The sequence below is a fragment of the Pinus tabuliformis genome, chromosome X, assembly GCF_031772625.1.
Source record: "Pinus tabuliformis cultivar Carrire ecotype Pingquan chromosome X, CPIR1, whole genome shotgun sequence".
NCBI classification, from domain to species: domain Eukaryota; kingdom Viridiplantae; phylum Streptophyta; class Pinopsida; order Pinales; family Pinaceae; genus Pinus; species Pinus tabuliformis.
The window spans coordinates 1,410,787,933-1,411,076,290 of NC_142308.1; the positions used below are offsets into that span (position 1 = coordinate 1,410,787,933).

At 39.8% G+C, this 288,358-nt stretch overlaps 2 pseudogenes; one reads left to right on the forward strand and one right to left on the reverse strand.

The window, feature by feature from the left end:
• The first annotated feature begins 25,897 nt into the window (after positions 1-25,897).
• On the forward strand, positions 25,898-137,834 carry LOC149145317 (eukaryotic translation initiation factor 6-2 pseudogene; annotated as a pseudogene).
• A 34,912-nt stretch (positions 137,835-172,746) lies between these two features.
• Positions 172,747-177,019, reverse strand: LOC149145318 (serine hydroxymethyltransferase, mitochondrial pseudogene; annotated as a pseudogene).
• Between the last annotated feature and the right edge of the window lie 111,339 nt (positions 177,020-288,358).

The following is a 288,358-nucleotide window of genomic DNA, read 5'->3' on the forward strand; positions in this document are numbered from 1 at the left end:
TGACCCAAATCAACTGTCGGTCGAACCCACTCTCTCTGAATGTGAATTCCATGAGTCTATACTTGACCTGCCATGGGTCGAGGAAACGATTGACACAATTTCACTTTTATTTTATCGTACCTTTCTCGTAGAGAGTGAGTATGATACCACTCAAGTTCTTTTCGTTTATTCAAATTCTAATGAGCTTGGAGGCAAACCTCATGTTCCATCAAGACAGGAGGAAAATCCTCCCATTCTCATAACTCAAGGGGTTAATTCTCTTGTTCTTATGGTACCCCCTCCAAGTAGTCTGGTCACTTCCTTTGATTGGAATCGACTGGCAGGATGTCATCTTCCTTCTTATGTTCCTTTCCAGATCACAGTACAAGTTTGCAATATTATTGTACCTAGCACTATTATAGATGAAGGTGCATCTGTGAGTATCCTTTCCTCCACTGCCTGGAAAGTTCTCAGTTCGCTGCCGCTTGTGCCTGTTACCCACAATCTGTTGGCCTTTAACAGAGGAACCAATCAACCATTAGGGATGCTTCCTCAGTTTCCTATTACTTTAGGAGGAAAAATTGTTTATCTCAATGTGATGGTAGTCCCAGGCCCTTTATATTACAATTTACTTCTTGGGCGTGACTATGTTTATGACATGGGAACTGTTGTTTCAACGCTCTTTCAAGTGATGTGTTTCCCACATGAAGGCAAAATTGTCACCATTGACCAGCTTTCATTTCCCAATCCAAATATGGCTTCTAGTCAAACATATTCCCTAAATTGTCCTTTTATCCCAATGGTATCATCCCCGCAATGGGTTAATTATGTGGCAACACGTTCTATGCCTACATCAACTGATGATTAATTTAGTAATGTTGTACATTATGTACTGGGGGCAGTGGAACCAGATCTCTCTAATGGATTCCTTGCTACGAATTCCTTCCAGAGCATTTTTCTCCCATCTGATGAGAACCTCTTGGATGTCATGACCTCTTATGGATCATGATCAAAGAATATGAGGATAGTTCATTTTCTTGTGTCAACCTCGTTAAAAAATGAAACAGGCATGAGGAAATTTCCTTGTCTTTTTTCAACCTTGTTAAAAAATGAAACAAGGAATATGAGGAGAGTTCTTGGTCTTGTGTCAACCTCGTTAAAAAATGAAACAAGGAATATGAGCATAGTTCCTTATCTTGTGTCAAGCTCGTTAAAATATGAAACAAGGAATATGAGCATAGTTCCTTGTCTTGTGTCAAGATTGTTAAAAAAAGAAACAAGCAATCTGAGCAGAGTTCCTTGTCTTGTGTCAATCTCATTAAAAAATGAAGCAAGGTCCCCTAGAGCAAAGTTCCAATTTGATTATTTGATTAGATCTCGGAAAATTCCAGTCGATTCTTTCACTTGATCTCGTAAATGAACCTTCATTCCATCCACCTAATAGCCATGAGTATTCTACTTAGGCGAATGCAATGAAGCTTGGGGGCCACGCACATAGAACCAAGTCATCTTGCTAGGGGCATGTAAACCAATCTCAAGCATAGTTTTTCGTTTCAAGCTTCTATAAACATGAAATTGAATCCATGGTTTTTTGTTTCAAGCTTGTGTAAACATGAAACTAAATCCAAGCATAGTTTTTCGTTTCAAGCTTCTCTAAACATGAAACTGAATCCAAGCATAGTTCCCTATGGTTCAAGCTTGTGTATAAATGAACCCATATCCATTTTAACTGTCATGATTTCCATAGTATCAGCCTCTTCTGTTAGATGAGCCTCGGTTTTTCTCCTTCCATCGTCACTATCTGCTTGGCTGATCATACGCTTTCACTTGGTTGTTCTACCCTTTTTGAGGAATAGTTGCAATGAGTGGTCTTATTAGCTAGCCTCTTCACATAATTCAACATGTTTTGAGAAGTTACAACATCACCGGAACCAGTTTCTATACTGGACACCACTCGTTCCTCTAAGTGGAATCCTCTTTAAGGTCTTTTCAGTTTCTCGAAATATGAAAAGATTGTCGAGCACTTGCCCTTTTTAGCTCGTTAACAGATTGCAAACGACATCTACTCAGTATAAGTTTAACCCTTTTCCGGACTGAGATAGATTATTTATTAAAAAGGAATACATTGATTGAACATGGTCAATAGGTTCTCTCTCATATTATTTTACGCTTTTTTAGACTTGAGAGACAAATATATGAAAAATAACTTGTGGAGTTTTCTTTTTTTACCTTTTCAAACTCTCTAAACATGAAAAGGACTGAGTTATCATTGTTGTTAAACTCGTTAAAACATCAAATAGAATCAAACTTGTCCATTGCGACAAACAAAGTTTCACATTCGCTAGACTCATTAAAACATCACATATCGATGGATTCACCCGAAGGGTGGAATTATACAACAAGCGTATGTTATCCTCCTCAAGCCTGATAAAACTAAAGAGGTATTGATCAACAATGACCGGGGAAAATGGGAAAAGGTGTAAACCACTTTATGGTAGTAGGTCGCTCTTGAACATGACACTTTCACTTCATCTCTGTGACTACTTGGGTTGGGTTATTTGCTTGATGGTTATCATACCTACAGTCTATCATACCATTCATTACTTTGGTTTTGCGCCAATGCTGCCAATTCATTCAGTGTCGCCGACATGTTCAATAGAAGTCACTCACTTAAAATTCATCCTTTGCAATACTCATAAACCTTAATTTTCATGATCGCCATTCATGAACCTTGTGTCATCAGTCAAATTCTATCTCTAAAAATATTTACACTCATTTTGTGTCGTTGATGTGGGATACATCAAGGCCCTCCTGCAATGAGTCGCTTCTTGTCGACATCAGCACATTATCCAAGAAGGTGAATTAGAAACACCCTTGTAGTACCTAGAGGCTTGCATACATCGATGGCAGGTTTCTCGCTTTTATCAACAGGTTGACATCACTAGCCTTCAACTGAAAGACTTTGTATGGTGCTTGACATCAAAACATCTATTCACACCATGCAAAATGAACTGTAATACCTTGAGGATCATTATCATTATCGATGATTTCTCTCACTTCTGTTAACAACTTACATCATTGGCTGGTAATCAGACAGTGTCTTCCCATTTTCAACTTTAGATCATATATTCACATGGTTAGACTCATACTTTAGCGAATGATTGAATGAGATAGAAGAGCTCGAATCTAGTTTCATCCATCCAGGCTGCGATTTTAGGAGAGTACTAAATCATTTGTATGATGGCTTTACACAGATGGTCATCCTATCATGAGTCTATATCTGTAGACGACTGTCTGATTTATGTACATGTAATGAAAAGTTTAGATGTTGAGCATGGGTATGCATTCCCTCAATGATTCATGAAAAATCCAAAATATCATGATATTATGTATTGTAATTGATGCAGGTCACCATCTGCTTCAGAACCTCCTCATCACGTCGTAAAGCATATCACTCGACATTATCATTTTCCAATTCATGCTTTAGGGAGTAGCTATTACATATCCATTTGGGCGCATCAATCCCACCATTCATATCAATACTAATAGGGCTCATCAAACCCTAATTCAGTTGCTACATGCCCTAGACAAGTCACTACATTGAATGCCTTCTTTCCTGAGAGTTTCATGGCCTGAATCCCTCTAGAAATAACTCCTTGAGGGACCAGCGCAATGTTTCTCATGGGTAAATGTGCTTCAGTGCAGATAGGTCCATGCAAGGGTGCATTTCAGTGCACTTAGGCCCACTTTGACATGCACTGGGCAAGATTGAGTGGAATCTTCATAGGTTTCTCAGAATATTCCTTCATTCTAGACCATTCTAGAAGATTCCCACCTCTTGTCCTCTCCTATGAGCTCGAAATTGGATAGGGAATGAATCAAATAACCACCTATCCTCTCATCCCTTCCTCCATGGGAACTAACTCTAAGTTTGGAAGGCCATTCAATACCCTCATTGATGACAAAACCACGTCCATTTCCCCATAAATTGAGCACTCATCATAGTGATCAAGGGCTGGACATTGAAGAATTGTAAGGAGATACTATTGGTGTGAGGTTTGAGATCATAATAAAGTATTGTTATGCTGCTAGAGTGTTGTGCTTTTGTTGTGAAAAAGGATGGAACTCAAGCTAGATGAGTGACATGGGATCAAACTTCTTTGGTTGTAACTCTTCCTTCTACTTTTAATAAAGTTGTTTACACCTTTTCCCATATTTTATCTCTATGTATGATGGTTATATGTGTAAATGATTTCGATTCCATTTGCTTATATTAGATATATCTCTTGCTTTGATTGGTTTTCTGTCCTCTGTTTATGACTGTAGGTACTAATCAAGCGGATTTAGTTCGAGAAGGAGCGACGGGAGAAAATCAAAGGAGAAAAATGGAAGTGAAAGATAACAAGAGGTCTCTTGTCTTATATATCTTCTATAGGAAAAGGTTAAAATCTCTCTTTCTATTGTTCTAGGGAAATTTAGTTTATCCGTAGATGAAAATTCCTCATAACAATAACTAAGGCCCAAACCTAGTAAAATACAAAGTTCCTTAAAAGTCCTTAGGTCAAAGTACCCTTAGGCCAATATTTTCCATGAATAAAATGTACATTTTGTTCTATGAGGTCAATCATATAAGCAAAATTTACTAATTGGGCCAAGAGTATGTTCCATATCATAGTTTACAAATAGTGTGTGTGTTTGTCCACGCGCTTAAGATCATTCTTGAAGAAGCTTAAATTTTTAGTTGAACTTAGGTCGAAAGAACTAAATTTGTTTTAGTAGATTGAGGAGGATGCAAAGTCTATTTCAAAGGGGTATGAAGGCCTTTAGACTTGTTTTAGAAGACGTCAAGATTCCCTTAAGAAGACCAAAAAGTCCCAACATAACATTCGACCTCACATGCAAGGTAATATAGATAAATCAAAAAGGATTTCACCTCTCTTTCAAAATAATTGAATCATACCTCAATAAATATTTTCGTGAGATTTTGAGGAAGAATAACTATTGTATTGAATTTTTGAAAATTTGAGTCATCTCCGGATTAGAGAAACTGAAGTATGAAGCAACCAAAACAAGCTTAAAATATATATGTTTGACTATTGTTTCCATGATGATATGTTAAAAGGAAAGTATGAGGCCTAGGAGAAAAATCATATAAGGATATCAATAGAGCTATAAGTGGGGTTTAATGCTTGAATGAAAGGAATGTATCATCACTAAATTTACCTACAGTGATTTCATTTGGATCAAATCTCTTGTAGACCATAGCTAGAGGAAATGATAATTTATATGCTTGTTGAAAAGTATATATCGAGATTGTGTTATGAATGACTAAATAATACTATGATATACTCAGTAAGATCATAAGGTTGTCAAAGGTTTAATTTGCTACAATAAAGGAATCCTTAAAGTAACTGCTAGGGACAATTATAATGGATATGAATGATGAAGGAAGTTCCTTCTCCAAGTTCATTAATAAGTTTTAGAAATTATCTTCAATCACGATTACGCATATATAAGAACAATATTTTTGATATATTTAGAAGTAATGATAGTATCACAATTCATATTGTTTCTCTAAAAAAGGAAGATCTACATAACAAAAATATGTGATCTAAGCATGTGAGGTGTGATATAACAAATTTGTTCTTTTATTTGAAGATATTACATTCAGAGGTAGGATGTCATTAAAATTTTCGAAGTATTAGAGAAATTGGTTGTCATGAATCCGACATTACATATGTTGATTATGAATAGGATATTTAATTACTAAACAATGTGACCTATCAATCCTGGAATATAATCCTTGCATATCAAGAAGAGAATGATTGTCACTATAAAAAAATACACCTTGGATATGATAATCTTACATTGAAAAAGAGGTTGAGCTACCTTTGAAGTTTGATTACCAACGATATCTTATGGAAAATAAGTCATTTGCATATCTGGAGGCATTCTTATTACAAAGGATAGGTTACTTCAATTGATATAGTCAAAATCAATATTTAGCCAAAAATACATGTTTACTAGAATTTCCAGTAATATTGACGTAGTAACCAAGTATGTTATGGGTATGTCATGTCATTAGTATATCCCCGATCATGTCTGGAATATTCTTAATTGTTTGCTAAGGAATTGGGACTCTATGAATATTGGATATTTAGATATGGAAAGGTGAATTTGTACATGACAAAGTTTATTGGACTTGCAAAGGGTGTAAAATGAGTATTGTAAAACTAGAGTTTGTAAACCTTAGATTAATATTTAATGATACTGAAATACTATAGTTTGAGCATAAAACCATAGAACTAGACATAGCTTGATGTTTCCATGAATAAAACCTAGGTTTTTCAAGGGAGGAATGACATAATTATGATGATGAGTTCAAGGTTGATCAAATTGCAATATAGATGCAAGAAGGCTAAGATCAAGAGGGATTTGAGATTTCCTACCATCATCAAAATATAAGTATCTTATATCTCTCTTCCTTGATTATTTTTTTTACTTTTACTATCATTTAGTCTCTTGTCTTTGTATCATTTTCCTAGTTTTAATTACACTTCCATGGCCTCCTAGTGAAGATTGTAGGGTACATAGTATAGGCTACCTAGACTCTAGCAGACGATGGAAGTTCTGGAAGAATGAAACAAAGCATGTACCAAGAGGACTTTCCAAAAATAGGTAATGTGCATTCATAGATATTATATTAAATGAGATCTAATATTAGAGGGATCAGGCAGATCAACAATCTTGAATTATACCTTGATTGTGTCAAGGAGAAGTTAATGAAGACTTCCAAATGGATCTACAAGATCTAGTATGAAAAAGATGACAACATAGACAAGTACAAAGAAAGAGTTGAGAATAGAAGCTTCTCCCAGGAATATGGAGAGGATCATGAAAAAGTTATTGGTCCCATTGATAGGTACATTTAAGCTATAACTATTATCATTCCTTCGAAAATTTCACCAGGTGGAAACAAAGATCATTTTTCTAAATGGAGTATTTGGAGAAGAAGAAGTCTACATAGAGTTACCCAGGGGATTTTAGGTAAATGAGAAGAAGTCTCATGATTGAAGAAGGATTTGTATGATAAAAAGAAGAATTTTTGGGCTTATGGATCAAGGTTGACCCTATATGATTTGTCTCTGACGAAAGTAGAAGGACTCATGTGTCAGAGGGAGCAGTTGTGGTAAAAAGAATTGCTTCTATGATAGAGGGATCAATAAGAAAGAATTGTTTTTAGCTTTCGAGGGAGTTGGCCTCAAAGTTTGAGATGATAGACTATTATTGACATTGGCAGGCTAAATAGCTCAAATATTATAAAGTAGCATTGGCAAAGGAAGCAACCAAGATTGCCACAATACAATTTATTTTACAAAGAGATCCTAGTTAGTGTAATCCAAAGTAGCAATAATAATTAAACTAGTTGTTGGCTTAGGGGGTCCTGACTCAAGTTCAAAGTTAGTTTCACTAAACAAATCCCTACACTACTAGCCCTTTTGGCATCAATCCGTGGTGTACAGACAGAAGTCTCACCCGAAGTAGTATGGGGGAATGCTGGAACTAGGTTTCCGCACCTAGAGATCAGTAGGATGTCCTTCTGTGACCTATATTTTCCTTCGCGTAGATCTCTAAGCCCTTATGGCTTGTCACTGTAACTTCCTTTAATCAACCTCTAGACCTTCATGAAGGTCTATGACTAGATTTTGCAGACCCTGAATAGGCGAATTAGCTACTTATGAACACCATAGATTACTCTTAGACCACTATTCACTCAGGTTTACCTAAGTGTTCGATAACTTTAACATAACATGTTATGATCTTCGCGTAATCACTTAACATTAATTTCATTCAAATAATAAGACAGATGAAGTAAATTTGTGCATTAATACATCATTATTTTATAAATGCATCATTCCATCACAGCATATATCATAATCATACATAACAATAGTAAAGAAATAAAGCATGGGAATTTCTATAACAATATTCTTTATTGACCTTCCATGTAAGTTTACAAATTCAATACTTCCCTACGCACTCAGCGGCAAGGGTCCATGCACTCAGCTGCACACACTACTTTACACCACTGCACACTTAACTGCAGAGCCTTTTCCTCCTCTAATACTTCTATCTTTGCACTAGAATTCCTCGCTTGTACCCATAGGCAAACTTCGATTGCTACCTTAGACTCTCTAAGACACACCTATTTAAACAATCCCATGGCTCTCCAACCATGGGTAGATATTTTAAAAACTAACTCAAGCTTACATAAAGGAGGGTAAAACCATTTTTGACTCTTAACTAGCTACGTGCTCCATGACCACAATTTGCGGAGACTTTTCATCTTTTTACATCAAAACTTGGGCTTTTTCCCCAAAAGTGACCCTAGGGGACCCCATCCCAACAAGCCCCCAACACAAATTTCGTGACTCGCCCTCAAGTTACTTGGTTGACACGGTGATCTTGCTCCGAAGATCCCCCTCTTGCACCTGCACAACTACTACTCCAGTCGTGCTTTGCATGGCTTCCTTCTTCACTTGCTCCACCAGCTTTTATGTGGCTGGTCCTTCACCCGCTCGCTTGATCTTCTATTGTGTAAGCTGCAAGTTTGCCAAATTTTCCTGTATGTTGGTCGAGACCAAGTAGGCTTCATCCAACCAAGGACCCAACTTGGCCTTAAGGAATGTTTCCTTTTTTTGCATTGCTTCCACTTGTGCAAGGAGTTGCCTTGCTTCCTGTAACTTGGCGAGGTGCTGCACTATAACAATGGTGCATGTCGTTGTCCTAACCTCATCGTACTACTACTAGAGTTTGCTAATCTCTGTTGTAGGGAAAAGTATCCGACTCGGATGACCCTATCCCACTCTAAGGGTGATAGTACCTCAGCAACAACTGTAAAGAAAACTACTTAAGGTTTACTTCTTTATGAAAGCAAGAGAGAATGAAGAAATGCACTAACCGTTGCCTTGCGCTTAATGTCGAATCCAAACTCTTCTCTTTGCTTGCCTGCTCCCAGCTCCTTGCTCTTTTACTGGCCCAGCTACAATGAGATCCTGCAAAATAACAAAGAAGGAAACTACAAGAAGCATGCAATCATAACTGATTCAAGGATTAGCATAAATCAAATATACAATTATCACAACACATCATTGAAACAAATGTATATAGAAGAACCTCAATAGCTTTTATTAATAGAAGAAGTAAAGTTCTGAGAGTGTTACAACCATTGAAGGCCCCAATCCAGCAACACCTCCCAACAGAAAGAATTTCTCCTCTTCACCTCCTTCAAGCAATCACCCAATAGTTCTCTAGTGAAACCAACAGCATATCGTTACTTTACACAAAATTCCAGCCTCCTGAGCTCATAGGGGAGAGCTCAATATATAGATGAATTGAGAAATGATGAGTCGGCTTGCAACTGATGTGTAGCTGCCTTGTGTCCTCTCTCTCTTTAGTTGATCTTCAGTTCTTGAGTCCACTTGGAGAACTTTGCTTCCACTTGGAGAAACAGAGCCTCTGACTCATCACAAGGCGAAATCCCTGATCCAAGTGTCATTTTTGGAAGATTCCAGAGCAATGACTCAGTGTGCCACTTGTTCCATCTCGCTCAGCGCAGGTGGCCTTTGTTCTACCTGCTTTGCAACGCAGGTACACCATGGAGGAGTTGAGTTTCAGCGCAGAAGCCTAGTGGAGCACCTGCTTTGATTTCAGGATTGCTTGTTTTTGAGTGTTTTCAGGTGGAGAACTGATCTGAGAGCTGTTGGTTTGCTGACCTTGTTCCTCTAGGGGTAGGAACATCATGTTTAGGGACTTTGGATCCCTTGGATTATTGACAATTCATGCCTGATGCTGCAAGGCACAAAATTGTCTATAACAGATGCCCCCTAAAGTATGAGGTCGTTTATCGGGTGAAATGCTTTATTAGGAGGATCTGAAGTTCATTCAACCTGCTGAGAAGTGTCCTGTAATAAGATACAATACAATACATTATTTTTCATACTTTTTCATGATCTAGCTGAGGCGGGCATTCCCATGCTCAGCTTTATAAATTCATTTTGGTACATAGAACAGACGATCGTCTGATGGTAGACTGATAATTCTCTGCTGAAAGTATCATCCTTTGAGAAGGATGATCATCTGCTGCAATGATGTACACATCAAATGTCTTTATATCCTGAATATATATCGCAGCCCGGATGGATGAAACTAGATCTGGGGTCTTCAATCTCTTCCGATCTTCACTCGATGTACAAGTCAATCCATGTGAGAATTTCTTGAAGTCGAACGTGGAAAGACATCGCTTGATTACCGGTCAATGATGTAAACCGTTAACAAGCGCGAGAGGAATCACCGATAAGGATGATGACCCTCAAGGTACAGCAGTACAATTCACATGGTGGGAATAAAGGACTTGGTGTCGACCACCATGCAAAATCTTCTGGTCGAAGGTCATTGATGTATACCTGTCGTCGGAAGTGAGAAACTTGCCATTGAGGCATGCAAGCTTCAAAGTACTGAAGGGGTTGTTCCTAGATCAAATCCTTGGATAATGAGCTGATGTCGACAAGGAGCGATTCGTCAAAGGAGGGCCTTAATGAATCCCACATTAGTGACACAGAACGGAGCTAGTGATTGTGATGAGGTGAAAACAAACTGTGATGTATGATTCAGGGTGGCGGTCATAAAATGGATGAAGGACAATGTATGGCAGTGGATGGGACATGGTTGACTCTTTGCAGAACAACATCTCTTGAACATATAACGACACTGATGTGATGGATCGGTAGCATTACCCCAAATGTGGATGGTGTGGCGAGGACCATGGTGATGAGACCGGTGAATGGAACAACCCAACCCGATGTGATACGGAGGACGAAGTGTCATGTTCAAGAGCGACTTGCTACCATTAAAGCTGTGAGGTTCTCCCAATTTTTCCCCAGTCATTGCTGACCAGTACCTCTTTATTTTTGTCAAGCTTGAGGAGGATAACATATGCTTGTTCTATAACCTGCCCTTCGGGCAAGCCCATCGCTATGTTTTAACGAGCCTAGCGATAGGGAAACTCGTTCTCATCTAAAGACAAGTTTGTCGCTATTTAATGAATTTAACGAGTCTAACGACAAGGATAACTCGGTCCTTTTCATTTTTAGAGAGTCTGAAAAGGTACGTAAATTCAACTCCAAAATTCCTTTTTCGTCATCTAATCCCTTAAGTCCGAAAAAGTATAAAACAATACAGAAGGGATGAATTTTCGATTGCTTTAACGAGCCGAACAAAACAAGCGCTCGATCTTTTTGTGCAATAATCCCTCAGGTCAAAAAAGATTAAAATCTAGAGGAGGGATAGCTCTTCCGGTTGCTTTAACGAGCTGGAAGGCCAAAACTCGGCAAACTTTTCATATTTTACGAGTCAGTGAAAAGAGCTCAAAGAAGACTCGTCTTTTGAGGAACGAGTGATGAACAGGGCAGCAGCAGATTCCAGGTACAGGTTGGAATATTCCAATCACGGCAGTGTCACAAGGATGGCTTAGTGAAATCACTCTTCGCAGCTGTTCCTCAAAATGGGTAAACAAACATATGGAGATGAACAATTGGCCAAATGAATAGATGGAGGTGAGACTGCAAGAACACGACCAAGGGCTTTTAATATGGCTGTCAAAGGTTACATTTACCAAGGTTATTTACCGGTTCATTTTTTCTGGGTGAGCTTGAACTCTAGGGGAAGATTGCTCACAACTTATGTTTATTTTTTAACGAGCATGAACTATGTGCTAAAACTGCTCGGATCTTGCGTTTATTTTTTAACGAGCATGAACTGTGTGCTAAAACTGCTTGAATATACCAGTCATAATACAAGAAACGCCTCAGGTGAGATAGCTATTTTTTAAGGAGCTTTATCTCACGAAGCTATGCTCCTATTTCGCAAGTTTTGACTTTTGCCCCACATCCTTTCTTCATGCAAGTTCGGAAACGACTAATCCAAAAAACAGATAAATAACCGCTCTTTGCTTGCACTCCAAAAGGTTTGCATGCCCCCAGGTATAAAATATAATTTCAAGGCTACCCCTCCTCCGTCCCACCTCCGTTTTTCTACTTGTCGTCTTGCTATATTTTTAACGATACTTGTCTTCTCGTTATTTTTCGGTGCCGACGGTACTTGTCTTCCCATCAGTTCACTTTTAGGTTTTGCAAGATCACAACAGATAAAACATTGGTGTTACGGAGGGAGGTTTGCCTCTTACTTATTATCCGAAAAATGGTTTTGTTTGCTGCCGCAAACTAAACTCTTTTTCCCGGCGATGTCTACCATTAGGTTACTAAAGATGGTGACCACTTGTTGCCGCAATAGAATCTCTTTCTTTGGAGGCTGCCCCTACTTATCCTTCAAAACATATGTTTTAATGGGTGAGGCTTGTCTTCAAAGATGGTTACTACTTGCTACCGCAAATGGTCCCCTTCCTCGGTATCCTTATTATCTAGACAAGGGGAGCGAGAAGCTGATTATCTCACTCACATAACTTTGACAAAAGAACTTTCCTAGAACAACCCTCTCTTCCTTCTTTCGGACGGGGTACGGACTAGTCCCATTCTTCTGCGGAAATTAACTTTATACCCAAGGTTTCCTCTGCCCAAGGCAGGCCAGGGTGCATGCCCCCTGGGTCCCAGTTATATCTTTCCGAATCACTCGCATTCATCGGGAAGTAGAACCGGGGGTGGAGGCATCTCTTGACTGAATAAGCCGTTTAGGGTTGGTATTTGACTATTTGCGATGCGAGATCCCGGAAATGAAAGTTGGTCCACGAGCTTGACCATCTTTCCTTCGTGTGGAAAACACATTACTCTAAAGAGTGAGGAGACTATAGCTCCCATGCAATATATATAGTCCCGTCCAAGGAGTAGGTTATAATCCAAGGGTCCTTGGACGACCATGACGTTCATATGAACTGTCTTCTTCCTCAATGTAATCGGAACATTGGGGAGGATCCCTAAAGGGCGACTGGTTCCTTTATCAAAACCTGATAGATTTCTCATCTCAGGTAAAAGCGCCGGGGAACCCAGTGCTTTCCAAGCAATAGAGGAAAGGATACTCACAGATGCCCCTTCATCAATGATGGTTCCAGCCATTACCATTCTATAGATTTGGACAATGATTCTGAATGGTATACTGGCTGGTAACCGGGGTCTGCCTAGTTGATTCCAATCAAAGGATACAACTAGGTTGCTTGGTGGTGGGACCGAATACACGGCCGGATACGACCCTGACGATGTTCCTTCCTGCGATAAATGAATGGGCGCATTGCCCTGATGCTCATCAGAGTCTGTGTTGATGAAAAGAATCTGGATGGTGTCATCCTTATTCTCTTCAGTGAGGGTGTCATTTGAAGATGAATCTTCAACGACGGTGTCATTTGAGGATGAAACCTCTGAAGGAAGAACCGGGTCAATTGCCGTTTCGACCTTTAGACTTTCGTCTGGTCTGGATTCAGCAGGTTCATTCTCAATGACCGACACTTCAGCTAACCACTTGAGCGGGCCAGCTGGATTTTCAACTATTGAGGGACTTGGCGCGAGTTTTTGGTATCCAGGAGGAAGTCGTAACGGTGAAACCGGACGATCTTCCAAAACTCTCTTTGCCTCATCTAAGAATGGACAACGGTGGATGGCGTGATCGCCTTCACACAGCATGCAGGGTGATCTTGGTCTCCCTTTTCGTCCTTCACTCTCGCTAGTTGACGGACTGCAATCAACATGACTACCAGAGGTTGATGCTACCGGATTGTGCAACCTGGGGGACCAGTCCCTTAGTATCCGGGGAATACAAGGACAATCACGGTGGAAGTGGGTCCCTTTGCAAATGACACATGGCGATTTAGGCCCGGTCGATGCAGTGTGTGGATTTTTGTCAGATGTCTTTTGCTTGCCCCCAGTCGCCTTCGCCATAGGCCCCTTCTGCTTCTTTTCTCTCTTCTTCTTTTCCTTCTTCTCCATGGGAGGCTGACTTTTGCCGGCTCTACCTTGTGAAGATGAAGGATCGGAGGAAGAATTGTAAGAAGTGGAAGGCTGGTGGGCAGCTCTAGACTGGTCTGACTGTTGATTCGACTGCTCAGGATTTGTGGTGGTCTGAACTACATTAGTTGAAAAGAGCCATACAGGTAGGCCAATTGTCAATCCTGGAAGTGACAATGTGGCCATATGGGGCGCACCAACATCTCCCCAAGAGGAGAAGGGACTGGGACTTACACCAAGGTGACTTCCTTGGTTGGTGGGCTCCATACTTTTCAACTGAAAGATCAACGCGGGAATAAGAGGTGATTATGTTCCGTTTAAATAAATTTTATGACGCTTTAGACACAACTTTGCTTTTTCATGTTTTAAGAGTCGAGAAAAAGCTAAAGATGACTCTAGTCCCCTTCGATGTTTTAACGAGCCCGAAGTGACAAATGCTCGGATGGACTTTTTCAGTTATAGAGTTTGAAAAAGGCCAAAAGAAACTGCTCTGGAGTTCTAGGGAGAGGGTGTGCCAAACTTTTCGCGAAACCACAGAATACGTTTTACGGTACGGGTGGTCGATCTTCGTGAATGCTGTGTTCACTGCATTGCGATCAGTAGGGCGGCCGACACGGCTTCCTATGGATAAAGGCTTTGTTCCTATAGGGGTCTCCCAATATATACGCGACGGTACGTGGGAGCACAAGTCCGTATTAGTGCCACCGACTCTCAGGAGGAATCACCCACCTTCATAGAGATCGACAGTCACTACGTTTAACGACGCCGGAACACGTCTCTACCTAGACCTCTATGTGTTTGCGTTATGTTTCAAAGCGTTGTTATGTAAATTGAATTTATTTTAATGTTGATCTTGCTTAGCAGTTTGCCTTTAAGGATCACCACGAGATGTATGTAACAAATTCCTGAATGCAGTCTAAGATGAGAAGCAAACTTTTCAATCTTTCAACTTTGAAAATCTTAACTACTGAGGAGAAGAAAGGCAAATCCTTTCACACAGATCATAGAGCACACACTAATGCAAAATTTGCTAAATCAGCATGCAAACAGTCAAATGCAAAATGCACAATGCATGTATTTTCTTTTCCCTTTCTTAATGTTGATGTATTACAAAAAGAAAGTTGTTATATAACTTTGATTTCGATTTAAAGCGAAAACAAACAAGCTTGTCCAAAATCAAAAGACACCTTAAGATTTACTTGTTTAATCACTGGAAATACATGAAATCAAACCATAATGACGAAAGTAAAAAGACTAATCAGCTATGGACAGCAAACAAGCTAACTCTTTAGACCAGCAAAATGCCTAACACAGGTTCAGATCTAAGAGGCCAAAGCAAGACTAGTTCACTTTCGTTATGGGAAATTGTAAATGATGTAAGAAATACAAAAGAACAAGTACAATTTCGTTATATAACAGAGGTGGAATGATGGCAAGTAAGGTTGGTTTCAGAATAGGTACAAGACTGGTAACTGGCTGCAAAATCTATAGTGAAAACAGGCAAGAAAAAGGGAGGAAACCCCAAATGCACAAGGCAAAATTGGGCCAACGCAGGTGCTGCACAGCCAGTCTAGCTCTCAGCGCAGGTAGCCCCTTCGGGACCTGCGTTGCAAAGCAGGTAGCCTGTGTACTACCTGCTTTGGAAAACGAAAGTTGCGTTTTCACAGTTTCCGGGTCACAATTTTCTCAAAAATTCACAGTTTTTGCTCAAATCAGAAGCTATCAGTCAAGTACACACTAAGGGATGACAAGGAAGATGAAAAGATATCACTAAGAGCTTACAAGGATCCTTGTAGATCAGCTCTTCAAATCATGAACATGCTCATAAATGAGCTAGAGTAGCTGCCCTCTACTTCGCTTTTGATATAGTCAAAAGCTTTTCGATTTGGTACTCTTTTGTTCAGGAAATGAATAACAAAATACTACAAACAATCAAAACAGATACGATCCCCAGCGGAGTCGCCAGTTTGTTGTAGGGAAAAGTATCCGACTCGGATGACCCTATCCCACTCTAAGGGTGATAGTACCTCAGCAACAACTGTAAAGAAAACTACTTAAGGTTTACTTCTTTATGAAAGCAAGAGAGAATGAAGAAATGCACTAACCATTGCCTTGCGCTTAATGTCGAATCCAAACTCTTCTCTTTGCTTGCTTGCTCCCAGCTCCTTGCTCTTTTACTGGCCCAGCTACAATGAGATCCTGCAAAATAACAAAGAAGGAAACTACAAGAAGCATGCAATCATAACTGATTCAAGGATTAGCATAAATCAAATATACAATTATCACAACACATCATTGAAACAAATGTATATAGAAGAACCTCAATAGCTTTTATTAATAGAAGAAGTAAAGTTCTGAGAGTGTTACAACCATTGAAGGCCCCAATCCAGCAACACCTCCCAGCAAAAAGAATTTCTCCTCTTCACCTCCTTCAAGCAATCACCCAATAGTTCTCTAGTGAAACCAACAGCATATCGTTACTTTACACAAAATTCCAGCCTCCTGAGCTCATAGGGGAGAGCTCAATATATAGATGAATTGAGAAAGGATGAGTCAGCTTGCAACTGATGTGTAGCTGCCTTGTGTCCTCTCTCTCTTTAGTTGATCTTCAGTTCTTGAGTCCACTTGGAGAACTTTGCTTCCACTTGGAGAAACAGAGCCTCTGACTCATCACAAGGCGAAATCCCTGATCCAAGTGTCATTTTTGGAAGATTCCAAAGCAATGACTCAGTGTGCCACTTGTCCCATCTCGCTCAGCGCAGGTGGCCTTTGTTCTACCTGCTTTGCAACGCAGGTACACCATGGAGGAGTTGAGTTTCAGCGCAGAAGCCTAGTGGAGCACCTGCTTTGATTTCAGGATTGCTTGTTTTTGAGTGTTTTCAGGTGGAGAACTGATCTGAGAGCTGTTGGTTTGCTTACCTTGTTCCTCTAGGGGTAGGAACATCATGTTTAGGGACTTTGGAACCCTTGGATTATTGACAATTCATGCCTGATGCTGCAAGGCACAAAATTGTCTATAACAATCTCTGCATCTAAAATCTACATTGTCGGATCTTCCTAGAGGTCCTTCACCACTTCCATGGCATATTCGAATAAAGTCGTGTAGTTAATGACCGCGTCATCCACAGTAGCTATCCGCTCCTTAACAGCAGCTTCGCGTTCTTCCATAACATCTAGTAGGGTTGAAGGCTATGACTTAAGCTCAAGCTCTTTGATTTTCATGTTGAGTTCAAACTAAACTATGGCCACCTCTGCCTTAGCATCATGGATGCCCATAGCAAGTTTCTGGATCTTGGCCTCTAGTTGCGCTTCCTCAGGGATGTGCAACTCTGGTACTGTTGGGAACGCCTCTGCAATTGCTACCACCAACTGGGAGTTTTTCTCCTTGATTGTATCTCTTTCTTTGACTGCCTTTGTATTCTTGACCAACATTTATTTATTGTTCACCCTGTACTCACTGATTAGACTGAGATCACGCTACTCCCACACTCTCAATTTGGTTGTCACACCAGTCTATAGTGCGTGGAGATATTCGTTGGGGAGAGATGCAATGTTGAGGCTAATATTCTTTAGAGTTCTTATGATGGCCTTGTCATCAGCCAATTCCCCGCTCAGGGATCCCTCTGGTAGTGCGACTATCCTGAGGTCCACTAACCTGATAAGTTTTGTAGCCTGACTTGTCGCTCCTTCCAGGCTTGTCTATGCAGTGCCCACCTAACCTACTCCCACCTATATCTTGCTGGTATGGATGTGGAGTTTGCATAGATCCTTCTAAATAGTACCTAATGACTACAGGTTTTGTTGTTCAAATTTTTGCAATAGTTTAGTGGTGGTGTCGCACACTTTGTCCCCGATCTCATTGAGATCACCCTCTGTCAACGTAATGGGTTCTAGTGGTGGCTTAGTCACCTTTGACTTCTGCCAGGGCCCCTCATTTTTTTGTTGTCTGTAGCTCTTGACCCGGAATGGAGTGATCTGTCCTTCATCACCACCACCACCATCGCCCTACACTAACTGCTCTTCTTCCTCGGTCTGGGGCGAAGGAGATTTACCAGTTAGCTCAGACATGCGCTACTCTTGTTCAGCCTACTACTTTGCAATGCACTCTTTTTCTAATCAGGTCTTCTCCTCGGCCTCCTTCCTTCATTGCGCAGCCAACTTTTGGACAACTTGTTTCGCTGCCTCCATCTTCTTCTTCTCCGCGGAACTCCCTGCACCTTTGCTAGTACCTGTGGCTAGGTCAGATGGAGAGTGATAATATGCTAGCCACTGCTTGATGACTTCCTCAATCAGATCATCCATGGAAAGATATGGAGGTCGAACCACTTCTGCTCTAGATCCTTCCATGACCTGATATAAAAAAGGTTGAAGTCGGCCTTAAACTTTGCGTACTCTGAAAACCACTCATACATGGTCGGGGACAACCATGGCCGCTGGTTGATGGCCATGCGAAAGCTTGACTCCATCAAAACCCAATTTTTTTTTGTTTCTGTGACCCTCACTCGGTCCTTCGTGGCCCGAAGGGTCGCAAACAGGGTAACCTCCGACAATGCTGCCTACAATGGAGGGAGCTGACTATCGTCTGGCAGCTTCCAAGCAATGGCCACAATAGCGAGTTACAACCAAGAGTAGTGGAAGGTCTTCCTCTCATCTTGAGCCTCGCGACAATTTGCAAGGAACCGCTACATATATAGCACAACCCGTTAAACTACATGTGCTCTCTACACTGTGCAGCTAATAAGATAATGGGCACTGGAACCCCATCCGCGTGACACTTCTTCATGACCTTTCCAGCTAGTATCTACATGGGAATTTTCACCACAGGGTCGATGATGAACGTTATGGAGTACCCGCATGGGTTCTTGACAAGCTCAAATTTCTTCTTCATCTTCTCTACCAAGTCCCATTCGCTTGTCTTTCCACCAAACTCCTTGGCCAGATTCAAGCCTTTTGTTGGCAGGAGCGTGATCCAGTGGATAAGCATGTCCGTGATGGGGATAGGCATGCCAAGCCATAAACACCCATCAACAGGTTCAACAACCCCGATTGATTTACTCCACGAATCCACTCAACTAACTCCAACGCATTGACATCAGATTCTTTATAAAACACACATTTCATTTAATTCTTTGTTGCGAGGTGGGGGAACCTCTTATGGTTAGCCAAGTCCCAGTCCTCCATCTTTAAAAGGGGAACCCTCGTTAGGCGCAGACCTTCAAAGGTTATATTTTCTAGCAACAGGGGCATGTGAATGTTGAATTTCTCCGCGTCTCGGTCCTTGGTGACCTTCACCTTTCCTTTGCACAAAGGCATATAATTCGACAACTTGGATATGGGCTCCACACCCTTAGAATCTATATATTTTGCACCCTCTTCAATCTCCAAGTCTACAACCTTCTCAAGTTTCTTGTCCTTCTTATGTGCCTCAGTAGTAGAGTGATTTCTAGGCGACTTGCGCACTAGCATTGGTCTCTTCCGCAGGTCTTTCTTTGGCTTAGGGGTCTCGTGTGCTAGTGTAGGCTTTAGCCTAGGTGACCTCGATGTCGTAGGCATAGGAGTCGTACACTCCATGCTCACTACTTCTTAGGACGCTTCCTCAGAGGCAACAGTTCCTCCGGTGCTCGCAGTCTCTCCTAGTCCTGACATAGTGCTGCAAATAAAGTGTTGGGTGTCCTCTGGTAGACTATCAAACATAGATCTTGTGACCAAATCCTCAAAAAACTTGTGATTCATGAGCAATAGATAGCATAGCACAAAAATTTAAAGGATGCAAAGTGTTCTCTGTTAGACAACCACGTGTAATTTATAGGGTATTTTGAATTCAAATTTGACCTTTGCCTCCAAAATCCATCCATTAATGCTGAATTGGAGGTAGATATTCAAATATTTCAGCCTTAAATGTCAGTCGCCCATTCCTATTAACCATCTCCTGGCTGTCAAACCATGAACAATGACTCTAACAGTCACTTGTTGGCTGCGCTGCGCAGAATCTCCCTCCATAGCACAGCTCCCTTCTCGCCACTTTTGGGACTATGACATCACCCTTTTTCACGCAGCTCCTTTGTTGCGTAGCTCCCAAAACTAGGAAGTGTAGTTTATAGTCCCGCCCTCCCTTAGAATTGCCTAGAGCACTAAGATTGTCCTACGATCATGTAGTCATTGATCCGGATCTCCTACATACAGTTTCAACTGGCTCCCATTCACTTTGCCTAGGAAAGGTTCTCCGTTCAGCTTTGTGATTTGAACCCTGCTCCCATCTATGATTTTTTTGATGACATATGGTCCTAATGACTGCATATGAAACTTTATTGGAAATTTCACAAACTTACTATCATATAATAAAACCAAGTCATTTACCTTGAATGTGCGCAGTTTGATGTGTCGGTCGTGCCATTTCGTTTCATGTTCCTTTTGTACTTGCTGATGAAATCCAGCCAAGAATCTGTCCTCTTCGATCTCCATCAATAGTGCAAGCCATTCTTCCAAGGCTTCATCGTCCTCCATCCCTATGAAGGTTTTTATACATAGACCAGGCATGATATATTCCATAGGCACCACAACTTCTACGCCATAGACCAAATGGAAAGGTGTCTGACCTGTTAGTTTATTGCAAGTAGTCCTGTACGCCCATAATACTGCCAGTACGTGAATTTCCCAATCATTCCACTGCGTGTTGCAAATCTTTGTTAGCACATTCTTCAATATCTTATTGAAGGCCTCCATTGTTACATTAGCCTGGGGGTGATATGGCATATTCTTCTGATGATAAACTTGAAATTCCTCTGTTAGTGCATTGATCGTTTCATTGAGGAAGTGTGTACTGTGATCACTCATCAACACTTTTGGGCAGCCAAACCTGATCAACACGTATTCAAATAATAATTTAGTGGTTGTTGCTCCTGTACAATCCTTCATAGGCTATGCCTCCAGCTATCTGGTCAGATATTCTATCGCGATGATGATATAGCGCACAATTGTTTTCTTACCTTGGGGTTGGATTGGTCCTACAAAGTCAATAGCCCATTTCTCAAATGGTTGTAATGACACCTGAGGATTTAGAGGTAGCTCATCCCTTCGCGATGGAATGCATGTTCTTTGACATGCATCACATGCCCTACAATATGCTTTGGTATCCTTATGTAATGTAGGCCACCATAGCCTGGCGCACAAAATCTTCTGCATCGTTGCCTTTCTTGCATAATTCCCTCTTGCGAACCCTCTATGAGACTCCGCAAGGATGTTGTTCTTTTGAACTCAGGCACATACCATCAGAGTATCTCGTCTGAACCCATCTTGTATAAATGTTCTGCAATTACCGAGAAATCATATGTGCATACTACCAATTATTTCTTCTGCTGACTGGTGTAGCCTATTGGAGTTGTCCCTATAGTCAAAAAATGGATAATATCTGCAAAGTGGTTGTCTGATACAAGCACCACAAAGAGTTGTGCGTCGAGCAGCCCTTCCTCCAAATTAGTAGGCTCCTCCCCCATTTCAATTTGCGAAAAATGGTCAGGTCCAGCATTCAACCTTCCTAGATTGACAATTACCTCAAAATCATATTCTTGAACCAACAACAACCATTTACATATCTCCCTCCCCCAACACAGGCTTATTTACTAGGTACTTTAAGGTAGAGTGGTCTGTGTACATCTTGAAATGTCTGCCCAACAGATAGTGTCAAAATTTTTGGAGCGCATATACCATAGTCAATCCCTAACACTCTGTCATTGAGTAGTTCTTCTCATCCTTGGATAATTTCCTACTCGTAAAAGTTATAGGGTGATCAATCTCTCCTTCACCAGCTTGTGTCAGCACTGCTCCCAGCGCAATACATGATGCATCAACGTGCACATGGAATTCTTTCTTCTAGTCCGGGAAGACCAAGATTAGTGTAGTGACCATATTTTCCTTCAAGACATCCATACTAAGCTGACATTCTTTATCCCAATAGAATATAGTGTCCTTCAGCAACTTCTCCATGTGCGCAATAAACTAGGCATAAGCTTTGACGAACTTTTGATAATATCCAATATGGCCTAGTGTTGCGCGTAGCTGTTTGACACTCTGCGAGCTTCCAAATTGATTATTACCACAATATTGGTAGGTTCCACCATTATTCCTTGGTTGCATACCACATGACCCAGCAAGATCCCAAAAGGGATGCAAAACAAGCACTTCTTTAGGTTCAACGTGATCTGATATCGTCGACAAGTATCTAACATTAATTTCATACTAGCTACATGGATCTTGCCCAACCCAAACACTATCCAGTCATCAAAATATAGCTCCAATAATTTATGAATAAACTCTTTGAACGTCACAATGACTACATGAGATAATATCATTGGTGCATTCTCGAGATCGAAGGGCATCACCGTATATTGAAAACACCCCCATTCCATCATGAAGGTTGTTTTACTCATGTCTTCTGGTGCGATCTTGATCTGATGGTATCTAGAGAATCCATTAGTAAATGAGTAGGCCTCTTGCCCTCCAACATTGTCCAGTACCTCATCAGTAAATGGTGTCGGGAAAGGATCATGAACGCAGGCATCGTTAAGATTTCTTAGATCTACGCAAATCATTATCTCTCCCTTCTGCTTCTTTTCTTAAACTACCATTGGGCTCACCCAATCAGATTCCTCCACTGGTTCAATAATACCTGCGTCAGGCATCTTGTCCAATTCCAAGTGGACATTTTCCTTGTATTTGGGATTAAGGCGATATGGCCTCTTCTTAGCAGGCTTCACGCTCAGTTTCAAAGTTATTTTCATCACTCCCAAATTGGCTATGATGCCTTTCAAGTCCGAAAATTTTGTAGGAAAAAGATCCTGGTACTCCCAGAGTAACTCAACAACCTTATCCACTATGGCATCATCCCAATATTATCTTATCTTTGTGAAATTAGGCTTTGCTTTAGTACTAATGTTTACCTGCCTAGTTTTTAGTGGGGTGATGATATTTGGCTTCTCTATCTGTGGACCTTCAACCTCGCGGTGGCCTTCCGCTTCTAAGACATTGATATTTCATGGATCCTCATCCTCCCCTTCAATAGTCATATTATAGCATTCCAGTGCATGGCGCAGCTGGGTGCTCCAATCTGGTTGAACCAATTCCAAAGGATCCTACAGAATTTGGAAGATCAATGCCTTAACCTCCTACAACACCTAATCAATGCTTTCAAATATGTCATCAAAGCTGAAGGTCATCGAGAATCCTTCTCTCAATAGATCCCACACCACGGTTTCGTGGCAGAGCTCCATTTCAAAATACCAATTCATAGGGATTATATCTAGAGTGTGACAGAATAAATGCACCCGTTGTGGCTTTGGCTCCGTTCCATACATTTTAGTCCATTTTGCCAAATGATCGCATAGATCATTTATCCCATCATATTTCTCAGTTAACCATTCTTTATGATGACCAAATCATATCCTCATCAACCTCATGTAATCGCTCCACTCATCGAAGTTGTCTTCATGCATACCTCACCACCGAGCGGCATAGCAAAAAGTGCCAAATCGAGTGCCTGAAAGCGGTCATCCTTTGGAACTTCTCTTTCAAAACCATCCAAAAATTTATCTACATCAGTTAAACCATCGTAATAAGGTAAATTTATTACCATTGATGACACACAATGCAACGATTTGTTCATCATGTTGCAGCATAGTGTGGATACTTTGCGTAGCCTGTTTTGCCAATGTTCCAACTCTTGATCTGAATATGAGGTACAGGAACTTTCACTGTCCCATGCAATCCATCCATCAGCCATTGGATTGACCCAATCTTGGTATCGCGCCCTAATTTTGTAGATTTGATCCAAATGATCATCACATTCCTTAAAATCGTGGACCAGTTTAGTATAGCATGGTCCTTTTGTAGGGTCCAATGGTACTACAACACGGAGCAATTTTTTTCAAATGAAATCATCCACTTCTTCAAGTTGATGACCCCATTCATATCAATAGCCCAATCTACTCCAAGGAGGACAAGGTATGGATTGCTGTCATCAACATTTTTTATTACTTCAAAATCAGCCAACGTGTTCGCACCTTCTATATCTACAATAACTCCCTGCAATTTTCCTATGGGGATAATATTCTGTTGGTTCTCCATCCTCAGTTGAATGGAAGACCACTGCAACACAGGTCTACCCATTCTCTCCTAGGTCTATTTAGGTAATACGTTCACATCAGACCCCAAATCCAAAATAACTTGGTCCATCTTATAGTGTCCTATTTGTGCGGTAAGCCTCATCTCATGCCCTGTTCTTGCCTTATGCTTACCAATCTTTCTGAATCCATGGGGTCCATTAAAAGAATTATCCTTACTGACACACTTGTTTATCAACTCATGTAGCCCTTCCATAGATGTGCTATCATGCAATAGTTTCATACAATTTTCCAAGAAGGTGGTAAGCACAGAGGGATCAACCTCTGTAGGCGCGTTGGTGTCTGGAAGTTTGTTCTGACTCCCCGAGGTAGAGGCTCCAACAAATATTTTCTTTTCTTCCATGAATGTTTCCTTCGTGTTCTCCAAATCGAAACCAGACCCCTTTTCTAAGGCCTTCCAGATCCATCCACCTTCTTCATGCAGTTTTCCCTTATCGTCACCAGTCTTGATCCCACTTCCTAGTACGATATTCACATTCAAGTCCTCTTCGCGAGGCTCGGCCCTCATCATCTATAAGTTTTGGGTAGGATGCTGAGGCTACACCTTCTTCTCCTACATCTTGGCCATCAACATAGGAAATTCTTTGATTGTATGGTCAAACTGAGCGCAGTATTGACATGACGGGCATGTATGATTATTACACTCCCACGCGTAGTGTCCTGGCATTAAATAGTTGCAGGAAATGACCTGCCCATGACCCCTACTAGGTCCTTCTCCTCCTCGGCCTCATCCACACCCTTAATATCCTCCACAAATTCCCCCCATCGCCTTGATCTAGTGGCTAAGTTTCTACTTGCATTTGATACATAGGCATCCTTTCCATCATTAGTTCATAGTTATGGCAGTGACACTTGTCTTGGCCCACTAATTTGCAAAAATCACAGAACAATTGTTGTGGTGTCTGTACAAACTTTTGTAGAAAATGAAAATTATCCATTACATGTTTTCCTTCCACCTGATAGATAGCGCACCATAATGTGGGTCCCACACTTGGTCCTGCTGGAGCTTCCTGCCTTAGGGGCATCAGCCCCCCTCCTATTATATAATTCATGAAGACAGGGCAATGATCTTTATCATTCCGCTAGCTCTTACACTTGAGGCACCAGACTTCTTCACGCACCTCTGTCATGGCCTCATTTTCTTTTTTCAAGCTCTGCAACTTGAAATAGAGGTTTTGTAACTGCGAGTGAATCTGTTGGACTCCCAAAGACGCGTCCTCAATAGGTGTCTCATGCAATCTCATCGCGATTTCCAGAGCTTCTGCCTGAGTCCCTATCTTTTGTTGCGATAAAGAAATCCTTAGGTGGGGCAGGAGTGCAGCTATAAACAAATCGTGGTGCTGACTATCTGTGAGATTCATATTAGCTTCGTGGATCTCATACTATAGTATTTGATTTAGCTCCCATGGTGTTTCATCAGGCCTCATCGTGATTTCCTTAAATCCAATTACTGATTGTGAGGCAGACTTAGGCTTACCGAATTGTTTGTTCAAAGTGGTCTGTGTATCTTCTAATGATGCCAACAGATTATCAGTGTAGTACTTAATGTACCATGTCAGGACATGATCCTACAGAGCAGTAACCAACTATGCCTTCTTTATATTATCAGCTGTAATTTGTTGTGTTGTCCAACAACCTTCGCAATGAACCAAAACTAATCTGGGTCCTCACTTCCTAAGCCCTTGAAAACTGGAAACTTCATTGTATTCGACATGTTGACCGTTGGTGGTGGTGATGGCGGTGTGGGAAAAGGTGTGTGTTGTGGAGGTGAAGGTGGAGGCAGTGTCGTCAGATGAGGTATTCACATAAAACCCTGTGTTATCAACTGGACAACACTCTGCAGTGAAGCCTATGCTGCTCCCTCATCGTCACTCACAGTAGGTTCAATCAATGGGCCATATTTAGGGCTTGTTATTCCCCTATCCATGAAGACCTTCCCACTTCGCATAGCTCCAAATGTGAAGGCAGTGGCATAACTCGTTTCTCACACAACAACATCTTAATCCAAGTGTTCAAATATCTTAGATACTTACCTCGTAGTCCTTTGAAGAAGCGTCGCTCTGCTTCACTGTAACTGATTGAGGTGTCAACCATGAACTTTATAACAAACCCTCCTATAACCCGATCGACCCAATGGTAAACAACACACGTGATATTATCTTTAGAAGCTTCCAACGTCTGCGCTAGCTGTCGAGTCCACACTATTGGACTATCAAGCTTCCACCTTCCTTAGTTGTCTTCCAATTTAGATATCTACTCGTATAGTTCAATTGGGAAGGTGCAGAAGAAGATTTTGTGTATTTCTATGTACGAATATATGTCCAACCACTATTCTTTTGTCAGGCATAGATTCTTGCTTTCATGCGCCATGAATTCATGTATATTTCTATCCAATGACTTCTCAATTTCCTTCTTGGTTGGATTACAGTGATGCGACATCACACATCTCTTTATGTAGATGTCGGTGCCAACAACAGAACCATTTATTAGCTTAGGGGGTCTTGACCCAAGTTCAAAGTTAGTTGCACCAAACAAATCACTACACTACTGGCCCTTTCAGTATCAATCCACAGTGTGTGGACTGAAGTCTCACCCAAAGCAGTATAGGGTGATGCTAGAACCAAGTTTCCGCACCCAGAGATCAGTGTGATGTCCTTCTGCGACCTATATCTGCCTTTGCACAGATCTCTAAGCCCTTATGGCTTGTCTCCGTAACTTCCTTTAATCAGCCTCTAGACCTGCGTGAAGGTCTACAACTGGCTGTTGTGGACCTTGAACAGGAAAATTAACTACTTACATGCACCATAGATTAATCTTAGACCATTATTCACTCAGGACTACCTAACTGTTCGATAACATTAACAAAATGTGTTATGATCTTCACATAAACACTTAACATTAATTGCGTTCAAATAATAAGACGGATCAAGTAAACTCGCACATCAATACATCATTATTTTATAAATACATCATTCCATCACTGCATATATCTCAATCATACATAATAGAAGTAAAGAGATAAAACACACGAATTTTTGTAGCAATATTATTTATTGATCTTTAGTGTAAGTTCACAGACTCAATACTTCCCTGCGCGCTCAACTATAGGGGTCCATGCACTCAGTTTAAAACACTACTTTAGGCCTCTGTGCACTAAGCTGTAGAGCCTTTTCCTCCTCTAAGACTTCTATCTCTATGCTAGACTTCATTGCTCGCACCCATAGACAAACTTTGGTTGTTGCCTTAGACTCTCTAAGACACACCTATTTATACAATCCCATGGTCCACAGACCATGGGTAGATCTTTTAAAAATTGACTCAAGCTTACATAAAGGAGGTTAAAACCCTTTTTGGTTCTTAACTAGCTACGCACTCTACGACCATAATTTGTGGAGACTTTTTATATTTTTACATCAAAACTTGGGCTTTTGCCCCAAAAATGACCCCAAGGGACCCCATCCCAACACCAGTGAAGAAAGTAAATCAATTGATCCAAGCCATTTCACTCAGGATGTGTTGAAGTACCAACGTGGTATAGCTCCCTCAGGTCTGTGAAAGACCCTATTGACCCTAAGGACATGAAGGGCGTCTATGTCATTCCCTGTTCCTGTGGGACCCCTTATATTGGTGAAACTGGTCGCTCTATCAATCAACGAATTAGCGAGCATTCGGCTGACTTAAGACATGGTAGAACCAAGTCCTCAGCCCTAGCTGAACATGCGGGGAAGACTATGCATCATGTTTGTATAGAGGATGCTCAAGTCATTGCCAAAGTTGCGCAGTTTCACCATCGCAAATTTAGAGAGGCCCTGGAGATTGAGAAAAGGCCGAACAATCTTAATAGGGATGATGGCTGGAAGATTAGCAGTTGCTGGGTCCCAGCCTTGTCTTCCTAGCCTCCTCATTCCCCTTTGGTTAGGTCTTAGGGTTTCTGTCTTCCCTCTCCTCAAATTCTGTTTTTGGCGGGTGTGTCTTGGAATGCAGGAGTTAGTAATATGTTATTAAGTAATTTCGGGCCAATTATGGTATTAACCTTATCCCAGGGGGTAATTTAAAATTAGATTAGATTCTTTGCATTGTTTTTTAACCTAGTTATTTCCTTTAACTGATTTCCTATATATTGAATTAAAAAAAGAACCCTTTTTTATTTTTTACTTTTTTAAACCTTGTAAGTAATAACATAGTTAATTTTAATAAAAATTTTAGTAATAAATATTGATTGTTTAATGGATATAAATTACTAAATTAGATAAACATGTACTTTAATTATGGTATTTACATAATAATGATTTAACTAGAATACTATTTATAAGATTAAAATTATAAATTATTAAGTAAATATAGATTATTTAATAAACATAAATTATTGTATGAACTTATTATAATTAATAAAAATGATTTATTTTAGAGGAGATCTAGTTCACCTTTGGACCCTGAATTTTAATAATTATTATTAAATAAATACACAGTTACCTATTGTAACTATATTATAAGAATAATAGTAATTTAATACTATGTATTATATTTAAATAATTTGGGAATAATAATAAATATAGGTTATATGAAGATTTAATTTATTAATGACCATTATATTTAGTTTACCATTATTTAGTTTACCATAATTTATTAATGACCATTATATCTAGTTTACCTTTGGACCCTTTGATTTAAACAGTTATTATTAAATAAATACACAGTTACCTATTGTAACTAAATTCTAAGAATAATAGTAATTTAATACTATTTATTTATATTTAAATAATTTGGGGATAATAATAAATATAGGTTATTTAATAAATATGAAGATATAATGACCATTATATTTAAACAATAAATTTATTATTCAATTAACTAATAATAATAAATTATATGCTTCTATTAATAAAAATCAGGGGTTTGACTTTGATCCTCAGGTCAAAATTAGCCGTTGCAATATAGCTGTTGGAGTCTCTGCACACTCTATTTAATCAAGCTAAGCCAGATTAGTTCTTCAACTTGTCCTGACGATGAACCACACTGGTTGGTTCGAAACGCGTCGACAAAAGATTGATTATGTGATTTTGCCGAAGATTATCCAGACAATGTTATGGATCACAGAAGTCTAAATTACTTAATCAATTATTATTTGAGATATTCTTCAAACAGTGAAGTACAACTATAGGGATTCACAAATTCAAATTTGGTAGAGAGTGCAAAAGATAGAAATAGTTCATCAAAAAATTACTTTAGTTTGGATTCTATTATGATTTCATTAATGAGTAGGAAGCAAACATTTTTCTCACTCAGTACTGCAAAGGAAGAATATCTCTCAACTTGGTTGGAAAATTGAGAGCAGTATGGCTTTAGAGGCTACTTGCAAGATTCTTGATGAAGTGCATGTGATGACCATGATGATAGGTCTAAACATAGTGGTTTAATGTTGAGACATGATACATAAGGGAGAAATGTAGATCCAATACTATTCTAGAATGAAGAAAATTATCCTAGGATGAAGTTTGTATACTTTGAGGACAAGCTTGGAGTAATTGATCTTGCCTCTCTTAGAAAGAGAAGGTGATGAAATTGCAGCATCAAGGATAATCATTTTCCTAGGCCAAGCTGACCATGATTATGAAAAATTGTCTAGACTATCAATAGAATCATGAACCAACATTATCCTTGTGTCCAATATATTTACCATATTAGGGGCAAATGGTATGCAAAATGAATGTCATTCTTCGTATATCATGTATGTCGACTAGATTAGAGAGAATGGTCTAGTAGAGACCAATCATTCTCCTTGTGTCAAGTATGTTGACCAAAATTGGGGAGAATGGCCATAGAGGCACAAAATCACTCACTTGAGTGCGTGTCATTCACCAACAGGTTTAAATTACTCTTTAGATAGGTGAACGAGCTCATTTAACATCATGTCCTAGAATGAAGCCTTTGAAATTTTGACTGGATTACTCAATTGGATTTATTGTTTTCCTAGGTTTTCACCATGAGTCAGACACTAACCATGATGATGGTGAACCAGGACTAGTTAGTACACCATGGGTCAATGACTGTGACCAGAAGTAGGGTGACTAGTTGATGTTAATGATTTACTATGTTTCATAGTTGTGACGCGATTATGGTACTTGGTAGGTGCTATTGATTTACCATGTGTCATAATTGTTGACTATATTATGGTTCTTGGATGGTGTTGATATTGATGAATTGTTAGAACCTTTTCTTAAATAAATTTGTCAACATGAGAACATCTAGATAGTTGTTATGAATACCTCCGTAGCTAAGATGGAGTGTCAAATTTTGTAGCTATGGTTGGTCTTCATAATTAATATTTTAGCCCTTAATTATAAATGTAAATCATTTTCTTCATGCTAGTGTCAAAAGAAAAATTTTAAAACATGTTCTCCCTGCTCTTTTCAAAAGAGAAAATTTTAAGTTTCAAAAATTGAATTCTTTTCTCCAAAGAAGGCAAGTCATCCCTCCTCCTAGTAAAATCAGCCTAGTCATAGAGGCAACCATTCAACCATCTACTTTATCTAGGTCTATATTGGTGGCCCCCCACCTATTCTAGTTAGACCCCCATCATTGTTTCTTTTCAGTTTCCTTAATTGTAGCACAACTTACTATTTTTGGCAATTTTTCAGGTCCTAAACTTTTGGAACCGTTTTAAGGGAATAAAAGACGTTTTTAGGGAAAATGAAGAGACTGGAAAAGTCCCAATCTAGTTTAGAAGATTTTTTTCCTACTCCTCTTCAAGATATCTGAAACGAGGTATTATGATACCCAAATGGAGATCGTATGCCATAATTACGACCCCAGTAAGTTGGTGTACCAATTTACCTAAACAGGGCCCAGAGTTTTGGTGCTTCATCTCCTAGGGTTAGGTTTTTGGATGTTTAGGGTTTTCCATTTTTTCTCAATAATAAATAGGCCTTTGAGCCTAATTGTAACACATTTTAGAGGCATGTAGCTGCCACATCACTTCTCATAGGTAAGCTACCATCGCCCGAGCTAGTTTGTTTCCATTTCTATATGTAAGCATATTTCAGTTCTTTAATATTAATGAAATGAAATGAAATTTTTGTGCATATTTGTGTTTATGTGTATATTCATATTTTTTTTCATTCCTACATAATTCTAGATCAGTGGTATCAGAGTGGTCTACTATTTCTCTGTTTTTCTTTGCATGTCCCTAATGAGGTCAAAGTATAAGGAGTTAGGGCTTGATCTAGTTGAGCTTTTGCTAGACCAGCCTCACAAACCCCGACGACCTCCCATGGAAGAATAAAAAAATATGAGGGGGCAAGAGATCCTTTCAAAATATTTCTCAAGGAAGCCATCGAGTGACAAAGGAACATGATAATGGATAACTATGCCTAGATCCTTTGGCGGCTACCCACAGGCGACAGATCTTCATACAACAACCACTTTGGAGGCACCACTCCTTTTAAGGTACAATTTAACTTTGACATTCTCATATTTGAAGGATAGATAGATGTAGATGTCATAGATAGATGGTCAAATCTGTTGGAAGGATATATTTCAGTTCATTACTTTTCCAATTGGGAAAATATTACTTTTTCACTCCTCAAAGTGACCCCTCATGTCAAGGATTGGTGGGAAACCCACATTGAACAAAAGGACTAGAGGGAATCCTCAATGTTTTCAGCCTCACCCACTTGGAATTATTTCTGAGACACCATGAGAGAATAATATTACCCTATAAGGAGCTATGAAGATAAAAACATAAAGTGGACCACACTATGGCAGGAAAGGGACCATATGTGTCAGAGTTCACAAATGTTTTCCATACCCTTCGCACGAAGCTAGGTATCAAGGATTGTGATTGGCATTTGGTACTCAAGTATACCACTTGTCTACATAATTACATCCAAAATGACATGGAATTCCTAGACATCTCCTCACTCAGTGTCGCCTATCGATAAGCTCTCAATATAGAGCAAAAGTTTAAACATAAGCGTGAATTTTGATCTACGAATCCGAAGCAAGGTAAAGGCACCCCCAAACCACAGAAAAAAGGACAAAACATGGTTTTGGTGACCCAAGACATATCGCAGAAGTCGCAAGCAAAGAAAAACACCATGAAGAAAAAGAAGGACACAACAAAATGGTGTGAGCTCCATAAGAGCCCCACTCACAACACAAGTGAGTGTTGAGCTAAGCAGTCATTGGTGGTTGAGTTGAAGTCTTTTGAATTAGATGCATGTTCCAATTGTGAGTCAAAAACTGACAAGGGGAATGACAAAGGGAAGAAAATTATCGATGCAAGGCCTAGTGCAACTATTTCCACCACCAAGATCTAGAAGGATGAGCCAAAATATCCAGAGGAGGGGGAGCCTCTCTTCAACTCACAGATGTGGGTGAAGGGTTCTTTTCTATATTTAAATTTTGACCATGGGATCCAAAAGCACCTCATTTTAGTAAATATCATGAAGCAGTTGGGCCTATTGACCACAACATACCCACAAGTGTACACCATCGGGTGGCTAAACCAAGGACCAAGGGCAGATCTCCATGTCAGCCAATAGTGTCACCTTCCCTACAACATCAAGGCCTTCATAGATGAGGTATTGTGTGATGTTTCCCCTCTTGAAGTTTGTGATGTTTTATTAGCCCAAGCATACTTGTGGAAGTGGCATACTTTAGGAAATACGTTGTACAAGATCTTGGAGGTAGGACCACCTGCCGCCATTTCTTTTTTCATTGAAATGAAATGTAGTAAGATAACTTCCCAGACGAGGAAATGTTTTTTCCTTATTATTCGCTCTTAGGGAAAGAAGAATATTGTGGCCATGACCTCCAAACAGGGCTCCTCCACATGGGAGAAACAAATGGACAAGGTTGTAGACGAGTATAGGCACATATTCACCTCACCTGGAGGGGTACCTCTACACTGTTAAGCCAAGCACTCCAATGATCTGACCCTAGGAATGTCGCTACCCAATGGATCAATCTATCGACACTCTTCTCTGGAGAACGATCAAATCAAGAGGTAGATTCAGGAGTTGTTGCAGAAAGGGCACATCAGGCCAAGTTCATCACTTTGTGGGATCCCCATCATTTTGTTATAGAAGAAGGATGGGTGGATACTCTTTATTAACTATCAGGCACTAAATTAGATCACTCTCTAGAATAGGCATCCAATCCCATGGATTGATTTCCTTCTCGACCAGCTCAATGCGGCCAAATATTTCAGCAAGATTGACTTGAAGTCTAGTTATCACTAGGTACCGATTGAACCCTCCAATGTGTGCAAGACTACCTTCAAATACAAGGAGGGCCTTTTAGAATGGGTAGTCATGCCTTTCAAGTTGATGAATGACCCCAAAACCTTCATGAGGTTGATGGAGGACACCTTTTGATTGTTGAGTCAAATTATAGCCTTATAATTTGATTAACATAAATCATCAACCAAGGCAGGTAAGATTGTGAGATGCATGAAAAATATATGCAGGCTTAACAATGTAAGTGTTGACTAATCTAACTAGCCAATCATACAGAACCAATGACGCTTTCCTACATCAATCACTTAGAAGCAAAGGCTATAGAGTGGATCAAACTTCCCTCTATAGCTCTTACGATTGTTGATGATGGTTAGGAAAAAATACAGAAATCAACTTACATCAAACTCAAAAATTCAATCAACATTAGAAATCAAATCCTCATTAATTGAATTCCACACATGAACAAGAAACTAGTTCATTTAATCTAGTGCTGCTGATATATTAGAAAGAGTGCATTAGCTGTAAAAATAAATTAGTGCTACATAATAGAAACAAAATGTAGAAATACTAAACTATGGGAGTTGTCAGCAAAGGGGGCCCTCCCTTACTCACAACCACTTCAAATTAGAAGAGATTTCTCACTGAAATAGATAGAACATATATCTTTATATTAATATGAAAAAGATACAGTCAATTACAATCTGATACATAGTCTTAGCTGAAGCCAACCGAGTAATCCCACAACCCCCTATCATAAAAACTAGGACAAAATTTATATATTTACGAAGCCCATATATGGCTCGAAATAAAGGAGACTACTAATCTAAGCCATTGGATAACAGTATTGTTACAAAATATTGATTTTAGCCAGACTGGGTCTAATCTATGACTGAAAGCATGGATTAGAAGAAATTCATTACATGGTTGTAGCTTTCCTCCTAACGGCCAACGAGAGAATGTTTCTGAATCTGGGCGGTGTTGTTGGCAAATCTAAAATGACCAATAGGATAGCAACCATATGTGATATATTCCCGTTTGAATTAGATATTTGTTGAACATGGCTAACCTTAGACTTTGCTATAGGAAATTCGGGCAATTACAGGAAATCCTTGATTGCAGGAATTCTGGAGTGTTTCCAGGAAATACGATCGCATAGCTGTCTAGCGGAATTATAAGCCTATTTTTGAATCAAAACAAATATGCAAAAGAACTCGAGATTAGTTTGAATGGTAATTAAATAAAGAGAAACTAGATAAGGAATACTTAAAGTTAAGGTAAAGGATACTTTTTAGTGTTAATTTGCATACCTTCAGCCTATGGCACCCTTTTGGCAAAAACATAAGTATTATAACCGAAATAGTCATAATAGGGGTTAATGGTAGTTCAAAATGGGAGAGGTAAAGTATGGAAAAAGGTGTCAAAATCAGGCAAAACCAAGGCCCAACAGTGATCCTTCACCAACTCATTCATGGTGATGTATTTGGATGACATTTTTATCTTTCGCTAGAGTTAGGAAGAACACCTCCACCATATTCAACAGGTCCTCGAAACCCTACAACAACACAGGTTGTGTTGGAATTTGGAGAAATGGCTTTTGGTATGACTCAGACTCAATATTTGGGGTACATCATTGTTGAGATGGGTGTGCATGTGGACCCAACCAAGATACAAGTCATTTAGAATTGGCTAGCCGCAACCACTCTAATACAGCTTCGTAGCTTTCTGGGTCTTGCCAACTTCTACCATAGGTTCATGTTGGTGTTCTTTCATATAACTTGGCCTTTGAGTCAAGCCACCAATGGAGGAGTGAAAAAAAAGTTCCTTTGGTCTGAATCCCAACATAAGACATTTTCTGAGTTAAAGCATCACCTATGCTCTACACCAATTCTTACATTACCAGACCTGCAACAACCATTTGAGATCGAGAAAGATACATTCGACTATGATATTGGTGTAGTTCTTACCCTACAGGGGAATCGAATGGAATATCACAGTGAGACACTTTCAGACGCAGTTCAAAATTACCCCACCTATAAAAAATAAATGTATTTCATTGTGCAGGCCTATTGACAATAGAAGAATTACATTCTGGGGAAGGAAATAGTCATCCACACAGTCCACCGACCCTTGAAGTTCATATAGAGACAACCAAATTTGTAGAATAATCGCCATAAAAAATGGTCCACATACCTGCAATACTTCCATTTGAACATTAAGTACAGGAAGAGAAACACCAAAAATGTTGCAGACTGCCTCATTCGACCACCAGTCATGGCGCTGACCACTGTGCTGACTCTTGTGGGCACGAGACTACGGGGTGACTTCATCTTTACAAGAATAATCCATAATTCGAAAACACACACCAGGCACTCCTGGAAGGAAAGAAAGTTCCAAATTTTCACCTCCAGGATGCACTGTTACGCCATCTAGGACACCTCTATGTTCCTTCAAGCAAGTGTGCTAAGATGGTTTGGGAGGCACACTATAGTCAGGTTGTTGGACATTTTGGGGTAGAAAAAATAGTGGCAGTGCTACAAGAGTATTCTAATTGGTCAAACCTTTAACAGAATGTTGGGAAGTATATCAGATCTTGTACTACTTGTGTAATTGATAATACGACCATCAAGAAGAAAGGCCTATATACTCCTCTGCATACTCCTAGTTGACCTTGGGAATCCATCTCCATGGATTACATGTCATTTGCTCCTCCTACTAATCATGGAAATGACTGTGTTTTCATGGTCGTCAATAGATTCTATAAGATGCCATTCTTACGGCTTACAATAAGAGTATTGCAATAGAAGCCACTGCTAAGCTCTTCTTTGAACAAGTGTGGGTACATTTTGGTATCCCATAGTCCATTATCTCAAGTTAGGACAACAGGTTCCTAAGTACGTTTTGGTCTCTGGTCGATGTTTGTTAGCAAGCTCAGTAATTCCATGACTTTCCACCCCCAAACTAATGGAAAAACAGAGGTCGTCAACCAGATGATTGTACATATTCTTGATATGTACAATTCGAAGTATCCACACAAATGGGATAAAATCCTCCCCTATGTCCAACATAGCTACAATAGAGCTCTCCATAGCTTAACTAGTCGCAACCCCTTTTATGTGGGGTTGGGATTTTAGCCACTATGTCCCATTGATGTGGCCATACCATTTGCATCTACTAAGGTAGATTTGGCTCATGGCCAATCCGAAGGTGATAGGGATAACAACTTCATTGAGTGCAATCATCACATACGCTAGTAGGTCCATGAAATATTGGACAAAGACAATGTGAAATACAAGCAACATCATGATCAACATCGAGTGCCACACAAGTTTCAGGTGGGCGACAAAGTTTGGTTACATTTGCAGACGAAGCGCCTCTCTAGGACCCACCGCAAGCTTCACCCGCTACAATATGGGCCTTAAACCATTGCAAAGGTATTAGGGGATAATGTTTTTGAGCTCACCATTCCACCATTCATTGGCCTCCACCCATTGTTGAATGTGGACCGCCTTTGACCATACTTTCCAAATTTACTCGACATATCATAAATTGTAGAACAACTCACACCAACATAGTTAAACCCAGACTGCATGGAACAGACCACAACTGATCGGATCATGGACATGCAAATCAAGCATACTCGCGAGAAGAAGATACAACTATATCCTGTTGTCAAAATCTAGCCAACTCTTGCACCAAGGCAAGTGGCTCACCAAGGACCAAGTTTAGAAGTTTCCCCATCTCATGGACACACTTAATGAAAGGGGACCATTGCTTCCTAAGGGGGGAAGACTGATCTAGGTGAATATTGGTGGCCACTCTCCTATTCTACTTGGACCCATACCATTGTTTGTTTTTATTTTCTTTAATTGTAGCACAACTTATTATTTTTGGCAGTTTTTCAAGTCCTAAACTTCCTCAGTCATTTTGAGGGACTAAACTATGTTTTTAGGGAAAATGGAGAGACCGAAAAAGTCCTAAATAAGAATGCTAGTTTTCTTTCCACCTCCTCTTAGGGAAATTTGAAATGAGTTATTATGATAGCCAAACATAGATAATTATTAAAAGTTACGACCTCAGGAAGTTGATGTACCAAGTTACCCAAATGAGGCCCACAATTTTGGCACTTCATCTCCTATGGTTAGGTTTTTGGAAGGTTGGGATTTTCCATTGTTTTTCAATAATAAACAGTTCTTTGAGCCTAATTTTAACATAGTGAAGAGGCATGTAGCCACCACATCCCTTATAAGAGATAAACTACCATCGCCTGAGCTATTTTATTTCCATTTGTGTATATAAGCATATTTCAGTTCTTTGATATTAATGAAATGAAGTTTTATTTCTACTGCATCTTTGTGTTTATGTGTATATCTGTATTTTGTTTTCTTCCTACATAAGCCCAGATTAGTGGTATTAGAGCGGTCTTCTCTTTCTCTATTTTTATTTGCATGCCCCCAATGATGTAGGGTATAAGGAGTTGGGGCTAGATCTGGTTGAACCTTTGCAAGACCAGCCTCGCAAACCCTGACGACCTCCCATGGCAGAAGAAAAGAAAGATAAGGGGGTAGGATATCCTTTCAAAGTATTTCTCAAAGAAGCCTTCAAGCAACAAATGAAAATGATGATGGATAAATTTTCCAGATCCTTCGATGACTACCCACAGGTGACGTATCTTCATCTAGTAGCTCATGGGCCTCTAAATTAGACATAAATTAAGGCCCATGCCTCTAAATTTAAAATCAAGTAAGGTCCATCTAACCATCCTTCAGCATATTAAACTCTCTTTTTTCATTAGATAATGTATTTTTAAATTTAATATGTTCATTAGGGAGTTTTATGAATAATTGCATATTTGTGCCTAATATTATTTATTTTTCTGAAATATTATGAGAATATTGGGAAGATTATGAGGATTTGGAGGAGGAGACAATTTAAGGAATTTCTCCCTACTAAAGGAGGATCAATAATAAATAATAAATCAACAATATATTATGGAATTATGGCACAGATTGTTGAACTCCAATGATTGAGAAAATCTAGGAACGTGTTCCCAACCATTTAATGCAGATTCCTAGTATTGGGAACCAAATCCACTAATCAAGGGATTTTGGTGGGGAAAGATTCCTCCTTTCATGGGGAATGATTCCTAATCATTTTGTATAAGTACCAAGTCAAATTTTCCTCTATGGGTGGATTTTGATTAGTCTTCTTGTGGAGAGAAATCATATTTTTGCAGCTCCATTGTATTTTCTTGCACAAATGTAATTGTATTGATGAAAATAACGAATATTGGTGTCATGTTCAGCTTCTAAATCTTGTTCTCCTACATAGGTATCTAAGCTTCCTTGGGATTTTCCATCCTATGAGCCTCAGAGCCTATTTTTATCATTTGTTTTTATTATTTTCACATCTTATTCACATGCATCTATTGTTCTTGTTTCTTTCTATTTCTGCATTTAGTATTAATGATTTCTTGTTGTAGGATTGGGTTAAATGGTTGATGTAAGTTATTTTTTAGGGTCACAAGCATCATTTCATCCTTGGAAAAGCTTTGGAAGGTCATAGTGATAATTTATCTACTTGGATTAGTTTTCTTATTCCCAAATCTAGATTTATGGAACTCCTTTGTGGCAAAGAACAATACATTTATGATATTTTTTAGAGCATGCTAACGAGCTTCAATCAAGTTGGTTCCACTTTCATTAGATCACAAAAAAAAAAATATTTAATCATTTTTTTTACCCCATTTCATTTTCACCTAATTAGATTAGGCATTTGATAGATTTACTAGCTCACTAGTTCTCGAATTTCTGGATTTTAGATTAGTAAATTTCCATTATTTAATAAATATTTCTCATGTATAAATGGATTTTTGGATAGATCTAGACAATAATGTGTGTTTTTTCAAGAGCTTCTACATTGCAGGGATACCTCATCCAAGCCTCATCCACCCACGTCACCAAAATCCACGAAAATCTCAATCAGAATTCTTCGTTCATAAGCAAAAATTGTCATTTCCATTGAGCAAATCTACCCATCTTGAAGCCCTTGCCTGAGTTATGGGTAATGTACACAACCTCCATGCCTTATTATTCGATTATCCACCTTTCCCAAGCTCCATTCCACCTTCTAGACCACTTCCTAATCTTTCGTCCTGCTTTTTTGTAATAAAACAGGGGATCCTGTAGGAACTAGTACATCATGTAGACATCCTGTAGGAAATCCTGTAGCGGCCTGTTTTGAGCCTGAATTGAGAAAAATCATCATTGAAGTTGGGATTAGGCCTCTACTTGACCTCAAAACCATCAAAACCATTGTATCCCTCTTCCTCCACACCTATCTCCCCTGCCAAAGAACAAGGAAATATTAGCATTTGCATTTATAAAATGAAAAGATAAATAAAAATAGTTCTTTTTATTTCTTAATTAGCACATGCATGCAGCAATTAATACTCCCTAGATCATATTATATGCTCAATTAGCTTAAATCATCACATGTGATAAATAGGGTTAAGTTAGGTTTCTTTTACATTTAGTTCATAATCTTTATGCAATTAGAATATGTTTCTTTCCTTGTACTTTATTTCTTGCAATATGTTAGGTTTTCCATTTCGAGCAATTCATTTTTTGCAATTAGTTTAGGATTTGATTTCAGTACATGCACTCAATTACATCATGATAACAAAGGAAGAACACATTGTATGCTTCGCATATAGTGTCAATACCTCTTAAGTTTGTACAAACCCCGGGTTGATGATTAAATTCAGTAGCCTTGGGAGTTACAACATTCTTGTTGCAGTACCGAGGCTCATCACCTTTTGGTGTTGTTTCTGATGAGATGTCAAAGTATGCATTTCTTTCTTCCCTTGTGGATTCATTTCTTATTACTTTTTGCAAAAACAAAAAATATTTGCATTAGGCATATTTCATTTCAAAAATAGAAAAGTGCATTGCATTAGTGTTTCCATTCAATCATAAAAACAAAAAAAATCTCCAACACCAACCCACCCCCCATTTGATCACGTGGTGCAGTAAGAGCCACATCAACATCCACTTTTGTAGATAGAAGAAGAAGAGATGGAAAAGAATCTAGAACAAATGGATGGAGAAGATGACAATGAGGAAGATCCTCTCGTATTTCCCATTCAATTTACTAATGTTAGTGTGAACATGAAGAACATCCCTCCATCTTTTATTCCAAACTTTCATGGTCTAAGGTCAGAGGATCCAGAAACCTTTCTATTTGAATATGAAGTTTTCTGTAGAGCTTATGGTTACTTATTAAAAACTCAACAACAAAGATTGTTTCTGGCAACATTGAAGGGTAGAGCTCTTAAATGGTTCATTAGTTTAGGTACTAATTCAATAAAATCATGGAATGATATGAAAAATATATTTATAGAAAAATATAAATATCATGATCTTAAAGAAGAAATATTGAGAATGAATCAAAGAGAATATGAGAGTCTAGAGGACCTAATAGAGAGGTTAATGTATAATGTTAAGAAGACAAAACTACATCATTTAGGATCCGACAGACTAAAATCCCTCTTACTTAGAACAATTAGGGATGAGTGGATTGATCTCCTTGATCTCATGAGTGGAGGTGATGTATACCAACTATCATTTGAAGAAATTTGTGAAACATGTGAGCACATATCAAGAGAAAGGGCAAGAGTAAGTAAATCAACATCAAGATTGGTAAGTCAAGCTAAACTTGGAAATTTGCTTAATAACTTTAAAACAAAAATTCTTAGCAATCTAAGTGAACAAGTAGAAATGTTAAGAATTAAAAATGAGAAAAAAGAAGATACTGATATTTGTGTCATCCAGGTAGAATCACATGATGTTAAATATTTCCCCTCATTACCAAGGTTGAAGGAAGTTTACCAAGAGGACAATCAAACAAATCAATTTCCAATGTAGCTATGCTATGTACCTCCAAGAGGAGCATGGAAACCTATTTAACATAGTATGATGCAAGAACCTAATTCACAATTTCAAGCTTATGCACATCCATCTCAAAGTAATTGGAACACACCCTTTCCTTGGAAACATTGGCCATCCCATCTCCAAAACCAATCTTGGCAACAAGGTTGGAAAGGAACTTATGGGAGCCATCCACAATATCCTCAATATTTCCCTCAATATCCTCCATACCGAACTCCATGTTATCCCTACCATTCACCTGCACCACAACCACAACACCAACCACATTCATCTCAAATATCCACTGCCACTCAACTACCTATACCACCATTTCCAAACCCACACAATGAAGTAGCTCATCCCACTTACAATGATGAGATACAACACTTCCAAATATCTCCTTTCAATCTCAATTGTATTCATCTCAGCTCAGGAAGAATATTCAAAAAAAGAGATTATCTTGATGCCATTGAAGGACAACATGGAGAAAAAGAATATTCAAAAGAGAAGATCAAAGAATCATGGGTTGCACTTGATGAAGAGCAGACAACAAAATCAGAGATTGAGAAAGCTCCCTCATGGTCACCATCAAATCCTCGATGTGTTCAAGAGAATAATCAGCAAAAAGAAGAATATTTGAAGGTCATGGAAGAAGAGGACATCCAAACTGATCCAAATCAACAAGTGGACTAGTGCCATCACAACTATGTTGAAATATGGTTCGAGACAGTCGTTAAGTTGTAGCAACACTCTTTTCTTCAACTATGATTTATCATTTCGAATTCAAATCATTTGGTCTCTAAAATCTAGGTGCATGTCAAATCATATATTACAAGCCTACACACCAGTTTATCTATCATCTTGACGTGCACATGGCTCCATTGGAAGTATTCTTATACTTGAAAGTAATTTTTTTTCAAGTAGGTTAGGGTAGAAAAAAAATTAAAAAAAAATTGAAAAATAGGAGGAAACAAATAAAATCTCAAGTGAAAACCTCCTTTGAGGCACCTGAGATTGGCTCACTGATTGAAAACCTCCATGAGGCGCCTAGGCAGATCTACTAGTTGAAAACCTCCTTTAAGGCGCCTAAGCAGACCTACTAGTTGAAAACCTCATTGAGGTGGCTAGTAGGCCTAGAAGAAACAAAAGAGAAAAAATATGTGCTCCATGTATCTCTCTGATGAATGTAGGTTCCCTCCAAGATCTGCAAGCAACAAAAGAAAGTTGGCACCAACAAAAGAAAAAATAGGTCAAACCTAGTCAAAAGAAGTCAAATTTTGACTTTCTCCTTCTTTGCTCAAATGCTCAAACATGACCAAGGCCATGAAAATCCATCACTGTAATCTATTCCCACCATCCATTCATCATTTCTAAGCTTCCACCACTCATTTTCCTTGATGTTCTAAAAATATACCGGAATGCTTTTTTTTACTACTGGAAACATAAATACATAGAGAAGAAAACTATTTTTACCATATCTTGCAAAACATGCATCCATTTGCCAAGATGTTTCGGGGGGGGTGCATATGGATGATGGTAACATGCTCAAGCAATTTCAGCAAATTCCAATGCACAATTTTTGAGAAACGAGCCTCGATCACCTACAACCAGTTTTGAATTTTCTTGATATTTGTGCATCCATTTCAACATTTGTTTCATGCGTAGTTGCATATGGATGATGGCAACATGTTCAAAAACTTTCAGCAAATTCCAGTGCCCGATTTCCAAGAAATCAACCTCCATTACCTTCATCCATTTTTAGTTTTTCTTGAGATTCGTGCATCCATTGGCTAAGATGTTTTTATGGGGAGGTGCATAATGATGATGGAAACATGCTCAGAAAATTCCAGTTCAATACATTCTACCATTCGGGAGATATGGACAAAACAAGTTTGCTACAAGGTTGTCTTGAATTACTTATGGATCTCTACAAGAAGGCCAAGAAGAAGCTACAAGAGGCAATATGATAGAGAAATGGGTCAAAAGGTTAGGTATTCTTTATGAAATGTTGATATAGATCCCCCAACACTTGCACATCAACAAGAAGACAACCCATCAAAAAAATAGAAAAGGGCAATAAAGAATATGTACCTGAGTCATTAACAGCACAACAACATCAACTCAACAGTAGCATGCATGTCTCTCCAACAACCATCAGGTAGGTATAGGTATGCAATATTCTTGACCTCTTCTCTTGAGTTTACTATAGTTATAATTCTTTTGCAAATGCATGAGAGATGAGGTTTTATAAGCTAAGGATGGGTCAATAGTCTCGGCCACCTTCAACTAGTTAATTTCAGCTCACTCATTCACTCATGAAATGTGGACGAGTCAAATTATGAAGGGTGATGATTTCAAGGAATGGGGACAACAGTTAAAAGAAGAAAAGTTTGCAAAGGCCAAGTCACCACAACACTCCAAGCTCTCCATCCACTTCATATTCACTATCTATCCATCATTCATCATTCCCATTTCATAATTTCAAGAACAAACCCTACACTCTGTCTCACCCTGAAAATGTCTTGAAGAAAAAACAAACAGAGCATCCTCTCCATTTTCATAAACCTACACTACTCCCTCTGAGCCCTAGAATCATCCTCCAAGCCCTCTTCATCATTTCACATCACTCCCATCCAATTAAAAACTCCGAAAGAGAATGACTATCTACTACAGGAAGAGAGAATGTTGCTATAAGAAGGAAGAAAGGAACAAATGGTGCTGAACCCTCCCCCCCCCCCCCCCCCCCCCCCCCCCCCCCCAAAAAAAAACAAGGCAGTTCCTAAGGGAGACCTAATCAAAACAAAAAACTCCAAGGCATTAGGAAATCATCTAGGCCACGAAAGAAAAGAATAAGGTAAGCTAATGGTCTCAAGAAATAATGATTTTTCTATGCACAAATATAGTTTTAGGCTTATCCTTGCAGAACTTACAACCAAGATTCTTAAGAGAAAGTACAGAGGAATGCACAAGAGAGGGACTACCAGGGCCATGAATGAGGCATAATGAGGTCACTAAGTTGCTCAGAGGATGAGAAACACTTTCAATAGGGCGTTAAGATGTTCCTCCAAATTAGACATAAATTAAGGCTCATGCCTGTAAATTAAACATAAATTAAGTCCCATCTAACCATCCTTAAACATATTAAACCTCTCTTTTTGCATTAGATAATGTATTTTTAACTTTAATATGTTCATTAGGAATGTTTATGAATAATTACATATTTGTGCCTAATATTATTTATTTTTCTAGAATATTATGAGAATATTGGGCAGATTATGAATATTTGGAGGACATAATTTAGGGACTTGCTCCCTACTACAGGAAAGTCATTATTAAATAATAAATCAACAATATATTATGGAGTTATGGCACAAATTCTAGAACTCCAATGATTGAGAAAATCTAGGAATGTGTTCTGATGAGCCTCATCATTGGGTAATTATATGGGCCTTAATTCACCTCCTAGCTTAATAAAACCAACGTTTATCACAACTTATTACATGTTTTTTACTATATTTTGTTTATGAGATGAGTTAGAGTGGGAGAATATGCCTAGTGGACTAATATGCATTGAACACACGTTTGAAAAAGAAAATAAGGAATTTTGGCAAAGACTAAGGATGAAACTCGAATGGGACAAGGGAGAGGGATTGTAGGAGGTAAATCCTCCTCATTTACTCCTCCCCCATTCAAATATTCCTCCATTTATCACACCAACTCGGAGTACAAGAAACCAAGCCAGGAGGATTAGAAGTTAGCCAAGCAAGTGAGAGGCAAAGAGCCTCCCTAATTTTAAGAAATTAGTTGGGGACTTCAGTTGCATAAGTAGAGAAGCCTAGAGCCTCATTAGGATTCGAATTTTTGTTGTAAAACTCTAAGTTATTTTCGAGCTCCAGACTTGTGGAAGATTTTGATGTAATTTTCTATTCTAGTAATAAGAATGAGTTTTGTTTTGAGCCAGCACTAAGTTAACTCAGAGGGCTGAAGCTCTTGGGTTAGGGCCCAACCCTAGCAACCAAGGCTCCTCTTCTTGTATATGTATGTTTAAACTTAGTTTCATAGATTCATTGTTAATTTGTCTTTAGATGTATTTTCATTGCAAGTAGTGTACATTAGATTAGTTGTTTAATTAGTTTTCTTCCATTTGTGCCTTACTCTATTAGTAGGATAGCAGGGATAAAAGAAGCACCACAAGGCTTTCAATAGGTGTCCTGGCCTCACTTCTTCCCTCTGGAATCATGATTTGAGGAAGGGACCCTTATGCATCCCCAAAAACACAGATTTATATTTATTTCATAAGCTATAGAGTTCATTATATTTAAGCTAGCATTTGATCAGTTTTGCGAAGTAGGATTTCATTTCCATCTCTTCTATCTTCATTCTTGTAGTAGACCTCATCCATGATTTCATTCCTTTTAGCTACTTTCCTCATGCATAAGATAGATAGTTAGTTCATTAATTATGCTTTTCTAGCTTATGAGAATGCTTTTTGTTTACATGAATTTTTGGAAATGATACATGTTTGATGTAGTGTAGCTGCTTCATGCATAGACATAGACCTCATAGCCATCAACCAACTTCCACTTCACCCACCATAATCATTCCTTGCTTTCACCATTTCCTTCACTAATTTCATCATTTTACATAGAAATCCTTCCAAGCACGTTGAGAAAATCTAGCCATCTTCTAACCTTGTTGTTGACTTTTGAGTGATCCTAGGCCATTTCTTACTCCATACCACGAATCAACCACCTTCCCTAATCCTTCCATCACCTCCAACACCTCTCATTTTTCTCTCGGCTGTATCTTGTAGGTTTACATGGAATCATGTAGGTTTCTAGTACATCCTGTAGGTTTTCCTGTAGTGGCCTGTTTTGAGACTGAATTGAGGGAAAACCTCTAGGAAGCTCCCAAAGATCACCCAAGGGTCTCCCACACCATCCAGCCATCTCCTAAACCTTCTAGCCATCCTCAAACATCCCTATACGACTTGCCACATTGCTAAAAGAAATTAGTTTGCATACTTGATTTTGCATGAAAAGAACAAAAGACAAAAACACATTTATTTCATTCCTTTTACTTGCAAAATAGTGATGTTTGATGCTTTTAACTTCCATTCTTAGACAATAACATTTGGTTCGTGTTAATTTAGAATTATTGCAAAGCATAGTTCCTTAGCAGTTAATTAGTAAATGGTGTGATTTGGCATTCAATTTTGGCCTTTTTCATTATTGCAGTAGATTAACTCTCTCTTAGAGTAGATTTCCCTTTCTTCCATCAAGAAACCAAGCTTCTTCTGAACCCATAGAAGTTTGGCTTGAAAACCCCAGTGGTCTCTTTCAGCCTGAATAGTGACAAAAGGCAGAACCATTACTTTTACTTGCGCATACAACACTGTCACCACCAAGTTTGTATGAACCTCGGGTTGATAAAGTAAAGTTGGTAGACCAGGAGTTGTATCATTCTTGATGCAATACTGGCGCTCATCACTTTTTTTCGTCGTTTCTGGGGAGGGGTCTGAGTAATATGTGATTACTGCTTTCTTTCTTCTATTTCTTGTTTATAATATTCTGCCATTAGTTTTATTTCTGCAAAAGTAATTTAGTTGATTCCGTTTTCATTCTACATTCTTTGCTTTCCTTTCCATTTTGTAAGAAAGGTTTCAATTCAACAATTATTTTTTCATTTAGCCAATAGTTTTCATTCAATATACAATTCCAATTCTGCAAAGTACTTTCCAAGTTTGAAAAAAACACAAAACCAAACCAAAACCATTTTCTTTCATGCCTCGTAGGAATAGGGACAACTTAGGGAAATTTTTGCCAAATACCTCCACTGCATAAAACAACCAACCTTCCCTCTTCTCCAGTGGATGTGAACTGGAGGAACCCTTAGGTGAGTGTTACAGGGAAAAGTGTCTATTTAGAACTGCTCTATCCCACTAAGGTGTGATAGCTGTCTTAGAAACAAATAGAGAAAAGCTACTTTGGTTTTTCCTTTATGAATTATAGATAGAGAGGAATAGAAAGACCAACCTCTGTCTTGTGCCGATCTCCTGATTTGATCCCTCTCTTCTTTGATAGTCCTCAGCTACCTACTCCCTTGCATGCCCAGCTTCACAAAGTACCTGTAAGATCACAGAAGCATAGCACTATACAAAGACATGGATCTATAATCATAAACAATCTAGGATCAGATGTAAATTGACCATACAAATGTAACAAGCATCAATGACACAAAAGCATGGAGGAAAACTCAAATAGCTTTTATTGATAAACAAAAAAAGAGCCAAGAGGAGTTACAACCAGTTGTTCTGACCCAGCATCAACCTCACAGCAAAGAAGCCCCTCTTCACCTCAAACAAAGCTTAGATCACCCAACAATCTAATGTTTGTCTCAAGAAACCAACAACAATTCCTTACAATATGCAAAATTCCAGCCTCTGGATCTCTGGGATGAGGGATCCATATATAGATATCTGTAACGGGGATGAGTTCGCTTGTGATTTGATTAGTGTCCTCCCTCTAATAGTTCTTGCTTCCACTTGGAGACTGATGGTCTCTTACTCATCCTTGGTTGAATTCAGTGAGGCAAGTGTCAAAGGAGAAGATTTTGGAAGCTTCCATTACTCTCCACCTCGTGGAATGACACTGCCATTTGTCATTTCTCGTCCATTGCACCCCACAGAAGGGACTTTTGAAATGCAACGCACCCTCACAGTGTATTTAGGTGAGATGCAACGCACTTAGCCAGTGGAGCAGCTGCAATGATCCTGTTTTGACCAATTCTGAGCAGTTTCTCATGGAGAACTTCTGGGAGAAGCTGTAATCTGTTGACCTTGTTCCTTTAGGGGTTAGAACAAAACTTTTAGGGACTTAGGAGCCCTTGGTTTATGGACATTTCATACTTGGGGTTGTAGGGCCCAAAAATGTCTATAACAGTTGCCCCCTAAAGTATGAGGCCTTTAATCTTTTGGTGTCGGGTGAAATGCTTTATTATGAGGATCCGAAGTTCTTTCAATGCTGGGAGGAGACCTGTAATAAGATACAATACAATACATTATCTTCATAATATTTTCATGACCTGGCCGAGGCAGGCATTCCCATGCTCAGCTTTATAAATTCATTTTCATGTACATAGGATAGACAATCGTCTGAGTGTAAACTGATGATTCTGATAGAGCCATCATCCTTTTGAGTGGATGATTATTTGTGCAGCAATGATGTACATTTAATGTCTTTATTTCCCTGAATATATATCATAGCCCAGATGGATGAAACTAGATCCGGGGTCTTCAATCTCGTCTGATCTTCACTCGAAGTACAAGTCGATCCATGTGAGAAATGTTCTGAAGTCGAACATGGAAAGACATCGCTTGATTACCAGTCAATGATGTAAACTGTTAACAAGCGTGAGAGGAATCATCGATAATGATAATGACCCTCAAGGTACTGCAGTACAATTCACGTGGTATGAATAAAGGACTTAGCGTCGAACACCACGCAAAATCTTTCGGTCAAAGGCCATTGATGTAAACCTGTCGCCGGAAGTGAGAAACTTGCCATTGAGGCATGCAAGCTTCAAAGTACTGAATGGGGTGTTCCTAGATCAACTTCTTGGATAATGAGCTGATGTCGAAAAGAAGTGATCTATCACAGGAGGGCCTTAATGAATCCCACATCAATGACATGGAACGGAGCAAATGATTTTAATGGAGGTGAAAACGATCTGGTGATATAAGGTTCAGGGTGGCGGTCATGAAAGAATGGAGTATAATGTATGGTAGTGGGTGAGACACAGGTGAATTATCTGAATGACTTCTCTTGAACATATCGGCGACACTAATGTGATGGATTGGTAGCATTAACCCCAAATGTGGATGGTATGGCGTGACCATGGTGATGTGACTGGCGAATGAAACAACCCAACCCGACTCGGACACGGAGTGGAAGTGTCTTGTTCAAGAGCGACTTGCTACCAACAAAGTTTCTTCAAGTTTTCTTCCCAATTTTCCCCAGTCATTGCTGACCAGTACCTCTTTATTTTTGTCAAGCTTGAGGAGGATAACATATGCTTGTTCTATAATTTTCCCTTCGGGCAAACCCATTGCTATGTTTTAACGAGCCTAGCGATAGTGAAACTCATTCTCGTCTATAGACAAGTTTGTCGCTATTAATATTTTTAACGAGTTTAACGACAAAGATAACTCGGTCCTTTTCAATTTTAGAGAGTTTGAAAAGGAATGTAAAGGTAACTCCAAAATTCCTTTTTTGTCATCTAATCCCTTAAGTCCGAAAAATTAGAAAACAATACAGAAGGGATGGATTTTCGATACTTTTAACGAGCCGAACAAAACAAGCGCTCAATCTTTTTGTGTAATAATCCCTCAGGTCCAAAAAGATTAAAATCTAGAGGAGGGATGGCACTTCCTGTCCCTTTAACGAGCTGGAGAGGCTAATGGCTCGGCAATCTTTTCATATTTTACGATTCAGTTGAAAAGAGCTTAAAGGAGACTCGTCTTTTGAGGAACGAGTGATAAAATGGGTAGCAGCTGATTCCAGGTAAGGGTTGGAATTTTCCAATTACGGAAGTGTCACAAGGATGGCTAGTGAAATCACTCTTCGCAACTGTTCCTCAAAATGGGTAAACAATCAAATGGAGGTGAATGATCGGCCAATGAAAAAGTGGAGGTAATGGTGCAAACACGACCAAGGCTTTAACGGCTGAAGTACTACATTCACGATGGTTATTTACCGAGGAATAGTCCATTTTTTAACGAGCTTAAACCTGGGGGGAAACGTTTGCTCATGTCTTATGTTTATTTTTTAACGAGCTTGAACTATGTGCTAAAACTGCGTGATTAATCCAGTCGTGTGATAAGAATGTCTCATATAAAACGGCAATTTTTAGAGTTTTGCCCCACATCCTTTCTTTATGCAAGTTAGGAAACGACCAATCCTACGAGTTTAAAGGGTTAGAGGTCCTACAAATTTAAAAAATAAATAGTCACTCTTCGCTTGCACTCCAAAAGCTTTGCATGCCCCCAGGTATAAAACAGAGTTTCAAGGTTACCCCTTCTTTAGTCTGTTAAAACATTTGTTTTACCGAGAGAGGCCTACCTCGTACAGGTTACCCAAAGATTGTTCTATTCACAACACAAAAAAAACACTTCTTCGGCGATGTATACCGAGATAAACAAAGGTGAGTGAAGGAGGCTACTCCACTCACATAAATTTGACAAGAAGATCTTATTCTAGTCCAACTCCCTCTTCCAATCACGGACGGGAGTACGGAGGTCATATTCTCTCGCGGAAACCTATCTTATACCCAAAGTTTTCCTATCGAGGTAGACCAGGGTGCATGCCCCCTAGGTTTCAGTCATGTCCCCCTGAATCACTCGCGCTCATCAGGAGGACGGACTGGAGATTGAGACATTTCTTGCGTGAAAAGACCATTCAGGGATGGTATATGACTATTTGCTCTATATGATCTGGGAAATGAAAGCTAGTCTACGAGCTTGACCACTTTTCCTTCTTGCGGAAAACACATTACTCTAAAGCGTGAGGAGACAATTGCTCCCATGCAATAAATATAGTCTCGTCCAAGGAGTAGATTGTAATCCAGGGGTCATTGGACTACCATTACGTTCATGTGAACAGTTTTCCCTCTCAATGTTATGGGCACATCAGGAAGGATCCCTAACAGTCGACTGGTTCCTTTATCAAAGCTTGTTAGATTTCTCATCTTAGGCAAAAGCGATGGCGAACCAAGCGCTTTCCAGGCAGTTGAGGAAAGGATACTCACAGAAGCCCCTTCATCTATGATGGTACCAACCTTAACCATTCTATATATTTGAACAATAATTCGGAATGGTATACTAGCTGGTAAACGGGGTCTGCCTAGTTGATTCCAGTCGAAGGAGACAACTAGGTTGCTTAGAGGTGGGACCGAATAGACGGCCGGGTATGACTCTGACGAACTTCCTTCCTGCGGTAAAGGAACGGGTAAATTTCCCCCATGTTCGTTGGAGTCTGTACTTATGAAAAGAATTTAGACAGTGTCATCCTTGTTCTCTTCAGTGACTGTATCATCTGAAGATGGAACCTCTGAAGGCAAAACCGGGTCAACTGCCGCCTCAACCTTTTGACTTTCGTCTGGTATGGGTTCAGATGGTTTATGTTCAATGATAGATGCTTCGGCTGACCACCTGAGCGGGTTAGCCGGATTTTCAACTAGTGACGAATTCGGCAAGAGTTTTTTATATCCAGGAGGAAGTCGTAACGATGAAACCAGACGATCATCCAAAACTCTTTTAGCTTCATCTAAGAAGGGACAATGGTGGACTGCATGATCGCCTTCGCACAGTTTACAAGGAAATCTATATTTTCCTTTTTGTCCCGGGGCTTCACTTTCACTAGTTGACGGTGTGTTTTCAACATGACCATCAGAGGTTGATGACAACGGGTTGTGCAAATGAGGAGACCAGTCCCTTAAGATCTGAGGGATGCAAGGACAATCTTTGTGATAGTGGTCTCTGTTGGGTCGTTAATATGCCATTATTATTATCACTTTTCAACACTTATCCCACCCATTTCCACTATTCTTCATCATATCATTTGTTATAATTTATCATTTAAATCCATTTTATAAATGATTTATGCTCTTATGAATGAATATTATCTATTCTCCTTTATTTCTAAGAAATTGATGATTATGCATTATTTTATCAATGATAGTTCTAATAAGTTGGTTATAACATTATTCACCATTTTTAGCCTCCAAGATAATTTTCAGATTGAAGATTTGATTTTTAAAAAGCGCTAACTCAGAAATGCGCTGGAATAAGGAGTGATAGTTTTGCGGTTGAGATTCTAAGTAAATGAAGATGAATTTGAGAAATCCGGAACATGGGTTTTGTCCAGAACGGGCCCAATTAACTTTAAGAAAGAACGGTTTGCCCAAATTCGGCTTGTACAGAGAGAAACGTAGGGTTCTTTGAGCATGATTTTCTCAGATTTGTTGTTGCGGCCATCCTCCAAATCTCAGCTGCAAACCCAAATTCGTCTTGCTTTTGTTGAGAGATGAAAGGAAATATATTTTCTTGTTGATCATCTGGTTAGAATCAACCCAAATTTGTAAAAGAAATCATGTTGTAATTATCTATGTTATAACTGCTCTCTGATCTTTCTCTATTTAAATGAAAACAAAGATCAGAGAGGGGGAGACTTCAGGATGACTTTAGGGATTCGAATGATGGCGAATTGATGATTTGAATTAGAGATTCAGAAGCAAGGATTCATGATAGGATAGGAGGAAGGAAGGATTGTTTTATGCTGTAAGTCTCAAAGCTTCAACTATTGTAATGATTTCACTATTTAATGATTAATACATAATTTGGGCGTTGCTGTTCACTCTTTTCCTTCTGAAGTAACCCAGCAGCGTCCGCTGGCGGCTAAGGGCCCATCCTCTGGTGGAGTACGCTGCTGCTGTTGTGTATTATATCTTTACAATTGCTGCTGTATCATTATACTGTGATTTATGCGTGGTTTGCTTATCTTTATTACTCGGTAATCTGATATATCTTTCATATGCTATGTTATGCTCTGTTATGATCAATGCACTAATGGTTTTTCTCAGGAAATCTGTGTAATGACTCTGCATTGTATAACTGAATCTTTTCAGAGTTGATCGCATGCTTTTAGTCTCAACCAGTTATTTCTGTTACAGAGCATCTGTATTGAATATTACTGTCATTTGATTCATTTGAAATCCTGATTATGGGAATCCGAAAGTAATGTTACTCTATTTGGAAACATAGCCGTATTATCCTTAATTGTCAGATTACTATATTAGTGTGAGGTGTGCATATATGATCGATGAGTGTTGTTCCATAAAGTATATTCCATCCAGTTTGCTTGAGGAGTGAAGAGTGTTATTTCATAGTAGAGTGTGAGTAAGTTGGTTTTGACTCACGAGATTTAGTTCTTTTAATTGTTATTTCATTTACTGCTGTCCTATTTCCTTTTGCTATTTCATTTTACTTTCTGCCATTCCATTTACTTGCAATTGCTGCTTTAGTGTGAGAGAAGGTCTAAAGCTATAGTGAGTCAGCAAGTCGCTGCTTAGCTCCCAGATCTTTGGTCCATGCTCTAATTTCCTTTCCATCAATTTCTAGAGGAATGAGTTATTGCTACTGTATCCTCGATTGATGGTTGTTTGAATGAATGATTTAGTTTAGAACATTTCAGTTTCTTATTGTTCCAATTAGATTTTGTTTCCAGCTTTCATTTACTTTCGTATTTTAAGCACTATACTGCAAAACATTACTCTTGAGTAAATAGCCGCCTCAGACTGAGTACACTCTTGAAATAAAAAGTCGTCCCTGGGTTGATAATTAATGTGAAGGTAATTAGGAGTTTTAAAGACACCTTTTTGTCGCTCCACATTTTGGCGCCGTTGCCGGGGAGAGTGTAGCCATTTCTAAAGAGTAGTGTGAATCTGATGAGTGCCTACTAGGGAAGAGTTGGATCTTAAAAACGGAAGGTAAGAACCTGCGTACGGAGCATGTAAAAGCCCTGCTCCCCCGTCCGCTTTCCAGCAGGACTGTTAAAGAACCTAGGGTAGAAATAGATGTTTGAATTTTTGAATGATTAGGAAAAAGATAGAAATTTTTAAAAAAATGAATCACATGATCTCACGCAAGTGGTGATGTAAGCACCACCCATTTCACTAACCGATTGACAGGAACATTTGAAGGAGCCTCGAAGAAACACATGAAGAACATCTTAAACTATGGTAAGAAATGGCTCACATTTCTACTTTTGAATTTCCTATCAAAGATCTAGGAGGAGTGACACAAATGCACATAATTCCCCCATCTTTACCAAATTTTCATGGTTTAGCAAATGAAGATCCAGATACATTTTTATTTGAGTTCAAAATACTTTGTAGAGGATATGATTATTGTACTAATGATCAAAGATTGAAAGTGTTTTCTCTTACTCTAAAAGGAGCAGCTCTCCGATGGTTCATGAGCCTAGGTGGGAATTGCATCCAATCATGGGAGGACATGGAGAACATATTCTTGAAGAAGTACCAAGACTATTGCAAATCCAATGAATATATTTTCGGTATGATACAAGGGGAAGATGAAAGTTTGGAGGACTATGTAGATCGATTTCAATACAACCTTCAAAAATCAAAATATAAGCATTTGGAGAAAGAGATCTTAAAAACACTCATTCTTAAAGGAATCAAAGAGGAATGTTTAGAAATCTTAAATCTGATAGGAAAAGGTGATGTTTTTTAGTTATCATATGATGATGTTTGTGAATTGTGCATAAGGTATTCAAGAGGAATCTCCAAGGCTGGTAAGAATTCTAGAGATGTTTGTTCTTTCTTTTCCAAATCTGCTACAAGAATAGGAGACATAAGAGCTGAAATCAATGTGTTATTTGAAAATTTTAAAGTTGATTTTATTAGCTCTCTAAATGAAAAATTGGATGTTTTGCAGGTTCATAAAAATCAAGAATTGGATGAAGTGTTTTACCCTCAGGACCGAAAGGAGCATCTCATAGATACTGACTCTTCCTTATCTAGGATGGAAGTAGCATATCAAAGAGGTAAGGAAGCTGCAACAAGGTCAAAACCACGGAAATCATGGCCTACAGGTATGGTTCAAAACACTCCCTCTCCACTTTCTTACTTGCATAATCCATTATGGAATACTAATGTGTTAGGGCAGCCATGTCAATCTCAATATAACCACCAGCAATTTTTCCTACAAGCCTGGCATGGTTCACCTTATGATTGCATGACTACTCTCCCCCATCTTGTAGCACAAGCACATTCTCCATATTCTCCACCAACTCTTCCACAATATCTTGCTTGCCCATCAAAACCATTCACACAACCCAATCAACCATATCATCAAAATGCTCCATTCCTTACACATTTTCCTGCTCAACTAATTCCACACCCTCATCATAATAAACCAGTACAACATACTTACAATGTTGAACTGGCAAATTTACCCACCCTTCCCACCCATTCTATCTCACATGTGTTATTAGAGAAAACCTACAATGAGATTCAGAATGTTTCAAATGCAAAAATTGTAGAAGCTATGGAAGAAAATGAGGTTTCTTTTACTATGCATCAACAAACTATTTTAAAAGCTCAAGAACTTCATGATATGATGGATATGGGAAATCAAGAAAATAAAGGATACATTGAAGATTGGTTTCACTCCATCATTTGTTTGCAACATCACTCCATGCTTCAACAATTTTTGATATCATTTTTTCAAGGGAAGATGGCTTCTCATACCCTAATTTTCATTAATATGCATTTTTCAAATTTGGGTATGTGTATACATGAAGCCTTATTTCGAAAATGGCTTCACTGGAAGTACTCATATACGTAGTCATATTCATTTTTCAAATCAAAATAGGTTAGTGTAGAAAATAAAACAAATAAGGGAATAAATAAATGCATTTTGTTTTTCCATGTAAAACTAGTGTTTTTGTTGCAACATGCTATGCAAATCAACATTGGTGATAATTTTTTAATTCTTTTGTGTATGTAGATGACTTATAATGGAAATAATAGCTCTACAAACACTCATATTAACTTTTATCACCAATTTGAAAAAATGCTTGAATATCATATTTTTTTGGCTTATGGGCTTGATGGAATTTCTGCAAAAACAGTCGGGACAGTCATGTTTTGAGAGACCAAAAGTGAATATTTTTAAAACCTGTTTCTACCCTAGGTAGCCCTTGATGTATAATTTCTAACCCAATTTGAACCACTCAATTTGGATTTGAAACGAAAAAGTTAGAACCAAAACATTGACCGGATATCTAGCGGGCAGCTCAGGAACAGAGTTGGGACAGTCAATTTTTGGAGGCCTAAATGACCATATTTTTAAAACCTGCTTCTATGGTAGATTCCCCTATGAATCTAGTTTACAATGCAATTTGAATCACTCATTTTCGATATCGTATGAGGAAGTTATGATCAAAATACTGACTGTCTATTGTAAATCAGCACTCTTAAAACTATGTCTTTCTGGCTGTTCCTTACAGTATTTGACCTATCAATTCTTCTTGTCTTCAAAACCTGTTTCTATTGGAGATAAATAAATGAATCTATTTTCATTTCCAATTTTAATCATTCGAATCCGACATCAAACGAAAAAGTTATGCTTGAAATATCAACTATTGGTCTAAGCCGAGTAATCGACAATGACTCTATTATGCAGGTTGTTCTAACTAAAATTGACATATCATATCATTGAATATTTAAAACCTGTTTCTAATGGAGATAAACCTTTGAATTAGCTCTCATTTGGCTTTGGAATCACTCAATTTCGACGAAAAACAAAGAAGTTGTGATTAAAACACTGCAGGTTAGTATGATTGGCCACTGCTCTCCCGCAGGTAACAAATAAATTTTACTTTGTTATTTTCTCTGTGGATTTGTTCTACAGAGTAACTACTTGTTAGTTTTTTACATAATTATTGGATTATGGGAGCCTGTACACCTCTCTTTCTTCATGATTTAATGTTTTATTGCAGGTAGATACTCGTTTTTTGTAAGTCTTGGGAAAATAAAGAAGGTCAATTTATGGACGAGTGATTTTTGAAAGAAATTTTAAATGAAACAAAGGAATTTCATCCAACTCATTACCCAATGGATTCATAATAGAAGAAATGAAGAATTGACTTCCATTTGAAGATTCATGTCTTGTCACTGTTGCCAAAATATTTTTCAAATAGATCATTTTTTTTTTTTTTTTTGACATAACATCATAGCTGTTGTAACTCAATTTATTTATTTACATAATGTTTTTTGTTGTTTTTTTCTAATTTCTCTTATATTTTGTGTTTCAGGTGTTGCTTCATTCAAAGTGCAACTCATCCTCAGCATCAATGTAGTGAACAGCTAATTCATTCTTTGCGTGTTTGCATTTTATGGTTGTGTATTTTGTTGTTCCTCTTCTGAAGGGACAGCATTTGTGTGCATTTTTGTCGTTCCTGCTGTTCCTTTTTCAAAGGGACATCATTTTCGTTTTGCTATTTATTTTCTAAAGGAATAGCACTTTTTGGTTCAGCCATTCATTTTGCTGTTCCTTTTTCACAGTTCATTTTGCTGTTCCTTTTCAAACTGGAACAGCTGCTGTTCCTTTTCGAAATGGAACAACACTTTTGCACTTTCACATTTTGTTGTTCCTTTTCGAAATGGAACAACACTTTTGCACTTTCATGTTTTGTTGTTCCTTTTCGAAATGGAACAATACTTCTGCACTTTCATGTTTTTGCTGTTCCTTTTCGAAATGGAACAACACTTTTGCACTTTCATATTTTGCTGTTCCTTTTCGAAATGGAACAACTGCTGTTCCTTTTCGAAATGGAACAGCACTTTTGCACTTTTACATTTTGCTGTTCCTTTTTGAAATGGAATAGCTGCTGTTCCTTTTCGAAATGGAACAGCACTTTTGCACTTTCACGTTTTGCTGTTCCTTTTCGAAATGGAACAGCACTTCTGCACTTTCACATTTTGCTGTTCCTTTTCGAATGGAACAACACTTTTGCATTTTCACGTTTTGCTATTCCTTTTCGAAATGGAACAGCACTTCTGCACTTTCACGTTTTGTTGTTCCTTTCCAAATGGAACAGCACTTCTGCACTTTCACGTTTTGCTGTTCATTTTCGAAATGGAACAGCGCTTCTGCACTTTCACATTTTGCTGTTCCTTTTCGAATGGAACAACACTTCTGTACTTTCACGTTTTGCTGTTCCTTTTCGAAAGGGACAGCACTTCGACACTTTTCATTTTTGATGTTCCTTTTCCAAAGGAACGATACTTTTGATTTTTGCTGTTCCTTTTTCCAAAGGAACGACATTCGCATTCTCACATTTTTTTGTGTGCATTTCCTTTGTTGTTCCCTACAAGGAACACCACTTTTTGACAATTTTTGCTATTCATTCAAAAAAGCAACACTTTGGGATCATTTTTGAGAGCAACCCTTTCTTCCTTTTGTGATATTATTCCTAATTCATTTCAACCACATTTTACTGATTCCCCTTCATGGCATGAAGTACACTACTTTTATGAGGACAAGAATTATGGATTCTTTTGAAGCAAAGTTAATATCATTCACGTTATGATCTTTAACAGGACAGCTCCTTGATGATAGATTCTTTTCGAAAGGCACACAATTATTTATATATCACTTTACTGCATTGTTTTCTGTTGAACATGATATTGATTGATCATCTTAATACCATGTTGGTTCCACCCTTCCTGGTTATAATCTTCTCTGTCTGTAATAAATGAGATTATGGGTATATTTTTTTTCTATTGACATGTTCAACTTCTTTCGCCATCCCTGCTCTTAAGGAGTACTGAGCCTCCCTCTTTTTATCATAAAAATGTGTAATAATAACAAAATTTTGTTCGCAGATGGAGGATAGGGGGTCTCATTACGAGCTAGCCTACCATGTTCATAAGGTTGTAACAAAGTGACATTCCCATTATGGCCACCACACCAGGGTTATAATCCATTGGATAGCCAAATTATCCTTGGAACAGGAGGTCTCATCACGAGCCGACCTGATCACTTTTGCTACATCCCAGTGAATGGCAGTGTGATTATTTGGTTACCACGCCAGCACACTGATCTCTTCTGTAGAACAGCACTGTAACTCTCCATTTATAAATTGAGGATCTTGGCTCATATGGGTTAAAAAGCAACCCTGCCGAGGCTATGGACGCCTGCTGGAAGCAGCGGCTCTGCTTATGGTATTGAAGTTATATTTTATCATCAATTATTATTATAATACCCTTTTCTTATTTTTCTTTTTATCAGAGAAGTTATTTCCTTAACTTTTTCCCTGTTTTGAACCTTTCTGCATGAGAAATTGTTTTATGATCAATCGCATCATTTTCAGCTAGAATACTATCAGTAAAGCATCTTATTGACATATTGTTGTTCTTTTTCTCTTTTTCATCACTTATCATCAATTCAAAACGTCCTATCTCTTATTCATAACTATCTTTACACACTCTGCTCTCATTATAACCATAACTCTCGTCGTCCTATCATTGATAAGTGTACTCTGCTTCACTTACTGATATATTGTTCATTCCATTGCCTTGCCGTCCGCACCACCCCTCTCATATGCTTTATGGTTATGGAACCCATTTTCCAATTGGAGGGGGGGGAATGTATGCATTATGGGATTGCATGTGATATGATTACTACACTCTGCCATACCTTGTTGATTTGATAAGTTTTTCTAATTGAAATTTTTGCATGCATTTTATCTGTTGCTATTCAAACCCAACACTATGGCTTCAAGAACATTGTATGCACAAGTATGATTTGTTTACAGGAGAACAACCAGTACGCAGGAGAAATTCTATTCACAGCATGACCACACTATTGCAACTAACAGACGCGGCTCGAGCAACTTGCGAACATGAACAACTCTTCAGACATTATGTGCTTACCTAGATTCCACCTTTTGCATCACTTTCAACACCAACTTTGCCTACATCAGCTTCAACAACTGTCAATACATATATGTCATTCCACATTTTTCTTTTGGAGGTAAAACTTGAGGTAAAATAGCATAATTTTCTGGTTTATTACAAATTTAGGAGAATTTACTGAACATCCATTTTGAGCATTATTTACCATCCTTCATTTCATAGTTTTTACCACTTCCCATTTTTCAGCAGCATATCATTTCCGAGTATGGGGGAGTGTTCCTTCATTTCTTTCTTATGACCATGTCATTCATATTCTTTATCATCCATTGCTCTTCTTATTCATTCTCAACACCTCCCTTATTTCATGTTGTTTTACACCTAGCATAGAATTCAACAGCTGGTAGCAACCACCTCTATTTGTTTTCTAGCATCGCATGAGGACATACGAATTTTTCAGCGAGGGGGAGGAATTGCTATGCATGATGGATGTTTTCTACTTTCTTCCTTATTTAAGGCATACAATTTCATTTTTACACAGTGCAGAAATTGATTTCCACATATTTTTAAAACTATGAACTCAATTCTTGTAATTTTTGGAAAACACATACGTATCATTAATACAAACCCACACAATTTCAAGAAATATTGGTTCATAAAATTTCGGAAATCATGCACTCTCACCTACAGCCATTTTGTTTATATCTCATGATCCATGCATCAAAACGATCTGATTTTTGGATCATAGAAGCCTTCATATATTACAAATCTACTTGCAACATTTCAACAAAATCTGGTTTGTAGTTTTTGGGAAAATGGTTAATGAAGTTTGCTGTTATCTATGTCATATTTTGCTGCAACTTCATACATATAGTTGACTGACAATGTAAAAATTGTTATGCCTCCATCGCGATTGCTAAAATTGAATATTCATTAATTAAGGAAGCATTCATTCTCAAATTTTTATTGTTTGGTTAACGCATGGTTTTTGTCTTTGGGTTGCATGAGGACATGCAATATATTCAGTTTTCGTTGCATGAGGACATGCAACATATTGAGTGTGGGGGTATGTTGGGTCGTTAATATGCCATTATTATTATCACTTTTCAACACTTATCCCACCCATTTCCACCATTCTTCATCATATCATTTGTTATAAGTTATCATTTAAATCCATTTTATAAATGATTTATGCTCTTATGAATGAATATTATCTATTCTCCTTTATTTCTAATAAATTGATGATTATGCATTATTTTATCAATGATAGTTCTAATAAGTTGGTTATAACATTATTCACCATTTTTAGCCTCCAAGATAATTTTCAGATTGAAGATTTGATTTTTAAAAAGCGCCAACTCAGAAATGCGCTGGAATAAGGAGTGACAGTTTTTTGGTTGAGATTCTGAGAAAATGAAGACGAATTTGAGAAATCTGGAACATGGGTTTTGTCCAGAACGGGCCCAATTAGCTTTAATGAAGAACGGTTTGCCCAAATTCGGCTTGTACAGAGAGAAACGTAGGGTTCTTTGAGCACGATTTTCTCAGATTTGTTGTTGCGGCCATCCTCCAAATCTCAGCTGCAAACCCAAATTCGTCTTGCTTTTGTTGAGAGATGAAAGGAAATATATTTTCTTGTTGATCATCTGGTTAGAATCAACCCAAATTTGTAAAAGAAATCATGTTGTAATTATCTATGTTATAACTGCTCTCTGATCTTTCTCTATTTAAATGAAAACAAAGATCAGAGAGGGGGAGACTTCAGGATGACTTTGGGGATTCGAATGATGGCGAATTGATGATTTGAATTAGAGATTCAGAAGCAAGGATTCATGATAGGATAGGAGGAAGGAAGGATTTTTTTATGCTGTAAGTCTCAAAGCTTCAACTATTGTAATGATTTCACTATTTAATGATTAATACATAATTTGGGCGTTGTTGTTCACTCTTTTCCTTCTAAAGTAACCCAACAGCGTCCGCTGGCGGCTAAGGGCCCAACCTCTAGTGGAGTATGCTGCTGCTGTTGTGTATCATATCTTTACAATTGCTGCTGTATCATTATACTGTGATTTATGCGTGGTTTGCTTATCTTTATTACTCGGTAATCTGATATATCTTTCATATGCTATGTTATGCTCTGTTATGATCAATGCACTAATGGTTTTTCTCAGGAAATCTGTGTAATGACTCTGCATTGTATAATTGAATCTTTTCAGAGTTGATCGCATGCTTTTAGTCTCAACCAGTTATTTCTGTTACAGAGCGTCTGTATTGAATATCACTGTCATTTGATTCATTTGAAATCCTGATTATGGGAATCCGAAAGTAATGTTATTCTATTTGGAAACATAGCCGTATTATCCTTAATTGTCAGATTACTATATTAGTGTGAGGTGTGCATATACGATCGATGAGTGTTGTTCCATAAAGTATATTCCATCTAGTTTGCTTGAGGAGTGAAGAGTGTTATTTCATAGTAGAGTGTGAGTAAGTTGGTTTTGACTCGCGAGATTTAGTTCTTTTAATTGCTATTTCATTTACTGTTGTTCTATTTCCTTTTGCTATTTCATTTTACTTTTTGCCATTCCATTTACTTGCAATTGCTGCTTTGGTGTGAGAGAAGGTCTAAAGCTGTAGTGAGTCAGCAAGTCGCTGCTTAGCTCCCAGATCTTTGGTCCATGCTCTAATTTCCTTTCCATCAATTTCTAGAGGAATGAGTTATTGCTACTGTATCCTCGATTGATGGTTGTTTGAATGAATGATTTAGTTTAGAACATTTCAGTTTCTTGCTGTTCCAATTAGATTTTGTTTCCAGCTTTCATTTACTTTCGTATTTTAAGCACTATACTGCAAAACATTACTCTTGAGTAAATAGCCGCCTCAGACTGAGTACACTCTTGAAATAAAAAGTCGTCCCTGGGTTGATAATTAATGTGAAGGTAATTAGGAGTTTTAAAGACACCTTTTTATCGCTCCAAAACTATGAAAACTATTAGGAAGTCGTAACGATGAAACCAGACGATCATCCAAAACTCTTTTAGCTTCATCTAAGAAGGGACAATGGTGGACTGCATGATCGCCTTCGCATAGTTTACAAGGAAATCTATATTTTCCTTTTTGTCCCAGGGCTTCACTTTCACTAGTTGACGATGTGTTTTCAACATGACCATCATAGGTTGACGACACCGGGTTGTGCAAACGAGGAGACCAGTCCCTTAAGATCCGAGGGATGCAAGGACAATCTCTGTGATAGTGGTCTCCTTTGCAAATGACACATGGCGATTTAGGCCTGGTCGGTGCAGTGTGTGGATTTTCGCTAGACGACACTCATTTGCCCCCATTTGCTTTTAGCTCCTTCTTCTTCTTCTCTTTCTTCTTCTCTTTCTTCTTCTTTTCCTTCTTCTCCTTAGGTACTTGACTTTTGGCTTTACCAGCCCCATCAAGCGAAGAGGAAGGAGGAGAGGAAGAATTAGAAGAAGTAGAAGGTTGGTGGGTAACTCTGGACTCGTCTAGTTGCTGATTCGATTGTTCAAGAATTGTGGTGTTCTGAACGACAGAGGTTGAGAAGAGCCATACAGGCAAACCAATTGTCAGTCCTGGAAGTGACAATGTGGCCATATGGGGTGCACCAACATCTCCCCAAGAGGAGAAGGGACTAGGATTTCCTCCAAGGGGAATTCCTTGGTTGGTGGATTCCATTTTCTCAACCCAAGATCAACGTAGGAAAGGGTAATGAATATTCCGTTTAAAATAAATTTTAGACGCTTTGACACAACTTGTTTTTTCAGTTTTCAAGAGTCGAGAAAAAACAAAAGATGACTCTAGTCTCCTTCGACTTTTAATGAGCCTGAAGTGACAAGTGCTCAGATGGACCTTTTCCATTAAGGAGTCTGAAAAGGAACGAAAGGGACTGCTCTGGAAATCTAGGTAGAGGGATTACCAAACCAACCGCAAAATTGCAGAATACTTTTTATGGTACGGCAGTCAATCTTCCCGAATGCTGTGTTCAGTGCATTGTGATCGATAGGGCAGCAGACATGGCTTCCTATGGATAAAGGATTAAGCCTATTGGGGTCTCCGAAAATATACTCGACGGTACGTGGGAGCACAAGTCCGTACTGGCACTTATCGTCTCAAAGTGGAGGAATCACCCAACCATCAGTGAGAACAACAGTTACCAGGCTTTACGACACCGGAATACGTCTCTAGCCTAGACTTCTAAATGTTGTGCATTAAGTTCCAAAGCGTTGTTAGATTCATTGAATTTGTTTTAAGTTGATCTTGTTTATGAAGTTTGCCTTTCGGGTTCACTACGAGATGTAGATGTAATTCCTAAAATGCAATCTAAGATGATAAACAAACTTTTTATCTCCTTTATGCAATGAAAATCCTAGCTACTAGGGAAACGAAAGATAGAATCTTTTCACAAAGAGAAAAGAGCACACTCTAAATGCACTTTCCTAAATCAAGCCAATCAGACTGTCTATATGCAAATGCACATGCATGTATTTGTTTTTCGACTTTCTTAGTATATGAATGCTAAAAAGAAAGTTGATGCACAAATCTGAATCTCTTTTCAAGCGACAAATATCAACAAGTTTCTTTTCGAAATCAAAATAATGGAGACGATCACAACACCTTACGATTTTGAAATGAATACTTGTTCTTGGCACTAGAAAATTACAAATTCCGACCAAAAGCAATAGTAACAGGATAATCGACCATCAACAGCAATTAAACTCTTTCCTACGATTGAAATTGACACTTGCGACAGTTTCAAATCAAAGGACGACAGTAGGATTATGCTACTTTTGCAAAGGAGAACTGTAAACGACTCAACAAACACACAAAAACATTTACAATTCTTTTGTACAAAGGAGGTGGAATAACAGTAAGGAAAAGGGGTTTCAAATAGACATATACTGATCACAGGCAGCAAAATTCAGGAATAGAATTGGAAAGAGTGAATCACAGAAGCCAAAACTGCACAGAGTTAATCTGATCAGCGCACCTGTAACACAGAGAATCTGAAATGCAGTGCAGGTTGTCCACTCAGGAAGTGCGCTGAAATTCAGAATCTCTGAACAGTACCTGCGCTGGGCCAGAAATGAGACTCTATTCGGGTTCCAGGTCACAGTTTGCAGTTCAGTTCTTGGGTTTTGGCCGAGCAAAAAGCAATCAGTAATGCAACAATCAGGGGTAGATCTAAGGAGGATCTAAGAGCTATCACAAGGGCAATCAGATAGTTTGTGAATCAGTTGTTCACATCATAAACAGATCCAGTAGATGGATAGAAGTAGTAGTAATCTACTTTGCATTTGTTATGGCAAATGCAGTTCGAATGCTACCTGTAAGTTTATGAAATAGACAACAAAAAATGATAAACAAACAAACTAATTAATTCCCCAATGGAGTCGCCATTTTGTTACAGGGAAAAGTGTCTATTTAGAACTGCTCTATCCCACTAAGGTGTGACAGCTGCCTTAGAAACAAACAGAGAAAAGCTACTTTTGTTTTTCCTTTATGAATTATAGATAGAGAGGAACAGAAAGACCAACCTCTATCTTGTGCCGATCTCCTGATTTGATCTCTCTCTTCTTTGATAGTCCTCAGCTACCTGCTCCCTTGCATGCCTAGCTTCACAAAGTACCTATAAGATCACAGAAGCATAGCACTATACAAAGACATGGATCTATAATCATAAACAATCTAGGATCAGATGTAAATTGACCATACAAATGTAACAAGCATTAATGACACAAAAGCATGGAGGAAAACTCAAATAGCTTTTATTGATAAACAAGAAAAGAGCCAAGAGGAGTTACAACTAGTTGTTCTGACCCAGCATCAACCTCCCAGCAAAGAAGCCCCTCTTCACCTCAAACAAAGCTTAGATCACCCAACAATCTGATGTTTGTCTCAAGAAACCAACAACAATTCCTTACAATATGCAAAATTCCAGCCTCTGGATCTCTGGGATGAGGGATCCATATATAGATATCTGTAACAGGGATGAGTCAGCTTGTGATTTGATTAGTGTCCTCCCTCTGATAGTTCTTGCTTCCACTTGGAGAATGATGGTCTCTTACTCATCCTTGGTCGAATTCAGTGAGGCAAGTGTCACAGGAGAAGATTCTGGAAGCTTCCATTGCCTCTCCACCTCGCGGAATGACACTGCCATTTGTCATTTCTCGCCCATCGCACCCCACAGAAGGGACTTTTTAAATGAAACGCACCCTCAAAGTGTATTTAAGTGAGATGCAACGCACTTAGCCAGTGGAGCAGCTGCAATGATCCTGTTTTGACCAATTCTGAGCAGTTTCTCATGGAGAACTTCTGGGAGAAGCTATAATCTGTTGACCTTGTTCCTTTAGGGGTTAGAACAACACTTTTAGGGACTTAGGAGCCCTTGGTTTATGGACATTTCATGCTTGGGGTTGTAGGGCCCAAAAATGTCTATAATAGTGAGCAACCTAAATGTTTGAAGAACCTACAGGGGAAGAAGAAGAAGAAGAAGAACCCATTCCTACTGAACTAATGGATGAAAATAGAAATGGCACAGGGAATAGAGAGAGAGTTGAGGGTGCCTTCCCCATCAGGGAAACCAATGGGGACACTTAGATGAAAAATATAAGCCCTTCTGCCCTTCCTCATTTCCATGGATTGACCACAGAAGATCCCGCCACTTTCCTATTTGAGTTTCTTGTTATATGCTAAACCTATGACTATACAAATGATGAGATAAAGTTGAAACTATTTCCAACTATCCTCAAAGATGGATCTTTTTGCTGGTTCATGGGTTTACCTGGGGATAGCATCACAACTTGGGCTCAAATGCAGCAAGCCTTCAACAATAAGTATTGATACTATTGTAGGTCTAAGGATAGTAAAGAAGAAATTGTTAGGATGACCATAGGTAATGATGTATCCCTAGAGGATTATGAAGAAAGGTTCCAGCTTAGTTACAAAAGGGTCAGATGCACACTTGACTCTGAGTCACTAAATATGGTCCTACATAGAGGAGTAAAGGAAGACCTTTTGGATACCCTATACTTGTTAGCAGGAGGAGATATATACCAATTATCCTATGAGGATATCAAGATTGTTTTAAGAAACCATTCTTGTGAATCTAGGAAAAAGGGTAGGGGATGTCAACCTATGGTCACTACATCCTCTTCCAATTCATCCATCAACGGTGAAATTGGAAACATGCTGGAAGATTTCAAGAGTGAGATGTTGCAAACCCTTGCCTTAAACATGGACACGATGAACATTAGGAGAAAGTAGGAGGAAGCCAAGATAGCCTTGGCCATTTTCTATCCTAGATGCACCAGGAGGCACCCTAGGAATGAATGTCCATTGAATTCTATCGAAATTTGTTTGTGAAGAAAACCACTCCATAGACAAGTGCTCTTCTTTTCCTGGACTCAAAGTCGCATATCAAGGACCTGAAGGGGTCACTGGGTAGCTCTATTACATAAACCAAAGGAGATCTCATGGGCTTAGGCCACACTAGTAGGACATGCAAGGGTCATCCCATGCATATTATAACCCCAACCAGACCACATCCATACCTTCTTAGGGACACCATGCTCATCCTTCCTAGTCTACACCTCCTCCTTGGCCCGTTGCATCTCAGTATCATTCCTATCTAGCCAGCCATTCATTTCAATCATATGCTCCACCACAACCTCAGTGGAATGCACTTCCCCAGGGGTGGAGGCCCTAATACAACAATGCTCTAGATTTATTGCCTCTGCCACTTGCCCAACCATAGCTGTTACACTCTTCTCCACCAAAGAAACCCCAGATGCCTGCCCAACCAAATCCAAACCTGAACAATAGAGAGTATCAACAAGTATAAAATGGAGAGACATCATATCCAGCTTATCCTGTGGAAATCTAGGAAATTAACCTGAGATCTGGGATAGTTCTCCTGGATAACCATACTCCACCTCCACCTAGGGAGGTTGAGGAAGAAAGAGAGGAAATCATTCTTAAAGTAAATCCACCCTTTCCTGAGAGATTAACCCAACCACACTAGCATACCACAGAAGAGACTAAACTTCTAGGAGAATTGAAAAATCTATGTGTAAAGATTCCACTTCTCCAAGCAATAAAAGATGTGCCTATATACAAAAAGTTGATTAAGGAGAAGTGTTTCAAGCATCGAGGGAGGAAACAAAGAGATGCCCCTACCATTAATGTCATCGGACAACTGTCCGAATTAATGCTGGGGCAGGTAATTTGTCCAAAGTATTTGGACCTTGGAAGCCCTGTAGTAGATGTGCACATCAATGGCACCATTGTCCCACACAATTTGATCGATCTTGGGGCTGCCATTAGTGTGATGAACAATGACACCATGCCCAAGCTCAACTTCCAAGATTCATTGAGAAAGACCACAATGGTCCTGCAACTTGTAGACCACTCCACAGTGACCCCTGTGGGGATTGTGGAGGATGTGATGGTCTCCATTGACTCTTGGGAGTACCCTATAGATTTCATAGTTCTACAGCCTAAGGCTAACCTTACTCATTACCCTCCCATCCTTGGGAGGCCCTGGTTGGCCACTCTCGATGCTTACATCAGATGCAGAGCTGGGAATATCACCATAAAGAATGGGCATATGTCAAAGTAGTTATTCCTATACCCTCCTTCTCAGCCATCTATAGAACACGATTTACCTTTATGGCTGAAAGAGGAGGAAGAAGGAGTTGTTTATACTGCCCAACTGTATACCTTAGAAACAACCATGGGAGGAGGACAACAAGATGAAGACAATTTGATTGAAATCATGCTCTAGAGTCCAACTCCCACTACATTGTCCTTAGAAGATGTAGTAAAGGAAACCTAGAACAATCATCCAATTGATATGTACTTGGTCGATTCCAACCCTCCCCGTGTCAAAACCATAGAATTCGGCCCCGAGAAAGCTTTGAAAATCAATCCATCTCTTTCTGCTCTCCAAGAAGAGAAGCTACGCAACATGCTAAAGGAACATCTGGATGCCTTCTCTTGTAGTTACAAAGAAATGAAGGGAGTACACTTGTCAGTGTGTACTCACCATATTTATATCAAGGAAGGTTACAAGCCAGTTCAGAAACCCCAAAGGAGGATGAATACAACTCTTAAAGATATAGTCAAAGAAGAACTGCAAAAACTGCTAGCTGCAGGATTCATTTATCCTATCTCCGACAATGAGTGTGTCTCTCATTTGGTGTTAGTTCCAAAGAAAAATGGTAAGTGGAGGATTTATGTCAATTATAGGGAGTTTAACAAAGCTACAAAGAAGGACCATTTCCCTCTACTTTTCATCGACCAAGTGCTAGATGGCCTAGTAGGGAAAATGTTTTTCTCCTTCCTAGATGGATTTAGCGTGTACAACCAAACCTAGATCAACCCAAAAGACTAGGATAAAACCACCTTCTCTTGTCCTTGGGGTACTTTTGCCTATAGGGTCCTTCCTTTTGGCCTATGCAATGCTCTTCCACTTTTCAAAGAGCAGTTCTGAGTATCTTTGCTGAGTTGGTCCTGATGAGCCCTAGAAATGTGTAATTATATGGGCTCATTTTTCCTCTTAATTCAAATTAATCCACCATTCTCATTTTTTTATTGCATGTTTTTGAATATATTTATGCTAATAGAGTGAATTGTGTTAGTCCTTTTGCCATGTAGTCTAATGTGTGCTTTATGCAGATTTTTTGGTCAATTTTGGACAAAGTCAAGGGATTTATGAGCAAATGGCAGAAAATACTCAAGGGAAATAGGGAAGAGGATTTGTAGGGGGTGTCTCCTTCATTTATGACCCCTTTCCTTGAATCCTCCATCAGCAACTCGGAGCACAAAGGTCCACATTCCAAGGGGCAGCCGAGCAAGTAAAGAAGGACTATTGATTATCTCCAGTTCTGGGAAACCGAGTTCCTTGATTTTAGGAGGATTGTTGGAGGAATCCATTTGTATAAATAAGGGGGCTTACAGCCTCAGTAGGTTAGCCAGTCATTAGTATAATTTTCGCACTTTTGTGCAGCACTTGTTCAGCTCATTTTCGAGTTTCTTTTTTAGAACAGTTCATGTAATGTGACTATTTTTTCATAATGAAGGTGAAACAGTTTTTCAGCCAACACTAATCTCTTTCAGAGGGTTGAAGCTCTTGGGTTAGGGCCCAACCCAAGCTGCCCAACACCTCTTGCTTGTACTTATATGTTTTTTCTCCAGTTCATGAGTTGATTTCTGTTACATAGATCCATTTTACTTTGCTTAGATTAGGTTGATTTTGATGGTTTGCATAGCTGTTTTTGTTTCAGTTGCTCAAGTAGGTTAATGCAGTGATAGAATAAGATTCAAAAAGGCCAACAATAGGCCTTGATCTCCTTTCTCCCTCTCTAGGACTATTATTTGAGGTCAAGGCACTACTGCTGCCACCAAAAACACAATTTTTCTCTTCCATGCAACTTCTAGTGTGATGACTTGATTTGGAAAGACTGATATATTGATTCAGATTCAGTTGCCTAGATTATTTCCTATTATTTTACCATAGATCTCTCTGCATGCTTTTCTATTCGAAGGTTACTGTTCAACATTTTCTGTTTGTAGGTCAGAAATTAGGTCAAGCTAGAGAAATTTATGTTTTCATGGTATAGTTAGTCCTTTCTTTGATCAGTTTTTGTAAGTAGATGTGCAGATCTCTTGTAGGACACCTCAGCTCACCATACATCCATAAATCAGCCAGCACTAGCTCACTTCTCATAGATTTCCCAAGTCATTCACAACATTTCGCCAATCTGCCCTAATTTCTACATTTTTCTCCATAAGCTCCCCTCTTGCCATTTGAACAAATCCAACCATCATGTTCCCTCTTGATCTTCCTTGAAAAGCTCCAGACACCTCAACACCTTCATCTAACCTTCAGTTACCCTTTTCCATCATTTTTCCACCTTCAACACTTCCAAAAATAGCTCTCGGCCTCCTCCTGTAGATCCCCTGCAGTCTCCTGTAGAATTCCCTGTAAGTGGTTTTTCGAAATCCGATTGTAATGGAAGTCTTCAGAAGGGTACTAGGGGCTTCTTAGGACCTCTCCACAACTTCCTCCACCTCTACAAAAAACCAAGTCCATCTTCCTTTGCCACTAAACCTTTACACAATCACAACCAGATAAATTACAAGCATAATAATTTCACATAAAAACACTCAAAAGCACAAAAAGATGTTTTCTTCTCATTTCTTTTCAGAAGTAGCTTGAATAAATGTAATTTACCTTTTTCAGTAGTCAATGGAACTCATCGCATCAGTTTCTATCTCTTTTTTTGCAAAATTAGGGTTAGTTGGATAAATTAGGGTTTGCTAGGGTTTGCCTTACATTCCAGTCTTCTTTCTCTTTCTGCAAATAGAATAGCCTTTGTAGAGTTAGCTTTCTTTCATCATGGTTAAAAGCTTCTTTTGGAAATTCATAGAAGCTGGCTTGAGCTCCTAGTGATCTTGTGCTAGCTGACCAAGTGACAGCCAACAGTAAGAGCTAGTACTTGTGCATACATCGCCGTTGCTTCCAAGTTTATTACGAACTACCGGGTTGATAAAAGTAAAGTAGGAAGCCACAAGAGTTGCAGCATTATTGATGCAACACTGGTGCTCACCACTTTTTGGTACTGTTGCTGGGGAAGTGTCAGAGTATTTTGTGATTATTGCTTTTCTTCTATTTTTTACTGCAACATTCTGCTAAGTCGTTTATTTAAGAAAAAGTAGAGTAGTTGTTTATTTCAATTCTGCAAAAGTAGATTAGGCATTTCCTCCTCTCATTTCAATTTTGCAATTTCCATTCCAGTAAAGTAGATTAGTCATTTCCTTTCTTTCATTTCAATTCTGCAATTTCCATTTCAGCAAAAGTAGATTAGCCCTTTCAATTCTGCAATTTCCATTTAAGCAAAAGTATATTAGTCATTTCCTCACTTTCATTTCAATTTTGCAATTTCCATTCCAGCAAAGTAGATTAGTCATTTCCTTGCTTTTATTTCAATTCTATAATTTCATTTCAGCAAGATCATTTCAGTTAGTTTCAATTTGTTTGTTCAATCAATTTTAGTTTTGCAGGTATAAGAAAAAAAAAACAAAAATCACCCAAAAAGAGATTTCCTTTCATGCCTCGTAGGAACGGAGATAATTCAAGGAAATTCCTACCCAACACCCCCACCACGTCACAAATTCACCCTTCTCTCTTCTTCGATGGCAGTGATCCAGAAGAACCTATAGGTGAACCACGAGAGATATATGAAGATTCTATAGTAGAAGAAGAGCAAGAAACCATCCCTCCTGAGACCATGGCTGAAAACAGAAACGTTAGAGGGAATGGGGAAAGAGTAGATGGTACCTTTCTCATTTGAGAGACTAATGGGGACACTAAAATGAAGAACATAAGTCCTTCAGCCTTACCTCACTTCCATGGGTTGACTACCGAAGATCCTGATACCTTTTTGTTTGAATTTGTTGTTATCTGTCGAACCTATGACTATGTAGAAGATGAGCAGAAGTTGAAACTATTTCCTTCTACCCTCAAGGATGTAGCATTGCACTGGTTCATGGGGCTACCTGGCAACATCATCACAACTTGGGCTCAAATGCAAAAAGCCTTTAATAACAAATACCGAGACTACTGTAGGTCAAAGGATACCAAGGAAGAAATCTTCCGAATGACCATGGGAAGCAATGAATCCTTGGAAGATTATGAAGAGAGGTTTCAGCTCAGTTATAAAAGGGCCAGGTGCACACTTGACCCCAAATCTCTGAAGTTGGTCTTGCTCAAAGGAATCCCGGAAGACATCTACCAACTACCTTATGAAGACATAAAGACTATGTTTAGAATCCATTCTAGGGCAGCCAGAAAGAGAGGTAGGGGAAGTCAACCCTTAGCCAGTACATCCTCGTCCAGTTCATCCCTTATAGGCGAATTTGGAAATCTGCTGGAAGATTTCAAGAGCGAGATGATGTAGACTCTTGCCATGCAATGGATACCTTACATATCAAAAGAAAACAAGAGGAAGCAGAGAGGGCTTTGGCCATTTTTTCCCTGGATGCACCAGAAGGCATATTAGGAACGAATGTCCATTGAACTCTATAGAAGTGTGTTTAGTCCTTGAAGAATACCATTCTACGAATCAGTGCCCTTCCTTGCTCGGACTTAAAGCTGCATACCATGGGGTTGAAGGAGCCATTGAACCACTCTAGTCCCTGAACCAGAGGAGGCCACATGGGCCCAGATCTTACCAGCAGGGAATGCAAGGGACATCCCAGACATATTACAACCCCAATCAAACCACTTCCATGCCTTCTTGGGGTCCCCCTGCTCATCCTTCCTAGTCCACACCCCTTCCTTGGTCATATCCATCTCAATACCATGCTCAACCAGCTGCTTATTCATTTCACTCTTATGCTCAGCCACAGCCTCATTGGAATGCACCTCATAAGGGGTGGAGGCCCCAGTACAACTCTCCTCCCACTCTTTTGCCTCCACCACCTACTCAACCCAACTTTTTCCTCCTGCTCCACCAAGGCAACCCCAAATACCTGCTCAATCGAACCTGAACCTAAATAGCAGATAGGCCCAACAGTATATAGTAGGGAAACATCATGCCTGACCTATGCTGTGGAGATTCAGGAGATTAACCTATGATCTGGGAAGGTTCTCCAGATAACTAGCCTCCCCCTAAGGAGGATGAGGAAGAAAAAGAGGAAAGTGAACCAAAAGCCACTCCACCCTTTCCTGAGAGATTATCTGGAACAACACAACCTATCCAAGAAAAAACTGAACTTTTGGGAGAATTGAAACAATTATGTGTAAAGATACCACTTCTCCAAGCCATAAAGGATGTGCCTATATACAACAAGATGATCAAGGAGAAGTGCTTCAGGCACCCAAGTACGTGTAGGAGAGATGCTCCAACTATAAATGTCATAGGACAATTGTCCGGCTTAATGTTAGGGCAAGCAATCTGTCCAATATCTAGAGCCCGGCAGCCTTGTAGTCGATGTCCACATCAATGGCACCATAATCCCTCATACCCTAATTGATCTAGGGGTTTCCATTAATGTGATGACCAAGGACACTATGCTGAAGCTCAACCTTCAGGGCTCCTTGAGAAAGACCACAACGGTACTACAGTTAGAAGACCGCTCCACCGTGACCCCTGAAGGGATTTTGGAAGATGTAATGGTCTCCATCGATTCTTGGGAGTACCCTGCTGATTTCTTGGTTCTCCAACCAAAGGAAAAGCTCACTAGTATCCTCTCATCCTAGGAAGACCCTGGTTGGCTACTGCAGATGCCTACATCAGTTGTCGAGCTAGGAATGTGACAATCAAGAATGGGCATATGTCCAAGCAACTAGTTTTATATCCTCCTGCCCAATCTTTGTTAGAACATGATTTACCTCTTTGGCTGGAGGAGGAAGATGAGGATGAAGTCTATTCCATACCACTGTGTGTAGTGGAAGCTACCATGTGGGGGGGGGCGCCCACAAACCGAGGATGATCTTGTTGAAAACTTGATTCAGAATCCACCCTCCCAGTGTGTTGCCATTAGAAGAGTTGGTGGAAGAAACCCAAGCCAATCCTTTAGTTGATCTCTGTGTGGCTGACCCAACCTCTCTCCGAGTTAAGAATATGGAATTCGGCCCAGAAAGAACCTTGAAGATCAACTCATCCCTATCCACCTCTCAAGAGAAAGAACTATGTAGCTTATTAAGAAACCACTTGGATGCTTTTGCTTGGAGCTATAAGGAGATGAACGGAGTGCACCCTTCAGTTTGTACTCATCACATTTACATTAAGGAAGATTGCAAACCAGTTAGGCAGCCTCAAAGGAGGATGAATCCAGCCCTTAAGGACATTTTCAAAGAAGAACTGTAAAAGTTACTAGATGCAAGATTCATCTACCCTATCTCTGATAGTGAATGGGTCTCTCCTTTGGTGCTAGTGCCAAAGAAAAATGGGAAGTGGAGAATCTGTGTCGATTATCGGGAACTAAAAAAGGCCACAAAGAAGGACCATTTTCCTTTACCTTTCATAGATCAAGTGTTAGATGGCCTAGTAGGGAAGAAGTTTTTCTCCTTCCTAGATGGGTTTAGTGGGTAAGCCAGATCCAAATCAGCCCAGAAGACCAAGATAAGACCACTTTCACTTGTCCTTGGGTTACCTTTGCATACCAGGTCCTTCCTTTTGGATTGTGCAATGCTCCCAACACTTTCCAGAGAGAAGTACTGAGTATATTTGCTAAACTGGTTCATGATGCAGTGGAAATCTATATGGATGACTTTACCCCTTATGGTTCTAACTTCCAAGAAGCTTTGTCTAACCTGGGAAAAGTTTTGGACAAGTGTATTGAAATGAACCTATCCCTCAGTCCTGAGAAATGTATTTTCATGATGACTAAAGGGATCGTGCTAGGTCATGCAATCTCTTAGCAAGGATTGCAGGTGGACCCCAACAAAATTGCCATCATCCAAAGGGTCCCACCTCCTCAAAAGGTAAGAGATGTTTGAAGTTTCCTAGGTTTAGTAGGGTATTATAGAATATTCATTAAGGATTTTAGTAAGTTGGCCTCTCCATTGTTTGGTCTTCTGGGAAAAGATGTTGAGTTCATATGGACTAACAACTATCAAGAGGCTCTAGATACCTTGAAAAGTAAACTAGTGACTGCCCCAATTTTGAAAGGTCCAAACTGGGCCCTACCTTTCCACATTCATATAGATGCCTCAAACAAAGTGATAGGAGTAGCCTTAGGGTAGATTGATGAGAAGTTGCCTTATGCCATTTATTTTGTAAGTAAAAACTTGTCGAAGGCAGAATTAAACTACATTATAACTGAAAAGGAGCTCCTAGTTGTAGTCCATTCCCTAAATAAGTTCAGACACTACATCATCGACTATTAAACATTTGTACACACTGATCATGCTGTAATTAGGTATTTAATGAACAAACCAGATGTAAATGCTCACATTATTAGATGGTTGCTTTTATTGCAGCAATTTGATTTAACCATTGTTGATAAGCCAGGTAAGGAAAATGTTGTTGCTGATTTTTTGTCTACAATAGATCTACCTGCAGGAGAAGAAGGAATGGTGGATGATCAAATGCCTGATGATCACCTATTTGCTATCTCAGAACTCTCTCCATGATTTGCTGATATAGCAAATTACTTGGTTTCGGCATAATTCCCGCAACACTTGTCCTCAAAAGAGGATCAAGATCATGAGGAAAAGTGCCCCTTTCACCTGGATTGGGGGCAATCTCTTCAAACTTGGCCTAGATCAGGTTTTGAGGAGATGTGTCAGGGAGGAGGAAGTTTTTTACATTCTCCTACCCTATCATGATGGGCCCTGTGGGGGCCATTTTGCAGCAAAGAGGATTTCCTTCAAAATCCTGCAAGCAGGTTACTATTGGCCCACTCTTCATCAAGATGTAAGGAGATATATCAACCAATGTGACCAATGTCAAAGGATGGGGAAACCCACTCCAAGGGATGAGATGCCCCTGCAACCTCAAGTGACTTTCGAGCCATTAAGAAGTGGGGCATGGAGTTTGTGGGTCTTATCAACCCTCCTTCAAAGCAGAAATCTTACATCATCATGTGCACTGATTATCTAAAAAAATGCGCAGAAACAGAGGTGATCAAGGTAGCAACAGAAGAAAAAGTAGCTGAGTTTTTGAGAGAAAATATATTCTACAAGTTTGGATATCCAAGAGAATTAGTCACAGATCAAGGGAGCCAGTTTACCCCCAATCTGATTAAATACCTGCTCACACATCACAAAATTAAGCACAGAACTTCCACCCCTTATCATCCACAAGCGAATGGATAGGTGGAAGTCACTAACAGAGCTTTGGAAGGGATTTTGACCAAGGTTGTGAGCAGCAGTAGAAAAGATTGGGCAGATCAATTGGATGATGCCACCTGGGCCCATAACACCACCTGGAAGACCACCACAGGGTTGACACCCTATGAGCTAGTCTATGGGAAGAAGGATTTGCTGTTAATAGAATTTGAATATAACACACTAAGGATGGCAGCTCAGCTAGACCTAGATCTCAGCCATGCACAAAAGGAAAGGTTACTTCAGCTAAATGGATTGGATGAACAAAGATTGCAGGCCCTTCTCCACTCAGAGGCAGTCCAGCTTCAAAGGAAAATATGGCATGATAGACACCTCAAAGAGAAACAATTCCAAGAAGGAGATTTGGCGCTGCTGTATGATTCAAGGTATAAAGATTTGAAGGGCAAACTGAGGATAAAATGGCTGGGACCGTACACAGTAGAAAGGTGCAATGACAATGGTTCAGTTCCGATCAGGACCATCGATGAAGAAGCCATCTCCATGCTTGTCAATGGGCATAGGTTGAAGATCTATAGGAAGCCCCTCTCCAAGCAAGAATTCATTGAGAATCTGAGTAAAACAATGTTGGTAGTGGAGAAAGTCTCTGCCTCCACTCCACCCACACCCTAAAGAAAAGAAAAAGAAAAAATGAGGAGAATAAAATATCCCTAGGTGAAAACCTCCCCTTGGAGACGCCCAGGGCAGGCAGTGAGGGTGAAAACCTCCTAGAGGCACCCCAACTAACTCTTAAAAAAAAAAGAAGAAAAAAAACGAGAAAAAGAAAAGGGAAAAAAATAAAAAAACAGGAACAAAAAATTAACTTCTTTTGAATGCATTGTAGATTGCAGGAGGGCCACAGAAGAAAGAGGGACATGGCCAAGCTAAATATACCTGTAATAGATCATTTCTCCATTTCTATTGTCTTTTCCCAGTCCCTGGTTTCACTTGTTCTGGAAAACAATGCATCCTATAAGAGGCTCTGTGGATTCTACAAGAGGCTCTTGTAGAAATCACAGAGAGCTCGAAATCAAGTCCAGAAAAGGATCAGAGGGCTAGAAACTTATCCAGAAGACGTGTGGACCCCCCTGCCACCATTCATCCTCCTAACTCTCCATTCCATACCTACACCACTGCATTTCGACTCACTTCTTTCTTCCTTGCACAGAAAACACAGAAATCTTGTTTCTTTTGTTTTAAAAAAAAATGAAGAATAAACAAGCAACACCCTTAACTTAACTCTTACCTAGTGCATACCAGCTACTTTTCCTTGACCGAAAGAACCTTCCTCAGCTATCTCTCCAGTCCCTGCTCAAGCCTCAACCAAAATTTTTAGAGGGAGAAGCAGTTACAGGAAATCCTGCAAGATTCCTGTAGCAGCTGATCCCCTTAAAAATTGAGCTCCAGAGGCAGGGTCAGTGCAACCACAGATGTATAAAACACACAAGGAGCTGGTCCTGATTAAAGATCACCAGTACGAGGTAGCCGAGCCACCAATTCAGAAGCCACAAGCGCCAGTAGCAGCAATCCATGAATAGAACGCCAAAGTCTGAGCATGCAATAGCACGATAGCGACTAACAGGTAAGTGACTAAACCCGTTCCTCTATTGCATGAGTATAATTTAAAAACTGCATGGACAAGTGAGATGGTTGCGATTAAATGAGATTGGTGGCCAGCTAACTGGCCACCCTCGTCTAGTTCAAACAGCACCCCTCGTCTAGTTCAAATAGCGCCTCATCCAGTTCAAACAACGCTCAGTCAGTGCAATCAGCACGTGTGTTCAATCAACTCATGAAAAACTCAAAACAAGTAGTGGTGGTGTCTAGCAGGAATGATTGAACTAATTGTGGTAGGTAGCATAAAGGTTTCACCATGACACTGAAGTAGGGACCAATGGTCTAGATGAGGGTAACGTACCCTTCCTGCCACCTCACCTCGTCACCACAGAACACTCCCGTAAGCTTAAGTACGCTACAGTCGACTGCCTTCACCACCTTTGTTTTCATTTGTATCGATGAGTTCTAGGCTGTAGTAGCCTACCTACCACCTCCAAAGCCTCGAAACAGTCGCTCTCTGTCAGTTTCAGAACCCTTTTGCTTATCGGGCTCTACAGGAGCATTATCAGTCTCTACAGGAGCACAAACACAATCCTACAGGAGCCTTTCTACAGGAGGGCCAGTGAGCAGCATCGCAAAGGAAAATTCAGGATTTTATGGAAAATTCGAGCTCAAAGAGGTAGGCTTTATGTAGACCCTCTCTACATTTCTGTCTCTACAAAGGGTGGTGTGATTTCAAGCGAGGTGTTGAGTTGAAAATGGGAAGGAAAGTGAGAATAGAGTCTGCTTGTGTTTTTTTAAATATATACAGTTTCTCCATTTGCTCTTTGCATTGAAGTACTGTCTCTTTCTCCTCTGTGGTATTCTCCTCTGTAAAGAGATGATGCAACTCTAGAAAATTAAGCCTGTAAAAAAGTGAACTTGCATTGGGTAGTCTGCTTATGTTGTGAAAGGGAAAAAAACATTGTTTTGTATACTCTCTGTTTTTAAGATATTGTTTCCCTCAAACAGACTGAGAAGTAAATTAAGTTTAAGAACAGAGTTTGGAAGGAAGGAAAGTTGCAAATTTTTTTTGTTAAAAACAAAGAAAACCTTCGTTGTTCCTCTGTTTTCAGGTTTGAAACTTGTTTCCTTCCTCCTCACTTGAGACATTCCAGTAGTCTCTGAACATCATGACAAGGGGTTTTATGAGGAAGAAGCCTCTAAATTCAACTAAGTTGCATGAACATCTTGAAGTGGTAGCCCTCTTTACCAGGGCAAATTGGATGCCTTTCTTTGAAAAAATTCATGGGTATGATGAGGAAGTCACAGAGGAATTTTTATTGTCTTTAAAACCTCACCCAAAAACCCATGCCATTGTCAGTTTCAGGGGTCTAACCATAGAACTCACACTGGAATTCATCAGTAGGGTCACTGGTCTCCCACTTGGGCTACCCTAGAGCAAAGAAGAAAAACCACTAGGTCAAGTTGCCAAAAATACCTTTTTCCAGCTGTTGTGGCCACCAACAACCCCCTCCTTACTTAGTATTAGCAATAACACTATGTAAGTGGGGACCCTTAGTTAAAAAATTCAAAAAATCAATTAGTGCTCATACATGTTACTCCTTAAGAAACATCGCATCGTGCAAAGAATGATAAGGAATTTTATTATGAGTAAAAATGATAAACTGCGAGATTGCGATGTGAAACATTCCATCGCATCACATGCATTAAGAAAAACTTACGTTGGAAAACCTTAAAAAATCGCCGATATGCGATATCGCATATCGTATATCGCAAAATTGCAGGAAAGACACATAACAATTATCATGATACTGCGATCCGCGATCTTGCGATACTGCGATCCATGATCTTGCGATAGCGCGATCAAGCAACCTTGTGATAGCACAACACGATGAAATTGTGGTAATGCGATATAGCAAAATGCGATGTTGAAATGCAAATCGCAAAAACATTCCATTGCAGATTTTCCCGGCTCAATATTCAAGAAAACGTTTTCCATAAACCAAGAACTGGTTATGCGCTTTAATGATAATTAATGAATTATATGCCAGTTGTTAATGAAATATGGTTTTGTATTGTTCGAAGAGCTAGTTCACGTCAGGTGGCGTGTTTTTGCATATCCATAACATTTAAAGCTTTCTTGTCGATTTTTATTATCATTACTCTCTCCTCACTTGTGAACTGCAGGAAGCTATGAGGAAAAAGGGTAAGGCTCCAATGTTCAAAGACAGAGAAAAGACGCCCTCATAAATAGATATCGCATGCAACAGGGCTGCAGATTCACAGAATGCTGCTGATATTTCATATACAACCATGGTTGAATGATTACTGAACGATGCTGATATCAATAGGCAGTTTAATGCTCAAGGTCAAGAGCTAACGGAAGCATTATTTTTACAAATTTTGAAGCTTTATACCCGATGAAGGTGAAGAGGCGCGAAAGGTGAAAAATGCATCAGAGAAGCTTGGATCAAAGAACGAAGGCAGTTTCGTTGAGAAAATTGCTCAAGAAGGAAAGCCTCTAACTGCTCAGTCACTTATAAGCGCGAAAAATGCAAGAAAGCAATGGTAAAGAACAAACTGGAAACAGAAAGCTGAAGAAAAGGCAGAAGCAATCCAAAGAGTTAACCAAGTTGAAATAAGGTTATTACTAGGCATACGCAGTAAAGCCACATAGTCAGAGGATGACTCTCAAGTATATCATCGATTTTGCTAAGAAGATGGTGCCAGCTCTTACCATTTATGTTTTCTTAGCTCAACCAAAGCGGAAGACAGTCAACCGACTCTACCTAGGAAAATACTGAATGCTTGCAACATTAAGGAGCAAATGCAGAAATAGTTAGACATTAGATTTAATTTTTAGAAATAGTTTTGTTTTATTTTTTCTTAGAAAAAGGGCGGTCATTTAAACCGTATCCTGAATCTGTGTAATTAAGTTATTTAGTTAGTAGTATTTAAACCCTTCTCATGCATTTAGAGAAGGGTCCAGAAATTTATCAAAAACTTGTCCTCAGAACATGCACTTTTGCACCCTCAGAGGAGGTTTTGGTGAATGAATGGAACAAGATTTATTGATGTTTGCATTTGATATCTGCTACTGATGTTGCACTTCTATACTCTTAGTGGATGTTAGAGTAAGGAGAGATAAATCATTGTCTCTTGAAGCTCATGAGTAGGACTAGTCATAAATGGTACTTTTATCTCTTGACCATTGTTGCTTATTTGTTAAAGTGATATAGAGTTTTTAGTTGTTTATTTATTATTGCATGAATGCCTGAGTTATCATTTGGCACTTTTGTACGGTGATAGCTATTTATTTATGCTTAATGTATGAATAGCTCATTATGCGATATGTTTCTCACAACTATTTCGTCTAACTTTTTATGCGAAGTGGTTCATTCTTATTGATTTCTTTTCTTATAATAGCTGAATGATCTTTATTACCAATTGTCATTTGAAATATTTTTAGATCACATAATAGAAAAATTACAACCCGGGTTAGTATACACTTAGATGTTGCTGCTTATTAGATTACAATAGCATAGAATTAGATTAAAAATTAGAATTAGAATATCTTAATTAGGAACTGTTAAACCAGGAACATCAAATTCTACACACACACACTCATAGATTTGGAAACTAGTCCCATTATCCCCAGTCGGACCCGCTATACCAAACGGATAAGGAGTTGCCAACCAAGGTCTAGACCGGGCAGGTATCCCCCTTCTTGTCGACCTGATTTTCGGGGCTTCAACATCTTTGGCACTAGAAGGAGGGCCTGAACTATGAATGGCAAGTAAATCTAAATCTGAATACCATTCTGAGAGTAAATCGCCCTCACCATCTCCCCCGACTTCTCCATTACACTTAAATCTAGAGTTAGAAGTCGCTCGAGTATCAACTGCTACTACAAACCCTGACATTTCAGAACAATCTACCATTGAACTTCCTGAAGTCGAAACTGTAATTCACAAACTTCAGCAATTTTCCATTTCTCCTCAAAGGTTTGATAAATCTCAAGGCATCGTGACTTCGCAATACAACCCTGCTCATCCCCTGACCAGGCTAAAGAGCGAAAAGTTTGGCGTTCAGCCAACCGAATTACCTCTTCCCACCAGGAAAAGAGTAAGGAAATCACCTAAAGAGTTCGACAGCGAGACTCTTTCGTCAGCATTGTCCATCTCAACTTCTTCACCACGAAGTCAACCATCCACTCCACTCCAGATCATCGTCCATCCGTCCACTGTAACCCCCACAACTCCTCTTCAATCATCTACAATCATAGTATCCTCATCTTCCTAGCCATAGGGATCATCTTCTGCACTTTCCTCTGTTAGCAGTTTAGCAATGGCCCAGTCTCCATGGAATAACCCTAGGGCAGTCTTAACGCCTGCACCCTTGAGTCAAATACCAGCCCATCCTGAGAAATGGTTGCCTAAGTTTAATCCCAAGGCAGGCATGCTATCCATTAATCTCAATGGGGTTACTAATGAAGATGCTGTTGTTCGGCTTTTTCCTTATACTCTGCAAGGAACAGCTGGATCATGGTACTTTTCGTTACCCTCTGGATCCATCACTAGTTGGGATATCTTCTAGGAGCAATTCCTGACCAAGTTTGGTGATGACAGGTCTACGACAACGTTAATCAATGACCTATCCAACCTTAGGGCCGAATCTAGAGAGCCTATCAAAGATTTCAATTTACGTTTCAACAAAATCCTAAACAAAATTCCTACTGCTTCCCAGCCCAACGAAGAAGTACGATGTGAATGGTATATCACCGCTGTACCATCAAACATAGCAATCTTCATGGACAGGGCTATTAAAAAAACCTTAGCCGAAAACATGAAAGAAGCAATAGTAGTAGAGAAATGTATAATAGTCCTAGAAAAGAAATCCGTGATAGAGGAACATAAATCCAAGAAAGTCACCTTCAAGGAAGACTCCAAGAAGAAACAAAGAAAAGACCCATTCGATTTGGAAGGATTGCAGAAAGTTCTAAAGACCATGTCCAATGAAATGGTCGACATCAAAAAGCAAGTAGCAGAAACTTCTTCAAAAAAGCCCTACAGAGCTTTTAAAAGAGGCCCTTCAACGGATTCAAAGCCACCCAATGCTATTTCAAATTCTGAATCCGAAGAAGAGGAAGAGGAAATTACCACTGAAGGGTAGACTGAAGAAGAAGAAGTTGTGGAATTACAAGGAATGTGGGATTTCATCCTCCCACAAGAAGAAGATCAAGAATTATTCCTAGTTAGCACACGAAGCAAAAATCACCTTGATCCTCCCCAAACTATCCCTAAGCCAAAGAGCGCAAGCTCTGCAATAAAGGATAAATTCGCAACAAAGATAACGACATCTAAAGCGACTCAAACTAGCCCAGTCCAAACAGATGAATCAACTCCATCTAAAACACTGATCGTGTCGGATGAAATGGAGTACAATATTATAGAAGACATGAAAAAGACTAGGGCCAACATCACTCTTTACGAACTGAGCAAGTTAAAGCATCAACAGAAGATAATGATGAAAGAATTACATGCTGTGCCAGTTGCACCTTTTCCTGCCGCTGTACTTTCTCAAGCTCCCCATAACATGGGAAGACCTCCAACTAATGTGATCAATAAGATTGATCGAAATGACATCGCTCTAATTGGAGGAAGATCAAGATCTCATACTCCCCCATTTCTCCTTACTTATGAAATTTTCAATAAAAATGTGCACAACTGTTTGGTAGATTCCGGTGCTTCATCCAATATTTTACCAAAATCCATATGTGCCAAGTTAAATGTTCAACCACAAAAATCTGCTGTGCGCATAGTTTAGCTAGATCGATCTCAAGTCGAAGTGATTGGCGAACTAAATCAAGTAACCATAAGGCTGTCATCCAACCCAAAGGTATGTCAAGTTATTGACATTTTAGTTGTTGATATTCCAGAATTCTATGGCCTAATTCTTAGCAAGGATTGGTTAGAAAAACTTCATGGATACTTTGCAACTGACTGGTCGCACATGTGGCTGCCCTACAACAGTAAACCAAATCAAATAAAAGTTGAACGAGAGCTACACTAGAAATACATAGTAACGGAGCTAGAGGGGGAAAATGAACCAGTAGCGTATAACAGCAGCATTATTGGAAATTACTTGGTAGATTCTTTCCTTGGCAATTTCAATGCTCATGCGTCACCCTATTTAGAACACTCTGTTTTTTCCCAAGTCGAAAATTTTTCTCGAACTGATAGTTCGAAATGTATCAATTTTTTAGATAAACCTGTAAATAAATCTTTGTCTTGGAAATTATTTTTTGATGGTTCTAGATCTAACGAAGGAGTAGGAGCAGGATGCGTTTTGATTAGTCTAGAAGGAGATAAAATCATGCTAACATACAGACTCAAATTTGATTGCACCAACAATACAGCAGAATATGAGGCTTTGGTCCAAGGGTTGTACAAAGCAATCGGGCTAGACGTCAAGTACCTTCAAGTTTTTGGAGACTCTGGGATTGTGGTTAGACAGGTACGTAACACTATACATTGCTTATTAGGTCATTTAAAACATTATCAATCCTTAGTTCAAGATTTGACTGAGCATTTTATAGCATTTAATATCTCTTCAATTCCCAGACTCCAAAACGCAAGTGCAGACCTTTTGGCTAACGTAGCTTCTAAGCTTATCCCTTCAGAAGATTTTAGTCCAGATAGATTCTCAATAGAATTAATCTTTAGACCATCCATTCCTGATAACATCACAAATTGGAGAGTATTTAATGACGATCCTGATATCGTAAATTTCCTCACATCCGAAGGATCCTACTCCAATCAAAAAATTGACGAAGACCAACATGATCGACAATTGCAACAAGATAGCACTAACAATGCTATACCTAAGTCTATGGTCAAGTTAGAAGACTTGTATGATTTGAAAGATCAGTTTAAAAGGTCTACCAATTCAAAACTTCAAAGTTCAACCTTGAACTACGAATTAGTAAACCTAGGGACTGATGCCAAACCACAAAACATTAATCTAGGTCTCGGCCTAGCCCCTGAAGAAAAATCACCGTATATTCGTCTTTTGAGACAATATAAAAATGTTTTTGCCTGGAATTATGATGAACTCAAAACATACGACACTTCCATCATCCAACACACTATTCCCATGATCGATAACGAAAAACCTATCCAACAAAAGTTGAGAAAGATCCATCCCCGTTTAGAAAATCAGATAAAAACCGAACTCAATAAGTTATTGAAAGCTAGAATAATCTTTCCCGTCAGACATTCTAAATGGGTCTCCAATATGGTACCTGTTAGAAAGAAAAACAGAGATATTAGGATTTGCATTGACTTTCGAAACCTTAACAAAGCCTGTCAAAAGGATAATTTTACTTTACCACCTATGGCACAGATATTGCAAGCAGTGGCGGGCTCAGAATTAATGTCTTTCTTGGATGGATTTTCAGGATACAATCAAGTGTTGGTACATCATGATGATCAATTGAAAACCACATTCAGAACTAAATGGGGCACATACACATATCGAAAGATGCCATTTGGTTTGCTTAATGCTGGTGCCACAGTTCAGAGAGCCATGGACATCACATTTAAAGGTTTAGTCAATAAATCTGTAGTAATTTATTTGGATGATATAACAGTGTATTCCAAGAAGCGAAGCGACCATCTTAAAGACTTGAAACAAATCTTTCAACGGTGTTTAAGGTACGGAATTTCACTTAACCCAAAGAAATTTTTTTTTGCACTAAGTGAAGGGAAACTTCTAGGATTCATAGTGTCAAAATCTGGTATTCACATTGATCCCGACAGAATCAAAGAAATTTCTGAAATATCCCTACCTCACAACAAAAAAGCCATGCAATCTTTCCTTGGTCAGATCAACTTTGTAAAGAGATTCATTCCAGATTTTTCATGAATCGTGTCTCCTTTGCAAACCATGATTAAAAAGAACTCAAATTTTAAATGGGGCCAAGATGAACATGAAGCATTCAACCTGATCAAACAAGCTATTATTAATGCTCCATCTTTAGCAACTCCAAATTTTTCAGAGCCTTTTATTTTATACACATTTGCCTCATATAAGTCATATGCTGCAATACTCACTCAAGCAAATCAAGAAAAAGCGGAAGCCCCAATTGCGTTTTATGTTCAAATTTACAGGGTGCTGAATTAAATTATTTAGACGTGGAGAAACAGGCTTATGCCGTTTTCAAAGCGGTCAAATACTTCATACCTTTCTTACTCAAGACCCATACTAAAATTATAGTACCGTTTCTAGCAGTAAGGAATCTTCTAGTACAGAAGGATGTGGGTGAGAAAAGGGCCAATTGGTTTACTGCCTTACAGGAATATGACATTGAGATTAAACCAGCAAACATTGTAAGAGGCCAAGGCTTTTGCAAAATGCTGGCTGGAGCATCACAAATTTCTGAAATTCCATCTGCAGAGGTACAAATGTGTGAGGTAAGCCTAAACGATGCAGAGTCATTATACGCTGATATCATTTATTATCTTAAGAACGGGTATGCTCCCTCACACCTCAATCATACTAAGAAAAGAGCTCTAAGCTTGAAAGCCAAACAATATCAGCTCGTAAATGATATTCTTTTTAGAATAAATTATGATTCTGTTCTTCTTAGGTGTCTTGAGAAATCTGAAGCTGAAAAAGTTTTGCAGGAACTCCATGATGGGCTGGCAGGCGGACACTATGCTGGAGATGCTACTGCACATAAAATCTTGCATGCAAGATATTACTGGCCCACGTTATTTAAAGACTTGCATAGTTACGTGAGGAAATGTCAAGTCTGCCAAACTACTGTTGGAAGACAAAAGAAGCCATCCTTGCCACTACAGCCGATTAACATTGAGCAACCTTTCAGTTAGTGGGGATTGGACATAATAGGTGAGATCGTTCCTCACTCTTCTAAGCAGCATAGATACATCCTCACATCAACAGATTATTTTACTAAGTGGGTAGAAGCAGTTCCACTCAAGATGGCTAATGCTAAAAATATCATTGAGTTCATAGATCAATTTATAATCACCAGGTTTGGATTGCCTTTCGCTTTAATGTTTGATACTGCATCATACTTTTCTAGAAATGAAATGACTGAATTTGCACTTAAAAGAGGATTTAAACTTAAATATTCAGCCAATTATTACCCGCAAGGCAATGGGTTAGCTGAGTCCACAAATAAAAACCTAATCAGGATTATCAAAAGAACAGTTGACCAAAATCATAAGAATTGGCATAAGGCTTTGATATATGCTTTATGGGCAGACCGAATAACGCAAAAAGCTTCTATCAACACTTCTCCCTTTAATTTAGTTTATGGGAAAGAAGTGGTTCTCCCGACTCATTTAGTGATTCCCTCTTTGTCTCTAGTTCAATACATTGATGAAACACCCACTTCCTCCTTACAGCTAAGACAAATGGAAATAATAAAATTAGAAGAACAATGAGAACAGGCTAGGAAAACGCATGCCCATCATCAAGCACTAGTAAAATCCTCTTTTGATTCAAACATAATGACCAGAAAAGACTTTCAGATGGGAGATTTAGTTTTAAAGTGGGACAAGGCTCATGAAGAGAAAGGCAAACATACAAAATTTCAAAGAATGTGGCTTGGTCCTTTTCAAATTGTAGAAGTCATAGGTCCATCAACATTTGTGTTACAGGATTTCGCAGGTAAGAGAGATCCTTTGCCTGTTAATGGACAAATTCTGAAGAAATATTTTTGATAGAAGATTATTCTTCTATTTTTGTAGAATAGTTGTTTTTCTTTTTCATAATAAAACCAGTTGTGAGTGGTTACATTAGACACTTATGAAAAAGATACCAATTCTCTTTCAGATTTTGAACTCTTCTCTTGTATAAATAGCAAATCTTTTGGAAAACTGATCTTTATTATTGATAGATACAGTTAAAAAACTCTAGCCTAGATATGATACTAGTTTCAACTTCAAAAAGTTTGATGAAAACAACCTTTAGTGAAGAAATTGTTTTATCTCAGTACAATGAAAGGTATCAATAACAAAATAAAGATTCTTTGTAGAACAAATGTTTCCAAAAACTCTATTATTGTCGTCTAGAGCTATCTTAAGGAAACAATGACTTCCTCCCTGCTAAGGAAATCACAACTTTCAGAGGAACAACCCAAGGATACACTTTATCTTGAAGAATAAGAGGTCCCATCACGAGCCAAATTATCATAATCACATATATTATAACTTGCTAACTTTGCCAATACTATAAACCACAACAGGGCAATGACTCAATATTATTGCAATCAAAAGACAAGGGGTGCCATCACCAGCCAGCTTGTTCAGAAAAGTTATAAATCAAGTGAAAGAATGTGTCATAATTTGGCTACCAAACCAAGACATTGTTCTTTAAGAATAAAAAAGAAAATCAAAGAAATAAGTGTGGATATGGATTTTTCTTTGAAAGTTGTAGGCTGCCTTAAGTAGGATACAGGATCATTGCTGGGTAACAGGTAACCCTGTCGAGGCTATAAATGCCTGCTGGCAGCAGAGGCTCTACCTACGACAAATGAGCATATTTAAAACTGGCTTATAGAGGAGACTTTGTTTTATCTTTACAAGACCAAGTAATGACTGATGTAAATGCAAGGACTAGCCTGAGGAAGCAAATAATCAAAGTGGAAAATAGTTGAAACAAAATATCATTGATAGGTTAGAGCATAATGTACTTTATCTTTCCATAATAAAGTTTAATTTTTTGAAAAATTTTCTGTTTTGGAAGTTTAGAAAATTCAATAGAATAACATAGATAACTGGTTCTTCCAAGAGAATTGCCAATTGTTGTGGCCACCAACAACCCCCCTCCTTACTTAGTATTAGCAATAACACTATGTAAGTGGGGACCCTTAGTTAAAAAATTCAAAAAATCAATTAGTGCTCATACATGTTACTCCTTAAGAAACATCGCATCGCGCAAAGAATGATAGGGCATTTTCTTATGAGTAAAAATGATAAACTGCGAGATTGCGATGCGAAACATTCCATCGCATCGCATGCATTAAGAAAAACTTACGTTGGAAAACCTTAAAAAATTGCCGATATTCGATATTGCATATCGCATATCGCAAAATTGCAGGAAAGACACATAACGATTATAACGATACTGTGATCCACGATATTGCGATACTACGATCTGTGATCTTGCGATAGCGTGATCAAGCAACCTTGTGATAGCACAACACGATGAAACTACGATAATGCGATACAGCGAAATGTGATGTTGCAATGCAAACCGCAGAAACATTCCATCGCAGATTTTCGCGGCTCAATATTCAAGAAAAAGTTTTCCATAAACCAAGAACTGGTTACGCGCTTTAATGATAATTAATGAATTATATGCCAGCTTTTAATGAAATATGGTTTTGTATTGTTCGAAGAGCCAGTTCATGTCAGGTGGCGTGTATTTTCATATCCGTAACATTTAAAGCTTTCCTATCGATTTTTATTATCATTACTCTCTCCTCACTTGTGAACTGCAGGAAGCTATGAGGAAAAAGGGCAAGGCTCCAATGTTCAAAGACAGAGAAAAGACGCCCTCATAAACAGATACCGCATGCAACAGGGCCGTAGATTCATAGAATGCTGCTGATCTTTCATATACGGCCATGGTTGAATGATTACTGAACGATGCTGATATCAACAGGCAGTTTAATGCTCAAGGTCAAGAGCTCACAAAAGCATTATTTTTACAAATTTTGAAGCTTTATACCCGATGAAGGTGAAGAGGAACGAAAGGCAAAAAACACATAAGAGAAACCTGGATCAAAGAACGAAGATAGTTTCTGATGCGCGATTAGTACCTAGTGCTAATCGCACGTCGTTGAGAAAATTTCTCAAGAAGGAAAGCCTCTAACTGCGCGGTCACTTATAAGCCCGAAAAATGCAAGAAAGAAATGGTAAAGAACAAACTAGAAATAGAAAGCTGAAGAAAAGGCAGAAGCAATCCAAAGAGTTAACCAGGTTGAAATAAGGTTATTACTGGGCATACGTAGTAAAGCCACATAGTCAAAGGATGACTCTCGAGTATATCATCGATTTTGCTAAGAAGATGGTGCCAGATCTTACCATTTCTATTTTCTTAGCTCAACCAAAAGCGGAAGACAGTCAACCGACTCTACCCAAGAAAATATTGAATGCTTGCAACATTAAGGAGCAAATGCAGAAATAGTTAGATATTAGATTTAATTTTTAGAAATAGTTTTGTTTTATTTTTTCTTAGGAAAAGGGCGGTCATTTAAACTGTATCCTGAATCTGTGTAATTAAGTTATTTGGTTAGTAGTATTTAAACCCTTCTCATGCATTTAGAGAAGGGTCCAGAAATTTATCAAAAACTTGTCCTCAGAACATGCACTTTTGCACCCTCAGAGGAGGTTTTGGTGAATGAATGGAACAGGATTTGTTGATGTTTGCATTGATATCTACTACTGATGTTGCACTTCTGTACTCTTAGTGGATGTTAGAGCAAGGAGAGATAAATCATTGTCGCTTGAAGCTCATGAGTAGGACTAGTCATAAATGGTACTTTTATCTCTTGACCATTGCTGCTTATGTGTTAAAGTGATATACAGTTTTAAGTTGTTTATGTATTATTGCATGAATTCCTGAGTTATCATTTGACACTTTTGTACGATGATAGCTATTTATTTATGCTTAATGTATGAATAGCTCATTATGCGATATGTTTCTCACAACTGTTTCGTCTAACTTTTTATGCGAAGTGGTTCATTCTTATTGATTTATTTTCTTATAATAGCTGAATGATCTTTATTACCAGTTGTTATTTGAAATCTTTTTAGATCGCATAATAGATGAATTACATCCCGGGTTAGTATAGACTTAGATGTTGCTGCTTATTATATTACAATAACATAGAATTAGATTAAAAATTAGAATTAGAATATCTTAATTAGGAACTGTTAAACCAGGAACATCAAATTCTACACACACACACTCATAGATTGGGAAACTGGTCCCATTATCCCCAGTCGGACCCGCTATACCAAACGAATAAGGTGTTGCCAACCAAGGTCCAGACTGGGCGGGTATCCCCCTTGTTGTCGACCCGATTTTCGGGGCTTCAACACCAGCCTAATGAACATCCTGTGGAGGATAAGAATGGCATCAGGAGGACAAGTACACCTTATCCATGGGGTGAGGTCAGTTATCAGATCATGAAATATATCTCTTGTGAAGGAAGATACAACATAGTTTATGGGTATCATTTCAGACTGTTACATGAACTAAGATATGGCATGGACCTTCCTGCATCCAGAAAGCTCAGTATTCCATATTTTCTCCTCCAATCCTTAATAGAATCTAGCACCAAATTGAAGGCAGGGGTTCGAGACCAATTGGCTCACCATGGGCTAATTAAATTGCTGGTGGAGGATGCCCTCCACACTTTCACAATCCCCGTAGCCTGGGAGATTTTTAGGAACATGACTAAAAAGGATGATATAAAAACTCTCACTGATGACCTTAGTCCATCTCGAAATGAACAGGAGAAACAGAAAGGGGAAGCTGAGAAGAAAATCCATGAAGAAGAAAAGAACACTCAATTAAAAGAAGAGGAACCCCACATAGAAGAAGAAGGAAACCAAATAGGAGAGGAGAAACATGACACCACCAAAGATGAGCCTAAAGTAGAGAAGAAGAAAGAATCAAAAGTAGAAAAGGGTAAAACCACTGCAAAGAAAAAGAAGAGGCCGAGAACTGAAAGGAAGAAGCCTAAGACAGTACAGAAAAAGGTTGCCACAAGAAAGGTAGAAACTAAGCAAGCAGAGGAGAAAAAAAAATCAGAGACAACAGAAACAAAACCAGTTGAAACAGGAAAAACAACAGATGAAGAAGAAGAAGCAAAGCAAGAAGAAGTGTCTCCTGAGGCACTAGTAAGAGAGGCAGCAGTTGTTCTTGCTGCACTTAGTACTCTAGCCAACCCCAAAGGAAAAAGGAGAGACAACCTTCTATGTACTTCAAGGCTCGAAAGAGCACCAGAATAAAGATGGGGAAGCCTCAACCACCTTCAAAGGATCCCATCATCATTGAGGATGTCCCTACTACAACAAAGGAGGAATCTCCATCCAAAACCCCCATCACTTACGAAAGAGGAAGTCCTAAGACCTCTACTTGGAAAGAAAGGATCAAACTAATGGACTCTAAAACAGTCCTACAAGAGGCACAAACCTCTCTACAAGAGACATTGGCAAAGCTCCAAGAGACTGGAAAACTTGAAAAGAAGGCAAAAGAACAAACCAAGGAGGAAGACAAGGCAAAAGAGATACCAGAGCCTGGACCTCAACCTAACTTAGGCTCTTACTACAACCTTCTGGAAGGGGGGAAAATCATCCCACAAAAGTTTGCAATCCCTCTTTTCTTTGAACTAGAAAAGGAAAGAGTAAGGACCCATACAGGGATGCAGATTGCAAAATCAAAAGGGGTGGAAGACATTGGGCACATGGAAAACAAATTGATGGAAATGGGCAAAGAATTGAGCATGGCCAGGCATATAGAAAGCATTAGAAGAGCTCAATTGGAGGCAGAGAATGAAATGTTAAATAAGCAATTGCAAGAAAGGGAACCTCAAGGAGGAAATGAGCTATCAATCTTAAAAGGACAGCAATAGGAAGAGGAACCCTAGGCAGACAGTGAGGCATTAATAAGACAACGATAGGAAAGGGAATCCCAGTCAGAAAATGAGGTGTTGATCTTGAGAAGGAAGCTACAGGAAGAGGAAGCCCAATTAGCTTGCATGGCCAGCTGGTCTATGGAGGCATTATAGTGTAGGCAGCTAGCTAAATCATATGCACTGTACCTCAAGGATCAGTGGCTCTAATTTTAAATCAAGACACTAGCCCAGAGGGTCACAATACCTTTTCAGGATTATGGCCAATTCATGCATCTATGTGATCACAGTTCAACAGAGGACAAAGTGAAGCTAGCAGAGTTTTACTTGAACAACATGGCCCTTATTGATATGAACCTATGGGATCCCAATGCTGCGTTGGGAGACTTGCAGCTGATGGCCATGCCATCTTGGATGAGCCATGAAGAGAAAAGGGTGGCAAAAATCCAGAAAATGATGGCAAAAGAGCTTAATGAACCCCTGATGGTTAGAGTAGAACTAGCAGACCCCATGGCTCTCATTTATGCCCACCAACACCTTGCAGCTAATCCTCAAGTTGTCCCAGACTATGTTGATAAGCAGGCGCAGGCTATTGCACATTTTGAGGACATGGAGAGACTGTTTGGAGATGACTGCATTCATGCCTGCATGAGAAGGTGGAACACACTGCCACACAACCTATGGATTAGGGAGTATCACTCCCCAAACAGGATGAGGGAAGCCATGAGGAGAGTGCCACTGTATAAGCACTCTATGCAAAGTTTGAATGCCAATTGGATTGGCCTCAAATTCAGTCCTCCACTGTTGCTAGGACTGTTGGAAGGAGTAAAAAAGGAGGAAGAACAGAAAAAGTGGGAAGAGGTGGATAGAAAGGTAGGATTCCATGATAAAGAGGAATATATCACATCAGAAGCATGGGATGTCAGGGAATCTGTCAGAGCCATCAAGGATGAAGAGTTAGACTAGTTGCTCAGAGCATGAGCAACCCATTCAGTAGGGGGATGATGATGAGCCCCAGAAATGGGTAATTATATGGGCTCATTTTTCCTCTTAATTCGACTTAATCCACCATTCTCATTAGTTTATTGCATTTTTTTGAATATATTTATGCTAATAGAGTGAATTGCGTTAGTCATTTTTCCATATAGTCTAATGTGTGCTTTATGCAGATTTTTTGGTCAATTTTGGACAAAGTCAAGGGATTTATGAGCAAATGGCAGCAAATACTCAAGGGAAATAGGGAAGAGGATTTGTAAGGGGGTGTCTCCTTCATTTATGACCCCTTTCCTCGAATCCTCCATCAGCAACTCGGAGCACAAAGGTCCACATTCCAAGGGGCAGTCGAGCAAGTAAAGAAGGACCGCTGATTATCTCTAGTTCTAGGAAGCCGGGATCCTTTATTTTAGGAGGATTTTTGAAGGACTCCATTTGTATAAATAAGGGGGCTTACAGCCTCAGTAGGTTGGCCAATCATTAGTAGAATTTTTGCACTTTTTTGCAGCACTTGTTCAGCTCATTTTCGAGTTTCTTTTTGAGAACAGTTCATGTAATGTGACTATTTTTTTTATAATGAGGGTGAAACAATTTTTGAGCCAGCACTGATCTCTTTCATAGGGTTGAAGCTCTTGGGTTAGGGCCTAACCCAAGCTTCCCACACCTCTCGCTTGTACTTATATGTTTTTTCTTCAGTTCTTGAGTTAATTTCTGTTACATAGATCCATTTTACTTTGCTTAGATTAAGTTTCTTTTGATGGTTTGCATAGCTATTTTTGTTTCAGTTGCTCAAGTATGTTAATGTAGTGATAGAATAAGATTCAAAAAGGCCAACAGCAGGCCCCTATCTCCTTTCCCCCTCTCTAGGACTATTATTTGAGGTCAAGGCACTACTGTTGCCACCAAAAACACAATTTTTCTCTTCCACGCAACTTCTAGTGTGATGACTTGATTTGGAAAGATTGATATATTGATTAAGATTTAGTTGCCTAGATCATTTCTTGTTATTTTACCATAGATATCTCTACATGATTTTCTGTTCGAAGGTTACTATTCAACATTTTCTGTTTGTAGGTCAGAAATTAGGTCAAGCTAGAGAAATTTATGTTTTCATGGTATAGTTAGTCCTTTCTTTGATAAGTTTTTGTAAGTAGATGTGCAGATCTCTTGTAGGACACCTTAGCTCACCATACATCCATAAAGTAGCCAGCACTAGCTCACTTCTCATAGATTTCCCAAGTCATTCGCAACATTTCGCCAATCTGCCCTAATTTTTGCATTTTTCTCCATAAGCTCCCCTCTTGCCATTTGAACAAATCCAACCATCATGTTCCCTCTTGATCTTCCTTGACAAGCTCCAAAAACCTTAGCACCCTCCTCTAACCTTCAGTTACCCTTTTCCATCATTTTCCTACCTTCAACACTTCCAAAAATAGCTCTCGGCCTCCTCCTGTACATCCTCCTGTAGATCGCTTGCAGCCTCCTGTAGAATTCCCTGTAAGTGGTTTTTCGAAATCCAATTGCAATGGAAGTCTTCAGAAGGTTACTAGGGGCTTATTAGGACCTCTCCACACCTTCCTCCCCCTCTGCAAAAAAACAAGTCCATCTTCGTTCGCCACCAAACCTCTGCACAATCACAACCAGATAAATTACAAGCATAATAATTTCACATAAAAACACTCAAAAGCACAAAAATATGTTTTCTTCCCATTTCTTTTCATAAGTAGCTTGAATAAATGTAATTTACCTTTTTCAATAGTCAATGGCACTCATCGTATCAGTTTCTATCTCTTTTTCTGCAAAAGTAGGGTTAGTTGGATAAATTAGGGTTTGCTAGGGTTTTCCTTACATTCCAATCTTCTTTCTCTTTTTGCAAATAGAATAGCCTCTGTAGAGTTAACTTTCTTTCATCATGGTTAAAAGCTTCTTCTAGAAATTCATAGAAGCTGGCTTGAGCTCCTAGTGATCTTGCGCCAGCTGACCAAGTGACAGCCTGCAGTAAGAGCTAGTACTTGTGCATACAGCACCATCGCTTCCAAGTTTGTTACAAACTACCGGGTTGATAAAAGAAAAGTAGGAAGCCCCAGGAGTTGTAGCATTATTGCTGCAATACTAGTGCTCACCAGGTCCATGATGTAGTAGAAATCTATATGGATGATTTCACACCTTATGGGGGTGATTTCGAGGCGGCTTTGTCCAACATAGGTAAGATACTGCACAAATGCATTGAGTTGAAACTATCTCTCAGTCCCAAGAAATGTGAGTTCTTGATGACTGAAGGGACCATACTTGGTCATTCAATATGTCAAAAAGGATTGTAAGTGGACCCCAGCAAAGTAACTATTATCCAAAGGGTCCCACCTCCTCAAAAGTAGAGAGATGTTAGAAGTTTCCTAGGATTAGCTGGATTCTATCGAAGGTTCATAAAGGACTTCAGCAAGTTGGCTTCTCCTTTATTTGGGTTGTTGGCCAAGGACTTTGAGTTTATATGGTCAAAACGTTGTCAAGAGGCCTTGGACATCTTGAAGAACAATTTAACCACTGCCCCAATTCTCTGAGGCCCAAATTGGATCCTTCCTTTTCACATTCATGTTGATGCCTCACACAAAGCCATAGGAGCAGCCCTAGATTAGATGGATGAAAAATTGCTTTATTCCATTTACATTATTAGTAAGAATCTGTCAAAGTCCAAACTAAACTACACAGTGACCGATAAGGAGCTCCTCGTTGTTGTGCATTCATTGAACAAATTTAAGAATTATATTACAGGCTATCAAACATTTTTCCATACTAACCATGTTGCAATCAAATATTTAATAAATAAACCCAATGTGAATGATGTATTATAATATGGTTGCTTTTATTATAGTAGTTTGATCTAACTATTGTTGATAAGCCTAGTAAGGAAAATGCTATTACAGAATTTTGTCCAGATTAACTCTTCCTGCAGGTGAAGAGGGAATGGTTGATGACCAGTTATCGGATGAGCACTTGTTCTCCATTTCAGTTCTCTCTCCATGGTTTATTAACATAAAAAAATATTTGGTATCTACACAGTTCCCATCGAACTTGTACTCTAAAGACAAAATCAAGATTATAAGGAAGAGTGCCCCCCCTTCACTTGGATTGGGGGCAATCTCTTAAAACTTGGCCCATATCAAATCTTGAGAAGGTGTGTTAGGGAGGAGGAATTCTTTGACATCCTTTTGACCTGTCATGATGGGCCTTTTGGAGGTCACTTTGTAGCAAAGAGGAAAACATTCAGAGTGTTACAAGTAGGCTATTATTGGCCCAATCCTCATCAGGATGTGAAAATATAGACTAGTCAGTGCGATCGGTACCAAAGGATGGGAACACTCACTCCAAGGGATGAAACGCCCCTGTAGCCTCAAGTGACTTTCGAGCCATTTGATAAGTGGGGCATGGAATTCATTGGACCTATTGACCCTCCTTCCAAGAAAAACTAGTACATCATTATGTGCATTGACTATCTGACTAAGTGGGCTAAACAAAGGAAATTAAGGCAGCAACAGAGGAGAAGGTGGCTGAGTTCTTAAGGGAGAATGTATTTTACAAATTTAGGTACCCCAGGGAACTGGTCACTGATCAAGGCAGCCAGTTTACCTCCAACATGATTGAATACTTGCTCAGCTAGCACAAGATCAAGCATAGGACCTCCACTCCCTATCACCCACAAGCTAATGGGCAAGTGGAGGTGACCAACAGAGCGCTGGAAGGCATCTTGACCAAAGTGGTTAACAATAACAGGAAAGATTGGGCAGATAGGCTAGTTGAGGCCACTTGGGCCTATAATACCACTTGGAAGACCACCACTGGATTCAAACACTATGAGATGGTCTATGGGAAAAAGGACTTGATGTCCATTGAGTTTGAGTATAACACACTAAAGATGGCAACCCAACTAGATATATATCTCAATAGTGCAGAAAAAGAGAGATTGCCGCAGTTGAATGCTTTAGATTAGTTCAGAATGTAGGCCCTCCTACGCAGAAAAGGTGATTAGGTGTTGTTATATGATTCCAGATATAAAGACTTTAAGGGAAATTTGAGGACAATATGGATAGGACCTCATGTTATAGAGAGATGGCATGATAATGGTTCAGTGCATATCAGAACCATAGATGAAGAAGACCTTCCTTTACTTATCAATGGACATCAATTGAAAGTTTACAAAATACCATTGTCAAAGAAAGAGTTCATTGATGGTATCAATAAAATAGTGATGGTAGTGGATCAAATTTCAGCTCCTACCTCATCAAATCAATAAGATAAAGAAAAAATAAAAATAAGGACTCAGGTGAAAACCTCCATGAGGCACCTGAGTCCCACTATTAGGTTGAAAACCTCTTGGGGCAGCCCCATGGTGTCAAGAAAAAAGATAAAAGAAGGAAAATAAAAAGATCCCTATGTGAAAACTTCTCTTGAGGCACCCAGGGAAAACAACTAGGATGAAAACCTCTCAGAGGCAGCTTAGTTGTTTTAAAAAAAAAAAGGAAAAAAGAAAAAAAGGAAAAAGTCATGAAAAATTCTATTTGCAAGTCAGCAAAGAGGACAAACAGAGGACAAAGGAGGATAAAAAGGGGACCAATTTCACTCAAAATTTATTTTTCCACTCATTTTCATTCATCACTCCACCATTTCTTTCATATTTTTTCACTTCTTTACTTTAGTTTACAAGGGGACTGTTTTTTCTATAGTATCCCCTATAAACCTACAGGATCCTCTGAAAACCTACGGGATGATCCTGTAGGAATTACAGTGACCCAGAAATCCTACAAGAAGTGACCCTAGAAAAAAAAATGACCTTCTGTGTCAAATAAATAACACCCCTACATCACCATTTCATTACGATACCTATGTCCACCTTCATCACTTCTCCATTCATCCTTTAAAAAAATCGGTTTGAATTTTCTTTTTCATTATATTCATAAGGAGAAAGAAATAGAGGGTAGAAGGGAGCATCACCTGAGTGTTTTCCATTCTCCACATTCCTAGTCTCCCTCTCAATCCATGTCACCATCCTCAAAATCCAAATAGAGTGTATGATTAAGAGTTCTGAGGGAGAAGCAACTACAGGACATCCTGTAGCAGCCTATCCCACAGAATAAAAATCATGAGAACAACAAGCTTCCAACATGATGATCCAAGAGAAGAAGGAGCCCCAAAGTAGCAGCGACACCATCATCTTCAACCCCACATAACTAGACATCAAAGGAATCATCAGAGAACAAAAAAAAAGGAAAAAATAGCGTGCAACCAACAAACAACAAGAACCTCCAGTCTTCAACAACTGCAACAAGGTATTAGCAACACAGTTAAGTATCTCGTCCCCTCTCTCATTTGCATAATGTAGTCAAAACATGTAAAGGTTATGAGTAAGTTGGCTTATAAGTGAAAGGTGGCGAGTTAACTTGGCCACCTTTGGTCAGTCAACAAAGACAAATCAGTTTGTCCTCTCACACGTGGTAGCAGTCAAGTCAAAAACAGAGAGGAGAAGGACAAAAGTAGTTAAGGCTACGGATGCATGAAGTGGGAGTTGATTACGAGGAGTGGCGAATGATGAGGTGGTAGTGGGGACCAACCGTCCAAAAATAGAAAATGTACCTCGGCTTCAAGCACACCACCTCACCCAACTTGACCATAAGAGGAAATAATCATTGATCCCCATGCATTCATGCATTCATTTCCACGATGCTTTCTCTAAAAGGTCACTCTCATACTGAGGAATCCTACAGAAAGGAAAACTCCATCATTTTTCTGCACCGGACTTCCTACAGGATTGCACACAAGATTCCTACAGGATACATAGAGATAGTCTACAAGATTGGACGAGAGGAGTTTCCGAGGGGAAAACACATAGGTTGGCCACAAAAAACAATATTAAGAGGTAGGCTCTATAATTAATTCCCTTTTCCAAGTAAACTGAGCAAGAAATCCTCTAGTTTGAGTGAATTTGCCAGCTGTGTAAGGGAATTGTCCACACAGTCATTTCAGTTATTTACTGTTGCATTTAAAATTTGTATCAACCATCTCATTTCCTCAAACTTCACAAACCAAGATGACAGGAGGGTTTTATAGAAGGGATCCCATTAACACTGTGAGAATCAAACAACACCCTCAAGTGCTAGAAATATTTACAAGGCATAATTGGATGGGGTATTTCGAAAAATTAAGAGGGTATGATGATGAAGTTGCCCGAGATTTTCCTCTCTTCCTCATTCCACTTACCAGAGTCCATGCCACTATTTTGGTAAGAGGCATCTTCATAGAGATCACCCCTGAAATGATCTGTAGAGTTAGCACACTTCCCCTAGGAGTACCATGGAGGAAGGAAAACAAGGGAGATATCCAGATTGCCAAGAGGAACTTCTTTTTAGAAGGTGAGGAACCCATTGAGGACAAGAATGGAGTAAGGAGAGGGAGCCTGCCATATCCCTGGAATGAGGTGAGCTACCAACTTATCAAATACATATCATGTGAGGGTAGGTATAGTGTGGTCTATGGCTATCTCTTTAGGCTTCTTGAAAAGTTGAGGTTTGCAGCAGAAGCACCCTCTCACCACAGGCTCAACATACCATACTTCCATTTTCAATCATTGACAGACAAAAGCATAAATGTGCAAGAGGGAAATTCCCAACAATTATCTCATCATGGGTTAATTAGAATCATCATAGAAGATGCCCTCAACAACCTCAAAATTCCAATCCAATGGTCAATTTTCAGAGACATGCAGACAGACGAGGATATCAAAACTCTCACATAAGATGTTAGTCCTACTATCAGTGAAAAGGATGAGGAAGAGACTAGAGTAGAGTAGGATGAAGATGAGATATATATGGAGGAAGATGAAGAAGAAGAGGAGAAAGAGAGAGAGAATGATGAAGAAACAGAGGAAGATGTTAAGGAGGAAACTGACAAAGAAGATGAGGATCTACAAGGAGAACACGAAAGGAAATACATAGGTGAAGAGAAAAATGGGAAAGAGGGGGCAGATGACAAGGAGGAGTCACCTAGGGTGTCTCCAAAACCCACTGAGATAGATGCAACAGCGACCCTCGCTGCTCTTAGCACCCCTATCAAACAAAAAGGAAAAACATAGAGGCAGACCCTGTTATATTTCAAGACAAGGAAAAGCACAAGAATAAGGCAGGGGAAACCCTAAACACCAACCAAACTTCCCATTGTGATTGAGGACTCACCTAAAGAGTAAGAGAAAATGCCTTCTCCTAAGTCCCTTATCACCTATTTGAGAAGTCCTATAACTAGATCTACCTCATCCAAGGGAAAAGCAATCCTATAGTATACACAACAGGACCTATAGGAAGCTAAAGCAGTCCTACAGGATACTCTGCTAAACCTACAGGAGACTCAAAAATTGGATAAGGAGGGAAGCCTACAACAAGAAACTAAAGAAGATGACACAGAGTTAAAGGAACCTAGCCCCTAACCTAACCTTGAATCCTACTACAAATTTATTGAAGGAGGCTAGGTCATTCCACAAAAATTTGCTATTCCACTAGTCTTCGAGCTTGAGAAGGAGAGAGCCAGAACTTAGCAATGGATGAATATTTCTAAATCCAAGGGGGTGGAAGATATTGGTCACATGGAGGAGAAGCTCTAAGAGATGGGAAAGGAGTTATTAGATTGAAAGACAAAAAGGCCATAATGAAGAATCGGTTAGAAACAGAAAATGCATTGTTGAAAGGATATCTGCAAGAAAGAGAGAATCAACTAGCATTCATGGCCAGTCTCTCTTTGGAAGCAATCCGGTGTAGGATGCCAGCTAAGTCCTATGCTCTATACTTTAAGGAATAGTGGTGGTAGTTCCAAATTAAGACCCTAGCACAGAGGGGCACTATGCCATTTCAAGACTACAAGAATTTCATTAATATTTGTGATCAGAGCACACTAGAAGATAGGGACAAGATGTTTGAGTTTTATTTGCATAACATGACATTAACAGACATGAATGTATGGGGCCCTAATGCCAATCTAGGAGATTTACAGTTGATGGATTTGGCATCATAGATGAACCATGAGGAAGAAAGGGCTGAAGAAATGAAGAAGATATTGGTAAGAGAGCAAACATAACCTCTTATGGTAAGAGTTGAGCAGTCTAAACCAATTTCTCTCATCAGCACACATAATTTAATTGCAAATGATCCTCAGCTTGCACCCATGTATCTTGCTACCCAAGAGCAAGCAATTTCACATTTTGAGGACATGTTCAGGTTGTTAGAGGATGACAACATACATGCTTGCCTCAGGAGATGGAACACATTGCCATACAACTTAAAGATAAGAGAGTACCACTCTCCTCAAAGAATGAGAAAACCAATATACAGGACACCCATGTACAAGAAATCTATGCAAAGGTTCATAGTCAATTGGATTTCCTTGAAACTCAGCCCACCACTACTCTTAGGAATGCTAGAAGGAAGGAAGGAAGAGGAAGAAAAGAGGAAATGGGAGGAGGTAGAAAGGAAAGTAGGTTTCTATGAACAAGAAGAGGAAACCACATCAGAGGCATGGCATGTTAGGGAGGCCACTAGAGCTATGAAGGATATTGATATTGATTGAGTTCCTCAAAGGATGAGCAACACTTTCAGTATGGGGGTGATGATGAGACTCATCATTGGGTAACTGTATGGGCCTTAATTCACCTCCTAACTTAGTCAAACCAACTTTTCTCACAAGTTATTACATGTTTTTTTTTTGTGTTTGAGATGAGTTAGAGTGGGGTATTATGCCTAGTGGACTAATATGCACTGAATGCAGGTTTGAAGGAGAAAATCAAGGAATTTTGGCAAAAACTAAGGATGAAACTCGAATGGGACAAGGGATAGGTATTGTAGGAGGTAAACTCTCCTCATTTACTCCTCCCCCATTCGAATATTCCTCCATTTATCACACTAGCTCGGAGTGCAAGCAGCCAATTCATGAGGATTAGAAGGCAACTACGCAAGTGAGGGATAAAGAGCTAGTTTATCTCGTGTTTGGGAGCCAAGCCTCCCTAATTTTAAGAAAGTGGTTCAGGACTTCATTTGTATAAGTAGAGAGGCCTAGAGCCTCATTAGGATTTGAATTTTTTTTGTAAAACTCTAGGTTATTTTCGAACTCCATACTTGTAGAAGATTTTGATGTAATTTTCTGTTTTGGTAATAAGAATGAGTTTTGTTTTGAGCCACCACTGAGTTAACTCAGAGGGCTGAAACTCTCGGGTTAGGGCCCAAACCTAGCAACCAAGGCTCCTTTTCTTGTATCTATATGTTTAAACTTAGTTTCATAGACTCATTGTTAATTTGTCTTTAGTGGTATTTTCATTTCAAGTAGTGTAGATTTGATTAGTTGTTTAATTAGTTTACTCCCATTTGTGCCTTAATCCAGTAGTAGGTTAGCAGGGATGAAAGAAGCACGACAAGGTTGTCAGTGTGTCTCTTGGCCTCATTTCTTCCCTCTAGGATCATGGTTTGTGGAAGGGACCCTTATGCAGCCCCAAAAGCACATATTTCTATTTCTTTCATAAGCTATAGAGTTCACTGTATTTAAGCTAGCATTTGATCAGTTTTTCGAAGTAGGATTTCATTGCCATCTCTTCTATCTTCATTCTTGTAGAAGACCTCATCCATGATTTCATTCCTTTTAGTAACTTTCCTCATGCATAAGGTAGATAATTAGTTCATTAATTTTGCTTTTCTAGCTTATGAGAATGCTTCTTGTTTACATGACTTTTTGGAAATGATACATGTTTGATGCAGAGCAGGTGCTTCAGGAGTAGACAGAGACCTCATAGCCAGAAACCACCTTCCACTTCACCCACCATAATCATTACTTTCTTTCACCATTTCCTTCACTAACTTTATCATTTTACATAGAAATTCTTCCAAGCACATTGAGCAAATCCAGCCATCTCCTAACCTTGATGTTGACTTCTGAGTGATCCTAGGCCTTTTATCACTCCATTCCACCCAACAACCACCTTCCCTAAGACTTCCATCAACTCCAACACCTCTTGTTTTGCTCTCAGTTGTATCCCGTACGTTTACCATGAATCCTGTAGGTGTCTAGTACATCTTGTAGGTTTTCTTGTAGTGCCCTGTTTTGAGAACGAATTGAGGGAAAACCTCTAGGAAGCTCCCAAAGGTCACCCAATGGTATCCCACACCATCTAGCCATATCCTAAACCTTCCAGTCATCCTCAAACATCCCTAAACCACCTGCCACATCACCAAAACAAATTAGCATACTTGATTTTGCATGAAAAGAACAAAAAGTCAAAAATATATTTATTTCAGTCCCTTTACTTGCACAATAGTGATGTTTGATGCTTTTAACTTCCATGCTTAGACAATAGCATTTTGTTCATGTTAATTTAGCATTATTCAAAAGCATAGTTCCTTAGCAGTTAATTAGGAAATGGTGTGGTTTAGCATTGAATTTCGGTCTTTTTCATTATTGCAGTAGATTAGCTCTCTCTTAGAGTAGATTTCCCTCTCTTCCATCAAGAAACAAAGCTTCTTTTGAATCCATAGGATTCTTGCTTGAAAACTCTAGTGGTCTCTCACCAGCTGAACAGTGACAAAAGGTAGAACCATCACTTTTACTTGTGTATACAACACTCTCACCAACAAGTTTGTATGAACCCCAGGTTGATAAAGTAAAGTTGGTAGCCCAGAAGTTGCAACATTCTTGCTGCAATATTGGATTCTTCGGGCTCCTTCTACTCTTGGATCATCATGTTGGAAGCTTGTTGTTCTCATGATTTGTATTCTGTGGGATAGGCTGCTACAAGATTTCCTACAGGATGTCTTGTAGCTACTTCTCCCTCAGAACTCTTAATCATACACTCTGCTGGGATTTTGAGGATGGTGACATGGATTGAGAGGGAGACTAGGAGTGTGGAGAATGAGAAATACTCAGGTGATGCTCCCTTCTGCCCTCTGTTTCCTTCTCTTTTCGAAGATAATAAACAAGAAAAAACATGAAACTAATTTTTTTTAAGGGTGAATGCAGGGGTGATGAAGGTGGACATAGGTATGGTAATGAAATGGTGATATAGGGGTGTTATTTCTTTGATATAGCAGGTAATTTTTTATTTTTTTTTCTAGGGTCACTTCCTATAGGATTTCTCGGTCACTGTAATTCCTATAGGATCATCCTATAGGTTTTCAAGGGATCATGTGGGTTTATAGGGGATCCTATAGAAAACATAGTCCCCTTGTAAAATGAAGTAAAGGAGTGAAAAAAAATGAAAGAAATGGTGGAGTGATGAATGAAAATGAGTGGAAAAATAAAATGTGAGTGAAATAGGTCCCTTTTTTATCCTCCTTTGTCCTCTAATCATCCTCCTTGCTGACCTGCAAATAGAAATTTTCATGACTTTTTCCTTTTTTTTCCTTTTCCCTTTTTTTTTTGAAAACAACTAGGCGCCTCTAAGAGGTTTTCATCCTAGTTGTTTTCCCTGGGTGCCTCAAGAGACTTTTTTGCCTAGGGATCTTTTTATTTTCCTTTTTTTCACTTTTTTCTTGACACCATTGGGCCGCCCCAAGAGGTTTTGAACCTAATAGCGGGACTCAGGCGCCTCATGGAGGTTTTCACCTGAGTCCTTATTTTTCTTTTTTCTTTCTCTTAGTGATTTGGTAAGGCAGGAGCTGGAACTTGCTCCTCTACCATAACTGTTTTATTGATACTATCAATGAACTCTTGCTTTGACAATGGTCTTTTGTAAACTTTCAATCGGTCTCCATTGACAAGTAAATGAATGACATCTTCATCTATGGTTCTGATCTGCACTGAACCATTATCATGACATCTATCTATAACATAAGGTCCTATCCATATTTTCCTCAACTTTCCCTTAAAGTATTTATATCTAGAATCATATAACAAGGCCAAATAACCTTCTTGAAATTCTTTATCCCCTGATGTTTTTATCATGCCATATCTTCCTCTGAAGTTGGGTTACCCCTGTGTGTAGGAGGGCCCGCATTCTGAACTCATCTAAACCATTTAGTTGAAGAAATATCTCTTTTTATGCAATGATGAGATATATATCTAGTTGGGCTACCATCGTTAGTGTGTTATACTCAAACTCAATGGACAGCAGGGACATTTTCCCATAGACTAGCTCATAGGGTGTGAATCCATTGGTGGTGTTCTAGGTGGTATTATAGGCCCAAGTGGCCTCAAATAGCCTATCTACCCAATCTTTCCTAATTTTTTTAACCACTTTGGTCAAGATGCCCTTCAATTCTCTATTGGTCACCTCCACTTGCCCATTAGCTTGTGGGTGATAGGGATTGGAGGTTCTATGCTTGATCTTGTGTTGGCTCAGCATGTCTTCAATCATGTTGGAGGTAAAATAGCTGCCTTGATCATTAACCAGTTCTCTAGGGTACCTAAATTTGTAAAATACATTCTCCCTTAAGAACTCAGCCATCTTCTCCTCTGTTGCTCCCTTAATTACCTTGGTTTCAACCCACTTAGTCAGATAGTCAGTGCACACAATGATGTATTGTTTTTTCTTGGAAGGAGGGTCAATAGATCCAATGAATTCCATAGCCTGCTTGTCAAATGGCTCAGTCACTTGAGGCTCTAGGGGAATTTCATCCCTTGGAGTGGGCTTTCCCATCCTTTGGCACTGATCACATTCACTAGTATATATTTTCACATCCTAATGAAGAGTGGGCCAATAATAGCCTTCTTGTAACACGTTGAATGTTGTCCTCTTTGCTACAAAGTGACCTCCACAAGGCCCATCCTGAAAGGTCAAAAGGATGTCAAAGACTTCCTTCTCCCTGACACACCTTCTCAAGATTTGATCTAGGCCAAGTTTGAAGAGATTGCCCCCAATCCAAGTGAAGGGGGCTCTCTTCCTTATAATCTTTCTTTTCTCTTTGGAGGACATGTTCGGTGGGAAATATGCAGATACCAAATAGTGTTCTATGTCAGCAAGCCATTGAAAGAGAACTGAAATGGCGAACAAGTGCTCATCTGGTAACTAGTCATCAACCATTCCCTCTTCACCTGTAGGAAGACTTAATCTGGTAAAAAAGTTTGCAACAACAATTTCCTTATCAAGCTTATCAACAATAGTTGGATCAAGCTACTGTAATAAAGACAACCTTCTTATAATACGAGCATTCACATTGGGTTTATTCGTTAAATATTTAATTGCAGCATGGTTAGTATGGAAAAATGTTTGATAGCCTGTAATATAATACCTAAATTTGTTCAATGAATGCACAAAAGCGAGGAGATCCTTTTCAATCACTGTGTAGTTCAGTTCAGCGTTTGACAAATTATTACTGATAAAGTAAATGGCATAAGGAAAATTTTCATCCATCAGACCAAGGGCTTCTCGTATGGTTTTGTGCGAGGCATTAGCATCAATGTGAAAAGGAAGGGCCCAATTTGGGTCTCAGAGAATTAGGGCAGTGGTTAACTTGTTCTTAAGGATGTCCAAGGCCTCTTGACAAATTTTTAACCATATAAACTCAGAGTCCTTGGCCAACAACCCAAATAAAGGAGAGGCAAACTTTTTGAAGTCCTTTATGAACCTTTGGTAGTATCCAGCTAATCCTAGGAAAATTTTGACATCTCTCTACTTTTCAAGATCTGGGACCCTTTGGATAATAACTATTTTGTTGGGGTCCACCTGTAGTCCTTATTGAGATATTGAATGACCCATCACAATCCTTTTAGTCATCAAGAACTCACATTTCTATGGATTGAGCAATAGGTTCATCACAATGAATTTGTGTAATACCTTACTTATGTTGGACAAACCCTCCTCGAAATCACCCTTATAAGGTGTGAATTCATCCATATATATTTCTACCACATCATGGACCAACTCAAAAAAGATACTTAGGACTGCTCTCTGAAAAGTGGCAGGAGCATTGGAAGGGCCCTAAAAAGTACTCCAAGGACAAGTGAAGGTAGTTTTATCCTGGACTTTTGGGATGATTTGGATTTGGTTGTACCTGTTGAATCCATCTAGCAAAGAGAGAAAAAAATTTTTTACCAGGCCATCTAGCACTTGGCCTATGAAAGGTAGAGGGAAATAGTCCTTCTTTGTGGCTATGTTCAACTCCCTGTAATCGACATAAAATCCTCCACTTACCATTTTGTTTGGAACTAACACCAAAGGAGAGACCCACTCACTGTCGAAGATAGGGTAAATGAATCCTACATCTAGCAGTTTTTGCACTTCTTCTTTGACTATATCTTTAAGAGCTAGATTCATCCTCCTTTGGGGTTTCGAGACTGGGTTTCAACCTTCCTTGATATAAATATGGTGAGTACACACTGAGGGGTGCACTTCCTTCATTTCTTTGTAACTCCAAGTGAAGGAATCCAGATTTCCCTTTAGCATGTTGCATAACTTCTCTTCTTGGAGAGCAGAAAGAGATGGATTGATTTACAAAGTTTTCTCAAGACAAAATTCTATGGTTTTGACACAGAGAGGGTTGGAATCAACCAAGTACAGATCAATTGGATGATTGTTCTAGGTTTCCTTTATTACATCTCCTAAGGAAAATGTACTGGGAGTTGGACTTTGGAGTAGGAGTTCAGTCCAATTGTCTTCATCCTGTTGTCCTCCTCCCATGGTTGTTTCTAAGGTATATAATTGGGCAGTATAAACTTCATATTCTTCCTCCTTTTCCAGCCATAAAGGTAAATCATGTTATAGATATGGTTGAGCAGAAGGGTATAAGACTAACTGCTTCGACATATGCCCATTCTTTATGGTCATATTTCTAGCTTTCTAGCTGATGTAAGCATCGACAGTTGCCAACTAGGGCCTCCCAAGGATGAGAGGGTAACCTGTAAGCTTAGTCCTAGGCTGGAGAACTAGGAAATCTATAGGGTACTCCCAAGAGTCAATGGAGAACATCACATCCTCCACAATCCTATTCTCCCTCACAATCCATGTCACCAACCTCAAAATCTGAACAAAGTGTATGATTAAGAGTTCTGAGGGAGAAGCATCTACAAGACATCCTATAGGAAATCATGTAGCAACCTATCCCATAGAATACAAATCATGAGAACAACAAGCTTCCAGCATGATGATCCAATAGCAGAAGGAGCCCCAAAGTAGCAACAACACCATCATCTTCAACACCAGGTACTTGCACATCAAAGGAATCATCATAGAACATCAAAAAAGGAAAAAATAGCATGCAGCCAACACAGAGCAAGAACCTCGGGTCTTTAACAACTGCAACAAGGTATTAGCACCATAGGTAAGTATCCCTCCCACTCTCTCATTTGCATAATGTAGACAAAACATGTAAAGGTTACGAGTAAGCTGGTTTATAAGCGAAAGGAGAGATCCAGAACTCATAAATGGTTGCAGATTGCCAAATCCAAGGGGGTGGAAGATATTGGTCACATGGAGGAGACACTCAAAGAGATGGGTAGAGAGCTAAGTAGCTTGAGATATAGAGAGGCTATAATGAAGAATTAGTTAGAGACATAAAATGCATTGTTGAAAGGATGGTTGCAAGAAAGAGAGAACCAATTAGCATTCATGACCAATCTCTCTTTGGAAGGAATCTAGTGCAGGATGCTAGCTAAGTCCTATGCCCTATACCTTAAGGAACAATGGCTGTAGTTCCAAATTAAGACCCTAGCACAGACGAGCAGTATGCCATTTCAGGACTATAGGAAGTTCATTGATCTTTGTGTTCAGATCACACTAGAAGTGTTGGAAATAATACTGAGAGGGGGGGTGAATTAGTATTATCAAGCCAAATATTCCCTTTTAAAAATCAGAGGATATACGCTACTTCAGTTAGTAAAACCCGCGTATACAATGCAAACTTATGATTTACTTTATCTTTCAGATGTTGATTATTAATCTATGTATCTGAGTGAAATAAACAATAACCAGACCAGTAAAACAGAACAAAAGATAGTCACACACAAGAACACAAGATATAAGGTGGAAACCCAATGTGCGTACAAACCACCTGCTGCAATTCGTCTCTATCTTTCTTTAATTAGAAACTTCCTTTTACAATGTACTGGTGCAATCCTTTACCAGTACGTAGGATACAACCTGCAGAGAGCTACAACCCTCTCTCATTTTCGAACTTCTCCTGGAAGGGAGCTACAACCCCCTTAGCTCTTGTACTAGCCAAGATACTAGTACGTAGGTGCTGGCCTACTGAAGGCTACAACCTTCTCTTTCTTGCAGGGACCACGTTTCATAAATTTTCAGACTGGATCCATGAACATAAATCAATCATCAAGTATATCTACATCAAACAATCTCCTTTTCCCCAATTAGCATTGAATCAAGTAAACACTTCTCTGACAACTCTACCCAGAACACAGTAACAGTAACCACACACCAAATTCTGAACCCAGAATACTGTAGCAATATGCATAGGCAGCTAGATCATAATTTAAAAGATATACGCTACTTCAATAACCTGAAACCTGCGTGCATACGCTCCTGTGTTTAGAACAACCTCCGTATACGCCATTTTCATTCACTCAACCAACGTGTATACGCTCTTTCACTTCACTGAACCTGCGTACAGATCTATAAAGGATAATTCATTCTTTCAAATATTTAGACACTAATTAACCTATATTGTCAGATTTATAGATCAAGCATGTGCCTCATATAACAGATCAAAATCATACAAAGATACTATTATTCAAGCTTAAAGATTATGACCCATCAATATAACTTATCCTTCTTTATGCGCTAAGGTTTCTCCATTCAGATCCAAATCTGCACCATAACCCCAATCACAAATATTTCAGATCTAGCACTTATTAGATATTCAATTCATTCAGATTAATTGCCTTGCCAAATGACCTCCTTCCTCTTTTATAGTCTTAGGCCTTTCACAATACCACAGTCCAAAACCATACTAACACAATACCATGAACCCAATACTTGGGGTTAACACTTTTGGATGCAATACCACGGACCAAAACCATAGGATCAAAAACTGTCGGACTAATACCATGAGCCAACCATGAAAGTGCATGAAATTTTCTCTTCATGAAAGGAACTTTTCTCTGCATGAAAGTGCATGAAATTTTCTCTATATGAAAGAAACTTTTCTCTGCATGAAAGTGCGTGAAATTTTTTTTACATGAATGAACGTTTTATCTTCATGAAAGTTCGTGAACTTTTCTCTACATGAAAGAAACTTTTATCTTCATGAAAGTGCGTGAACTTTTCTATACATGAAAGAAACTTTTATCTTCATGAAAGTGCGTGAACTTTGCTGCACTATAATTTATCATCTGAGATGAGTGGGTTGCCATCAAGTACAACATATGTATCATAATGCCAACAATCTCCCCCTTTGGACTTGATGGCAACAACAACCAATCACTCTCCCCCTTTGTCATCAAGGGCAAAGGGCAGACCAAGATAATCTCTTTCCTAGATAAACTTTCCGCTGCCCATACTCCCCCTAAGTACTGCTGAAATCTCTGAATGAGCTCCCCCTTTGTATATTCCAAGGTGTACCACTCTATCCATGCTTCCTCTGAGTACATTCTGAAGTCTCTGCTCTGCTGAAGTGTGTTGTTCATGCTCCCCCTGACTATAAGCAAGGTTGATAGAAGCAACAACTGTCAATCACCATTTAGATCAGCAACCATGATTTCCTTCTGTTCTCCCTTTGCATTTGTTCCACCTGAATCCAACAACAGTTGTGAACTAGAACCAAAATTTTCTGATATAATGCCAACAATGCATCATTAGAAGTTTATCTGCTCCCCCTGATGATCCAGGTGGATGTTGGTGGCCACCCACCTTTCCCATTTGGACCCCCACAACTGTCTCTTTCAGTCTTTTCAGTTTCCTAAATTGTAGCACAGTTTACTATTTTTAGCAGTTTTTCGGGTCCTGAACTTCCGAAGCCGTTTTGAGGCCCTAAACGACGTTTTTTTGGGAATCTGGGCCAACATGGGTCCATGGACCCATGTTGCCTCCCAAAGTGGTAGTACTCGGATAGATCTTTCTAACGATCTATTGTACGCGTCAAACGGAGATCGTATGCCAAAGTTACGACCCTGGGAAATTGATGTACCAATTTACCCAAACGGGGCCCACAATTTGGCGTTTCATCTTCTAGGGTTAGGTTTTGGAATGTTAAGGGTTTTCCATTGTTTCTCAACAATAAATAGGCCTTCGAGCCTCATTGTAACTGAGTTGAGAACAGTTCAGAGGTATGTAGCCACCACATCTCTTCTCAGAGATAAGCTACCATCGCCCTAGCTGGTTTATTTCCATTTCTGGTTGTAAGCATATTTCAGTATTTTCCATTAATGAAATGAAGTATTATTTCCGCTGCATCTTTGTGTATATGGTTATCTCTGTAATTTGTTGTGTTCCTGTTTAAATCCAGATCAGTGGTATCAGAGCGGTCTGCTTTTTCTCTGTTTTTCTTTGCATGTCCCCAACGAGGTCGGGATATAAGGAGTTAGGGCTTGAACTGGTCGAACCTTTGCAAGACCAGCCTCGCAAATCCCGACGACCTCCCATGGCGGATGAGAAGAAAGACGAGAGGGCAGGAGATCCTATCAAAATCTTGCTCGAAGAAGCGCTTGAGCGGCAAAGGAATGCGATGATGGATAGCTTTGCGCAGATCCTTCAGCGGCTACCCAGAGGCGACGCGTCAGCTTCCAACAGCGACCCTGGGAACGCCACACCATTTAAGGTACAAGTTAATTTTGAAATCCCCATCTTCGAGGGTCAAATAGATGCAGATGCCGTAGATAAATGGTTAAGTATGCTAGATGGGTATTTTTCTGTTCATGAATTTTCAAGTCGGGAAAAGATTGTTTTCGCTCTTCTCAAAGCAGCCCCCCACGTCAAGGACTGGTGGGAAACCTACTACGAGCAGAAGGATGAAAGTACAGGCTCACTATTTTCAGCCGCACCCACTTGGAATGACTTCCGAGATGCCATCAAGGAGCAGTTTACCCTGTCGGAAGCTATGAGGACAAATACATCAAATGGACCACACTGCGGCAGGGACAAGACCAAGATGTGTCGGAGTTCACAAACATTTTTCATACCCTTCGCACACAGTTGGGTATCAAAGATTCTGAGCTACATCTGGTACTCAAATACCGCGGCTGCCTACACAAATACATCCAGGAAGAGATGGGGTTCTTGAACATCTCCTCACTCGGCACGACGTACCGATACGCTGCCAAAATCGAGCAAAAGTTCAAACAGAAGAAGCGAGACATTGGATCTGCAAATCCAAAGCCCAAAGGACAAAGCCAAGGCGGGGTGACCCAAGACAACTCGTCGAAGCCAAAAGAAAAGAAAAATACCACGAAGCCAAAGAAGGACACATGAAAGTGGTGTGAGTTCCACAAGAGTCCCACTCATAACACAAGTGAGTGTTGGACCAAGCAGTTGTTGGTGGCTGAGTTGATGGCTTCCGAATCAGATGCATGTTCCGACCCTGAGCCAGAACCCGACAAGGGGAATGGCAAAGGGAAGCAGATCATTGATGTGGATCCCAGCGCCACTATTACCACTGCCAAGATCCAGAAAGATAAGCCCAAAAATCCAGAGGAAGGGGAGCGCCTTTTCCAATCACAGATGTGGGTGAAGGGTTCGTCTCTACAATTCATTGTCGACAGTGGTAGCCAAAAGAACCTCGTTTCAGCAGAGGTCATGAAGCGGTTGGGCCTACCAACTACACCACACCCACAACCATACAGTATCGGGTGGCTTCATGAAGGACGAGATCTCAAAGTTCGCTAGCAGTGCTGCCTTCCCTACCGCATCAAGCGCTTCACAGACGAGGTATTGTGTGATGTTACACCTCTAGATGTTTGTGATGTATTATTAGGCCAACCATACTTGTGGAGGGGACATGCTGTGTATGAGTCAAGGCCTCGTGCTGTCATTATTTCTTTAAATAATTCATTATACAGGATACCAGAGGTAGCCCCACCTACTGCCACATCTTTGATCATTGCTAAGAAAGGTAGCAAGCTCATATCACAGACCAGGAAATTCATCTGTCTGGTTCACCCCCAAAGTAAGGGGAAGATCGTTGCTACATCCATGACCCCTGCAAAGGGTTCCTCTTCACAGCAGCAGCAGCAAAGGAATACGGTCATGACAAAACACAGGAACAACTTATCCTAATCCACAGGGATACTACACAAGCTTCAAGTGGGCAACAAAGTCTAGTTGCATCTGCAGAGAGAACGCCTTACCAGAACCCATCAGAAACTCAGACCACTCCAACATGGTCCTTACACCAGTACCAAGGCTACGGGAAACAATGCTTTGAAGCATAGCATTCCTCCATTCCTTCGCTTGCACCAAGTGATGAATGTGGACCATTGTCGACCATGCTTCCCACCATTTCTGAACACATCAGAGATTGCAAAACAGCTCACCAGGGACCAAGTTTAGCAGATGGAGGAACTCAATGCAATGGGGACCATTGCTTCCTAAGGGGGGAGGAATGATCCAGGTGGATGTTGGTGGCCACCCACCTATCCCATTTGGACCCCCACAACTGTCTCTTTCAGTCTTTTCAGTTTCCTAAATTGTAGCACAGTTTACTATTTATAGCAATTTTTCGGGTCCTGAACTTCCGGAGCCGTTTTGAGGCCGTAAACGACGTTTTTTGGGAATCTGGGGCAACATGGGTCCATGTTGCCTCCCAAAGTGGTAGTACTCGAATAGATCTTTCTAACGAGCTATTGTATGCGTCAAACGGAGATCGTATGCCAAAGTTACGACCCCGCGAAATTGATGTACCAATTTACCCAAACGGGGCCCACAATTTGGTGTTTCATCTTCTAGGGTTAGGTTTTGGAATGTTAAGGGTTTTCCATTGTTTCTCAACAATAAATAGGCCTTCGAGCCTCATTGTAACTGAGTTCAGAACAGTTCAGAGGCATGTATCCACCACATCTCTTCTCAGAGATAAGCTGCCATCGTCCTAGCTGGTTTATTTCCATTTCTGGTTGTAAGCATATTTCAGTATTTTCCATTAATGAAATGAAGTATTATTTCCGCTGCATCTTTGTGTATATGGTTATATCTGTAATTTGTTGCGTTCGTGTTTAAATCCGGATCACCTGAACCTGTGCCAGATGGTCTCTGTCAGACCCATACCAGATTATCTTCAACCAAAGCCTGTCCCTACTGATATCCATCAAACCTCCATATACGTGACTGTCTCTGCACAAACCTGCGTATGTACGTGGATCCTCCTTAGGAAACTCGCGTACCCCTATTTTTCTCTGAAACAGACAAGATTTAACAGCAAGATGATGTATCAACTACACCCAACCTCTATCTGAGGTATTCAAATGTCTCCCTGGGCAGTGGTTTGGTGAGAATATCAACAACTTGTTCCTTAGAAGGAACATACTCCAACTTGACCTTTTGTTCCAGCACTTGTTCCCGGAGAAAGTGATACTTGATTGGTATGTGCTTGGTTTTTGAATGAATGACTGGGTTCTTTGAAATGCTGATTGCACTTGTATTATCACATAAGATGGAGATAGGTGGTGTAGAGGTGATTTGAAAGTCCTGCAAGGTTTGCATCATCCAAAGAAGTTGAGTGCAACAAGATGCAACAGCCACATATTCCGCTTCAGCTGTAGATAAAGCAATCGAACTCTATTTCTTGCTGAACCAAGATACTAATCTGGAACCCATCAAGAATGCTCCACCACTTGTGCTCTTTCTGTCATCCACGCTTCTAGCCCAATCTGCATCTGCATAAGCATGTAGAGTGAGATCTGTATCTCAAGGATACCATAAGCCATAGTTTTGAGTTCCTTGAAGATACTTGAAAATTCTCTTTACTGCCTAAAGATGGGTTTCTTTAGGATTTGCGTGAAATCTTCCAGCTATTCCCAATGCATGCATGATGTCTGGTCGAGTAGCTGTCAAATAAAGAAGACTTCCAACCATGGATCTATAGGTTGGTAGATGCACTGCTGCAGATTCATCATTTGCACTGAGGCTGCATCCTGTAACCATAGGGGTACACACTGGTTTTGAATCTTCCGTGCCATATTTCTTCAAGATCTGCTTGAGATACTTGGTTTGAGACAAAAATATACTGCCTTCATTTTGTTGAATTTGCAATCCAAGAAATTATGTCAGTTCTCCAAGCAAAGACATTTCGAATTCTTTCTGCAGCACCAAGGCAAAGCTTTCACTCATAGCTTGTTCATTGCTGTCGAAGATAATATCATCTACATACACAACAAGTATTAGCAATTTGTCATTTTCAATTTTTATATAAAGATTTCTATCTACTGATCCTTTTGAGAATCCTTGTTGAAGAAGATATTTGTCCAAACGGTAGTACCAAGCCCTTGGAGCCTGTTTAAGACCATAGAGAGCCTTTTTTAGTCTGCATACAAGATTTGGATCATTCCCAAGAATGAAACCATCTGGTTGCTCAATGGACACTTCTTCTTCTAGGCCTCCATTCAGAAAGGCTGATTTCACGTCCATTTGAAATACTTTGAACTTTTGAAAGCTTGAGAGAGCAATGAACATTCAGATGGCCTCTAGTCTAGCAACAGGGGCAAAAGTTTCTTCAAAGTATATTCCTTCTTGTTGAGCATACCCTTTACAAAGAAGTCTGGCCATGTTTCTAATCACTTCTCCATTTTCATTCAACTTATTTTTAAAGATCCATTTTGTCCCTATGACATTCTTCTCTTTTGGTCTAGGAACCAACTCCCAAGTGTTGTTCTTTTCGATCTGCTCAAGTTCTTCATCCATTGCCTTGACCCAGCATTCATCTTTGCATGCCTCTTTTACATTTTGTGGTTCAGTGGAGGAGAGCAAAGCCAAATAGATTGAGGCTTCTGCAATTGTTCTTCTTGTTTGTATACCTGCCTCTTTCTACCCCAAAATTTGAGATTCTGGATGATTCTTCTGAACATACCTGGATGGAGTCTTCTCTTCTATCCTTATCTGTTCCTCTGGTGCCTCTTTAGGTTCTTCTTCATCATCTGTCTGATTTGGAGAGTAGTCTTCATCCTCTTCGATATTTTCATAATTTACTTGCCTAGGAATGTATCCTTTTTCATCAACCACTACATCAATGCTGTCAGCAATTCTTCCAAGTCTTTTATTGTAACACTTATATGCTTTGTTGTGGGGAGAATAACCAAGGAGAATGCCTTCATCTGCTCTAGGTTCAAGTTTGCCAAGCTGTTCATCATTATTCTTAATATAGCATTTCCTTCCAAAAATTTTGAAATGCTTTACTGAAGGAGTCTCACCATACCAGAGCTCATGAGGAGTTTGAGTGTTTTTCACTCGGACATTTGTTTTGTTGAGAATAAAAACCGCAGCAAATGCAGCTTCACCCCAGAAGGTTGCGGGAGTTCCAGACTCATCAAGCATAGCATGAGCCATTTGTTGGACCGTTATGTTCATCCTTTCCACCACTCCATTTTGTTGAGAGGTCCTAGCTGTAGAGAATTCCCTTCTTATTCCATGTTCTTCACAGAAATCAAAAAATTCATTTGAGGTAAACTCCCCACCTCTGTCAAACCCGAGGCACTTAATTTTGTGATCTAATTCATTTTCATCCAAGGCTTTGAAGGATTTGAATTTTTCTAATGCTTCGTCTTTGTGCTTCATAAGTCCTAACCAAACCATCCTGGAGAAGTCGTCAATGAATAATATAAAGTATTCCTCTCCTCGAGGTGACCTTGTCCTAAATGGACCACATACATCTGTATGGACTAGCTCAAGAGGCCTGCTAGCTATTCCTTCCTTCTCAGGGAAGTTAGTTTTGGTTTGCTTACCAAACTGACATGATTTGAATATTGTGTTGTCTGGAATTTTGATATCTGGAAGACCACGGATTGCCTGGTATTTGCACGCTTTCCTTATTTGTGAAAAGCTTAGATGCCCCAACCTTCAGTGCCATAACCAATGTTCATCATCCTTGCTCAAATAGCATTGTTGTTGTCCTTCTTCAAATATGTATAAATTATTTGGAGTTCTTCTACCTTTGATCACTACTTTTCCTGCATCAAGATCACGAACACTACATCCATTTGATCGAAATATTACCTCGGTTCCTTGATTGCACATCTGACTGACACTCAGTAGATTATGCTTCAAGCCATCAACATACAAAACATTTACAGCTTTGACCTTTTCTTTCAACTGAGTAGTGCCTCTTCCTTTTGTGACTGTAGGGGTATCATTTTGAAACGAAACTTTCTTTCCCTTTTCTAAAACACTATATGATTCAAGTTTTTCTTTATCAGCTGTCATATGCTTCGAACATCCACTGTCGATGTACCATAGATTTTCCTGTCCTTCTGCATAAAAAGCTATCCCACATCCTTTTGGTTGTGGTTCCTTTATTCTCCATGTTCTGGTGCTTGAGGCTTGTTCCTTTGTCTGCCGAAACCTGCTCCTGCATTCAGAATCTTCATGACCGAAGTTAATACAGATAGAACATTCAATTTCATTTTCAAGGGCCAAAAATTTGTTATAGGTCCTTTTTGTAATCCCAGTCATACTTTTTTGTTTTTGAGCTTCTCTAGTCATGATTGTTTTATAGGCAACACATTGAGCTGCTTTGTGACCAAAGTTATGGCAAGAGAAACATTGGCCATTGAAGAAACTTCTGCGATTATCAAATCTACCAGCCAAATGATTGTAGTTTCTATTATCATCCATTCTTGAAGCAAATTGAGAAGTCATTACCTATGGCTAGTTGTAGCTTTTGTTCACCCTTAAGATGGATTTCCCCTTATTTACCTGGTAGTCTTTGTTTATTCTTGATGTAATTCGTCCCTGTTTTACCTAGTGATCTCCATTGGGCTTTTTCTCATTCCTCCTTGCTGCATCAAGATAACTCTTTGAGGTGGATGCTTGAGATGGTTCTCCATTATACCCCAGACCTGTCTTGATTAGTGGAGAACGCTGTGCATTGATAATCTCATCCAGATTTTCAGATCCTTTAACAAATTTAAGATTAAGAGCCTTTGTTTTCTCAATTTATTTTCTAAGGCCAACAATTTCACATTCTAACTTCTCAAGAAATTTTTCTTTTTCATCAAGTTGGAATTCCATAGTATCAATGATCATATCTTTTTCTTCTAAACATGTTTTGAGTCTAGAAATCTCTTCATAAAAACAATATACATCTATAGCATCCATGTAATCATCAACTTCAAAAGCCATTAAAAGTTTATAATCATTACCTCGATCATCTTCGTCACTATTTGATAGGCCATCACTGTCTTCATGAGTGTAGTAACTTTTCTTAGTTGCTGTCATGCAGAAAGAGTCGATAGTGCGGACACAACCAACCTCCCTAGAAGCTTAAGGCTTTCTAGTGACAAACAAGACAATTAAGAGCAATCCTTCTCTAAATATGCATTTATCATACAAGAAATCAAGTGTTTAGATCCTACCTGTAACCCAACGATGTTGTAGTAGTCCAGCCTCGTCGATCTGGATGAGCTCCTCCTTCTCTTCGAAACCTGCATTCACTAACAATCAAACAATTAAATAGCACCTGAATATCTCATAAAACAAAACATATTTAACATACAGACCAAGGAGTATATGAAACAACTCATAAATAACAAATTGTTGAGAAGAATGGACTTATTTGTATTAATAGGAAACAAAAGAAACCATTACAACCTGAGCCTTAGTGTTGTGCAAGTTCCTCCCGGGGTCCAGCAAGAGTTTTCCTCTACTTTGATCAGCTCACCCACTTCCAAATGAAACAAGAAAGGATGACAATCTCTCCTCACAAGCTTCTACAAGGAAGTCCTAATCTCAGCAGCATCTACCCTTAGGAACTTTCAGCTTTCAACCTCCCCTCCCTCTGGCCCAATGCATGTATTTATAGTGCTGTAGAGGAAGTTAATCAGGTCCACCATCAATGGGATAAGCCCCTCTTTGGGTGGGTTAGCTCCCCTCTTGATGGGATAAGTTCCTCTTCCATAGGGATACATGAACCATCTGGAGGCACTCCATACACGTCAAAAAAGCTTCTAGAATGCTCTAGAAATGACCACAAGCAACTTTTTTGGAGTGAAACTTGCGCCTTTTGACCTTTACAGATAGAGCGTACAAGTACGCAGGTATTGTGAACTTGGATTGCGTACCCGCAGGTAAGGCTGAAAGAAACTGCGTACCCAGAGATAATTGACTTTAAATGACTTTTCTCTCTTTCTTTGAGTTTGACATGGAAAGCAGAGGCATGAGACTTGCCAAGGAGGATAGTATGACAGTTGATGGAGCCATACTAACTGCAAATAGTCATGGTGACATTTTTTAGTGTAACAGATTGCCCCCTAAAGTGCGAAGCCTGAAGTAGATTTAGGGTTTCAAATCATCTAGGAAGGGTGAAGTACTTTATCATTTCATGGATTATCTTGTGGAGAGCCTGGTCAGAACCTGCAAATATTCAACACAAAATACATATATAAGATGATATCATCGCTGAGGTAGGCATTCCCATACTCAGATTGAAAACTTTAACTAACAATCTAACTACTGCTCTGACATAGGAATGATTTTGCAGTACATCATAATCATAGACTCATGTAGACACAGTATGGACGCAGCCATCTGTTTATAGTTAGTCTACTTATACAATGAATACAAAACTCCTCGCAACCTGGATGGTGGAAAGTAGATCCAGGGTCTTCATTTCTACTTCCCGAATTGGTACGATTCTATCCATGCGAATAAATGAGTTGATGTCGAACATGGTAGAAACCACTTGATTACCAGTCAATGATGTAAACCGTTAACAAGTGTGAGAGAAACCACCAGTGATGTCAATGGTTCTCAAAGTACCTAGTACAATCCATGAGATGTGAATGAATGAGTCGATGCCGAACACGTCATGGAATCCTTCGATCGAAAGTCAATGATGTAAACTGTCGTCAAAGGCGAGAAACCTGCCATTGATGCATGCAGACTTCAAGGTACTGACGATTTATAAGTCATCTCTCTAGATAATGTGCTGATGTCGATAGAAAGCGACCCGTTGCAGGCAAGCCAACAACACGAAATCATAGTTCAAGTTGAAGAAATGTTGCTGTAAGGACTGGCTCAGGGACGGTAAAAAATGGATGACAAGTATTTTGCATATGAATGGTTTATTTGCAGAGACCTCTTGAACACATAACGACACGACAGATGGCTTGGCGGCGATTGACCCGAAGTTAATACCCAGAAATGGTTGAAGACTTTCAAAGTGGTTTTAATCAACTTTACGACAAAGGATTTCCCAACCCAGGTGAATGAAAAGTGTCGTGTTCAAGAGTGGTAGTAAGGTTCTTTTGTGACAAAGGATAACAAATAGGTTCATCCTTCTCTCTTTTCCCCCACCATTTCTGGCAAGTACCCCTTTATTTTTTACAAGCTTGAGGAGGATAACATATGCTTGATTATAAGCTCATCCTTCGGATGAGTCCAACTTAGTTTAGATTCGAACCCTAAGAAGGAGTGGTTCGTTCCTGTTTGTAATCGAATAGGTCCTTTACTGTGAAATTTTAATGAGTCCAGTATAGGAGAAACTCGACGTTTTTCAATTTTAGATAGTGTAAAAAAACTAAAGAAGACTCCAGGGTTGAACTTTTTCGTAAATTTGTGTCCCTCAAGCCCGAAAAAGTATAAAATAATACCTGAGAGAACCGCTTGATCTTGCGACCAAGGAGTACTTTCATGATTAGTGCCTCTGACCTGAAAAGTAAAACGCAATCAAGGACACGTCGTTTTATTTCCAATATCGAGTTTGAAACGACAAAAACCTGGCAATCTTTTCCTGTTTTTACGGTCAGAAAAGGGCTATAAGGGGACCGTCTTTTAATTCTGTTTTAACGAGTGTAAAAGAAACGCTCGGCAATCTTTTCATGTTTTAGGAGTCAGAAAAGGGCTTAAAAGATGACTCTGATGTTTTGGTTTGTGAAAAATGATCATTTTCTCTGAAAGTCCTTTTGTCCTGCACAAAAACAACACTTTACTCATACATGTTTAAGATAGTCAAAAATACATTGAAAAATATCTCTCTATGGTGAAAAATAAACAAACCTAGCATTCATTTATCGAAAAAACCTATAAAAGGACTTTTTACCATGTCATTTTTACCATTTTACTGTTGAGGGAGAGAAAAGGGCTTTTGACAAGAAACTTCCCGTGGACTTTGCGGAGAATCCGACCGTCGAAATCGAACGCCGTCTCTTTCAGGTATTTCACAACATCCTCCTCTTTGTTTTCATCCGTTTAAAATTTCATTTTAAGTCTTAGTTTGATTTTTTAGGATTTTTGGGGTTTTAGGATACGCTTTTCGGGCGTTAATGGGAAAATGGTTGGAGTACGCAGCCCACCTTCAGAACAGCTGCGTACCGCCGCTCTGTTTCTGAACGCGGGGTGCGTACTCCGTGCAAAGCAATTTCAAAACCCCAATACTTAAAATTAAACCATTATTTTTTGATTCAATGAATTCTAATGGGTGTTTTCTGGTGTGTAGATTGCCCACCATGCTTGATTGGCGCGAAAGAGAACACGAAGATGTCGATTTGGCCGCAATAGATCATCAACCTTCCATTGATGCTTTGAAGGCATGCGGTCTCTACAAGTACTGGGCCATACCTGGCATGAGGGCCCAGGTGCCATTCTTAGAGTGGCTGGTTGAAAGGTGGAACGTCCAGGAACAATGCTTTTACATCGGAGGGCACCAGCTCGAGATAGAGCCCTCTGACATATATTTTCTCACTGGTTTGCCTAATAGGGGCGAGCAACTGTCTCTGTTCGGGACTAGGCCGGGTGGCCAATCCCTTGCTAGTCTCCGGCTAGAGTGGTGCAACAATCAAAACCAGGAGAAGGGGATAGAAATCAAATACATATCCCGACCTGAACTTATGGTAATTTCCTTTACAGTTACCAGACTCTGCGGCGCGGCCGCTTTGCACAATGCCACCGGGTCCCAAATGCGGATGGCGATTGATTGCTTCCGAGGCACCATTTTCAACTGGTGCGATGCTGTGTTGGCCAACATGAAGGGCCAACTGACTAGGGCAAAGAACGGGAAATTGAAGACCTTTGGGTATGGGCCTTTAGTTGTGAGCTTTGCCCTAGAGAGAGTTCCAATGCTTATCCCTCAGCATCTCACTGTTGCGGTTGGGCCACCTCGGGAGCCAAAGTTGATGCGATGGGTTGCGGTGATGGCCCAGCATCCTGATGAGGGAGCGGGAGTTGTCCGATTTCCTGCAGGTTACTTTCATTGGTTGGAGAACCAGGTCTTTGCGATCCAGGATTTTCCTTATGCCGGAGTAGATTTTCACGGTGATCCGAACATGGTTCTTCCACAGGGAGAACAATGGGACGACAGAGGTACTTCATTTTTCACAAGTTTTTAAATTATCTATTTTTTTTGTTTTTTATATCGTCTCAAAACTGACAGTGACAATTCCCGAAATGCAGATGTAGGCCCACAGCGTTCAATCTCCGGCCATTCGAGAGAAGAGTACCAGTTGCTCCAGCACCGGCTCCACAGGATGCAGCCGCAGAGACCTTAGCCGAGTTGGAACAAGACCTAGAGCGTCTTATGGCGGGTATACCAGAGACGACTATAGATGATATTCCTATCCGACTTCAGCGCTATGTGGTCGCAGTCGTAGGACCTTTCAGGAGGTTCCTGTGTAGAGTAGCGCGGGCAGTGGTGTCGTATAGAGAGCACCACCAGTGATTGGCTAGTCACTTTTTGTAGACACATGTGACATTTTGGTTTTTTGTACTTATCATTTTTGCCGATCATAAGGTGTTTTTCAACCTATGATCAAAGACAATGTATATTTTGACACACTCCTATCTATATATATCATTATTACCGGCTTATCTTGTTAAACATGTGTGATTAAATGTTAATGTTTTTAAATTTACATGTATGATTATTGCAAATGTCTGTCTAACATTCGAGAAGCAATTGCATCTGCTAAGGTATTAAAGGACCTTGGAATATGTTGATATTCGATGTAATCAAATTCACGTTCCAAAAGACGCACTCTCAAAAATAATCTTAATAACAATGGATTTCTAATGGCATAAACTCTATTAAGCTGTAATACAACGAGTTCAGAATCTAACCTCACTATCAAACTCCGAATCCCAAATGAAATGGATTCAGATAATAATTCAATCACTGCATTGTATTCTGCAATGTTGTTTGTTGTTTGACCAAGGCTCACCCCATGCATAGAAACTAACTTGTCAGAGGGCGAATAGATAACCCAGGCTGCGGAAGAGATATTCCATGTACTATGACAAGCACCATCAGCAAATCCAATGTACGTTTGGAGAGGCATCGACATCTGCAAACATCAAAGGTAAAACCAAGATAAGCAGAATAACGACGAAAAACACACTTTATAAACTAAGCACACTGTCTATTCTAACAAACACACTAGCTAGAAAGAGAAAATTAACCTAACTATCCTAACGAAAAATCTTCACACCCACCATTTACGCATAGTACCTCTTTAGGTAAAGTCCATTTCTGGGTTTACCCAAAGAGTCCCCATCAAAGTCAACCAGCTCATAGGCCCCTTTTGCTAGCTTTCGCTTAACAATGTAGGGTCCATGCCACATAGGAACGAATTTTCCAGCACCTAATTTATCGTTAGCTTGATCATACAATAGCACTAGGTCTCCTTCCGAAAAATTTCGAGGGATCACATTTCGATCATACTGAGCTTTCATTCGTTTTGCATGAGTCTCGATTGCCAGTGCAGCATCGCGTCGAGTCTCATCTAATTGAGCTAAATACAATAAACGCTTCTCCTCTTCGGAAGTAGCTGGAAGTAATTCGACAGCCATTTGAAGTGATGGGATTTCGCATTCAATAGGCAGCACAGCTTCCAAACCATAAACTAGTTGGAAAGGAGTGAACCCTGTTGATGTTTTCACCGAAGTTCGATATGCCCAAAGCGCGGAAAATAACATGTTGTGCCAATTCGACCGATGAATGTCAATGATTCGTCGGATCATGATGACCAAAACTTTGTTGATGGACTCAACCAGACCGTTGGCTTGTGGATAATAAGGAGTTGAGCTATCGTGGTGCAAACCAAGCTGGCCTGTAAGTTCTGTCATCATAATGTTTCGAAAATGGCGCCCATGGTCAGTGATTATCACTTATGGGACACCAAACCTAGCAATAATGTGATTGAATATGAAAACTGTAGCGGTCTTGCCGTCTGCCTCGAATGTAGGCATCGCCTCGGCCCACTTAGTAAAATAATCAACCGCAAGGATGATATATGCATGCCCCCCGGCCGAGTGAGGGTTACATGTAATAAAGTCGATACCCCATTTGGAAAAAGGACCAACGACAATTATAGGGTGGAGAGGAGCTGGTGGTGCACGCATCTTGCGATGAAACACTTGACAATTGTGGCATTTTCGGACCGCAATGATACAATCTTTAAACATGGACGGCCAGAAATAGCCAGCACGCAACACTTTCTGAGCTGTGGCATACCCAGACATATGACCGCCACACGCCCCAGAGTGACAGTCATTCAAAACCCTTTCTGCCTCTTCGTGAGTTAAGCAACGTCGGAAAACCAAGTCCGCCCCACGGCGATAAAGAGTATCTCCAATTATTTTGTACTATTGGGACTGGAATCGAATTTTCCGACGTTCCGTCTTAGAAGCTTCGGGCCGAAAGGATTGGGTTTGGAGATAGACAATTATATCCCCATACCACGGATCTAAAGTGCTGATGAGAAACAAAGATTCGTCCGCAATGGGTTCCTCTGCCACAGTCTCCGTGTCAGCACGCGGGAAGTCACACATCAACTCTGCAAAGACTAAAGATTTCTTAGACTTAGATTTTTCAAACTCTAAGTCGAACTCTTGCAGGATAACGATCCATTTAGAGTACTTGCCCCCTAGCAATTGTTTAATCATAGGGTTGCAATCCGAAATGACTGTAGTTTTACGGAGAAGAATGTAATGACGAAAACGTTGAACAGCCTGAACGGCTGCCAGGGCCAATTTCTCCACATGCGAATATTTTAGCTCAGTGGGATTTAACGTCCTACTAAGATAATATATCACATGTTCCGTTGCGAATTCGTCTTCCTGAATTAATACCATCCCAATTGTGGAATGAGAAGCGGCGAGGTACAAAAAGTAGTCTTGGTTGTAGTTGGGAGGATGCAACAATGGTGCATGGGTCAACGCGTGTTTAAGTGCATCAAAAGATTGTTGAGCTATCTCATCCCAAGAGAATTGAGCGTTCTGTTTCAACAACCGTGTGAAAACTTTTGTAACCTCGGTGTAGTTAGGAATGAATCGGCGTAGAAAGTTTGCTTTCCCTTGCAAACTTTGGAGTTGGCGAAGACTCGAAGGGGGAGGCAATTTGATGATAGCTTCGACCTTCGAGGGATCGACGCGAATGCCGGCTTTTGAAACTACAAATCCCAGCAATCGTCCCACTTCTATACAGAAGACACATTTGTGTGGGTTCAAACATATACGATAATGCCTACACCTCATGAAAATGGCTCGTAAATGGACAAGGTGATCAGCTCGATGTAAGGAATGAGCAGGCAAATCATTGAGGTACGGTTGTACAAAGTGTTTGATGTCGTGAAACGTGTAAGACATTGCCCTTTGAAAAGTGGCTCCGGCATTCTTAAGCCCAAAAGGTAATTTGCAATAAGCAAATGTCCCCCAAGGACAAATGAAAGCCGTTTTTGGTTGATCGGCAGGTTGAATATTGATTTGATTGTAACCGAAAAAACCGTCCATAAAGGAAAATATTTCACTGCCGGCACAATCATCAATTATTTGATCGATATAGGGCATGGGATAGTTGTCTTTAGGACAAGAACGATTAATATCCCTATAGTCGATGCATATTTTTATTGTTCCCTGCTTCTTGTTAACCGGAACAATATTCGATGCCCAATCCGTTAACGAGATCGGATAAATGAAACCTACTTTCAACAGCTTCTCAACTTCTGCTTTGATTGCAGCTACTTTTCGAGGATGTATCTGACGCAGACGTTGCCGAACGGGTTTAGCGTCCGGGTAAGTCTTGATCTCATGAACAACAATGGAGGGATCAATTCCTGGCATTTCCTCATAGGACCAGGCAAACACGTCACGAAATTCTTGAAATAGGGCCTTGTATGTTTGAATTTCGTCATCTATACACGAGGCACCTATATGAATGTTCTCAACAATTCCAGTTTTGACTGAAATGTCAATGGCAATAGTTTGGGAAATGTTTCCCAAATTCAACTCTGAATCAGGATGTTTCATGGGATTCTGAGCATCCTTGACATATTCAGCCGTAAAGATTGATGAAAAATCATTTTCAAAGTCATCACCCTCAGGTAAAAACGAAGATCTATGATGGAGATCTTCCCATGGTAGATCGTCTACACTTAGGATTTCGCGAAGTTGCTCGTCAGATGACACGACTTCGGGAAACGCTATCCGTTCTGAGGTTGATGTGAAAAGTGATTCCTCACGGACCACATTCATTTGGTCGATTTGGGTTGAACGAGGGTCGGTAAAAGACTGCACGACTTCATAAGCAATTTCATATGGACTCAAAGGCATAGCATCACCGAATGAGTCTATCTCAGATTCATATGGGACAATCCATGGATCATCGTAAATAATAGTATCTGACGTAATCATATGAATGAATGCGAATGAAGGGTCTGCGTTGATCGGAGGAAAAGGAAAAGTTCCCAGTAAACCGAAATCTTTAACTAATCCTACTCCAACATCCTTATAAGGGATAGTCGTTTTACCGACATGCTGGATACTCTCTGAAGAGGCTGGGTCGGATGAAAAGAAAGCCAGCTGGTCTATTGTCACGATCTTGCCATTAAGTGGAAACTTTATAACTCTGAAGACCGATGAGACGACTGCTGTCATAGCGTAAGACCAACTTCGACCCAAGAGAAGGTTGTAGTCTAGAGGGGCATCAACCACCTCCACATCCAGACTAACAGTTTTTCCTTCAACCCCTATAGGCAAAACCTGTAGAATGCCAAACAGATGGAACCCACGGCCATCAAAGGCCTTAAGAATTGTCGGGGATTGGTTCAGCGAAGGAGAACCAAGTGATCTCCAACACTGAATTGACATAATACACGTGGAAGCTCCCTCATCAATTATAGTCTGATGAATAGGCCTGTTTTTTACTATCACTGGAATCTGGAAAGCCATCTGATGAGGGAGACGCGGTGTACTATTTTCTAGATCAAAGATTATCAGGTTCAGGTCCTGAACGTCAACAGCTCCTATAGCCGACAAAAGTAATTTTCGTTGTGCTGGGCATGATTGTAGCACTTCTAAAGCCGACATCGCTGAGGGTGAAACAGCTAAATCCTCAACAATGTTGTAATTCTGGGCCGCTCTCGCATGTGGATTGAAAGCAGACCTTCGAAGTACACCCTTGGCGGGCGGTTTGATTACTAAGTCAGGGTTAGGTTTCTCGATCTGTAGTGGATCAGAACCGGGAGCTGAGGTTGATGGATTTGACTGAGAAGATTCTGCTTCTTTCGATCCATCAACAGGACTTTTACTACCATAATCGTGTGATCGAGTCGCAATCTGCACATGAGACATCATCAATATGGGTTCTTCACTGGCACTCGAGGAAGAACCTATCATTTTACTCTCCTGCTTTGGAAACGGATCTTTCAAAACAGCAGGAGTTGGGGAACCCTTGACGATTTTCACAACCTCGGCCCGATGAGGGCAATCTCTTGTAAAATGATCCTCTTCACAAATAAGACAAGGATATCGAGGTTTGTGCTTTTCGTCATTGGTTTCCGACTTTTCTTTTTTCTCCTTTGGAGCCTTGTCTGCTTTATCCTTCTTCTTACCTTTCTTTTTCCCACCGTTTTTTGATTTGGCTGTAGATGACTCTACAATGTGAATATCAGCGGAAATTTCAGGAGAAGATTCTCCTGTCGGGGAGTCTAGTAAGGTGATAATGGGCGAAGAATTCTTTGAATACTTCTTCTTGCTTTTAGTATTCACCGTACCAATCAGGCCATCAGCAACATGAGATCCCGAAGGAGCAGCAGCGATTTGATTCGACTTTGGAAGATCTGGGATCTTTTCATGTAACGTGCCCGACTGAGTATAAACTAAGTCAAGGTACTGCACTTGAGCAATGACTTGCTCTTCAGTAACTACTCCAGCCTTAGCTACGTCTTCAGTAATCTTCGGTAATAATGATTTAACAAACCATTCAGCTAAGATCAACCAGTCTAGTCCAGTGTTCAAACTTCTATACCTTCGGTAGTTACTCAGTCGCCAATCACACCTAGTACTCCATCTCAAATGACTGCTGCAACTACCGCAACATCTGTTCCTTCCACCACACCTACTTTCGGAGTATCGACAGCTCCGGTTTCTACTATCTCTGCCACTACTCAACAGACATCTTTACCATTGTCTGGATCTACGATTCAAACTACGGTTCAGATGCCTGTGGGGCAGCCCGGTTTAAGTACGGTTGTTACTTCTCAACCACAATTTGTTTATCAACCGTACCAGGGATAGTACCAATACGGGCCTACTGTCCAACAACCGGTTTACCAGTATCAACCGTATCCTCGGTACACTTATCAACAATCACAGCAACCCCAGTACGGTCCGGTTAATCCTGGTTTTCCGGGAGGATACAATATCCCGAATGCGATTCCTGTTCCAAGTTATCCTGGATATCCTCCTCCTGGGAATGGTCTTGTGACCCAGAGTTTTAGGGATCCTAACCGGCAATTACCGTTTATCGCAACTTTGGATTTACCAGACTTGACGCGCCTAACTAACGATCCAATAAATTATCTTCCGTTCTGGCCGCCAATGCCAAATAAGTTGCCCAGTGACATACCCAAGTTCGAAGGTAAGTCTGGAGAGGATCCATCAAATCACGTGATGACTTACCACCTCTGGTGTGCTTCAAATTCTATCTCGGATGATTCGATCCGTTTACGTCTTTTTCAGCGTACGCTCATTAGTCTCGCGGCCAAGTGGTACATTGAGTTACCACGAGCCTCTTTTTATAACTTTAGTCAGTTAGCTACCTCGTTCTTAACACATTTTCAGTTGCCGGTCAGATATGATAATGGCACCGAGTTATTAACTTCATTAAAACAGTCGACGTCCACTTATATTTCTGACCATATTCATGAATGGCGACGTCGAAGGCGTTTAGTGAAAGTTTTTATCCCGGATTCTGGGGTATTGACCCATGACAGGTTGAGGATATTGAGATCCATAACTGGATTGAGGGTAGGATTGATAATTGATAGGTACATTTCCCATACCTTGAATGTAAGATTGACCTTGAGGTGGTTGATAACCTTGACTCGAGTACTGACCCCGGGGTAGATACCCTTGAGGTAAGTACTGATACTGGGGTTGACCTTGAGGCATATATTGGTACTGAGGTTGACCCTGGGGTACATATTGAGGCTGGGGTTGACCTTGAGGAATGTAATGTACATACTGTCCTTGAGGTTGCCCCCCAGACGCAAGTTGTGTATCTTGAGGTTTCCCCCTAGGCGTTAATTGAGGCTGCCCCCCAGGCAGTAATTGACCACCTTGAGGTTGAGAACCGGGAATTGAACCTGACATCATATAAATGTCTCCTACACCCAATGGTTTATTACCATTGTTTCCAGCTAATGACCCATGTCCAATGGGTTGACGAGATGCTCCTGCAAAGGTACTAGAAAGTGATTGATACCCAGTAGGAACAGAAGGACCACCATACAAGAAAGATTCAGGGGGTTGAGTAAACACAGACGACTGACTAGACATATTTACAAGAGTATAAATACCTCCGGGTGGATAAGGAGTACGAGGTGGAGAAAAACTTATCCCTGAGTTGTCTAAGTAATTAGTTAACGAAAGGTACCAAGTAGTACTTCTAGGTGGACTGTAAAAGATAGATTCACGCTCTCTTAGATCAATAGTAGGTTGATCTTCAAGAATAGGGCCTACTTCTTCTTCTGGAGCAAGTTCTTCAATAGCTATCAAACCAGAAGGAAGATTTTCAGTTATGACTCTTTCTACCCTAGGTGAATCAGGAACACTAGAAGTTGGAGTAACAGGTTCAGATATTTCAGGTTCTTCGCCTATATCACTAGTAGACAAAAAACTACCAGCAAGCTCAGAAACTGCAACAGCTTCAGAATTATAACCTGTTTCTAGACTTTGGTAATCTGGATGGACTACCAACGAAGATTCTCCTTCTTCAGGTGAACCTACTTTACTGCCACTAGGAGGAGTTACAAGGACTTTCAAACCTTCGTAATGTCCTGGGACGTCTTGAGGAGGTTCACCCCGAAGTCTACGGGACTTCCTCAACAATTCGGCAATGGAAACAATCTCAGGAGACTGGCCCCGAAGTCTAGGGGACTGCCTCGGTAATTCCGCCACAGTTAAAAACTTTTAACTACCGCACATGCAAACAAAGTAAAAATCTCAAAACAAACCACCTAAAGTCTCTAAAGAACCAAACGAATTTGAATCACATGCCTAAAGAATCTAGGGCGTCAAACCATGCACAAACAGTAGCCTTCCAGACCGAAAACACTAGTTGGTGATGAAGCCCAACATCGCCGAATTCAGTATAGAAGTGGTGGGTGGAACAGTTACCCCGGCAACCTTCTTAATGAATAGACCGGCACAAGTTCCTCCACTTTAACCGTCTCGAGTGAAGTGAACCCCCCCGGAAAATCCAAGTGAGTCTAGCCGACGTCTACTCCAGGTACAGTGGGATCTTCCCTCCACCGTCACCTCGGGTAGAATCCTAAAGATAATGGTCACTAAGGTTACCAACAACAACAAATACACCTGGGGGAACAGTCTACACTCCGACAGCACGCAAGGGCAGAGTATCAAGCTCAATCCCCTTGCCGGCTCCTTGACAATAATCCAAGGTTTACCGACAAGTGACCCCTAGCTCCTTGACAATGGTTAATCTGAGGTTTACCGTTTGTAATATGTGCGTGTCTGGCGTCATTCCCAACGAGGGAGGATTGATCCCTTCACTGGTTTGGACACGAGCTCGTGCTTCTCCTTTAAGAGGAGCTTTCCCAGAGTATAAATAAAACAGTTGGATTTATCCTACCACAAGATAAGCTACTTGTTTGGTTTTGTTGTCTTGGAGAGTTAATTACTCTCCTACTCCAAGACACTAGCCTGATCTATATTGGTGTTTCAGAGCCCTGGTAAATAAAAAATTACTAAGTTGATTTTACTTTAAGCGTTAATTTTTATGGCTTTTCTTTAAGACAAAAGGTAGCGGAGATGAAACTGATGGTGTGTAGACTCGACTCAAACCACTAAAAGATGCACTTAGGATGATTTATGCTACTTTTCTTTTTCAATGAATTCCCTAGCTAAGAGAGTTGGAAAATGCAAAATTGATAAAAGCAACTTTCTTAACAGACAATCAAAGAAACAATCTCTTTATCTTTTCCAAGCATACAACTCATGACCACTAATTATTTTGCGAAAATGCCCTTTTCATTCAAAGACTCAAATGCCACTAAGCAAACTTTTCTTTCAAAGGAGATTTTTGGATTTTTTCCCTACTTAACAAAGCATTTAAAAATCAAAAAGCAAACCTTTACAAATCTATGACAATTAAATCAAAGCTACTCAAAAGTAAATCAAAAGAAATTCACCTAATAAGAAAATCTAATGAGGCAAAAGCCTACTAAAGATGATTCCTGGATGTTTTACTCAGTCAAAATGCAACTAAGGACTAGTTAATGCAGAACCAAAAACCAGTCAAAAACAAAAATCAAAATCTTTTGTTCTTTTTCTCAAAAATAAAATTCAAAGTTCAATCAACAAACTTTTTCGAGATTCGCAAAGAGAAGACACAAAGGTAGGTCTCTCACAAGGGTGAATTCTATGACAGGCCCGACTCCTAAGAGGGTTGAACAAAACCAGGGAGATCCAAAGTTTGACAACCTCTAACGCCAAAGTCACTACAGGACCAGTTAAAAATCAAACCCTAAGGCAAAATCTCTATGAATTCCACTAAAACACTTGACACTGACGAAACAAGTTCAGATGAAGATCTCTGGTAGGTAACCAGTGGATCTGGGTGGAAAAAACAAATTAAAAGCAAAATCTAAGAGGCAAAAAGGAGAAAATTGAAATTTTCTCAATTTTGACAGGGTACGCAGGCAACCTGTTTACACAGGTGCGGGTACGCTCTGTGCACACAGTCGCAGTGTGTACAAGTACGCATTGTGATGAACTCAGAGGCTGCGTACTTCTAGCAAAACTAAGAAAAACTAAAAACTAATTTAACCCTAAGCTAGCCCACCCAAACACACAGTCAGACAACCAAAAACCAGAAAGAAAAAGACTTTTCTCATATCAAAGTTTCAGACAAAGGTAAAATCATTCACATCAATGGAGTTCCCCAGTGGAGTCGCCATTTTGTCATGCGGAAAGAGTCGATAGTGCGGACACAACCAACCTCCATAGAAGCTTAAGGCTTTCAGTGACAAACAAGACAATTAAGAGCAATTCTTCTCTAAATATGCATTTATCATACAAGAAATCAAGTGTTTAGATCCTACCTGTAACCCAACGCTGTTGTAGTAGTCCAGCCTCGTCGATCCGGATGAGCTCCTCCTTCTCTTCGAAACCTGCATTCACTAACAATCAAACGATTAAATGGCACCTGAATATCTCATAAAACAAAACATATTTAACATACAGACCAAGGAGTATATGAAACAACTCATAAATAACAAATTGTTGAGAAGAATGGACTTATTTGTATTAATAGGAAACAAAAGAAACCATTACAACCTGAGCCTTGGTGTTGTGCAAGTTCCTCCCAGGGTCCAGCAAGAGTTTTCCTCTACTTTGATCAGCTCACCCACTTCCAAATGAAACAAGAAAGGATGACAATCTCTCCTCACAAGCTTCTACAAGGAAGTCCTAATCTCAGCAACATCTACCCTTAGGAATTTTCAGCTTTCAACCTCCCCTCCCTCTGGCCCAATGCATGTATTTATAGTGTTGTAGAGGAAGTTAATCAGGTCCACCATCAATGGGATAAGCCCCTCTTTGGGTGGGTTAGCTCCCCTCTTGATGGGATAAGTTCCTCTTCCATAGGGATACATGAACCATCTGGAGGCGCTCCATACACGTCAAACAAGCTTCTAGAATGCTCTAGAAATGACCACAAGTAACTTTTTTGGAGTGAAACTTGCGCCTTTTGACCTTTACAGGAGTACGCACCCATTGCTTTACAGACAGAGCGTACAAGTACGCAGGTATTGTGAACTCGGATTGCGTACCCGCACGTAAGGCTAAGATAAACTGCGTACCCAGAGATAGTTGACTTTAAATGACTTTTCTCTCTTTCTTTGAGTTTGACATGGAAAGCAGAGGCATGAGACTTGCCAAGGAGGATAGTATGATAGTTGATGGAGCCATACTAACTGCAAATAGTCATGGTGACATTTTTTAGTGTATAAGTTGCATTCTGTTTCTTGTTCCATCTAACAGGTTCCTTCCCTTTGTCAATCTTATCCTTATGAGGACACTTGGCAGCATAATGACCGACTCTTCCACAAGCAAAGCATTTGAAAGGTAACTTACCTCGAAATCTTCTAGCACCCTGTTGAAGATTCTTGACAAAATTTGATTCTTCTTCTTCTTCTGACACGTGTCCTGACTCATAGTAGTCTCCTTTGCCTGAAGCCTTGAAAGCAGCCTCTCTCTTGTCTGATAGTCCTCCTTTCCTCATTTCATAAGCAGTAAGAATCCCGTGCAGCTGTGACATGGGAAGGTTTCATAGATTCTCTTTTTCTTCTATTGCAGAAACTTTAGATTCAAACCTAGGGCACAAAGATCTTAGAAATTTTTCAACCACAACAACCTCTTTTATTTGTTCACCCAAGTTTTTCATACAATTAACAATCTCATGTACACGAAGGAAATAGTTAGCAACACTTTCATCATTGTGCATTCTGAGATTTTCATACTGAATTCTGAGGGTTTGAAGTTTTGCTCGTTTTACCTGTTCATCTCCTTCATAGCTCAGAATAATCTTGTCCCATATTTCCTTTGCAGATTTATACTGCATAACCTTGACGAATTCTTATTGAGATAGACATCCTAATAGGGTATTGACTGCCTTTGCATTTGTTTCATATTTCTTCTTCTTAGCCGGATCTGTAGGAGTTGCTGATGGAAAAGTGTAACCTGTATCAATGATATCCCGGACTTCTGTACCAAGATATTGAAGATAGGCAGTAACTCTTACCTTCCAATATACGAAGTTTGTCCCATCAAAAATCGATGGCCTGATAGATGCTTCTCTCTTGTAGTTGCTCATGATGATGGATCTTCCTCCAAGCGATCAAGCTTCTTTAGAAGGACCTGCTCTGATACAAACTATTGGAAATAATACTGAGAGGGGGGGTGAATCAGTATTATCAAGCCAAATATTCCCTTTTAAAAATCATAGGATATATGCTACTTCAGTTAGTAAAACCCGCGTATATACGCAACTATGTAGAAGGAAACCCGCGTATACAATGCAAACTTATGATTTACTTTATCTTTCAGATGTTGATTATTAATCTATGTATCTGAGTGAAATAAACAGTAACCAGACCAGTAAAACAGAACAAAAGACAATCACATGCAAGAACACAAGATATAAGGTGGAAACCCAATGTGGGTGAAAACCACCTGCTGCAATTCGTCTCTATCTTTCTTTAATTAGAAAATTCCTTTTACAATGTACTGGTGCCGTCCTTTACCAGTACGCAGGCTACAACCTGCAGAGAGCTACAACCCTCTCTCATTTTCCAGCTTCTCCTGGAAGGGAGCTACAACCCCATTAGCTCTTGTACTAGCCAAGATACTAGTATGTAGGCACTGGCCTACTGAAGGCTACAACCTTCTCTTTCTTGTAGGGACAACGTTTCATAAATTTTCAGACCGGATCCATGAACATCAATCAATCATCAAGTATATCTGCATCAAACAATCTCCTTTTCCCCGATTAGCACTGAATCAAGTAAACACTTCTCTGACAGTTGTACCCAGAACATAGTAACAGTAACCACACACCAAATTCTGAACCCAGAATACTGCAGCAATAAGCAGAGGGAGCTAGATCATTATTTAAAAGATATATGCTACTTCAACAACCTGAAACCTACGTGCATACGCACATGTGTTTGGACCAACCTGCGTATACGCCGTTTTCATTCACTGAACCAGCGTATATACACTCTTTCACTTCATTGAACCTGCGTACAGATCTATAAAGGATAATTCATTCTTTCAAATATTTAGACACTAATTAACCCAGATTGTTAGATTTATAGATCAAGCATGCTCCTCATATAACAGATCAAAATCTTACAAAGATACTATTATTCAAGCTTAAATATTATGACCCATCAATAGAACTTATCCTTCTTTATGCAGTAAGGTTCCTCCTTCATTCAGATCCAGATCTGTACCATAACCCCAATCACAAATATTTCAGATCTAGCACTTATTAGATATTCAATTCAATCAGATTAATTTCCTTGCCAAATGACCTCCTTCCTCTTTTATAGTCTTAGGCCTTTCACAATACCACAATCCAAAACCATAATAACACAATACCATGAACCCAATACTTGGGGTCAACACTTTTGGATGCAATACCATGGACCAAAACTATAGGATCAAAAACTGTCAGACTAATACCATGAGCCAACCATGAAAGTGCATGAACTTTTCTCTTCATGAAAGGAACTTTTCTCTGCATGAAAGTGCGTGAAATTTTCTCTATATGAAGGAAACTTTTCTCTGCATGAAAGTGCGTGAACTTTTCTTTACATGAAAGAACCTTTTATCTTCATGAAAGTATTAGACTCTCTCATAAAACAATAATAAATCCAAAAATAAATAAATTAATTAAATATTCCAAGTTAGGAATTTGTGCCTAACTCTTGGGTTGTTCCTCTAAGATAGGAGTTAGTTTAGGTAACTCCTATATTGGTGTGTGTCTGGTGAGAAATTATCTCAACCAAAGGAGAAATTATCTCAACCAAAAGTGTCTAAGATAGCACGGACTATCTTGAGAACACTATCTCTCATCTATTTATTTGTAACACTATTTTCAATTATTTTAATGGAATGAAAAATGTATGAAAGTGAGAGAGAAGCATGAGGCTTCAGCCTTTTTCCGCCAATATTGTGTGTCTGGCTTTTATGTGTGATTTATATATTTTGTCTGAGTTAATTTCTATTTTCAATATGTGGTATCAGAGCCAGCAAGGCACCATGGACCTCCATTAGCTGCTCTGCCTTCATCTTAGCTTCAGATTGATATTTTAACATGGTTGCCTCTTCAAACTGGAGTGCCTGTTCAACTTTTTGCATACGGGCTTTTTGTTCGAGCACTTTTACAGCACATTTGAGGCAGAGCTGGCAGATGTTATTCCTGTTGTGAAGACATCTATAGGAGGCACCAGGATTGTTGGCCGTCTTTGTGCTGGGAACAAAAATGGTCTTTTGCTGCCAAATACAACTACCGACCAAGAGCTTCAACACCTGAGGAATAGTTTGCCTGATGAAGTTGTGGTGCAACGTGTTGAAGAACGACTATCTGCGCTTGGCAATTGTGTGGTGTGCAATGATCATGTTGCTCTCATTCATACCGACCTGGACAGGGAGACAGAAGAATTAATAGCAGACGTTCTGGGAGTTGAGGTTTTCAGGCAAACTATTGCGGGAAATATTCTTGTTGGGAGTATAGTTGTGCGGTTTTTAACCTGTTCAATCCATCCGAACCAAAGTTCAATACGTGAAGCCTGTAAGTAGAAGCTATCTTGTTTACTATCAGTTTATGTATTGGGTTTGTCTAAACCGGGACAATCCCTGATCAGTCCTCTCAATTCTCTATAAATCGAAGTTTAGAGATTGCTGAGAAGGTAATCCGGGGCATCAGGGCCATCAAAGCCATCCCAAATACCCACAAAGAGCCAACCATGCTCCTCAGATACCACAACATGAATTCTATCTTCACCAGCCTTACCTTGAGCCCAGTGAAGGTTCTCGCTCCCGAATGAATCCGACGATGTGTCATCCAAGCTGGGATCGCCCCTGGAAGATGTTGGAGAAAAGTTGACAATCTAATTATAATGATCGATTGGTAACTAGCCGTGGTTGCGGTGGTTTTGTTCATCTTGCTATCGTCGAGGTTGTTGTTTCAGTGCCCTGACAACGATTGCAATATAGAATTCACCAAGTTCGAGACTAGCGACATATTGGTTGTGATACACACCCTTATATACTTTTGGCTCCTTGCGTTATTCAATGTCGTCATCTGAATACATATTAATACCAGCTAACTGATGAAGTTTTCTAGTGTTGTGAGCTTATCCCTGGCTCAAAAAGCTTCAGTAGATTGCTAGTAGGACCTGTTGGGTGAATTTCCCCTATCAATTTTAACTCAGAACTGTGGCTCGATTTTGGGCCTTTGTCTGCGCTTGAACCACTCCATATTTTTTGTGCATAAAGGCATCATCGTAATCCCCCATTGTTGCATGAGAAAACTAGAGAAAAACCCCCGTCCGTCCTTCTGGTTTGTCTAAAATGGCTCTCTTTTTGTCCAGAGCCCCATTCTCCGTAAACTTCTGCGAGGGTTCTTGTTGAGCCACCTTAAAGCCTTGAGCACCAACATAAGCCCACTCCAGTGTATAATCACCATCGTAAACCCTGTGTAAATCCATTACAAAAGAGAAAACTGTGTGAAGAACCAGCGTTAGGAAGCAGCAACAACGCCAAAGACTCTTCCAAATTCACGACAGCATGTGGATCACTGTGAATTTTTGAGCCAATGGATGGATCTGTATAGCACTATGAGGATCTTGATACCACCGTGGAGATCTGCAGTTTGGAGCTAGCAAAGGAAACATGTTTTGGACAGACCATATCATGGAGACCAGCTTTAAAAGGGCTCAAGTAGATATCCTTGTCTTCCACGGAGGTAATCGCTATCAGGTTCCGCACTTGTAGAATTATCGTTGTCACGTTCTTCCTGTCAGTGGGCCACTGTTGGTCAAAGGTCTTCCACATGAATCGGGAGGAGAAGTTCAGTTGCGACAGTGCATAGCCCATCCCTACATCTGTCTCAAATCTGTCTGTCCTGTTGTCCTCTACAAGCGAGACCACAAAGTTCATGGCGTGGGTGCTCCCCACAGCCAGTGCGAGGAGTAGAGCAACACATTTTGTTACTGCCATACTGCAGCGAGAACAACATCCAACAAAATCAAATTTAGCACATAAAAAAAATATATAAGAGCATGGCTTTATATAGGTTCATATAAAAAACTTGAGTTTTAGGAGCGATTAAAAAAAATGGGGATGATAAAGTGATATCATAAATTCATAGAAGTTTAAAGGGATGATAAAGTAAAATTTTGGAGAGATAAGGAGTATATTTTGTATTTTTGAAGTAAGAAGTGATTTTGTATTTGGAGTGATAAGGGAAAGTTGTTGTAATTCAAAGTATTGTTTTACTTTGAGAGGGATCGTGTCACTATCCATTCAGATTTTGAATGCGAGTTGTTTCAAAGGGTTGTCAGCGTGGCATTATCATTGCTTCAGATGTACTCAGTGATTAATAAAGATATCATATTTTTTGTGGTTATTGTGTCCTAGATCCGCCTGAAATTGAATAAGGGGATCTTAGGTACATGAAGAGTGTGTTGATGATGGCGTATACTTCAGGTTGTTGCTTTTTTATTTTGTGTCTAGTTGTGACACATAAATGATCGCATTTACCACACACATAAAGTTCAATGCAAGCAAGCACAACACCTGTAATGAAATAGCCGCAAGGAAGGATAATTAAGCTCCACACATACAACAACTCATCAAAGTTTTCAACATCGGCATTCTACCTCAACAAACAAATTCACTCAATACAATCAAGTTCATGAATCTACAGACTCCAGCATTTCAAAGCAAAGTCTACATCACTACATTCAAGTTAATGAATCTGTAAACTTCAACGTTTCAGAGCACAATCTACATCAACATTATTGAACTTGTAATCAAACTCAAATTACATTGAATTGTAAGGGTGCATTCTCGGTTGAAACTGACACCCAAGTCTTGAATTGAGTCAAATTGAATTCATTGTAGTGAGTCATTAAATCATTAAGCATTTTTTGGGTGCATTTTCGACAGTGTTCGACACCCTTCCTTTAAGCAGAATCAAGTGAATGCATGAATTTTAACTCTAAAGCAAACAAGCAACAAGTTCACATCTCCTGTAAGCGAGCGTGAGTATTCATTCAAGCAATTTGTGTCAAAACTATACAAGGTTCAAACCTTCAAGTGAGCCATAGTGAAGATCATTGAAACAACCATCAAAGCAACCAAACAAGTTCAACTCTAACACCAATCAAGCAAGTTGAGATCGACATCAAGCGAGTGTGGCTATTCATTCAAGTGAGCGTGAAGTCATTTATGCAAACACGATCATCATCAAGCGAGCGTGAATTCTAGAGTTTAAGCAAGAAAGTTCTATAACTCTAGCAAGTGTTCCCAGCAAGTGAAAATCAAGCGAGCGTGCCATTCAAGTCCCATAGCAAGAGAGCCTGTCATTCAAGTAACAAAATCAAGTGAAACAGTTCAAAGCACGACATCTACGACAAGAGAGCCTGATTTCAAGTAAGCAAGTTCAGATGGTGCAACATATTCAGTTGTTAAAAATTCTTCACAGTTTGATCATCTCCAGTGATGAAGACATGGTGCACATCAGCAAAGAAACTCTTGCTAATATTTCACGGCATCTACAACAAACACATGAAACCATTGAGTTTCTTCAACTAGAATTGCAACTACAAAGAGATGAGCTGCAACAAAAGAGTGCTTCTTCCAAGTCATTCAACCATACAGATGAAGATAAAGATGTTGATTCCAAATCACTCATCCAAACAACTTCAAGTGTCGAAGTTCTTCATGATCAAATTCAAATTTCTTCCAAATCCATCATCAAGCCCTGGGAAGAAATTCAAAATAAAAAGAATCGACGAGGCTTAGGATATGTCACTGATGACACCAACTTACATATCCCAGATTATTCCAAGCCAATTAAGTTTGTGAGTGCAGGATTTCTTGAACAACACACCTCAGTAGGTTCTGAGAAAGTTGCAGACAAACAGAATTGCACGCAACCTAAAGTTGAAGTCCAATCGAAATGTTCTCATTGTCAAAGAACTGGTCATATGGAAGATCAGTGTTTTGATCTCCATCCATGTTGCCATTGTGGCAAGCCCAATCATTCCTTAGAAAAATGTCGCAACCAACAAAAATCAGCCATATTGAGGATACATCAGCGAAGTAGCCAGTGGGCATCTTCATCAGCCAGTGGGCATTTGTCATCGGCAGTGAGCATCAACAAATTCGCTAGTGGGCGATAGACAGATAAAGCTGCAGTGAGCAGCTTTCATCATAGCAAAAGCAACATTGAGTTGTTTTTCAACATCATCAGCTAGTGGGCAATCATCATCAGCAAATACGCCAGTGGGTGTTCATCAAAATTGTGTCAGTGGACACCGGATGCTGTTTTCAAATAAAGGACAGTTGTATCCTTTTGCGGCTTGGCACATGATGGAGTTGTCAAGCGACATTCAGAGATGAATCAAGCATGCAGCTGATTCATGTTCTCTTCAGATTTGAGTTTTTTCCAGCATCCAGATTTGGCGGTTTTTTCAGGCAATGTTTTTGAGGATCAACATGAGAACTTGGAAGATGGTTCTCGTTCTTATTTTTGGATTTATCATTGAGGGGGGGAATGTTAGACTCTCTCATAAAACAATAATAAATCCAAAAATCAATTAATTAATTAAATATTCCAAGTTAGGAATTTGTGCCTAACTCTTGGGTTGTTCCTCTAAGATAGGAGTTAGTTTAGGTAACTCCTATATTGGTGTGTGTCTGGTGAGAAATTATCTCAACCAAAGGAGAAATTATCTCAACCAAAAGTGTCTAAGATAGCACGGACTATCTTGAGAACACTATCTCTCATCTATTTATTTGTAACACTATATTCAATTATTTTAATGGAATGAAAAATGTATGAAAGTGAGAGAGAAGCATGAGGCTTCAGCCTTTTTCTGCCAATATTGTGTGTCTGGTTTTTATGTGTGATTTATATATTTTGTCTGAGTTAATTTCTATTTTCAATAGAAAGTGCGTGAACTTTTCTCTACATGAAAGAAACTTTTATCTTCATGAAAGTGCGTGAACTTTCCTCTACATGAAAGAAACTTTTATCTTCATGAAAGTGCATGAAGTTTACTGCACTATAATTTATCATCTGAGATGAGTGGGTTGCCATCAAGTACAACATATGTATCATAATGCCAACAATCTTCCCCTTTGTACTTGATGGAAACAACAACCAATCACTCTCCCCCTTTGTCATCAAGGGCAAAGGGCAGACCAAGATAATCTCTTTCCTAGATAAACTTTCTGCTACCCATACTCCCCTTGAGTACTTACTGAAATCTCTGAATGAGCTCCCCCTTTGTATATGCCAAGGTGTACCATTCTGTCCATGCTTCCTCTGAGTACATGCTGAAGTCTCTGCTCTACTGAAGTGTGCTGTTCATGCTCCCCCTGACTATAAGCAAGGTTGATAGCAGCAACAACTGTCAATCACCATTCAGATCAGCAACCATGATTTCCTTCTGTTCTCCCTCTGCATTTGTTCCACCTGAATCCAACAACAATTGTGAACTAGAACCAAAAGCCTCTGATATAATGCCAACAATGCATCATTAGAATTTTATCTGCTCCCCCTGAACCTGTGCCAAATGGTCTATGTCAGACCCATAACAGATTATCTTCAACGAGAGCTTGTCCCTACTGATATCCATCAAACCTCCATATACGCGACTGTCTCTGCACAAACCTGCGTATGTACGCAGATCCTCCTTAGGCAACTCGCGTACCCCCATTTTTATCTAAAACAGACAAGATTTAATAGCAAGATGATGCATCAACTACACCTAGCTTCTGTCTGAGGTATTCAAATGTCTCCCTAGGCAGTGGTTTGGTGAGAATATCAGCAACTTGTTCCTTAGATGGAACATACTCCAACTTGACCTTTTGTTCCAACACTTGTTACTGGAGAAAATGATACTTGATTGGTATGTGCTTGGTTTTTGAATGCATGAATGGATTCTTTGAAATGTTGATTGCACTTGTATTATCAAATAAGATGGAGATAGGTGGTGTACAAGTTATTTGAAAGTCCTGCAAGGTTTGCATCATCCAAAGAAGTTGAGTGCAGCAAGATGCAACAACCACATATTTCGCTTCAACTGTAGATAAAGCAATCGAACTCTGTTCCTTGCTGAACCAAGATACTAATCTGGAACCCATAAAGAATGCTCCACCACTTGTGCTCTTTCTATCATCCACACTTCCAGCCCAATCTGCATCTATATAAGCATGTAGAGTGAGATCTGTATCTCTAGGATACCATAAGCCATAGTTTTGAGTTCCTTGAAGATACTTGAAAATTCTCTTTATTGCCTGAAGATGGGTTTCTTTAGGATTTTCCTGAAATCTTCCAACTATTCCCACTGCATGCATGATGTCTGGTCGAGTACCTGTCAAATAAAGAAGACTTCCAATCATGGATCTATAGGTTGGTTGATGCACTGCTATAGATTCATCATTTGCACTGAGGCTACATCCTGTAACCATAGGGGTACACACTGGTTTTGAATCTTCCATGCCATATTTCTTCAAGGTCTGCTTGAGATACTTGGTTTGAGACAAAAAGATACCACCTTCATTTTTTTGAATTTGCAATCCAAGAAAGTATGTCAGTTCTCCAAGCAAAGACATTTCGAATTATTTTTGCATCACCAAGGCAAAGTTTTGACTCATAGCTTCTTCATTGCTGCCGAAGATAATATCAACTACATACACAACAAGTATTAGCAATTTGTCATTTTCAATTTTTATATAAATATTGCTATCTGCTGATCCTTTTGAGAATCCTTGTTGATGAAGATATTTGTCCAAATGGTAGTACCAAGCCCTTGGAGCCTATTTAAGACCATAGAGAGCCTTTTTTAGTCTGCTTACAAGATTTGGATCATTCCCAAGAATGAAACCATCTGGTTGCTCAATGTACACTTCTTCTTCTAAGTCTCTATTCAGAAAGGCTGATTTCACGTCCATTTGAAATACTTTGAACTTTTGAAAGCTTGAGAGAGCAAGGAACATTCGAATGGCCTCTAGTCTAGCAACGAGAGCAAAAGTTTCTTCAAAGTCTATTCCTTCTTGTTGAGCATACCATTTACAAACAAGTCTGGCCTTGTTTCTAATCACTTCTGCATTTTCATTCAACTTATTTTTAAAGATCCATTTTGTCCCTATGACATTCTTCTCTTTTGGTCTAGGAACCAACTCCCAAGTGTTGTTCTTTTTGATTCGTTGAAGTTCTTCATCCATTGCCTTCACCCAACATTCATCTTTGCATGCCTATTTTACATTTTGTGGCTCAGTAGATGAGAGCATGATCCGGATTTAAACAGGAACGCAACAAATTACAGAGATAACCATATACACCAAGATGCAGCGGAAATAATACTTCATTTCATTAATGGAAAATACTGAAATATGCTTACAACCAGAAATGGAAATAAACCAGCTAGGGCGATGGTAGCTTATCTCTGAGAAGAGATGTGATGGCTACATGCCTCTGAACTGTCTTACAATGAGGCTCAAAGGCCTATTTATTGTTGAGAAACAATGGAAAACCCTTAACATTCCAAAACCTAACCCTAGGAGATGAAACGCCAAACTGTGGGCCCCGTTTGGGGTAAATTGGTACATCAACTTCCCGGGGTCATAACTTTGGCATATGATCTCCGTTTGACACATACAATAGCTCATTAGAAAGATCTATCCGAGCACTACCATTGTTGGAACGGGTAACATCGGTCCATTACATGGACCCATGTTGCCCCCGGATTCCCCAAAAAACGTCGTTTAGGGCCTCAAAACTGCTCCGGAAGTTCAGGACCTGAAAAACTGCTAAAAATAGTAAGTTGTGCTACAATTAAGGAAACTGAAAATGCTGAGAAAAACAATGGTGGGGGTCCAGGTGGACTTGGCAGGTGGCCACCAATATCCACCTGGATCATTCCTCCCCCCTTAGGAAGCAATGGTCCCCATTGCGTTGATCTCCTCCATGAGATGAGGAAACTTTTGCTGAACTTGTTCCCTGGTGAGCCACTTGCCCTGCTGAAGGAGTTGGCCTGCTTTGACAATTCGATACAATTGGATATTCTGTTGGCGAGTGTTCTTGATCTGTGTGTCCATGATCTGATCAGTTGCAGCTTGTTCCATGCAATCTGGATTTAATTCTGTGGGTTTGAGCCATTCTGCAATGTCGGATGTGTCTAGCAATGGTGGAAAGTATGGCCGAAGGCGGTCCACATTGAACACTGGGTGCAGGCCAAGGAATGGGGGAATGCTGAGCTCAAATGCATTGTCTCCCATAGCCTTAGTAATGGTGTAAGGACCATATCGGAGTGGTCTCAATTTTCGATAGGCTCCAGTAAGGCGTTCCTTTTGCAAATGCAACCAGACTTTGTCGCCCACCTGAAACTTGTGTGGCAACCGATGTTGATCATGTCGCTGCTTGTACTTGGCATTTGATTTCTCAAGAATGTCATGGACCTGCTGGCGAATATGTTGGATGCGCTCAATGAAGCTGGTGGCCTTATCTGTTTCGGACTGGACATGAGCTGAATTTATGTGAGTAGCTGCAAGTGGCATGGCCACATCAATGGGGCATAGTGGCTGGAATCCCAAACCCACCTGAAAAGGGCTATGGCCAGTGGAGCTGTGAAGAGCTCGGTTGTAGCTGTGCTGAACATAGGGGAGGCTCTCGTCCCATGTGCATGGATGCTTGGAGTTATACATGCGCAGAATGTGCACAACCATCCTATTGACAACCTCTGTCTGGCCATCAGTTTGAGGATGGAAGGCTGTGGACTTCGTGAGCTTGGTGTCCAGCATTGACCAGAGGTTGGACCAAAATGTGCTGAGAAACCGAATGCCCCAATCTGAGATGATAGACTGTGGGATCCCAAAGTGCACCCACACTCGTTCAAAGAAGATTTTAGCAGTGGCTTCTGCTGTGATATTCTTCTTGTAGGCCACCATAATGGCCATCTTCGAGAACCTGTCGACGACCACAAAAACACAGTCATTTCCATGCTTAGTGGAAGGAAGGCCTGACATGTAATCCATGGAGATGGATTCCCAAGGTCGACTAGGGGTAGGCAATGGGGTATAGAGGCCGTGCTTCTTAATGGTCGGTTTGGCAATGGCACAGGCAGTACATGATCTGATGTACTTCCCAACATCCTGTCGAAGATTTGGCCAATAGAAATAATTTTGCAGTACTGCCACTGTTTTCTCGACCCCGAAATGCCCAGCAGCCCGACTGTAGTGTGCTTCCCAAATCATCTTGGCACGCTCGCTTGAAGGAACACAAAGGTGACCGAGGTGGCATAATAGGGCATCCTGGAGGTGAAAATCTAGAACATGCTGACCCTCCAAGAGTGTCTGGTATGTGTGGCCGAATTCTGGGTCGCTTTTGTAGAGAAGTGGCCAATCAGAAGTCTCGTGCCCACAAGAGTTGAGCACGGTGGTTAACGCCATGATCGGTGGTCGACTGAGGCAATCTGCAACATTATTGGTGCTGCCCTTCTTATACTTGATATTCAAGTGGAATTGTTGCAGGTATGTAGACCACTTCTGATGGCGATCATTCTGCAATTTCCCTTGGGTCTGTATGAACTGCAGGGGTCGGTGGTCTGTGTGGATGACCGTTTTCTTCCCCAAAATGTAATGCTTCCATTGTCGGCAGGCTTGTACAATGGAATACATCTCTTTATCATAAGTGGGGTACTTCCGGACTGTGTCTGAAAGTGTTTCACTGTGATATGCCACTGGATGTCCATGTTGAGTAAGGACTGCCCCAATAGCATAGTCAGAGGCATCTGTCTCGACCTCAAATGGTTGTTGTAAATCTGGTAACGCGAGCACTGGTGCCGTGCAGAGGCGATCCTTCAACTCCATGAATGCCTTCTGTTGAGATTCAGACCAAAAGAATTTTGCTTTCGCCCCTCCCTTGGTGACTTGACTCAAGGGCCAAGAAATATGAGAAAACCCCAACACAAACCTGCGGTAGAAGTTGGCAAGACCTAGAAAGCTGCGGAGCTCTGTTAGAGTGGTTGGAGAGGGCCAATCCCGAATGACTTGGATCTTGGCTGGATCGACATGCACCCCCTGTTCATCAATGATGTATCCCAGATACTGAACCTGGGTCATGCCAAAAGTGCATTTCTCCAAATTGGCACATAGCTTGTGTTGCCGCAGTGTTTGGAGAACCTGTCGGATGTGGTGGAGGTGCTCTTCCCAACTCTGGCTGAAGATCAGAATGTCATCCAAGTATACTACTACAAAGGAGTTGGTGAAAGATGTCATCCATTAGCCTCGTGAAGGTTGCAGGAGCATTCGTCAATCCGAAAGGCATAACCAACCATTCGAAGAGGCCCTCCTTGGATTTGAAGGCAGTCTTCCACACATCAGAGGGTTCGATTGGTACCTGGTGATATCCTGACTTCAGATCGATCTTGCTGAAATATTTCGCCCCCTTTAGTTGGTCTAGGAGGTCATCAATCCGCGGGATCGGGTACCTATTACGGACAGTGATCTTGTTCAGCGCCCGATAGTCAATACAAAGTCTCCACGTCCCATCCTTCTTCTGTACCAACACGATCGGGCTCCCACAAGGCGATGAACTCGGACAGATGTGACCTTTCTGTAGGAGCTCCTGAATCTGCCTCTTGATTTCATTGTTCTCCAGAACGGAGCGCCGATAAATTGGTCCATTGGGTAGCGGTGCACCTGGGGTCAGATCGATGGAGTGCTTGACTTGACAGTGCAGAGGAACCCCTGCCGGGGAGGTGAAGATGTCCTCGTACTCCTCCACAACCTTGTCCATCTGTAGTTGTCGTGCAGAGGGACCTCGTCTGGAGGCCGTGACCACTATCTTCTTCTTTCCTTGAGGGCGTATCATCAGGAAAACAAATTTCCTGGTTTTGGAAATGATCTTACTGCATTGTTTTGCAGTAATCAAAGAGATGGAGGTAGGTGGTGCTACCTCTGGTATCCTGTACAACTTATTTCCCAATGTAATAATAACAGCACGGGGCCTTGATTCATACACAACATGTCGCTTCCACAAGTATGGTTGTCCTAGTAATACATCACAAACTTCAAGGGGAGCAATGTCACACAATACCTCATCCGTGAAGGGCTTGATGTTGTATGGAAGGCGACACTGCTGGCTCATGCGAAGATCTCGTCCTTGGTGAAGCCACCCAATGGTGTATGGTTGTGGATGTGCTGTGGTCGGTAAGCCCAACCGCTTCACGACCTCTACCGAAATGAGGTTCTTTTGACTCCCGCTATCAACAATGAACTGTATCGGGGAGCCCTTTACCCACATCTGGGAGTGGAAGAGACGCTCCTCCTCCTCTGGATCTTCGGGTTCATTTTTCTGGATCTTTGCGGTAGCAACAGTGGCATTGGGATCCGCATCAATGATCTGCTTCCCTTTTTCATTCCCCTTATCGGGTTCTGACTCAGAGTCGGAACATGCATCTGATTCTGAAACCTTTAGCTCAGCCACCAGTGACTGCTTGGCCCGACACTCACTTGTGTTGTGAGTGGAGCTCTTATGGAACTCGCACCATTTTCCAGTGTCCTTTCTCGGCTTCGCGGCGCTGTTCTTTGCTTGCAGCTTCGGCTGGTTGTATTGGGTTGTCCCGCCTTGGCTTTGTCCTTTGTTCTGTGGTTTAGGGGCACATTTCCCCTGCTTTGGATTCGTAGATCCAAAGTCTCGCTTCTTTTGTTTAAACTTCTGCTCGACCTTGACGGCATATCGGTATGCTGCGCCGAGCGAGGAGATGTTTAGGAATTGTATTTCTTCCTGGATGTACTTGTGCAGGCAGCCACGATATTTGAGTATCAAATGTTGCTCCGAATCCTTGATACCCAACTTTGTGCGAAGGGTATGGAAAAGATTGGTGAACTCCGGCACGTCTTGGTCCCTTCCCTGTCGCAGCGTGGTCCACTTTATGTATTCATCCTCATAGCTTCCAACAGGGTAGTACTGCTCCTTGATGGCATCCCGGAATGAATCCCAGGTGGGTGCGGCTGAAAATAGTGAGCCAGTACTTTCATCCTTCTGCTCGCAGTAGGTTTCCCACCAGTCCTTGACGTGGGTGGCTGCTTTGAGAAGAGCGAAAACAATCTTTTTCCGACTCGAAAATTCATGAACAGAAAAATAACCCTCTAGCAGATTTAACCATTTATCTACGGCATCTGCGTCTATCTGACCCTCGAATATGGGGATTTCAAAATTAACTTGTACCTTAAAGGGTGTGGCATTTCCAGAGTAGCTGCTGGAAGCCGATGCGTCGCTTCTGGGTAGCCACTGAAGGATCTGGGCAAAGCTGTCCATCATCGCGTTCCGTTGTCGCTCGAGGGCTTCTTCGAGCAAGATTTTGATGGGATCTCCTGCCCCCTCATCTTTCTTCTCATCCGCCATGGGAGGCCGTCGGGATTTGCGAGGCTGGTCTTGCAAAGGTTCAACCAGTTCAAGCCCTAACTCCTTATTTCCCGACCTTGTTGGGGACATGCAAAGGAAAACAGAGAGAAAGCAGACCGCTCTGATACCACTGATCTGGATTTAAACAGGAACGCAACAAATTATAGAGATAACCATATACACAAAGATGCAGCGGAAATAATACTTCATTTCATTAATGGAAAATACTGAAACATGCTTACAACCAGAAATGGAAATAAACTAGCTAGGGCGATGGTAGCTTATCTCTGAGAAGAGATGTGATGGCTACATGCCTCTGAACTGTCTTACAATGAGGCTCAAAGGCCTATTTATTGTTGAGAAACAATGGAAAACCCTTAGCATTCCAAAACCTAACCCTAGGAGATGAAACGCCAAACTGTGGGCCCCGTTTGGGGTAAATTGGTACATCAACTTCCCGGGGTCGTAACTTTGGCATATGATCTCCGTTTGACGCATACAATAGCTCGTTAGAAAGATCTATCCGAGCACTACCATTGTTGGAATGGGAAACATCTGTCCATTCCATGCACCCATGTTGCCCCCGGATTCCCCAAAAAACATCGTTTAGGGCCTCAAAACGGCTCCGGAAGTTCAGGACCCGAAAAACTGCTAAAAATAGTAAGTTGTGCTACAATTAAGGAAACTGAAAATGCTGAGAAAAATAATGGTGGGGGTCCAGGTGGACTTGGTAGGTGGCCACCAATATCCACCTGGATCAGAGCAAAGCCAAATAGCTTGAGGCTTCTGCAATTGTTCTTCTTGTTTGTATACCTGCCTCTTTCTGCCCCTAAATTTGGGATTCTGGATGATTCTTCTGAACATACTTGGATGGAGTCTTCTCTTTTATCCTTATCTGTTCCTCTGGTTCCTCTTGAGGTTCTTCTTCATCATCAGTCTGATTTGGAGAGTAGTCTTCATCCTCTTCGATATTTTCATAATTTACTTGCCTAGGAATGTATCCTTTTTCATCAACCACTACATCAATGCTGTCAACAATTCTTCCAAGTCTTTTATTGTAACACTTATATGCTTTTCTATGGGGAGAATAACCAAGGAGAATGCCTTCATCTGCTCTAGGTTCAAGTTTGCCAAGCTATTCATCATTATTCTTAATATAGCATTTGCTTCCAAAAATTTTGAAATGCTTTACCGAAGGAGTCTCACCATACCAGAGCTCATGAGGAGTTTGAGTGTTGTTCATTTGGACATTTGTTTTGTTGAGGATAACAACCACAGCAAATGTAGCTTCACCCCAGAAGGTTGCAGGAGTTCCAGACTCATCAAGCATAGCACGAGCAATTTGTTGGACCGTTCTATTCATCCTTTCCAACACTCCTTTTTGACGAGGAGTCCTAGCTGTAGAGAATTCCCTTCTTATTCCATGTTCTTAAAAGAAATCGAAAAATTCATTTGAGGTAAACTCCCCACCTCTGTCAGACCTGGGGCACTTAATTTTGTGATATGATTTGTTTTCAACCAAGGCTTTGAAGGATTTGAATTTTTCGAATGCTTCGTCTTTGTGCTTCATAAGTCCTAACCAAACCATCCTAGAGAAGTCGTCAATGAATAATATAAAGTATTCTTCTCCTCGAGGTGACCTTGTCCTAAATGGACCACATACATCTGTATGGACTAGCTCAAGAGGCCTCCTAGCTAATCCTTCCTTCTCAGGGAAGTTAGTTCTGGTTTGCTTACCAAACTGACATGATTTTCATATCGTGTTGTCTGGAATTTTGATATCTGGAAGACCACGAACTACCTGGTATTTGAATGCTTTCCTTATTTGTGAAAAGCTTAGATTCCCCAACCTCTGGTGCCATAACCAATGTTCATCATCCTTGCTCAAATAGCATTGTTGTTGTCCTTCTTCAAATATGTATAAATTATTTGGAGTTCTTCTAACTTTGATCACTGTTTTTCCTGTATCAAGATCATGAACACTACATCCATTTGATCAAAATATTACCTCGGTTCCTTGATCGCACATCCGACTGACACTCAATAGATTATGCTTCAAGCCATCGACATACAAAACATTTTCAACTTTGACCTTTTCTTTCAACTGAGCAATGCCTCTTCCTTTTATGACTGCAGGGGTATCATTTCGAAAAGAAACTTTCTTTCCCTTTTCTAAAACACTATATGATTCAAGTTTTTCTTTATCACCTGTCATATGCTTCATACATCCACTGTCAATGTACCATAGATTTTCCTATCCTTCTGCATAAAAAGCTATCCCACATCTTTCTGGTTGTGGTTCCTTTATTCTCAATGTTTTGGTGCTTGAGGCTTGTTCCTTTGTCTGCCGAAACCTGCTCCTGCATTCAGAATCTTCATGACCGAAGTTATTACAGATAGAACATTCAATTTCATTTTCAAGGGCCGAAAAGTTGTTATAGGTCCTTTTCGTAATCCTAGTTATACTTCTTTGTTTTTGAGTTTCTCTAGTCATGATTGTTTTATAGGCAATAGATTGAGCCGCTTTGTGACCAAAGTTATGGCAAGAGAAACATTGGCCATTGAAGAGACTTCTGCGATTATCAAATCTACCAGCCAAATGATTGTAGTTTCTATTATCATCCATCCTTGAAGCAAATTGAGAAGTTTTTACCTGTGGCTAGTTGTGGCTTTTGTTCACCCTTAAGATGGATTGCCCCTGATTTACCTGGTAGTCTTTGTTTATTCTGGATGTAATTCGTCCCTGTTTTACTTGGTGATATCCATTGGGCTTTTTATCATTCCTCCTTGCTGCATCAAGATAACTCTTTGGGGTGGATGCTTGAGATCGTTCTCCATTATACCCCAGACTTGTCTTGATTAGTGGAGAACGTTGTACATTGATAATCTCATCCAAAGTTTTAGATCCTTTAAAAAATTTGAGATTAAGAGCCTTTGTTTTCTCAATTTCTTTTCTAAGGCCAACAATTTCACATTCTAACTTCTCAAGAAATTTTTCTTTTTCATCAAGTTGGAATTGCATAGTATCAATGATCATATCTTTTTCTTCTAAACATGTTTTGAGTCTAGAAATATCTTCATAAAAAGCATCTACATCTATAGCATCCATGTAATCATCATCTTCAAAAGCCATTAAAAGTTTATAATCATTACCTCGTTCATCTTCATCACTATTTGATAGGACATCATTGTCTTCATGAGTGTAGTAACCTTTCTTAGTTGCATTCTATTTCTTGTTCCATCTGACAGGTTCCTTCCCTTTGTCAATCTTATCCTTATGAGGACACTTGGCAGCATAATGACCGACTCTTCCACAAGCAAAGCATTTGAAAGGTAACTTACCTCGAAATCTTCCAGCACCCCGTTGAAGATTCTTGACAAAATTTGATTCTTCTTCTTCTGACATGTGTCCTGACTCATAGTAGTCTCCTTTGCCTAAAGCCTTGAAAACAGCTTCTCTCCTGCCCGATGGTCCTCCTTTCCTCATTTCATAAGCAGTTAAAATCCCGTGTAGCTGTGACATGGTAAGGTTTCGTAGATACTCTTTTTCTTCTATTGCGGAAACTTTAGATTCAAACCTAGGGGACAAATATCTTAGAAATTTTTCAACCACAACAGCCTCTTTTATTTCTTCACCCAAGTTTTTCAAAAAATTAACAATCACATCTATAGGAAGGAAACAGTTAGCCAGAATTTCATCATTGTGCATTCTGAGATTTTCATACTGAATTCTGAGGGTTTGAAGTTTTGCTCGTTTTACCTATTCATCTCCTTCATAGCTCAAAACAATCTTGTGCCATATTTCCTTTGTGGATTTATACTGCATAACCTTGACAAATTCTGATTGAGATAGACATCCTAATAGGGTATTGACTGCCTTTGCATTTGTTTCATATTTCTTCTTCTCAGCCGGATCTGTAGGAGTTGTCGATGGAAAAGTGTAACCTGTATCGATGATATCCCAGAATACCGTACCAAGAGATTGAAGATAGGTAGTAACTCTTACCTTCCAATATACGAAGTTTGTCCCATCAAAAATCGGTGGCATGATAGATGCTTCTCTCTCGTAGTTGCTCATGATGATGGATCTTCCTCCAAGCGATCAAGCTTCTTCAGAAGGACCTAATCTGATACCAACTGTTGGAAATAATACTAAGAGGGAGGGTGAATCAATATTATCAAGCAAAATATTCCCTTTTAAAAATCAGAGGATATACGCTACTTTTGTTAGTAAAACCCATGTACATAGGCAACTATGTAGAAGGAAACCCGTGTATACAATGCAAACTTATGATTTACTTTATCTTTCATATGTTGATTATTAATCTATGTATCTGAGTGAAATAAACAGTAACCAGACCAGTAAAACAGAACAGAAGACAGTCACACACAAGAACACAAGATATAAGGTGGAAACCCAATGTGGGTGAAAACCACCTGCTGCAATTCATCTCTATCTTTCTTTAATTAGAAACTTCCTTTTACAATGTATTGGTGCAGTCCTTTACCAGTACGCAGGCTACAACCTGCAGAGAGCTACAACCCTCTCTCATTTTCAAGCTTCTCCTGGAAGGGAGCTACAACCCCCTTAGCTCTTGTACTAGCCAAGATACTAGTACGTAGGTGCTGGCCTACTAAAGGCTACAAACTTCTCTTTCTTGCAGGGACCACGTTTCATAAATTTTCAGACTGGATCCATGAACATCAATCAATCATCAAGTATATATGCATCAAACAATCTCCTTTTCCCCAATTATCACTGAATCAAGTAAACACTTCTCTGACAGTTGTACCCAGAACATAGTAACAGTAACCACACACCAAATTCCGAACCCAGAATACTGCAGCAATAAGCAGAGGTAGCTAGATCATAACTTAAAAGATATACGCTACTTCAACAACCTAAAATCTGCATGCATACGCTCCTGTGTTTGGACCAACCTCCATATACACCGTTTTCATTCACTGAACCTGTGTACAGATCTATAAAGGATAATTCATTCTTTCAAACATTCAGACACTAATTAACCCAGATTGTCATATTTATAGATCAAGGATGCGCCTCATATAACAGATCAAAATCATACAAAGATACTATTATTCAAGCTTAAAGATTATGACCCATCAATAGAACTTATCCTTCTTTATGCGCTAAGGTTCCTCCTTCATTTAGATCCAGATCTGCACCATAACCCCAATCACAAATATTTCAGATCTAGCACTTATTAGATATTCAATTCATTCAGATTAATTGCCTTGCCAAACGACCTCCTTCCTCTTTTATAGTCTTAGGCCTTTCACAATACCACAGTCCAAAACCATAATAACACAATACCATGAACCCAATACTTGGGGTCAACACTTTTGGATGCAATACCACGGACCAAAACCATAGGATCAAAAACTGTCGGACTAATACCATGAGCCAACCATGAAAGTGCGTGAACTTTTCTCTTCATGAAAGGAACTTTTCTCTCCATAAAAGTGCGTGAAATTTTCTCTATATGAAAGAAACTTTTATCTGCATGAAAGTGCCTGAACTTTTCTTTACATGAAATAACCTTTTATCTTCATGAAAGTGCGTGAACTTTTCTCTACATGAAAGAAACTTTTATCTTCATGAAAGTGTGTGAACTTTTCTCTACATGAAAGAAACTTTTATCTTCATGAAAGTGCGCGAACTTTGCTGCACTATAATTTATCATCTGAGATGAGTGGGTTGCCATCAAGTACAAAATATGTATCATAATGCCAACAATCTCCCCCTTTGGACGTGATGGCAACAGCAACCAATCACCCTCCACCTTTGTCATCAAGGGCAAAGGGAATACCAAGATAATCTCTTTCCTAGATAAACATTCCGCTGCCCATACTCCCCCTGAGTACCTACTGAAATCTCTGAATGAGCTCCCCCTTTGTATATGCCAAGGTGTACCACTCTGTCCATGCTTCCTCTGAGTACATGCTGAAGTCTCTGCTCTGTTGAAGTGTGCTGTTCATGCTCCCCCTGACTATAAGCAAGGTTGATAGCAGCAGTAGCTGTCAATCACCATTCAGATCAGCAACCATGATTTCCTTCTGTTCTCCCTCTGCATTTGTTCCACATGAATCCAACAACAGTTGTGAACTAGAACCAAAAGCTTCTAATATAATGCCAACAATGCATCATTAGAAGTTTATCTGCTCCCCCTAAACCTGTGCCAGATGGTCTCTGTTAGACCCATACCAGATTATCTTCAACCAGAGCCTGTCCCTACTGATATCCATCAAACCTCCATATACGCGACTGTCTCTGTACAAACCTGTGTATGTATGCGGATCCTCCTTAGGCAACTCGCGTACCCCCATTTTTCTCTGAAATAGACAAGATTTAATAGCAAGATGATGCATCAACTACACCCAGCTTCTGTCTAAGGTATTCAAATGTCTCCCTGGGCAGTGGTTTGGTGAGAATATTAGCAACTTGTTCCTTAGAAGGAACATACTCCAACTTGACCTTTTGTTCCAACACTTGTTCCCGGAGAAAGTGATACTTGATTGGTATGTGCTTGGTTTTTGAATGCATGACTGGGTTCTTTGAAATGCTGATTGCACTTGTATTATCACATAAGATGGAGATAGGTGGTGTACAAGTGATTTGAAAGTCCTGCGAGGTTTGCATCATCCAAAGAAGTTGAGTGCAACAAGATGTAGCAGCCACATATTCTGCTTCAGCTGTAGATAAAGAAATCGAACTCTGTTTCTTGCTGAACCAAGATACTAATCTCGAACCCATAAAGAATGCTCCACCACTTGTGCTCTTTCTGTCATCCATGCTTCCAACCCAATCTGCATTTGTATACGCATGTAAAGTGAGATCTGTATCTCTAGGATACCATAAGCCATAGTTTTGAGTTCCTTGAAGATACTTGAAAATTCTCTTTACTGCCTGAAGATGGGTTCCTTTAGGATTTTCCTGAAATCTTCCAACTATTCCCACTACATGCATGATGCCTGGTCGAGTACCTGTCAAATAAAGAAGACTTCCAATCATGGATCTATAGGTTGGTTGATGCACTGCTGCAAATTCATCATTTGCACTGAGGCTGCATCCTGTAACCATAGGGGTACACACTGGTTTTGAATCTTGCATGCCATATTTCTTCAAGATCTGCTTGAGATACTTGGTTTGAGACAAAAAGATACTGCCTTCATTTTGTTGAATTTGCAATCCAAGAAAGTATGTCAGTTCTCCAAGAAAAGACATTTCGAATTCTTTTTGCATCACCAAGGCAAAGCTTTGACTCATAGCTTCTTCATTGCTGCCGAAGATAATATCATCTACATACACAACAAGTATTAGCAATTTCTCATTTTCAATTTTTATATAAACATTGCTATCTGCTGATCCTTTTGAGAATCCTTGTTGATGAAGATATTTGTACAAATGGTAGTACCAAGCCCTTGGAGCCTATTTAAGAACATAGAGAGCCTTTTTTAGTCTGCATACAAGATTTGGATCATTCCCAAGAATGAAACCATCTGGCTGCTCAATGTACACTTCTTCTTCTAGGTCTCCATTCAGAAAAGCTGATTTCATGTCCATTTGAAATACTTTGAAATTCTGAAAGCTTGATAGAGCAAGGAACATTCGGATGGCCTCTAGTCTAGCAACGGGAGCAAAAGTTTCTTCAAAGTCTATTCCTTCTTGTTGAGCATACCCTTGACAAACAAGTCTGGCCTTGTTTCTAATCACTTCTCCATTTTCATTCAACTTATTTTTAAAGAGCCATTTTGTCCCTATGACATTCTTCTCTTTTGGTCTAGGAACCAACTCCCAAGTGTTGTTTTTTTCGATCTGCTCAAGTTCTTCATCCATTTCCTTGACCCAACATTCATCTTTGCATGCCTCTTTTACATTTTGTGGCTCAGTGGAGGAGAGCAAAGCCAAATAGCTTGAGGCTTCTGCAATTGTTCTTCTTGTTTGTATACCTGCCTCTTTCTGCCCCAAAATTTGAGATTCTGGATGATTCTTCTGAACATACCTGGATGGAGTCTTCTCTTCTATCCTTATCTGTTCCTCTGGAGCCTCTTGAGGCTCTTCTTCATCATCAGTTTGATTTGGAGAGTAGTCTTCATCCTCTTCGATATTTTCATAATTTACTTGCCTAGGAATGTATCCTTTTTCATCAACCACTACATCAATGCTGTCAACAATTCTTCCAAGTCTTTTATTGTAACACTTATATGCTTTGCTGTGGGGAGAATAACCAAGGAGAATGCCTTCATCTGCTCTAGGTTCAAGTTTGCCAAGCTGTTCATCATTATTATTAATATAGCATTTGCTTCCAAAAATTTTGAAATGCTTTACCGAAGGAGTCTCACCATACCAGAGCTCATGAGGAGTTTGAGTGGTGTTCACTCGGAATTTTTTTTTGTTGAGAATAACAACCGCAGAAAATGCAGCTTCACCCCAGAAGGTTGCAGGAGTTCTAGACTCATCAAGAATAGCACGAGCCATTTGTTGGACCGTTCTATTCATCCTTTCCACCACTCCATTTTGCTGAGGAGTCCTAGCTGTAGAGAATTCCCTTCTTATTCCATGTTCTTCACAGAAATCGAAAAATTCATTTGAGGTAAACTCCCCACCTCTGTCAGACCTGAGGCACTTAATTTTGTGATCTGATTCGTTTTTAGCCAAGGCTTTCAAGGATTTGAATTTTTCGAATGCTTCGCCTTTGTGCTTCATAAGTCCTAACCAAACCATCCTGGAGAAGTCGTCAATGAATAATATAAAGTATTCTTCTCCTCGAGGTGACCTTGTCCTAAATGGGCCACATACATTTGTATGGACTAGCTCAAGAGGTCTGCTAGCTGATCCTTCCTTCTCAGGGAATTTAGTTCTGGTTTGCTTACCAAACTGACATGATTTGCATATTGTGTTGTCTGGAATTTGGATATCTAGAAGACCACGAACTGCCTGGTATTTGCATGCTTTCCTTATTTGTGAAAAGCTTAGATGCCCCAAACTATGGTGCCATAACCAATCTTCATCATCCTTGCTCAAATAGCATTGTTGTTGTCCTTCTTCAAATATGTATAAATTATTTGGAGTTCTTCTACCTTTGATCACTGTTTTCCCTGTATCAAGATCACGAACACTACATCCATTTGATCGAAATATTAGCTCAGTTCCTTGATCGCACATCTGACTGACACTCAGTAGATTATGCTTTAAGCCATCAACATACAAAACATTTCCAGCTTTGACCTTTTCTTTCAACTGAGCAGTGCCTCTTCCTTTTATGACTACAGGGGTATCATTTCCAAAAGAAACTTTCTTTCTCTTTTCTGAAGCACTATATGGTTCAAGTTTTTCTTTATCACCTGTCATATGCTTCGAACATCCACTATTGATGTACCATAGATTTTCCTGTCCTTCTACATAAAAATCTATCCCACATCTTTCTGGTTGTGGTTCATTTATTCTCCATGTTGTGGTGTTTGAGGCTTGTTTCTTTGTCTGCCGAAACCTGCTCCTGCATTCAGAATCTTCATGACCGAAATTATTACAGATAGAACATTCAATTTCATTTTCAAGGGCCGAAAAGTTGTTATAGGTCCTTTCCGTAATCCCAGTCATACTTCTTTGTTTTTGAGCTTCTCTAGTCATGATTGTTTTATAGGAAACACATTGAGCTGCTTTGTGACCAAATTTATGGCAAGAGAAACATTGGACATTGAAGAAACTTCTGCGATTATCAAATCTACCAGCCAAATGATTGTAGTTTCTATTGTCATCCATTCTTGAAGCAAATTGAGAAGTTTTTACTTGTGGCTGGTTGTAGCTTTTGTTCCCCCTTAAGATGGATTGCCCCTGATTTACCTGGTAGTCTTTGTTTATTCTTGATGTAATTCATCCCTGTTTTACTTGGTGATCTCCATTGGGCTTTTGCTCATTCCTCCTTGTTGCATCAAGATAACTCTTTGAGGTGGATGCTTGAGATGGTTCTCCATTATACCCCAGACCTGTCTTGATTAGTGGAGAACGCTGTACATTGATAATCTCATCCAAATTTTCAGATCCTTTAACAAATTTAAGATTAAGAGCCTTTGTTTTCTCAATTTCTTTTCTAAGGCCAACAATTTCACATTCTAACTTCTCAAGAAATTTTTCTTTTTCATCAAGTTGGAATTGCATAGTATCAATGATCATATATTTTTCTTCTAAACATGTTTTGAGTCTAGAAATCTCTTCATAAAAACCATCTACATATATAGCATCCATGCAATCATCATCTTCAAAAGCCATTAAAAGTTTATAATCATTACCTCGTTCATCTTCGTCACTATTTGATAGGCCATCACTGTCTTCATGAGTGTAGTAACTTTTCTTTGTTGCATTCTGTTTCTTGTTCCATCTAACAGGTTCCTTCCCTTTGTCAATCTTATCCTTATGAGGACACTTGGCAGCATAATGACCGACTCTTCCACAAGCAAAGCATTTGAAAGGTAACTTACCTTGGAATATTCCAGCACCCCATTGAAGATTCTTGACAAAATTTGATTCTTCTTCTTCTTCTTACACGTGTCCTGACTCATAGTAGTCTCCTTTGCCTAAAGCCTTGAAAGCAACTTCTCTCCTGTCTGATGGTCCTCCTATCCTCATTTCATAAGCAATTAGAATCCCGTGCAACTGTGACATGGTAAGGTTTCGTAGATTTTCTTTTTCTTCTATTGCAGAAACTTTAGATTCAAACCTAGGGGACAAAGATCCTAGTAATTTTTCAACCACAACAGCCTCTTTTATTTCTTCACCCAAGTTTTTCATACAACTAACAATCTCATCTACATGAAGGAAATAGTTAGCCACACTTTCATCATTGTGCATTCTGAGATTTTCATACTGAATTATGAGGGTTTGAAGTTTTGCTCGTTTTACCTGTTCATCTCCTTCATAGCTCAGAACAATCTTGTCCCATATTTCCTTTGCGGATTTATATTGCATAATCTTGATGAATTCTAATTGAGATAGACATCCTAATAGGGTATTGACTGCCTTTGCATTTGTTTCATATTTCTTCTTCTTAGCCGGATCTGTAGGAGTTGCCGATAGAAAAGTGTAACCTGTATCGATGATATCCCAGACTTCTGTACCAAGAGATTGAAGATAGGCAGTAATTCTTACCTTCCAATATATGAAGTTTGTCCCATAAAAAATCGGTGGCCTGATAGATGCTTCTCTCTCGTAGTTGCTCATGATGATGGATCTTCCTCCAAGCAATCAAGCTTCTTCATAAGGACCTACTCTGATACCAACTGTTGGAAATAATATTGAGTTGGGGGGTGAATCAGTATTATCAAGCCAAATATTCCCTTTTAAAAATCAGAGGATATACGCTACTTCAGTTAGTAAAACCCACGTATATACACAACTATGTAGAAGGAAACCCCTGTGTACAATGCAAACTTATGATTTACTTGATCTTTCAGATGTTGATTATTAATCTATGTATCTGAGTGAAATAAATAGTAACCAGACCAGTAAAACAGAACATAAGACAGTCACACACAAGAACACAAGATATAAGGTGGAAACCCAATGTGGGTGAAAACCACCTGCTACAATTCGTCTCTATATTTCTTTAATTAGAAACTTCCTTTTACAATGTACGGGTGCAGTCCTTTACCAGTATGCAGGCTACAACCTGCAGAGAGCTACAACCCTCTCTCATTTTCCAGCTTCTCCTGGAAGGGAGCTACAACCCCCTTAGCTCTTGTACTGGCCAAGACACTAGTACATAGGTGTTGGCCTACTGAAGGCTATAACCTTCTCTTTCTTCTAGGGACCACGTTTCATAAGTTTTCAGACTGGATCCATGAACATCAATCAATCATCAAGTATATATGCATCAAACAATCTCCTTTTCCCCAATTAGCACTGAATCAAGTAAACACTTCTCTGACAGCTATACCCAGAACACAGTAACAATAACCACACACCAAATTCTGAACCCAGAATACTACAGCAATAAGCAGAGGCAGCTAGATCATAATTTAAAAGATATACGCTACTTCAACAACCTGAAACCTGCGTGCATACGCTCTTGTGTTTGGACCAACCTGTGTATACGTTGTTTTCATTCACTGAACCAGCATGTATACTCTCTTTCACTTCACTGAACCTGCGTACAGATCTATAAAGGATAGCTCATTCTTTCAAATATTTAGACACTAATTAACCCAGATTGTCAGATTTATGGATCAAGGATGCGCCTCATATAACAGATCAAAATCATACAAAGATACTATTATTCAAGCTTAAAGATTATGACCCATCAATAGAACTTATCCTTATTTATGCGCTAAGGTTCCTCCTTCATTCAGATCCAGATCTGCACCATAACCCCAATCACAAATATTTCAGATCTAGCACTTATTAGATAATCAATTCATTCAGATTAATTGCCTTGCCAAATGATCTCCTTCCTCTTTTATAGTCTTAGGCCTTTCACAATACCACGGTCCAAAACCATAATAACACAATACCATGAACCCAATACTTGGGGTTAACACTTTTCGATGCAATACCACGGACCAAAACCATAGGATCAAAAACTGTCGGACTAATACCATGAGCCAACCATGAAAGTGCTTGAACTTTTCTCTTCATGAAAGGAACTTTTCTCTACATGAAAGTGCGTGAACTTTTCTCTATATGAAAGAAACTTCTCTCTGCATGAAAGTGTGTGAACTTTTCTTTACATGAAAGAACCTTTTATCTTCATGAATGTGCGTGAACTTTTCTCTGCATGAAAGAAACTTTTATCTTCATGAAAGTGCGTGAACTTTTCTCTACATGAAAGAAAATTTTATCTTCATGAAAGTGCGTGAACTTTGCTGCACTATAATTTATCATCTGAGATGAGTGGGTTGCCATCAAGTACAACATATGTATCATAATGCCAACAAGAAGATAGGGCCAAGATGTCTGAATTTTATTTGCATAACATGGCATTAATAGACATGAATGTATGGAATCCTAATTCCAAGCTAGGAGAGTGAATTGATGGGCCTCGGTATTGCAGCAAGAATGTTGCAACTCCCAAGGCTACCGACTTTAATTATCAACCCAGGGTTTGTAAAAACTTAAGAGGTATCAACAGTATATGTGAGGCATACAATGTGTCCTTCCTTTGTTGTCATGATGTAATGGAGTGCATGTATTGAAGCCAAATCCTAAACTAATTGTGGAGAATGAAATGCTTGAAATTGAGCCTTAACCTATTGCAAGAAAGAAAGTATAAGGAAAGAGATTGAAATGAAATGTTAAAACACACCATTTTCTAGGTAACTGGTAAGAGGCTTTGCTTCAAAAGAATGCTAAGTTAACATGTATGTAATCATATTGTCCTATGAATGCAGATTCAAACCATCAAACCTTCTACTACTATGCATGTAAATGAATAAAATAAATAAGTTTTTTCTTTTGTCTTTTTTATGGAAAAGTGTGAAAGCTAATCTCTTTTGGTGATTTTTGAGGATGGCTAGAAGGTTTAGGAGATGGTTGGATGGTGTGGGAGACCCTTGGGTGACTTTTGGGAGCTTCATAGAGGTTTTCCCTCAATTTAGCATCAAAATAGGCCACTACAATAAAACTTACATGATGTACTAGAAACCTATAGGATATAGACGAGAGAAAAACGAGTCGTTTTGGAGGAGATGGAAGGCTTAGGGAAGGTGTTCGATGGGTGGAATGGAGTGATAAAAGGCCTAGGATTGTTATAGGCATTTTTGTGCCTTACATCACTGAGCATGAAATGTCAATAATTAAGGGATCCAAAGTCCCTAAACATGTTGTTCCTACCCCTAGAGGAACAAGGCCAGCAAACCACAGCAATTCACAAAAGTTCTCCACCTGAAAACACTCAAAAACAAGCCATTTCTGGATCATGTCAACTGCTCCACTGAGCATCTGCGCTGAATGTCAACTGTTCCACTGTCTACCTGCGCTGAATGTCAACTGCAAAGAAGGCTACCTGCGCTGAGCGTAACTGGACAAGTGGCAGACTCATTTCTCAAGGTGTCAATGACCAGGAAGCTTCCAAAATGACACTTGGATCAGGGAATTTGAATGGTGATGAGTAAGAGGTTCCAAATCTCCAAGTGGAAGCAAGAACCTCCAAGTGGACTCAAGAACTAAAGTAGGAGAGGACACTAGTCAGCTCCATGCCAGCCTCAAGCTGACTCATCCTTTCTCCAAAACTCCTATATATAGATCTCTCTCAGGAGGTCATAGGAGGCTGGAATATTGTAATTGCAAAGAATTGCTGTTGGATTGTGGTTAGATCGTTGGGTGCTTATGCTTTGAAAGGGGCTGAAGAAGGAATTCCATTCTGCTGGGAAGGAGATGCTGGGTTGGAACCTTATGGGTTGTATCTCTTCCTGAACCTTGTTTATCAATCAATAAAGCTTCTTGGCTCTTTCCTATATGCTGGTGTTTATTGTATGATTTGCATTAGTGTATTTGATTTACTTCTAATCCTGAATCATTTATGAATATGTATATTTGCCTTTGTATTGTGTCCTTCTCTTGTTGCATGTAGCTGTTCTCTTGTCACAGGTAGCTGTTCTCTTGTGATCTCGTGGGAGCAAAAGCAAGGAGGCAAGTAGCTGTGGACACACGAAGAGGAGAGGATCTAGATCGAGGGACAACTGAAAGATAACGGTAAGTCTACCAATCTCCTCTCTTTCATATTTCATAAAGGAAGAAACCGAAGTAGCTGTGTTCGTTTGTTGCTAAGGTACTGTCACACCTTAGGTGGATAGGATCGTCCTGCATAGGCATTTTTCCCCACAACAAATTGGCGACTCCGCTGGGGACGAACTTTGTTTTAGTCATTTTGTTTGTGTTTGCATCATTGTTTACCTCATAGACTCAACAGCAACAATCGAACTGCTTTGCAAAGTAGAATGTTGCTGCTTTGATCCTTCACTGGGTTTTTGTCTATGATCTCAACAATGGACACACAAATGACTTGATGATCCTTTGTGATAGTCTTTAGTACCCTCTCAAAGCATCCCTCTGTTTATACCTTGCTTTTGTTTCTGATTTGGCCTAAAACAGTTGATTTTTGAGCATTTTATGACCCGGAAACCAAGAGAAACGAGAGTTTCTCCTTTCAACGCAGACACTGTGAAGGCAGTCTGCATTTCAACGCAGGTCCCGTGAAGGCTACCTGCGCTGAATGTCAAACTGACAGTGTTACACTTGCGCTGAACCAGTGTAGCCTTGTGCAACTGGGGTTCCTTGCTGTCTTTTGCCCTGTTTGATCTCTGTTTTTGCAGCCTTTAACCAGCATAGGTACCACCTCTCATACCCCTTTTCTTTGCTTGAATTCCGCCTCATTTTTGTACAAAAAGACTGTAAGTGTTTTTATGTGTTTGTGGCGTCATTTACAATTTTCCTTTGCATGAGTAAAGTAATCATCCTGTAGCCCTTGATTCAGATCTGATTGATTGATTGATTGTGATCTTAGGAGAGAGTTCATTGGCTATTTGCAGTTTGATTATCATTTGATTTTTCTTATTGGTTTGAATTTGTCACTTTTAAGTGTCGAAACAAGTATTTCTTTCGAAAAATCGCAAAGTGATTGTAATCTCTTCTACCCTTGCTGATTTTGGAAAAAGTAAACTTGTTTATTTTCAGTCATTTAAAAGCAAATTCAAAGTTGTACAAAAAGCTTTCTTTGTAGGCATTTATACTAAGAAAGTGAAAACAAACACCTGCATTGTGCATTTGCATTTTGATAAGTTTGCATGTGTGATTTAGGAAGAGTGCATTAGAGTGTGTTGATTGCTCTTTGAGAAAAGATAGTCGCTCTCTTTTCCCTTAGTAGCTAGGATTTTCAAAGTTGAAAGATTATAAAGCTTGCTTATCATCTTAGACTGCATTTAGGAATTTGTACCAATACATCTCGTGGTGATCCTGAAAGACAAACTTTAAAAAGATCAACTTAAAATATATTGAATGAACCTAACAATGCTTTGCAACATAACGCACAACATAGAGGTCTAGGTAGAGACGTGTTCCGGCATCGTTAAACGTAGTGACTGTCGATCTCTAAGAAGGTGGGTGACTCCTCCTGAGGGATGATTGCACTAATACGGACTTGTGCTCCCACGTACCGTCGTGTATATATTGGGAGACCCCTATAGGCATATATCCTTTATCCTTAGGAAGCCGTGTCGGCCGCCCTACTGATCGCAATGCAGTGAACACAGCATTCACGAAGATCGACCACCCGTACCGTAAAAAGTATTCTGTGGTTTTGCGAAAAGTTTGGCACACCCTCTGCCTAGATCTCCAGAGCAGTTTCTTTTGGCCTTTTTCAGACTCTATAACAGAAAAAGTCCATCCGAGCATTTGTCACTTCGGGCTCATTAAAACATCGAAGGAGACTAGAGTCATCTTTAGCTTTTTCTCGACTCTTTAAAAGTGAAAAAGCAAGTTGTGTCTAAAGTGTCGTTAATAATTTATTTTAAACGGAACAATCACCCTTATTCCCGCGTTGATCTTTAGGTTGAAGAGATGGAGCACACCAAACAAGGAGTTCCCCTTGATGGGAATCCTAGTCCTTTCTCCTCTTGGGGAGATGTTGGTGCGCCCCACATGGCCACATTGTCACTTCCAGGACTGACAATTGGCCTACCTGTATGGCTATTTTCAACCAATGTCGTTCAGAATACCACCATTCCTGAACAGTCGAGTCAACAGTTAGATCAGACAAGAGTTGCCCACCAGTCTTCCACTTCATCTTCCTCTCCTCCTTCCTCTTCGCTTGATGGAACTGGTCGTTCAAAGAACCGGGTTCCTAAAGAGAAGAGGGAGAAGAAGAAGAAAGAAAAGAAGCAGAAGGAGCCTAAGGCGACTGGGGGCAAACAAACGTCATCTAACAAAAATCCACACACAGCACTCGTAAGGCCTAAATCGCCATGCGTCATATGCAAGAGAGACCATTTCCATAGAGATTGTCCATGTATCCCCCGGATACTAAGAGACTGGTCACCTCGTTTGCACAATTCGGTAGCATCGACCTCTGATAGCCATGTCGATTGTTCACCGTCAACTAGTGGGAGTGAAGCTCCAGGACGGAGCGGGAAAGCTAAATTTCCCTGTAGACTGTGTGAAGGCAATCACGCCATCCACCGTTGTCCCTTCTTAGACGAGGCGAAAAGAGTTCTGGAAGATCACTCGATATTACGAGCGAATCTTCCTCCTGGATATCAAAAACTCTTGCCAAGTCCCTCGCTAGTTGAGAATCCGGTTGACCCGCCCAGGTGGTTAGCCGAAGCACCTGTCATTGAAGATGAACCATCTGAATCCATACCTGACAAAAGTCTAAAGGTTGAAACGGCAGTTGACCTGGTTTTGCCTTCAGAGGCTCTATCTTCGAATGACACCATCACAGAGGAGAGTAAAGATGACACCGTCCAAATTCTCTTCATCAGCACTGAATCTGATGATCAAGGGGGCAATGCCGCCATTCCTTTATCGCAGGAAGGAAGTTCATCAGAGCGCTATCCAGCCGTTTACTCGGTCCCACCACCAAGAAACCTGGTTGTGTCCTTTGACTGGAACCAACTAGGCAGACCCCACTTGCCAGGTAGCATACCATTCAGAATTATTGTCCAAATATACAGAATGGTAATGGCTGGTACAGTTATTGATGAAGGGGCATCTGTGAGTATCCTTTCCTCTATTGCTTGGAAAGCGCTTGGTTCGCCTGCGCTTTTGCCTGAAATGAGAAATCTATCAAGCTTTGATAAGGGAACCAGTCGCCCTTTAGGGATCCTCCCCAATGTGCCAATAACATTGAAAGGGAAGACCGTTCAAATGAACATGATGGTCGTTCAAGGACCCTTGGATTATAACCTACTCCTTGGACGAGACTATATATATTGCATGGGAGCAGTAGTCTCCTCACTCTTTAGAGTAATGTGTTTTCCGCATGGAGGAAGAATGGTCAAGCTCGTGGACCAACTTTCGTTTCCCGGATCACACATCGTAAATAGTCATATACCATCCCTAAATGGTCTATTCACGCAAGAAGTGTCTCAACCCACAGTCCGTCCTCCTGATGAGCGCGAGTAATCTGAGAGGACATGACTGGAACCCAGGGGGCATGCGTCCTGGTCTGCTTCGGCAGAGAACTTTGGGTATAAGGTAGGATTTCCGCGAGAGAATATGACTAGTTCGTACCCCGTCCGTAGAGGAAAGAGGGTTGTTCTAGGATAGGATTCTTTTGTCAAATTTATGTGGGAGGACGAGACCCATCGCCCACCTTTGTCTATTTCGGTAGGCATTGCCGAGGAAGTGTTTTGTTTAACGAGACAATCTTTAGGTAACCTGAAAAAGGTAGGCCAAGGAAGTGTTTTTTCTAACGGGACAATCTTTGGGTAACCAGAAAAAGGTAAGCCTCCCTCAGTAACATAAATGTTTTGTCTTTGAGTAGTGTTCTTCTCTTGTCGCAAGTAGCTGCTCTCTTGTCGCAAGTAGCTGTTCTCTTGCGATCTTGCGAAAAATCTATTGAAAGCTGGACTAACGAGAAGACAAGTATCATATAGACCCGTTAAAACTAAACTAGCAAGACGACAAGTAGCTGTGAACACCCAAAGAAAAGCAGAGGTGAGAAGGAGGAGGGGCAACCTTGAAATTGTATTTTATACCTGGGGGCATGCAAACCTTTTGGAGTGCAAGCTAAGAGCGGTTATTTATCTGCTTTTTGGGTTAGCCGTTTCCGAACTTGCATAAAGAAAGGATGAGGAGTAAAGCGCAAGAGAGATGAAGCTCCTTAAAAAATAGTAATTTCCATTGAGACACTTGTATCCTATGACTGGTATATCGAGTAGTTTTACCGCGGAATTTATGCTCGTTAAAAAATAGAAAAGCGAAGATCCGAGCAGTTTTAGCAGCATAGTTCATGCTCGTTGTTATCACAAAATCAGTACTAAGGGCTGCAGCCAAGCAAGATTTCATGTAACTCTTTCAACCAGACTTTAGACCAAAGATTAGCCTCTTTGATCAGAGAGGGCTCTCTCACAGACTTTTGATAAAAATCAATCACAACAACAGATGGCTAACTCTTCACACATTCATGAAAACAAAACTGGTTGGACACATATCAAACTAGTCTTCATTGGGCTATGGAGTCTCACACCTTTAGTAAACAAAAGCACAGTCATTTCATGGAAGTCAAGGCTCTTTGCATTAAATGTTCAAACATACTCCACAAAAACCACAGCTTGCCAAACACACAGGAAGTCAGAGCATAAGATATGAATTCTGAGTGATTGTGCTATAACAAGGCTGTTAAAAGAACATTAAGAAAATAAATCACTATCACATTTGAACAATATAATCCATTGAGAATCTTGAGAAGAAACAACCACTGTTTTACTATTACTGTAATAAGTCTTTACATTGGCCCAAATAAACTCTGTTTTTGTATAAAATCTCCAACCCTTTCTACATCCAAGATTGATCCATATATAGGCAAACAAGCTTAACCACCTCGAGCTTCCTCCTCCAGCATGAGGGGAGCCTCGAAGGTGGCTATTGACTATCCCTATCTAGAGCATAACTAATTTATTAATTACATAATGGATAAACTGAAATTACAAATGGTTTTCATTTAATCAAAATCCAAAATCTTTGCTCCTCGTAGCATGATGCTTTTCTGGCTCTTGACACATGTCCTTTTGCTGCTTGGGTTGAGGTATCTTGAAGGAAAGTACACTGAACGAACTAGCTTTGGATTCTTTTTGCGTGGATGTCTCATTAATTGACCAAGAGATGTGCTCTGTTTTTACGGTCTCTGTCTCCCAACATTCTCCGAAAATGTAGCAGCATGTTCCCAAACTTTAATAACTCAAATTATTGAACGCTGCTACCAAATACCATGTCTCCAGATGAACTGTAGGCTGTGTAGGCTGTATTGATGTACAGGTGTCTCTCTTCTAATATTCCCGGTCAAACTGTTTATTCTGTGTTGAAAACATCACCTACAGCAATTTCGTAGCGCGCTACGAAACTGCTGTGTAATTTAAAAGCACAGTCTTCCTCACTGGTTTCTGCTAACACTATGCTTATGGCTGCACTTTTTCCAACAGTGGCATCCAATGAGACTTGTAACACATTAGGAGGCCACTCCATCCCTCTTACTTTATCAACAACTTGAATTGCATGCTGAACTTGTGGTATTTCCAAACCAATGCTGGTAACATATAGCTGAAGGTAGGCACTAAAACTTGGTAAAGAAAAAGCATTGTCTTCTTCAGCTGACGTCCAGATTGCCATTCTAAATACATCTTTGATCCTTTGCCGAACTTTTAATATCAAAACCTTATAAACAAGTTCATAACCTCTTTCACTTAGACACTTAGCAAAATGAGCACAATTACTGAGAACCTGCCCTTGATATGCTTTATACTCTGAGGTAGTTGCCTGTTTAAGAGCAACAGCTAAGCCAGTTATGGTATGATTGTGAGGACCACCTTGAAGACCAGGAAACACAGCTGCATTAATCTTTTTCTCATAATCATACTTAACTTCTTGCCCCTGCTTGTTAATTTCTTTGATGCCCTTTCTATAAAATATCATTGCACCACGAGGACCACGGAGTGACTTGTGTGTAGTAGTGGTCACTACATCTGCAAACTCAAAAGGAGATGGAACTACACCAGCTGCAACAAGTCCACTTATGTGTGCCATGTCTGCCAACAACACAGCCTTTTGCTTGTCACAAACCTTGCGCATCTGAGCATAGTCGTAATGGCGTGCATAAGCACTAGCACCAGCAATCATGAGTTTAGGCCTGAATAGGACTGCACTTTTCTCCAGCTGGACATAATCAATATAGCCTGTAGATTCATCCAATCTATAAGGCATTGTTTCAAAAAAATTGAAACTGCTGAGATCTTTTTAGTATCGGTCTGGTAACCATGAGACAGATGACCACCATGTGGAAGATCAAGTTCCATGATACGATCATGGGGCTTCAACAAAGCAGTGTAAACTTGAAAATTAGCCGGCGAGCCTGACAAGGGTTGTACATTAACTCCCCATTTATCTGGATCCAAACCAAATGCTTCCAATGCTCTTTTCTGACATAACGACTCTGCCATGTCAATGAATTCATTTCCTCCATAGTATCTTGCACCAGGATAGCCTTCACTGTATTTATTGGTCATGACTGATCCTACAGCCTGCATGACTGATAATGAAGTAAAGTTCTCTGAAGGGATAAGTTCAATACTCTTCCATTATCGATTTTTTCAAGTTCTATGATATTCGCAATCTCGGGATCAACCTGCTCCAGTGGAGCATTCAGCTGCTTTGGACAAGTGACATGGGACTTTTGTTTTTCGAGACGAGAGTAGTCGGCCTTATTGGAAAAAACAACAGTAGATTGCAGAGCTCTTTATAGCATAGCCGATCCGGGCCTAAACAAGGGTGAACTGGAGATTTTTCGCATGGTCGCCATTTCCATAGCCATGCTTTGCACCCCTACAACTCTAAATATCAAATGCCCTCCCTGAGACCTTATTTTGTGAAACTGTAAGCTTGTCTCTCGTCTTTACTCCTGATAGTCGTACATCACCGAATTCACAGCATTTTCGCATTCATCTGTCCAGTTGTACACTTTGAAATTGCAAATAATATAAATTGCCACCTTTAAGCTTTAAAAAACACTGATATATATCATAAATAATCGCATGGTAAGCAGCTTGCAAGGAGACTATTTATATTATCTAAACCACGGAAAGCTGTAACAATCAAATGAAAGACATCGCTCAACACATCATCATTGTAAGGAGCCTCTGGTGTTGCGATTCTGGTGATTTCACTACTGCAGGTGGCCATCAGAAGTGCCACATCTCTATCCCGGTGTCACTAATAATGGCGGCCTTGTGGCAATCAAATCCTTATAAAGACCACTTAACACATGGCATTTAATCGTTACATTCCGTAAGAGAAAATTCTAATGCTGATATTGTCAAACAGTTTACGTGCATTCTCCATGCTCGAACAAAGATGCCGAAATCTCTTCCCAGATTACCTTTTCCTTCTCTGTTTCACAGCTTCCCTAAAGACAATCTTGAAGGTTATCAACGTTATCTCGATACCAAAGGGGCAAAAAGAGTCGGTTTGCGCACCGAACTACTAACAAATTCTGCACTAATTCCTCTCCAATGCAATGATCAATCCGATAAATCTGCTCTTCACTGAAACGCTACCCAAGCTGTTTACTCAAATTCTCTGCTGATGTTAAGTCCATCACATGTATGACCTGTCCTTCCTTTGCGTTGATCTGCCTGAGATTTCGACACCCAAACCAGATGTGGCACATGTCTTTTGTTGTCGTTATTCCAAAATATGTCTTTCTGTAAGAATGGCAAATTTGCATAGCTCTTATTGCTTGTTCAATATCAATGCTACTATGAAGAACGTGGACCTTGAAACACATCCTAGAATGTGACTTGAGGAAGGTAACACTCTGGTTTTCTTATCTTGATCTACTTCCCCAGGCCTACAAAACCAGGGCTCGCTCCACTTCACAGTCTTCATTACTGAACCTCCTCTTCACAATATTACTATATTATGCATAACACTGAGGCTGATACAGGTTCTTGTAAAACATAACCTTCACTTAATTTCATTGCATTAGTAGTATGGGTGTTGCGATGATGTCATGAACTGCAGCATAGACATTGATCCATTATCATCATCATTTTAAAAAAGATCGAACATCATAAAATCATAGCTCTGCTTATGAATATGATTGGTATCCTGTAGTTGTCATTGATGACTGTAATCATGTCAGTGCCCTCCAAACAGTCACTAATGAAAGCCCAACATGAATTCTAACGACGAGCAACAAATAGAACCAATAGAATGACCTATACAGTGATCCGTTCAACCTTTGGTGATGCAACTTTATTCATATGTCATTCTATTGATTCAAACAGCCACTGCTGCTCCAGGGACCGATATGTTGGTAAAATGCTATTCTTTAGGTCTTGCTCCTATTCATGCATATGCATCACCAGATCTCGAATCAGGTAGTGCACTTCATCATTTATATCCACTTCATCACGGCCTTCTTCAGATGATTCCAAATCCGATAGACATTCAGGATTCTTTTTAAGAAGTTCAAATACCTGTTCACAGTACATCACTTTGCATTGAAAAACAGAACACTGCACTAAAGAACTCGGTAGTGCAATCACTTCAACTTTTTCATTCAGATTCAGAACTGGTGACAAGCATACACGCAGGAGCTTGAGAACATGCCACCTGTAAAATATATCCACCCCAGAACTATTTTGCATGACAGCTACTATGGATTCGAACAAATCCCCAATTTTGTAGCGCGCTACGAAATCACTTGAAGCATGTTGCGCTGCGAAACTGTTAAAAGAGGATTCATGCGCTGCAAAAACACCCTGTCCTTAAGCTAGGCTAGAATTTTAAGCAACAGAATTTTCAGTGATAACAGTGGCTCCACTTGGGATAGTGTGCCCTTGTGGTACACTAAGAACCTGCAGTTCCAGTGCCTTATCCATTTTGACAAACTGAAATTTGCTCGACAAGCATGACTGGAGGAGAAAGAAAGCTACATCTACTGAAAAAAAGAAATGCTCAGCTAACCTTGAGCTTATTTGCATTTACCTACCTACCTACCCTAACAATTTCAACTTCTTCAGCTCAATCAATGTGAAATTTCCAATGCAGCCAATCATTTGTCTTATCTGATATTTGATTTCTTTGACTGCATCGGAGTTCAGAATCAATATGACAGTGTGATGACCACTGCCACTGAAATTGTCTCTGACTGCATCAGATTCCGGAGCTAATGTAATAGTGTGATGACCGCTGCCACTGAAATTGACTCTGATCTTCTTTGAAAAACTGAAATACTGGAGAGTAAAACTCTTCCATGTAATCAGCTACAGGATCCCAGAATACCTGATCAGCTTGGTTTTCCTTGTAACTTTCCAGCTGTGCAAACTGATCTTCAACCACAGTGTTCAGTTCCTCCATCGTGAAAGAGAAAGGAACCAGCATAATCTCCTTGCGTTCTGCCATAGAAAACTTCTGAGAATAATGATCATGATCATGAAAACTGTATGCCTGAATTTGTCCTTCTAAATATTCAATTTCTTTCTCAATGTCTTTGGCAAATTCATCAAAAAATTTCATCTTATCCTCTGACTTGCAGTCAAAGGATTTTAGATATGAGGATAATGACAAAGAAAAAGATTCATTTGTTTCTTCTTTACTATGATCATCATTCCATTGTTTGAAACCTTCAACTGAGGGAGAATCTGCCACCAACTCTGACCTATCTATCCATTCCTCCAAAAACATGAGCCAAAGGTCTTGAAATGATTTAATGGACTTGACAGGAAAGCATTCAACCCACTGTTTGCACTTCCCTTGAAGTGAATCATAGAATAACCTTATACAAACATCCTCATGTTTAACCCTAAGAAGCTGTGCAAATTCACAAAAATCTGATATATGCTTCAAGGTTAAACTCAAATCTTCTCCATTAAATTTGGGACCATTCCTTAGAAAATATGCATCCTTGGGAAAATGATTTGGGAAACCATGAATTCCTGAGAAATCTATGCATGCATACCTTGAACAAAGAATGACAGCTTCTGGGTCCTTCATAACTCCAGTGGAATCACCATGAATGTATAAACCTTGAATTATTCAACAATGGAGTCGCCAAGGTAGTTTTGCAGCCTCGAAAATCATTTTGAACTCCTGCTACCTTCAGAAATCCAATCTTCAAATTTCGGGAATGAGTAATCATCAGGCTCCCGGCAGACGCACCAAAATGTTATCACAAAATCAGTACTAAGGGCTGCAGCCAAGCAAGATTTCATGTAACTCTTTCAACCAGACTTTAGACCAAAGATTAGCCTCTTTGATCAGAGAGGGCTCTCTCACAGACTTTTGATAAAAATCAATCACAACAACAGATGGCTAACTCTTCACACATTCATGAAAACAAAACTGGTTGGACACATATCAAACTAGTCTTCATTGGGCTATGGAGTCTCGCACCTTTAGTAAACAAAAGCACAGTCATTTCATGGAAGTCAAGGCTCTTTGCATTAAATGTTCAAACATACTCCACAAAAACCACAGCTTGCCAAACACACAGGAAGTCAGAGCATAAGATATGAATTCTGAGTGATTGTGCTATAACAAGGCTGTTAAAAGAACATTAAGAAAATAAATCACTATCACATTTGAACAATATAATCCATTGAGAATCTTGAGAAGAAACAACCACTGTTTTACTATTACTGTAATAAGTCTTTACATTGGCCCAAATAAACTCTGCTTTTGTATAAAATCTCCAACCCTTTCTACATCCAAGATTGATCCATATATAGGCAAACAAGCTTAACCACCTCGAGCTTCCTCCTCCAGCATGAGGGGAGCCTCGAAGGTGGCTATTGACTATCCCTATCTAGTGCATAACTAATTTATTAATTACATAATGGCTAAACTGAAATTACAAATGGTTTTCATTTAATCAAAATCCAAAATCTTTGTTCCTCGTAGCATGATGCTTTTCTGGCTCTTGACACATGTCCTTTTGCTGCTTGGGTTGAGGTATCTTGAAGGAAAGTACACTGAACGAACTAGCTTTGGATTCTTTTTGCGTGGATGGCTCATTAATTGACCAAGAGATGTGCTCTGTTTTTACGGTCTCTGTCTCCCAACATTCTCCGAAAATGTAGCAGCATGTTCCCAAACTTTAATAACTCAAATTATTGAACGCTGCTACCAAATACCATGTCTCCAGATGAACTGTAGGCTGTGTAGGCTGTATTGATGTACAGGTGTCTCTCTTCTAATATTCCCGGTCAAACTGTTTATTCTGTATTGAAAACATCACCTACAGCAGTTTCGTAGCGCGCTACGAAACTGCTGTGTAATTTAAAAGCACAGTCTTCCTCACTGGTTTCTGCTAACACTGTGCTTATGGCTGCACTTTTTCCAACAGTGGCATCCAATGAGACTTGTAACACATCAGGAGGCCACTCCATCCCTCTTACTTTATCAACAACTTGAATTGCATGCTGAACTTGTGGTATTTCCAAACCAATGCTGGTAACATATAGCTGAAGGTAGGCACTAAAACTTGGTAAAGAAAAAGCATTGTCTTCTTCAGCTGACGTCCAAATTGCCATTCTAAATACATCTTTGATCCTTTGCCGAACTTTTAATATCAAAACCTTATAAACAAGTTCATAACCTCTTTCACTTAGACACTTAGCAAAATGAGCACAATTACTGAGAACCTGCCCTTGATATGCTTTATACTCTGAGGTAGTTGCCTGATTAAGAGCAACAACTAAGCCAGTTATGGTATGATTGTGAGGACCACCTTGAAGACCAGGAAACACAGCTGCATTAATCTTTTTCTCATAATCATACTTAACTTCTTGCCCCTGCTTGTTAATTTCTTTGATGCCCTTTCTATAAAATATCATTGCACCACGAGGACCACGAAGTGACTTGTGTGTAGTAGTGGTCACTACATCTGCAAACTCAAAAGGAGATGGAACTACTCCAGCTGCAACAAGTCCACTTATGTGTGCCATGTCCGCCAACAACACAGCCTTTTGCTTGTCACAAACCTTGCGCATCTGAGCATAGTCATAATGGCGTGCATAAGCACTAGCACCAGCAATCATGAGTTTAGGCCTGAATAGGACTGCACTTTTCTCCAACTGGACATAATCAATATAGCCTGTAGATTCATCCAATCTATAAGGCATTGTTTCAAAAAAATTGAAACTGCTGAGATCTTTTTAGTATCGGTCTGGTAACCATGAGACAGATGACCACCATGTGGAAGATCAAGTTCCATGATACGATCATGGGGCTTCAACAAAGCAGTGTAAACTTGAAAATTAGCCGGCGAGCCTGACAAGGGTTGTACATTAACTCCCCATTTATCTGGATCCAAACCAAATGCTTCCAATGCTCTTTTCTGACATAATGACTCTGCCATGTCAATGAATTCATTTCCTCCATAGTATCTTGCACCAGGATAGCCTTCACTGTATTTATTGGTCATGACTGATCCTACAGCCTGCATGACTGATAATGAAGTAAAGTTCTCTGAAGGGATAAGTTCAATACTCTTCCATTATCGATTTTTTCAAGTTCTATGATATTCGCAATCTCGGGATCAACCTCCTCCAGTGGAGCATTCAGCTGCTTTGGACAAGTGACATGGGACTTTTGTTTTTCGAGACGAGAGTAGTCGGCCTTATTGGAAAAAACAACAGTAGATTGCAGAGCTCTTTATAGCATAGCCGATCCGGGCCTAAACAAGAGTGAACTGGAGATTTTTTGCATGGTCGCCATTTCCATAGCCATGCTTTGCACCCCTGCAACTCTAAATATCAAATGCCCTCCCTGAGACCTTATTTTGTGAAACTGTAAGCTTGTCTCTCGTCTTTACTCCTGATAGTCGTACATCACCGAATTCACAGCATTTTCGCATTCATCTGTCCAGTTGTACACTTTGAAATTGCAAATAATATAAATTGCCACCTTTAAGCTTTAAAAAACACTGATATATATCATAAATAATCGCATGGTAAGCAGCTTGCAAGGAGACTATTTATATTATCTAAACCACGGAAAGCTGTAACAATCAAATGAAAGACATCGCTCAACACATCATCATTGTAAGGAGCCTCTGGTGTTGCGATTCTGGTGATTTCACTACTGCAGGTGGCCATCAGAAGTGCCACATCTCTATCCCTGTGTCACTAATAATGGCGGCCTTGTGGCAATCAAATCCTTATAAAGACCACTTGACACATGGCATTTAATCGTTACATTCCGTAAGAGAAAATTCTAATGCTGATATTGTCAAACAGTTTACGTGCATTCTCCATGCTCGAACAAAGATGCCGAAATCTCTTCCCAGATTACCTTTTCCTTCTCTGTTTCACAGCTTCCCTAAAGACAATCTTGAATGTTATCAACGTTATCTCGATACCAAAGGGGCAAAAAGAGTCGGTTTGCGCACCGAACTACTAACAAATTCTGCACTAATTCCTTTCCAATGCAATGATCAATCCGATAAATCTGCTCTTCACTGAAACGCTACCCAAGCTGTTTACTCAAATTCTCTGCTGATGTTAAGTCCATCACATGTATGACCTGTCCTTCCTTTGCATTGATCTGCCTGAGATTTCGACACCCAAACCAGATGTGGCACATGTCTTTTGTTGTCGTTATTCCAAAATATGTCTTTCTGCAAGAATGGCAAATTTGCATAGCTCTTATTGCTTGTTCAATATCAATGCTACTATGAAGAACGTGGACCTTGAAACACATCCTAGAATGTGACTTGAGGAAGGTAACACTCTGGTTTTCTTATCTTGATCTACTTCTCCAGGCCTACAAAACCAGGGCTCGCTCCACTTCACAGTTTTCATTACTGAACCTCCTCTTCACAATATTTCTATATTATGCATAACACTGAGGCTGATACAGGTTCTTGTGAAACATAACCTTCACTTAATTTCTTTGCAGTAGTAGTATGGGTGTTGCGATGATGTCATGAACTGCAGCATAGACATTGATCCATTATCATCATCATTTTATAAAAGATCGAACATCATAAAATCATAGCTCTGCTTATGAATATGATTGGTATCCTGTAGTTGTCATTGATGACTGTAATCATGTCAGTGCCCTCCAAACAGTCACTAATGAAAGCCCAACATGAATTCTAACGACGAGCAACAAATAGAACCAATAGAATGACCTATACAGTGATCCGTTCAACCTTTGGTGATGCAACTTTATTCATATGTCATTCTATTGATTCAAACAGCCACTGCTGCTCCGGGGACCGATATGTTGGTAAAATGCTATTCTTTAGGTCTTGCTCCTATTCATGCATATGCATCACCAGATCTCGAATCAGGTAGTGCACTTCATCATTTATATCCACTTCATCACGGCCTTCTTCAGATGATTCCAAATCCGATAGACATTCAGGATTCTTTTTAAGAAGTTCAAATACCTGTTCAAAGTACATCACTTTGCATTGAAAAACAGAACACTGCACTAAAGAACTCGGTAGTGCAATCACTTCAACTTTTTCATTCAGATTCAGAACTGGTGACAAGCATACACGCAGGAGCTTGAGAACATGCCACCTGTAAAATATATCCACCCCAGAACTATTTTGCATGACAGCTACTATGGATTCGAACAAATCCCCAATTTCGTAGCGCGCTACGAAATCACTTGAAGCATGTTGCGCTGTGAAACTGTTAAAAGAGGATTCATGCGCTGTAAAAACACCCTGTCCTTAAGCTAGGCTAGAATTTTAAGCAACAGAATTTTCAGTGATAACACTCGTTAAAAAATAAACATAAGCTTTGAGCAGTTTTAGCGGCGCATTCAAGCTCATTAAAAAATAAACCCATCCCGGTAAATAACCATTAAAAAATGTAACCTGATCAACCATAAAAAACCTTGGTCGTGTTGTGTGCACCGTCACCTCCACTTTTCATTTGGCCGATCGTTTACCTCCATATGATTGTTTACCCATTTTGAGGAACAGCTGCGAAGAGTGATTTCACCTAGCCGTCCTTGTGACACTGCCGTGATTGGAAAATTCCAACCTGTACCTGGAATCAGCTGCTAACCCTATTCATCACTCGTTCCTCAAAAGACGAGTCTTCTTTAAGCTCTTTTCAACTGACTCGTAAAATATGAAAAGATTGCCGAGTTTTGGCCTTCCAGCTCGTTAAACGACCGAAAGAGCTATCCCTCCTCTAGATTTTAATCTTTTTGGACCTGAGGGATTATTGCACAAAAAGATCGAGCGCTTGTTTTGTTTGGCTCGTTAAAACTATCGAAGACTCATCCCTTCTGTATTGTTTTATACTTTTTTGGACTTAAGGGATTAGATGACGAAAAAGGAATTTTGGAGTTAACTTTATGTACCTTTTCAGACTCTCTAAAAATGAAAAGGGCCGAGTTTTCCTTGTCGTTAGACTCGTTAAAATCACTAAATAGTGACAAACTTGTCTTTAGACGAGAACAAGTTTCCCTATCGTTAGGCTCGTTAAAACATAGCGATGGGCTTGCCTGAAGGGCAGGTTATAGAACAAGCATATGTTATCCTCCTCAAGCTTGACAAAAATAAAGAGGTACTGGTCAGCAATGACTGGGGAAAAATTGGGAAAAAATCAAGAAGTCTTTGATGGTAGCAGGTCGCTCTTGAACATGACACTTTTCCTACGTACCACATCGGGTTGGGTTGTTTCATTCACCGGTCACATCACCATGGTCTTTGCCACACCATCCATACTTGGGGTAATGCTACCAATCCATCACATCAGTGTCGCCATATGTTCAATAGAAGTTGTTCAGAAAGAGTCAACGAGGTCCCATCCACTGCCATACATTATCCTTCATCCATTTCATGACCGCCACCCTGAATCATATGTCACAGATTGTTTTCACCTCCATTAAAATCATTAGCTCCATTCCATGTCACTGATGTGGGATTCATTAAGGCCCTCCTTTGACGGATCGCTTCTTGTCGACATCAGCTCATTATCCAAGAGGTTGATCTAGGAACAACCCCTTAAGTACTTTGAAGCTTGCATGCCTCAATGGCAAGTTTCTCACTTCCGGCGACAGGTATACATCAATGACCTTCGACCAGAAGATTTTGCGTGGTGTTCGACGCCAAGTCCTTTATTCACACCACGTGAATTGTACTGCAGTACCTTGAGGGTCATTATCATTATCGGTGATTCCTCTCGCGCTTGTTAACGGTTTACATCATTGACCGGTAATTAAGCGATGTCTTTCCATGTTCGACTTCAGCGCAATTCTCACATGGATCGACTTGTACTTAGAGTGAAGATCGAACGAGTTTGAAGACCCCGGATCTAGTTTCATCCATCCGGGCTGCGATATATATTCAGGAAAATAAAGACATTTGACATGTACATCATTGCAGCAGATGATCATCCTACTCAAAGGATGATAGTTTCGCCAGAATTATCAGTCTACCATCAGACGATCGTCTGTTCTATGTACCAAAATGTATTTATAAAGCTGAGCATGGGAATGCCCGCCTCAGCTAGATCATGAAAGCTGTATGAATCATAATGTATTGTATTGTATCTTATTACAGGTCTCCTCCCAGCAAATGGATGAACTTCGGACTCCCCTGGATAAAGCATTTCACCCGATAAACGGCCTCATACTTTAGGGGGCAACTGTTATAGACATTTTTGTGCCTTACATCACTGAGCATGAAATGTCAATAATTAAGGGATCCAAAGTCCCTAAACATGTTGTTCCTACCCCTAGAGGAACAAGGCCAGCAAACCATAGCAATTCACAAAAGTTCTCCACCTGAAAACACTCAAAAACAGGCCATTTCTGGATCATGTCGACTGCTCCACTGAGCATCTGCGCTGAATGTCAACTGCTCCACTATCTACCTGCGCTGAATGTCAACTGCAAAGAAGGCTACCTGCGCTGAGCGTAACTGGACAAGTGGCAGACTCATTTCTCAAGGTGTCAATGCCCAGGAAGCTTCCAAAATGACACTTGGATCAGGGAATTCGACTGGTGATGAGTAAGAGGTTCCAAATCTCCAAGTGGAAGCAAGAACCTCCAAGTGGACTCAAGAATTGAAGTGGGAGAGGACACTAGTCAGCTCCATGCCAACCTCAAGATGACTCATCCTTTCTCCAAAACTCCTATATATAGATCTCTCTCAGGAGGTCATAGGAGGCTGGAATATTGTAATTGCAAAGAATTGCTGTTGGATTGTGGTTAGATCGTTGGGTGCTTATGCTTTGAAAGGGGCTGAAGAAGGAATTCCATTCTGCTGGGAAGGAGATGCTGGGTTGGAACCTTATGGGTTTTATCTCTTCCTGAACCTTGTTTATCAATCAATAAAGCTTCTTGGTTCTTTCCTATATGCTGGTGTTTATTGTATGATTTGCATTAGTGTATTTGATTTACTTCTAATCCTGAATCATTTATGAATATGTATATTTGCCTTTGTATTGTGTCCTTCTCTTGTTGCATGTAGCTGTTCTCTTGTCACAGGTAGTTGTTCTCTTGTGATCTCGTGGGAGCAAAAGCAAGGAGGCAAGTAGCTGTGGACACATGAAGAGGAGAGGATCTAGATCGAGGGACAACCGAAAGATAACGGTAAGTCTACCAATCTCCTCTCTTTCATATTTCATAAAGGAAGAAACCGAAGTAGCTGTGTTCGTTTGTTGCTAAGGTACTGTCACACCTTAGGTGGATAGGATCGTCCTGCATAGGCATTTTTCCCCACAACAAGGATCACTCAAAACTCAAAATTAGGAGATGGTTGGATTTGCTCAATGTGCTTGGAAGAATTTTTATGTAAAATGATGAAATTAGTGAAGGCAATGGTGAAAGGAAGGAATCATTATGATGGGTGAAGTGGAAGGTGGTTACTGGCTATGAGGTCTTTGTCTACTCCTGAAGCACCTACTCTGCATCAAACATGTATCATTTCCAAAAATTCATGTAAACAAGAAGCTTTCTTGCAAGCTAGAAAAGTAGAATTAATGAACTAACTATCTACCTTATGCATGAGGAAAGTTGCTGAAAGGAAGGAAATCATGGATGAGGTCTAATGCAAGAATGAAGGTAGAAGAGGTGGAAATGAAATCCTACTTTGCAAAACTGATCAAATTCTAGCTTAAATTCAATGAATTCTATAGCTTATGAAAGAAATAGAAATATGTGTTTTTAGGGCTGCGTAAGGGTCCCTTCCTCAAATCATGATCCTAGAGGGAAGAAGTGAGGGTAAGAAACCTGATGATAGCCTTGTGGTTCTTATTTTATCCCTTCTAACTTGCTACTGGAGTAAGGCACAAATTGAAGAAAACTAATTAAGTGACTAATCAAATCTACACTACTTGCAATGAAAATACCTCTAAAGACAAATTAACAATGAAACTATGAAACTAAGTTTAAACATACAAATACAAGAAGAGAATCCTTGGCTACTAGGGTTGGGACATAACCCAAGAGCTTCAGCCCTCTGAGTTAACTCAGTGTTGGCTCAAAACAAAACTCATTCTTTTTACCAAAACAAAAAATTACATTAAAATCTTCCACAAGTATGGAGCTGGAAAATAACTTAGAGTTTTACAACAAAAATTTGAATCCTAATGAGGCTCTAGGCCTCTCTACTTATACAACTGAGGTCCCCAATGACTTCCTTAAAATTAGTGAGGATTGACTCCCATACACGAGATAAACTAGCTCTTTGTCTCTCACTTGCCCAATTGCCTTCTAATCCTCGTGACTTGGATGTTTTCACTTCGAGCTGGTGTGATAAATGGAGGAATATTCAAATGGGGGAGGAGTAAATCAGGAGGATTTACCTCCTACAATCCCTCTCCCTTGTCCCATTCGATTTTCATCCTTAGTCTTTGCCAAAATTCCTTGATTTTATGTTTCAAACCTGCATTCAGTGCATATTAGTCCACTAGGCATATTATCCCACTCTAACTCATCTCATAAAAAAACATGTAATAAGTTGTGAGAAAAGATGGTTTGACTAAGCTAGGAGGTAAATTAAGGCCCATATAATTACCCAATGATGAGGCTCATCATCACCTCTGTACTGAAAGTGTTGCTTATCATATGATCAACTCAATCAGTATTAATATCCTTCATAGCTCTAGTGGCCTCCTTGACATCCCATGCCTCTGCTGTGGTTTCCTCTTCTTGTTCATATAAACCTTCTTTCCTTTCTACCAACTCCCACTGCCTCTTTTCTTCTTCTTCCTTCCTTCCTTCTAGCATTCCTAAGTGTAGTGGTGGGATGAGTTTCAAGCCAATCCAATTGACTTTGAGCCTTTGCATAGATTGCTTGTGCATGGGTGTCATGTTCCGTGCTTCTCTCATTCTTTGAGGAGAGTGGTATTCTCTTATCTTTAAGCTGTATGGAAATGTGTTTGATCTCCTCATGCAAGCATGTATTATTTCATTCCCTAACAACTTGAACATGTCCTCAAAATGTGAAATTTCTTTCTCTTGGGTAGTAATATACCTTGGTGCAAGATGAGGATCATTTTCAATTAAATTATGCGTGCTGATGAGAGACATTGGATTAGACTGCACAACTGTAATTAGAAGAGGTTATGTGTTCTCTCTTACCAATATCTTCTTCATTTATGTAGCCCTTTCTTCCTCATGGTTCATCCATGATGCCAAATCCATCAACTGTAAATATCCTAGCTTGGCATTAGGGTCCCATACATTCATGTTTGTTAATTCCATGTTTTACAAATAAAACTCATACATCTTGGCCCTATCTTCTAGTGTGCTCTGATCACAAAGATCAATGAACTTCCTGTAGTCCTAAAATGGCATAGTGCCCCTCTGTGCAAGGGTCTTAATTTGGAAATGCAGCAACTGTTCCTTAAGTTATAGGGCATAGGACTTCCGTGGCATCCTGCATCCATCGATGAGTTCTGGCTCTCTCCTTCTCAAGCTCGAAGAATAGTGGAATAACAATTTTTTGTGGAATGACCCTGCCTCCTTCAATAAATATGTTGTAGGAGTCAAGGTTAGGTTGGGGGTTAGGATACTTTAACTCTGGGTCCTCTTCTTTAGTTTCTTGCTGTAGGATTCCATCCTTATCCAATTTTTGAGTCTCTTGTAGGTTTAGTAGAGTATCTTGTAGGACTGCTTCAGCTTCCTATGTATCTTGTAGGATTTCTTTTGCCTTGGATGAGGTAGATCTAGTTATAGGACATCTCATATAGGTAATAGGGGACTTAGGAGAAGGAATTTTATCCTACTATTTAGGTGAGTCCTCAATCACAATGGGAATTTTTGTTGGTGTTTTGGGTTTCCCCTACCTTATTCTTGTGCTTTTCTTTGTCCTGAAATATAAGGGGGTCTCCCTCTGTCTTTTGCCTTTCTTCTTCATGGGGGTGCTAAGAGTAGTGTGGGGATTTGTTTCCTCTCTCTTAGTGGGTTTTGGAGACACTCTAGGTGACTTCTCCTTGTCATCTTCCCCCTCTTTCCCATTTCTCTCTTCACCTATGTCTTTCCTTTCTTTTTCTCCTTGTAGATCCTCATCTTCTTTGTCAGTTTCCTCCTTAACATCTTCCTTTGTTTCCTTATCATTCTCTCTCTCTCTTTCTCCTCTTCTTCTTCATCTTCCTCCTCATCTATCTCATCTTCTTCCTACTATACTTCTTCTTCCTCTGCTTCAGTCTCTTCCTCATCCTTTTCACTAACAGTAGGACTAACATCATATGTGAGAGCTTTGATTTCCTCCTTTGTCTGCATGTCTCTGAAAATTGATCATTGGATAGGAATTATGAGGTTTTGGAGGGCATCTTCTATGTTGATTCTGATTAACCCATGATGAGATAATTGTTAGGAATTTCCCTCTTGCACCTTTATGCTTGCGTCTATCAGTGATTGCAGAAGGAAGTATGGTATGTTGAGCCTATGGTGAGGAGGTGTTTCCTCTCCAAACCTCAACTCTCCAAGAAGCCTAAAGTGATAGCCATAGACCACACTATACCTACCCTCACATGATATGTATTTGATAAGTCAGTAGCTCACCTCATTCCAGGGATATGGTAGACTTTCTCTCCTTCCTCCATTCTTGTCCTCAATGGATTCCTCACCTTCTAAAAAGAATTTCCTCTTGGCAATTTGGTTATCTCCCTTGTATTCCTTCCTCCATGGTATTCCTAGGGGAAGTGTGGTAACTCTGCTGATGAGTTCAGGGGTGAGATCTATGGAGAGGCCTCTTACCACAATAGTGGCATGGACTCTTCTAAGTGGAATTAGGGAGAGAGGAAAATATCAGGCCACTTCATCATCATACCCCCTTATTTTTCGAAATAACCCAACCAATTATGCCTTGTGAAGATTTCTAGCATGTGAGGGTGTTGTTGGATTCTCACAGTGTTAATGGGCTCCCTTCTATTAAACCCTCCTATCATCTTGGTTTGTGAAGTTTGAGGAAATGATATGGTTGATACAATTTTTAAATGTAGTAGTAAATAATTGAAATGGTTGTGTGGACAATTCCCTTACACAGCTACCAAATTCACTCAAACTAGAGGATTTCTTACTCAATTCACTTGGAAAAAGGGAATTAATTATAAATCCTACCTCTTCATAGTTTTTGTTGTGGCCAACCCTCATGTTTTCCCCTCTGAAACTCCTCTCGGAAAATCCTGTAGATTATCTTTGTGTATCTTGTAGTAATCCTGTGTGCAATCTTGTAGGATTTCCTGTGCAATCCTGTAGGAAGTCCTGTGTAGAAAAACGATGGATTTTTCCTTTTTGTAGGTTGCCTAGGCATGAGAGCGACTTGTTAGAAAAAGCCTCGGGGAAATGAATGCATGAATGCATGGGGATCGACGATTATTTCCTCTTATGGTCAAGTTGTGATCCAAATTGGATCCTTGAAAATTCTCAGAGTTCTATGACTGTTTCAAATTATGACAGACTTCAAAATTTTGTAAAACAATGAGCTATCAGGAAGGACCTCTAGACAGTGGCAGTTTGTAGCCAACACATAACAATAAGGACATCGATCAAAGCATGCTAACTGTTGGCCCATGGAGACCGCGCAGTGGTGCAAACTAGCATTTGGGAAATCTAGATTAGAAAACGAAGGCTTTTTCTAACGGATGATTAGCATAAAGCGCTAATCGCGCAACACTGGGAAAAAACCCTTGAGAAGGAAAAATCCCAAGCCCTCGATCACAAGGGAACCCAGAAAACTGTGGGAAAAGCACTAAAACGGTAGGCGGGTCCCGCGCTCCAAAACCAGCAGAATATCGGAGGCATTTCAGGCAGTAAGTGGGTTTGTCAGAGGACCCATCGATTCCATACACCGAGTGACACGTGTCCAGTAGGGAGAGAGAAAAACCACTCTCATCATGGGCTAACGTTTGAGCAAGACACTTGTGTGACAACTGTAGGATCTGGAGGCTCCAGATCTAATGACGGACAATGCACTTGATGCGAAACTGGATTTGGCAGAAGAATAAGCTAAGGCATATAAATGTTTGATGTCTGATTTGACCACTGAGCTAGTGGATGAATCATTTCATAGAGTAACCAAAATAACGAACCATTCGAGGAAGAGTTGGCGCTTAGTTCATGAGGGGACAAGTGGCCACCTCCCTCTGAAATGTTACACAATGGTGTTGACGTAGAAATAGGGAATTCCAGGCGGACAGAGGCAAGCAATCTGAAGAGAAGGAAGAGGAAGCGAATAGTCAAGGGACAGATTAGCTTTAAGCCACGAACAGACAGAGAACATAGACAAGGAGATAGTGAGACAGAAGAGACAGAAGGAGAGAACAGACAGTCGAGCCGACCTACAGAGTTAAGGCAACATCGAGCAGACAAAACCAGGCTTGAGAGGTTCAAGCAATCCCTGTGAGGATATCTGTCGGGAACCAAGTACCAAATCGGACTCATCCAATTAAGATCAGTTGAGGTCGAGACTTAGTAAGGGGGAGTCTATGCACTCTAGTGGCTTGGGGAATCCAAGAACCACCCTGCTAAGCATCATCTATTACAAGAGACTCAAATTGAGCTCCTCATTGTAAAAACTCTGCTTAAAGACACAATAGAAAAGGCCACCACTGAAAGCTAGACAGGAGACGTAGCCTAGGAGAATTGGGTGAACTCCTTATTAAGTTGTTGTGTTTTTCATTTGCTTGCTTTGTTTCTCTTACTGTTTTCTAGTGTCTGTGTATTTTGCAATCTTATCGATTTGTTGCCTAAGATAACATAGACACACACACCAGCACATGATTCTATAATACCTGCATTAATTAATTAACTAAGATCACTCACAAGTGATTTTTAGATCAAGTGGTATCAGAGCTTTAGGATGTTAAGGTTAGACAAGCTTGTGCTAGATTTCGCTGTTGAATGCTAACTAGATCAAAGCTCAAATTAGGATAAGGAGAGTTGGTCGAAACTAATCCTGAAATTGGGAGAGTCTTTCCTCAGAAGACAATGTTAGAGGAAGGTTCTGTGGGGCCAGACCCTCAATTTATAGATAGTTTCCTGGCCATAATGTCCATGGTAGAGGAAATGCATAAGGATTTTAGAAAACATAAGGATGAAGATTCATCAAGCTCCAAACAAGATAAAGGAGATGAAGAGTCTCTCCTCCATAACCACTCAAAAGGCCAAGGGAAATAAGAAAGCTTTCTCGGACCTCCTAATAGCCATGAACATAAAAAGAAGGCATCTTTGATTAAACTAGATGTTAAATTTGATTTACCAATATATGATGGAGAGTTGAATGCAGAAAAGATGGACAATTGGATTAGACAAATTGATGTTTATTGCAGAGTGCAGAGTATTGATTTAGACAAGAGCAAGATTCAGCTGGCAAGCCTATGCCTTGGAGGCACTGCCTTGGTTTGGTGGGAAGGCAGGACCCAAGCTGAGATGAAAAGACATGGTAAGACTATTTTTGTCTGGAGTGAATTTGTTTCTGCAATCAAAAAGCAGTTCTATCCACTGGCCTACATGCAGCAAGCCATGATGAGCTGGAAAACTCTTCGACAATTGAAAGGGCAAAGTGTACAAGGATACACCCAAGAATTTAGGAAGAGAGCATTGATTCTAGGAATCTCATTAGACTCACCTAAGACTCTGTTGAAGTACATCGGTGGTCTACACAGCTACATGAGGCACACTATCCTCATGTTTAATCCCACTAGAATAGATGAGGAATCTGTTCAAGCTACGCATCTAGAATCTAGAGGAAAGAATGGAAGCCCAGAAGTTGGGGGATCATCCCAATAAACTGCAAGCAAGAATAAGGAGAAAAGGAAATAGAAATGGAAAGAAAGGAAGGCGAACACTGCACAGAAAAGCAAGGCTTCATGCAGTCACTGTAAGAAGGATGGGCATGATGATGAGCACTATTGGATTCTGCATCTGGAGCTGAGACCTAAGAAGTTTGAGGGAAAAAATAAGAAGACTACTGCAGCTATTCAGAAGGATTTGGGGTCAGAATCAGGAGATGAAACAACCATTGCAACCACAGGTATAAAAGGTAAGAATTCTGAAGCATCTACCAGTAATTCTACACAATCTACTATTGATGAAGAAAATGAGAGAAAAAGACATGATCCTTTCCATATTCAAGTTATTTCAAAACATCAAAAGATTGATACTTTGTTTGATAGTGGCTCACAAGTAAATTTAATTTCTGAAGCAATTGTAAAGAAGTTGGGATTACTGACTACACCTCACAAGAAACCATACCCATTAGGATGGTTAAGTGATAAAGCACAAAAACAGGTGACTAGACAGTGCAAAATTAAGTTTTCTTTTGGGTTAGCATTTGTAGATGAGGTTGAGTTAGACATAATTCCTTTGGATATATGTGGAATTGTTTTAGGAAGTCCTTACTTGTATGACAGAAAAGATATTTTCTATATAGCTGAGAACAAGTATCTACTCGTTAAATATGGAATCGAATACTTTGTAAGAGCTCATAAGCTCAAGAATAATTATACTCCCATAAACCCAGGGTAGATGAAATGAATTATACATTCATGCAAACAATTTTTATTGATGGTTGTAAAGGAAAAGAACTATTTGAGGGTTGTGATGCTAAATAGCAAGCTAATTTAGAAAAAGTTGTTTCGGAGTATGATATTTTGTTTCAAGAACCTAAAGGTCTGCCACCCAAAAAGGAAATAGTGCATGAAATTAATTTGTAGCAAGATGCTCCATTACCTAAAATTGGAATGTACAGGTTGTCCACTTTAGAGAATGCAGAAATCAAGAAGCAGGTGCAGGAGTTGCTCGAGAAAGGGTTCATCAGACCTAGCACATCACCATGTGGGTCACCAATCGTTTTGGTGAGAAAGAAAGATGGATCATGGAGAATCTGAATTGATTACCAAGCATTGAATAAGATAACAATAAAAAATTGTTATCCCCTTCCTCACATAGATGATTTATTAGATCAATTGAAAGAATTTGTTTATTTTTCCAAGTTAGACTTGCATAGTTGATATCATCAGGTCAGAGTTGTAGAACAAGATGCATCGAAGACTGCTTTCAAAACAAAGAAGGGATTGTATGAGTGGTTGGTTATGCCTTTTGGCTTAACTAATGCTCCTGCTACCTTCATGAGAATAATGAATGATGTACTCAGACCTTTTCTTGATGATTTTGTTATTGTGTATCTGAATGACATTCTAATATTTAGCAAAACATGGGAAGAACATTTAAAGCATGTTAAGCAGACACTAGATGTTTTGAAAAGAGAAAAAACTTTATGTTAAACTCTCAAAATGTGAATTTCGCAAAACATCTTTGAATTATTTGGGACATATAGTAGGGGGTGGTGAATTGAAGATAGATCCCTCTAAGGTGGCAGTCATTGTAAACTAGCCTAAACCCAAATCTGCTACAGAAGTTAGGAGCTTCTTAGGAGCAGCCCAATATTGGAAAAAGTTCATTTCTAACTTTTCCTTAATTGCAGCTCCCTTACATGATTTAACAGGATTGAACAAGGTGTTTCAGTGGGGAGGCAAACAGCAGAAAGCCTTTGACACCTTGAAAGAAAATATTAGTACAGCACCAGCACTAGCACTGCCTTATCTTCAAAGACCATTTGAGATCCAAATGGATGCCAGTGACTATGCCATGGGAGCAGTGTTGACACAGCATGGTAAACCCATATGTTATCATTCTGAGATATTTAATTCTACAGTAGTTAACTATCCTACATATGATAAAGAATTGTATGCACTAGTACAGAGTGTGAAAAAGTGGAAACATTACCTAATGGGCAAAGAGACAGCAATACATACTGATCATCAACCACTTTAATATCTACTCTCCCAAACTAAGTTGTAGCAATCAAGACACTATAGATGGATTGGTTTCCTACAACAGTTTCATTTAGTCATCAAATATAAAAAGGGAATACACAATAAAGTTGTAGATATGTTATCTAGACCCATTATAAATGCATCTACTATAGTTAAGCATAATTTAGTATTGCATGAGAGCTACATTGAACAATATGCTCAAGATATAGACTTTAAAGATGTATATGCAACTTTAAGTTAAGGAAAATGAGTAGAAGAATTGGATTATCATGTAAAGGAATGACTCCTATATCATTGTGGGAAGCTATGCATTCCACAAACTGAAAGAGTAAAGATAATTCGAGAAGCACACACTTCTCTAATATCAGGTCACTTTGGGGTAAGTAAAACAGTTGCACAGCTGCAAATATTTTGTTATTGGACAAAAATGAAGGAGACAATTTCTAGATATATAAGAGGGTGTACTCTGTGTGCTAAAAGAAAGCCCAGCAATAGAAAACTAGGCTTGTACACTCCATTACCAGTTCCTTCTCATCCTTGGGAAAGTGTTTCCAGGGATTTTGTTGGAGGACTACCTAAATCTAGGAAAGGTCATGATTATCTATATGTTTTTGTGGATAGGTTCAACAAAATGTGTATTTTGATACCTTGTAATAAACAGATTACAGTTGAAAAAATTGAAAAACTATTCTTTCAACATGTATGGGTTCATTTTGGATTACCCACTTCCATTATATCTGATTGAGACACTCGATTTGTGGGAAAGTTTTGGTCAAGTCTGTGGGAACTGATGAACACCAAATTGAAGAAAAGCACAACTTTTCATCCACAAACCAATCGCCAGACATAAGTAGTCAACAGGATAGTGATCTAGTTACTTAGGGGATATTGCAGCAAGCATCCTAAGTTTTGGGATGAACATTTGCATTATGTGTAACATGCTTACAACCGAGCCAAACATTCTTCTACACATGGATCTCCTTTTGAGACCTGTTTTGCTTTCACACCAAGATCTCCCTTGGATTTTGTCTTTGGTAAGGACACAACAGTTAAGGGACATAGCGATGTGGACAGGGAAACTAGGTTCATTGAACAAATCCAAGAGATCCACCAGGCAGTACAGGAACAGCTGGAAAAGAGCCAAGCCAAATACAAGGCAAGGCATGACAAGCATCGAATGGAGCGTAGTTTCCAAGTTGGTTATCAAGTTTGGCTGTATATCAGCAAGGACAGGATGCAAGGTGAAGGTAAAAAGCTAAAGCCTATTAGGTATGGACCTTTCAAGATACTTGAGAAAATTGGTGAGAATGATTTTCTCCTTAATCTACCAGCTTACATGCACATCTACTCAGTCATCAATGCAGACAGCTTGAGACTATTTGAATATTCATTAATTGAAGATCTTGAAGAACAGAGTCAATTGCCTTCTATTGATGACCTGCTACCTGAATATCTTAATGAATTGCAGGAAGACACAGTTCTAGACAGGAAGGTGAGAATGATGCGCAAGGAAGATGTTGAGTACCTCGGAGTTGGGCTCAAGGGTTCAAAGACAAGAAGTGAAAAATGGATAGAGATTGGACAGGTGAGAAAGTTGTATCCTCACTTAGTCAATGCATGAAAACCAACTTTTGGTGGTCCAAAATCTTTTTTAGTGGGAAGGCTATGATTCGAATTGGATCCTTGAAAATTCTCAGAGGTCTATGACTATTTCAAACTATGATAGACTTCAAAATTTTGTAAAACAATGAGCTATCAGGAAGGACCTCTAGACAATGAGAGTTTGTAGCCAACATGAGACAACGAGGACCTCAGTCAAAGCGTGCTAACCGTTGGCCCATGGAGACTGCACAGTGGAACAAACTAGCAATTGGGAAACCTAGATTAGAAAACAGAGGCCATTTCTGATGTCCAACTAGTGCAAATCGCGCATCGTTGGGAAAAACCCCTCGAGAAGGAAAAACCCCAAGCCCTCAGTCACAAGGGAAGCTAGAAAATCATGGGAAAAGCGCTAAAATGGCAGGTAGGTCCCGCACTCAAAAACCAGCAAAATATCGGAGGCACTTCGGGCAGTAAGAAGGTTTGTCAGAGGACCCAGCGATTCCATACACCGAGTGATGCGTGTCCGGCGGGGAGAGAGAAAAACCGCTCTCATCATGGGCTAACGTTCGAGCAAGTCACTCATGCAATAAGAGTGATGAATGTAGGATCTGGAGGCTCTAGATCTAATGGCGGAGAATGCACCTGATGGGAAACTAGATTTGGTGGAAGAATAAGCTAAGGCATATAAAGGTTTGAAGTCCGATTTGACCACTGAGCTCGCAGATGAGTCATTTCACAGAGTAACCGAAGTAACGAACCATTTGAGGAAGAGATAGTGCTCAATTCATGAGGGGACAAGTGGCCACCTCCCTATGAAACATTACATAGTGGCGATGATGCAAAAACAGGGAATTCCAAGCGGACATAGGCAGGCGATCCGAAGAGATGGAAGAGGAAGCGAACAGTCAAGGGATGGATTGGATTTAAGCCAGGAACAATTAGAGAACAGAGAAAATGAGACAGTGAGATAGAAGAGACAAAAGAAGAGAACAGAGAGTCGAGTTGACTTGCAGAGTTAAGGCAGCATCGAGAAGATAAAACCAAGCTTGAGAGGTTCAAGCAATCCCTGTGAGGATATCTGTCGGGAACCGGGTACCAAATCGGACTCATCCCATTAAGACCAGTTGAGGTCGAGACTTAGTAAGGGGGAGTCTGTGCACTCTAGTGGCTTGGGGAATCTAAGAACCACCCTGCTAAGCATCATCTATTACAGGAGACTCAAATTGAGCTCCTCATTGTAAAAACTCTGCTTAAAGACACAATAGAAAAGGCCACCACTGAAATCTGGACCGGAGAAGTAGCCCAAGAGAATTGGGTGAACTCCTTATTAAGTTTCTGTGTTTTTCATTTGCTTGTTGTGCTTCTCTTATTGTTTTCAAATGTCCGTGTATTTCACAATCTTATTTATCCGTTACGTAAGATAACATAGACACACACACCAGCACATGAGTCTGTAATACATGCATTAATTAATTAACTGAGATCACTCACAAGTGATTTTCAAATCACATTGGGTGAGGTGGTGTGCTGGAAGCTAAGGTACATTTTCCATTTTTGGACCATTGGTCCCCACTACCACCTCATCGTTCCCCACTCCTCATAATTTCTCCAACTTCATGCATCTGTAGCCTTAACTGCTTTTGTCCTTCTCCTCTCTATTTTTGACTTGACTGCTGCCACGTGTGAGAGGATAAACTGATTTGTCTTTTTTGACTGAGCAAAGGTGGCCAAGTTAACTGGCCACCTTTCTCTTATAAACCAACTTACTCATAATGTTTACATTTTTTAACTACATTATGAAAATGAAAGAGTGAGCAGGATACTTACCTGTGGTGCTAATACCTTGTTGCAGTTGTTGAAGATCAAAGGTTCTTGTTGTGTGTTGGTTGCATAATATTTTTTCCTTTGATGTGTAGGTACCTGGCATTGAAGATGTGGTGTTGTTGCTACTTTGGGGCTCCTTCTGATCTTGGATTATCATGCTGGAAGCTTGCAGTTCTCATGATTTGTATTATGTGGGATAGGTTGCTATAGGATTTCGTATAGGATGTCCTATAGCTGCTTCTCCCTCAAAACTCTTAATCTTACACTCTGCTGGGATTTTGAGGATGGTGACATGCATTGAGAGGGAGACTAGGAGTGCGGATAATGAGAAATACTCAGGTGATGCTCCCTTATGCCCTCTGTTTCCTTCTCCTTTCAAAGATAGTGAAAAAAAAATGAAATTGATTTTTTTGAAGGGTGAATGCAGGGTTGATGAAGGTGGACGTAGGTATGGTAAGGAAACGGTGATGTAGGGGTGTTATTTATTTAACATGGAAGGTCAATTTGTTTTTCCTATGGTGACTTTCTTCAGGATTTATGGGTCACTGTAATTCCTACAGGATCATCCTGTAGGTTTTCTAGGGATCTTGTAGCTTTAGAGGGGATCCTATAGAAAACACAATCCCCTTGTAAACTAAAGTAAAGGAGTGAAAAAAAATGAAAGAAATGGTGGAGTGATGAATGAAAATGAGTGGAAAAATAAAATGTGATTGAAATAGGTCCCCCTTTGATCCTCCTTTGTCCTCTGATCGTCCTCCTTGCTAACCTACAAATAAAATTTTTCATGACTTCTTTCGTTTTTTCTTTTTTCCCTTTTTTTTTTTGGAAACAACTAGGATGCCTTTGAGATTTTTCATCCTAGTTGTTTTCCCTGGGCACCTCAAGAGAGGTTTTCACACAGGGATCTTTTTATTTTCCCTTTTTTCTCTTTTTTCTTGACACCATTGGGCCGCCCCAAGAGGTTTTCAACCTAATAGTGGGACTCAAGCACCTCATGGAGGTTTTCACCTGAGTCCTTATTTTTCTTTTTTGTTTCTCTCAGTGATTTGATGAGGAAAGAGCCGAAACTTGCTCCACTACCATCATTGTTTTATTGATACCCTTGATGAGCCCCAATTTTGGTACAATTCGGGCTCATTTTGGCCTATTCTCTCTGCTCAAACCATTCACTTTTTACTGCTTATGCATGCATTTCTTAGTTTATTCGTGTTGTTTGTAGGAGGAAGGGTAGACACTTTATCTACGTGACTAATGCATTATGATTTCAGGTTTTTGCATTAAAAGGGAGAAAAGACCACGTGAAAAGGAGGCAAGGAGACAATGAGGTGGCACTGCTAGTTTTTAGGAGAGGATGTCCACGGTCTTAGGGACATTCCTCATGATTCCCACCAAGAACTCCGAGCTCCAATCCATCCTCCCTCCGAGCTTAGAAGCAGCCAGCTGTTCTACAGGAACAACAGTTATAAACTGCTCTACAGGAACAGTAGTTATGACTATCCTACAGGATCTGCAGTTGAACTCTAGCTGGACAGCCGAGCTCCTAAAATCAAGGACACCTGTTGGAGAGTCGTTTTGGCATAAATACTGAGGCCGTAGCCTTGTAGAGGATCTTTTTGAACCTTGGCATTACTCTTGTAATTGAAAAGTACGTGCTAGAGCTCAGTTTTTGTTCCTTTTTGTAAGCCAATTTGGCATGACATCAGATTATGAATAAAGAAGGCAGATTTTGATCTAGTTCTGAGTTTTCTCAAGGAGCTATAGCTCTCAGGTTAGGGCCCAACCTGAGAGCAATAGATCTCCTCAGTGTTGTAATGTGTTTGCATTTCGTTCCAGCACTTTGAGTTTGTTTATTTTCACATGCAATTCGGATTTCCAGCTTGTTAATTTAGCCGTTTCATGAGCATAGATAGGACTAGTTTATGGTGATTTGCTTTCAGTGTTTAAGTTTGATAGGAGGATAGATATAATCTCTTGGAGCTCCAGCAAAAACAGGTTGTAAAGGCTCACTGCCATCTCACTGTTAGGGATTGGGGTGTAGTCCATGACCAACCACCAAAAAGAACAGCAGTCTTCTCATCTCCATGCAAGCTGCAACATAAACATTTTCATTGAAGATCTATTCAAGCATTTTGACATCGATCCATACTGCACTTCCACGCATATGTTTCATTTCTTGTTTTCCATTTCTGTTCATAGGTTTCATGGCACGATTATCATAGGTTAATGAATTTCTCGTTTTGATGCATAGGTCATTTGTTTCATTTACGCTGATCCTTCTCAAACCATTTTCTTCTTCTTCTTCTTGATCTATCTGCAAGTTCTATTCAACCTCTGTCTCACTCATTCACCCTCCAACTCTCTCATTTCTCACATAGCTCCATCTCCTTCAACTTTCGTTGGTTCCATCCTTCAATCATCAAACCATTGCATACACCCTTCCTTCATCTGATTTTCCAGCTCCTGAGCCATCATCAGGTCCATCTCCATCTCACTTAGCCTCCCACACCACTCCAACACTCCATCATCTCCCAAAACCTCCACGGCCAATCATCCTGTAGAATTGCACAGCCATCCTGTAGAAACCAGAGTATCCTGTAGGATCCCCTGCAGACTTCCTGTAGGAGGCCACTCACTTGGTTGCCGAGCTTCTGAATGTGAGGGACCTCTGTGGATGGATGCTAAGGATCCCTAGGGACCTCTCCTAGCCTCCCCAACCTGTCCCACGCTTTCCTTCCTTCTCTATCCCATCTGCACCACCAAACCCTAGTTAGCACAAAATCACAATCATTCCACACACTTAAAGGAAAAATACAAAAACATGTCTTTCATGATGCAAGTAGTTTAGATCCATGCATTTGCACATATTAGAGGTGACATCAGCCTCGGTTGAAGTTTCATTCACACTCTTTGCATTGTAGAGGTTAGACTAGTTAAATTAGGGTTTCCTAGGTTTACATGCTTTGATTTGCTTTCAGTTCAGTTTGTCAAGTAGAGTAGCTTTCCTTTGAGCATAGCTTTCGTCCATCAGTTAGCAAGCTTCTTCTGAGAGCCTATAGAAGTTGGCTTGAGCCCTAGCAGACTTGTGCCAGCTGACCAAGTGACAGCTACGACAAGAGCTAGTACTTGTGCATATAGCACCGTCGCTTCCAAGTTTGTACGAACTACCAGGTTGATAAAATGAGAGACAGGAAGCCCCAGGAGTTGTAGCATTATTGCTACAATACTGGAGCTCACCATCTTTTTGGCGCCGTTGCCGGGGAAGTGTCAGAGTATTAGTAATTGTTGCTTTTCTTCTACTTTCGCACTCTTACTTCTGCTCAGTAGTTTATTTCATTTCCATTCTGCAAAAGTAGATCAGCATTTCCTGCTTTCATAGATTAGCATTTCCTGCTTTCATAGATTAATATTTCTTGCTTTCCTAGATTAATATTCTAATTCTGCAATTTCATTTGAGTAATATAGTTAGTTGTAGATCACTTTGTTCCAGTTTTGCAGGTACCAAAGAAAAACGCAAAAGCACTCAAAAAAGGAAAGGTCATTTCCATTTCATGCCTCGTAGGAACCGAGATAAATCAGGCAAATTCCTACCCAACACCCCCACCACATCACTAAGTCACCCTTCTCTCTTCTTTGGTGACAGTGACTCAGAGGAACCTATAGGTGAGCATCGTGAGATATACCAAGACCCTATAGAAGAAGAAGAGTTAGAAACCACTCCATCTGAAGCCATGGCCGATAATAGGAGAGAAGATGAGAGAATAGAAGGAGCTTTCCCCATCCGAGAGACCAATGGAGATATGAAAATGAAAAACATTAGCCCCTCTGCCTTGCCTCACTTCCATGGACTGACCACTGAGGATCCTGATACCTTCTTGTTTGAGTTTGTTGTCCTTTGTAGAACTTATGACTATACTGAAGATGAGCAAAAGCTGAAGCTTTTCCCTTCCACTCTTAAGGATGCAGCACTATGTTGGTTCATGGGATTACCTGGGAATAGCATCGCTACTTGGGCTCAGATGCAGCAAGCCTTCAATACCAAGTATAGGGATTACTGTAGGTCCAAGGAAACCAAGGGAGAGATCTTTCGGATGACCATGGGAAATGATGAGTCTTTGGAGGATTATGAGGAGAGGTTCCAACTTAGCTATAAATGGGCCATGTGCACACTTGACCTTGAATCCCTCAAGTTGGTTCTACTCCGAGGAGTCCCTGAAGATCTCTTAGACACCCTTCACATGTTAGCTGGGGGGGACATTTACCAACTGCCTTATGAGGACATCAAGACTGTGTTTAGAAATCATTCCAGGGCAGCTAGAAAACGAGGTAGAGGAAATCTCCTCTCCACTGGTGTCCCTTTCTCCAAACATGAGTTTACAAACCAATTAGAAGATCTTAAGAGTGAGGTGAGACAGACCATTGCCATGCAGCTGGACACATTCAGGATCCAGCAGAAGAAGGAAGAAGCTGAGAGAGCCTTGGCTGTCTTCTGTCCTAGGTGCACCAGAAGACACCCTAAGAACAAATGTCCATTGCATTCGGTTGAAGTGTGTTTCGTTTGTGAGGAGGACCACCCAACAAATCAGTGTCCAACCTTACCTGGATTTAAAGCCATGTACCAAGGAACCGAAGCCCCCACTGAACCTCTCTACTTCATCAACCAAAGGAGGCCTCAAGGATCTAGACCTTATCAGCAAGGAATGCACGGGGCACCACAAGCTTATTATAACCCCAACCACTCGACTCCCATGCCTTCTTGGGGTCCCCCTGCTCATCCTTCTTGGTCCATGCCTCCTCCATGGTCTTATCCACCTCAGTACCCGACTCAACCTACTTCTCATTCATATCACTCACATGCCCAGTCGCAGCCTCAATGGAGTGCTCCTCAGTCGGGGTGGAGGCCCCAATACAACACTCCTCCTGCCATTTTGCCTCCACCACCAGCTCAACCTCAACCTTTACCTCCTGCTCCTCCAAGGCAACCTCAAATGCCTGCTCAACCGAACCCGAACCCCAACAATAGACAGGCCCAGCAGGTATACACTGGGGAAACCTCATGCCCTACCTATGCTGTGGAGATCCAGGAGATCAACCTTCGATCTGGAAAGACTCTACCAGATCGCCAACCTCCTCCCCCAGAGGATGAGGAAGATCTACAGGAAAGTGAACCAAAAGCTATTCCACCCTTTCCTGAGAGATTAACAGCCACCACACAACCTAACCCCGAAGAAGATGAGCTGTTGGGTGAGCTCAAGCAGTTGTGTGTAAAAATCCCACTTCTCCAAGCCATCAAGGATGTGCCAATATATAACAAGCTGGTTAAGGAGAAGTGTTTCAAACACCCAGGCAGACGGAAGAAAGATGCCTCAACTATCAATGTCATAGGACAACTGTCTGACCTTATGCTAGGACAAGTCATCTGCCCAAAGTACCTAGATCCTGGAAGTCCTGTAGTAGATGTTCACATCAATGGCACCGTTATCCCCCACACCTTGATTGATCTGGGGGCGGCCATCAATGTGATGACCAGGGATACCATGCAAAAACTCAATCTTCAGGGTTCCTTGAGGAAGACCTCGACAGTACTGCAATTAGCAGATCGCTCCACCGTGACTCCCGAAGGGATTGTGGAGGATGTCATGGTCTCCATTGATTCTTGGGAATACCCTGCAGACTTCCTGGTTCTGCAACCAAAGGCAAAGCTTACAGGATATCCTCTCATTTTGGGAAGGCCTTGGTTAGCTACTGCAGATGCTTACATCAGTTGTAGGGCAGGAAATATGACCCTCAAAAAGGTCCCATGTCCAAGCAGCTAGTCCTATACCCTCCTGCCCAACCCTCCTTAGAGCATGACTTACCACTTTGGCTAGAAGAAGGAGAGGAAGACGAGGTGTACTTAGCACCTCTGTGCACCCTAGATACCACTAGAAGAGACCCTCCTACCGAGGATGATTTGATTGAGACCCTGATCCATAATCCACCTTCCAGTACACTATCCTTAGAGAAGTTGGTGGAGGATGCCCAAGCTAGCACCTTAGTGGACCTTTGTACAACCAGCCCCGTCACTCCCAGAGTCAAAAGTGTGGAGTTCGGCCCTGAGAGAGCATTAAAGATCAGCTCCTCCCTATCTCCTTCCTAGGAGAAGGAGTTGTGTAGCCTATTGGCCAGCCACTTAGATGCTTTTGCTTGGAGCTATAAGGAGATGAAAGGAGTCCATCCCTCGGTCTGTACCCATCATATATACATCAAAGAGGATTGTAAACCAGTTAGGCAACCCCAGAGGAGAATGAATCCAGCCCTTAAGGACATTGTCAAGGAAGAATTGCAGAAACTGTTGGATGTTGGATTCATCTACCCCATCTCAGATAGTGAATGGGTGTCCCCTCTGGTTTTGGTTCCCAAGAAAAATGGGAAATGGAGAATCTATGTGGACTACCGAGAGCTGAACAAAGCTACCAAGAAAGACCATTTCCCTCTGCCTTTCATAGATCAAGTGTTGGATGGACTGGCAGGAAAGAAGTTCTTCTCTGTCCTGGATGGGTTTAGCGGGTACAATCAAATCCAAATCAGCCCGGAAGACCAAGATAAGACCACCTTCACTTGTCCTTGGGGTACCTTTGCCTACCGTGTCCTTCCCTTTGGGCTATGCAATGCTCCTGCTACCTTCCAGAGAGCTGTCTTGAGCATCTTCTTGGAGTTGGTCCATGATGCAGTAGAAATCTATATGGATGACTTTACTCCTTACGGGGCTAACTTCCAGGAAGCATTGTCCAACTTGGGAAAGGTCCTAACCAAGTGCATCGAGATGAACTTGTCCCTTAGCCCTGAAAAATGTGAATTCCTAATGACTGAAGGGACTGTGCTAGGCCATACCATCTCTCGCCAAGGGTTACAGGTGGATCCTAACAAAATCACTCTAATAAAAAAGGTTCCACCTCCATAAAAGGTAAGGGATGTTAGGAGTTTCTTGGGATTAGCGGGGTATTACCGAAGATTCATTAAAGATTTCAGCAAGCTAGCCTCGCCATTGTTCGGTCTGTTGGCAAAAGATGTGGAGTTTAATTGGACTGAAGATTGTCAGAAGAGTTTAAATGAATTAAAAGACAAGTTAGTGTCAGCTCCAATCCTGAGAGGTCCAAACTGGGCCCTACCTTTCCACATCCACACTGATGCCTCAAACAAAGCCATAGGTGCAGCCTTAGGACAAGTTGAGCAAAAACTTCCATATGCCATTTACTTCGTTAGCAAAAACTTGTCCAAAGCAGAGCTGAATTACACTGTAACCGAGAAAGAATTCTTAGCTGTGGTCCATGCATTGAACAAGTTCCGACATTATATTACTGGTTACCAGACCTTTGTACATACTGACCATGCTGCTATCAGATATTTGATGAATAAACCAGATGTGAATGCTCGTATTATTAGATGGTTACTTTTATTGCAGCAGTTTGATCTAACCATTGTTGATAAACTAGGTAGAGAAAATGTTGTTGCTGACTTCTTGTCTAGATTGGATTTGTCTGCAGATGAAGATGGGACGGTGGATGACCAGATGCCTGATGAGCATCTGTTTGCTATCTCAGTACTCTCTCCATGGTTTGCTGATATAGAAAACTACCTTGTTTCAGCACAATTCCCTCCGCATCTCTCTTCGAGAGAAAAGAGCAAAATCATCAGAAAGAGTGCCTCATTTACATGGATCGGGGGCAATCTGTTCAAGCTTGGCCCCGATCAGATCTTAAGGCGTTGTGTAAGGGAAGAGGAAGTCTTTGACATCCTCCTCACCTGTCATGATGGGTCTTGTGGAGGACATTTTGCAGCAAAGAGAACTGCCTTCAAGATCCTGCAGGCAGGCTACTATTGGCCCACACTTCATCAAGATGTCAGAAGATATGTCAGTCAGTGTGACCAATGCCAAAGAATGGGGAAACCGACCCAAAGGGATGAGATGCCTCTCCAACCTCAAGTGACTCTTAAGCCATCTGAGAAGTGGGGCATGGACTTTGTGGGTCCAATCAATCCCTCTTCGAGGCAAAGATCCTACATCATTGTGTGTACTGACTATTTGACAAAGTGGGCAGAGACCAAAGCAATCAAAGCAGCAACAGAAGAAAAAGTGGCCGAGTTCCTAAGAGAGAACATCTTCTATAAGTTTGGCTATCCAAGAGAGCTGGTCACCGATCAAGGGAGCCAGTTCACCTCCAACTTGGTTGAAGATCTCCTAGCTCATCACAAGATCAAGCATAGGACTTCCACTCCCTATCATCCTCAAGCAAATGGGCAGGTGGAAGTCACCAATAGAGCATTAGAGGGGATCTTGACCAAAGTGGTGAGCAACAACAGAAAAGATTGGGCAGATCGCCTGGTTGAAGCCACATGGGCTTACAGCACCACTTGGAAGACCACCACCGGTTTTACACCTTATGAGCTGGTCTATGGGAAGAAGGCTTTGCCGTCCATTGAGTTCGAATACAATACCTTGAGGATGGCAGCTCAGCTGGATCTAGATCTCAGCCATGCACAATAAGAAAGGCTATTGCAGCTGAATGGACTGGATGAGCACCGCATGCAGGCCCTCCTTCACTCAAAAGTGGTTCAACTTCAGAGGAAGGTGTGGCATGACCAACATCTCCATGAAAAGCAATTTCAGCCGGGAGATTGGGCTTTGTTGTATGATTCCAGATACAAAGATTTCAAGGGGAAGCTGAGAACCAGATGGCTAGGGCCATATTCAGTGGAAAAATGTCATGACAATGGATCTGTTCTTATCCGGACCATTGATGAGGAAGCCATCCCCATGCTTGTCAACGGGCATCGATTGAAGATCTACAGGAAGCCTCCCTCCAGACAAGAGTTCATCAAAACTATGGAGAAGGCAGTATTGGTCATAGAGAAGGGTCCTGCCCCTGCTTTGGGCACACCCTGAAGAATCTAAAAAAAAAAAAAACAAAAGAAACGAAAAAAAAAAAAAAGGAAAAAAATAATAAAGATCCTTGGGTGAAAACCTTTCTGAGGCGCCCAAGGCAGGTGGTAGGGGTGAAAACCTCATTTGAGGCGCCCCTGCTATCTTTCAAAAAAAAAAAAAGAGAAAAAGGAAATAAAGATCCTTGAGTGAAAACCTCTCTGAGGCGCTTAAGGCAGGTGGTAAGGGTGAAAACCTCATTGAGGCGCCCCTGCTATCTTTCAAAAAAAAGAGGAAGAAAAAAGAAAAAGAAAAAAAACAAGATCAATAAGCTATTATGTGAAATTTGCATGCAGATTGCAGGTGTTCTATGGAGGAGAGGAAGCCTCTCAAGTCAAGGTCAAAGGTCCTTCTCATGTAGCCAGGACACCTCACAAGCTCCTCCTCCAAGAATCCTTATGTTTTTCAAGGTATGTGCAATTTTATCATGGTTTGAATCTTCTACAGGAAACTGCTGTCTTTCTACAGGAAGGCACAGTTTTTCTACAGGAGAGCACAGTCGTTCTACAGGAAGGCGCGGATTCTCTACAGGAAAGTGCAGACTCTCTACAGGAAGGCTGAACTTTCTACAGGAAGCTCTGTGTCTACAGGAAGCTTCCTGTAGGAGTTTTGGGCGGCCAGAATTCATCGTAAAAGGAGATTTCGCGACCATGGCTTGGTTTGGATGCATGTAAGCCTCTGTTAAGCATCCTTGCACGTTGTTGTCACCATGCTCCACCACCTGTGTCGACATGCGGCCAAGTACCTGCACAAACAAAGGAAATCGATGAGTTCTCGTGAGAAAGCCATTTCCAAAATAAAAAAATGATGGGATCTCATACCACAGGCATCAAGAGCTCCAGGATCGTGATCAGAACCGCCATCGTGCAGCATGCACCCAAGGAGAAAGGACTGTTACGAGACCCCTCGCGGGGATCCTGTAACAATTCAACCTGCTCGAGTGGATGCCATTCACAGCACCGTCATCCGAGATGAAACGCGGGCGCATGCAAGCCAATCCGTCCACTCCAGCATTGGCATCTGGTTACCACAAGCTTCCGGGACTGTGTAAGCCGCATGCAGTAGGTAGATCCGCTCCCCGTCGTCCAAAAACCGAAAAATCGTGTGCAGCTGCGCGCAGGTAAGTGTCTTCCCCTTCATTCCATCAAATCGCATGAATCTAACTTTGAATTTGTTTGCAAAGCGTAAAATTGAATGGTTGAGCGGCCGTATGGCCAGTCGGCTGGCCACGTCAGCTAGTTAAAGTGTAATTGGGTGATTGGGTGGCGGACATGACAAAGAGAATGAACGACATGCACGTGGGAGCACTCTCGTCAAAAGCATGAGTTTAACAGGAAAGGCGGCGGCAAATCTGAGGGAATGAATGCAGCAGTGAGTGAATACGCAGGCGGAAGATGGATGACGTCGCCCAATGGTCCGGCGGGGACAGCTCATCCCCTGCGCCATGGATTGCGCCAGTTCAAAATCCAATCTGCTAAATCAACCACACGCATTTATCATCCAACACTTCAACTCGGCTAGCCATTCTGATCTCCTCTGTATTTTGATACGCCGAGTTGTTGGCTACCAGAACGCTGGTCAAGCACACCATGAGCGCGGCCAACTACAGTCCTCCCCGAGAATTGCGCGTGGCTTCTACAGGAACGTGGTTCTACAGGAGCATAGTCTACAGGATCGCAGTCATCTACAGGAAAGCGGGTGCCTCGCAAAGAAAGGTGGCCAATTAAGGAGGTAACCCTGAACTCTTAATGTAACTGGTTCTTAGAAGTGGCAAGACCATCATCCATGGTCGGGTTATAAAAATATTGGTGGAATTGTGTTTGTTGTGCCGTTGCTACTATTCTACAGGATGGTGGTATAAGTAGTCTATGTTGAATTTTGTATGTGCATGCTCTGTTCTCATAAACCAAACCTCTTTTACACCTGCCACCTTCAGTTCAAACGACAGGGTCCATCATGTCGGGTGGGTTTATAAGACGAGAGCCCACTGATTCAAATACATTAAGGAGAAACCCGGCAGTAGTAGAGCTCTTCACCAGAGCATAGTGGATGCTGTTTTGTGATAAGTTGCAGGGCTACGATGATGAAGTAGTCGAGGAATTCTTGCAGGCTCTGCAGCCTAAATCCCAGACACTGGCCACAGTAACCTTCAGAGGTCTAAGCCTCAAACTCACCCCAGAACACATCAGTCGGATCACAGAACTTCCTATGGGTCTGCCATGGGACAAAGACGAGAGAAAGCTGAGCCAGCAAGCCTAGAAGGACTTCTTCCCACCTGAAGAAGAATTCACAAAGGATAAAAATGGGGTGAGGAGAACCAGCCTGTCACCACCTTGGAACGAAGTCAGTTTGTACATTATGAAATATATCACTTGTGAGGGGCGTTACAACATCATATATGCATATCACTTCCGACTGCTCAGTGAGCTAAGACATCGGCTTGATCTTCCCGCAGAGCAGAGACTGAGCATTCCTTACTTTTTACTACAGTCCTTAATGGAGTGTGCTACAAAGCTAAGACAGGGCATCCCTGATCAAATAGCCCATCATGGGTTAATAAAACTACTTGTGGAGGACGCATTGCACTCATATAAGGTACCCCTCTCATGGGAATCCTTTCGCAATTTGACCAAAGACGGGGATATTAAAATGCTGGTCGAAGAAACGGGTTCCTCTAGCAGTGAGGAACACGAAGCAGTGGCCGAAGAACAAAGGAAGGGGCATAAGGAAAAGAAAGGCCAAGAAAAAGGTGGCACACCTACCCCGTCAGCAAGGGAAAAGAGGATGAAGAGCAGAATGGACAAAGCAGAGGTGGCCCACGTCAGCCCAAGCACCTCAACAGCACCTACACCCAAAGCAAAAAGCAAAGCTCAAGCAGGCAAGCAAGCGGAAGTGAAGACCCCTGTGTCTACAGGGAAGCAAAAACGGGCTTCTACAGGAAGCCCGAAAACACAAACTCAGGCTTCTACAGGAAGCCCAAAAATCATTGAAACATAGGCTTCTACAGGAAGCCCGAAAGAAAAAACAAAGGCTTCTACAGGAAGCCCGAAGATCAGTGAGAAGCAGGCTTCTACAAGAAGCCCAAAAGCAAAGACCAAGGCTTCTACAGGAAGCCCGAAAATCGTTGGAGAAAAGGCTTCTACAGGAAGCCTGGAAGTGCAACCACAGGCTTCTACAGGAAGCCCGAAGACAAAGACAAGGGCTTCTACAGGAAGCCCGAAATTGGGAAAAGGGGCTTCTACAAGAGGCCCGGAAGTCATTGAGAAACAGCCTCCTACAGAGAGTCCGAAGACAGAGAAAGAATCTTCTACAGGAGGCCCGGAAGTGGGCAAAGTAGGGCCTTCCACAGGAAGCCCGAAATCTGAAAAGGAGGGACCCTCTACAAGGAGCTCTGAGAGAGCAAAACGCAAAAAAGAGAGGGCTGGCATTCTCGAAAAGAAGGCTGCAGCGGCGCTGGCTGCCCTCAGTACACCTCCGAAACCGAAGGAGAAAAGGGAGAGGGAGACCCCTCTACAATCTGAAGCCAGGAGAAGCAAGAGGATGACCACGGGCAAGCCACAGCCTCCACCCAGCAGCCAAACCACTTCAGGGGACGTCCCTACTTCACCCAGTGCAAGAACCCCTTCTAAAACATCAGCCACCCCCAAAAAGGGGAGCCCAAAAATAACTTCCTGGACACGAAAGATAGGCCAGTTGCCTTCTCAAGCCTGGCTCAAGGAAATAGGAAAGGGGAAGGAAGCATCACCTTCGTCACCACCAGGGGCAGCAAAGGCAGAGCCGCCAAAAACGGGAAAAGAAGAAGCGCCACCCTCGGCAGAGAAGGCAGCACCACCAAAATCAGGGAAGGAAAGGCATGCTCCGGGCTCTAGTTCTCGGCCAAAGACGAGGAGCCAGGGCAAAGTTGCTCAAGGATGAGCAAATGGTTCAGTTGGGGGGTGATGATGAGCCCCAATTTTGGTACAATTCGGGCTCATTTTGGCCTATTCTCTCTGCTCAAACCATTCACTTTTTATTTCTTATGCATGCATTTCTTAGTTTATTCGTGTTGTTTGTAGGAGGAAGGGTAGACACTTTATCTACGTGACTAATGCATTATGATTTCAGGTTTTTGCATTAAAAGGGAGAAAAGACCACGTGAAAAGGAGGCAAGGAGACAATGAGGTGGCACTGCTGGTTTTTAGGAGAGGATGTCCACGGTCTTAGGGACATTCCTCGTGATTCCCACCAAGAACTCTGAGCTCCAATCCATCCTCCCTCCGAGCTTAGAAGCAGCCAGCTGTTCTACAGGAACAGCAGTTATAAACTGCTCTACAGGAACAGTAGTTATGACTGTCCTACAGGATCTGGAGTTGAACTCTAGCTGGACAGCCGAGCTCCTAAAATCAAGGATACCTGTTGGATAGTCGTTTTGGCATAAATACTGAGGCTGTAGCCTTGTAGAGGAGCTTTTTGAACCTTGGCATTACTCTTGTAATTGAAAAGTACGAGCTAGAGCTCAGTTTTTGTTCCTTTTTGTAAGCCAATTTGGCATGACATCAGATTATGAATAAAGAAGGCAGATTTTGATCTAGTTCTGAGTTTTCTCAAGGAGCTATAGCTCTCAGGTTAGGGCCCAACCTGAGAGCAATAGATCTCCTCAGTGTTGTAATGTGTTTGCATTTCGTTCCAGCACTTTGAGTTTGTTTATTTTCACATGCAATTCGGATTTCCAGCTTGTTAATTTAGCCGTTTCATGAGCATAGATAGGACTAGTTTATGGTGATTTGCTTTCAGTGTTTAAGTTTGATAAGAGGATAGATATAATCTCTTGGAGCTCGAGCAAAAACAGGTTGTAAAGGCTCACTGCCATCTCACTGTTAGGGATTGGGGTGTAGTCCATGACCAACCACCAAAAAGAACAGCAGTCTTCTCATCTCCATGCAAGCTGCAACATAAACGTTTTCATTGAAGATCTATTCAGGCATTTTTGACATCGATCCATACTGCACTTCCACGCATAGGTTTCATTTCTTGTTTTCCATTTCTGTTCATAGGTTTCATGGCACAATTATCATAGGTTAATGAATTTCTCGTTTTGATGCATAGGTCATTTGTTTCATTTACGCTGCTCCTTCTCAAACCATTTTCTTCTTCTTCTTCTTGATCTATCTGCAAGTTCTATTCAACCTCTGTCTCACTCATTTACCCTCCAACTCTCTCATTTCTCACATAGCTCCATCTCCTTCAACTTTCGTTGGTTCCATCCTTCCAATCATCAAACCATTGCATACACCCTTCCTTCATCTGATTTTCCAGCTCCTGAGCCATCATCAGGTCCATCTCCATCTCACTTAGCCTCCCACACCACTCCAACACTCCATCATCTCCCAAAACCTCCACGGCCAATCATCCTGTAGAATTGCACAACCATCCTGTAGAAACCAGAGTATCCTGTAGGATCCCCTGCAGACTTCCTGTAGGAGGCCACTCACTTGGTTGCCGAGCTTCTGAATGTGAGGGACCTCTGTGGATGGATGCTAAGGATCCCTAGGGACCTCTCCTAGCCTCCCCAACCTGTCCCACGCTTTCCTTCCTTCTCTATCCCATCTGCACCACCAAACCCTAGTTAGCACAAAATCACAATCATTCCACACACTTAAAGGAAAAATACAAAAACATGTCTTTCATGATGCAAGTAGTTTAGATCCATGCATTTGCACATATTAGAGGTGACAACAGCCTTGGTTGAAGTTTCATTCACACTCTTTGCATTGTAGAGGTTAGACTAGTTAAATTAGGGTTTCCTAGGTTTACATGCTTTGATTTGCTTTCAGTTCAGTTTGTCAAGTAGAGTAGCTTTCCTTTGAGCATAGCTTTCGTCCATCAGTTAGCAAGCTTCTTCTGAGAGCCTATAGAAGTTGGCTTGAGCCCTAGCGGACTTGTGCCAGCTGACCAAGTGACAGCTGCGACAAGAGCTAGTACTTATGCATATAGCACCGTCGCTTCCAAGTTTGTACGAACTACCGGGTTGATAAAATGAGAGACAGGAAGCCCCAGGAGTTGTAGCATTATTGCTACAATACTGGAGCTCACCAACCCTCAATGAACTGTTGCTTTGATAATGGTCTTTTGTAAACTTTCAATCGATGTCCATTGACAAGTAGAGGAATCGCCACTCAATTTATGGTTCTGATCTGCACTGCACCATTATTATGACATCCCTCTATAACATATGGTCCTCACCATATTGCCCTCAACTTGTTCTTAAAGTATTTATATCTAGAATCATATAACAAGGCCCAATCACCTTCTTGAAATTATTTATCCTTGATGTTTTTATCATGCCATAACTTTCTCTGAAGTTGGGTTACCTCTATGTGCAGGAGGGCTTGCATTCTGAACTCATCTAAACCATTTAACTACAAAAATCTCTTTTTTTTTGCACTGCTGAGATCTAGATCTATTTGGGCTACCATCCTTAGTGTGTTATACTCAAACTCAATAGACATCAGGACCTTTTTCCCATAGACTAGTTCATAGAGTGTGAATCTAGTGGTGGTCTTCCAGGTGGTATTATAGGCCCAAGTGGCCTCAACTAGCCTATCTTCCCAATATTTTCTGCTTTTGTTAAAAACTTTGGTCAAGATGCCCCCTAGCGCTTTGTTGGTCACCTCCACTTACCCATTAGCTTGTGGGTGATAGGGAGTGGAGGTCATATGCTTGGTCTTATGCTGGCTGAGCATTTCGTCAATCACGTTGGAGGTAAACTGGCTACCTTGATCAGTGGCCAGTTCTTCATGGTACCCAAATTTGTAAAGTACATTCTCCCTTAAGAACTCAGCCACATTCTCCTCTATTTCTACGTTAACTACCTTGGTTTCAGCCTACTTAGTCAGGTAGTTAGTGCACACAATGATATATTGTTTTTGCTTGGAGGGAGGGATAATAGGTCCAATGAATTCGATGCCCCACTTGTCAAATGGCTCGAAAGTCACTTAAGGCGGCAGGGGAATTTCATCCCTTGGAGTGGGCTTTCCAATTCTTTGTCACCAATCACACTGAGTAGTATATCTTTTCACATCCTAATGAAGAGTGGGCCAATATTAGCTTGCTTTTAAAACTTTGAATGTTGTCCTCTTTACTACAAAGTGACCTCCACAAGGCCCATCATGATAGGTCAGAAGGATGTCAAAGACTTCATCCTCCCTGACACACCTTCTCAAGATTTGATTTGGGCTAAGTTTGAAGAGATTGCCCCCAATCCAAGTGATGCGGTCACTCTTCCTTATAATATTTCTTTTCTCTTTGGAGGAAAAGTTTGGTGGAAACTATACAGATACCAAACAGTTTGCTAGGTCAGGAAACCATGGAGAGAGAATTGAAATGGTGAACAAGTGCTCATCGAGTAACTGGTCATCAACCATTCCCTCTTCACCTATAGGAAGAGTTAATCTGGACAAAAGTTTTGCAACAACATTTTCCTTACTCGGCTTATTAACAATAGTTAGATCAAACTGCTCTAATAAAAGAAACCATCTTATAATATGGGAATTCACATCGGGTTTATTCATTAAATATTTGATTGCAGCATGGTCAGTATGAAATTTTTTTGATAACCTAAAATATAATGCCTAAATTTGTTCAATGAATATGTAATAGCCATGAGCTCCTTTTCAATCACTTTGTAGTTCAGTTCGGCCTTTGACAAATTCTTACTGATAAAGTAAATGGCATAAGACATTTTTTCATCTATCTGACCTAGGGCTACTCTTATGGCTTTGTGTGAGGCATCAGCATGAATGTGAAAAGGAAGGGCCTAATTTTGGCCTCGGAGAATTGGGGCAGTGGTTAACTTGTTCTTCAGGATGTCCAAGGCCTCTTGACAACTTTTTGACCAAATGAACTCAGAGTCCTTGGCCAACAACCCAAATAAAGGAGAGGCCAACTTGTTGAAGTCCTTTATGAACATTCGGTAGTATCCAGCTAATCCTAGCAAACTTCAGACATCTCTCTGGTTTTGAGGAGGTGGGACCCTTTGGATAATATATATTTTGCTGGGGTCCACCGACCGTCTTTGTTGAGATATTGAATGACCCAACATGGTCCCTTTAGTCATCAGGAACTCACATTTCTCAGGACTGAGAGATAGGTTCATCTTAATGCATTTCTACAGTACCTTACCTAAATTGGACAAAGCCTCGTTGAAATAACCACCATAAGGTGTGAGATCATCCATATAGATTTCTACCACATCATGGAACAACTCAACAAAGATACTCATGACTGCTCTCTGAAAAGTGGCAGGAGCATTGCATAGGCCAAATGGAAGGACCCTATAGGAAAAAGTACCCCAAGGACAAGTGAAGGTGGTTTTATCCTAGTCTTCTAGGCTGATTTGGATTTGGTTGTACCTGCTGAATCCATCTAGGAAAGAGAAAAAAAAATTTCCTTCCAGACCATCTAGCACTTGGTTGATGAAAGGTAGAGGGAAATGGTCCTTCTTTGGGGCTTTTTTCAACTCCCTATAATCGACACAAATCCTCCACTTACCATTTTTCTTTGGAACTAACATCAAAGGAGAGACCCACTCACTATCAGAGATAGGGTAAATGAATCCTGCATCTAGCAGTTTTTGTAGTTCTTCTTTGACTATATCTTTAAGAGCTGGATTCATCATCCTTTGGGGTTGTCATACTCACTTGCAACCTTCCTTGATATAAATATGGTGAGTACACACCGAGGGGTGCACTCCCTTCATTTACTTGTAACTCCAAGTGAAGGAATCCAGGTGGTTGCTGGCTATGATGTCTCTGTCTACTCCTGAAGCACCTGCTCTGCATCAAACATGTATCATTTTCAAAAAGTCATGTAAATAAGAAGCATTATCAAAAGCTAGAAAAGCAGAATTAATGAACTAACAGTGTACCTTATGCATGAGGAAAGCTACTGAAAGGAATGAAATCATGGATGAGGTCTATTACAAGAATGAAGATATAAGAGATGGAAATGAAATCCTACTTCACAAAACTAATCAAATGCTAGCTTAAATACAGTGAACTCTATAGCCTATGAAAGAAACAGAAATTTGTGTTTTTGGGGCTGCATAAGGGTCCCTTCCTCAAATCATGATCCCAGAGGGAAGAAGTGAGGCCAAGATACTTGATGACAACCTTGTGGTGCTTCTTTTATCCCTGCTAACCTGCTATTATAGTAAGGCACAAATGGAAGCAAACTAATTAAACAACTAATGAAATGTACACTACTTGCATTGAAAATTCCTCTAAAGACAAATTAAAAATTAATCTATGAAACTAAGTTTAAACATACATATACAAGAAGAGGAGCCTTGGCTACTAGGGTTGGGCCCTAACCCAAGATCTTCATCCCTTTGAGTTAACTCAGTGTTGGCTCAAAACAAAACTCATTCTTATTACCAAAACATAAAATTACAATAAAACCTTCGAGAAGTATGGAGGTCGAAAATAACTTAGAGTTTTACAACAAAAATTTGAATGCTAATGAGGATCTAGGCCTCTCTACTTATACACCTGAAGTCCCCTATGACTTCCTTAAAATTATGGAGGCTTGGCTCCCAAACTTGAGATAAAATATCTCTTTGTCTCTCACTTGCTCAGTTTCCTTCTAATCCTCATGATTTGTTTTTGTGCACTCCGAGCTGGTGTTATTAATGGAGGAATATTATAATGGGGGAGTAGAAAATGAGGACGATTTACCTCCTACGATACCTCTCCCTTGTCCCATTCAAGTTTCATCCTTAGTCTTTGCCAAAATTCCTTGATTTTCTCTTTCAAACCTGCATTTAGTGCACATTATTCCAGTAGTCATAATATCCCACTCTAACTCATCTCATAAAAAAATATAATGAAAAACATGTAATAAGTTTTGAGAAAAGTTGGTTTGACTAAGCTAGGAGGTGAATTAAGGCCCATATAATTACCCAATGATGAGGCTTATCATCACCCTACTACTAAAAGTGTTTCTCATCCTCTGAGAAACTCAATCAATATCGATATCCTTCATAGCTCTAGTGGCCTCCCTGACATCCCATGCCTTCGCTATGGTTTCCTCTTCTTGTTCATAGAAACCTACTTTCCTTTCTACCTCCTCCCACTACCTCTTTTCTTCTTCTTCCTTCCTTCCTTTTGGCATTCCTAAGAGTAGTGGTGGGATGAGTTTCAAGCCAATGAAATTGACTTGGAGTCTTTTCTTAGATTTCTTGTACATGGGTGTCCTATTCAATGCTGCTCTCATTATTTGAGGAGAGTGGTACTCTCTTATCTTTAAGCTATATGGAAATGTGTTCCATCTGCTTAGGCAAGAATGTATGCTGTCATCCCCTAACAACCTGAACATGTCCTCAAAATGTGAAATTTCATGCTCTTGGGTAGCAAGATACCTAGGTGCAAGATGAGGATCATTTGCAAATAAATTATGTGTGCCGATGAGAGCTATTGGATTGGACTGCTCAACTTAGATCATAGGAGGTTTTGTTTGCTCTCTTACCAATATATTCTTAATTTCTGTAGCCCTTTCTTCCTCATGGTTTATCCATGCTGCCAAAACCATCAACTGTAAATCTCCTAGCTTGGCATTAGTGTCCCATACATTCATGTCAGTTAATTCCATGTTATGCAAATAAAACTCATACATCTTGGCCCTATCTTCTAGTGTGCTCTGATCGCAGAGATCAATGGCATAGTCCCCCTCTATGCTAGGGTCTTAATTTGGAACTATAGCCATTGTTCCTTAAGGTATAGGGAATAGGACTTAGCTGGCATCCTGCACTATATTGCTTCCAAAGTGAGACTGGCCATGAATGCTAATTGATTCTCTCTTTCTTGCACTTGTCCTTTTAACAATGCATTTTTTGTCTCTAACTGATTCTTCATTATGGCCTCTCTATCTCTCAAGCTACTTAGCTCTCTGCCCATCTCTTTGAGCTTCTCCTCCATGTGACCAATATTGTCCACCCCCTTGGATTTGGAGATCGACATCCATTAATGAGTTTTGGCTCTCTTCTTCTCAAGCTCAAATAATAGTGGAATAGAAAATTTTGTGGAATGACCCTCCCTCCTTCAATAAATATCTAGTAGGAGTCAAGGTTAAGTTACGGCTAGGTTCCTTTAACTTTGGGTCCTCTTCTTTAGTTTCTTGCTATAGGCTTCCCTCCTTATCCAATTTTTGAGTCTCCTGTAGGTTTAGCAAAGTATCATGTAGGACTGCTTCAGATTCCTGTTATGGGCCTTCTCATATAGGTGATAGGGGACTTAGGATAAGGAATTTTGTCCTACTGTTTAGCTGAGTCCTCAATCACAATGGGAATTTTGGTTGGTGTTTGGGGTTTCCCCTACCTTATTATTGTGATTTTCCTTGTCCTAAAATATAAGGGGGTCTGCCTCTGTCTTTTTACCTTTTGATTGATAGGGGTGCTAAGATCAGTGAGGGCAGTTGTTCCCTCTCTCTCAGTGGGTTCCAGAGAGACCCTGGGTAACCCCTCCTTGTCATTTGCGCCCTCTTTCCAATTGCTCTCTTCACCTATGTCTTTCCTTTCTTATTCTCCTTATAGGTCCTCATCTTCTTTGTCTCTTTCCTCCTTAACATATTCCTTTGTTTCTTCACCATTGTCTCTCCCTTTCTCCTCTTCTTCTTCATCTTCCTCCTCATCTATCTCATCTTCATCCTACTCTGCTTCTTCTTCCTTTTCTTCAGTCTCTTCCTCATCTTTTTCATTGACAATAGGACTAACATCATATGTGAGAGCTTTAATGTCCTCCTCTGTTTGCATGTATTTGAAAATGGACCATTGGATAGGAATTCTAAGGTTTTGGAGCACATCTTCTATGATGATTCTGATTAACCCATGATGAGATAGTTGTTGGGAATTTCCCTCTAGCACCTTAATGCTTGTATCTATCAGTGATTGTAGAAGGAAGTATGGTATGATGAGCCTGTGGTGAGGAGGTGTTTCTACTTCAAACCTCAACTCTTCAAGAAGCCTAAAGTGATAGCCATAGACCACATTATACCTACCCTCACATGATATGTATTTGATAAGTTGGTATCTAACCTCATTCCAGGGATATGGCAAGCTTTCTCTCCCTGCCCCATTCTTTTCCTCAACGGATTCCTCACCTTCTAAAAAGAATTTCCTCTTGGGAATCTGGTTATCTCCCTTGTCTTCCTTCCTCCATGGTACTCCTAGGGGAAGTGTGGTAACTCTGGTGATGAGTTCAAGGGTGATCTCTATGGAGAAGCCTCTTACCACAACAGTGGCATGGACTCTAGTAAGTGCAATTAGGGAGAGCAAAATATCAGGCCACTTCATCATCATACCCTCTTAATTTTTTGAAATACACCATCCAATTATGCCTTGTGAAGATTTCTAGCACCTGAGGGTGTTGTTACATTCTCACAATGTTAATGGGCTCCCTTCTATTAAACCCTCCTCTCATCTTGGTTTGTGAAGTTTGAGGAAATTAGATGGTTGATACAATTTTTAAATGCAACAGTAAATAACTAAAATGGCTGTGTGGACAATTCCCTTACAAAGCTACCAAATTCACTCAAACTAGAGGATTTCTTACTCAATTCACTTGGAAAAAGGGAAGTAATTACAGAGCCTACCTCTTCATAGTGTTTTTTGTGGCCAACCCCCATTTCTTCCACTCTAAAACTCCTCTCAGCCAATCCTTTAGACTGTCTCTATGTATCCTGTAGAAATCCTGTGTACAATCCTATAGGATTTATGTGCAATCCTGTAGGAAGTTGGGTAGAAAAATGATGGATTTTTCCTTTATGTAGGTTGTCTGGGTATGAGAGAGACTTGTTAGAGAATACCTCGAGGAAATGAATTCATGAATTCATGGGGATCAACGATTATTTCCTCTCATGGTCAATTTGGGTGAGGTGGTGTTCTGGCATTTGAGGTATATTTTCCATTTTTGGACCATTGGTCCCCACTACCACTTCATCATTCCCCACTCCTCGTATTCAACTCCCACTTCATGCATCCATATCCTTAACTGATTTTGTCCTTCTCCTCTCTCCTTTTGACTTAACTGTTGCCACGTGTGAGAGGACAAACTGATTTGTCTTTGTTGACTGAACAAAGGTGGCCAAGTTAACTGGCCATCTTTCACTTATAAACCAACTAACTTGTAACCTTTACATGACTACATTATACAAATGAGAGAGTGATCGAGATACTTACCTATGGTGCTAATACCTTGCTGCAGTTGTTGAAGACCAGAGGTTCTTGCTTTGTGTTAGTTGCGTGCTATTTTTTCCTTTTTTCTTGTTCTCTGATGATTCCTTTGATGTGCAGGTACTTGGTGTTAACGATGATGGTGCTTCTATTCCTTTGGGACTCCTTCTGCTCTTGGATCATCATGCTGGAAGCTTGTTGTTCTCATGATTTGTACTCTGTGGGATAGGCTGCTATGGATTTCCTACAGGATGTCCGGTAGCTACTTCTCCCCCAGAACTCTTAATCATACACTTTGTTGGGATTTTGAGGATGGTTACATGGATTGAGAGGAGAGACTAGGAGTGTGGAGAATGAGAAATACTTAGGTGATGCTCCCTTCTACCCTCTGTTTCCTCCTCTTTTTGAAGATAGTGAAAAAAAAAATATGAAACTAATTTTTTTTAAGGGTTAATGAAGGGGTGATGAAGGTGGACATAGGTATGGTAATGAAATGGTGATGTAGGGGTGTTATTTCTTTGACATAGCAGGTAATTTTTTTTTTCTAGGGTCACTTCCTATAGGATTTATGGGTCAATGTAATTCCTACAGGATCATCCTGTAGGTTTTCAGGGGATCCTGTAGGTTTTTAGGGGATCCTTTAGGTTTACAGGGGATCCTGTAGAAAACGCAATCCCCTTGTAAACTGAAGTAAAGGAGTGAAAAAAAAATGAAAGAAGTGGTGGAGTGATGAATGAAATTGAGTTGAAAAATGAAATGTGAGTGAAATAGGTCCCTTTTCCATGCTCCTTTGTCCTTTGATCATCCTCCTTGCTCACCTACAAATAGAAATTTTCATGACTTTTTCCTTATTATTTTTTTTTTTAAACAACTAGACCCCCTCTAAGAGGTTTTCATCATAGCTGTTTTCCCTGGGCACCTCAAGAGAGGTTTTGACCCAGGGATCTTTCTATTTTCCTTTCTCACTCTTTTTTCTTGACACAATTGGGTTGCCCCAAGAGGTTTTCAACCCAATAGTGGGACTGAGGTGCCTCATGGAGGTTTTAACCTGAGTCCTTATTTTTATTTTTTCTTTCTCTCAGTGATTTGATGAGGCAGGATCTAAAACTTGCTCCATTACCATCACTGTTTTATTGATACCATCAATGAAGTCTTGCTTTGACAATGGTATTTCGTAAACTTTCAATCAATTTCCATTGACAAGTAAGGGAATGACCTCTTCATCCATGGTTCTGATATGCACTGAACCATTATCATGACATATATCTATAAAATAAGGTCCTAGCCATCTTGTCCTCAACTTTCCCTTAAAGTATTTATATCTGGAATCATATAACAAGGCCCAATCACCTTCTTGAAATTGTTTATCCTTGATGTTTTTATTTGCCATAGCTTCCTCTAAAGTTGGGTTACCTTTGTGTGCAGGAGGGCATGCATTTTGAACTCATCTAAACTATTTAACTACAACAATCTCTCTTTTTGTGCACTGCTGAGATCTAGATCTAGTTGGGCTTCCATCCTTAGTGTGTTATACTCAAACTCAATGGACAGCGCAACCTTTTTCCCATATACCAGCTCATAAGTGAATTAAGGGGGTATTATAGGCCCAAGTGGCCTCAACTAGCCTATCTGCCCAATCCTTCCTATTGCTGTTAAACAATTTGGTCAAGATGCCCTCCAGTGCTTTGTTGGTCACCTCCACTTTCCCATTAGCTTGTGGGTGATAGGGAGTGGGTGTCCCATACTTGATCTTGCGCTGGATGAGCAAGTCTTCAATGATGTTGGAGGTAAAATGGCTACCTTGATCAATGACGAGTTTGCTAGGGTACCCAAATTTGTAAAATACATTCTCCCTTAAGAACTCAACCACCTTCTTCTCTGTTGCTTCCTTAATTTCCTTGGTTTCAACCCACTTAGTCAGATAGTTAGTGCATATAATGATGTACAGTTTTTTCTTAGAAGGAGGGTCAATAGGCCCAATGAAGTCCATGCCCCACTTGTCAAATGGCCAGAAATTCGCTTGAGGCTGCCAGGGCATTTCATCCCTTGTAGTGGGCTTTCCCATCCTTTGGCACCGATCACACTGACTAGTATATCTTTTCACATCCTGATGAAGAGTGGGCAAATAATAGCTTGCTTGTAACACTTTGAATTTTTTCCTCTTTGCTACAAAGTGACCTCAATAAGGCCCATCATGACAGGTCAGAAGGATTTCAAAGACTTCCTCCTCCCTGACACAGCATCTCAAGATTTGATCTAGGCCAAGTTTTAAGAGATCACCCCCAATCCAAGTGAAGGGGTCACTCTTCCTTATAATCTTGTTTTTCTCTTTGGAGGACAACTTCGGTGGGAACTGTGTAGATACCAAATAGTTTTCTACATCAGAAAACCATGGGGAGAGAACTGAAATGGCAAACAAGTGCTCATCCAGTAACTGGTCATCAACCATTCGCTCTTCACCTGCAGGAAGAGTTAATCTGGAGAAAAAGTCTGCAACAACATTTTCCTTACTAGGCTTATCAACAATAGTTAGATCAAATTGTTGTAATAAAAGAAGCCATCCTATAATATGGGCATTCACATCGGGTTTATTCATTAAATATTTGATTGTAGCATGGTTAGTATGAAAAAATGTTTGATAGCTTGTAATATAATGCATAAATTTGTTCAATGAATGCACAACAACCAGGAGCTCCTTTTTGGTCATTGTGGAGTTCAGTTTGGCCTTTGACAGATTATTACTGGTAAATTAAATGGCATAAGGAATTTTTTCATCCATCTGACCTATGGCTGCTCCTATGGCTTTGTGTGAGGCATCAAAATGAATGTGAAAAAGAAGGGCCCAATTTGGGTGTCGAAGAATTGGGGCAGTGATTAACTTGTTCTTCAAGATGTCCAAGGCCTCTTGACAACTTTTTGACCATATAAACTCAGATTCCTTGGCCAACAACCCATATAAAGGAGAGGACAACTTGCTGAAGTCCTTTATGAACCTTTGATAGTATCTAGCTAATCCTAGGAAACTTTTGACATCTCTCTGCTTTTCAGGAGGTGGGACCCTTTGGATAATAGCTATTTTTTTGGGTCCACCTGTAGTATTTTTTGAGATATTGAATGACAAACATAGTCCCTTCAGTAATCAAGAAATCACATTTCTCGAGATTGAGAGATAGGTTCATCTCAATTCATTTTTGCAATACATTACCTAAGTTGGACAAAGCCTCCTCGAAATGACCCCCATAAGGTGTGAAATCATCCATATAGATTTCTACCACATCATGGACCAACTCAAAAAAGATACTCAAGACTGCTCTTTGAAAAGTGGTAGGAGCATTGCATAGGTGAAAAGGAAAGAGGTGGTTTTATCTTGTTCTTCAGGGCTGATCTGGATTTGGTTGTACCTACTGAATCCATCTAGGAAAGAGAAAAGATTTTTCCCTACCAAGCCATATAACACTTGATCAATGAAAGGTAGAGGGAAACAGTCCTTCTTTGTGGCTATGTTCAACTCCTTGTAATCGACGAAAATCCTCCACTGACCATTTTTCTTTGGAACTAACACCAAATGAGAGAACCACTCACTGTTGGAGATAGGGTAAATGAATCTTGCATCTAGCAGTTTTTGCAATTCTTCTTTGACAATATATTTAAGAGCTAGATTCATCCTCGTTTGGAGTTGTCGGACTGGCTTGCAACCTTCCTTGATATAAATATGGTGAGTACACACTGAGGGGTGTACTCCCTTCATTTGTTTGTAACTCCAACCGAAGGCATCCATATGTTCCTTTATCATGTTGTATGACATCTATTCTTGGAGAGCATAAAGAGATGGATTGTTTTTCAAAGTTTTCTCAGGGCTGAATTCTATGGTTTTGACACAGAGAGGGTTGGAATTGGCCAAGTACAGATCAATTAGATGATTGTTCTAGGTTTCCTTTACTACATATTCTAAGGACAATGTACTGTGAGTTTGACATTGGAGAAGGTGTTCAATCAAATTGTCTTCATCCTGTTGTCCTCCTCCCATGTTTGTTTCTAAGGTATATAGTTTGGTAGTATAAACTTCATCTTCTTCCTCCTCTTCCAACCATAAAGGTAAATCATGTTTTAGATATGGTTTAGTAGGAGGGTATAGACTAACTGCTTTGACATATATCCATTCTTGATGGTCATATTCCCAGCTCTGTAGCTAATGTAAGTATCAGCAGTGGCCAAACAGGGCCTCCCAAGGATGAGAAGGTAACCGATAATCTTAGCCTTAGGCTGGAGAACTAGGAAATCTATAGGGTACTCCCAAGAGTCAATGGAGACCATCACATCCTCCACAATCCTAGTCTCCCTCTCAATCCATTTCACCATCCTCAAAATCCCAGCAGAGTGTATGATTAAGAGTTCTAAGGGAGAAGAAACTATAGGACATCCTGTAGGAAGTCCTATAGCAACCTATCCCACAGAATACAAATCATGAGAATGGAAAGCTTCCAGCAGGATGATCCAAGAGTAGAAGGAGCCCCAAAGCAGCAACAACACCATCATCTTCAACACCAGGTACCTGCACATCAAAGGAATGATAAAAGAACAACAAAAAGGGAAAAAATAGCATGCAAACAACACATAGCAAGAACCTCCAGTCTTCAAAAACTGCAGCAAGCTATTAGCACCATAGGTAAGTATCCTGCTCACCCTCTCATTTGCATAATGTAGTCAAAACATGTAAAGGTTACGACTAAGCTGGTTTATAAGCGAAAGGATAGAGCCAAAACTCATCGATGGATGCAGATTGCCAAATCCAAAGGGGTGGAAGATATTGGTCACATGGAGGAGAAGCTCAAAGAGATGGGCAGAGAGCTAAGTAGCTTGAGAGACAGAGAGGCCATAATGAAGAATCAGTTAGAGACAGAAAATGCATTTTTGAAAGGACAGTTGCAAGAAAGAGGGAATCTATTAGAATTCATGGCCAATCTCTCTTTGGAAGAAATCCAGTGTAGGATGCCAGCTAAGTCCTATGCCCTATACCTTAAGGAACAGTGGCTGTAGTTCCAAATTAATACCGTATCAGAGAGGGACACTATACCATTTCAGGACTATAGGAAGTTCATTGATCATTTTTATTAGAGCACACTAGAAGATAGTGCCAAGATGTCTGATTTTTATTTGCATAACATGAAATTAATAGACATGAATGTATGGGACTCTAATGCGAAGCTAGGAGATTTAAGTGATGAGCCTCAATATTGCAACGCGAATGATGCAACTCCCAAGGCTACCGACTTTAATTATCAACCCGAGGTTCGTACAAACTTAAGAGGTATCGAAACTATATGTGCAACATACAATGTTTCCTTCCTTTTCTTTCATGATGTAATGGAGTGCATGTACTGAAGCCAAATCCTAAACTAATTGCAGATAATGAAATATTCGATATTGAACCTTAACCTATTGCAAGAAAGGAAGTACAAGGAAAGAGATTGAAATCAAATGCTAAAACACACCATTTTCTAACTAACTTCTAAGAGGCTTTTCTTCAAAATAATGCTAAGTTAACATGTATGCAATCATACTATCATAAGCAAGTAGATTCAAACCATCAAACTTTATACTGTTGTGCATGTAAATGAATAAAATAAACTTGTTTTTCCTTTTGTCTTTTTTTATGGATAAGTGTGAAATCTGACCTCTTTTGGTGATGTTTGAGGATTTATGGAAGGTTTAGGAGATGGTTGGATGGTGTGGGAGACCCTTGGGTGACCTTTGGGAGCTTCCTAGAGGTTTTCCCTCAATTCAGCCTCAAAGCAGGCCACTACAGGAAAACCTACAGGATGTACTCGAAGCCTACAGGATTCCCTATAAACCTAAAGGATACAGCCGAGGGAAAAAAGAGAGGTGTTGGAGGTGATGTAAGTCTTAGGGAAGGTGGTTGTTGGGTGTAATGGGGAGAGAAAATACCTAGGATCACTCAGAAGTCAACAATAAGTTTGGAGGTTGCTGGATTTGCTCAATGTGCTTGGAAGAATTTCTATGTAAAATGATGAAATTAGTAAAGGAAATGGTGAAAGCAAGGAATGATTATGGTGGGTGGAGTGGAAGGTGGTTGCTAGCTATGAAGTCTCTATCTACTCCTGAAGCACTTTCTTTGCATCAAACATGTATCATTTCCAAAAAGTCATGTAAACAAGGAGCATTCTCATAAGCTAGAAAAACAGAATTAATGAACTAACTGTCTACCTTATGCATTATGAAAGTTACTGAAAAGAATGAAATCATGGATGAGGTCTACTGCAAGAATGAAGATAGAAGATATGGTAATGAAATCCTACTTCGCAAAACTGATCAAATTCTAGCTTAAATACAATGAACTGTATAGCTTATGAAAGAAATAGAAATATGTGTTTTGGGGGCTACATAAGGGTCCCTTCCTCAAATCATGATCCCAGAGGGAATAAGTGAGGCCAAGACACCTGTTGACAACCTTGTGGTGCTTCCTTTATCCCTGCTAACCTGCTAATAGAGTATGGCACAAATGGAAGCAAACTAATTAAACAACTAATCAAATCTACACTACTTGCAATGAAAATATCTCTAAATACAAATTAACAATGAATCTATGAAACTAAGTTTAAACATACAGATACGAGAAGAGGAGCCTTCTCTGCTAGGGTTGGGCCCTAACCCAAGAGCTTCAACCCTGTGAGTTAACTCAGTTCTGGCTCAAAACAAAACTCATTCTTATTACCAAAACAAAAAATTACATCAAATCTTCCACAAGTCTGGAGCTTGAAAATAACTTAGAGTATTACAACAAAAGTTTGAATCCTAATGAGGCTTTAGGCCTCTCTACTTATGCAACTGAATTCCCCAACTACTTCCTTAAAATTAGGGAGACTCGGCTCCTAAACTCGAGATAAACTAGCTCTTTGTCTCTCACTTGCTCAATTGCCCTCTAATCCTCGTGACTTGGCTACTTGCACTCCGAGCTAGTGTGATAAATGGAGATATATTCGAATGGGGGAGGAGTAAATGAGGAGGATTTACCTCCTACAATCCCTGTCCCTTGTCCCATTCAAGTTTCATCCGTATTCTTTGCCAAAATTCCTTGATTTTATCTTTCAAACCTGCATTCAGTGCATATTAATCCACTAGGCATAATATCCCACTCTAACTCATCTCATAAACAAAATATAATAAAAAAAATGTAATAAGTTGTGAGAAAGGTTGGTTTGACTAAGCTAGGAGGTTAATTAAGGCCCATATAATTACCCAATTGTTACCGGGAAAAGTGTCTATTTAGAACTGCTCTATCCCACTAAGGTGTGACAGCTGCCTTAGAAACAAACAGAGAAAACTACTTTTGTATTTCCTTTATGAACTATAAATAGAGAGGAATAGAAAGAACCAACCAGTGTCTTGCGCTAATCCTTTGATCCAATCCCTCTTTTCTTTGACATCTTCCCACTACCTGCTCCCTTACTTGCCCAACTTCACCAAGTACCTGTAAGATCACAGAAGAAGAAAACTATACAAAGACATGGATCTATATTCATAAATAACTTAGGATCAGATTTAAGTTAACCATACAAATGTAACAAGCATCAATGATACAAAAGCATGGAGGAGAAACTCAAATAGTTTTTATTGATAAACAAGAAGATCCAGGAGGAGTTACAACCGATGATTCCTGACCCAGCATCAACCTCCCAGTAAAGAAGCCCCTCTTCACCTCCAACAAAGCATAGATCACCCAATTCTCTGATGTTTGTCTCAAAACCAACTGCAATTCCTTACAATGTGCAAAATTCCAGCCTCTGGATCTCTGGGATGAGGGATCCATATATAGATGTGTGTAAGGAGGATGAGTCAGCTTGTGATTTGATTAGTGGCTTCTCTCTATCAGTTCTTGCTTCCACTTGGAGACTGAAGGCCTCTTACTCATCCTTGGTCAAATTCAGTGAGGCAAGTGTCATAGGAGAAGATTCTGGAAGCTTCCATTGTCTTTCCACCTCACGGAATGACACTGCCATTTGTCATTTCCCGCTTAATGCACCCTCATAGTGCATTTAGGTGCGTTGCGACGCACCTAGCCAGTGGATTTAGGTGCTATGCAACGCACTTAGCTAGTGAAGCAGCTGAAATGATCCTGTTTTGACTTATTCTGAGCAGTTTCTGGTGGAGAACTTCTGGGAGAAGATGTAATTTGTTGACCTTGTTCCTTTAGGGGTTAGAACAACACTTTTAGGGACTTAGGAGCCCTTGGTTTATGGACATTTCATGCTTGGAGCTGTAAGGTATAGATGTGTGTAAGGAGGATGAGTCAGCTTGTGATTTGATTAGTGGCTTCTCTCTATCAGTTCTTGCTTCCACTTGGAGACTGAAGGCCTCTTACTCATCCTTGGTCAAATTCAGTGAGGCAAGTGTCATAGGAGAAGATTCTGGAAGCTTCCATTGTCTTTCCACCTCACGGAATGACACTGCCATTTGTCATTTCCCGCTTAATGCACCCTCATAGTGCATTTAGGTGCGTTGCGACGCACCTAGCCAGTGGATTTAGGTGCTATGCAACGCACTTAGCTAGTGAAGCAGCTGAAATGATCCTGTTTTGACTTATTCTGAGCAGTTTCTGGTGGAGAACTTCTGGGAGAAGATGTAATTTGTTGACCTTGTTCCTTTAGGGGTTAGAACAACACTTTTAGGGACTTAGGAGCCCTTGGTTTATGGACATTTCATGCTTGGAGCTGTAAGGCACAAAAATGTCTATAACAGTTGCCCCCTAAAGTATGAGGCCGTTAATCGGGTGAAATGCTTTATTATGAGGATCCGAAGTTCTTTCAATGCTGGGAGGAGACCTGTAATAAGATACAATACAATACATTGTCTTCATATTGTTTTCATGATCTAGCTGAGGCGGGCATTCCCATGCTCAGCTTTATAAATTCATTTTCATGTACATAGGACAGACAATCGTCTGATTGTAGACTGATGATTCTGATAGAGCCATCATCCTTTTGGTAGGATGATTATCTGTGCTGCAATGTTGTAAATTTTAATGTATTTATTTCCCTGAATATATATCGCAGCCCGGATGGAAGAAACTAGATCCAGGGTCTTCAATCTCGTCCGATATTCACTCGAAGTACAAGTCGATCCATGTGAGAAATGTTTTGAAGTCGAACATGGAAAGACATCGCTTGATTACCAGTCAATGATGTAAACTGTTAACAAGCGCGAGAGGAATCACCGATAATGATAATGATCCTCAAGGTACTGTAGTACAATTCACGTGGTGTGAATAAAGGACTTGGCGTCGAACACCACGCAAAATCTTTCGGTCGAAGGTCATTGATGTAAACCTGTTGCCGGAAGTGAGAAACTTGCCATTGAGGCATGCAAGCTTCAAAGTACTGAATGGGGTGTTCCTAGACCAACTTCTTGCATAATGAGATGATGTCGACAAGAAGTGATCCGTCATAGGAGGGCCTTAATGAATCCCACATCAATGACACGGAACAGAGAAAATGATTTTGATGGAAGTGAAAACGATCTGATAATATACGGTTCAGGGTGGCGGTCATGAAAGAATGGAGTATAATGTATGGTAGTGGGTGGGACACAGGTGGCCTTTCTGGATGACTTCTCTTGAACATGTCGGCGACACTTATGTGATGGATTGGTAGCATTAACCCCAAATGTGGATGGTATGGTGTGACCATGGCGATGTGACCGGTGAATGAAACAACCCAACCCGACTCGGGCACGGAGTGGAAGTGTCATGTTCAAGAGCGACTTGCTACCAATAAAGATTCTTTGAGTTTTCTTGCCAATTTTTCCCCAGTCATTGTTGACCAGTACCTCTTTATTTTTGTCAAGCTTGAGGAGGATAACATATGATTGTTCTATAATTTTCCCTTTGGGCAAACCCATCGCTATATTTTAACGAGCCTAGCGATAGTGAAACTCATTCTCGTCTAAAGACAAGTTTGTCGCTATTAATTTTTTTAACGAGTCTAACGACAAAGATAACTCGGTCCTTTTCATTTTTAGAGTCTGAAAAGGTACGTAAAGGTAACTCCAAAATTCCTTTTTCGTCATCTAATCCCTTGAGTCCAAAAAAGTATAAAACAATACAGAAGGGATGAATTTTCGATAGCTTTAATGAGCCGAACAAAACAAGCGCTCGATCTTTTTGTGCAATAATCCCTCAGGTCCAAAAAGATTAAAATCTAGATGAGGGATAGCACTTCCTGTCCCTTTAACGAGCTGGAAGGCCAAGGACTCGGCAGTCTTTTCATTTTTTACGAGTCAATTGAAAAGAGCTTAAAGAAGACTCGTCTTTTGAGGAACGAGTGATAAAATGGGTAGCAACTGAGTCAAGGTAAGGTTTGGAATTTTCCAATGACGGCAGTGTCACAAGGATGGCTAGTGAAATCACTCTTCGTAGCTGTTCCTCAAAATGGGTAAACAATCAAATGGAGGTGAATGATCGGCTAATGAAAAAGTGGAGGTGACGGTGCAAACATGACCAAGGCTTTAATGGCTGAAGTACTACATTCACGGTGCTTATTTACCAGGGAATAGTTCATTTTTTAACGAGCTTAAACGCGGGTGGAAACATTTGCTCGGTGCGGGTTTATTTTTTAATGAGCTTGAACCTTGCGGTAACACTGCTCGATTAGATGGTCTTGTTTTGATTTTACCATAGATAGCTTTGTCCTTCCAAAGGTCGTACCGTATTTTCAACTCTCATTTTACCATTTCATTTGAACTTGGTTTTTTGGAGCTTTGGAGGTGCTTTTCCCCCTTGATTTTCATCAGTTTATTTCGGGAGATTCTGTGGATGATTCTCAGCATCGTCTGGACCAGGTAGGAGCTAAACCTGAGCTCTTTCATTTCATGGTTTCCATTTTGCATTTTGAGCTTGATTCCTAGCTTTTCTGAGCCCCTAGGGTTTAAGTAACTCATTCTGCCATCAACGCACCCTCAGTGTATCGAAACCTGTGTTGAATGCTGGCCTGTCTAAAGGCTGTCTGACATTCAGCGCACCTAGAACACTGCTGAGGTGCGTTGGGCGCAAAAAGGGAAATTGATGCGCAATTTTTGATGGAATTTTTCTTGTTTCTTACCAAAATCAGGATCTAACTCCTCTCTTGTTTGTTTTCCTGAGATCCTTGGAGTAAGATGACTCTTACATGGCAAGAACATGAGCATGAAGAAGAGGACATGCTTTCCCTACATGATCCAGTTACAGTGAATGCGCTGTGGAATTGTGGCTTGCTGAAGTTCTTCTGCATTTCTAGCATGAGACAGCAGATCAACTTACTGCAGTATTTGCTCGATGCTTGGGATCCTACTAATCAGGTTTTCCAGATTAGGGGCAAATCTATCCCCTTGACTACAGTAGACATCTATTTCTTGACTAGCTTGTCGAGGCGGGGTGCCCCCATCTCTTTGTCAGGTTCGGCCCGAGGAGGCAATTCTGTGAGAGATTATGTCTGCCGGTATTGTAGAGAAGGATCTCAGCCGAGTAAAGATGGCAAGATCATCATCCGTGATGTCACTGACAGGTCCCTTAGGACTATTCTGTTTACTTTTGGTAGGATGGCCGGTAGTGCGTCTCTTCATGTAGCCAATCGATCTTATATGCAGCATGCTTTGGAATGCCTCCAACCGAAGGTGTTCAACTGGTGCGACGCAATACTTCTTGTGATGAGAGAACAGTTGACCAAGATAAAGAATGGGAGGTTGAAGAACTTTGGTTATGGTTCTATTTTGACCGCCTTTGCCTTGGAGAAGATACCACTGATGCAGCCGCAGTACATTGCACTCGATTTACCTTCTCCTACTGAACCACGTATGCAGAGATGGGTTGACCATATGTCTAGGCATGCTGGCCAGTCTCAGATTTCATTTTCTGATACCTTCTTCAGGTGGTTTGATCGTCAGGAGATGGTTTGTTCTGAGTATCCATACACTGGCATGGACTTCTGGGGTGATCTAGATTTAGTACTGTCGGATGGCAAGCAGTGGGGCGCCATTGGTAAAATCTTTGACCATATTGTTGTTTATCGTTTTTGTTTATAATGTCCTTGTGCTTTATTCTATCAAGACTTTAATCAAACTCATGTGTACATGAAGATGTCGATCCCGTTCGTCCAGTAGTTCGCCTGAGAGTACCAGCTGTTGCCCCAGTAGGAGAGGCCGTCGGAAGGGCTATTCTTCGTGACCTCGATGTGGCCGAGACTCTCACAGCTTTGCAGGAGCAGGTTGAGGGCCTCACTCTCGGTATTCCAGATGTGAGGACCAACGAGCTACCTTTGCAGTTACAGCGGCATACTACTGGTGTGCCCAGACGATGGACTCGTCTCCTACGCATGATCGTACAAGCTGTGACTTGCTATCATGAGCATCATTAGACTAGGGTGCCCCCTAGCATTTTGAGTTTTTGGGTTGCTTGACCGATTTTGTCTTGGTTACAGAACATTATGTGTAAACCATAAACAGCTATATATATTTTTGATTTTCGGAGTTTTATTTTGGTTGAGCTACATGATCCACATGCAAAACATTGATGATGTGTTTCTTTTTATAAATGTTGCAAATGTCTATCTAACACATAGTTTGCTAATGATTCGGTTAATGTGTTTAAGTTTCTGGAAATATGTTGATATTGAATAAGATCAAATTGTCTTTCCAAAATCTTAACCCTTAGGAACATGCGATAAATAGCTGAGTTTCAGACGGAATATATACCATTGAGTTGTAGTATTACGAGTTGTGAGTCTAGCCTGACAATTATTCGGCGTATACCATGAGTGATGGCATCAGAGAGAAGCTCTATCAACGCGCTATACTCAGCGATGTTATTCATTGATTGACCAATACATGTATCTCTGAAACTTACTAACTCGCCGCTTAGATTAAAAATGGCCCAGGCTGCGAAGGACAGGTTCCGCGAACTACGAATCGCTCCGTCGGCATATCCAACACATGGCTCCAATAGGTTTGAAATCTGCAATAAATGTAAAAAGTGGATTAATCGACCAAAACAAACACTTTAGCAAAAACAAAAATATAACAAAAGCATACTGGTTACCATTACGCATAGTAACGCTTGAAGTACAACCCATTACGAGATTGCGCCAGTGGAATTCCGTCATAATCCATTAACTCGTAGGCTCCCTTTACTAATACTGGCTTAACAATATAGGGGCCCATCCATAAAGACTTAAATTTACCTGCTCCCAATTTATCGGATTCTTGGTCGTAAAGCAAGACCAAGTCACCTTCTGAGAAGACACGGGGTTTGAAATTTTTGTCGAACTACGCCTTGACTCGTTTCTTATGAGCTTCGTTAGCCAATGCGGCGTCACGATGGGTTTCATCCAATTGGATTAATTCCAAGAAACGAGCCTCTTCTTCTGAAGTTCTGGGGAGGAGATCAATTGCGAGTTTGAGAGACAAGATTTCACACTGGACTGGTAAGACTGCTTCGAGGCCATATACCAGTTGGAAGGGTGTGAACTCGGTTGCATTCCTTACCGATGTTCGGTAAGCCCACAAAGCTGAGTACAGGATTAGGTGCCATCTTGTTTTGTGAACTCCGATCATCCTTTGCAGCATGCGTTTCAGGACCTTTTTGATCGCTTCAACTTGTCCGTTGGCTTGCGGATAATATGGAGTAGAGCTGTCGTGAGACAACCCTAGTTTGGCAGCTAATTCAACCATCATGTGATTGCGAAAATGCGATCCATGATCTGTGACTATAGCCTGTGGTACGCCGAATCTGGCGACTACATGATTGAAAAAGAAAAGGGCAGCCGTTTCACCAATATTATCTAATGTAGGCATCACCTCGGCCCATTTGGTAAAATAGTCAACTGCGACTATGATATACCCATGCCCCCCGGTCGAGGTGGGGTTACATGTCATGAAATCGATGCCCCATTTGGTGAATGGCCCAACAACAACTATTGGCTATAGAGGTGCGGGTGGTCTTCTGGTTTTCCTATCAAGAATTTGACAAGCATGGCAACTTCTGACTGTGGTTATGCAATCTTTGAACATTGTTGGCCAGAAGTATCCTGCTCATAAAATTTTTTGTGCTGTAGCATATCCGATGCCCCCCACACGCGCCTGAATGACACTCATTCGGGACTTTTTCGGCCTCCTCATGGGTGAGGCACCTTCTCAGAACTGTATCGATACCACGACGGTGTAAAGTGTATCACCGACGATCATGTAGTCTTTTGCTTGGAATCGAATACGTTTTTGTTCAGAGTGGGAGGTTTTTGGCCTAAAATTTTTTGGGTTTGGAGATAAATGATTATATCCCCATACCACTCATTGCTTGTAGATATCAGAAACAAACTTTCATCCACGATTGATTCTTCGGATGTTTCATCGTTGGAGGACGATGGGAGATCGCATAATAATTCTGCGAAAACTAGAGCTTTCTTTGACTTGGATTTTACAAATTCCAGATCAAACTCTTGTAGGATTGCTATCCATTTTGAATATTTGCCCCCCAGTAACTGTCGCGACAATATATAAGTCATGGGGATGCAATCTGACAGAATGGTAGTTTTCCGAAAGAGGACATAGTGTTGAAATCTTTGTATTGCTTGAACAGCCGCAAGCGCTAGTTTTTCAACGTAAGAATATTTGCTTTCTGTATCATTTAAATTTTTACTTAAATGATATATAGGATGCTCAATTCCATCAACTTCTTGAACTAAAACCATTGCGATGGTCGTATCTGCTGCAGCCAGATACAGGTTAAAATCTCTTTGATAATCAGGGGTGTACATTAATGATGCTTTCATTAGGGAATCTTTTAAAGCATCAAAGGAAGCTTGCGCAACCTGATCCTAGACAAAGGGTACCTCCTTTTTCAAGAGACGTGTATAACCTTTAGCAAGTTCGGCGTAATTTGGAATGAACCTCCTCAGAAAGTTTGCTTTCCCTTGGAGTTTCCGAATCTGAAGCAAATTCGAAGGTGGAGGCAAATTTATGATTGCCTGGACCTTACATGGGTCGAGACGAATCCCATCCTTGGAGACTACAAATCCAAGTAAACGACCAGAATTGATGCAAAATACACATTTGTGCGGATTGAGTCGTATCTTGTAGTGTCGGCAACGTAAAAATATCGCTCTTAAATGCTGCAGATGATCAGTCCGCTTTTGCGAATGAGCCAGAAGGTCATTAAGGTATGGTTGAACGATGTTTTTGATGTCATGGAAGGCATAATTCATTGCCCTCTGAAACGTCGCCCCTCTGTTCTTTAAACCAAAGGGTAATTTTCGATATGCGAACGTGCCCCACGGACAGATAAATGCAGTCTTTCACTGGTCCTGTGGGCAGATATTTATTTGATTACACCCGGAGAATCCATCCATGAATGAAAATATTTCACATCCGGCGCATTCATCAATTATCTGGTCAACGAAGGGTGTAGGGTAGTTGTCTTTTGGACAAGCTTGATTTACATCCCTATAATCGACGCACACTCTAATTGTCCCCTGTTTTTTCATAACAGGGACAATATTCGATACCCAATCGGTTAGAGGAACCAGGTAGATGAAATCAGCATGGAGAAGTTTTTCAACTTCTGCCTTAATGGCAACGACTTTGTTGGGGTGCACCTGCCTTAGCCGTTGTTGTACTGGTTTGACATCTGGATACATCTTAATTTCGTGTTCAACGATACTCAAGTCGATGCCTGGCATTTCACTGTATGACCAAGCAAAGACACCTCTGAATTCGCGAAAAAGAGCATTATATATTTCCAGTTCTGATGGAGAACAACATTTGCCAACATAAATATTCTCTACAACATCTGTTTTGGTCGAGATATTTATGGTTATATTCTCTTCAATGTTGGACAAGTTTCGCTCGGAATCCACCGTATTTACAGTATTTGATAGAAAATCAACTACTGAAGGATGATAAAGGTCATTTTGAGTATCTTCTTCACAATCCGGAAGAAGAGAACGATGGTGGGAATCATTCCATGGTGCTCCTTCAATTACCATAGATTGGAGAATTCCTTCGTCGGTGACATGCACTCGCGACCAGGGATCTGAAGGAGTACCATATTCTCTAGACCCATCTATCCAAATGCTTGATGAGCGTTGATTTGGGTTTGCCTCCCATGCTAGGAACATTGATTGCTATAATATTTCCATTGGGCTTGGGGGCAAAACCACCGCATGATCCATGTTGATATCGTTTTCTGAGATCTTTATAGAAGATATCATGTTGCAGGTTCCTATCGACGCTACTTCCGCCAGATTGATTGGAGGTGGAAGAGCGAAAGTTCCCATTAGTATAGGATCTTTTAGTAGGCCTACTCCGATATTCTGAAGCGAATGGGGGCTTCCATGGATCATGGGAATGCTTCTAGTAACTTGAGAACCATTGGGGAGGAAGTTTTGTTGATCGACAATTGTAATCCCTCCTTGAAAGGGAAATGCAATCTTTCTAAAATAGGTCGACACAGCAGCTGCCATGGCATAAATCCATGGTCTTCCTAGTAGGATGTTGTAATCAAGATTCCCATCGATGACTTCAACATCTATTTCTATTGTTTTCCCTCCTAGTTCAACTTTCAAGTTATTTAGGATACCATATGGGGTATACGTCCTTCCGTCGAATGCTTTTAATGTCGTCGAAGACCGCGACAAGGTTGGAGATCCTAAAGTTTTCCAACAACTCATCGACATAATGCATGTAGATGCCCCCTCATCAATAATTGTTTGATGAACAGTTTTGTTGAGGGCTTTCACTTGAACAAGGAAAGCTAGTTAAGCTGGTAACTGAGGATCGTATCCTTTATGATCGAAGGATACAAGATTAGAATCCTTTGGATCAATCCCACCAATGGCCGATAATAAAGCCTGCCTTTGGGATGGGAAATTTTGCAGTACTTCAAGAGTCGACATAGCGGATGGCGATTGGGCCAAATCTTCCACTATGTTATAATGCAGTGGCACTCTAGCGCGGGGATTAAATGTCGACTTGTGTACTACTCCCTTTGGCAGTTTTATCGTCAATTTAGGGACGGTGGGTGGTACAACTTCTGTCAGAGTTGTTGTCGAACTACTTGGTTGATCTTTACCCTTGTTGTTCGACAGTTGCGGATTCCCATAATCTTTGTTCCTTGTCGATATCAAAGCATCATTCTATTGTTTTGAAACCAACAACATTAGCACTTGAGACGGGGAAGCATTTCCACTTTCAACCAGATTTGTTCCTGGATTTGGAAACGGATCAGTTAACACTGCACAGGTTTTTGAATTCTTGAAGAATTTCTTCAGCTCAGCTCTGTGTGGACAATCTGCGGTCCAATGATCCTTATCGCATATAAAGCATGGATTTTTTGGTTTCCTATTTCCAGGAGGGTTTGAAGAAGTTTTTTTAGGTGATGATTCTTCTTGTTACTTCTTCTTCCCTTTGCCTTTCTTCTTGCTTCCTGGTTGTTTAGTTTCTTTGCCCTTATCTGTCGATACGGCATTTACTTCCGAAGCAAGAAGTTCGTCTTTTTCATTTTGACCTGAAATCTTACGGGCCTTCTTGGATGTAGCCTTTGTCGATTTCGTGTCTGTCGTGCCAATCATGCCATCGCCGACATGAGAGTCATTGTTTGATTTAGGAGGAGGAGGAATTGAGAATTCCAGTTTAGGGGCGTCAGGTATTTTGTCGTAGAGCGTGCCAGACTGAGTGTAAATCAATTCCAGATATTGTGCACGAGCAATAACTTGCTCTTCTGTTACGACTCCCCCCTTTGCCACATCTTCCGTGATGGAAGGCAGTAATGACTTGATAAACCATTCAGCTAATAGCTGATCGGGGACGTACGTTTTTACCATCCTACGACGACGTCGCCACTCATGTATATGATCAGATATGTGAGTGGTCGTTGTTTGTTTGAATTTGGTAAGAAGTTCTGTTCCCGTTTCGTACCTTATTGGTAATTGAAAATGGGTTAAAAAGGTTGTGGCTAAGGTACTGAAGTTGTCGAACAAAGCTCTAGGAAATTCAATGTACCATTTTGCTGCTGGACCTGTTAACGTCCTCTGAAAGAGGCGAAGTCTTATCGAATCATCATTTAGGGTATTTGATGAACACCATAGATGAAAGGTCATCACGTGATTCGATGGATCTTCACCCGGATTTCCATTAAATTTAGGAATATCTGATGGAAGTTTATGCGGAATCGCTGGCCACCAAGGGGCGTAAGCAATTGGATCGTTTGTTAACCGATTTAAATCAGGTAACTCTAAGGTTGCCACGAAGGGTAACTGTTGATTCAGGTTAGGTGAAGCATACCCAGGATAAGATGGAATTGCCTAAGCAGTTGGGCTTTGCATACCGGCATAATTCATTTGATGCTGGTATGTTTGCTAAGGTTGGTGGACTTGACCATTGTAAAATGGTTGATTTTGACCATTTTGAATGTACGGCTGTCCACTGTTCGCAAAGATTTGCTGCTCAGAACCTTGGTATACTTGTTGGAATTGTGGTTGTTGGTATTGGACCAGCCATGGTTGTGAAGACATGTGCTGTTGCACGATACTAACCGTTTGACCAAGGTGAGGGGTAATTGTACCCGTCTGGACCTGTGTCGCCCCACTAGTCGGCGATTGTGGTTGAGTCGCAGGGTCAAGGGGCTGTTGCATTACAACTTGAGAAACCTGAGGTTGGCATACAATAGGCAGCGCTCGAACTTGCGACACCGTCAGAATAGCTGGCGTAGTTGGGATGTTTTACGTAGGTACGCATTGTTGCATCGAATACACAACTCTTGGTTGTTGAGGTAGTATAGGTACCCAACCACTTGAGGTAATTCCAGTATAACCTGAATGTTGTTGTGAACTCCCGTATGGATATCCTCCCGGAGGGGATAATGAAAGGGTATACTGCCCCCCATACGGTGGTAATCTAGAACTCAACGGAATTGATTGCCCTTGGGGACCGGCCTACCCAAATTGACCTCCAAATGGATCAATTTGTTGAGACTCAACGTAAGAGTTTTTGGATATTATTCCGAATGAACAAACAGGAACGGACCAGACTGTCGAAATAGCCCCTGAGTGGGCTCCTTCTAGCGGTTGAGAGCTATTTGGGACAGATGGTATGCCAGCGAACATTGTCGGAGTGATAGCAGGGAGTTCTGCCGTCGCTGTGTCAGATGACACAGTCCTAGATGTTGACGGTTGTTCAGACATGTGTAGTCTATCCAAAAGATTACCTAGCGATTCTACAGGAGCTTCCGCTGGTGGTAGACTAACTTCTGATGACGAAGGATATAGAGTGACCCCGACTCCAAAGTGCGTTGGAGTACTTGTTTGAGGATCTTCTACAATTTCTTCTATTGCAATCAGACCAGGTGGAAGGGGAAGACCGTCAGGTCCATAAAATGTTTCTGGCGCCGAAGAAGGTGTGAAATTGGCAGCGACAGATGTTTGAAGAGTAAGACTCTCCGAACCGGTTGCAGATGGAACTGGTTCGGTAACACAAGTGTTTATTCTCAAACTCGGATCAGTATCATTGTCCTTTTGTGGCCGTTGAAATTCTTCTGTAGAGGCAGGGATTCCAGAAATGTTTGGAGTAACTAGAGTCTCTGATGTCGTTGGAACACTTGTTCTAACTTTGATAGGAGATTTGGAACCGGTTAAACGAGTTCACTTTGTCCGTACTGGTTTTGATTCCGGAGACAAAGATGGTTGACTCGTAAGCCTCCGCGAACGACGGGGTTTCAATTGACTTTCTTCCACGATTGCGGATTACGCGATCAACTAAAATAAAGGGAAGGTATGTTTCTGAATTAAATGAGTTTTAGACGCTTTTGACACAACTTGTTTTTTTAGTTTTTAAGAGTCGAGAAAAAACAAAAGATGACTCTAGTCTCCTTCGATTTTTAATGAGCCTGAAGTGACAAGTGCTTATATGGACCTTTTCCATTAAGGAGTCTGAAAAGGAACGAAAGGGACTGATCTGGAGGTCTAGGTAGAGGGAGTACCAAACCAATCACAAAACTACAGAATACTTTTTACGGTACGGTAGTCAATCTTCCCGAATGCTGTGTTCAGTGCATTGCGATCAGTACGGCGGCCGACATGGCTTCCTATGGATAAAGGATTTAAGCCTATAGGGGTCTCCCAAAATATACTCGATGGTACGTGGGAGCACAAGTCCGTACTGGCACTTATCGTGTCAAAGTGGAGGAATCACCCAACCATCAGTGAGGACAACAGTTACCAGGCTTTACGACGCCGGAATACGTCTCTAGCCTAGACCTCTAGATGTTGTGCGTTAAGTTCCAAAGCGTTGTTAGATTCATTGAATTTATTTTAAGTTGATCTTTCTTATGAAGTTTGCCTTTTGGGTTCACCACGAGATGTAGATATAATTCCTAAAATGCAATCTAAATATGATAAACAAACTTTTATCTCTTTTCGGCAATGAAAATCCTAGCTACTAGGGGAAAAGAAGGACACAATCTTTTCACAAAGAGCAAAGAGCACACTGTAAATGCACTTTCCTAAATCAAGCCAAACAGACTGTCTATATGCAAATGCACATGCATGTATTTGTTTTTCACTTTCTTAGTATTGATGCTAAAAAGAAAGTTGATGTACAAATCTGAATTTGCTTTCAAGCGACAAACACAAACAAGCTTCTTTTCGAAATCAACAGATAGAGACGATTACGACACTCTACGATTTTGAAATGAATACTCGTTTTGACACTAGAAATTTACAAATTCAGACCAAAGGCAATAGTAAAAGTATAGTCGACCATCCACAGCAAGCAAACTTTCTCCTATGATCGAAATCGACACTTGCGACAGATCTAAATCAAAGGACGACAGCACGACTATTCTACTTTTGCAATGGAAACTGTAAGAGACTCAACAAACACACAAAAGCATCTACAGTTCTTTTGTATAAATGAGGCGGAATATCAGTAAGGAAAAGGGGTTTTAAACAGTCATATACTGATCACAGGCTGCAAAATTCAGAGACAAAACTGGAAAGAATGAAGCACAAGAACCTCAGCTGCACAGGGCTAGGCTGATCAGCGCACCTGTAACACAGAGAAACTGCATTGCAGCACAGGCTGCCCTTTCGGGAAGTGCGTTGAAATGCAGGATCTCTTCACAGTACCTGCGCTGGGCCAGAAACGAGAATTCTATCCGCGTTCTGGGTCATAGTTTGCAGTTTAGTCTTTGGTTTTTGGCCGAGTAAAAGCAATCAGTAATGCACAATCATGGGTAGATCTAAGGAGGGTCTAAGAGCTATCATAAGGGCAATCAGATAGTCTGTGAATTAGCTGTTCAAATCATAAACAGATCCAGTGAATGGATTGAAGCAGCAGATGTCTACTTTGCATTTGTTATGGCAAATGTAGTTCGAATGCTACTTATAAGTTTATGAAACAAACAACAAGAGATACACAAACAAACTAATTAGACAATCTCCCCAGTGGAGTCGCCATTTTGTTACCGGGAAAAGTGTCTATTTAGAACTGCTCTATCCCACTAAGGTGTGACAGCTGCCTTAGAAACAAACAGAGAAAAATACTTTTGTATTTCCTTTATGAACTATAAATAGAGAGGAATAGAAAGAACCAACTAGTGTCTTGCGCTAATCCTTTGATCCAATCCCTCTTTCCTTTGACAGCTTCCCGCTACCTGCTCCCTTACTTGCCCAGCTTCACCAAGTACCTGTAAGATCACAGAAGAAGAAAACTATACAAAGACATGGATCTATATTCATAAATAACTTAGGATCAGATTTAAGTTAACCATACAAATGTAACAAGCATCAATGATACAAAAGCATGGAGGAGAAACTCAAATAGTTTTTATTGATAAACAAGAAGATCCAGGAGGAGTTACAACAGATGATTCCTGACCCAGCATCAACCTCCCAGTAAAGAAGCCCCTCTTCACCTCAAACAAAGCATAGATCACCCAATTCTCTGATGTTTGTCTCAAAACCAACAGTAATTCCTTACAATGTGCAAAATTCCAGCCTCTGGATCTCTGGGATGAGGGATCCATATATAGATGTGTGTAAGGAGGATGAGTTAGCTTGTGATTTGATTAGTGGCTTCTCTCTGTCAGTTCTTGCTTCCACTTGGAGACTGAAGGCCTCTTACTCATCCTTGGTCGAATTCAGTGAGGCAAGTGTCATAGGAGAAGATTCTGGAAGCTTCCATTGTCTTCCCACCTCGCGGAATGACACTGCCATTTATCATTTCCCACTCAATGCACCCTCATAGTGCATTTAGGTGCGTTGCAACACACCTAGACAGTGGATTTAGGTGCTATGCAACGCACTTAGCTAGTGGAGCAGTTGAAATGATCCTGTTTTGACTTATTCTGAGCAGTTTCTGGTGGAGAACTTCTGGGAGAAGCTGTAATTTGTTGACCTTGTTCCTTTAGGGGTTAGAACAACACTTTTAGGGATTTAGGAGCCCTTGGTTTATGGACATTTCATGCTTGGAGCTATAAGGCACAAAAATGTCTATAACACCAATGATGAGGCTCATCATCACCCCCTACTAAAAGCATTGCTCATCCTTTGAGCAACTCAATCAATATCCATATCCTTCATAGCTCTAGCAACCTCCCTGACATCCCATGCCTTTGTTGTGGTTTCCTCTTCTTGTTCATAGAAACCTGCTTTCCTTTATACCTCCTCCCACTGCCTCTTTTCTTCTTCTTCTTTCCTTCCTTCTAGCATTCCTTAGAGTAGTGGTGGGTTGAGTTTCAAGCCAATCCAATTGACTTTGTGTATTTGCATAGATTGCTTGTACATGGATGTCATGTTTAGTGCTTCTCTCATTCTTTGAGGAGAGTGGTACTCTCTTATCTTTAAGTTGTATGGAAATGTGTTCCATCTCCCCAGGCAAGCATGTATGTTGTCATCCCCTAACAACCTGAAAATGTCCTCAAAATGTGAAATTGCTTGCTCTTGGATAGCAAGATACCTGGGTGCAAGCTGAGGATCATTCGCAATTAAATTATGTGTGTTGATGAGAGCCATTGGATTGGACTGCTTAGCTTTGATCATAAGAGGTTTTGTTTGATCTCTTACCAATATCTTCTTCATTTTTGCACCCCTTGTGATTAGATATTGATCAAGGACCTTAGTGATAGCTCAAATTTCAAAGTGTTCGAAAGAGTGTCGAACCTGAGTGACCGAATAGATTTCGTCTTCTTGATTTCGATGCTGCAAACAGTTCAAAAAACTGAAACTGTATGAAGGAGCTATCGCAATTTGAAGAGTCCAGTAAAGCACTAAACCATTCCTTAAGCACCTTTCTTAAAAGTGTGAATTAAGCACGCGGGTAGTATTTGGAAAGTGGGAACTGGTATCTCGTGTGCCCTAAAAATGGTAAGTGAAATTCCTAAATTTCAGGCGATTACCCTTAGCGGGCAACACGTAGCACAGGAAAACTTCTTTTCTTGTGTGCTCTTGATCTAATATCAATCGAGCAAGATTTCATGTGAGATTGTGTGACAACTGTTCGATTGGACGGGTCACATCAACAGTGGAGATCATCCGAGTTAGTTGGTGAGTGAATGACGTGATATCTGTTGGATCGAGTGAGATAGATCAATGGTGGAGATTCCTCTAGTTGAAATGCTTCTGGTACAGATTATCCCTAACAGTTAGGATTATACCACCTCATTTGCGTGCCAAAATAGTTATTGTAACGGATCACCTCTAATGGTCATCCTGGCAGAGTAGATAAACTTAGGCGGATATGCTATGTTTAGCTAGAGCTAGGTGCAGTTCACCAAATTTGGTGGAGTATCCCTAGGGGATATTGATTAAATGCACTCTAGGAACAGTTTTCATACAAAGCTAGCATAGAGAGAGATAAGAGAGAGTGAAACAAGAGGCTAGCTAGGCTAATTAGTGCCCACTGAAGCCAGTGGAATAGTCCAGAGAATATGAGGAAGTAATCTTCATAGATATTTCCATCTAGGGAGATTTTGGAGCTCAGGGCCACCACGGGTTGGAGGCAGTTGTAGGAGCTACCAATACTCATTCTCAGCAAACCAACAATAATTCCTAACTATAATGAGTCTTCAAAATCCTTTGCAAGGATTTGCAGAAGCATTTGGAGACTTCTAAATTCCAAGATGCTACAGGGAAGTTTCAGGTAGCCCAGTGCCAACCGTGGAGGAAGGCCTAGTTTTGGAATGTAGTGCTCATTATGAGCAAATGATCAGTCTATTGTTGGTGCCTGATATGTGCTGGAGACAGTAGAAGAGGTTTCAGTGATAGTTAAATAATTATGAAGGAGTTAGTGCTATCAAGAAGCTCTGGGTAGCTCAGGGCAATGATTGAAGGAATCAAGTCTAAGGGAGCTTAGATCTGTTTGCAGAGTGATGATAGCCATGATAGGGATGTAGGTGGTATTCTAAGCCCATTGGTTTAGTGTAGTAACCTCTGGAGTTAAGTGTGGAACTTGTAAAAGAAACTTTGCCATAATCCCAAAGAGCCAAGTCAAGATGACAAAAGCTCAAGGAGACGTAGCCCACGATATTCAGGTGAACTCCTAGATTAAATTTGTTGTTATGTGTGGTTGTTTATTTGCTGCATTAAATGGCTGTTATGTGTGTTTAATATCAGTAGAAACAAATGGACTTAAAGCACTTAAACAGTTAAAACAAAACATACACTTGTTTCAAGTATCTAATTCTGCAAATGTCATATATAAGCTAGATCATTTATTTGTTTAACTGAGTGGGAGGTGTTATCACCCCAAGAAACTCACCTAGTTGTATATCAGTGATGCTCGGGAATATTACAAACTCAACAAAATGTTGGATAAAATGATGGATGAATGAAAGAAATGCTGCATATTCAAGCTAGATAACCACTCCCACTATGATTAACCCCAGACATGGGTGAACACCCCCAAACTATAGGGATTTTAACCACCAATTACTCACAGTTTAAACAAAAAGTGATGATGGAGAAGATTGACTACACCAGCAGATACATAGGGCCCTGTGATGGCCAGCTGCAACCAGTAAGGAGGTCTGTAAATCTATTTCCTAGTGCATAGACATGATGACAACTCTCTATGCATTAAAACAATAGAAACCTGCAAGCAATTTCAATGAACAACTAAATTCTAACACAGAGGTGGGATGACAGCCCTTCTGATGCTAAACGTTCACAGCACATGAAATAATGCAAAGCAGGCACAACCTAGAACACAGAAGAAGTGGAAAGTGAGAAAATGACAGCAAAAGAAGCTTATACTAGTTGGAAATGAAGACTAGACACTAGGGGTCTCAAAGTACTTACAGTCTCTAGAAGTTGAAGCCTAGAATAGAATTGCATTCATTTAACACTCATCAACCTATTGCATTTTGTCTTTTGGATATATATAGAGGTTGGTCACAAAAATCTCTGCTAGGCTATGCATGGAGGTGTCCTACATGGACCACCAACTGCATTTACAAATAGATATGGGTCTTTGCTACAATTTGAATGTTTTCAATGAACAAAATGGCCCTCTTTGCTGCTCTGCTGTACATCATGAACAGGTGGCATTGCTTGAACTGCTCGAGGCTGTCCTGTTTGTACTTTGCCATGCTGCTAATTAATTGCAGTTGTTGAGGCCTTAATTGCAGGTACAGGGTAGCAGATCATTACTTCCCATTGGGAGCTCTAGACAGTCGAATGAGTTAAAAAACATGGCAGAATTATGAGCAGAAGGCGAAAATAAATAATGGTCGTCCGATCATAAAAATCAACGGCCTAGATCGCATTACAGGTGTTATCGGGAGACCAAATGATCGGAAGAACATGGACCGTCGGATCACTATCAGGCAGATTCGTCAGCCATTGCACGCAAGAGTTGCGCGGAAGAAAACGACCAGGGTACAACGGTTTTGAGTGGCGGGTGGTTTCCCCGCACCGCCTTTGGGCCAAAGGTTGTTTCCATATAACGAGCAGCAATCCAACCAAAAAATGACGCGTGGCCACCCAAAACCATGCCCCCAAGGGTTATCACATGCACAGGTCATGCGACGAGGGGAAGCGACTGCCGTCGATCTATCGATGGACGGCCAGATGGAGAGGAAGATGCATGATAGTTAATGTGCGGGCAAAGAATGAAACCGTTAGATTAAGGCAATCAACAGCTATGGTTATACAATGATGAGAAGTTAGGGAAAGCATGTGGTCACATGATTTAGACTTCATGTTTTTGAGTTAAACAATCATGGGTTTACACTTAAGTTGAAGGAAAACAGGGCTGGCGGGAAGTTAAGGGGAGGTAAGGAGAATTAAGGAGCAGCAGGGAATGAAACTTTTTTATTTAAGAAACAGAGACAGTGACAGCGGGATAAAAAGGAATTAAGTAGGGGAATATGGATAAAGCGCGAAATGAAGAAGTTTCATGAGGAAAACAGAGAAACAGAGGGCTAAGAGTTTATGAGAAAAATGAAGGAAGAGAAGGAGAAAAGACTGCTGGGCGCTCCTTCTCGGCACAAACACACCGCCAAACCTGAATTCGATCCTTTAAGCAGCAAAATCAACAGCAGAGCTAACATTGGCTCCTTCTGGGGATGAGATCCTCCCTGTGAGGTCTGAAGAACCTATAGACCAATGCCTTCATGCAAAATCAGCTTTAAATACATTACCTAGTATCCATTGGGCATGGAGTGAAATTAAGTCTGTACTTAAACCTGTAAAATAAACTGCTTACAATCATTAAGACCTGAAAAACATAAACTTCAAAAATTTCCGATCTACTGGGCCATCAAAATTGTTGCTTGTCATCCGGTTCATCATATATCAGCAAGACAGGATTGATTTGATCATCTACCTCAAACAATTTAGGACTTTTGAGTTTAAGAGGTAGATATTGATCAAACTTCATTTCCCCTCCATGAATTTTTTTCCTTGGATGTTCTTCATGGGAGCCTGTGTACACCTGTTGAATAGGCATTGCTTCTGTGTACTTATCTTTGTCTTTTGTGGCTTGCACAATTAGTATAAATGGTGCACCAATATGTTCATGTGTAGGGGACACAGAGACATTTTCTGCTCCTGTATCTTGCTTAAAACAATCCTCATCCAAGGAGGAATTCCAAGACTGCACATCCTCTTCCTCTGTCATATGATAAGCTGCCCTTTCAATCTGAGTGGAGGTCACCTGAGCATTTTTTTCAGAATATCAAGACTGAGATGATCAACTTCAGCCTTGAGCATTGGATTTTTTTTTGCCTGAATGTTTAAGTGGCAACTTTGAGGGATTGTCTTTTGAGCAAGCAGAGGGGCAAAAGATGATTGGGAGCTTACTTCTCCCTTTTTAATCACTGGACTAGGGTCAAAAGCAGGTTGTTCAACTTGCAGACCTGCATAGCCATTAGAAGATGTACTGACCTTAGGCTCAAATTCTTGGAGGAAGGGATCCGCTGCTACTTGATTCTGCTGATCAGCTTGTTGTTCTGCAGTTACAACAAACTAGCAAATAGTGCCTTTGGATATTGCTTTTTCATAAGAAACCCTTGTTAAGAAAGGAGAACCTTCCAAAACACGGACCTCCTCCTCATGCTGCACCTCTTCCATGACTATATTTTGACAAAGGGTATTCACCCTTTGATCTTCGTTTGTATCCATGCTTCTCTGCAAAATTTGCACATGCTTATGTGTTCCTCTAGATGGATCTGGAGTTGGAAAAGAAATGGAACAATGAGATCCTGCTTCTTCAAAATGTTGCTCAGCCTCTAACTTGGAAGCTTCAGAGGCTAAAAGCTAAATCATCCTAGCCAATTTATCGATCTTAGGATCATAGGATGATGAGGATTCACCTCCTTGCCTTCTGCTTTCATCATCACCTTCAAGTCTTTCTACAGCAATAATGTTTGCTTCTACTTCAAAGGCTGTAGTTTTCATATTAGCCAAAGAAGTGCATCTTCGTTCTCTTAACAGTAGGCAGAATTGAGAATCAAAGGCATTAGCATATGTTAGCATGGCAGAAGCAGGGGTAGGTCTTACTTCCATTGGCATTCTGTTGTACATATGATTAAATCTGATGTTGAAATCAGACAGTAGCTCACCATATTCTCTCTGCAAGTTCCCAAATTCTTCATGATAAAAGAGTAGATCTTTCTTATTTCACCAGTGCTTTAAAAATACATCATCTAAAGCATTAATGTCTGCAATAGACCTAGGGGGTAATTCTCTAAACCATTTTCTAGCCTCCCCATCTAGGCTTTGAACAAAAATCCTCATCCAGACATCCTCTTCATTGATATCCAATTTATCAGCATAGCTATAAAAGGCTTCTAAATGCTCGTCAGCTGTTACTCCTTCTGCACCAGTAAACTTTGCATAAATTCTTGATAATCTCATGTAGGCGTGGAATTCAAAGGGGAAGGTAAGACCAAGGGTCCATACCTAGCAGCAACTATTCGTTCTATCTTTGTGAGGGCTTGCTGGCCTGCCATGACTAAGGTATACAAAAAGGATACTAGTGGACTGAGTGGAATGAATCAATGAAAAGAATGACAGAAACAAAGGAATATGATGGATAGCATGGATGCTTTTTTCAACTGAGGTCCTAAAGGGAAATGAATAGCAAGGAGCTGAATGAATCTCTGCAGGTGACACTCACTAACAGAGATACATGGAATTTTTCAGGTTTACCTGACCTTAATGCTCCTTTCTGCGATATTCTCCTCTGTTGAACGATCTTCTTAGGATCAGGCACTGGTCAGCTACTGATTTTTGAAGATATCTGCAAGCATGCTTCACCAGCTGCACTAGAACTGCAATGTGGAGTCGCCAAAAGATGGTCTTCCACCAGTGGAGTTTCTAGACAGATGATTACAGCCAGAAACTATGTTCAAACCTTGTCTATCATCAAAGCTTGAAGATGTGTCGTTCTCCCAGGGAAGCCGAGCTTCGATTCTCCTCTCCCTGGAAATGGCGCCAATTAATGTTATCACCCCAAGAAACTCACCTAGGTTGCATATCAGTGATGCTTGGGAACATTACAAACTCAACAAAATGTTGGATAAAATGATGGATGAATGAAAGAAATGCTGCATATTCAGGCCAGATAACCACTCCCACTATGATTAACCCCAGACATGGGTGAACACCCCCAAACTACAAGGCTTTTAACCACCAATTACTCACAGTTTAAAAAAAATGTGATGATGGAGAATATTGACTACACTAGCAGATACACAGGGCCTTGTGATGGCCAGCTGCAACTAGTAAGGAGGTCTGTAAATCTATTTCCTAGTGCACAGACAAGATGATAGCTCTCTATGCATTAAAACAACAGAAATCTGCAAGCAATTTCAATGAATAACTAAATTCTAACACAGAGGTGGGATGACAGCCCTTCTGATGCTAAATGTTCACAGCACATGAAATAATGCAAAGCAGGCACAGCCTAGAACATAGAAGACATGGAAAGCGAGCAAATGACAGCAAAAGAAGCTTGTATTAGTTGGAAATGAAGACCAGATGTTGCAGGTCTCAAAGTAGTTACAATCTCCAGAAGTTCAAGCCTACAGCAAAATTGCATTCATCTAACGCTCATCAATCTATTACATTTTGTCTTTTGGATATATACCGAGGTTGGTCACAAAAATCTCTGCTAGGCTATGCGTGGAGGTGTCTTAATGGACCACCAACTGCATTTACAAATAGATATGGGTCTCTGATACAATTTGAATGTTTTTAATGAAAAAAATGGCCCTCTCTGCTTCTCTATTGTACATGATGAACAAGTGGCGTTGCTTGAACTGCTCAAGGTTGTCCTATTTGTACTCGGCCATGCTACTGATTAATTGCAGTTGTTGAGGCCTTAATTGCGGGTATAGGGTAGTAGATCATTACTTTCTGTCGGGAGCTCCAGACAATCGAATGAGTTAAAAAACATTGCAGAATTATGAGCAGAAGGTGAAAATAAATAATGGTCGTCAGATCATAAAAATTGACGACCTAGATTGCATTACAGGCGTTATCGGGAGCCCAAATGATCGGAAGAACACAGGTCGTCGGATCACTGTCAGAAAGATATGACAGCCATCGCACGCAAGAGTTGCATGGAAGAAAATGATAGGGGTACAACGGTCTTGAGTGGCGGGTGGTTTCCCCGCATCGCCTTTGGGCCGAAGGCTGTTTCTGTATAACGGGCAACGATCCAACAAAAAAATGACTCGTGGCTGCCCAAAACCACCCCCCCGTGGGTTATCACGTGCGCAGGTCGCGCGATGAGGGGAAGCGACTGCCATTGATCTGGCGATGGACGGCCATATGGAGGGGAAGATGCACGATAGTTAATGTGTGGGAAAAGAATGAAGATTGTTAGATTAAGGCGATCGACGGCTGCGGTTAGACGATGATGAGTGTTAGATGAATGCAATTCTGTTGTAGGTTTTAACTTCTGGAGACTGTAACTACTTTGAGACCTGCAGCGTCTGGTCTTCATTTCCAACTAATACAAGCTTCTTTTGCTGTCATTTGCTCACTTTCCACTTCTTCTTTGTTCTAGGTTGTGCCTGCTTTGCATTATTTCATGTGCTCTAAACGTTTAGCATCAGAGGGGCTATCATCCCACCTCTGTGTTAGAATTTAGTTGTTCATTGAAATTGCTTGTAGGTTTCTATTGTTTTAATGCATAGAGAGTTATCATCCTATCTGTGCACTAGGAAATAGATTTACAGACCTCCTTACTAGTTGTAGCTGGCCATCACAGGGTCCTGTGTATCTGTTGGTGTAGTCAGTCTTCTCCATCATCACATTTTGTTTAAACTATGAGTAATTGGTGGTTAAAAGCCTTGTAGTTCGAGGGTGTTCACCCATGTCTGGGGTTAAGCATAGTAGGAGTGGTTATCCATCTTGAATATGCAACATTTCTTTCATTCATCCACCACTTATCCAACATTTTTTTTGAGTTTGTAATGTTCCCGAGCATCACTGATATACAACCTAGGTGAGTTTCTTGGGGTGATAATAGGAGGTTGTTGTAAGCATAACAGGTTATCAAACCCCCATTTCAGATGAGGTGGTATCAGAGCAGGTTGCCTGATTTATAGAGAAAAAGGTTGCTTGTTTGACTTGAAAGGTGTGTAGAAATTTTGAATAATTTAACACATATTCAATGGAGATTATCCTGATCATGTACTATTGTGGAATACATACAAAATACGTTAGCTCCTCTATGTTGATCATCAATATAGCAGCATCAATAACAATAAAACATCAAGAGCATTCACACATTAACAACGTATGTAACCCGGGGAAAGCATCTCGCTAAAAACCCCAACTATCTATATATTAATGATTGAGACCATGTAACATTACAAAGTACAATGCTTATCACAAGCAATCTAGTACTAGCTCCACCTGTTACACACAATACATCTCAGATCTAATCTCCAAATCTATTCCACTACTTGCCTGCCTCCACAGGTCAATACCTGCTCAAGGACTGATGAGAATGGTTTACCAAACTCATATTTCACCTGCAAAGAATCACTCACACTATAGAAGACGTGAGCACATGCTACAATCACTTGGTATTGGCCAATTCATTGGCATACTCAATCCCTTTGATTATGCAAATCCTCATGCACAACTATAGTCACAACTGATAGCAATCTGATCCTCTAACACCTGTCCCTACTGAACTGAACATGCACTGACATGCAACTGAGTTAACTGATGTATTCTATAGTTGCATCATGAGTTAATAATTAATTATACAACTCATCATTAGTCTATTTGCAGTTAGACTAATTACAACTAGTTTAACAAAGTCAAACTGAACACAACTCCATCAACTCTACATCCAACTCCACCAAACTGAAGTCATGCATGCAACAACTCAACTGACACATAAGAAAAGCGTATTTCCTCATGTCAGCTGCATGGGCCACATCTGTAGCTCAAACTGAAGTGCTCCAAGAGAATAAGATCAAGTTTATAGTCCAAATATTATTATGAGACAATAATATTTGACTTTTCTATTTTGGGCAACCAGTCTAAAAATAGACTTTGATCACTCCTACTGTGATCACTCATACTGTGATCATCCCTGTTGTGGTCACTCCTGCTATGATCATCCCTGCTGTGCTCCAAAAATAGAACTTGGGCCATAATTTTCTTGCGGGCCCACTTAGTGAAGGCGACTCTTTTCACGAAGCTCCATCATCTTGTTGCAATCTCAACAAGGTGTTTAAACAGTACAAATAATTTGACTGTTTGACTGTTTGTAAACTAACTATTGTTTGAGTTTGGAAAACTGAAGGGAAATCTCTTTAGCTAAGTATAAGAGAGGAAAAGAAGGAAGAAGGGCTGAAGGAATTCTCCTTACCCAAAGGACCTCAAGGAAACCCTTGAATCACAAGAGGATTTGTTTGCAAAAGGTTGCTTGAATACGAGTTTGACTCTACAGCCATTAGTTCTTTGAAAGCTTTGTATTTTTGTTGAAGTTCTTTTGTTCATTTCTATAATTAAAACTTCTACAAGTGAGTTTTCAAAATCCTCCTCCTTCACAATATTCTTTGATGAAGAAATGAAGCGAGACTTGTTCATCATGATGGATATGGTGAAGCAAATGTATGAAGATGAAAGGAGGAGCACAAAACTTTGAGAGTAGTTGAATTCCATGAAGCAGTTTCTTTTTGACAAGTTGCAGGAAATGGAGAGCCAACTTCATATTGCAAATATGAACATAGAAAGGATGCATGAGATGGAGACACAGTTCCTTACTACCAAAGAAGCATTAGTCAAGCATCAGATTGAAGAAGATGTAAACAATTCTAGTTTGTATTCAATTTCTTCAAAGAATGTTTATGTTGGTTCCTTTGAAAAACATACAAGAGGTATAGGGTCCAAGTTGATGTCAAAAATGGGCTATGAAGGAAAATGATTGAGAAAACATGCACAAGGCATAGTTGAGCCAAAAGTGGTTGAGTAAAGGCCTAAGTATTTGGGTCTTGGCTATGGACAATCTTATGGAGAAAGTTCCAAAGCAACCATGATGGCAATTGAAATAGTTCCTAGAAGGAGTTTCATTTTAGGTTCTCTACCTCAAGTTTGTAAAGATTGTATTCATGGGAAATGCAATAGTTTGAAACATACTTTGCAAGATGAAGGTGTTCATAAGAATGCACTTGAACAAGAGAGTTGTGAAAGCTCTAAAATCATTGAAGATATTGATGGTGTTCCGAAGGGAGCCACTTCTTCATTGAATTCACCTTCTCATGAAGGCAAGAAAGGTAAAAGAGAAAGGTATAAATCTGATTTCAATCACATTTCTTTTGATTATGTTAAGCACGGTAAATTTCCACATAAGCATTGGAAAAAAATTGCATGTTCCTTTTGTGGTTTGGTTAACCATAGTGTTTCTAGATGTTGGAAGAAAATGACCACATACAGGAAATCTTTTGAAGAAAAGGAGGCAAGAAGCCAAAGGTCCATTGGACAAGGCAAATTATGTTCTAAAGAGGATGAACATTTGTTGCATGTATTGCCATAAGCAAGGACATATTGCTGAAAGGTGTTGGATTTTTAATCCAACAATGCTTCCACAAAATTTGAGGAAGGTGGAAAAAGAAAATGGCAATAATGGAAAGGAAGTTTGCATAATTGATGTGTTTCAGCATTATTCACATGTTGATGTCGATGTGTAGTTAAAGGAAGAACCTTTAATGTGGATTGGTAAGAAATGGTTATATTTCTTATCCAATTAAAGTTTCATGTCTTTTGATTTGATACATTTCTTTACCAATGGAAAGTTTCATGGTTTTCCCGAAAAGGTGAATGAAAAGTTGAGTATGAGACTCGCTTTATTGTAGCAAAATTGTATTCATTTAAGCTTTTAAGTACATTTTCATATGATTGAGGATCTTGCAATGAGGATCTTGTACGTATAATTGTGCCTGAGAGAAAGTTGAAGAATGGAATACATGCATGAGAATGGTATGTATGAACAAAGGAATGTTCATGACTTCATTGTATTTGAACATGTATGTATAATTGACTTGATGGTCGATTGCTTTGTTTAAACATGCATGCAATGTCACGTCGACTTGGAAAAGTTGATTTTGTCTCCAAGATTGAAAAAGTGAGATAATGATGAACTGTTTCATAAGAGGTGGAATTCTTTCCACTTTGAAAAAGAATCATCAAGTTATTTTTGTGAATGCTTGACTTGGATAGTAAGTTGTTTGAAAAGGTATGTTTTGGTCGGCTTGTGATTTAGTAAAAAATTTGTACAAAATATGAAAGAGACATGATGATGACTCACACGATGTGAATTTATGTCTTCAAGTTGTTTTTTTTTGCATTATGTTGTTTTTGACAAGATGTCAAAAGAAGATTTGTAGCAGCAAAAGTCGCCATAGAAGTGGCTTCGTAAGAAGTGGTTTGACTTCTTGACACAGTAAAACATACTTTCATTGGTACATATGCAAATTTCAGTCAAATATGCATATATTTATGATATAATCTCACTTTTTTTGGAGCCACCTTGGGTCAATGATCAAGGAAGTGATGTTCAGCTACCTTCTATAAACTTCTCAACAAAAATTCTAAATGAGTTCAAGGAAGACAGTTCTTAATAGGAGGACAAGCATATCCAGGAAGGGAAGTGTCAACTACCTTCGAATTTTGGTTCAAAGGCACTAGACATGCAAGGAAAGTGTATGGAGGCTGAAATAAGAGGGTGTTGTAGTCCCATCTACTGTACAAATTAGTACATTAGTCTTTTGGGGTCCAAAAGATTCTTAATGGGGATGAGTGATCAGATATTGATCAAGGACCTTAGTGATAGCTCAAATTTCAAAGTGTTCGAAAGAGTATCAAACCTAAGTGACCAGATAGATCTCATCTTCCTAATTCTAGCACTACAAATGGTTTGAAAAACTGACACTGTATGAAGGAGTTATCGCAATTTGAAAAGTCTAGTAAAGTGCTAAACCTTTCCTTAAGCGCATTTCTGAAAGGTGTGAATTAAGCACATGGGTAGTATTCAAAAAGTGGGAACTGGTATCTCACACTCCCTAAAAATGGTAAGCGGTATTCCTAAATTTCACGTGATTACCCTTAGTGGGCGATACGTAGCACGGGAAAACTTCTTTTCTCGCACGTTCTCGATCTGATATTGATCAAGCAAGATTTCACGTCAGATTATGTGACAACCATTTGATTGGACGACTCACATTAATGGTAGAGATCGTCTAGGTTAGTTGGTGAGCAGACAATGCAATATCTATTGGATCGAGCTAGATAGATCGACGGTGGAGATTCCACTATTTGAAATGCTTCCGGTAAGGATTATCCCTAACCGTCGAGATTATACCACCTCACATGCCCACCCAAATAGTTATTGTAATGATTCACCTCCGACAGTCAACTTGGTGGAGCGGCTAAACTTAGAAGGATATGCTATGTTTAGCTAGAGTTAGGTGCAGTTCACCAAATTTGGTGGAGTATCCCTAGGGGATATTGATTAAATGCACTCCAGGAGCACTTTTCATATAGAGCCAGTGGAGAGAGACAAGAGAGAGTGAAACAAGAGGCTAGCAAGGCTAATTATAGCCTGCTAAAGCCAATTGAATAGTCCAGAGAAGATGAGGAAGTCATCTTCATAGATATTTCCATCTAGGGAGATTTTGGAGCTTAGGGCCCCCAGGGGTTGGAGGCAGTTGTAGGAGCTACCAGTACTCTTTATTAGCAAACCAACAATCATTCCTGACTGTAATGAGCCTTTGAAATCCATTGCAGGGATTTGTAGAAGCATTTTGAGACTTCTAAAGGCCGAGATTCTACAAGGAAGTTTCAGGTAGCCTAGTGCCAACCGTGGAGGAAGGCCTAGTTTGGGAATGCAGTATTCATTATAAGAAAATGATAAGTCTATTGTTGGTGTTTGATATGTGTTGGAGACAGTAGAAGAGGTTTTAGTGATAGTAAAAGAATTCTAAAGGAGTTAGTGCCATCAAGAAGCTTAGGGTAGATCAGGGCACTGATTGAAGGAATCAAGTCTAAGGGAGCTCAGATCTATTTGCAGAGTGATGACCACCATGACAGGGATGTAGATGGTATTCTAAGCCCATTGGTTCAGCTCCGTAACCTTTGGAGTTAAGTGTGGAACTCTTAAATGAAACTTTTCCATAATCCCAAAGAGCCAAGTCAATATGACAAAAGTTCAAGGAGATGTAGCCCATGATATTCAGGTGAACTCCTAAATTAAATTTGTTGTTATGTGTAGTTGTTTATTTGCTACATTATATGGTTCTTATATGTGTTTAAATTAGTAGAAACAAATGGAATTAAAGCACTTAAGTAGTTAAAAGAAAACATACACCTATTTCAAGTATCTAATTCCGCAAATGTCATATATAAGCTAGATAATTTATTTGTTTAACTCAGTGGGAGGTTCTTGTAAGCATAACAAGTTATCAAACCCCCATTTTAGATCACCTTGCTTCCTCATGGTTCATCCATGATCCCAAAGACATCAACTGTAAATCTCCTAGCTTGGTATTAGGATCACATACATTCATGTATGTTAATTCCATGTTCTGCAAATAAAAATCATACATCTTTCCCTTATCTTCTAGTGTTCTCTAATCACAAAGATCAATGAACTGCTTGTACTCCTGAAATGGCATTATGACCCTCTACGCTAGGGTCTTAATTTGGAATTGTAGCCATTGCTCCTTAAGGCATAGGTGATAGGGCTTAGATGGCATCCTCCACTAGATTTCTTCCAAAGAGAGACTGGCCATGAATGCTAATTGATTCTCTCTTTCTTGTAGTTGTCCTTTCATCAATGCATTTTCTTTCTCTAACTGATTCTTCATTATGGCCTCTCTGTCTCTCAATATACTTAGCTCTCTGCCCATCTCTTTGAGCTTCTCCTCCATGTGACCAATATCTTCCACCTCCTTGGATTTGGCAATCTGCATCCATCGATGAGTTCTAGCTCTCTCCTTCTCAAGGTCAAAGAATAGTGGAATAGAATTTTTTTGTGGAAGGACCCTACCTCCTTCAATAAATATGCAGTAGCAGTCAAGGTTAGGTTGGGGACTAGATTCCTTTAACTCTGGGTCATCTTCTTTAGTTTCTTGCTATAGGCTTCCCTCCTTATCCAATTTCTGAGTCTCCTATAGGTTTAGCAGAGTATCCTGTAGGACTGCTTCAGCATCCTGTAGGTCCTGCTATGTATCCTGCAGGATTGATTTTCCCTTGGATGAGGTGGTTCTAGTTATAGGCCTTCTCATATAGGTGATAGGGGACTTAGGAGAAGGAATTTTCTCCTGCTATTTAGGTGAGTCCTCAATCACAATGGGAATTTTGGTTGGTGTTTGGGGTTTCCCCTGCCTTATTCTTGTGCTTTTCCTTGTCCTGAAATATAAGGGGGTGTGCCTCTGTATTTTTCCTTTTTTCTTGATGGGGGTACTAAGAGAAGTGAGGGAACTTGTTGCCTCTCTCTCACTAGATTCTGGAGAAACCCTAGGTGACTCCTCTTTGTCATCTTCCCCCTCATTCCCATTTCTCTCTTCACGTATGTCTTTCCTTTCTTCTTCTCCTTGGAGATCCTCATCTTCTTTATCAGTTTCCTCCCTAACATCTTCCCCTATTTCTTCATCATTCTCTCTCTCTTTATCCTCTTCTTCTTCATCTTCCTCCTCATCTATCTCATCTTCCTCCTCCTCTGCTTCAGTCTCTTCCTCATCATTTTCACTAACAGTAGGACTAACATCACATGTGAGAGATTTGATGTCCTCCTCTGTCTGCTTGTCTCTAAAAATTTACCATAGGATAAGAGTTCTGAGGTTTTTGAGGGCATCTTCTATGATAATTCTGATTAAACAATGATGAGCTAATTGTTGGGAATTTCCCGCTTGCACCTTGATGCTTGTGTCTATTAGTGATTGCAGAAGGAAGTATGGTATGTTGAGCCTATGGTGAGGAGGTGTTTCTGCTCCAAACCTCAACTCTTCAAGAAGCCTAAAGAGATAGCCATAGACCACACTATACCTACTCTCACATGATATAGATTTGACAAGTTGGTAGCTCACCTCATTCTAGGGATATGGTAGGCTTGCTCTTCTTACTCCATTCTTTTCCTGAATGGATTCCTCACCTTCTAAAAAATAACTTCCTCTTGGAAATCAGGTTATCTCCCTTGTCCTCCTTCATCCATGGTACTCCTAGGGAAGTGTGGTAACTCTACTGATGAGTTCAGGGGTAACATCTATGGAGAGGCCTCTTACCACAACAATGGCATGGACTCTACTAAGTAGAATGAGGGAGAGAGAAAAATCTTTGGCCACTTCATCATCATACCCTCTTAATTTTTCGAAATACCCCATCCAATTATGCCTTGTGAAGATTTCTAGCACTTGAGACTATTGTTGGATTCTCACAATGTTAATGGGCTCCCTTATATTAAACCCTCCTGTCATCTTGGTTTCTGAAGTTTGATGAAATGAGATGGTTGACACAATTTTTAAATGCAACAGTAAATAACTAAAATGACCGTGGACAATTCCCTTACACAGCTTCCAAATTCACTCAAACTAGAGGATTTTTTGCTCAATTCACTTGGAAGAAAGGAAGTAATTACAGAGCCTACCTCTTCATTGTGTTTGTTGTGGCAAACCCCCATGTTTTCCCCTCTAAAACTCCTCTTGACCAATCCTATAGACTGTCTCTATGTATCCTGTAGGAATCCTATGTGCAATCCTGTAGGATTTCCTATGCAATCATGTAGGAAGTCCTGTTCAGAAAAACGATGGAGTTTTCCTTTTTGTAGTTTTCCTGAGTATGAGAGTGACTTGTTTGAGCAAGCCTTGAGGAAATGAATGCATGAATGCATGGGGCTCCATGATTATTTCCTCTTATGATCAAGTTGGGTGAGTTGGTGTGCTGGCAATCGAGGTACATTTTCCATTTTTGGACCGTCGTTCCCCACTCCTCGTAATCAACTCCCACTTCATGCATCTGTAGCCTTAACTACTTTTGTCCTTTTCCTCTCTATTTTTTACATGATTGTTGCCACATCTGAGAGGACAAACTGATTTGTCTTTGTTGACTGAACGAAGGTGGCCAAGTTAACTGGCCACCTTTCGCTTATAAACCAACTTACTCGTAACCTTTACATGTTTTGAACACATTATGCAAATGAGAGAGTGAGCATGATACTTACCTGTGGTGCTAATACCCTATAGTAGTTTTTAAAGACTAAAGGATCTTTCTATGTGTTGGTTGCATGCTATTTTTTCCTTTTTTGTTGTTCTCTGATGATCCCTTTGATTTGCAGGTACCTGGTGCTGAAGATGATGGTGTTGTTGCTACTTTGGGGCTCCTTCTGCTCTTGGATCATCATGCTGGAAGCTTGCTCTTCTCATGATTTATATTATGTGGGATAGGCTGCTACAGGATTTCCTACATGATGCCCTGTAGCTACTTCTCCCTAAGAACTCTTAATCATACACTTTGCTGGGATTTTGAGGATGGTGACATGGATTGAGAGGGAGACTAGGAGTGTGGAGAATGAGAAATACTCAGGTGATGCTCCCTTCTGCCCTCTGTTTCCTTCTCTTTTCAAGGATAGTGATTTTTTTTTGAAACTCATTTTTTTAAGGGTGATGAAGGTGGACATAGGTATGGTAATGAAATGGTGATGTACGGGTGTTATTTCTTTCACATAGCAAGTCATATTTCTTTTTTCTAGGGTCACCACCTATAGGATTTCTAGGTCACTGTAATTCCTATAGGATCATCCTGTAGGTTTTCAGGGGATCCTGTAGGTTTATAGGGGATCTTGTAGAAAACATAGTCCCCTTGTCAACTAAAGTAAAGAGGTGAGAAAAATGAAAGAAATGGTGGAGTGATTAATGAAAATGAGTGGAAAAATAAAATGTGAGTGAAACAGGTCCCTTTTTTATCCTCCTTTGTCCTCTGACCATCCTCCTTGCTAACCTACAAATAGAAATTTTCATGACTTTTTCCTTTTTTTCCTTTTTCCCTATTTTATTTTTGAAAAAAACTAGGCTGCCTCTGAGAGTTTTTCATTCTAGTTGTTTGCCCTGGGACCCTCAAGAGAGGTTTTCACCCCAGGATCTTTTTATTTTCCTTTTTTTCTCTTTTTTATTGACACCATGACCCCTGAGGGTATTGTGGAGGATGTGATGGCCTCCATTGACTCTTGGAAGTACCCTGCATATTTCCTAGTTCTCTAGCCTAAGGCTAAGCTTACTGGTTACCCTATCATCCTTGGGAGGCCTTGGTTGGCCATTGCCGATGCTTACATCAGCTGCAAATCTAGGAATATGACCATCAAGAATGGGCATATGTCCAAGCAGTTAGTCCTATACCTTCTTGCTCAGCCATATCTATAAGATGATTTACCTTTATGGCTAGAAGAGGAGGAAGAAGATGATGTTTATACTGCCCAACTGTATACCTTAGAAAAAACCGTGGGAGGAGGACAATAGGATGAAGACAATTCGATTGAACACCTACTCAGAAGTCCAACTCCAAGTACATTGTCCTTACAAGATGTACTAAAGGAAACCCAGAAAAATCATACAGTTGATCTGTACTTGGTCGATTCGAACCCTCTCTGTGTCAAAACCATAGAAATTGGCCCTGAGAAAACTTTGAAAATCAATCCATCTCTTTTTGGTCTCTAAGAAGAGAAGTTATGCAACATGCTAAAGGAACATCTTCATGCCCTCACTTGGAGTTACAAAGAAATGAAAGGAGTACACCCCTTAGTGTGCACTCACCATATTTATATCAAGGGATGTTGCAAGACATTCTCACAACCCCAAAGGAGGATGAATCCAGCTCTTAACGATATAGTCAAAGAAGAACTGAAAAAACGGCTAGATGCAAGATTCATTTACCCTGTCTCCGACAGTGAGTCATTCTCTCCTTTGGTGTTAGTTCCAAAGGAAAATGGTAAGTAGAGGATTTGTGTCAATTACAGGGAGTTGAACAAAGCCACAAAGAAGGACTATTTCCCTCTACCTTTCATTGACCAAGCGCTAGATGGCCCGGCAGGGAAAAAGTTTTTCTCTTTCCTAGATGGATTCAGTGGGTACAACCAAATCTAGATCAGCTTGGAAGACCAAGATAAAAACACCTTCACTTGTACTTGGGGTAATTTTTCCTATAGGGTCCTTCCTTTTGGCTTATGCAACACTCTTGCCACTTTTCAGAGAGCAGTCCTCAGTATCTTTGCTGAGTTGGTCCATTATGCAGTAGAAATCTATATGGATGATTTAACACCTTATGGGAGTGATTTATAGGAGGCTTTGTCCAACTTAGCTAAAGTACTACACAAATGCATTACGATGAACCTATCTATTAGTCCCAAGAAATGTGAGTTCTTGATGACTAAAGAGACTGTGCTGGGTCTTTCAATATCTCAACAAGGACTGTAGGTGGACCCCAACAAAATAGCTATTATCCAAAAGGTCCAACCTCCTCAAAAGCATAGAGATGTCAGAAGTTTCTTAGGATTAACTAGATACTAGCGAAGGCTCATAAAGGACTTCAGCAAGTTGTCCTCTCCTTTATTTGGGTTGTTGGCCAAGGACTCTAAGTTTATATGATCAAAAAGTTGTCAAGAGGCCTTGGACATCTTGAAGAACAAGTTAACCGCTGCCCCAATCCTCCGAGGCCCAAATTTGGCCCTTCCTTTTCACATTCATGGTGATGCCTCACACAAAGCCATAGGAGTAGCCCTAGGTCAAATGGATGAAAAATTGCCTTATGCCATTTAATTTATCAGTAAGAATCTATCAAAGGCCTAACTGAACTACATAGTGACCGAAAAGGAGCTCCTAGTTGTTGTGCATTGATTGGAAAATTGTAGGCATTATATTACAGGCTACCAAACATTTTTCCATACTGACCATGCTACAATCAAATATTTAATGAAAAAACCCGATGTGAATGGTTGTATTATAAGATGGTTTCTTTTATTACATTAGTTTGATCTAACTATTGTTGATAAGCCTAGTAAGGAAAATGTTGTTGCATTCCTTTTGTCCAGATTAACTCTCCCTACAGGTGAGGATGGAATGGTTGATGTCTAGTTACCAGATGAGTAGTTTTTCACCATTTCAGTTCTCTCTCCATGGTTTGTTGTCATAGAAAACTATTTGGTTTATGCATAGTTCTCACCAAACTTGTCCTCCAAAGAGAAAAGAAATATTATAAGGAAGAGTTCCTCCTTCACTCGGATTGGGGGAAATCTCTTCAAACTTGGCCCAAACCAAGTCTTGAGAAGGTGTGTCAGGGAGGAGGAAGTCTTTGACATCCTTTTGACCTGTCATGATGGGCCTTGTGGAGGTCACTTTGCAGCAAAGAGAACATCATTCAAAGTGTTACAAGTAGGCTATTATTGGCCCACTCTTCATTAGGATGTGAAAAGATATACTAGTAAGTGTGATCGGTGCCAAAGGATGGGAAAGCCCAGTCTAAGGGATGAAATTTTCCTACAGCCTCAAGTGAGTTTTGAGCCATTTGAAAAGTGGGGCATGGAATTCATTGGACCTATTGACCCTCCTTCGAAGAAAAAATAGTACATCATTATGTGCACTGACTATCTTACTAAGTGGGATGAAACCAAGGCAATTAAGGCAACAATGGAGGAGAAGGTGGCTGAGTTCTTAAGGGAGAATGTATTTTATGAATTTGGGTACCCTAGAGAACTAGTCACTGATCAAGGTAGCCAGTTTACCTCCAACATGATTGAAGACTTTCTCAGCCAGCACAAGATCAAGCATAGGACCTCCACTCCTTATCACCCACAAGCTAATGGTTAAGTGGAGGTGACCAACAGAGTGTTGGAGGGCATCTTAACCAAAGTGGTTAACAACAACAGGAAATATTGGGGAGATAGGCTAGTTGAGGCCACTTGGGCCTATAATACCACCTGGAAGACCACCATTGGATTCACACCCTATGAGCTGGTCTATTGGAAAAAGGCCCTGCTATCCATTGAGTTTGAGTATAACACACTAAGGATGGTAGCCCAACTAGATCTAGATCTCAGTAGTGCACAAAAGGAGAGATTGTCGCAGTTAAATGGTTTAGATGAGTTCAGAATGCAGGCCCTCCTACGCACAGAGGTAACCCAATTTCAGAGGAATATATGGCATGATAAAAACATTAAGGATAAACAATTTCAAGAAGGTGATTGGGCCTTGTTATATGATTCCATATATAAATACTTTAAGGGAAAGTTGAGGACAAGATGGTTAGGACCTTATGTTATAGAGAGATGTCATGATAATGGTTCAGTGTAGATTATAACCATAGATGAAGAAGCCATTCCTTTACTTGTCAATGGACACCGATTGAAAGTTTACAAAAGACCATTGTCAAAGCAAGAGTTGATTGATGGTATCAATAAAACAATGATGGTAATGGAGAAAATTTCAGCTCCTGCCTCATCAAATCACTGAGAGAAAGAAAAAAGAAAAATAAGGACTCAGGTCAAAACCTCCATGAGGCACCTGAGTCCCACTATTAGGTTGAAAACCTCTTGGGGCGGCCCAATGGTGTCAAGAAAAAAGAGAAAAAATGGAAAATAAAAATATCCTTGGGTGAAAGCCACTCTTGAGATGACGTCGAGGCACATGGTTGGCATAAATCGTTGATGTGTGGATGTGGAAGGAAGGCATCGGAATGGAATGATAAGGGGGAGAGGGATCAGACAAGGAAGATTAAGTGATTGAGGGTAAATAAACATTGGCCCGAAGTGATGTGTGAATGTTAGGGAGATAAGCAGATTTCGAGGGGGGGTGGTAAGTTGTTTTGAATGGAGGGGGTGTGAAATGATGGGAACTTACCACGTTAGGGGGGGTCATCAGCCATGAAACCACTTTTCAGACCACCCCCCCCTTTTGTAAATGTTTTTCGATGGAGGGCGCTGATCTGGGTGGGGAAAATCTTAACCGTGAAAAAGCGCCTAAATGTTTGTGAAAGAGACAAGATATCTTTTCAATCCACGATCACAGGTAAAAAATCCAATTTAGATTTTATTACATCATTTAATCATGTTTAAATGCATGATTAACTAAATCAAAACTTAAATTTACATTTTTGAGGGCGCATTTACTCTTGCAGACCCATTTATTATTTGTAAACTATTAAAACCTATTATATCATCTAATTTCAATGAAATTTGACTTATGATTTAATTTATTCCCTAATCTAAATACATAAATTTTAAAATTGTTTGATCATTTGGTTTAATCAAAACTAATCATGTTACAATAGTACCAATGTACCCAAACGGGCCCCGCAGTTTCGGTGCTTCATCTCCTAGGGTTAGGTTTTTGGATTTTTAGGGTTTCCATTGTTTCGCAATAATAAATAGGTCTTTGAGCGTCATTGTAACATAGTTCAGAGTCATGTAGCTGCCACATTTATTCTTAGATATAATCTACCATCGCTCGAGGTAATTGATTTCCATTTATGTATGTAGGCATATTTCATTTTTTTGATATTAATTAAATAAAGTTTTATTTATATTTCATCTCTGTGTTTATGTGTTAATGTGTATGTCTATATTTTGTTGTGTTCCTACATAAGTTTGGATCACTTGTCTTCTATATATATGAGATATTTGACCTCCTTTCAAAACAATAAATTTTGATTATCTGTGAGGTATAATTTGATTATTAGAGGAAATAAGAAAGGGTCATATCAAAGGAAAAATCCAAGACAAATCTAATGATTGATGAAGGAGGAATCTAAAGCTTCAGTGTAGAAATTTTTTTATGAAGTATCAACATAACTAGATCTCTATGGTAGGATCGAATCTCTAAGAACCAAGAACTCTATGAAAGGTAGAAGGACCGATCTTCTCAATGCACAGTATAAGACAAAAATTCTTCCCCAGTAGACCTAACTAGAGTGAATTCAATGGGGAAACTTATGACTTGACTAGGGGTAGATGGACCATGTTTTATCATGATTGACTATAAGATCTATGTGTGTCTCTTGTCATACTAACTAATTTCTCTAAGAAAAAGGTTGCTGATTTTTCTTCCATGTGGATTTTCCTAAGGTAAATGCTTGTGTTCTTGTTTGGTTGTGTTTTTACGATCCTACTAGAATTTTATTTTACTGTTGACATCCTCTGTGTCATTTTTTTTATGAATATAAATGCAAGAAAATAATAACCTAAGAGAAATCATAAGAAGTAATTATCAGTTTATAGGATGCTTAAAAAATCAACACCACCTTGAATGATTCTTCTATTCTCTGATAATCATACATTTCCTTATATTTTTCCTGTGACTTGTATAGTGTCTCCCATACCTATATATGGATTCTCCTAATCATCTCCAAAAAAATTCTTCCTTTAAGGCATCCTATGTAAGATCCTACCTCACTCATCCATGCTAACCATATGAAATATCCAAAGGTGGAGGTGGAAAATATCCAAAACAAGTTTCAAATGGGGACTTACCAATATAAGTGTGGACTACTCTGTTATAGAATTGCTATATCTATACCCTATAGATAAAATTGTGACTAGATGAGAGTTTGAAATCCTCTCACTTAGTCATTGTATAGAATCTTCCTCCAACCTTAAAGTCTCCATTTGGATTTCCCACTAGGTTAGGTCATGGTCCTCTAACTTCAGTTGAGAAGGAAAAATATTTCGTTCTTCCTTTATATGATGAACACTAGAATAAAATTATAATTACTACAACTAGTGAGTTAGATTTAGATCATCAATATCACCTTGATATGGATTCATGTCAACCTTCACTTCCATTTTGAAATGGCCCATGAATGGTTCATGATAGTCAAAATGGATTGATCATTTTATGGATTTTTTCATAGGCTCCCTCTTTAATTCTTCTCTATCTACCAACTTTTCCTCTAAATTGACCTATGCATTTGAGCCTCCATATTCTCCCATGTCTTCTCCAGATATCCCAAAATTACTAGCTAGGGTCACCATTAGGAGGCTCACATTATGGTTTATATCTTTGAATTGTGATTCTAGCTGCGCGATCATCTCATCTTTGAGAAATTTATTGACCTTGGTTGGGGTATTATGAATTTCATCTTAATATATCTCTATACCCTGCAACTCTCCACAATATACACAAAGAAACCTACTCTAATTTAAAATGATTTGTAAAATTCCATGGATAGTCCACTGGACAATTTGTCACAACGGATCTCCTAAAATATGCCAAATAATATGAAATCTCATCGTAAGGTGCATGGCTAATAACATTTGTTTTCAAATCTCCGATCCTTGGGTTTTATTATTTCGATAAAGTCATCATGGAATTTTCACTATAACTTTTTTATGGGAAGATTCTTAAAAGAAAAAATTAGGAGAATGATGTAAACATCAAGGTACACATGATAACACATTTATGTTAGGGCGTGCTATAAATTCATAGATATAGTGTATGGAATTTATTGTTTATGACTAATTGCCAAAATAATTTCAAAATGAAGCATCTATGTGTGATTTGTTTAGTGTGTATTTTGTATTTGAGATGCCTCATGTAGTCTTATTAGTGATTTGATGGTGAATTCTCAAGTACATATTTATTTTTTACTCAAAATTTGATTCTCTATTCTATATTGACAAATGCCAATAACTTCAAAATAATCATCTTTTGATGTACTATATTATGAGAGATCAATGAATATCATTAATGGACTATAGCATTATTTCAGTTGAGCTTCTTGTTTTACCAATCAATTTAGTGATTGTTAAAGAATGCATTCCAATGGTGGTCTTCTCCATTGTTAAGCACACATTTCCCCATGAAAGTTGAGTTCCTTTATAATCACAATATGTTATCAAAGTTTCTTATAGAATTCATATACATGTTGTACACAACTTGGGACCACACCCTCATCTCCTTTGGGGTCATAGGAGTTGAAGACTAGATGTGTGAAAGTTGGTGGGTATGGATATACATGATTGCAAGTGAATTGACTAAATCAAATATTAAACTATTGCTTAATTATTGTTCTCACTATTTTGGTATTTTATGCTTTTATGCATTCATGGATGTCTTATGGTTCAAAGAATTAGAATTTTATAGAACGAGTTCCTTTCCCATGTCATCTAAAGCTAATTTATATTATTTTAATGACCTTCTTATATGTGTTAATGTAATGGAAATCCCTTATATGTTTTCTTTAATAATTGTCATTTGCACATATATTCAATTCATGATGTCCAAAATTAATTTGATTTTCTTGCAAAGTATAGGGAACTTGGAAGTGAATTATTAACCTAATGAATGAATAGTAATTGAATCATGTTACAAGTGCAATCACAATGTCAATCTTCAGATTGATTATATGATAAGAAAACATTGGTCATTGTATTCAATATATTTATATCCAAACAATGTATCTATATCCATTCAAAAATAGTCACTTTAAAGAGTTAAATATCATCATTAACATCTTAATCATGAATAGAAGAACAAGAATATGGGCCAATGATTAACTTTTTTCTCCATATCCTTGCTATCCCTTTTGTGTTCTCAAAGAAGTAGAATTAGAATCTTGTGGTTGCTTTCATTGTATCCAAATGGGCTCTTTTTAGGCATAGAGGAATCATGTAGAGAGGGGATGGTTTAGGATCTATGGTTGTTCCTTTGCAAACATTTGTCTTCCTATAAATGGAACTGAAAACATGAATAAAAGTTTTAGGATTAAAAATAGAATGAAACAAGTAATGAACAAAAAGGCCAGCTAAAATAGGGATGTACAAAATAACATCACCCACAAAAGAAATCAGGGAAAAAGCCACCCCACAATTTTGGTTTGAGAAAGGTCCTCCAGGGAAAGAGGGTCCATAGTTCCAATGGATGTTAGGATTTAAAGGTAGGATAATGGTTTAATATTTTACCCAATTATAGAATCAATCTCCCAAGTAACCCATCCCACCACTACAAATACAAGAATATAACCATCATAACCAAGGAATACCTTGGGCTAGGAAAGGAATATTAGGATTAGTGCAACCAAAAGATGGGATGTTGCCTAGGATAGCTAGCAATAGCGAAGCAGATTTGTTACATAAGGGGAGAATGTAAAGTGTGACTCAAGGAATAAAAGAAGTAATATTTTCTTCGCAAAATCCACCCCTACCAACCAACAATTTAAAATATTAACTAAACCAAGCCCAATTGCAAAGATAAGATGAAACAAATAGAAAATGACATCAAAACATGAATAAAATTAATAACTAAAAAAATCTAGAATTAACCTCTTGTTGTGTGGCTCAAACCTAAATTTATTGATTTAAGAGCATACTAGGATACAATCCGTGCAAACTATGCACCTATTCATTACCAAAATATCCTATAAATATTTGGGAGGAATTTCCCATGATTGAAAATCCAACCATTACTCAACACTCGGGCATGCAACCGACATCTACAATTCTCATTCCAACCATAAAATGTTTAGTACTTTCTTAGTTCAAATCACCCTATGCTAAAATGATTTTGAGGTGGTATTTATCATGAACTCTCTCAACCACATGGAAAAAGAAAAATTATGCAAAAAAATACTTTATAATTTGAAGAAACATATAACATTTTATTGTATTGATATTTGCATTAAAAATATATATTTCAAAATAAAAATGCATCGATTTCCAATCACTAATATTTAATTTTATGCGGGGAATTAATATATATATATATATATATATATATATATATATATATATATATATATATATATATATATATATAATTTTATAATTTTATAAAAAGGTCATAATTTAATTTAATATTATTTTCAAAATAAAAACATCAGTGCAATTTGATTGCTTTATTTGTTTTTCCTTTTATGTGATAATTTAGTGAGAGAATTTTGGGTAAGGCTATTGTTTTTAGTTGTTTGAGATTCATTTTGAATGGAGAAATGGACTTACATTCGTTAAAAAAACCAATGCATTTATTACATACATATTTAGTAACTCAAATATGCCATTCTAGTAACTTTTGTTTGGGTTTTCGTTAAAACTCATAAAAAATATATACCTAGAAAAAGGAAAAAATGTAAAACATTTAGACTACACTAAAAACAATTATAACTTTTGCTGCTTGGCTAAGTGCCAAAAATTCAACCATACAATGAAAAACAACTATCCAAAACTCAAAGACATCTAACAAGAGTAAAAGCATACCATTCCATGAAATCAATGGTAGATTATTCCAAGCAATGTGACCTTTTCTTGAATAACAATGATAAGTCAACCTACATTCATAGATAATATCTAATGATGATATTCCCCACTACACTTTCCCTTAACTCTATTGGGAATCTTGACAATGAATATTCACTGACATCAACATTGGACATTGTAGATCAAGTTATCAAGGCATTGAGCATCGACATTACACACATTATCTTACTATTTATCCTCTCATAAACTTAATGATAGTTTGATGTTTCCTATTAATAGTCAATACTTGCAAAGGCGACTTCAATACCATTCTTCCCCAATTATATTTTCCTAAGAATTCACATAGTGGTGGCTCCAAGTCGAAGTTGATTCTCTTGAATATCCTCCCATTACAACTCTATGCCATTTTTTCTCAATGGAAAGGGTATGAAATTAATGAAGAGTATTTGTGGGAGGATCTGGCATCAACAAGTGCATTTTTGGGCCCTTTCATAGTTGTGGGCAAAGATTTAAACTTTTATTTAGGTTTTTGGGAAGTTTTAGATCCTTCTCCTCACCCAAACCCTCAAAATTCTTTCTTCATGTACTTTATTTCTCAAAATAAGCTAATGGATGTGAAACCTATCATGATTATGCCCACCTAGTCAAATGGTAACTTAAGTGGTGCTAAAGTCTAAGAGAGACTAGATCATTTTCTAGTGACAAAGGGTTTGAATAATGTTGGTTTATCTTTTTAAATGATTGTTGAGGTTGAAGGGATTTGAAATCACAAACCAATTATCTTACATTTCTACTTTAAATATGATCCGAAGAGAATCCCATTTCATGTCAATCCATCCTAGCTATCTACAAAGGACTATCAACTAATGGTGGAAAATATTTGGTGTCATTTGAGATTGGATGCATCCACTTCTTATATGGAAATTTTTCAAAGCACCTGATAGTCATGAAAAAAGCCTTGAGGTCTTAGGCTAAGAAATATTATTCAAGACAACAGGAAAGAATCATAGATATTGTAGGTAGGCCGGAAGATATGGTGGTTCATATGAATTGTAGTGTAGTCTTTAAAGATCAAAGGAATGTTATTAAATACCTTGAGGCAGAGCACCATGCAATACTTTTGGAGTAAGCATGGTGGTAGTCAAAGATCAGTGCCATATTCATCAACATTGGTTACAACAGTACAATATTTTTTCCATCAGTTTGCAGATTAGAGGAAGCAAGCACATACTATATAGAGAATCAAAGACTTGGATGGCCATTCTCTTACTACATTTGAAGAGAAGGAAGAGGAGGGTGTGTGGTTTTTTAAATGATTGTTTTCGGCCCCTCCTAGGTTTCCTATTTAGGACATTCTAAAGGTTTTTTCAAAATTTCCAAAAGTTATATCAAATGAAATGAACAGATTCTGCCTCAAAGAAATATCTAAAACCAAACTTATGGAGGTTTTACACTCAATGAAAAAATTGAAGAGCCTAGGATCTGATATGTTCTTGGATGAATTCTATCTTGGTTTAGTACACACTGTTAAAAAAAATTGGTTGAATGTCATCATGAAATCTCAAAGCATTGGAAAGGCACTAGAATCCTTCAACTCCACTTTTCTATGTCTCATCCCAAAATCCCAAGAAGGCTCCTAATTTGCATATTTCTCGCAAATTAGTTGTTTCAACCTCATTTAATAGTTTAATTTCAAAGACAATTATTGTAATATTAAATCCCATTATAAGATCCATCATATTGGAAGAATAATTTTCTTTCCTTCATAGGTGCAATATACATGATGTGATGGCAATTTCCCAAGATGTTTTGCATTCTATTAAAACCCTCTTAATAAAAGAAACTATTTTGAAACTTGACATTTCAAAGGTTTATGATTGAGTGTATTGGACCTTTATGTGGTTGGTTCTCATATAAATGTGGTCCACACTCCCTTCTTTTAATTGGATCATGGGTTGTGTGCAATCAACATTTTCCATGAGGTCGATAAAAATTTCTCCTTTCAATTTCTTCTGAGGCTTCTAGGGGGTTATGAAAAGGATTCCCCCTTTCACCTTCCCTTTTCCAGATTGTGGTAGAGGTTTTTAGCCAACTAGTGAAAGAAACAACCATTAGGAGGTCCCTTCGTGCTATGTAGATATTGCCAATTGTTTCAATTACTTGTATAATTTTCATTGATGATGTTTTAGCTAGTATATTGGGTGATTTAGGATATATCACTACTCTCAATCAATATTTGTAATTTCTCTTATGCATCACTAGGATGGAGATAAATGGCCAAAAATATTTTATCATTTTAAATGGATGTGAAAATGGCTTTGTTTATTATATTATAGCCCTCTTTCCTTTCCTAGAAAAAAATATTGGATGATGACTTAAAATACTTTTGTTTCTACATCAAACCAAAAAATATCATAATTTTGATTGTTTGTGGATGGTACATAAGGTGTAAGCACAAATGTCTCATTAGTCAAATCACTTCCTCTCATGAGGCCATAAATCGATTCTCGTCAAGTCTATTATTGAGAGCATTCATGTTTATTGGAATTCTATTCATATGATCCCCAAAGGGATCCTAAATATGGTCAAGAAGATAAACTTGCATTTTCTGTGAATGGGCCAAAGTGATCACAAAGTTTTTCCTCTAGTAGGTTGGACCTACATTGTTGCTCCTAAATATTTAGGTGGATGGGGCTTAAAAGAGCTCCACCTATTAGAAAATGCACTAGTAGTGAAGAGTTTATGTAGTCTTATGAGGACCCTTCCATGTGGTTTAGGGTGATACAAGCTCACTATTTTTTTAGGTATTCCATCATTAATTGGTTCAGGGGGGGCAAACAATGGACTAAACGCTCAATTCTTTCAAAATATTTGGTCATAGCTTTCCCTCTGGTGCAAAAGTAGACATCTTTGAAGGTGAGTGATGGGCGCTAGGTAAGAATTGGATGAGACCCTTGGTATGGATCTGGGAATGAATATCTACTCTTCACTCTACTCCTAGATTTTGTCGCATAATAAAATATCCACTTCCTAACCGATATTGGGGCTCAACAACCATAGATCAAGGGTCATCATGGTTTGAGATCTCCGACGAACCTGGGTATGGGGGATGAGCTTCCCCATGATTAGGTTCAAATCATCAATTTATTGGTAGAAAATCATATCTTTCTCATAGATTCTCTTCATTCACTTATTTGGTGAAAGAATCCCCTCCCAAGAGCTTTTACTTTCAATATTTGATGCAAAGTGTGGTATGAAGACACACTCTCTAATCACAAATTTTGGTGGTGGAAATATCAATTGATCATCAAATCCCCCTTAAAGTCAATTTTTTGTACCTATATGGACCTCAATAATAGATTTCTCACTTGGGATAACCTACACAAATCAGTTTGGCATGGCCCAAACAAATTCCCTTTATGTCCCAACAGGATAAATCCGTTTGTCATCTCCTTATAGGCTCCTCTTACATCAAAAGGTTATGTGAAATACTTTGTAATGGCTTCAGGCCAAAGTCCCAATGGTCTGATGTCATGATTCTTGAAGCATTAGATTATGGTGGGTTTTAAACACCCACAGTGAAGGGACTCAAGGTATGAAAGAATATGTGTTAATTGCATTTATATTTAGAATGATATACATTTATACATTTTAAATTATTGTTGGATTCATCTTCCAAGGTCTCTTGGACTCCAATTATTGTTCAAATTCCACACCATAACCCTTAGCAAATTAGGTGTTGAACATTCCTCCCCTTAATCCAAAGGGGTATGTATGAGTCCAAGAAGAGAGCTATAATAAAAAATATGACAATGTATGACAGTAATAAGCTTAATTTTCTCTCTGATATGATAACATAAGGTGGGGGAACTCAAGGTCTCAACCGACTGTGGTTTAAGGATGACAACCAACACTGGAATGCTTAATGTAGTTCTTGGAACTCTTCCAAACTTGGCAAGAAGCTAAAGTTTTCTGCTATAGGAAGTGCTCCGTATTGTTTTGAAAATCATGACCATTGGGGTCTCAACCTGGAATCTTTAGTGTGATTTATGGAACTCTTCCAAATTTGGTAGGAGGCTGAAGTCTTCTGCTAGAGGAAGTGATCCTTAATGCTTTGAAGAGGGAGACCTTCAACTTGGAAAAAGGGAGGTCTTCAAATTATGGTAGAAAGGGAGGATCTCAAATTGAATAGGGAGGTCTCAACCTAAAGTGGTTTAAGGACATCCCCTAACCAAAGATATATTTATGGGCTTCTCTGTATCTGGCTACAACTCTGAATCTGGGTATGGTTGTCTCTTGGTGAAGGCTTAGGTAGCAGGTTCAAGTTGTGGCTCAGGCTCACTTCATTTATCTTTGAAACTTGTAGATGACCATAAATTTCCCCCCTGTTACATACAAGGTGACAAGATGAGGAAACCTCAACTTCAAGACTTTTCGAAACTCGAGAACAAATTTTGTGATACGAGCGAAATATCTTCTTCATTATTGAAGCCCATTGCCAAGAAGCGATCCATACAAGGTGAATCTTTGTTCTTGTAGGAGGATTGTTTTTGAAGCATATGTTTGAAGAATGAGTATGCTTACACAAGAGAATATCAAGATAATGGTCTTTCACATAGCTAACTTGGTCACAATGTTGGCATTTGAAAATCTGGTGTGAATGTGGAGGAGGAGAAGAAACACGTGAAGAACTATCCTAGAGAAATATAGCACTCTGAATTTTATGGGCTTTGAGTAGTCTGGAGTATGACAGGATGCCACATTATCATATCCAAGGAATGTCATGTGCTTGTTGTTGACAAGCTCTTCCCAAGGTCTAATGATTGGCTTGGGAAGTGCAGGCTGTATTTTCACACCCAGATGCAAATCTGCTCCTAAAATAGGCACATGGTGGGAGTCAACATCAATGTTACTGATTTGGTCACTTTTTGGCTGTTGATGGGTGTCTTTCTTGAATTGAGATAGAGGATTGTTATGAAAAAAAAAATTATAATGATTCTTACATCACTGTAACTCATCTCACTAAAATTGTGACTCAAGCTGCAAGAAATCAATATTTTCATGTGCATTTTTCAAACATATTATTATATCAGAGTGTGTTCACATTGATATTTACCATCCCATCAAGAGTTGAATGTATTAGAGTATTCAATAATTCCAATACATCACCAATTAGACCCATTTTCCTAACAACTCAAGAATAAATAATTATTCATGAACTACCTCCTTCACCTATATATTTAATGTTATCCATAAGTAAGCAGTTGGCTTTTGGAGAATGATTCTACCATAATGATGCTGATGTGAGAGATATATTTCCTTGCATTATGGTGATTAGAGGTGAAATTTGTGACAAGGAAATGACAATTCAACTAGGAGGAGCTATTTTACATGATTAATACCTATTTTTGGTTGTAACTCACTCCCTTTCTATTAATGCAAAGACTTATCTGTTTTCATATATATGGTGTTATGGTTTCATATATTTCAATACCATGTTGATCTATTAAATAAAGTGATTAGATGATTCTACATAGATTTTGTGGATCGTTTGTTTGTGTTATCTTATTGTGTAGGTTCTAATAATAGCGATCAGAGATAGGATTGGAGCAGTCAAGCCAAGGAAGGAGAAAAGCATACGATATATTATAGGTAGGCTTCATCCTGTTATATATTTTCTTTAAGAAAAACATTAGTCCCTTTTTATTTCTATTGTTATAGGTAAATTCACTAGGCTTAGGGAAGATACTGCTATCTGCAGTCATAGATTCCACATAAAAAAATTGGCGACCATACTTGGGAGCGGTGTATTCCCTTCGTGGTTTCTTTGTCCATTGTGTTTGTATTTCCTCTTCTCTAGACCTTTACTATCTTATTCATTCAAGAAAAGACCTAGTAAGACCTGTCATTAAGTCTCAATTACAATCCTGATGTTGGAACTTTACATCACTAAACCAACAAACCCTTTGGTCTTCTGACAGAGCGTTTCAACATAGTTGAGCCTTCTCTATGCATGTATTGGATAAAATTGGTTCCTCCTTTGCACCTGTGTTGGCCCCTATTCATGCATAACTTTGTCTTTTCCTTGATTTTCTCTCTCATTAGCATTGTTCTGGTTGCTCTTCCTTGTAGTCCCTCTGAAGCCTCCATTTGGTTATCTTTTGTTTTCATACCTTTGGTAAGTATTTTATTAAAGATTTTCCTTTCTTCTGATCATTAGGTTATTTTCAAACTTATTTTGTTTGATCATTGAGTGCTTAGATGAATTGGTGTTCTAGTCATCATCCTGAAAAGCTTGTTTGATTCAGTGATTAGACTTTTCATCTTAGTTTTATTCATTTTCAAAAATTAAGTTACTTGAAAAGAAAAATATTTGCATTTACATTTAGGATTTTGTGTGTGCATTGGTAATGGAATAGTTGTATTGAAAAGGGAATTGCATTTTTCATATTGTTTTCTCCATATTGTTTGTTTCATACTCTTTGTCTCTTCCCTTCCTTAAATAGCTTTTCATTGAATGAGAAAGATTCCATTTCCTCGTGCTAGTTCTCATTTTTGGATATTCAGGTGACATTCGTGGTGAGCCCCAAAAGTGAAACTTAATTGAAGATAAACGGTAAAATTTATTGAATCAACCTAAGGAGCATTTGTAAGATTAATGTAAGCATTTAGAGGTATAGGCTAGAGACGTGTTCCGACATTGTTAAACGTAGGAGTTGTTATTGTTTTCCAATGTTGTATCCTAGCGGTGAAATCTTGTTCCATGTATGTCAGTGTATATGATCATTCTCCATGTACCTTTGGGTATAATGGACAACACTCCATGCACATAAAGTATATGCGAACGCTCTCATCAAACGATTACGCATTAGACAAAACTACTATGGACTACAGTTCCACGTACTATCAAGTATATTTTGGAAGTCCCCTATAGGATGTTATCCTCGCCATAGGTAACCAAGTGAGTCGCCTTGTATACCGTGATACACTAAACACAACATTTAGGGAGATTTCCTTCACACACGTTAATTCCCTGGTTTTCTAAGGTGTATATTGTACTTCACGGTTTCTTGGTAATCCTTTATACCTAGATTACCCTCTTTTTTATTTATTTTTGTGTTATTTTCTAAAATTTATTATCCAACATGGAAGAAAAAAATTCCCCACCGTGTCATTGATGTAGAATGCAAAATAAGCCTCCTCTTCCACCAGAGGAAAATCTTGGTCATTGTTGAGCTCTGAAACTACATCTCTCCTACACATTTTCCTAGACTTTTTCCCCTCACCAGTACCTCATATGCTATCAAAGATCATTGCATATTGATTCTAAAAGAGCATTTAAGTGGTTTTCTAACTATTTTTTTGTGTTTGCTATTTGAATTAGATTTTGCTCATTAGCTGCAGAATGCAGTCACTTTCCGCAACTAATTCAACTTTCCACAACTATTTTTGTTTATCTCTATATTACAGGTGTCATCAAGCAAAACAAGGCACGTGGGTAGTTCAGGAATGATCTGGACATGGATCAAGTCCTATTGGTTTAGCCGGATTCATAAAGGAAAGCCGTGGTCAAACAGTGATCAAACGAAGGAGTCCTACGGCAACAGGTCTCTGTTTTTCAACACGTGAAGGGTCTGAGGCCGTTCCTAGATGTCTGGGTTCATTTTGACATCTGTAGACTACCTCCACGATGCAAATCCAACAACCATATTTTGATAGATTGAATGATCTCAGCAACCATCGTGCTAAACTCACGGATGTTGTCTTTTTATGTGTCCTCTATTGAAGGTGTTTCATAAGAAAATAGTTATGTAATTTCTCTTATAAATAATGCATTTGCAAACACATGTAGAGTTAGTTTTTATGTCGTTTTGCTGTTAGTCATTGTGCTCTGCCGTGAGGTCGTCCTGCTATTGTAATGAGAGGAGTCTTCCTCTATTTTGCAATACAATAAAACTCTGTTTTATATGACTGTGAGCATAATCTCGGTTTGAGAGCGTGTTAACCAAGGCCGTGCAGAGGGCCCCTGCTGGCTAAGGTTTTGTTCTTTTGATTCTGTAAATTTTTCATGTGCTGTTGTTTTATTTTCATTGTAAATATTCCGTAGTCTATGCACTTGCGTATATTTCACATTTCAGTTATATTGTAAATATTTCATTCCTGTACATGATTTTCCATTTGTGCTAACACTGATCAGTGTGTTTTAGGTTAGGATAGGCCCATGCATTTTCATACAATTTTTACAATAACTAGTCACATGAGATTAGCCTCTCTGCTGACTTTGCTTCTCTTAGCTTTTTAATTTCGGTTATGCTTTGATTCTAGTTTCATTCATTTTCTTTGTTAGTTAGTTTATATATCAAATTCCTCATATCATTGACGTTATCTCTAGAGCCATATCTTAGACTGCCTGGTGAGCTATCGGACTATGAATGATGTGATTTGATTTTAGCTTTATTTTTCTGCAATTATATATCAAATTCCTCATATCATTGACGTTATCTCCAGAGCCATAGCTTAGACTACTTGGCGAGCTATCAAACTATGAATGATGTGATTTGATTTTAGCTTTATTTTTCTGCAATTAGATATCAATTCCTCATATTATTGACGTTATCTCCAGAGCCATAGCTTAGACTACTTGGTGAGATATCAGACTATAAATGAAGTGAACTGATTTTACTTTTATTAGTTTGTAGTTTTTTATTTGTTTGAGTTCAATAGCTTAACTTTTATTTCTGTATTTAGATGAGCAACAAAGATAGAGATTTCATGATCAGTAGTTCATCATTTGTTTGATTCAAGTAGCTGCACATTTACATTCTTGTTCAAAGAATCAATTTCATTACTAGACTGTTTTGAGATCTTTTGAAGTGTTAAGTTCTGGAAGTCATCATAAAGGAAAAATTTTCCTTAAAATCTATATCCATACTTTCCTTCTAGAGTATTCTTAAAGCTTAGGAATAGGATTATCATTTACATTAGGAGACAAACCAAGATAAAACCCCCAAAAACAAGATAAAAATGATAAAAAGGTAAAAAAGAGGATGTCTTGCACATATAGTGCGCCAAACTTCATCAGTTTATGACTCCCGGATTGATAATTAATGTAGCAATTTAGGACATACTAAATTGACTACACATTTTAGCGCTGTTGCCGGGGAAGTGTAACTAGGTAGCCAATCTCTTACAAAAAAGAAAAAAGGAAAAATTGATAACTTCTTGAAGTATGCTCTCCTCTTGCACGTAGTGTGATCTGGAGGATCAGAAAAGAGAGCTATTAGTTCAACAATTTCTTGATTATGCTCTCTTCTTGCACCTAGTGTGACCTAGAAGATCAGAAAGAGAATTATTAGCTCGACTTAAAAGTATATATAATAATAAAAAATGACTTGCATAAAGCCAAACATTCTAGGGGAAGGTTTATAGCTAGGGCCAAAAATCCAGTTTTCAGAACTCCAGATACTTCTAGGCATAAACAAGATACACCTCCATCATCTCCAACTCATACTCCTCGCCTTAGGATTCCTGGAATTCAAGGGGCAGCAGTCAAATTAGGAGATTCTCCCACACTATCTATTAAATCTGATCTAGTAGAAGAACCTTTCTTCACTTCTACAGGGGAACATATTGTAATCAAAGAAGTAGAATCACCTGAAGAAGAGGAGGGAGACACTCTTCCTTGTTCACCATTAATAGAAGAACTGGAGGAATCTGAGGAAGCTATCATGATAGAGGAAGTAGTGGATGGATTTGGAGGAGGGGGTAGAGGTAGAGGTAACAATGGGGGAAATAGGGATGGAGATAACTCATTTGGATTCCCTATAGCTGATGAGGAAACTCATACAACAATGAAAAAATTTCACCATCTGTCCTCACAAACTTTTATGGGTTGAGAAGTGAGGATCCTGAAACATTTCTATTTGAGTTTGAAGTCTTGTGCCGAACCCATGACTATATGGAAGACTCTCAAAAACTCAAACTGTTTCCTTCAACATTGAAAGGAGCTGCTTTGAAATGGTTCATGGGATTAGTCACTCAATCTATTAGGACTTGGAATGATATGAAACAAACATTTTTGGATAGATACCTGGATTATTGTATGCCCACCAATCATAAGGATGAGGTATTCAAGATGATGCAAAAAGAAGATGGAAACTTGGAGGATTTACTTGAAAGATTTCAATACAACTTAAATAGAGAAAAAATGAGTAATTTAGATGAGGAATCCTTGAAAGCCCTTCTATTGAAAGCCATTAGAGATGAATGGATAGATATTTTAAACATGATGGGCAAGGGAGATATTTCTCAACTTCCACTCCATGATATAACAGAACTATGTGTCCATCTCTCAAGGGGAAAATATAAAACTAGAAAAGGGCCTAGAGATCCTTCTCTGATTAGAGCAAACAAATCTGCAACTAGTTTAGTAAGTAGGGCAGAGATTGGCAATATGCTTGATGAGTTCAAAACTGATATTCTAGGGAGCCTTAGTGAATAACTAGATACCCTTAAAATTCAAAACAAGCAGAAAACAAAAGCTGATGCCTTGGCCATCTTTTGTCCAAAATGTAGAAAGAAACATGCTCTAAGGGAATTCCCCTTGGATGCAAAAGTTGTAGAAACATGTATGATTTGCTCAGAAAGCCATGAGACCAAGACTTGTCCTTCAATTCCTGGGCTCAAAGTTGTCTTTCAGGAAGATCCAAATTCAGTAGAGTCCCTTTGTTTTGTTTCAAGAAGACCATGGTAGGGGCAACAAAATCAAGGATTTAACAATCCTATGAACTTTCAGCTTCCGTCAAATTGGAATTCTTGGCAACAACCTCCGCCCCAATGTCAAAATCCATACCAGTCATGGGCGCAAGGGATGCAAAATCCTTATGGGAGATTTGCTCAATTTTATCAATATCCTCCATCTTTTCCAAATCAAGAAAATCCACCAATTCCAAATCAAAACCCCCAACTTTCATTACCATTCCCACAACAAAAACCTTCTCAACAAAATCCAAATTCTCAACTCTTGCTTCCATTTCAACAAAAGACAAATCAACTACCAGCCCAGCCATTGCCAAATCCCAACAACAAAAATCCTCAGAATTCTTACATGGTAGAAGGACAACAATTTCCTACCTATATGATTGTTCATCTTAATGATGTCCAAGTCAGATCTGGTAGAGTTTTAGAAATACCTTCTATAGATGTTCAAGAGAAAGGTACCTCTAAGGAGGATTCTCTTAAAGTTAATAAAGGTTTTGAGGAAGCATTCCTTCAAAACCCAATCATTCAAAAAGAAAAGGAAAAAGAGTTAACCCCCACAACTCCTATAGTTGAGCAAGCTGCATCTTCATCCACACCTCCTTTCCCTGAATGATTACGAATTTACAAAGGGGTGGAAAAACAAATCTTGTTGCTTGACTATGATTTCCTAGATGAGCTAAAGAATGTCTCTATCAAGATACCTTTACTACAAGCCATTAGAGAGATTCCTATTCTAGAAAAAACAATAAAGGAGTTGAGTCTTAAAAGACCAGGAAGGAAACCAAGAGACACAAGAAGAATCCACCTGGTAGGAAAAATTGCAGATATCATGATGGGAAAACTTACCATGCAGAAGTATGTAGATCCAGGTAGTCCAATTGTCAAGACACATATAAATGGGATAGAAATTCCAAACACTTTGATTGACTTAGGGGCTGCTATCAACATTATGAATAGACAGACTATGGAATAGCTTAAACTTCCTAATCTTCTTTTTACACCCACCTTACTACAACTTGCAAATAGATCAATAATCAAACTAGATGGTGTACAAGAAGATATTTCAGTCTCCCTAGATTATTGGGAATATCTAGTAGATTTCATGATTCTAACTCCCAAGAGTAATTTAGGAGGACATCCACTCATCTTAGGAAGACCTTGGCTAGCCACAGCTAATGCTTTCATTAGTTGTAGATCTGGAGATATGTACATTTCTGATGGTCGTTCAACAAAGAAATTCAATTTGTATCATCTAGCAAAGGCAATTATAGAAGTAGGAGACAATGAATGGGTCGACGATGAAGATATTTTACAACCTGTCTTCACTGTTTTTGAAATTAGTGAAGATAGTCAAATTTTGAAGACATTAGAAAACTTTGAAACATCTTTAGAGTATGACCACACACAATTTCAGTTAGATTCTGATATTGAATATCTATCCTCAAGACAAATTTCTCTTTACTCTATGGAAGAGTTTGGTAGCTCTACCATTGAGATTTTTCCAGGTAAAACACTAAATATCAACCAAATTTTGGAAAAGTCACAACAAGAAGAGCTAACCAAAATCTTGCAAAAACATTCTACTGCATTTGCATGGGAGTATACTGATGTGAAAGGTATTGACCCTAAGACTTGCATCCATCACATCTATATCGAGGAAAACAGTAGACCAATCAGACAACCTCAGAGGAGGATGAATCCAAATCTTAGGGAGATAGTGAAAGAAGAGCTCCAAAAACTACTCAATGTAAATTTCATTGACCCAATTTTAGATAGCTGATGGGTTTCTCCTTTAGTTATAATACCAAAAAAGAATGGTAAATGGAGGGTATGCATTGATTACAGGGAGTTGAATAAAGCAACTTTGAAGGATCACTTTCCCTTGCCCTTTATCGATCAAGTATTAGATACATTAGCAGGCAAAAGTATTTTTCATTTTTGGATGGTTTTAGTAGTTATAATCAAATTCAGGTAGCACCTAAAGATCAGGATAAGACCACATTTACCTGTCCATGGGGAACTTTTGCTTATCGAGTGCTTCCTTTTGGATTATGTAATGCACCAACAACATTCCAAAGAGAGTACTAGGAATTTTTTCTGTTCTAATCCATGATTGTGTAGAGGTTTTTATGGATGATTTTACAGTTTATGGTGATTCATTTGAAGAGGCATTAGAAAATTTGGAAAAAGTCCTTATAAGATGTAAAGAAACAAACCTTTCACTAAGCCATGAAAAATGCTTTGTGATGTTTACTGAAGGTATTATTTTAGGGCATCATATTTTAGGAGATGGGATTAAAGTTGATAGATCAAAGGTTGAAGTCATCTCCAAGATACCTATTCCAAATTGTCAAAAAGATGTTAGAAGTTTTCTGGGATTTACTGGATATTATATAAGATTTATAGAAAACTTCACTAAAATAACATCTCCACTCTTCAAACTGCTTACAAAAGACTGTGAATTCAAATGGGGTCCTGATTGCCAATCAGCATTTGAGACTTTGAAAACAAGAATATTTGAAGTGCCTATCTTGAGAGGACCAAATTGGAAACTTCCTTTCCATATTTCTACAGATGCTTCAAATACAGCTCTAGGGGATGTATTGGGATAGAAAGATTTAGTTCCTTATGCCATTTACTATACTAGTAAAAATTTAACTCCCACTGAGTTGAACTATACTGTGACTGAAAAAGAGTTCTTAGCTATTGTTCATGCAATCAATAAGTTCAGACATTATATAACAGGCTATGAAACTTTTATTCATACTGATCATTCTGCAATTAGATATCTAATGAACAAACCCATTACTAATGGAAGAGTTACAAGGTGGCTCTTACTTTTATAGGAATTCAATATTACTGTGTTAGATAGACCAAGGAAACAAAACACAGTAGCTGATTTATTGTCTAGGATTCAGAATACTAAAGAAAATTTTCCTATAGAGGACAAGTTTCCTGATGAATATTTATTTGCATTAGCTACTAAGACTCATTGGTATGCAGATATAGCTAACTATTTGGTTACAGGGAAAATACCTCCACATTTATTTCCTGGTGAAAGAAGAAAGATTATGCAGGAGAGTTCAAAATATTCATGGATTTCTAGCGAATTGTTTAAAACAGGGCCAAACTTTGTGATCAGAAGATGTGTTAGGGAAGATGAGATGCCTGATATTCTCAAAGCATGTCATGATGAACCATGCAGCGGACACTTTGCTGACAAAAGGACAGTCTATAAAATCCTCTATTTAGGATTTTATTGGCCATCCCTCTTCAAAGATGCAAAACAATATGTCAAAAGGTGTAACAACTGCCAAAGAGTAGGGAAACCTACCCTTTCAAATGAAATGCCATTAAAACCACAGGTACTCATTGAACCCTTTGAAAAATGGGATTTAGATTTTATTGGACCTATTAACCCACCATCTGAACAAAGAAAGTATATATTGGTATGTATTGATTATTTCATTAAATGGGTAGAAGCCAAAGCATTATTTTCTACTACTGAGCATGCAGTTGTTAGTTTTCTTTATGAGGATATTTTTACTCACTTTGGTGTTCCAAGAGAAATTGTGACAGATCAGGGAGGACAATTCACATCCAAACTGGTGGAGAAGCTGATGGAAGAGTACAAGGTCAAGCATAGAAAATCTACTCTTTACCATCCACAAGAAAATGGTCAAGTGGAGTCTACAAACAAAGTTCTTGAAGGCATCATTACCAAGACTGTTCATCTACATAAAAGAGAATGGGAAGAAAGGCTTCTTGAAGCCTTATGGGCCTACAGAACTACATGGAGGAGCACAACAGGACATTCTCCCCATGAACTTGTTTATGGGAAAGAAGTTCTGCTCCCCATTGAGTTCCAAGTTAAAACTTTCAAGATGGCAGTTCAGTTGGGAATGGATCTATCAGAAGCCAAAAAGCATAGAATGGAGCAGTTGAATGAGCTAGATGAGATCGGACAAGAAGCAATCCTAAGAACTAATCTAGTTCAATATCGAAGAGCTAAGTGGCATGACAAATACATCAAGAAGAAAAAGTTTCAAGAAGGAGATTGGGCATTGTTGTTTGATTCCAAGTTTAAAGACTTCAAAGGTAAATTTCAAACTCATTGGCTTGGGCCATATGAGATTGACAAAGTCTTTAGCAATGGAGCGGTAAGAATCAAAACCATTGATGAACATCAAACTCATCTTATTGTGAATGGCCACAGATTAAAGATCTATCATAAGCCACTCTCAAAGGAGAAATTTGTCAAAATATTTCAAGATAATTCTACAATAACGCTGGTGAAGAAGAATCTTTCTTCTCCACCAGCCTAGTCCTTGTTCTTTTCTGTTTTTAAGAAAAAAAAAGAAAAAAAAAATGTATAAGCCTTAAAAGCAATCACTGATTGGCAGTCTTATACAGAAAATACAGGGTGAAAATCAGAAACTTCTGACGCCCTATATTTAAAAAAAAAAAAAATCTTTCCTCATTATATTCATAGTTTCATGTCATTTCACTTCATTTCACCTCACTCCATTTCATTTCATTTCATTTCATCATCTCATTTCGCCAATAAAATTACTTTCATGACCAGTTTTCCTATATCATTCACTCAGTTATTATTCATTTCCATCCATCTACATTCAGTCATATGTTCATTGTGTCAGTTTCCACAGCTGAATTCAGTTTCCGCAGCTAGAAACTGATTCCGCAGCTAACACTCTGTTATTCAGCACTGATAGTCAGATGTTGTTGAGTCCCTATAATACTAGTGATTACCCCATTACTATTGTAGTTATACCCCTTATTTATATTGTTGTGCCCCTATTACCCCCATATTAATATTTCTGAGCCCCATAGAATCCCTCTATTGTTATTTTTGTGGCTTTATATTATTATTGTTAGGTCGGCTGGATTATATTGTGACTCCTTAGAATCCTATATATAGAAAGGAGGTTTTGTCATTTGTATCATCCAAGAATTGTTCATTTATGTAATGTAAAGGAGGTTTCCCCCTCGAAGAGGCTGAATTCTAAGGCGTGGATCTCTCTTTTCTATCTTTTTGTGAGCTGGTTTCATAACATTTGGTATCAGAGCTTTGGATTCTAGGGTTTCGCTACTCCAAACAGGTCATCGTGGAATTTTCGCTATAAATTTTTTTCTGTGACGTTTCAGAAGTCACAAAAAAACCCATTTGAGAATAAATCACGCTGAACCGTGGGTCCAAATTTCAGAGCTTTTCGCGCAATATTTTCGGAGATATGATCTAAGGAAGTTGGTCTTTTTGCAGACTCCTGAATTACACTCAAAACAGGTGACCTGGGGAAAATCGTCATAACTTTCTTTCTGAGCATCGGATTGAAATTTTGTAAGAAGGAACAAAAAGAGGACGGACTGTAGTTTTATTTTATATATATTTTAGAGTCAAAGGTTGAAGCAGTTACACGTGGCACTTCATACAAGTTCGCTCTACTGAAATAGTCTATAATCAGGTCACTGCGGGAGATTGTGCATAACTCTTTCTTGGAGAATCCAATTTGGATCAGACTAGTGGCATTGGAAAGAGGACATACAAGGCTACTACAGGTCACAATTTCAGAACTGGATGATTCGAAATTACAGAGATACATCAGATTCAATATCAGGCTTCTACAAAGTAAAAAAAGGTGTGTAGTTTTTTTTTTAATTTTTGCATAAGCTTGGTTTGAAGGAATTCAAAGGGCATAGTAAAGCATTATTATCGGTAACTGATGCCCCGAGGAAAGAAAATGAAAACACCTAGTAAGGAACCTGAAAGCTCTAGCATGACTCATGAAGAAGAGGAAGAAATGCTACATGATATATCAAAATTACAAGAACAAGTGCAACAAATGTCATGCTCACAAAAGCTAACAGATGCTAAGATAAATGGCGTGGAATCTAAGATAAAAGGCATGGAAGCTAAGATGGATGATCTGAAGACAGATTTGAAGACAGACATGGCAGATTTGAAGACAGATTTGACAAATTTCCTACAAGAAATACTTACTAATGGTGAAAAGGTTGTAAAGGAAACTCATGATGTGAACAAAAGAAATGTTAATCATGATTCCATAGACTCTAATGTTGGATCGAAGACCCACCATATTCCAAAAATCGATATGAGGAAGTTTGATGGCAAGGATCCCGCCACATGGATATTACAGATGGAGCAATTCTTCGATCTCAATAATGTGCAAAACACACAAAAGGTACGTATGGAAACTTTATATTTGGAACCAAATCAGTTTGTATGGTATCAATGGCTTTGTTCTCGTAAACAATTTATCACTTGGGCAATTTTTACGGAAGAATTGATAGCACATTATGAGGATACAAAAAGCAACACTTTTTTTAGCCAATTGATAAGTCTCAAACAAAAGGGTTCAATAATGGAGCACATTGAGGAGTTCCAAAAATTGAACATAAGGGTAAAAGATATTCCAGAGGAGCATAGGATTGATGTGTTCATAGGGTCTTTAAAGGATAATATCCAACATGATGTGCGCCTTTGGGAACCTGATTCATTAGAGAAGGCATTCAGGTTAGCAAGAAAAATGGAAAGCAAAATTATGGCAACTAGGAAGCATACCATTCACAACTATAAAGACGGAAGTGTTGTTGCCCATAGTCTTCCACAACCTACAAGGTTGACACCACAACAATTGGAAGAAAAAAGAGCAAAAGGGCTTTGTTACAATTGTGATAGCAAATACACAAAAGGTCATAAGTGTGCTGAGAAGAAATTATTCTACATAGATTGTGAAGAGGAAGAAGAAAAGGAGCAAGAAAGGTCAAAAGAAGAGGATATATTCCAGGAACAAAGCCTAGATGAAGAACAAATAAATCCGACCATATCTTGTAATGCATTGGCGGGAATTACCACTCCTCAAACCATCAAGATAGAAGGACAAATCAAGAAGAAAAAGGTAATAGTGTTGATTGATTCAGGAAGCACCCACAATTTTATTCATTGTAGGGTAGCAAAAGAATTGAATTGCTTCCTATATCCAGCACCAGAGTGTCAAGTGATGATTGCAAATGGAGGAACAATAAATTGTTCTGGAAAGTGCCATAATATCAAGCTATCCATGGGAGAATATGTATTGACTAGCCCAATGCTTTCCATTCCAATGGGAGGTGCTGATGTTGTACTAGGAGTCCAATGGCTACAATCCTTGGGTACAATAGCTTTTAATTTTCAAGAACTTTTCATGAAATTTTCTGTGGAAGGAAAGGAAGTTGAATTAAGGGGTATTGCAGGGAAACCAGGAAAGATAATCAGCTCTAATGGCATGACAAAGCTTCTAAAAAAGGAGCAAAGAGGTGTAATTGCACAATTATGTTCGCTAGATGTTTCCACATTGGAATCATCTATTTCTCCAGATCTCCAAAAAGTCCTGGACAATCATTCCAAGGTATTTGAGACTCCCAAAGGTCTCCCACCTATGCGTGATCATGATCATGCTATTCATCTGATTCCAGGAAGTGTTCCTCCAAACATCAGGCCGTACAGATATCCATATGTCCAAAAAAGTGAAATTGAACGTATGGTTGCAGAAATGCTAGAGGCTGGTATAATTCAACCGAGTCAAAGTTCTTTCTCAGCTCCAGTAGTATTGGTGCACAAGAAGGATGGATCATGGCGCATGTGTCCAGATTATAGGGAGCTCAACAAGCTCACTATTAAAGATAAGTTCCCCATTCCTGTCATTGATGAATTACTGGATGAATTGCATGGATCAATTTACTTCACCAAGTTGGATCTTCGTTCGGGATATCATCAAATCAGAATGAAGATTGAAGACATTCCGAAAACGGCATTTAGAACTCATGAGGGTCATTATGAATTTTTGGTCATGCCTTTTGGCCTTACCAATGCACCTTCAACATTTCAAGGTTTGATGAATTCAATTTTCAAACCATTCCTTAGAAAATTTGTGTTAGTATTTTTTGATGATATACTAATCTACAGCAAGTCTTGGAAGGATCATGTTGAACATGTTGACAAGGTGCTACAACTATTGGAGGAGAAACAATTATATGCAAAAAGATCCAAATGTTTCTTTGGAGTCCAGGAGGTGGAATATTTGGGTCATATTGTATCTCATGAAGGAGTTAAGGTAGACCCTAGCAAAATTAAAGCCATTAAGGAATGGAAAATCCCCACATCCATAAAGCATCTGCGAGGATTTCTTGGGTTGACAGGGTATTATCGCAAGTTTGTTAAGAATTATGGGAGAATAGCAGCACCTCTAACAACATTATTGAAGAAAGATTCATTTTCATGGACTCCGGAAGCAACAAAGGCCTTTGAACATCTTAAAGAGGCAATGTGCCAAGCACCGGTCTTAGCTACACCGGACTTCACAAAAACCTTTATTGTGGAATGTGATGCTTCAGGAAATGGAATTGGTGCTGTTCTAATGCAAGATGAAAGACCCATTGCTTTTGAAAGTCGTCCAATCAAGGGAAAGTTTTTAAGCAAAGCTATTTATGAGAAGGAAATGTTGGCAATACTCCATGCACTTAAGAAATGGCGACCCTACCTAATGGGAAGACACTTCAAGGTAAAAACGGATCATGATAGCCTTAAATACTTTTTAGAACAAAGATTATCCTCTGAAGAGCAACAAAAGTGGGTCACAAAGATGTTGGGTTATGACTTTGAAATCATCTACAAAAAAGGGAAGCAAAATGTGGTGGCAGATGCACTCTCAAGAAAGGATGAGGATGTGGAAGCATTGTTGTGTGCCATTTCTATTATCCAACCAGATTGGATAAACGAAGCAAAGGAGGAATGGAAGAATGACGAAGAAGTGTGGGCACTTATTCGAAAGCTACAACAAGATTCCAGTACTTCTGATACATTTAGCTGGAAAATGATTCGTTATGGTACAAAGATCGCTTATACCTCTGTAAGAATTCCCAGCTAAAACAAAAGATTCTTATGGAATTGCACACTTCTCCCTTAGGAGGGCACTCAGGATTTTTAAAAACTTACCACAGGGTTAAGAAGGAATTTTTTTGGGATGGCCTTAAATCAGATATTCAAAAGTTTGTGGCGAAATGTTTGGTTTGCCAACAAAATAAAGTTGAAACAATTAAGACACCGGGTCTATTACAACCTTTATCCATTCCAAGCCAACGTTGGGAGGAGGTTTCAATGGATTTTATCACAGGTTTACCCAAGTCTGAGGGAAAGAGTGTCATCATGGTGGTAGTTGACAGACTTACCAAGTATGCACACTTTTGTGCATTATCACATCCATTTAAAGCCAGTACAGTTTCTACTGCATTTATGGAAACAGTTCAAAAGCTACATGGAAACCCAAAGATTATTGTAAGTGACAGAGATCCCATTTTCACTGGAAATTTTTGGACAGAATTATTTTCTTGTCTTGGTACTCAGTTAGCTCATAGCTCATCTTATCATCCTCAATCTGATGGGAAAACTGAGATAGTAAACAAATGTTTGGAAGGATATCTTCGTTGCTTTGTATCTGATAAACAGACACAATGGGTCAAATGGTTGCCTCTGGCTGAATGGTGGTATAACACTTCCTTCCATACAGCAACAAAAATGACCCCATTTATGGCACTTTATGGGTATCAACCACCATCCATCACATCATATTTAAGAGAAAATTCTAAGGTTCAGGCAGTGGAACATCACATCGAACATCAACAACAAGTCCTCCAACTCTTAAAGGATAACCTCGTGTTGGCACAAAATAGAATGAAACAACAGGCAGATCAACATCGCAGTGAAAGAAGTTTTGATGTAGGTGATTGGGTATTCCTACGGCTACAACCATATAAGCAAATGTCCCTAAAGCAAGCTAAGAAGGATAATAAATTATCACCAAAGTATTATGGTCCGTACAAGGTGTTGGAAAAGATTGGTACTATGGCATACAAATTGGAGCTTCCTGCAGCTTCTCGATTGCACCCAGTTTTCCATGTTTCATGTTTAAAGAAGGTTATAGGCGACAAGCTCCCAGTTCAAACAATATTGCCAGAACTTGACGAGGAAGGAAAAATTATATTGGAACCGGAAGCAGTCACAGAAACAAGAACTCGACAGCTACGAAATCGATCAATTTCAGAGTATCTTATCAAGTGGAAGAACTTATCCGCTGAAGATTCCACATGGGAGGATGAGAATTTTATGCAGAAGTATCCAGAACTACTCAAGCGTTGAGGACAACACTTTTTTGAAGGAGAGGGGCATGTTGGGTCCCTATAATACTAGTGATTACCCCATTACTATTGTAGTTATACCCCTTATTTATATTGTTGTGCCCCTATTACCCCCATATTGTTATTTCTGTGCCCCATAGAATCCCTCTATTGTTATTTTTGTGGCTTTATATTATTATTGTTAGGTCGGCTGGATTATATTGTGACTCCTTAGACTCCTATATATAGAAAGGAGGTTTTGTCATTTGTATCATCCAAGAATTGTTCATTTATGTAATGTAAAGGAGGTTGCCCCCTCGAAGAGGCTGAATTCTAAGGTGTGGATCTCTCTTTTCTATCTTTTTGTGAGCTGGTTTCATAACAGATGTTAGCCAAATGATGATGAGAACCAAGTGCAGGTATGACAAAGGAAAATATTTTGAAGTTATAAAGCACCTAAAGCACCAAAAGGAAGCAGCTAATCAAAGGTTAATGGATGAAAGTGGCAAAAATTCCAAGGTATGAGCAAGATTTGTTTCAAATAGCATTTTAAAAAAGCACATTCTATATAGTTATGAAACCACGGCTCCATTATATGTAATGATTAGCATTGATAGCTTCCATAACTACTCCATGACCTTTACATGATTTCTCCATGAACCTTGTATTAATTTTTAATGGCCTCATGATCTGCCTCCAAATTTAACTCGTGTTTATTTGTACGTTGGCATTCCACCTGTTGAACCAGGTAATTATGAGGGTGTAATCTATTTGATCACGGCTCTTCCCCGCTGCACAAATCCGCAGCCATTTTGAAAACGTTTTCACGCTTATTCCGCAACTGTCTATCTCGAAAGCTAAGCTCACTCTATTCCCATACTATCCCACTTGTTATTTTCGGCCTGTTTACACTCCCGTGAACTCATTCTCATTACCTGTTCTCTGCTCTTTCGTTTACAATTACTGGTTTTTTCTCCATAAACCTTCTCCGTTCCCCGCTAACACAGCCGTTTCACCTCTGTCAATCCATTATTCACTTAGAAATATTTTAAGGCAGGACGAAGGAATGGGTCTTTTGCTAAGAGCGGAACCGGAAGGGCCCAAATTCATGGAGGGGTATCCACAATTGAAGAGCATACTAAGGAAGGCACGATGGCTACAGTTCATCCAGAAATTTAGAGGCTACAACAAAGAAGTTACGAAGACATTTGCGAGGTCTTTTAATGGCGTGGAAGTTGAAGTTGGAGACCTTAAATTTTCAGTTACAGAGGAATCTATCGTTGCAGCAACAGAACTCCCACGGGAAGGGGAATGGCGGTTCAAAAATAAAAGCTTTGATGAGAGGGCCTGGAGGGTTATCCTACACAATACAGGTATGGATATAGCCATTTTCAAACGTGGAATCCCTGTCTCTAATTTAGAAGAAAAGTGGGCTAGTCTATTATTGATAATCCAGAAATTGATTACATGTGGACTGGTCGGGTCCATGTATATGTACCACACCCGGTTGCTGATGAATTTTCTAGAAAATCAAACCATTAATTTGCCTTAATTTTTGTTAAATAGCCTGAAAAATATGTCCATAACTGTCCAAAAGAATCTGGATGACATATAACCCCACCTATACCATCACGGCCTTGTGAAAATTTTGATTGAAAAACAGTTAAAGGAAAAGAAGGACACCTGGGAACAGTTTTTGGTCAGAAACTTCTTTCAAGATCCACCTGAAACACCCAAGAGCAGCTCAGCAAGGAAAAGTAGGAGAAAAAGTGTGAGAATTTAGGACACTCCTACTAACATAGCTAAAGAAACTAATCAAGAAGAGGAGTTGTTTGAAAGTAGGAAGGAAAGAACTGAGGTTAGAAAGCCAAGAAAATCAAAAGGGAAAAGAAATATTGAGGCTGTCTATCAAACCCCAAAAC